This window comes from Mastacembelus armatus, chromosome 1 (genome assembly GCF_900324485.2).
Source record: "Mastacembelus armatus chromosome 1, fMasArm1.2, whole genome shotgun sequence".
Taxonomy (NCBI): Eukaryota; Metazoa; Chordata; class Actinopteri; order Synbranchiformes; family Mastacembelidae; genus Mastacembelus; species Mastacembelus armatus.
The window spans coordinates 3829921-4089162 of record NC_046633.1 but is presented as its reverse complement, the minus strand read 5'-3'; the positions used below and the strand labels follow the sequence as shown (position 1 = coordinate 4089162).

Here is a 259242-nt window from a genome sequence, read left to right as displayed (position 1 = left end):
ATTCCTCTTTTATACAATGATTTTGACTCTTCTTCAATTTTCTTCTCAGTCTGAGGGACTGCCACAGCAAAGAATCGTAGCTGTACAGTACATGACTTTATATAGACACAGGAAATGAATCATTCCATCAATAAATGGCAACAAAATAAACAGAAATTTATTCAAAGCTCTCTATTTGGAACAGAACGATGTGATAGCTGGCATTTACTGAGTTTTAGTCTCTCTCTCTCTCTCTCTCTCTCTCTCTCCCTCTCTCCCTCTCTCCCTCTCTCCCTCTCTCCCTCTCTCCCTCTCCTGCACTTTTCACCCTCTCTAGCTCTCTCGCCCACAGAGAGTGGGTGACCTGGAATGAGCTTTCCCACAGGCAACACTACTTCCAACACCCAGACAGGGGCAGTATGGAGTGCCTGGCTCTGTGCAAAGCTTTAGGCTGATTATTAATTGTCCACCTCAGTAAGATCATCAGACCAAATGTATCAAATGTACAGGTATTTGCAAACCACTAATCTCAAAGACTGATGGGTGATCACTTCCTGTAACAGTGCTGATCACAGTGAAATGTTATCAGTACACCAGCCAAATCAATTAGTTGGGAGTGATGCACTGCTGTGTCTTTTACACTTGGCTACATCAGCAATTATCTTTAGCTTGAAAAGGTCAGTCAAAAATTATAATAGATTGCATGTAAGGATTTAGAAAGTTCTGAGATTTATGTTTATCTCAGCAATTAAAACCAGGACCATTTTTTTGCAGAAATATGTGAATTAAATATGCACAAATATGAAAATATCTTTATCAGTTTCTAACAAAATTTGTACTATTTTTTATGAAAACATTTAGGAGGATAATATCCATTACAACTGAACTTAGTCAACTTTATACAATTTTCACTCAGAATTATTATCAGTACAAGGGGCTTAGCTTGGCGTAGCTTGCATAAAATAAAGTATGAAGACAACTGCAGCAGAGAGACAATTTGAGGAATACTTGGTTTCCTACTTCAAAAGTTAGATAAGAAAATGAATACGACACTAAATGTAGAAGTCAATTAATTTTGCTTAGTACAAAGACTGGAAGCTGGGGAAACAACTAGGTCTGTAACAAAAACCTGCCTACACGCTCCTCAAAAGCTCAGTAAAGAGGTTGTATCTTTATATCTATAATTTTACTTTACACAAAAACCAAAGAACAAATTACACATCACGTCTCTGTTGTTGCCTGGTAACCTCACAGCAAAACAACACTCCATGAAGAAGAAGACCAGTATTTAACCCACCGAAACACTGCAACGTGTAATTTTTTGCACAGATTAAACAAACAAGATACACAAGGTGGTGGTAGGCCAGTCATGTTACCTATTGTCAACGCCAGCTTAGCTATTCCCCCTGCTTCTAGTCTTTGTGCTAAGGTAAGTTAAGCATAGGTCTTACATACGTACAAATGTCTTGAGCTCTTACACTGTATAAACACGAGAGTGGTATCAATCTAATTATTTAACTCTTGGCAGGTGTATTTACTCAAATGTTAAACTGTTCCCTTGACACTCAAGGACTAAACTACAGGTTTCATGAAGTCTTCACTCTGATTTAGGAATCAAGCATGCAAAAGTCAACAATCAGAACAGTCACATGGAGGTCACAGTCTTTCTGTACTGCTGCAGTACGAAATGGGGAACACACATACACACACACACACACACACAGAAGCACAGACCATGCTGACTCCACTGTATGACCCAGCTCGAGCAGCAACCTGCTATACACACAAAAATATGCAGGAATGATGTCATCCAGTTCATCTGGGGAAGTACACATTTACACTGTGTTGGTTAATTTGCACTTAAAGCACCAGGGCACACTCTGGTACCCAATTTGACAGCTTAGAAATTCACAGTTCTACAGGAAATCCCATTTCTATATTCAGAGTGTTGAATTATTGGTGTGCTCAGAGTGTACGTCGGGCACCTATAGCACAGTGGCCAAGGAGTTTGTGCTATAGAGCATTTCAACACTGGAGCTTCAGCCAAATCAAACTAATTGGCTCAGTCCACAGAACAATATAAAACAGCTCTTCTTGAGGCTATAACTTCTTATGGCCTTTCTATTATCAGTATAGCCAGAGGATGCATTAAATACCTTACTGCCAATAACAAAAGCCCGACCGTGAAACTGAAGCACTACTCTTTTTCCTGATTAACAGAGATCTCTTGATAATAGGACAGACAGTATCACTTCCATAGACAAGATTTACTGAAATGTTAGCCAGAACTTAAGTATTTAAGGTAACTGGGCTGTGTTTGTTTTCAGTATGAGTGCTGTTTATCTGGTAGCATGCAGGATCACCTTCAGTGAGATGGTAAATGGAACTGAGAATTAACATGTGAACCTGCCAATGTTTACAGATGATCTGTGCCACTCAAATTTTGTATTTTTAGATCTCCTTGAACTCTTAAAAGCCACACATACACTTGTTTCACTTCATGTTTTCCATTAACACAAACACCCTGAAATCTGAAAAGTGTAATGATTTCAATCAGGAGAGTAGTTAAAAAAAAAAAAAATTATGTTGATTAAACATAGGTCAGAGCGGCATAAATTTTATCTGCGGATAATTCCCGATTATGGGGATTGAATCCAGTAATTAGACAACAACAGAAACTCCCAACTTGGCTGTTAGCCATTGCTGATCAAGTCTTTTTCTTGATGGTGGTAGAGAATGTGGTTGGATGCTGGCATCAGCATATTGGGTTAATAAAGAGAACAATGATCAGCTATTTGCTCCACTAAGGTTAAAAAAAGATTGTTGGATTATTTGTTTAGCTATTGGGAACCAGAGGGATTAGCTTCTTCTGTTTTAAAAGTCTTATGAGGGAGTAATTATCGAAGGAGTAAAGAAGAAAGAATAGAGAAGTAGTATTGCTGACTGATCTCATGCACAATAAAAAGTTGGAATGTATAATCAGTTCAACTTTAAATGCTGTCATTATAATTTTCTTCAGAAAATCATTTCAAAATCAGTTTATGTTTTGCTTCAGTCCTGCCACATTTACCACTAGAAACACAAGTCAGTCAGGCCACACCGACAGACACTGGTTGGCAGGCAAATGTAGTGCAGACGTTTATTCATACCTCAAGCAAACTTCTACAGTGTAGTTTAGCATACTTACAAGTGCAGGCAACCAACCAAAAACTGGTGGTGAAGAAAACCAGCAAGGAGCCAGAACCAGAAGGCAAGTGAGTCAAACACAGTGGCCCAGGAAAACGAACAAAGTTTAAAAATTCCAGGCACAGGAATCACAAACATCAGGGAAAAACCAGAGACATGAACAGGTAAACAAGGCTCAAAGATTATGGCTAGGAAACATGACAGGTAACTGGGAAGGCAACTGGAAGAGGACTGGGAAGGAGCAGGGCAGTATATATAGCCTGAGGTTTATTGGTGACCTGGGTTCAGGTGTGCAGAGCAGTGTCAGGTCACAGGGGACAGAGAGAAAGTCCAGAGACCCCTAGAGGCTGGATGACAAAAAGGCAGTTTCCAGCAATCTCCAGAAAAAAGGACAGGACATTAGATATGATGAAGGCAGAAGGGGTCAACACAAATGATAAATTGATCCAGTCAGGGCAGGGGTTGTGCCACAGTCCACTTATGCACTCTGGGGTATAAGTACTACTCAATAATCAACTGATCAATAGATAACTGATTATTCAACAGGTAAAAACTTGATCAAGTAATAAAGTGACGAATCAACAAATTTGCTGGCAAATGTAAAATATGATAATGATAAAGTCTGAAAATAAAACCTGACATTATAAATTAACTGTTAAATTTAAACAAAAATAAATCAGACAACAAAAAATAGTTTGGAGGTTTTGTAGACTGAGTGTGGGATGGTTTGGGCAGAGGAAATTATCTGCTATTGTGTTTACAGTGTGATGTTCCACTGTTCTTATGCATATGCTTATGTGGAAGTTAACTGTCAGCTGAAAATAAACAAAGAAATAACAGTAAAAATAGATGGTATAGCACAATTTGGTAATTAAAACCATCAATAAAATGATTTAAAAAGTGCAATAAATCTGCTGTCAAACACTTCCCATGTGTTACAGAAGCTCTCCTTAGTAAAATCCATCCATCCATCTTCTATACCCGCTTTTTCCTGGCTCAGGGTCACGGGGATCTGCTGGAGCCTATCCCAGCTCTCTCGGGTGGAAGGCAGGGGTACACCCTGGACAGGTCACCAGTCTGTCGCAGGGCCACATATAGACACACAAAGACAGACAACCACACACACTCACACTCACTCCTACGGGCAATTTTAGAGTCACCAATCAACCTAACATGCATGTTTTTGGACTGTGGGAGGAAACCGGAGTACCCGGAGTAAACCCACGCAAGCACAGGGAGAACATGCAAACTCCACACAGAAAGGCCGGGATGCGAACCCACGACCTTCTTGCTGTGAGGCAACAGTGCTAACCACTCATCCACCATGCCCCCTTAGTAAAATCATTGCTCTAAACCCATCATTCTGGTAGTCATTGATTAATTCTGTTAATTGGCACATTCCTTAACTCATTTATTAAAATATTACAGTCAATGGATTTCTTAATCAATGAAATGCCTGACTGGTTCAAGTAGGGCTCCCTTTTTGAATATGTAGATGGGTATCTGTTGAGTATTTGTATGTTTTTAAGCGTCCCTGTTAGGTCATTTTGTAATCTCATGCAGTCTGGTTTTCAGGACATTTTTCTTCTGAATGGGAAACTCCAGCTCTGCAAATATACTGTCCATCTGCTGCATGTCCTAAAGGGTCACTGAGGGAGCAGAGTGGCACCATTACGCAGTCACACAAACACACATTTGTAAAGTTATGCTGTAGCATTTTCAAAGCACATATGTTCTGGTCAATGTGATCAGTGAAGGACACATTAACATTGCTTCAGTGGGACTATTTGTCTCATTTGAAGCAGCAGGTTTTTCCACCTGCAGTGTAATTGTATGTGACACTTTGTACTTCAATGCCTACTGGCCACTGTTATCTTCATTAGACCACACCCTTGAGTACTGCACAAACAGGCCGCTGTAGTGTCATTACAGCTCCAGCAACCTAGACAATAAAGCCAGTATGGGGATCTCACTGGTTATTATTAATGGAGAAGGAAAACTAAAGATAGTGTTTATATGTAAAAATATCTGTGCAATGGTTGATTTTTTAAAAGTATGCATGGAGTAACTGCTATATTTTCAGACATTTAAGTGGGTACTAGAATGTTATACTTTTGTTTTAATTCCTCAAATGCGGAGAGCTTGTCGTTGTTGCTGTTAACACAACCCTTACTGTAATCTTTAGAAAACTATTGGAGCAGAAGTACATATATAAAAACAGAGTATACGCTAAAAGGCTTCCAGTGGTTTCCAGTGTGAAAATGCCACATCCTGTCAGAAGAGCTCTCCTCTCAGTGCTGGTAAACTCTTGTGTTAAATATGCTGATACTCACACACAAAATACAAGCAGCAATTAAGTAATTACTTTGCTTGAGTTCACACATACAGCAGCAACCTATGCAGAAAGGGGTGTGTGTGAGTGATGAGTGAATAAGTGAATGTGTCATGCGTAAATGAGGTGAACTCACTCCAGCTGTGTCTTGACTATCTCTGACTTTTTCCAGCTGCTCCCACCAACACCTAATCCTTTACTTTTCCCAGGGGAGGTGGACCACGAGAAACAGAGAATGTAAAAGTGTAAACAGCTTTTGCGAAAGGTTTATGCAAACCAATCACATGCCAACGTCATGTAAATGTTGTCAAAAGAATACCTGTGCTGGCTTCCTCTCCTCTGTACATTATGATTATTGTTGCCTTAGGCAGAAACACCCAGGTGGCATACGTGGCTGACCATCATGAGAGACCCATGTTTTCCCCATAGAGAGCGAGCGAGTAAGGGAGAGGGATGTTGGTGTTCTGAGTGAGTCTCATTTTAAAGTGTTCTTTAGTTTCCAGATTCTGCCATCCTCTTCTGTTGTGCTTGCTGGCCAAGTGGTGCAGCTTACTGGGACACTCAATGGACCTCGGCCATCGTTAACTAAATTTATTTCACCCATGTTTTTCCTGTTATGACACGTCAAGGTGCCTGCCATGAAAAAGGTCTAATGCAGCCTTGTTTACTGTTTCTGCAAGCCTCTTTTAGTGACTCTGACCCCAGCTTGTTTTTGCACTGTTCGCTGCCTGCCAGATCCCTTCTGGTCTTTTTTCTGCCTACCTGTTTCTGACCCATATCCTCCCTTTTGACTAGTAGAGATTTTTTATCTTGTACTTCTTTTAGTTGCTGATTTCTGATTCTTGTTTTACTCCAGAATTATTGCAGTGAGTTTTGAGCCTTCAAAATGTGTATGTTCAGTGGAAAAAGAGCATGAAAACCATAGCAACAATGGCAAGAGTAATGTAGTTTAATCTAAGCATGCACTGTTTATTGATTTTCATCCATCATCTGCTCTGATTTAAGACACTGCCATCCCTCAGTGTATTCCTGCCTTTTCCAGTCACCTGATCACCCATCTACCTGCACACCTAAACTATATTACTATATCAGTCACACGATATGAATACCTGCAGCAATTATATTTATTTTCCAGACTGTCTATTGTTTGACGTACCTATCTGTTTTCCTGTTTTAGTGGCAAAGCCAGTTTTTGGACTTTTGGCTTGGTGCCTGAATCCTTCTAGCTTTTTGTTTGCCTCTATGGAATATCAACCTGTTTCTGACCCAGATCCTGACTTTTGAGTAGTAAAGCTTTTTTTTTTCTGTCATTACTCCTACGTGAGGATCTTCAGCTTCAGGGTCTCAGTTCAGAATTATTCTAATGAGAAACTAATGGTTGATGCTTTAAAATGCAGAGGCAGAGCACTTGAAAACGATGCCAAAAATGATAGTACACTGGTGTGAGAATGTGCTGGTATATAGATTTTCAACCATTCATCTAACATTCACTGCATATCTGGCTCCAAGTCACAGTGACAGCAGGATAAATAAGGTAGCCCTGATTTCTGTCTCCCCTGCCATGTCTTGGGGATTGATGTTGAAGCTTTATTTAACCTTTAGTTGTCATAAACTGCCAAAGGACTACAGTATGCCTTGGCCAAGAATTGTTTCAGTTAATATAATGCATGACACCATAAAACAAATGACGGTAAAAAGGTTCACTTGTGTTTGAGATATTTCTTCAATGAAAATTATTTAGTCTATGTGTGGTATTTGCAGCCACTACAAAATAAAATGGGAGCATATAAAGAGTGCTGAAGGATAGTATTATGGTCTGTCTTGTTTTACTGCCCACTCTTAAAGTTAAATACAAAATAATCCATACCCATCCAAATGCTACATTTCACATTAAAATTCATCACCTGCTAAAGTTATTAAAATGGCAAGTTTGTTTTAAACATTCTGTTTAAAATAATTATACTGCATCTTTGTAGACAATACAGGGAATTCCTGTTTCCACAGCTTATGGCAGGTTGAGAGGTTACTGTGGAGGTTTGCTGAAATCAGACCTTCTGAATATAAATTTGTGAAACTTGCTTGCTCCCAAAGCATTAGTATGCAGAGAGTGAGAGAGAGAGAAATTTGATAAATTACAGCTGTACACCTTCCACATATTATGCATAATATGAATAAATGTCTCAAATTGCAGTACAATTAGTCAAATCACCAAGTCTGCCAAGTCTGAGGCCACAGGTGTCCCCTGTACTGCACATCTCTGCTTTGTGTCTAAATAAGAAAATATCAACTATGGGTGGACTACCCACTTTCCTCTGTTTAAAAATATCTCAAATTGCAAATTGGCTTGATCTAAAAGGCTCATAAGATATGTAGCTTTAATATAAATTCTGTTTCTGTGTTTTTTTATGCCAAGACAGGTGTTATCTCTGTTCCACAGCACCATACCAACCTGAAAGCATGATCTCAGAACCAAGTGGTTCCTGATGATCAAATAATCACCTGCTGTGTAGAAAACAACACAGTAATTTCATTTCTGTTGCCCCTCTACGCAACAGTGGAGGAGCTCTAAAGCTGAACTAAATGAAATCCTTAAGACTGTTGTGTTTTCAAAATACCCAGAGGGAATAGATGTTAAATTCTTTAAGCTGTATCATTATGTCTAACAGCCATTTAAAGAAATACTCTTACATTCTGGTACATTTGGCCTAATGAATGTTTTGAGTGGGTATAAATACCACCAAATTTCTATAAATGAAACCCCATTTCTGAAATCTGTAGAGCAGACAAATATTGCCAATTTCCTTTATTTGCATTTCAATCTCTATACCATAATCACATTTACATGAATGGTTATAGGTATTACTGGTGAATGTTTCACTGTAGTCAAAACCATCTAAGCACTTTAATCTGGACTGGGGTGAGCTTCTGCATCCAATGATGGGAGGTTTCCATTCAGTGATGAACAACTGAATGACACAGTAATTTAACATGAATGTTGCTGTAAAGATACTGCCTCTACTGCTACCTGCATCTATATTCAGTATGCCTTCCTCCCCACTCAGTATACTGTGGGTTCCTGATGCTCACTGTCAAGACAACATGACTCAGTTTTATTTAGTTCCTACAGCACTTTAATAGGCATGTCTTCTGCATATCAGTAATATTTTCTGTTTTAAACATCTTCTGTCCATCTCATACTTTTCTTCACATATGCTCATTTGGACATTAAAGATACCCATACAAAAGCATCCCCTACTGGAATGCTATGTGTATCTTTATTGGAAAGGATTACTGACACAGACAGGGAAAACACTTATTGAGGAATAAGAGCAACCAAGATCCATGGCAGGAGTCAGATCAATGAGTTAAATGATAAGCATCTTAATACTTGAAATGTCATTTCTCCATGTGATTGTATTGGGACAAAACCCTTCTGGCTTACACCTATAACCTCTAATTAAATCATTACTGGTGAATCATCTGTCATATACGGTAATTAATTACCACATTTATATGTTCTGAATAAGGCAATTTACCAGTTTTGTGCAGGTATGTCTTACATATTGTCCATGTTAATACTGTCCTTGAAAGTCTAAATCAGGCTTCATACAACCCTTATGTTTTGCACAGACAAGGTGACAACCTGCCTTATGTTGTAAATACAATAGCATATAGCACTAAGCACTATTAGACTGTGTATGAACAGTATGTTTTTGTGCTGCTATAGCATAAAAGAATGAATGAATGATAATGTTTGTATTTCTCATTTAGTCATGCATGTAACAAAGACTGTGCTCTTTGTTTCTATTTGGGTAACTGTCCTGTGTTGCTCTATGAGGCTACGTGTGAATATTCGCTGATATAAAGGTTTAACATTTCGGTCCAGTAAGGCTCCTATAATTCATTCTGCAAAGCCATAAATACAATCTGCTACTATACATTCTATCTAATATTCCACAGATGCTTCTTTATAACTATTTGTCATTGTCAGATGACTCTTACACCCTCACACACACACACACACACACACACACACACACACACACACACAAACACAAACATACTAATATTCATCTAGGAGTGGGTGTGGTGACTGGATCCTGCATGTTGGCTCCATGCTTGTACTGTCGTTATATGACTTTTGACATAATCTGGTCTGTGGAAAAAACACAGATACACAAAATTATCACTTTTGTGAGTGACAGGAATAAATTCTGTATAGTTTGGTGTGCAGTACACCAGCAGTTGGTTGTGTGTCTGAACAGGAAGGGGTTCAACATGTGACTCAAGGACACTTCAGCAGCAGCAGGGATTATTTGAAACTGATGGACACACAGCAGGACCTTGGCTTCTCCAGCAGCATCTCAATCCGGCACAATTGGGCTTACGCTGGTCCTCCACTCAACGTATGGATGTATCCAGCTGATTGTCTGTTTTTCCAATACCTCACCCCTATCCTTCCATTTACTATCTGTCTATGATGCATCTACAGTGTGTAGCTAAGTATGCATTTCAGTTTTCTTTCTCTTCATCTCTTACACACACACACATATACACACACACACTCAAAGACACAGATGCACAGGTCTGTCTGTCCCATTGGGTGCTTTCTACAGTCAACCTCTGACCTGCAGCAGAGACCGGGTGTCTCATAGCAGCTGTTCCAGCTCCAGACTCAACTTCAGGAGAAAAACTAATGTTGTTGATTCGCTCACCGATCTGTTCCCTGCTGCCGCTCCTGCAGAGCCTGGACGGGTGCATCTATTTCAAACTCAGAAACAGTTAGCCTGAACTACTTTTTCTGTTCTCACCTGACCAGCGTTTGTGTCTTTGTTTTTCATCTGTTACTTATGAAGTTTTGACTGCTTATATTTTAACTTTTTATTCCAGTTAACAATGACATTTTCTCTTCTCTTATTTTTCTTAACTATAAAGCAGGTTGACTATGACAACATGGCAACATGCAAAAATCTTGCAAAAACATCACCTATGTGAAACAAGGCTTTTCAAGGATAGACATGGTTCCCAGATCTGGACAAGGGCCCTGGAATTTGTTGAATAAAATAATTAATTATAGATACGTATTGTTTCAGGGCTCTAAGTGAGCTGTTGTCAAGGGACCACAATTTCTAGCATCAACCTACAGTTACAGCGCTGCCAGACAATGTTTGCTTCCAGAAAAATAAAATAGCACCGAAGTCCAAATGTGTTGCTCACCTGTAGGTCTACAAAGTCACAAGACAACCACAAAGACATCATCTCTAACATTCATCTAATCCACAGGTTCATTTTTGCTTGGTTCATTTGTTTTTAGATCACATCACCTTGTTTGAATAAACCAAAGACTGATTTCATCACTTGCTTCATTTGAATAGATTTGATTGTGAGTGCTGAAAAAATTAATTCATAGGAGAAAAGAAAATATTGGATGAAACAATAAGAACAAAGCTGATTTTTTTGTAGCGGAAGCATTTTTTTCTACATTGTTCTGATAACAGGGTTTGCTCGGCAAAGTTCACCAAGTTACATTTAAAAGCTTTTGAGACTTTTTGGGCACCACATATAATTTAATTTCATAACTGATTCACATTCACATTGACCCAAGAACCATTTATTTGTATTTATTCAATAATTTTACTACACATATTCTCTGATCTGCACAATTAAGACAGGACAGCATTGTGCACAGTGTGATGTTGTGTATTATGTATGGATCATTTTACATTGCCCACTGAGAGTTCTAATTGTTGTTATGTGTGTGTTATGTGTGTGTATGCATCACTGTGTATATATGTGCCTGTCAGTCACATAAATCAGTTTCTCATCTGGAATAATAAAGTGAATTGTTATCATCAAGGTAAGACAGCTGTCAGTGAAAACCAGTGGCCTAGAATTAGTTACTAATTTATTTAGATCACATTTTTTATCTATCTGTCTATCTATCTATCTATCTATCTATCTATCTATCTATCTATCTATCTATCTGTCTATCTATCTGTCCGTCCGTCCGTCCATCCATCCGTCCATCCATCTATCCATCTATCCATCTATCCATCTATCTATCTATACAGATAAGCATAAAAAAATGAATGATGAATGAACAGAATATGCTTTTCATTTATATACAGCCCCTGTATGAATTTCACATAACACTAGAGGTCTGGAACAATAGTTTCCACAGAGTTTTTGCTTAAATCAAGACCTTTTGTAAGTGACATTTCTGCTTATGGCAAGGTAGAGAATATATTTAAGACCTTTGCAAATTCAATTTAATACGTAATACATTTGAAGACATTCTGAGGAAAGTCAAAAAATCATTACTATCTCAGGACGTATCCTGGAGAATCATCTCATGACCACCTAGATGACCCTGAGATCTTTTATCGGGGACCTGACCCAAAGGTTAGGAAACTCTGACCTGATCTAACTCACTGAGTCACTGAAAGGTCAACAGGGCTAAAGTTTTTTTAATAATTGTATTGGTTTATGTTTTAGACGACTTTGAGTAGTCTATTCTTTGATTTCATTGCTGTTAGGAGGCAAAAATGAAAGAAGTGCAGTAGTTTTAGGTAGAAAAGGAGAAAGCAGGCTGAAGACTGGTTGTGCAGCTGCAGACTGACAGCAGCAATAGTGAAATTAGTTTCCCCCCAAATAGTGTAGGTGCTAAAAATAGCTGGAAGGTAGAAGTGGCTTTTTTTCTCTCTCTGAAGACCAGCGGGACCTTCCATCGTGGATCTCCACAGTAGGCACGATATCAAAGCCAAAATCTGTCGTGATACGGGCGGCCAGCCGTTCGTGTGGGGGAGACGGCAAGGTCGTCTGGGTTATAGAGCGATTTCAGTGGAGATGCAGCAGTTTGTGACTCCAGCTGCAGTTTGTTGTCGGGCGGGTCCATCTGGCGGGCGGCGGAAGGATTGCTCATGTGGAGACGGCGATGGTTCATTTTCTTGTTCTTTCACCTTCATCTGTAACGCTCCATTTACCCCTCGAGCCTTCTCATCACACCAGTGGCGCATCTACACGTTTTACATGGGGTGGCAAAAGGTCTTGGCATGAGAAGGCATAATATGTGGGTCCTCATACACAGTAAAAATACAGTTATACTTCTATAAGTAATTAGAACAAAAGATTCATAAATATATTTTCACAGTATATTTATTCTTACATTATATTGATAAAGACATTCAATGTTAGACAAAAGGAATAAAACCAGTGTGGGGGATCATCGTGGGGGGGGTTCGGGGGGCAAACCCTACAGAAGTAGCCCCGCTTGCCCCCCTGCAGATCCGCCCCTGCCTGCATGAGCAGACATATTAAATATTAAATATTATCATCCAATGTCCAATATATGACTAAACCTCAGGACAAGAAGCAGGTGGTGGAGGAAGAAGAAAGTTTTCAACTGGTCTTTACCTACAGGATCAGGCTACTTCCAACCATTAGGTTAACACACATATTATCAGATTCTTCACATTGAAATAATAATTTATATGATTTGTCTTAGCTTTACCCACCTTGTGTTTTTTACCACTGCACACATCAGCGTGTATGACCGACACTAACCACCCGCCATGCACATCAGTTCTCACCAGAGCTTGTGGAACTCAAGCCCCCGGCCAGTCGCTGAAGAATGGCTGTCGTTAAATATTCATCCTCCTTTCCCCCTGGCACAGTTTTCCTCCCTGCTGACCGACCCCTGCTGCTCTGAGCCTGGCCAGCTGAGCAGCACAGACAAGAGGAACTGTTTGTGGTTAAGAAAATGTAAACTGCTTTTGTGGTAGTTTTGGGTGTTTTTTTCCTTCTTTGTTTAATTTTTCTACCTACAGGAGGATGGAGAAACGTTACTATGGAGCTCCAGTGACGTGAGCGACATCAGAGGCTGGGTCTGCCGGAGGAAAGGTGAGTTTTTGGGTATACCCAGCCCTTCTCCCTCCCCTTCTCAGTCCACACATAAATACCATTTACCTGCAAACTGGACTGTCCTTACCAATCACTGTAAGATGAATTTAAACCATGAAAGTTGTTAGGTGTGTTGTGCAAACCTCACAGTTGCTGCAGGCCTGAAACTTACCTGAGCAAACCAACTCCACACTTCTAGGAGTGCTGCAGGTGTAATGCAGCTCCACTAGATAGCAGCAGATTACTCTGTGTGTGTGTGTATTTGTATGGCTATACATTGTGAGGACCAGTTTGACTTTTATACCATGAGAGTGAGGACATTTTGACTAGTCCTCACTTTCTTATATACCTTCAAATGGCTGTTCAAGGACAAGGACTTGATTTTAGAGTTAAGGTTAGAAAGGTTTAGGTAATAGTAATGGTTGGAATTAAGAATTTCGTGGTGATGGTTAGGGTTCGGGTAAATGGCCAGGGAATGCATTTCGTGAATGATTGCCCTCACAACTATCAAAAGACACCAACTCTGTCTGTGTTTGTGTGTCTGTGTGTCTGTGTGTGTGTGTCTGTGTAAAGATGGTCCACTACTCCCTCTCAGGACTTGAATGCTTAATGCTGAAAGCCACCTCTGTCATAAGTCTGCTTTTTTCTCCCGGGCATGTATCCCAGCTTCTCTATGTTGTCTCGTCTCTACAAATTCTATCAAAAGATGGAGAACCACCTGCCAGCAGTGATTGCTTTGGGAGGAGAGAGACTGGCTGCAACTCAGAGCTTTTCAGCTGCAACGCAGAGCTTTTCACGATTGATAGAGTCTTTTCATTCTGCTTCAAAGGCAAATGTACGGTTAGCAACAAACCGTTGGAAATCCAGGAAAAAAATACTCTTTCATCAGGCTTTCCTTCTTTTTAATGCACTTGTATATCCACTCAAAGGCATAACTCTGTATGAGCAGTCTAGACACACATGCACGCACTGACACAACATCTGCTCTTTGCTCTCTGCTGGTTGGTAATGATCAGATAGACTTACACCAAGACCAAAAGATCAGAGTCTGGCAACCCAACACCTATACCCAGTAACAGGACAGATCTGGCAATCTGACCCTTTCCCTCTGGAAGAGGAATAATTTGGTTGATGGTGCTAATAATCACAGCCCTGTTACTGATCCTTCACTGGCCGTGTGTGTGTTTGTGTGTGTGTCTTTGTGAGAATCAGTCCTCTGTTATTGATACCTAGAAGGAAGCTGTCATGGATCTAACAAGTGGGTGTTTTTCGTGCCCCTGCTTCTTCTCCTGCTGTTACATACAGTATATAGACGTAGGTTGGTGGCTGCCTGCATTGCTCATATTGACGCTGTTTAAATAGAATATTTCTCTGAATGATGTGTCACTGAATACTCATAGAAAGTGTGTGACTCTGGAAAGAAGGAAGAGTAGATTTAAGGGAAAAGGTTGTGTCTACATGACTTCTCCTATGCACATGTATGCGTGTAAAACATTTTTTGAAGTTGTTAAGCGTTGGATATTTGTGGATTTCATGGTATCTCACTCCCAATCAGGCTTATCTTCCGCATCCCATGTCTGTCTCTCTTTCTCTCTCTCTGTCTCTCCCGACCTTTTGTATTATTTATGCCCCGCCCCCTCTTTTGCCCAGAGCTCTCCAGTTACACCTGTAGAGCCAGATGACAAATTAAGACTCCTTCCACAACCTGCCACAAGGAACTCCTCAAACACACATACCTACATATACACACAGGAAAATGCACACACATACACACAAACTGGGAACTCATCTGCCCTTTCTTTTTTCTTGATGCACACACTTCCTCATGCACACATTAGATGTCACACACTCAGTGGACTGTAGTGTGAACAGAGTGCTGTGTTGCAGTGAGCAATAGAGGACGGATTAGGTCAGAAGAAGAAGTTAGCTCTGAACTAAAGAGTTTGTTCTGGAGATTTTTATTTTTTTTAGCTATAAAGAAGAGAACTCCAGCACAGTCTCCACAAACTTGAAGACGACGGAGATCCTGGCGACCACCACACTTGCTTTTCTGTATTGTTTGTCATTCAGAGTGGAGGTGACTATCATGGAAAACTGTCTTCATGAAGAAGCATGCTGATGTTGCCATGAGAGTTTGTGTTGGTCATTCTCTGACTATACAGGAGAAAGACTGGACCAGTGGGGGTAGAGTTTGAACTGGAGTAGCAGCTGCATATTTGATTTGTGTATATTTAATGTTTGTAGTTTTGTAGTTTTACAGAAAGTGGATGCCACAGGGATCATAATATGTGGAAAATATTAAATCCATTGCCATAAGATTTATTTTAATGTGAGTTTGCAGTGAGGTTAAGCTTGATAATACAGTTAGTGCTATGCATTTACCAGCAGAAATAGCAGTGAAGAAAGTATTTGTACCTCTGACACTATGAACATTTTGACCTTAAACCTTCCAGTGTAGTTTGACTTCTTAAGATAGAAGATCTGGATAGAGGTAAGGGACTATCTCTATAAAAGAGTGAGGTGTCTTGACTTTTATGGGTAGTGGTCACAAATTGTGAACTAGAGATAAAATGGACAAAGAACTCTGGGCAGAGTTTGGAGACGAATTATTGACCTCTGGGGCTTGGAGATCTCTTCATCAGCGTATTTGGTGTTTGAGATGTCAGAGTTATAGTTAGAGAGAGTGACAGCAATGGCTGTTATTAAAGTGTATAAGATAGTTTGTGGTGCTCAGCCATTAGCACTGACTTAATAATACACTGTAGGCCAGTTTATAAATGGGGTAGTGATATTAAGATCAGAGTTTAAACTTAAGCACCGGATTTCACTGTGTGAACGCCATTATGTCTGTGCGCATGTGGGGAAAGGGATTGCTGACATTTTGTTGTGTATGTCTGAACAGAAGCCTTCATGGGGACCAGATTTGGGGATTGCAGAATTGCTTTGGCCAGGTGGACCTGTCCTCATAAAGCCACTGAACCTGCATATAGTGCTCTCACAAATTCAACCAGGTACATCTAAATCTAGGAATCATTTAAAGGTCAGACTTACTATATTTTCTCTGTATATTACATCATTACATAATATTCTTCATATTAAATTTAAAATACTCCTACATTATTGCATTCGATACACTGTGCCTATAACATTTGTGTGTTTACAGTACTGCATCCTAAAGGAGGGCATGGTGTGGCTCTAGCCACTTGTCAAAATGCCTGGCAAGAAAGACCCTAAGAAGGATGCAAAGAAGGGTGGAAAGTCAGAGCCAGAAAAAAAGAAAGAGGACGATAAAAAGAGGAAGGATGACAAAAAGGGAGGAAAAGATGAGAAGAATTCCATCAAAGATGATAAGAAAGGTGGAAAGGATGATAAGAAAGCAGGGAAAGATGATAAGAAAGGGGGGAAGAAGGGAAAAGTTGAGCCACCTAAGGGGAAAGATGATGGAAAAAAAGGAAAAGACAAAGGGAAGGGTAAGAAAGTGGAATCCGAGGAGGAAGAGGAGGAGCTCTTGAGTGATGAGGAAGAAGATGAAGAGTTAAGTGAAGAGGATGAGGATGACGAAGACTCAGAAGATGACAGGACAAGAAAGGGGTTAGGAGGCAAAGGGGCCAAGGGAAAAAAAGGGGGGAAGTCTAGACATTGGGAAGACTCAGAAGAGTATGAAGATGAGGATGAAGATGAAGAAGAGGATGATGAGGATGAAGAGGATTATGGCAAATCCAAAAAGAAATCTAAAGATGCCCGCCATCATAAAGGAGTGAAATCTGATGCTGATGCAAAGAAGAAAAAAGGCAAAAAGAAAGAGGAACCTCCGCAGGTTCCAATAAGGGAAATCCCAAAGAAAGGTCTAAAGAACATGTCCAGGATGTTCCTGAAGTTTTCTGGCTTCAAGAGGCGCAGGAACAGCAGGAAGAAGCTGAAAGGTGCATCACGTTTGTTCCTCGGGTTGAAAAAGAGGAAGAACAAACTTGATAAAAAGAAACGCCGCAAGTCAATTCTGAAGAACACTTCCCGATTCATGATGAGGTTTAAGATCAGCAAAAAGAGGAAAAAAGAAAAAGAGGCCAAAGAGAAAGCAGCAGCAAATGGTGGGAATAAGCCAACTTATTTACTGCTTCGTCTGGGAGGAGGAAAAGACTCAAATGAGAAGAAGGGGGGCTTCTTCAAAGGTTTATTTAGAAAAAAGGCTGGCGACGGGCCTTCTGATGGATTCAAGATCAGAAGTTTATTGCTGGGTAAGGTTGCAGCTGCAACTAACTGGCTGACGAAACGTTTTCTTTCAACTAAAATACAAAGAAATTCAGGACATGGTGGTTGGGGGGGGCGTAGGGCACACAGTCGGCATGCCAACTCCAGACGTCATCTCCATGGGTACTATAACAATGGTTATGACCATGGAGATGAGGATTATGAATATGGTGGACGTTTAGTTCACCAGAAAGGCTATGGAGGCTATGATGGTGATTATGGTGATTATGGTGACGAGGCAGCTGGTTACTATGACATTGGAGCAGGGGATGCAGATTATCAAGATTTGGGTTACTGTGACCAAGAAGCACTGTATAATCCAAATGCTGGATATTATGAAGGTGGTCTTTACGATGAGGCCATGGGGGACTACTATAACCCTCATTATTCTGCCCAAGGCTACTATAACAACCAGGAAGCTGAGTATTATGGTTATGACCAACAGCATGCAGTGGCAATGTATGGTGATGAGGGTCTGGACTATTATTCACTAATGGGTGAGGGCCATATTTATGGAGGAGAGGTAGATGGATTCCTTGACCCTCAGGCCCAGGGTTATTATGATGAAAATGGTCAAGGGGTTCACTATGGTGATGGAGAAGGGGTTTATGTCATTGGACAGGCAGGTTATTATGAGGACCCTTATGTAGCAAATATGGGAATGCAAGGGGGACTTCCACCAGACTATCAACTTAGCTATAGCGATACTGGCATGCCTTACAAAGCCTACAGCTCCCAGCAGGCCATTGGATTGACAGGAGGCCAACAGGTCTTTGGATTTGGAGGGCAACAGATGGATCAGGGACTGTATGGTGACCAGTATGCAGACCAGTTGGGTCAATATGGGGATGCTGATGGTGGAGTTCAAGGAGGGGAAATAACATTTAGAGTTCCTAGACCTCAAGTGCGCCTGTTTGGGAAAGAGCGCCTAGATGTGCCCCTGCCCCCGCCACCTTCTTTGCCCCCTGATCCAGAATTTGAAAACATGTCAGAAATCCAATATGAAGACCAGATTCCCCTTGCACCAGGTGAGCCTGGTGACATGACATCATTACATCAAATGATGATGGCCCCGCAAATGTCCCCACATCAACATTTGGTGTCGCCACAGCAACAGATGCCACCACAACAGATGATGTCAACACAGCAACAGATAATGACACCCCAGCAACATATGTCACCACAACAACATATGATGTCACCACAACACATGATGTTACCACAGCAGCAGCTAATGTTACAAGAACACACTATGTCACCGCAAATGAGGCCACCACAGATTATGTCACCACAGCAACAAATGATGTTACCACAGCAACAAATGATGTTACCACAGCAACAGATGATGTCCCAGCAAATTATCTCATCACAGCAGCAGATGATATCAGAACCAATGATGCCACCACAAGAACAGATGATGCCACAACACATGATGCTACCACAGGTAATTCTAGCTCTGTTTTATCACTGATTCTATTTAACCATAGTGCACAAGGAAAGTCAAGGCATCTTTAACAGTTAAGAAAATGTTCTGCCACATTGTTAGCTTTCCAGTGGTGTAATGTAAAAAGACAATGAGTTATAGATGTACTGAACTGATTTAAAAACATTAATATAATTAAAGAGGTATTTTTGTGGCTATTTTGCAGATTTGCCGTGTTGAAACAATAAAACATATTATTGTGTTTTCCAGCAGCATATGATGACAGATCCAATGACGATCCCACAGCAACAGGTTTATGGCCCCCCTTCAGTCCCCACTCCAACTGCCATGATTATTAAGCAGGCAGGTATGTCCACTGTTCCTGGGAGGCGCCTGCAACCCTCTCCAACTCCATCCCGCCGCTCTGTCATCATGTCCTCCCCACAGATGCAGCGGCGTTCTTCTGCAGTGGCTTCCACAGTACCATCTCCTATGCTTCCACAGAGACGAAGCCCCTCCCCACAATCATCTATGCGGAGTGGGTTCATTGATGCTCAAAGATCCCCCTCTGTTTTGTCGAGACGTCGCTCTCCTCCTTCCTCCCCAGTTGTGTCCCCCCTTGCCCGTCGTAGAATGCAACCTCAGAGATCACCATCTCCCCTTGCCCACAAACCCTCAGGCATGCACTCTCCCCATATTTCAAGGATCCGACAAAGTCCTCCACCATCACCAAGCGCATCAGTAAGGCAGCGTTCTCCACCTTCCTCACCACATGCTTCCATGAGAAGGCGAAGTCCCCCTCCTTCACCCATTCCAACTCACAGCCCATTTGGAGGCAGAAATATGCGTGGATCCCCCTCTACTCCTCTCTCCCCTGGTCCTGTATCTCCTCCTCTCTCTCCACAGCTCAGTAGAAGGCCATCTCCCTCCTCATCTCATCGCAGTTTATCCCCTGCAGGGCACCGGCCTGCATCATCTCCTACCCTCTCTCGTCGCTCAACTCGGCTGCTCAGGGACCCCACTCCACTAGCCAGGCCTAGGATGGGGGGAAATGTTCCTTTAGGTACTGTTAGACCCTCACCAATGGGTCTTCGAGGGCGTCCAGTGCCACCACCCACCCAGAATGTGCGCCCATTCCGTGCTTCCTCCATAAGAAGCAATAGGTCTTCAGTCCTCACAGTAGACTCCTCTCTCCATTCCTCCCCTTTCCACTCCCCTCACATGGTCCACCGTGCTCCCCTGGGGGGGAGAGAATCTGGCCAATTTACTTCTCGTCCCATAGCTCGAGGACGCCCCCTTATTTCTCAGCAATCTATGAGAAGGATGCCACCTGCCTCTCCACAGCCCTCCCTTAAACACATGTCACATCCTGCATCCCCACGCCTCTCTCCTCGACTTTCTCGTCAGTCCTCACCCCTCCTGTCTCCTCAAGCTGTTCGTCCACCCACTCATGCACCCAGAACTGTCTATAGTCCCTATGCTGATCCTTATACTAATCAGTTTGTTTCCCCCTCAACTCCCACATTATCCAGTTCTTTTCAGAACCAGGCTATTCAACATGCATCTTTCTCTTCCACCTTTGGCCAAGAAGCAGTTGATGTAGTAGGCATGCATGAGATGACAGCAGATTATTCAGAACCATATGTTCCCTCATCCCCTATGCTTTCTGGCACACTGCAAAACCAGTCCATTCAGGATACCTCCCCTGTTTCCTCATTGCAAAGACCAATGTCACCTTATGAGCAGCCTGTGGCCCCTTCATCTCCCATGCTGTCTGGGGCTCTGCAGAATCAAACTATCAGAGATGCATCCTATATTTCGCCTTTACAAAGACCAGTGTCACATTATGAACAGACCATGCCTCCTTCATCCCCAGTGCTGTCAGAGGCTCTGCAAAACCAGGCAGTGAAAGGAGCATCCTATATGTCTTCTCTTCAGAGGCCTCAGTCCCCATATGCCCATTCTGTACCTTCATCTCCAATGCTCTCTGGAGCCATGAGACATGGTCAGGCACTAAGAGGTGTGACTTCTTACCAGACTCCACAATTTCGTTCACCATATGGACCAACTGTTGTTACCCCATATGATTATATATCTGAGCCTGGGCCAGCACCACTGCTGCATGATGCCCTGCAGAACCGATCTGATTTGCAGTACGTCTCATCTTTAAGATCTCCTATGATGCGACGTCGTAACCCTTACGCACCAGCTGGACCTCAGCTCCACAGTGCATTACAACAGAATCCAAACCTCCGCAACACATCTTATCAGGCACCTGTGCATCTCAGGCGGTCCCTATATGGGCCCCCACCACCCTCTTCACCAATGTTAGGAAGTGCCCTGCAAAACCCACAGTTGATGCGGGCATCATACCGGTTGCCAGATGGGACTTTGGTGTCAACATATACAGATCCGCGTTCCTCCCCAATGCTTGGTCATGCCTTGCAAAACCAGCAAGTCCGTGGAGCCTCGTACAGCTTGCCTGATGGATCAATTATCAGGGTAGGTATAAAAGGAACTTTTAAAAATAGAAATACAGCCAGAGATGTGTGTTTATCTTCATACAATATAATAACAAATTATTGTTATAGTTGTAGTTTTCTGTATTGCTCCCCACTCACACAGGACCCACGTATGCCTCAGAAGCCCATGTCTCCTAACCTTTCTAGAGCACTTCAAAACCAGGATCTCAGGGCTGCTTCATATACTCTCCCTGATGGCACAATAATAGACCCTAGACAGCAAGTAACTCATGACTCTTGATCATTGAATATTTATTACAAAAGACACTATTTGTCTTTTATTGTCTTCTCTTTCCTCTGCCTGTCATGTTGTATTGGCTGGTTAAAGATGGTAATACTTTTTATGCCTCTGCTTATAAAGCAACCCATTTGTCCAAACCTGGCTAAGGCCCTGAACAACCCAGCTCTACGGGAAGCCTCCTACACTCTCCCTGATGGTACCATCGTGATTGACCCCAACAAACAGAAGTCCCCAAACCTGGCAGCAGCACTTCAGAACCCTTACCTGAAAAATGCATCTTACACCCTGCCAGATGGTACTATCATCATTGATCCACGGAAACCAGTCTCTCCAAACCTGTCCAATGCCCTTCAAAACTCAGCCCTGCGGAATGCTTCCTTCACACTACCAGAAGGGGTCCAGGACCCGAATACACCAGTATCGCCAAACTTGGCTAAGGTTAGTTATGGATACAGACGCTAATTTGCCTGTCTATTAATATCTCCTCATTCATATAGTACGTTTTTGCAGACGGGGTGCAGGAATTTGAAATGGTTTTCACAAATGTATGATGTTGCCCTTATTTTGCATCCATAAACTGAAAATTAAACAAACTAACATGCTGCTTTATTGCATTTGCACTGGTTTGATTTCTCATGCTTACCTTTACTGAAAATGGCTGTTGTAATTCTTAGGCACTCAATAACGCTGCCTTAAAAGGAGCTTCATACACCCTACGAGATGGAACTATTATAGTGGACCCAAGAAAATCAAAGAGTCCGTCCCTGGTAGCTGCTCTGCAGAACCCTTATCTAAAGGGTGTGTCCTACACCCTGCCTGATGGAACCATCATCATTGACCCACGGAAACCAGTTTCCCCTAACCTTTCTAAAGTGTGTACCTGTTAAATGTATCTTATGTTAAATGTGTTGCTTTTATTCTTTTTTAGTCTTTTATTGTTGTTTTCCCACTATCCCACTCCCTGTCATTACTTGGAAGTCAAGCATTTTTGCCACTAGAGCCAGAATGATGCATTGATTACAAATTTTTGCACAAGTTTTGATTTGAAAATTAGATTTTAACCATGAATAATCTGGTGTCTTTCTTGTGCCACCTTCAGGCTCTTATGAATGACTACCTTCGTAATGCATCATACCACCTCCCTGATGGTTCTCTAATTATCCCTGGTCAGAAGCCCTCCACTCCAAATCTTGGCGCTGCTTTGAGGCAAAACCAGGCACTACGTTCGACTGGTCTCTTTCATCTGTCAGAAAATTCGGTACTGTCAGGTGCACCCAAACCCACCCCTCCCAACCTCACTTCTGCACTGCGGAAAGATGATCTCCATGGTGCCAGTTTCAGGTAGGGAACTGCACCATTAGTATAAACTAGGACAGAGAATGACCTCATTGGCTTTTCCAGGTGCTGCACAGAGTTACCTGTTAAGAAATCAAGCTGCAACCTAAGTATTAACCTTTTAGCAGTGGAGACATAAATCAAAACTCTAATAAATCATACTCTCTTTCTATCACGGGCCAGTAAGACCAATGACATATTAATATCCACCTTTGACATGGCCACATGGATTGTCGCTTATATCACAATGCTTTACTTGGCCCACAGACTCCCAGATGGTTCTCTTCTGACACGTCGGTTCCACAACCCAAGCCTGTCTGATGCCATTCAAAATCAGGAGCTTCGCTATGCCTCATACAGGGTGCCAACCGGCCTGCAGGGGGAGGATAATTGCTATGCTGTGGTTCCTCCCTATGGACCCCGTTCAGGCCACTGGGCCAGTAATGTCCGAGGAGGAGGGGAAGGAGGAGAGGATGTTTGGGCAGCTGAAAAGGTTTTACCACATGGAACGGTTCAGAATCTGTCAAAGTGGTCCATGTACAGAGAAGAAGGAATGTTAGAAGGATATTCACTCACACCTCGAGTTGTGGACGGAGAGCCTCAGTATTTTGACTGGACTCCTGACAGAGACAGAGTCCCTGGTCAAAGCTGGTATGACAAGGTAGTTCAATTTATAAATTCAGGACTAGAATACAGCTTTATGTAAGTTACAGCTTTAAAGTTGTCAACACAGAAGCTGGATTTCCCAGTAAAACATTTTCCTGTAGACTTTGCAAACATATTGTGAATACATATATATATTTATATCAGCTCTGCATTAAACAATGAGAAAAACCCTCAAGCTTGTTCCATGACAGTACTGGACTAATTGCATACCATTATTTGTGTGTATCCAGATCTACTCTATCCTGAGCATGCCCACAACAGGCCACAGGGTAAAACGTTGGGCAGAGGGAATGGAGGACATGACACAGCTGCCGTAAGCACAATCCAGTAATAACAAACAGCCTCACAGCTAGTTAGCTCGTCACACACTTACCAGCATTTCATTGCTCCAATATAGAGCATCCGAGCACAAGCATTCAGTTTCTGCAAGTGTGTGTGTGTGTGTGTGTGTGTGTGTGCGTGCGTGCGTGCGTGTATGTGTGTGTGTGTGTGTGTGTGCCTGCAATCCTTGAACATTTGTGGAGCTCACAGAGAAATCCCTAGCATTAAGTAAGTTAAGCACAGGAAGGTGCACAGGAAGTAGTTTATTAACATGCAATACCAAAGTAGCTCTGTTGAATGATCATCACATCCTGATATTAAATATTTGTGTTATTTAAACAGCGGTTTGAAAGAAATTGTTATTCCACAATCATTTCCTGATGTGCACCTAAGTAAAAAACATTTTACAAACTTTGACATCACTTCATTTTCCCAGTTTTCCCAGCGAAGACTCTTGAATGTCACTGAAAAGTTATTAGAAATCACTGTGAAAGTGTGTAAACCCTGTTCTACTGTGACAATATGTGCTCTGCACACATTTGTGTTTAATTTCAGTGAGCTGAATGAGACTACAGTTCTGATGAACTTGAAGAAGCGCTACGACCAGGAACTTGTCTATGTATGCCTAATGTTCACCTTTGGCTAATTACTAATATGCAGATGAAATCACTCCTTTCATTCAATGTCACTCTCATCTATAGCCACTCTTTCTCATTTCTGTCTTTACACACAGACCTACATAGGCAGCATCCTCGTGTCTGTGAATCCCTACAAACTGCTCAACATTTACGGCACAGACATGGTGCTTCAGTATGAAGGCCGCAACCTGAGTGACAACCCTCCGTAAGACCTGGGAGTGTGTGTGCGTGCGTGTGTGCGTTAGACCTGTTAGCCACCCAAACTTACCTCCAACAGTAATGATCTAACTTTTTCTATAATTAAAACATCCAGCCTGGGTGTAGTGGATTTCTAGTTTTGAATAGAATATAAAACAAAACCTCTAAACCTTAACTGAAACCTTTGACATCTGTATACATGTGTTGTAAGCTGTGCTCTGAAATACTGTCTGGTAATAAATAGTGGTGTAAATGTCAAGACTCTCAGGTGTTAGTAAGAAGCTCCTATTACACCAGAGTTGGTTGGTTTCCAAGGGAGAGTTTGGTCATAGATTTCACTATGACATCACATCTACACACAGACACACACACAAACACACATATACAAATTACTAGTGAGCCTTTGTTCACTGAATTGTTTTGTTGTATTGTAGTCATCTCTTTGCCATTGCGAATCTCTCATATACCACCATGATGGATGCCAAAAAGGACCAATGTGTTGTAATCAGGTATGAAATGTTTTTACTGTTACAATCATTTTTCACTTTGGCTGTTCAAGACATTGAATTTGTTCTGTTCTGTTCATTTCAACAAGCAGCATCTGCTCAAAGCTCTAAAACTCAAAGCTGATTTTTAAGTAATGAAATGCTGTTTGACTGTTTTAACATTTTCCTCCGTAATGTGTAACATTTTATTTAAGAGAGACAAGTAAACGTGCTGTACACGGCTCAGGTTAACTGTTAATGTTTTCGTTTTTGTACAGTGGAGAAAGTGGGTCGGGAAAGACTGAAGCTACAAAACTGATCCTTCGTTACCTGACAGCCATACACCACAAACGCAACATCACACAGCAGGTAGATATACACTGTATTATGTATCTGTTGGTAAACATACATGCAAATACAAAAAGTACAGTCAACACTCTGGATCTTTAAGCTAACATTGGTATTGCTTTTATTTTTTGTCTCCTTTCTTCTCTACCTTATCTCATCAGATAGAGGTAAATTGGTTGTGCTGTTGTTTTTGTTCTCATTACTAAGATCATCCCTATTAAAGGCAGTAACCCTACTAAGGTCATTAGTAACACTTCTATCTGTGTTGATTGATCAGATCCTAGAGGCCATGCCCCTGTTGGAGTCTTTTGGGAATGCCAAAACAGTGCGCAATGATAACTCTTCACGCTTTGGCAAATACACACAGCTCTACATGGAGGCGTAAGTAATTACAGGTCCAGAGAATGTATTAAAGAAAGCAGTCAGTGGCAGTTGTGCATTTTCAGGGATGTATGCCAGAAAGGTAAATCATCAATAAGAGAATACGCCAAATAATTTAGAGCCTCAGAATCATATAGTGGAGTATGCCTGAAGAAGGTTATAATGACCAAAGTTGTTGTTTCTAAGAACTTTTTTATATATTGCACTAATTTCTGGTGTGTTTTGAGGAGGAGTTTCCTCCTCTTGGCAATGCTTATACTGGAGCTCAGTAGAACTATTAAAATAAAAAATATACATGAATTCAGCCAATGGCATATTTGGAGAAAAAAATTGTTTTATTCAAGGAAATCTGTAAAACTGGAAATGGATTTTTACTTTTTACTAATGCAGGTTTACAGCTGATTTTAGCTGTAGATGTGTCTGTGCACATTAGGCATGCATGATCTGTTCCTTAAAACGGACTGTGTGTGTGTGTGTGTGTGTGTGTGTGTGTGTGTGTGTGTGTGTGTTTACCAGGGGTGTAATCAGTGGTGCCATAACGTCTCAGTACTTGTTGGAGAAGTCCCGCATTGTCTTTCAGGTGAGAAAGGCGCACACATACACACACATACAGCAGGTCAGGTGGAGTTTTCTTACAAATGACTCACTGTGAGGAAGAGAAGATTGTAGAGGCAGACAGCAAACGTGTTGCACACAAACTGCCCCCACCTAGCCCAGTCTGTTGAGCCGTCATTCATCCATCCATTGTATCTGTTTATTTGGTCATTTCTAATTTCTAATTGTGTGCTGCATGGTTTTTTAATGTTATTTTTGTGGGTGTGTGTTCCTCCACAGGCCAAATCGGAGAGGAACTACCACATCTTCTATGAGATGTTGGCAGGTCTTCCCCCTCATGAGAAGCACTCGCTGTACCTGCAGGAAGCTGAGACTTACTATTATCTGAATCAGGTGCTCCCACAAAGCTCTCTCCCTCAGACACACCCACATACACAGCACAGATAAGGAGTGGTCACTGTAATCAATTTTGTAGTCTCAGTAACAAATGAGATGTCAATTTTTTGAAAATGTGACATTTATTCTACAGGTGATTAATGAAACAAACATAAAACTTGTTGTGTTACCCAAATACAGAGTGAGGAACCTTGGCAGTCTGGATTCCCTGCATTTGAGATGTACTGACTGAAAAATGTACTTTGCTGTTTTTAGTTCTGAAATCGATATATAACCTGTTATTGCATGTATCTCCAAGGAGAGTTTAATAATTGATGTCATGATTTTTGTATGCTCTACAGCAGTCTAGTCTTTTTGGATAATGGCCCTTGAAACAAGACAGAATTTAGATTTAGAGTATGTTCCCCAACAGAGCCAACCTCCAGTGCAAGAGAGTTCTATAGTTTTGGCTCCACAATGGAAAAGGCTCAGTCACATGAGAACTTGGATCTAGACCTGGTAATATCAAGAAGAACCTGTCCACTAGGCCTAACTGCTCTTTTGGGGCACTAAAGAACAACAGTTCTGACAAACAACAAGGGGGGCAGCCCATAAAGAGATTTAACAACAAACAACACTTTAAAATCAATCCTGAAAGATACTGGAAGCCAGTGCAGAGACCAGAGACCCAGTGTAATAGGTGCATGCTTAAGGGTATCAGTTAATAGACATGCAGCTGCATTCTGAGCAATAATAAACTGATGATTGAGTAATTCCAATATAAAGTGCATTACAGTAATCAAGCCAGGCATGAATTGCTTTTTTTTAATGAATAGGTGTGAGGAACGGTTTAATGTTTCACAACCAGATGTTAAAAAAGCTACTCTTCATAACAACACTTATCTGTTTGTCAAATCAGAAATCTTTGTCAAATAACACACCCCGTTTTTGGACCATGGCGAGTGTCCTAATGTAATGTCTCCCCTCATACCCAGAACAGGATATATTCTGTCTTAGCTTCAGTCAAAAACAGGAAGCTTTGTAATATTATTCAAGTATTCTAATAATACATCAATTGAAGTCATCTAATGTAATTAGACAGATTATATGACAGATTACTGACACATCTTTAAGTTCACTTCTACATCACTGGAGCAAGGTGAGGCTTTAAACCCCCGGAGGGCGTGAACAGCAAGACATTCACTTGCTGATAAGTTGCTCTTTAATTAGCGGTGTGATTAAACAGGGTGAGGGTAAGTATGTTGTTGCTGATAACAGTGCCTGTGTGTGTGTACTTGAGTGCAGGGAGGGGACTGTACCATAGAAGGGAAGGATGACGGAGAGGACTTCAGGCGTCTGCTGAGTGCCATGGACATCCTGCACTTCACCCCAGAGGAGCAAAGCGGCATCTACAGATTGCTGTCCTCTGTCCTTCATCTAGGGAACGTCTACTTTCAGCCACACCAGGTCTCTCTGTCTCACATGCACATGCATGCATGCACACACACATTTGTACTGCTATCTTTGAGAGCAGGCTCATTGAAACAATGCAATCCTTAGCTCCTCACCCTTAACCTTAGCTATTACAAATGCTTAACCCTAAATGTTCTTACATAACCTTCAAACAGCCTTTTGAAGGAGTGTGAGGAAGTGATGACTGTTCCAAAAGGTCCTCACTCCTATGCTATACAGCTCAACTGGTCCTCACACTACACGCCATACAAGTACACACACACACTATCAAATAGGCTGCACAAATGCATGTACTTTCACGGCTGAATGATAATGATGATGTTGATAGATGATGGTAATAATGATGAAGGTAATTTGAATTATAATAAATGTGTATGTCTATGGCCGTGTTTACGTGTCCCTGCAGGCTGAGGGTCAGGGGTTCGCGTCTGTGGTGAGCGCGCAGGAGATCAGGGTGGTCGCTGAGCTGCTGCAGGTCTCCCCTGACAGCCTGCAGAAGTCTGTCACCTTCAAACTGACAGTGAGAACACACTTCACACACACACACACACACACATGCATATTGCAGATATAATGAATTACATAATAAAAATCAAAGTGATGTTGGTAGATAACAGATGTGTTTGACCCCCTCCCTCCCTCAGGATACAGTTCGAGAGAAGATCTACACTCCGCTTACAGTGGAGAATGCTGTGGATGCCAGGTGAATAAAAGTCTGAAGATAGTATCTGTTAAATTAAATAGTGCACACCTACTTCTGCTTGGACAAGCCTGAAATAAAAGCTGTCTGACGGGCTTTTTACGTGCTTATTTCTTTGACTCCTCGCTAAAGTCAAATCAGGCAACTACTGAGAGGGAGTGAAGTCTTTGATATTCTCTTCCACTCTTTGGTAGAGAGGCATGTGAGGACAAAGGACGTCAGGGCTGGGGGAAAGATTTTTCAGATGTCCTCTGTTTCCATAGGAACCGGGTTTTCTGTTTCCATAGAAACCTTATTGTGTGTTTCTCATAGAGATGCTGTTGCCAAGATCCTGTATTCGCTGCTGTTTAGTTGGCTGACAGAGCGCATCAATGGACGGGTCTACCCTCGCAACGAAGCCCTCTCCATTTCCATATTGGACATATATGGGTTTGAGGTCACACTGAGATACATTTCATAATGTTACAGCACCGATGCTTAGATCTGACCTGTGTTTACTAACCTACACAAATCCCCTATATATCTTCACTCCACCATCCAGGAGTTACAGGTGAACAGCTTTGAGCAGCTATGCATCAACTACGCCAATGAAACTTTGCAGTTCTACTTTAACAGGGTCATCTTCCAGGAGGAGCAGGTCAGGGAAACTACAAGTTCATATTTTCATACATATTGATTTCCAGTAAAGATTTATGCAGTGATGTACATCAAAAAAGAAAACATTTAATTTAAAAACAAAATAAATGTGATGAAAAATATGGAAACATTGAAATTTACATTTAAAAAGTAGAGTAGAGTGTGTTTACATGCAATAACCAGGTTAGTACTTAAATGCCATGCATACAAAAAATTCAGTTTCTGTCAGCCAGATAGGAGATTAATGAAACTTGATAATTCCGTCCTGTATATCTACTGTATGTAAGAGGGTTTCTAATCAGCTTTTTAAATATGCACATCTGCATGACTAATACCAGAGAAAATATCACTGTGACAGCAGAGCGGTGAGATGAAAGGAAAGGTCATTACATCTACCAAGTCATCCTTGGAATCAAGATTATTTTTCTTCAAAGTGCAACTAAAACTGAAACTTTCAAAATAGCTTTTATAACTTGTCATAAGTTCATAAATAGGTCTATTCCCATAGCTCAGCTGATCACTAAACTGTTTGTCCAGGGGTTCCATCACATGTAAACACACAAAAAACTGCAGTGCATCATAGCACATGAAATAACTAAGGCATTGGTACAAAATGCTGGGTGTAGAGGTGATATTGCATTCCTGAAATGCTGTATGCAAACACAAACCTAAGCAGGTTTTTACAGTGTACACTATGCAACATGCTGGCAGACCTTCTGTGTAATCTGGTGCAACTGAGTACCCTGGTTTCTTGTTTGCATGCACAGTGTACACACTGTTTGAAATGCTACTGAAAAATCAGGTCAGTTTAACTTTCTTGGCCACATTTAGTCTGGTTTAACCAAAATGTCTTGATCTTTTGACCTGAAAAACATATTGACAGTTGTTGGGTTAGTACATGTGTTCAGAGACCAACACCTATAAAAACTGTTTCTGATTCTCATGCACTTCAAAAAAGCTGTCATGAACCCATGAGGTCATTAAATCTCGCACCACAGTGAACAAAGTATAAGCAGCCAACAGCGTTTTATATACACCAATCAACCTGATGAATCTGTTTGTGTAGGAGGAGTACATGCGGGAGCAGATCGAGTGGCAGCAGCAGCCCTTCAGCCACAACCAGGCCTGTCTTGACCTCATTGCTGCTAAGCCCCATGGGATACTACGCATACTGGATGACCAGTGCAGTTTCCCTCAGGTAGTGAACGTTAGGTTACATTTCAGGCCACACCAGACTACCAAAGTGATAACAAGTGCTAAAATAGTAATTTAACTAATTTCCAAAGATGAGCTAAATCCATCAAATCTATGAATACACAGAGCTGATGTAGACGCAACTGAATTCAAAGTTACATGATAAGATTGATGATTGATTGATACAAGCAATATTTAATTAAAGCAAAGGGTATTAAAGAATGTCTCACATATTGGATTTCCCATTTGTTCAGAGGACTGAAGTGTACTGTGGCCAGCTCTGATCAATACAAAACTATGCTCAGTTAATTGCCTACCTGCTGCTATCATTATTCCCCAGGGCTCGCAATGTAAGGAGCTGACTGAGCTCTTATTGAGATAAACGTATTATGGAGTGTCTCTGATGCTCAAAGTGAAATATGAACACGGTGTTACTGTGCAAGGCAGCCTGCTGAACACACACAGGCAACATGTGTTTGTGCTGTAGAAACTCAGTTTCCATGGATCACCAACCATTAACCATCTCTAATCATCACTAGGCAACAGACCACACCTTCCTTCAGAAGTGCCACTATCACCATGGAAACAACCCGCTGTATGCCAGGCCAAAGATGCCACTGCCAGAGTTCACCTTGAAACATTACGCTGGGAAGGTCACCTACCAGGTACATGTCTTTCTTTCTGGATCTTTTATTGTCCTTCTTTTTGGGGGCTGCCTTTGTTTTTATTGCAGAAAACACACTGTAACACTTGATTCTTCCTTTTCTGTTGTCTTTCATTTTTTGTTCTTTCTCTTCATGTAGTGCATCATTTGCAGCTGTTACAAAATAAAGCGTGAGAACCAAATGGGAATATTTTATTACTACTGTCTTAATATCTAAAACTCCAGTATTTGGGAGGTCCACTTTTTACCCAGTTATTAGTTATTACTTTTTGGCAGACAACCAGTAAAACTAGATGCAGATGATATTTTGCAGACCGTATGGCCCACACAAGATTATAGTGAAAGTTCTTGGTATGAAATTTGTTCTAATATGTGTCTGATGATTTGTGGTGCAGGTTTACAAATTCTTGGATAAGAACTTCGACATGGTCCGCCAGGATGTTTTAGACCTCTTCATCCAGAGCAAGAACAGAGTGAGATGTGCTAACCATTTTTTATTGTTTGAGTAAAACGAAGCATAAACACTGTTTTTTTTAACTACAATTAAATATTATGAATGTTGTTGCTTTTTAAAGAACCTAATAATTATTGCTTTGACATAAGTAAATATGTTTTTTCTTACCTGATGCTAAATACTTAAATTCTCTTTTGATTCTACTGTTGATTTAGATGCTGTGGTATTAATGCAACATATACCTGCAGCAGATATCCAAGTATTATACGATAAGATGAGCATGGGTGACTCACCTCTCTTTGGCTAACCTCTTTGTCCTCTATGTTTGTGTATGTCTGTGTGTACAGATGGTATCCAGCCTCTTCTTGAAGCACTCAGAGTCTGTGTCGCAGCAGCGGTCTAATATGCGACGCAGCAGCACAGCTCGCCGTTATCAGGCCAACACAGTCAGCGCAAAGTTCCAGAGCAGTCTGCAGGAGCTGCTGGAGAAGATGGAGAGGTCTGAGTAAAACAACACTCATTTAATCCTTAAGACAAGCATCGGTGGAAAATAGCAAGGCTGTGTGAGAAACTGTTCCTGATTTGGCACAGACCAGTACTATAATTGCCTCACTCCAACTCATTTGTGCCTCAGTGATATTTATGCACTATAGCTCATACATTCCCACATCAACTTTATGCTTTGCTCCTAAAATAACAGACATTTAAATTATACTTATGTGACACTGCACCTGTCTGTGGTGACTCATACTGAAATTTATGGTGTCTCAACTTTACTGTGAGCTGCTGCAAGATACAGAGAATGGGTATTCTATGGTGATCACTAGGGAATGAAAGATAGAAGGAGTGATTTCTTTTACAGCCTGAATCAATTACATATTTTGTATTATGGCCTTGTGCCCGATCAGTTCTGGTAACCTTGTAAACCTGCAAAGTCACTTTTTGTAGGAGCAACTTAATTTGGGAAGGTGACTTTTATTTGCTTGTTTTGAGCTCAGTCATGTCTCTAATACATCAAAACAGCAGTTTCTGGAGAATTTTTCAGTCTGAAAAAGTTCTCATGTAGCATGGACCAGAAACCCTGCTATGCTCAACCAGTTTGTTGTTTAGTTTTCTTACGGTTGAAAAGTTTGACTAAGCCTTCATCTAGTCATACAGTCGTTCATTTTATCCTCACTTCATTCTCATCTGTGGCAGGTGTAACCCTTATTTTGTGCGATGCATCAAGCCAAACCATCACAAGGTATATTTGCAAGTCATTTGATGTGTGCAGGTTTGCAGTGGTTAGTTAATTAATGTGTGATCTGCAGCTCATGCATTTGTGTATGTATATTTGTGTGTATGTGTGTAGGAGCCAGGATTGTTTGACATGGAGCTGGTCAGCACTCAGCTCCATTACTCTGGTATTATGGAGACCATCTACATTAGGAAGGAGGGTTATCCAATCAGATTGCACTTTCACAGCTTCCTATCAAGGTTGGTTATTTACAAATCTTCATATTAGTCCTGATTGAGTATGTAATCTGTCATATAGCACAATGTATTTCAGAATCCTGTACAGTTCTCTTTCCTTACAAGAATTGTTTCTGCTGTCCCAAACTCTCAGAACTTTTACCTTGACAAAATCATTTCAGTTATTGGCTTTTTTTGGCAAGAATACATTCACACGCCGATTTCTTCCAGCGGAGAAAGCCATCTGGCCCTTGCCAGCTCCTGCAGTAGGAAAGCAGCCAAAACCAATTGATCTCACAGCACCTCTGACCTGCCAATGAGCCCATATTCCCACTGTCACATTCACATTGAAACTAATAAATCTAAACAAATGCTAAACTGCCAACACTCAGAATACACAGAATCCTAGTTAGTCTCGCAGTAGACTCACAGTAGATGTCTCCATTCACAGCTAATAATGACCTATGACTTTAACTTGTCACATATTCAGGACACATTACAGATGGACTGCCACTTCAAATGTGTATGTGGGATTGTATGCACACACAGGTACAAAGCCCTGCTCTGCCTGAAGGATCCTCCACCTGCAGATGGAGAAAACTGTGTCATGATGCTCCACAAGCTTGGTCCAGTCAAGAAGGGCTCATATCAGCTGGGAGTCAGTAAGGTCAGCTCTCTCACCTCTCTCGCTTAAAACAATGATAAGAATTTTATGTAATATGAATGCATTGAATTTATTTTAATGTGTGTGTGTGTGTGTCTTAGATTTTCCTGAAAGAGGAGCTGTATCAGCTGTTGGAGGGAAAACGTGACCGCCTGCTGAACATCGCTGCCATGACACTGCAGAGATACACTCGCATGTTTTTTGTACGAAAGAACTTTATCAAGTTTAGGCAACGTTTGACCTTGTTCCAAGCTCGCTACAGAGGCTACCTGGCCAGGTAATGTTCACCTGAGGAATCAGTTGTTTGTGTATATTTGTGCCTCCAGGTACAGGTACTCCAGAGTGAGGGAGATTACTCAGTTTTTCTGAAGTAATATAAAAAAACAGAGAAAAATAGACATTGACGTTTTCACCAAAAGATCATCAGTCACTAATATTATAGTGAAAAGTCAAGTTCAATGTGCCTGCGTTTTTTATGGTTAAATGTTTGTGGGGTTTTTTGAGTTATTGAATGTTTATTTGAACAAAAATTCAAACACACTTGAAGTCAATTCCTTCAACTCATCTCTCTTATTGTCTTAGTGCTGTTTATCTGCATCACTCATGGTTAATGGTTTTCTTGAGCAGAAAAAAGTTTGCTCTGAGGAGGAAGTACTTCATCAGGTTACGCTCCGCCGTGCTGCTCATTGTTAACCGTCAGCGTTACATGAGGGTATGCACAGTGTTTGGGTTTGTGTGAAGGGAGATACTTTTTGGAACATTTACAGTTTGTGTGTAAAATCAACAAATGTGTGAAGTGTGATACTGTTGTCTTTCTGTCAGACAGTGGTGGAGCCTGCAAGGAAGGCAGAGGAGGTGAGTTGAGGAGGAAATAAGGTGAAAGAGGGGGGGGTGGGCACACTTTGGCAAAAGTATGATGTGGCATTAGATTGTAATATAAGAGTTTTTGTTGGGTGTGTTTGCAATGTGTGCAGGATCGCCTCAATAGAGAAGTGGTGAATGTGACAACATTGCCTATCCCTGCTGAACTGGCAGCCCTGTTACATGCAGCCTCAGGTGTGTGCCCACACACACATATACAGTATTTACAGAGAGAGAGATAGAGGGTTGGATCAATAGTTCAAGGGTAGGTTCAATAATATTTAGCAACATATTTCTGTGATGACACACAGTCTGCTTTGTGTGTGTATGTGTGTGTGTTTACAGGAGGTGAAGAGCTGCATTCTGACTGCTTAGCTGTGGTCCAGGCTCCAACGGTTCAGGTTGACCCCCAGCTGACTCTGCCCTTAGATATCAACAACTACCTCATGACGCACTACATCCGGGCCATATTTAGGGTACACACAGACACACACACACACACACACACACATACATAAACAATATATACGCATGAAAATAAATTAACCTGTGTGTATGTGTTGTAGGAGCCATTGTTTGGGATGTTGACCGCCCCCCTGGAGAGTTCTCTCATTCGACTGGACGAGCAACTAAAACAAGGAGCTCTGAATGTTTTCATCCTGGTACATGCTGCTGCAGCTTAAGTTAAAATTTCATGTTCAGTATGTAAATGTAGTAAGAAAGGGGTAACATTTTCAGATCAGTTATCCAAACTTTGTATGCATGTACAGTGGTTTTGTACACCAATATATAGACTTAGTAATTTTGAATGTATCCGAAATGTGACAAGTGACATGTGAAAAACTGCCTCACTAACGCTAAGGCTCATTAGGAGAACCTGACAACCTCTAAAGGTGTGATTTGTGCTCTAAAGTCAGAGTATGTGTTTTGATTTTGCAGATCCTAAGGTTCATGGGTGACCCCAACCTGAATGGGGCTCAAGAGAATCTGTTTGGGAACTACATCATCCAGAGAGGACTTGCCAATCCCAGCCTCCGAGATGAGATTCTGGTTCAGGTAGCCAATCAGGTGAGACTCTGCTCCTTTTCATAGCCAAAAATTAGAAATTTTTCAAGGTAATTGCACATAATCTCAGCTAATGTTCTTTCTCTTTGCTTTCGTTTTCTCCTCCAGGTGTGGAGGAATCCTAACATTTTGAATTCAGAGCGTGGTTGGCTCCTTCTCTCGTCTTGTCTCTCCTCCTTCCTTCCTTCTCAAAGGCTGGCCAAGTATCTGCTGAAGTAAGAAACACACACTCAGACAATGAAATATGCTGATACAAGTCTATGTAGCTAATATGGTTATTAAACAATACTAACATTTTTTCAGTATTGGTCTTTATATTCAGTGATGCTCCTTTGCATATATTTTTAGTTGTTGTTGAACAAATACTTCTGTTTTTTATCTCTTTGTGGGTTTTTTTAGGTTTGTTTCTGACTATGGGCCGGACGGCTACAACTTTGTGTGTCAGAATCGTCTGATTCAGGCTCTGCGGCAGCTGAATGTCGGCCCAGAGTATGTCCGGACTTACCCACCCTGTCTGCTGGAGTGGACTGCCAGTCGCAAGAGAGCTCACACTGTCCTGCACATACACTGCTTCGATGGTGAGAACACACAGTGGTCAAACAGGTGTTTTTGTACAGACTGAAATCCTTGGACCACCATGTGCATTTGTAGTCACCATTTTAAACATCTCAGGCCAGGCTTATCTTGCAGAATCACTAATGTAATAGATGTTAGGGGACTATTGACAGACTGTGTGGTTAAATAAACAAGGTTGTGAATTAACATAGAAATCAACCTGAATGTGAGTAACTTTTCTTCTCCCCTGTAAAAGTGTTTTATTGCATTTATCTTAAAAGATTTACCATGAATAAATTTGTGTTATGACCAGTCTAAATCACAGGCTGCAACACTGTGGAAAGCTTTAATATGCAGATAGCATTATAAACCTAGAAAAGCACTATCTACAGCCAGATAAAAGCATCCCAATTTTAAAACTCATTTGAAACCCATTTATTTTGACTCCCTTTGACGTTGCCTCTTATTGACCCAACCTCACCCCCAAGTTTTTTTGAGTCCAGTAAATATATGTGCTCTTCAGCACAGAAGAGTTATCTTTCTCTCATTTCCTCCTCTCATGCAGCTAATCTGTCCTCTGGCCTCTGGCAGGTCCACTGAGGATTAGACAACACCTGATACTTGCTCTGGTTCACTGGCTATGTTTGTGTCTGTTTGTTGCTGCTGGTGTCTGTATAAATCTTCATAGACAGACCAGGGACAGTGCTGCCAACTTTATTAGTGATATAGGTGAAATATTTCATAACTGGGCTGAAATGGCTCTTAATGCATTACAAGATGGAAAAACAGGACGACTTAATTTCACAGTTGTACATTTTGTTGAGTAAGTGCTATACTGCTATACTATATTGTACTTTATGCCAGAACAGTTTTTTACGTGTCCTTTCTCCTTCAGGCGTATCTTTCCTGTGTCCTCTACACTCCTGGACGACAGGAGAAGGAATGGCCAAAGACATCTTACAACACAGGTATTATTTTCCTGTAAAACATGGGCACTAAACACATAGAACTGTTTATAAAGAAACCTTGGTGAGGCTTAGGGAAGATTGTTAGATCCTATTAGTGGTGAACATGTTTGTGTGCACTACTGTATTTTTGTGTGTGTGTGTGTGTGTGTGTAGGGGTGTAGTGGACGGCCGTCAAGGCTGGTCGGTGCTACTGAAAGAACCGGCTCAGTGGGTGGAGCTGGAGGGCTCAGACTATGTTCTGGACTTGATGTCGGACCTGGAGCTTCCTGCTGATTTCCCCAAGCACAACAGCTACTTCATCATCTCTGCACAGGAACCAACCAAAGTGCGGCCTAATGCCAGCATGTGAGAAACACACACACACACACACACACACACACAAGCACAGGTATTTGAGATTTAATGAATCCTCCTCACTCAGTGAAGGATGAGTTTGTCACTGTGCAGGTTACAGCTGTGGAAGGTCATAAATATATTTATTCAGATACTAAATTAAACTTGTCTCAACTTTATGGATCTTTGTGTAGCTGTCTGGCTTTTACTGATTTGATTCACTCTCACAGCTGATCGAGTGCTGTTTTCAGCAAACTACCTCTAAAAGTTCGTTGTACACTATCTGCTGAGCACCAAACATATATAGGCTAACTGCTGAACAGTGCAGTGCATATTTCAGGGGTAAATGAAGGAGTATTTATTCCTCCACTGAGGTTCAAGTACTAATAAAGAAGCTGTTCTTTTCTTATTGTTTTACAGAAGCTTGTTGGGCAGTGGGTTTGACATGAATGATGATGTTATGTCTTCAGCTGTACATAGCTCTGATGGACTCTCTATTCAAGGTAGGTTGTTATGGCAAAAATATGAGCACTCACACACACAGACTGACACATTGGTGATTTAGATCACAGTAGATCATTAAGTTCTCTGTTCTCCTCTCAGACTTCGAGCCTCAGAAGGGGATGGATCGTTATCTCGACAGCCTGTTTGACCCTGTTCTGTCTGACGGAACTGGAGTAAGTTACATAATTAACTTCCAGTGACACATTTGACCACAAGAGGGGATGTCCTATGCCTACCATTTACTGCAGAGTACAGTGCAGACCATGTAATGCTCTGCTTAGCACGACATGAACCTACATTATAATGAGGATACACATTTAAATGCAGAGAGCCTTTTTAATGAGTACACTGCCTGGTCATATCTTTTTTAAAGAGTAATGCATACACGAGATACAAATAATATTGTAATAGAGCATTCAAAGGCATTGTAAAAATGTACTTACTACATTGATCAACAGTCAGAATCACATGGCCATATTAGTTGGATATAGGTGCCACACTTTTCCCAGTAACATCTACAGATCAGGATACTTTTACCAGGTTAATCCGGCAGCTTGTAAATCAGCCTCTCTTCTAAGGGCCGTGTAGTTTGAAAAATAAGAACATCTTGGCTTTGACGTGTCTCTTTAATAAAGTCAGATCCTCATACCATATGTACCAGATACATAGACATACAGATAGTGTGAGCTCAGTATGACTTGCTGATAATTAGACCACTGCACTCTGTTTAGTTTGGACAGCTATTAAATTGTCCAAACCATTTGGAAAGTTAAACATTCATGCTCTTCAGGCTCTGTGCATTTAATTGGACGTTAATTAAAGGATACCACATTAATAGGAGTAGACTTTGAGTAGATTTGCATCAATATAGAAGAACTGTCCAAATACATATTGCCTAGACTGTATGTCACATCAAAAGTCTCTAATGATTGTTGGTTGTGTTAAATCCCTGTGTGTTTAAAGAGTCAGGGCAATGGTGCAGTGAATTCTGGCCATGTTGGGTCTATCAGTCCTCAGCTGGGACGGTAGTGTGGTGAATGTTAGCCGTGCTATCGGATGTGGCTGACAGGAATTAGCATGTATCAGATGTGTTCTACAGACCTCTCCCACCCGGCTGCCTATTACGTTACCCAGTTACGGTAACTGTCACAGTCACTAGATCGCGGATCTGCTTACAAGGAACTGACACTCTGGCAAATGAAGGGCTTACTATTTAATGAGACATGGCCTACAAACACACACAGTCCTGTGGATTTATGGGTCATGGCTGATTTCTGATGGAACAGTTGCGTGATGAAGAAAGGGAATCCTGTGATCTGACAGTCGGGGCTCCTGTCATCACACAAATATTTTGTGTAAGTTCCTGCAAGTACTCAGGTGAACAAATGCAGTGATTAAACAGAGACTTTGCCAAAAATCTTTTTCGTATCAAATATCTACTGGCTGCAGACTTACCAGGAAGCTCAGAGAAGTATATAAGGGTTCGTCCGTGGTGCACGGTTGGATTTGCAGCTGTTACAGTGCATTTCCATAGTCATAGTAAAAAAAAGAAAATGAGTGAAAAATATTTCACATAAACACACATTCAGGGTCACCTTTCTAAGAATATCCATCCATCCATCCATCTTCTATACCCGCTTTTCCTGGTTCAGGGTCACGGGGATCTGCTGGAGCCTATCCCAGCTCTCTCTCGGGTGGAAGGCAGGGGTACACCCTGGACAGGTCACCAGTCTGTCGCAGGGCTTCTAAGAATATACTGGGGGAATATTTTAAAGTTCAGAAGACAGATTTTCAGTGGATTCGTCCTTTAAGTGATGCTCTATTTGTTTATTCATTCATATTGTGATCAAATTTTCAGTTTTATCTCCTCACAACTCTTTCTCCTCACAGGAGGTAGAATTGGCTGCGGGACTGTCTGGTAGGATGAAGGGGGCTGGTGGGGTTGGAGGACAGACCACTGGCCCCCCAATTCCTCCTGGAGGTCAGTCAAAAACACAGACACACGCTTACACTCATTCTCTCAGTATTCAGACTAAGTAAGTAAATAAAACAAGCACACTGTTTTGTGTGTTTGTGTGTCCACAGCTGTGAGAGTCCTTCCTGTGGGAGGTGTGATGTTGCCTCCTGTTGCTGCAGTGGCACCTGTAACACCTGGTTTGTATCAAGTGTGAAGAGAAATATAAAAAAATCATCAAACATAATTTTTCATCGCTTCTTCCTGTTTACTGTGTTCCTCCTCCACTCTCCTCCAGATGCCCAGCAGGCTGTTTTGGTCCAGCAGCAGCAGGAGATCGTGAACCAGCAGGCCATCATCATGGTAGACCCTCCATCTGGAGCTGCGTCTGTTTATCTGCTTCACCACTCTTGTTTTGGATTTAATGCTTCATTTTCTGTGTCTCAGGCCCAGCAGATGACAATACAAGCCATGGCCATGGTTGGCAGCCCAGTGACCAGCCCTCCCACTTCCCCAGTCACAAGTCCTCCGATGAGCCCTCTGCTCCACCACCCTCCCAGCCCGTACATCCCTGCCAGCCCCTATGCTGTCATACCTCCAAGTCCCTATGCTAACATCCCACCAAGCCCCTACGCTAACTTTACTCCCACTCCCTATGCTGCAGCAGACATCATGCCCAGCCCCTATGCTCCTACTGCACGACTGGAAAAAATGTCATCGCAACCTCAAGCTCAGCCTCATGCTGAGCCCGGAGCTCAGCCTCTGGTCCCTCACTCTGACACCAAACCTCAGCTGAGCTCCACAAAAACTAACAAACCCGAGCTAGCACAGCCCAAAGCTAACCCTGCTGCACAGGTCAGTAACTGTGACGTAAAGGTAACAGTCCGAACTGACATGTTGCATGATGATTCAGTGCTGCTGTGTTTATGCAAGATGGTATGGTTGTTGTTGTTATAAAGTTCAAACAGACATTTACCATTACCCAAATGATGTGCACAAAATAAGATGCTGTCTCAAAATTAAGGGTTTATTTGAATTAAAACTGTGTAGTTCGGATGATGAGCAGTAGCTGACTGGACAAAAAAGAGCAACACCTACACATAAAATGAATCAGAAGATCTAACTCTGACTGGTCAATCAGGACAGCAGGTGTTTCTGGTTGTGAAACAAAACTCTGTGATATAATTCCTGTTATTTGAGGCAAAAGCATATATATATTTTAATAGATTATTTTGAGTCATACGAACCATCATATAATATTTTAGTGTTCTGACACACAGTTCAGGTGGTTCTGAGATGGGGATACAGCTGCATTTTATTAATTTCCTTTGTAGTTTAACTATTTAAATTATTCCAGTGTGACATTAGGGTTTGACCACTAAACTTTACAGAAACATTCAAAATGCCACAACAATCCTTGCACCAACAATGGAGTGAAAACTAAAAATAATGGTGCTGAATGGCAGATTAGCACTTTCATATATTTATCACATTCATACTATCTGTAACAGAATAAATGTGCTGCATTTATACAGCAAAATTACCTGCTTTTTTGCTTTTCTTTGGCCTTTGAGATAAAATCTCATGTCTTCAAAACCTTGAGAGCAAACTTTGTCCTCTCTGGCTTTCTCAGGTTCAGCCAGGTGAGGACAGCGCCCTGCGGAGGAAAGCTCCAGGCATCCCCATAAACAAGGACAAACCAGCCAGGAAGTTTGGTAAGAAACAGAAACTCCTTGTAAGTTAAGCAGTTATTTCAGAGAGCATTACGCTCAGCATCCCATTACCTGTGTGTGTTTGTGTTTCAGCCCCAGTGGTGACGTCTCCTCTGCCCCCTGCTGGAGATGTGGTGAAGTACTCGGCTCGGACTTCAGATCACATCGTCCCCAGCGAAGACATACAAGGTCTCTTAAAAGCTTAGAAATACTGAGTTCGTGGTGTGTCAAACAGCTTTGTGCAGCATAACTAAAAGATGACACATTTATTGGTCTTTGAATTGTCAAGGGAAAGATTATGTGTAATGTTTTGGTTGTTTACATATTTTTTTATATTTTAAAAGAAATCATCAAAAGGTACAACTCCCCACCTCCACCCCCAGACTCACTGCCACCTGGCAAGAGGTAAGTCACAGGATTACAGTAGCACAATGTAAGACCCAGGCTCCAGCAAATAACAAACACATACTGACTGGGATTTTATTGCCTGCACTGAGCAAACAACAGCAGAATGACTGTATTTACATACAAACATACAGATTATACAGTACATTAAATTTGTAGCCAGGAAATCTTGCAAACTGTGTAACATTGGCACTGTATGGGTGTATTTAGGAGACCAGAGGGGAAGTTTAAGAAAAAGCAAACCCCTCGTGATGAAGCTTTACAGATCCTCAAACCACAGATGGACAATCCTCCCACTCCACAGGTAAACACACAGACACACACACGTGCTTGAAGAATGCTAGAATACACAGTACCAGGTTAATGTTAGCAGCAACATGGACATGCACATTACACATACAAGGTTAGAAAGCAATAATAATAACAGGTGAACAATGGCTGTTATGTAAGTAAGTGTTTTTATGTCTCTCCAGCCCAGACATCCTGTTGCTCCCTCACCATCTGCATCTGCAATGAAAGAAGCAGATTTTAAACCCTCCCGGACTGTAAAGACCAGAGCTCGTCCTCTCCCCCTTCCTCCTTCAGGTACTCACCCTCGCTCCTCTGCTAATTTACAGTTTTATTTAGATGCTTCCTCATGACAACATGTTATATGCCCCCTCACTGTAAAGTTACCTCCCAAAAAGCAAAACTGCTTATGTTTACATTGGTGACATTATACCAAACTAGGTTTTATCAGGTCCTGTTCATAACATACCCACAGGCTGGATAGTACAGACTCACACTGGATTGTCAAGGTCTAGATTTATAAAGGAGCATTTCAAAGCATATTTATGGACATTTATTTTCAGTGGAAATCAGAGAAAATGTATCCTCAGACGGTGGAAGTCACACTGAATCTAATGTTTGTTTAGATTTAGTTCTGCCACCAAAAATAAAATGTATTTTTAAAAAATATTCAAATGGTGGCAAATGGCACTGTGGGTTTTAAAGTATCTTAAGTTCATGTGCTGTGTGTCATGGTCACTGCTGCCAACGGTGTTGGTAAAGGGGCCGAATCAACAGACGAACTGCCGCATCCTAACAGCCTGCTGTTTTAAGAACACCAGCATGCACCTGTTCCTGCAGTACCATGTCCTCCCATTCAACTCTCCCACATCTGCCTGAGGAGGTGCACCTCACAGTTTGACAATCGCTGCTCTGGAGTCACAGTAAAGCAAAACAGTGAAAGGCCTTCAGACTGTCCTAGAGCAAGACACCAAACAAACACTTAACATGCTCAATTAACACTCTGGTATCCAAATGACTGTGTTCACTAGTTGACAATAAAATCTAATGGATTTGGTGCAGTTTCTCGAGAGCTCCCAGTAGAGACAGAGACCATCCAGACACAGCTTCATCAGAGCGCCAACGAGGAGTACTACACCTACACCAATGTTCCCTGGAGACTGTACCTCAGGAAGGAGGTGTGTACATACACAAAAACACAAACAAAACAGAATCATTATGATGCACTGTCATAAAGCCTGTGTTCTACTGTGAGCGTCTTTTCTTTCTTGTACAGGTTTTCTATCCCAAAGACAGCTTCAACCATCCTCTGGTGCTAGACCTCATTTTCAAACAGGTAACTTCAGAGATAGTTGATTTAATGCAAGATGAACAGATAAACAGAGATAACATAAACAGCATTTGCATTTGTTTAGTACCTCTCAGCACACATGCTCCATATTTTTACCTGACAAGAGAAAAATCTGAGTAAGATCAAACAAAATGATATCTAAGATTACCTCTCCGCTCCTCTATTGTCTCGCACAGATAGTGAATGACACTCTGTCAGAGGCCTGTGTTCGCATCACGCGGGATGAAAGGCAGAAAATGAAAGCTCTTTTCGGTAGTCTGTTTGTTCTTCCTGGAGACCTTTTTGGAACATATGCTCTAATCCAAACATATCTCTTTGACATTCATGAGGTCACGTGTCTGTTTGTGTCAATAACAGCTAAACACGGGGTTGAACAGAATATGGATCCAGTGGAGGAGCATGTGAAGAAAACCATCGTCACAGCAGCCAGGGAAACCTGGGAAATATACTTCTCCCGACTGTTCCCTGCCTCAGTGAGCATAGTGAATCCTTAGAAGAAAACATTTACTAAGTGCCTCACAGTGATTTTGTCAGTATTTCCATGTGTGTGTTTATGTTTACTTGTGTTTGCAGGGTAGTGTAGGGTCTGGAGTGCAGGTGTTGTCAGTGTCCCACAGTGGCATTAAGCTGCTGAAGACAGTAAAAAGCAGCGCTGCAGCTCCAGACTACTTCAGAGTCCTGCATCCATACACGTATGTGCTGTGTTTTTTTGCTTTCCCTGCAAATGTGTTTTAGCATGTCATTTATTCCATTACCACAGCTTCTAGGATAGGCCAGATGGCTTCTTGGTTTATTGAAGCTGTTTTAAAGTTCAAGCTAAGTTCAGCTGCAATGAGCAGTTTTCATTCATGACACATCAGACTGACAACTTCCCTAACTGGTTATCAGCATAAAAGGAAGCAGTGGCTTGTCAGTGAAAACACTGACTTTACTTTCATGACAAATAAGAAATTACTAAAATTAACAGAGAAAGTAGAAATGTGAAAAATATTAGCATTTTAGCCTCTTGCATCTTCAGCAGGTAGCACCATTATGGTTAAAAGCTAAAATTAGCACTTTTATCTTAATGGCACTAATTATTTCTTCCCAGGTGTCTTCACATGTAAAAACACTAATTATAACTTTCATATTCGTTAAATCCAAGAATTTTTTCAATATATGTATTTCTGTATCTGTGAAGCCAGACATCTCAACATCTTCACAACGCTGACAAGTCCCAAGTGTTTACATCTATTTAAATTTGTGTGTGTCACTTTTTTTTCAGCTATGCGGACATCTTGTTTGTAACTATCCCGTCAGAAAACATGCTGGAGTTCAATCTGGCCAATGAGAAGCTGATATTGTTTTCAGCCAAGGCGCCACAAGTCAAACACCTCATTGACACATTTATCAGTGAAATCAAAAAGGTACAGCGCACGCAGACAGACACACACATACGCACACATACACACACATCATTTTGTCATCTTATGTCATGACTGAAGCCAGAGCAGACGACACAGGTTTAAGGAAAATGAGAACATTAGACAACCTTCAATCACCAGTACAGATGAAAGCAGAGCGTCTGTGGGAATATACATTTGTGTGTCTTTTTCCCTTTACTCCTCTCAGGACTCAGACTATGTAATTGCAGAGCGTAACTTTGTCACAGACGACCGCTCGATGCTCAGTTTCCACAAAGGTGACATCATCAGGCTGCAGGTTATGGACGGGCTGGAGAAAGGTGACACCCTGTGGTACATGCAGTGAAAATCCTTTTATCGTACGTGCACACCTGTGATCCAAGCGGGTGTGTGTCATGCCCTGTGTGTCTCCTCCAGGTTATAGCTACGGCTGTGTGGTGAGGAAGAAGGTGGTGTTTTTGGAGGAGCTGAAAAGAGACACACAAGACTTTGGTGAGTGTTCCTAAAATGAATTTATTTCTCTTTGAGTCAATGCCAGATCTACAAGTTGGTGTTTAAATCATGGCCAATGTCCAAAACTATACAAGGTAACAATTCAGACTGACAGCTGACAGCCAACTCAAACTATATAGAAGATGACTTACCAGATGGAAGATGGCGACCCAATTTCAAAAATATTGATTCATGTCATTCCTTGAGGACACAAACAATGAAACACAATCATGGATGAGGTGAAGTCACTGTGCACCTGTGCACCTTCTTACATATGTTGCACTGTGTCTGTTGTCCTATACACTCTGTAATCTGGACTTGGGAATTAACTATATGAATTAAATTCACATAGCACATGCAGGTTTTCTGAATTTTGATCCATCCTCCATCTTAACCAGGTGTGTGTGTGTTTCTCTATAGCTTCTTGTTGTAATCCCCCTGCCCTGTGTGTGTGTGTGTGTGTGTGTGTGTGTGTGCCAGGTTGGAAGTTTGGCGCTGTGTTCGGTCGCTCCGGTGCGTTCCCAGCTGATTGCGTCCATCCTGTTGCTCCTCCTGACTTCCTGTCTCTGCCACTGGACCGCAAGGCAGAGCCACGGGGTGGAGCGGGTCAGTTCGCTGTGTCATCAGCCGTCGCTGTTGCTGTGGCGTCCACCATGGCCGCACACGAGATAGATCAAACAATTGAGGTACACACACACACACACACACACACACACACTTTTTTATCAAACTGAATTGAGTGCCAGGTTGTTTTTCACTGTCAATCTTTGCCTTTTAGAAAGTTTCCCTTGATGGTTTTGCTGATGGAGAGCTGGATGAGAGAGCCCTGCTGGACAGCAAATATGACATGTTGGAGTTTGCCAAGAAATACTTCAGACAGGGGCCCAGCGGGAAAGGGTAAGGCAAAGAAAAGGATGCACACAGGCAAACCTACCTACCCAGACCATCTTGTGTTTAAATCTTCAAATGTAGTATTTATTTGCATCTATTGATGTGTGTCTGTATATGATTTTAATCTATTTTTAATATATACTGTGTATTTTCTTTACTCCATTCCTATCCTGTGTTTACTTCACATGGGTTTTGTCGTGCTGTAGCAGCTAATTTTTCCCTTGGAGTTTATTTAAGTTCAATATAGTTTCCACTTTCTCCCTCCATGTTAACTCCCAGTTTTACATAATAAAAGTGTTGTATCACAGAAAGCAGTGGCAGAAAGTACATTTGTCTAATTTTCATTAAGTTCTGTAAAGTACAGATAATTGTGTGTAATGTATTTCCATTATAAGTTCTTTATACTCCACCTACACTATGTTTCTGATCATAACATTTTACTCTTTACTCCAGTACATTACCTGAACAGCTTTAGTTTATACTTCTTTTGCTGATTTGATGTGATGAAACATATTACTTTATAAAACATGGTGCATGTTACAGAACAGATTAAACTACCCTACAGGTAATAGACTATTTAAGATCAGCTCCATCCCAGCCAACATCTTTAAAGTATTGTTTATGCATTGGTAATAATGAAATTATATAGTACTATAACACTGACAGATGGGCAATTGAGATTATATTTGAGTACATTTTATTGATAATACTTCTGCACTTTATTGAGGTAGAATTTACCTCAATAAAGATTGCAGGTCTTTTACTTGTTATGCAGCATGTTGTTGTGCCAATAGTTTTGCATAAGTAAATTAGCTGCTTTTTCCAACTTTGTTTAAATTTAAAGGCTGCACTTTGTGACTGATTTTGTCCTCAGAGATTCCCTGAAGAGCAAAAGCAAGAACAGGGACTCCACTGAAATGATCAAATTCGCCAAGGTGCCTTTCTTTTTACCACGACTTAAAGCATCTTAGCTCTATGTGATTTTAAGGGTGTATTCAGCTGTTTGAATTAAACGTTTCTTTTATGATTTTCTTTTTTTGCAGACTCCTCTGACTGAGTCCCTGATAGAGTTCACTGATCCAGCCATGAACAGAGTGGCAGCTGATCTCTTTCTGTGTAAGTTCTCACCTTCTCTCATCTGTCTTCTAATTACGTCGTCTGATTAAACTGCACTTACTACATCTGGGCTGATTCCTCCACTGTTAATGTCAGAAAGGTTCTTGTACTCATGGGAAACTGAATCCTCTACAGAATCTTCTATTCAGGCCTAACATATTGTTGACCAGTGTGTGTGTGTGTGTGTGTGTGTGTGTGTGTGTGTGTGTGTGTGTGTGTGTGTGTGTGGGTGGGTGTGTGTGCGCGTGTGGGTGGGTGTGTTTGTCCTCTGGTTGTGTATTTTGTGTAGGTGTGATGCGCTTCATGGGTGACTCTCCATTAAGGGGACTGACAGAACAAGAAGTGATCGGCAATTTCATTAAGGTAAATACACACACCAGTATTTTATAGGCTACTATTTGACAGTTTGCTACCATGTGTGTGTTTGTGTGTGTCCTCCTCGCAGCTTATAGGAGAGTTCACCTTGATGAGGGATGAGGCTTACTGCCAGCTCCTCAAACAGCTTACCGCTAACACCAGCTCCAAACCGTAAGTCTAACAGCATACACACTATAAAACCAACACACACACACATGTTCTCCTCTCTGTAGCTGAGTGTGTCTGTGCTGGTTTGTGTTGTACAGTGATAGCTGTCAGCGAGGCTGGAGGCTGCTGTACATCCTGACTGCTTTCCATCACTGCTCTGAAGTCCTCAAGCCTTTCCTACTGAAATACCTGCAGCAGGTCTTTCGCAGTGCAGGGGCACCATATCAGGGTAAAAACACACACAAATTCCACCAACAGGTGTTAATCTGCTGGGCACAGTACAAGTAATATTTTAAATTGTGTTAGGCATAGCTAAGGCATGTGAACAGAACCTGAGGAAGACGTTTCGGTACGGAGGCCGCATTGTGCCACCCAACAGCATGGAGCTGAAGGCAATGATGGTCAGTGTTTCCTTTTATTTGTCTTCAATATCCAGATCAATTAGAGTAGAGGTGCCCCCAGTGTAAAAAACACTCCATTACACATAAAGGGCTTGCCTTCATTAAGTGTCCACAGTAAAGGTAGTCATTATACACAATTGACACATTGAGAACTGCAGTATCCTATGTTAGATTAGTATTACTTCAATGAAGTATGAAAGTATGAAGCAAATTAATGTGATAACTTGTCAAATAGGAGGAAAATACAGATAAGGCTGATAATATTCTTACCAACAACAAATCTCATTAAAATACCAAAACCAGCAATCAGCTGATGCCACTAACAAATATTGTCTGTGTAGCCAAAGCTGGTTATAGCTCAGTCCTCTGTGCCGTGGAGGATTATCATTGTTAAATTATCAGAAAAGATTAAAAACAGTTCAATGAAGCAGTCTGTTGCAGAGAACATTGGTGACATTATTAATTGCAAACACAACCGTCTGTAGATTAAAAATAATCCCCAACAAATGAAAATATAAACTTGCAAGATATTTTTAAAGATTTATTCAAATAAAATAAAATATAAATATACTTAGCTTTGTAATTGCTGTGCATAAGTATTTCTACTCCCCAGCTATTTTTGCAGGTTGAGGTATGTTGAGTTCCTGTGTATGTAACATGTCCTGTGTGTAGTACATGCCACATTAATGTGCGTCTGTTTTTCCTCAGGCGGGACGAAGTTCGAAACGTCAGCTGTTTCTCTTTCCTGGAGGCATCGAGCGTCACGTGAAAATCAAAACGTGCTCAGTAGGTTTTCAGCAACTGCTGGCACTTCATCAGCATGGCTGTCTGTGAGCAGCTGGGTCCTCATACATGTGTGTGTTGACAATGTGTTTTTCAGGTTGCCCTGGAGGTGACGGAGGAGCTGTGTTATGAGATGGGCTTACACAGACCGGAGGCCATGGAGGAATACGCCATATTTTTAGTCACCAATAGAGGTGTGCTTACAGATGCACAAACAGCCTTTCTGTCCAACGCAGATTAAACTTCGTATTAGTAAACAAATCTAGTCTCTCGTTCCTCGTCAGTGAAGCAGAGCATCTCACAGATCACGTATCATCCTGTTCTCCAGTTTCTAGCCTTGGGAGAAAGTCACTCATGTTCCTGATAGGGCTGTCATGGCAAAAAAAATGAGAGGCGCCTCAGTGTCAGCTTTTCTTTCACAACACACAGTCTCTGCCAACAACAACCAGTTATTATCTACTAAAATGTTAGGATGCAAAAAACTGTACATTGTAAAATACATAAAACCCCAGAGGACAGTATGTTCTAATAATACTAATAACCACGAATAAATACATAGCTGCTAACATGACACAGTTTGTATGTCACGTATGTTCCTATGAGCTTAAAAACTCATCACTGCAGATGCGTCTGCTTCACAGGAAACTTAATTATGTCTCTTTTTCTTTCAGCAGAGTTAGTTTTTTTATTGGCCCTTGTTGCTTGTTAAGTTTTCAGCACTGAAAGCACCAACACTGATTTCGCCCCTTGAAGCACTCTCACAGCACACTTTGCATTCTGTTGTTTTCCTCCTGTAGCATTAAACATCTCCACAGGATAACAGCTGGCAGCTGTTTGCACTTGTGCCATTCCATAGCACAGCAGGTCACACAACATGTGGTTATACAAGTATTAACATGATGTTTCAGGGGCTGTATGTCAAGAGTTTATTGGGCTGGCACTGTTTGACTATAGTGCTGGTCAGATACTGATCCTGGACTGACCTGCATTGTAACAAACATGAATTCTTTATCTTTATTCAGGTTTATCTTCATACAATTTCCATATCTCTGTATAATAAATGGCCCTCTATTTGTATGTGCATATCCAGGTCAGAATGTGCGCCCTCTGAACAAACATGAGTACATCCTGGATGTGGCGACAGAGGCTGAGTTAGTCGACGCCAACTACAGCTTCTGGTTCAGGCGGGTCGTCTGGACTCAACCGCTCAAATTTGAAAATGAGCTCTGTGTCACCATGCAGTATAACCAGGTACGACAGGTGATGTTTCACATAAATGCAAACGCTCTATTTTACCTACGTGGGTGTGTAACTCTGTTGCTGTGTATATTTAGATACTTCCAGACTACCGTAAAGGTCTGCTGAATGTTCTTCCACACGGGAAAGTGAGTGATCAACAGTTCCACCAGCTCTCCAAGCTGGCAGCTTTGCAGCACAGAGCCAGAGATATTATCTTCGTCCCCAGCATGTAAGAAAACAGTAACAAGGAAAAATGTTTTTTTTTTTCTATTCAGTCCCAAAGCAGATTGTTTAAAACTTTAAACTCCAGATTCATCAGCCAAATGCTAAAATAATAATAGTCTAAAAATAATCTTTTATGCAATATATGTTTGTCATTTAACTTTTATATCCTTGAGTCGTTCTTAACACCAATTTTACACAATTTCAGGAGTGAGTTGACTTTACTATTAATATCAAAAAAGAGAGGAAGGATAATTGTAGTCCTCACTACAGAGAGCATTTACATAAATAAATAAAAAAATCATATATCCATTCATATATGAAACATGCATACCCATTTGTGTAGCAGTGTAGCAGTCAGTGGCAGTCTTTGTGTCCTACGCAGCCTTTCACTCAGAGAGCCACCTGATGTTAAACCAACTACAAACCCAATCATGTAAAACAGTGTAATGTCTTAGCATTACTCAATATAGCAGTGCTGAGTAAGAGACCAGTCTTTTAATATTCGCCCTCACACTCTTAAAAGATAACCTCCTCTTTTATCTCGCTACAAATTCATCAATTACTTCATCATAAGAGCTCTTTCCAGCCACCTCATGATTGATGCTGATTACAGCAAGACCATTAATGTGATCCACAGTCACTGTTGATCCCTGGTGGATTATATCACTATTATCATCATTCTTTCAATGATGTGGCAAAATCGTCGACATAAAACAATTTGGTTATTGACGTTTTTAAACATTTCTCCACTGTGAAAGGTCTCATGTCACTTCCTGCTCTTGCCGTCAGTATCAGTGTCTCTTCCAGCTGGCGCAGCAGAACAGAGCAGTTCGCTGACTCACAGATGATTGTGCTGGAGAAATGTTGAAACTCAGCGAGCGAAGCAGACTTTTGTTTGTCTGAGGTTCTGTCCCTGTCTCCTCCAGACATGAATTATCGGAGTACATCGCCACACCTCTGTTCAAAAAGCAGCCACCCCAGCAGTGGGTTACCATGGTGACACAGCACATGCAGCAAGTGCAGACCCTGAACCCACACCAGGCCAGAGCGCAGTTTCTGGGTAGGATTTCTATTCACACTAAGTCGGGAGAGCTACAGATCACATTCATCTTACAGTAACATTTTTTTAAAGAATATGTAACCTGCCAAATGAGCTGCTGTTAAGAAATATCTTTTATTGATTAATTTTATTAGTCTGACAGACCTGGAAGCCAATAAGTGGATCAATAGTCTGGGTAAATAACCCAGATAAATATGTAGGAAAATTACAGATGACACATGTCCACTTGTGATGAGTCTGATCATTGGTGATGAACAATGTTAATACAATTAATAAAATAAGGACCAAACCCAAACTTGAGCTAACACTAACTATTTAAAGTTTTTTCTGTGTCAAAACTTCAGCCACGGCAGGCCCAATCTGCAGGCACCAGCAGGACACATTCTAAAATTACTTTCTGTGTTTGGAAGGCCAGAGCAGTGCTTTACCTAATGCCTACATTTGCATTTTTAAGGATGTTGATATAATAGAAAAGGGTCTTGAAGATGTAGACTCATAATTTTTGCACTTGTAGAAATGTTGCGAAGAACATGTTAAACAAGGAATAGTCAAACTAGCATCAGAAATCAAGAGATCCTCACTTCCTAGTATGCAGAGCCTTAAAAACACCAGATTCTACATTTCCCTAAAGTAACTTGCATATTTCATGAACCCCATATGCCCTGTAATACATGTTTATTAAAAAAGCCCAATCCTTCTAGTTTGTACCATAGGCTTTATGTTAAAAGAACGGAAAGAACTTTAGAAAGCTCCTCCAGAGCCATGGAAAACATTGTACAACTGTTTTTACAAGCTGGGTGGTGGTCTTTATAGAAAGTGAAGAGATGTATTTTGTCATATTCATGTTTCCTCCTCTAAGAGAATTGTTAGGTGACAATCTAATTTTTGTTTAAATTCTGTGTGTGCAGGGCTCATCAGTGCATTCCCCATGTTCGGTTCTTCGTTCTTCTACATCCACAGCAGCAGCTCCACCACCTTCTACGCCCCCTGTATTGTTGCTGTCAATCAACATGGTCTCCACTTCCTGCACAAAAATACACATGTAAGGAGCCACACACAACCTCGTGATTTGCAGGCACCGATATGAGTCAGCTCATCGTGACTGAAACATAAGCCCAGAAGCAGAGTTTCAAGCTCTTCAGTGGGCAGGAGTTTGTTGTAATGTTTGGTCTCTGTGGTGCAGGAGCTGATGGCAGTGATCCCCCTCGCAGAAGTGCAGTCCAGCCGCACCCAGAGGCCCACTGCTGGAAGCAGTTACCCATATGTGGACCTCACATTGGGGGACATGAACACACTGAGGGTCATTCAGCTGCAGCTAGAGCAGGTATTACGCAAACAACATAGAAACCCAGACAAGGACACACTTCACAGGCCACACGTGTTCATTTTCAGTGGAGCTGCAGTGTCAGTGTCACTGTGCTGATACCGGTTGTGTTCGTCCACAGGGCCTGGAGTTGTGTCGAGTCATTGCCATGCAGGTGGAAAACATGATGTCTGTGCGGGAGAAGAGGCTCACCCTGCCACCCAGTGAAATCACCATGTTATAGCACACGCTCATGCTTAGTTTTATTCTCAATTATATGTACACATATGCACACACATACATGTAGAAAAAACTAAAAATAGCCTACCTCTTTTTACCTTCTGTTATTTGTCGTGCACCTCAAACACACACAATATAATGATATGCAAATGTGCAAGTGTAACCTGAAGTCAGCCTAACCTTTTTGTGTTTCTGCACTGACTGAGCAAAGTGCAGTCTAGAAACAGTCTATACTGATCAGTGTTTTGTTTCAGGTTGACACCCAGATAATTGTCCTTACTGCAGTTTTAATAAGTTTCATGTTAAATATGTTTTATGTGGAGGAGCTGTTAATGAGCAGTAAGGACGCTCCACAGGCCTGTGTCTTGTTATCAGAGTTTTATAATGGTTATGTAACATGTTTATATATTTTTATTGCTATTGATTGGTAAACCTGATGTTTGCATAAACCAATGTTTATAGTTGAACTTGCTTATTTTGTAAGTTTGTAATTGTATTTGTATTTATTCATCATAATAAAACTGTCAGTTTTAAACCAAAAAATATGAGCAATTGAGCACTGAGTGATTAAAACAAATAAATATTAAAATATATGCATTCGATATAAAGTATCAGTGTAAAGTAGAATATACATATTTTTTCAGTTAATAACTAATCAAATAATCTTCAGAATTACAGGACATAGTGAAAAATTGTGGAGTAAGACAATTGATTTATTGATAGTCAAAAGCAGATTGAAGAAAGTTATTGCTTAACCAAAAGTACTAACTTGATTGTGTTTGTTAAACCTGAATATTGGCTATTTTTCCTTTTTCTTTAATGAAATTAAAACTGAATAACATTGGGCTTTGGGCTGTTGTTTGACACAACATGCAAGTCAACTTGGGTTTCTGTGACCAAAAATTCTGCCATTTATTTTTTTAAAATGTAAAATGTTTGGTCCAGGTGCATGGTTAACATTGTTGCCTCACAGGAAGGGGGGTTCGAACCATGATCGACTTGGGGTTTTTTTGTGTGGAGTTATATGTTCCCACATGTCTGCATGGGATTTCTCTGGATAGTCTGGTTTCATTTCCCAGTCCAAAGACCTGCAGTTTGGGGTTACCAGACTCTAAATTGCCCATAGGTATGAATGTGAGTGTCCTCTCCCAGTGCCAGCTGGGACACACTCCAGTCACCCTATGACCCTGGATGTACCAGGATAACCAGTATATGACTGGTTGAATGTTTGGTCCTTCAAAAAATACTCAATTTACAAATTTATAACAGGGAAATTATTTATATACAAAATAAATATCTGATAAAACTTTATGGAGGTAAACAGGAGGTCAGTGGAACAAAATTATCAGCAGTCTGAAATGTGAAAATTGATTTATGTCTCCTCCAATGGACGTGCGGGACACGTGGTAGTCCCGCCTCAAACTGCAAGGTCAGCACTGAGCATGCGCAGATCTCTGGTAGGTTACACGAGTTTATTTCCAGCTTTTTCTTGGAGACGGGATAAGAGCATGTAAAGTAACCGTAGCTGAGCCTTTTGACGACAAAACGGTGGTTTTCCTGGACTGTTGGGGTTAAAGACTGAGCAGACACGTTTCTGGGGCACCGAGCTTTGGAATTTAGCGGTGACATGTGAAATGTTGCTGCGTGGTTGGTCGGTTTTTGCAGGCGGACACAGACAGACCAAGCCAGGCTAGTTTAGCTAACTAGCAGCTCGGCTAGTTAGCGTGATCCTTCCCGGTGGCTGAGCGCGGTGCGGTGCGGTGCCAGCGCGGGTTTATCACAGCTACTGCTGGTTTGTGACGGTCCGCTAATATCCAAAGACTTCCAGGTTTCATAGCAGACTGCTGTTTCATGCACAGAGGCGGAGGCTAATGCTACTTTGGTGCTGTTACTGAGAGGTCGGTGATCCTAGAAGCGAGATCCATCATCGGGGACTCCGGTCAGACAGCTAGCCCGTTCACACATTCACCAAACTCCGGGAACCCGGTGCTGAAATGCGGCGCTGATACGTGTTTATCTGTTAGCGAGGGGCTCACGTCGCACTACGCCAGTCACATTGTTTTGGCTGACATGGCTGACATGGCAGCCAGCGGGTACTCGGACCTGAGGGAGAAACTGAAATCCATGACTCCACACACAGACGACTACAGTAACAAATACGTGGACAGGACGAAAAACAGCAGCAGGAAAGGGCGAAAGCGCAAGTACCGGGAGTCCGACGACGATGAATACGAGCACAGCGATGACAGTGCGGAGCTCCGGGAGCAGGAGGCCCACCGGGTGAGGAGCAGCATCCTGCAGAAGAGCATCTTCACACCTGAGGAGTGCACCCTCATCGAGGAGAAGATCGACGAGGTAGTCGCCAAAGGAGAGGCTGGACTTTACCGAGAGCACACCGTGGACAGGGCACCCCTCCGCAACAAGTACTTCTTCGGGGAGGGTTACACGTATGGAGCCCAGCTGGAGAAGCGAGGACCTGGCCAGGAGCGGCTATACCGCAAAGGAGAAGTAGATGAAATCCCAGACTGGGTGCATGAGTTGGTGATAAATCGCCTGGTGTCTAACGGAGTAATCCCAGAAGGGTTTGTCAACAGTGCAGTCATCAATGATTATCAACCAGGTGGCTGCATTGTGTCTCATGTAGATCCTTTGCACATCTTTGCACGACCCATTGTCTCAGTGTCCTTCTTCAGTGATAGTGCACTCTGCTTCGGCTGCCGCTTCCAGTTCAAGCCGATCCGGGTTTCGGAGCCAGTGTTTGTCCTGCCTGTGGGGAGAGGCAGTGTCACAGTGCTCAGGTTATTATGGCTGTGTTTGCAGGCATTGATTGTATTGTTGTTTTTTGCGTAGCTGCCCAGGTCTGAAGTTGCCATCTTTAAAAGCTTTTTTCTTTCTTTCACAGTGGCTACGCTGCAGATGACATCACCCACTGCATCCGGCCCCAGGACATCAAGCAGCGGCGCGCAGTTATCATCCTCAGGCAGTGAGTCAAAGTACAGTACCTTTAAAAGTACATAACTTGTATAAAAGCTCTATCTGTTCCACTTGTTTATGCTGTCCTCGCTCCTGTGTTTTCCAGGACCAGACCTGATGCTCCTCGATTGGACTCTGGCAGCCCTTTAAGCTCCAAGCCTGTGCAGAGACCCGCTTATCTGAAAGCCAAACGCTCTCATCGCAAAGCAGACCCTGATGCTGCTCATAGGTATATATGCCCACGTACAGGCACACCAGAGGTTTGAACATTGGCTTACATGAAAAAATGCACCTCCCTCATCATTTTCATTAGACCAGTCAGATGATGCAGTGAGGAAGCCAGCACCAAGTGATCTGGCAAAGATCTGCATTCTCCTGTTTACCTTTGTTGTAGCAGAAGATATATTGATTGGTGCCACAATAACTTTCCAGAGCTTAACTTCTCAAAATTTCTCCTCATAATTAGTTTTTTTTTTGCCTCTGACAGGTCTTCAAAGCACAGTATCATAGGATCCTATCTAGACTGAATATATGAGTTGGATTATATTTTGATATAGCTCCATCTTGGGTCTACGAAGACATTTAAGATACACTTGTGCCAAGGAGATAGCTGAGACTTTTAAGTTGTGTTCCAACTCAGTAGGTGTTTTATTAAACTGTACAATCAGCAGGTATTGAGTGACACGCTTCATCTCTCTCTTGTCCCACCTTCACCAGGCCAAGGGTTCTAGAGATGGATAAAGAGGAAAACAGACATCCGTCGATCTCCCGTCGCCACAGCTTCAGCTCAGAGAACTACTGGAGGCGTGGTCAGGACTACGACAAAGAGTGGGAAAGTTCAGGGCGCAAAGTCAAAATGAGACGCCACTGAGCATTTCTAACTCATACACGTACACAGATTCAGATATTTGTTCTTTTATGTATTTCAGTATTGTAACATTCTTTGATCAGATGACATTTTGTTCTGGTGTTAGTCTGGGACAAGGAGCGCAGTCATCGTGTGTGCATTTTCATTTAATTTTGAATCAGTTTGAGTGCATATTTGTTTTTGGCAGATGAAACTAGTGTCTGTGCTACACATGATTCAACTTAGTTACTCCAGTCAGATTCTGTGGTTAAACTGCTCAATTACCTTAACTCGAACATTTCTTGTTTTGGGCTTTGTTCATAGATAATTCAAAATGGCATGTATTTTTTTGTAGCCAAGATGTACAGACCTTAAAAAATAAGAGGAAATGTACGTATAGACTTGTACAAAAGAAAACCTGAGCTGTAATCTAACTTGTTATAATGTAAAATAAGTTTGTATAGTCTTTGATTGGGGAAACTTTTATGCAGAATGAAACATTTGTTTTTTCGCACCTACATTTCTGATCCAGATCTTTGCTGTTTGTTGACTTCAGCCTGTTGCACAAAACTGGCAGATATGTAGTCATGCTTTCTGTATTATTTGATTAAACCTATGATGGTGGAGGTCATAATTTTTGGTATGAACGAAACTGATGGTCTATGGAGTGTTGAACAACTTGGCATTGATGATGTTTTACCCGTCTGTTTCAGCCTGAAATTGGTTTACCTTATATAGTGAAAGAGGCCTCGTTATTACTGTTCTGTATTAAATCAGATTTTTCCCTTAATTAAATTGGGTGATTTTGGAGTGAGTCAGAACTTAATTTGAGCAAGACCAAAATAATATGTTCTGTTTAACTTAGACCAAAACACTCAGTGAGAAAGAAACTCAATTTCCAGATGTATTTGTTCTTGCCATTTGCTGCATAAACACAGATGAATTTGTGTCCTGCTCTGTCAGGCATATTTGGCAGAGGTACTCATTAGCAGAGTGCTAGGTCATGAGCAAAAATAAACTTGGTTCAGTCGAGAAATTACTTTCTAAAAAGGGGATGAGGGGAGTTTGTGGTTGTCTGAAGCTCTGTCGAACATGTTATTGAACATGTTAGTAAAGTTAAAGGTAATAGCCTATAGCACCCAATAGGCAAACACTGGAGCTTGCCTGATAGTGAATGGGACACAGTGATAGCACTTAAGACCGTTCACTGGGTTTCAGCAGTACTGGCCGACATATAATAAAGCTGAAATAGTCTCCATAAAGATGATTTACCATTCTTTCCAGAACAGTCATCTATCCACTGGCTGTCAAAGGAAAAAAAACGAAAAAATATTGGATTGTTTCTTCTATTAATATAAGTGACATTTATTATTTATTATTATTTATGTTCTGACCACCAAGATTCTGAAGAAACGGCTCCACCATTTAAGATATTTTAAAAGGATAATCCAATTATTTTCTGTTTTTAATTTCCAAAAATCTTGTACAATCTCTTACAATTTAATTGATTTACAAAGTTCACTCTTGTGGAAACAACAGTTGGAGAAAAACAATCCCACAGTCTCACTTCAAGGTCTATTAGCAGCTCATGTGGATATTTCAGTGATGCAGATGATGATCAGCAGATAGAATTTCCCCATATTTATTAATACATCTTATTTTTAAAGAGGTTTTTGAGATATTCAGACATTTAACAGACTATAACATTAACTACTGATGAAGATCATGTGATCAGAAGCACCAAAACAATTAATGGACCTTCTTGTAGCGAAACCAGATAATTTAATACTAAAAATAGATGTGACCAGTTTATACAATTCAATTTAAAAAAAATACTAAGCTAGTATAACTTTGAGACTCTTGTATTCAAAGCTACACACAAAAAAATGGAACAATAAAACAAAAAAGAATCCAGCATAAATGAAGAGTAATATATCAAAAAATGAATGAATGAGTTAAACACTTATTTATTTATTTTGCCTGAAAAGCCATTTACTATATTTATTGTTATTCTGGAGCTCCTGCTGGGGGCGCTCCTGCAGCCTAGCATTGAGCGCAAACAGCAAATAAAAAGATGAAGAAGAAGACTGCAGCAGCTGTTAGCTAGCTGGTTTAACTGACGGTATATTTACTCTAGGACATTTAAAGAAAACTTTGCTGTTGCTGTTGAAAAACTATCGACAGACGCATTTTAACAGACGCTAATGGTTTGGGAGCAGGGTGTTTTACTTCTCTCCGCACTGAGTGGTAAGTGTATTTACCCGTAAAATTTCCCGGTAGTTGAATGTTAGTGTTGTTAGCTAGCTAGCTAACTAGCTAGCTAGCTATCAACAGGATTTTACAATGTTGACTGACTGACACTTTTTGCTTAAAATAGTTATGAAGCAACGTTTTTGGTTGATTTCTTTGCGTGGGTAGGCAAGTAGGTCATGTTCATAATCTTTGTTGTTGCACACAGGCTAAATATAGGCTGTATCACAAGGAGAAATGATCATGTATGGTTAATACTTAACGTTAGCTATGAGCTGGACATGTCAGTAGTCCAGTCCGGAGCTTGACGTGTTTTTATTTCACAACATAAGGTTACAAAATAAAAGAAAAGTTTCCTGTAGTAGAAACCGAGTGCTGTTCTGTAGTGACTGTTGGCGAAGTGCTGCCACCTTTGGTCGGGACTGCAACTAAGGATTATTTTAAGGATCTATTAATAATAACCCCTGTGTTTGACATATGTTCCACCAAATGTCAGAAAATCATGGAAACATCTCAAAAATCAAAATTTTGCAGCGGCCCAGGATTCTTGTTTGGTCAAACAGAAGTTGTAGTTACATTCTTCAGGGTGTTTAATTTACTGTGAATTGAGACTACGAAGAGCAGAAAAGTCTCTCATTTGCGAGGCTGAAACAATTTTTTTTTTTTTTGCAACAGCTGTTGATTCTTATTCTGTCTAGTATGATTCTTTTGCTACTGTGCATGTAGAGAAGCTGCGTTTTGTGTGATGCTGCTAGTGGTCTTTGTCACAGCTTTACTGATTCTTTTCATCAGTTAATGTCATGATGCTGGTGTGGATGATGTGCTTAAAGGTTGTCACTGCTGTGCTGAAACATTTGGTATATTTTAAATTTTATTATTTTTATATTTTATTATTAACATATTAATTAATCCTGTTTTGGAAATGTTGGCGTCAAACAGAAACAACCAAGAGCATATGCAGTTATCTGTTCCATTTGTTTGCAGCTGTTGTTGAGTAACATCTGTTATCGGTTGTCCTTTGCCATAATGATACATGGCCTTATACTTTATGTTAGTGTATAGTGTTGTTGTACACACAAGTGTACCGAAAGCACTTTTATTCATTCACACATGCCTATTCAGGGCAACTTGGGGTTCAGTGTCTTGTGCAAGGACACTTCAAAACATGTGGACTAGTGAAGTCAAGTATTGAACCACCAACCCTCTAGTTCATGGTCAACCTGTTCTACCCCCTGAGCCACAGACGCCCATAATGTAATGTAACTTGACATTAAAAACGAAAACTGAACCCTTGCTCTGATAGTGAACATGTTGCTTCAGTACATACTCCAGACAGTTGTGCTGTAACTTGATGAAGGTTGTTATTTATTTGCCCAAGCCAATGGGACTCAGGTAGGATTTGAGTCTATAAATAGAGCATGTCTGCATTCTTAGGACCCGTACTGTACTACTAGCAAGAAGAGAGGGACACTCTGAAATGGTTTAGAGAGATGTTTTCTGGATCTCACATGCCGGGCAGGCATGCCTATATAAGCACCATGCATATTCAGTTTTGTGTAAATAAAAGTATATTTACATCAACTTCTAAAAATATTTAGACTCTTTCACTTTGTTGTGTTGTAGATTTCATTTTAAATGGGTAAAATTGTCATTAGCCTACACCCAATAAGCCATTATGACAAAGTGGGCTATCTGAAACATACTCCACTGCTGCAGCTTTACACTGTCCTTGATAACTGGCTTTATAATCACTGGCAGTTGTCTAGCCAATTGGTCTTTGTCTCTGCAATCACTATCATGTCACTACAGGGAAATCACATGTATCATCAGTACCAGTGCCTAAATTTTATGTGGCTCACTGGAAATGCTTCATGAGATACCACAGTGGAACAGAGCCACCATTAATGTTATTAAATACATATGTGGTTTTCCTGCTACTGTGCAACGGGACTACTCATAAACTATGTTGTAAATGGAGCTGACTTTATTTTGACCTGTGTTTTTTGGGACCAGAAGCAGCCAAAAAAAGTGAACCAAGTGTGGTATCTTTTATCATCCTGTAGTTTAAAAATACATATATGTAATGTTCTTATATCAGCTGCATAATTTAAAATGCCAGTGAGTGGTGTGAAACTTTTTTTCTCTTCCTAATTATTATGTCTTGTGTTACTTTCTGCTCCCTCTCTGAATCATTCTTTCCCAAGGCTAACCACAAAAAAGGAAGCAATGAACTTCCAAGGTACTCGGCGGCGAGGAGAGGATGGCATTTCCATGGTAATCGACTTCCTGCTGTCTAATGCCCGGCTGGTTATGGGAGTTGGTGCAGCTGCTGTTCTTGGAATTGCCACACTGGCCGTAAAAAGGGTGAGTGATTTTGAGTTGTTAGTAGCACATCAGTGGGTCATTGTAGGACTCTGCCTGTGAATACAAAAGTTCATCTTTACGTGGAAACATGAATTACTGTAAAAGCTTATGTATACTCATATTTATTTCATTGCTATCCATTAAAATGGTTGATGTGTGGCAGCTGACTAAAATTTTATTAAAATAAAATCATAGTCTAAATTGTACAAATAACATGAAGACAGGAAAATGGTCATGTTAATAAGTATCTTAAGTATCTCCAATAAATGGCATATTTTTGTGAGTTGGGTTTTGTATGCCAGTGGAAATAATGGAAATACAATTATGTCGGTGAACTGACTAGTAAAAACTAGTCTAGTAAACTAGTAACTAATGATGTAAAATATATCACTTGTGGACTAATAAATGCAAAAACTCTTCAGGATGGTCCTGGCTGAGGCTGAGTTATTTGCATGTGGGTTATGAAAGTTCTGTATGTCTGTGATGATGGGTGTTTATGTTTAGCTAATAGATCGTGCAGGCCGTGCAGACAATGATGAAAAGGTGGAGCAGAAGATGGCTGAGAGCTGGGAGGAGTTGAGTTTGGTCTCTGCTTCTCCCACACTGATCAGGAAGGGCATAGAGGGTGTAGTGATGAAGCATGTTGCCAAGGCAGCTAAACAGCAAAAAGGTATCAACTACTTCTTGGGAACTGAAAGTGACAAATGCCAAAAAAATCACACATACTTAGAATTAATAAGATACTGTATAAATCCAATCCTCATTATAGCCCCCTGATATTGACATCTTGTTTTAATCTGTTCTTCAATCAGCTGACCTGTGCCAACAACCCCAGATGTCCTCTCTGGAGGGACAGTCAAAGCCTGAGTCAAAGTCTAAGAGGCTCCAGCTGTCCGTCCTCAGTTTGCAGGTACATGCTGACATTTCACCTCTGAGCTCTTAGCAGCTGCTCTAACAATTCTGTTCAGTGTTGGCTTGTTCATTTATGCATGTGTTGCATGTTTTGTGAAGTGCAGTGCTCAGGGGATACACATCGTTATGCCCTGGTTAGGCTGCACAGAGACCCAAGTGCCTTGCATAATGAAAATACCATGTGAGTTTGTGTGCTGGCTGCATAGTCAAATGAGTGTGAAACAGCTTTTAGTTAGTGTGAAGAACATCCAGAGAAGCAGAAAGGTTGTGGATTATTCTGTAGTAACAAGATGAAAAAATGCGTTCAGTAAATGTTCATAGAAAAGTTGTAAATGTGTGACTGGACCTAAGGGGGATTTGTAACAGTGGGATTTGCCTATAGAGAAAGCGTTAGAAAGTGCTATGTTTTATGAACAGTTATCTTAATTTCCTATTCTCCATCCCAGGAACAGTGTTTTGGCAGTAAATACTGGCTCATATAGGAACCGTTGAAATAAAGCCTAAAATTAGATTTTTCATGGCCAAAACAAAGATGGATGTTTGGGATTGGTCAGACATCCTCATTAGAATCAGAATCAACAGTTAATTTCTCTTTGGCAGAGTCCATTGTTTGAGATGCTTCTTTGTCATTTTGCCTTTGGAATAGCTTTAGTAATGTGCTATAAAACTTTATAACAGTAATTTTGGTGTTTGCGGTATGATTGATTAGTTTCCTTTGTAAATGCTTCTTTATCAGCAGTAGCATTATAGACACAGCATTATTCCTCTATTGTTTTCCTTCTTGAAGCAACTTTCAAGGCAAAACATCATCTTGTCACTGTGCTCAATCGTGCTTGGAGACACAAAATGGCTTTGAATATTTTATTACTCAAGAGACAGCTGTGTGTATTCCCAGTAGAAGTGTAAAAGCTTTAAAACTGTTTTGTTCACTTCATGTTTAGAGTGGTTCTCTTAGCAACAGTTTTTGTGCCTCTCTGAATGATGCACACACGGGTATTGTATAATACCTGTCTGCTGACGTGTATGTAAAGACTTTCTATGATCTATTTGGGAAAACTGTGTGTAGGAGCGCCTCCAACAGTACTATCACACAAGGGTGGCACTAGATGTACAGGAGGTCCAGAGGGCTCAGTCTCTGGCACTAGACATCTGCACTGAGATCCAGGGTTTTCTGCGTAGCCGTCACCCTGACATGCCACTGGGTGAAATGAGCCTCGGAGGTTCTCTACTGGATGACCTGCAGGTACCCACACACTGGCTGAAAAAACATTTTTAAACATTGTTTTGCAACTCATAGATGTTGTGCATCAAGCTTATGACAAATGCCAGCTGGGTTTATTTTTCTGTGTATGTGTGCAATTAGGTAGTTAGTGCGGACCATGCGTGTCTGCTGGTGCCTCTGCAACTGGAAGCATCTCTGTGGCGCCTCATCCCAGGAGAAGAAACATTGCTCACACACCCACTGCACTGGATGGTTCGAAGAGTCAATCTGGAATATTTTCCCAAAGGACACAGCTACTGGGATAGGTAATCACACAAAGAAAATTGCAGGCAGTTACTTATGTGTATGAATTTATATTAAGCCAGTTGGTTTATTTAGCAGATTTTTTTATGCTTAATACAGTAGCAAGAAAGTGTGTTTTTACTACAAGTAATCCAGACATAGTTGTCTTCTGCCTATCTGAGATGTGTTTAAATAGGTTAGGATGCTCCTATCTGGCCATAGATACCATCAGTCAAGTTGCAGGATGAATATGTTTAAAAAGTTCTTCCAGCTGCAACTGGCATTTTTGAATACTGTTAGGTGATTATTGTGCTCCTTATTTTTCTCCTGCATTTCCTTGTTTTTCCTTTTTTCATTTCCCTTTCTGTGTGGGTTGTTTGTTGTGTACTACTGTCTACAAAAAGAGCTGCCCTTCAGGGGTAATAAAAGAGTTATCAATCATAAGTTAGTGATCTGCTAGTTCATGGATTTAATTTTATATCATCATCAAACAACAGAAGTTAGCAGTGATGATACTACCCAAGCAACGTACTTTTTGCAGTCGTATATTGAAGCAACCATAATAGACTTGGTATTTTGATATAAATATAAAAATATTGCCATACTCTGAAACCTCTCTCCTGTTATGTAGGTACCTGGTGGGTGGTTACTTGTCTGCAGATGCTGTTGTGAGGATGTTTAGTAAAGCTGTCATGGAAACGATGAACTGGCCATCAATTAGCAGCACTATGGACTGTCTTGTCAGACCTGTGCTGGGAGGACCAGAACTGAGACTGGAGATTCGGTGTGTTTACTTGAATATTGCTCTACGGAAAAGCATCTAAATGTAAATGTAGAACTACTTGAATGTCCTGCATCTACAGGATTCCAAAATAAATCTTTGTTCTAGTTCAACAAGCATTAAAATAAGGATGGAAAAAAATTATTGAAAACAATATCCATCCATGATTATCTGGTGTCTATCCCAGCTCTGTCTGGGTGAAAGGCAGGGGTACACCCCAGTTCACCAGTCCATCGCAGGGCTGGAAACAATATCATGGTCTTAATAACAATATTTTTTCAATACTTATGTCAGATTGGCAAGTGTAAAAATGTTTAAAATCACTTCAAATTTATTTGTCCAAACAAACTGGTCCTGTGTAAGTAAAACAAGATAGATTTGTATTTTGCTAAAAATCAGTTTTAATTTGTTTTTTAATAGAAAACATTCAAGTGATCATATCATGATATAATTCCACTGAAGCTGAACAGTTACGTATTCTTCAGCCTTAGCTGAAAATCCATATGGTGTTTGTGTTACAATTGATGTTCTTGCTCTTTCTCCTGTTAAAATCTTTTAGGCCTTGGAATGAAGTGGGAGGGGCAGGGAGCAGTGATCAGACCCTGTTCATCTCCATGTTGCCCCTGCTGAGCGAGGGAGACGTGGGCCTCACCGCCCAGCCTGAGCTGACCTCTCCCTGGGTCAACGCCTGGCACCTGTCACTCTACCCATGGGAGACCCAACGTCTTGCTCGACTAGACACTGCTGACGATGGATACCGCAGACATACACTTAAATTGCTGAAGGCAGTGTGCAGACTGAACCCTGCCCTGCGATCGCTTGAAGCCTCTCCAATGGCCAATCTCATTCTGCACCTCAGTGACAGTGAGAGCGACTGGTCTGAGAGCAGCCTGGATGTTAGGTTCCAGCAGTGTATCACAGAGCTGATTGGCTACCTCGAACAAGGCGTGTTACCCAGCTACTTCAAACCAGCTGTCAATCTGTTAAGTGGCTTGTCAGAGGACCAGGTGGACCAGATGGGCTTTATGCTCTACTGTGCTGTGTCAGAGCCTGAAATACTGCTCATATAATTCTTTGCACATACACACACTTAAGTTATCAAAACTATTATTTTATCATCCATAATGTGATGGAAATGTATTATTCACACTGCCTTCTGTCCTTGTTAAGCTCCTCTGTCTTGCTTTTTTGCAAAGGAACAGGATCCATGTTTAATGACAAAATGGCAAGTACCATACAGTGGGGGAGGAGCAGCTATGAGGTTTGCATTACTAGCTACGAGGATGAGGGTCTGACACTAATCATCATGCCGAGGAAAGGAGACGTGTCAGGAGCTGAGGAAGTATTTATCAAGATGGTTGACATAATGCTTATGCATGTGTCTCATCATAACTCCCCTGCACACACAGCACAGCCAGGTCTGTGATTATTTTTCACAGGGGTCAGAGATGGTTAGCAAAGCCACATACAGTTCATATCCATTAACAGCAGAGTACAGCTTAAGCTATACTCTAATTGATGGTGTGTGCTTTGTGTCACTTCCCTAAATCTCCTTTACTATACGTTAACTATGCAGAAAAACACTGGGGCTTGCTGCACATTAAACCATTCAGTGTGATTGGGATGTATTAAACTCGACCTATATATTTTATCAGACGGGAAGGTGAAATGTGCAGTATTTTTATTTGTGTTGGCAGTCTTATCTGACCATTTAAATTATGAGTAAAGTTGCCTCATAATTTTATGCGGTTGCTTTTAAATACAATATAAGTGTTGTGGGCATTTCTTCAGTTGTGTTTTTTCCTGCTGGTTGTAATTGTTTCTTTGATTGAACTGAAACTGCAAATAAAATTAAAGCACTTGTTTAGATTCTTCTGCAGATGTTCCTAAATAGTTTCTCTGCAGCCGCAGTTTAACAACCTGACATTACCTTATTTCTTTATATATATATATATATATATATATAGGAAATCATTGATCAAAACAAAGTCCCATCATATGACTTTCAGCTGAGTAATGGAGCCAGCTGATAATTACTGCCATCAGCTGATAATTACTGCCATCAGCTGATAGCCTAAACAGCAGAGGTGAATGAGAACTATAGTGACACACTTTTACAGTTCCTAAAACAGTACTTACTTGTCCATATATAAGGATACAAGGACCTTTATTGTCATCTCAGCATAGTTGCATTCAATCACTGTACAGTCTCCCATCTTGAACTCTAGGCTCACGTTGAGAAATGATCACTTTCTTGTGGTCCTGAGAAGTAAAATATGAAATGCATGACCTTGTAGCAGTATTTTACTCTGTGGTGATGCTACTACTACGAAATTAATTTAGTTGCATATATAAAAAGCACAAAATACCACCAGTTGGAAGTACTCAAGTACCTGTATATTGTACCTAAGCGCTTTAGTTAGGGAATATAATGCATTTATATCCTTTCAACCACTGCTGTGTACCCTAAGTTGCCAGTTTAAGTACAACAAGCCACATTTTGCATACTAACGTTTTAATACATGGGATGGACAAAACAAACTGCAGCTCCGTAATGATCATCATTTGTACCAGCACCTTTCTAAGCTGTGTCAAAAAGTCTTAGCATTATTTACTGCAGGGCTGTTGAAGTATAAACTGGCAACTGAGAGTATTTCGAGCGGATATTGTGAAAATATGTTTTATTTTGAAATCGGAAGTCTTTATTGTTGTTTCCGGCATAACTTCGGACCTGGTTTTGACATCGAGCGCGGCTTTCCCGGCCCCGGTCACATGGATAAATATGGGTGTGAGGGTTCAGTTTGCCGGGGACACAGGTGACGCCGAGAGCCGGGGGCTAGACTGGAAGTTAGCTTAGTGTTTCCGTGAAAGAGGAATCTAATCCCGGGACAAAGGTCAGCTAACCGTGTGACTGCCGCCCGTAGGGAGCTTTCGCTTCTCCCATAACTTTTCACTGATATTTGTTCCTGAAAACGTCGCTTGTTTACGCCGCTGTTGTTGTTTGCGGACGCGGACGGGACAGTCCTCAAGCTTTGGTTTGCTGCAGCTCCGGTGCCCGTGAGACCGGGGGGACCTGCAGTAAGTTTGTGGTTGTGCGGTTTTGCTCTGAACAGCTGACTCACCGAGCGAAGGCCGACCCGGACCTGGCCATGTTTGATCCTGGAGTGGAGTCCGATGCCTTGGGTCGCTGCTGAGATCCTCCATGGGCTGATCCCCTCCCTGCCTGAAGATGATCGGGTCGCCGGACCTGCTGGCCTTCACCCGCACTGAGGGGTTTGGAGAAGAGGTCCCGGAGGCTCAGGGTCTACCTGAAGAGCTCTCTGTTCCCCTTTGCCCTGTGTCCCACCCCTGGACCACCTCGGCCCAGTTTCACAGGGACTTCATACTGGTGGCTGAATTCTCAGAGCAGGTGTGTGTGTGTTTTTCATTTCTGTCATTTCTCCTTTACAAGTAAAAGTACTTCATTCATGAGCCCACTTACAGTAAGTGAAGTATTATCGGCTAAATGTACATAAAGTATCACAAGTGAAAGTACATATACAACCTCTAATACACAAACACATAGACAAAACAGAGTCAAGCAGGCTACAGAAGTACTGCCAGGTCAACAGCAGATACTGATAATATCTGAATCATGTTGTTTTAAAAATGACTTTTCATAACTTTTGTGTCCTGTAATAAAAAATGTCTATTGTTATTTTAGCTGTTTTCAGTGTTTGGTTCAGTTTTTCTCTTCCAGATGTTGATGGGTGAAGTTGTTTTCAGCTCCTAGATTATGAAGATATCCTGCATGTGCCCGTCTCTCACAGGAGAGACTGGCTTTAGAGGTTCCTCATACCAGCTCTGGAATGGGGAAGAAGGTTTTCAGTACGATGCACCTCACAACTGAGCTGAGCTGCAGCACGGCCTGAAGTTAGAGACACTGAGAGGTTTTCAGAGTTTAGTGGTTAATGCTGCTAATGACGGTTTTAGCAGGGCTCTCTTTTAAATTAGATTCAATCCCAGTTGGACTTGTTGACCTTTCTGGGCCACTGCAGATGTAGAATTTGACAGGAGATATTTCTTACAGATACCTCTGTAAGAGGTATCTGTATCAATGTTTGGTGAGAATGAGCTGGTTTAAGCTTCTTTCTGTGTTGTTAGGTAGTTTATTCAAGCGGTTTCCAACCTCGGTGCCAGGACACAAGGAATATGATCACAAGATAGCCCTGTGGGTAATAATAATAATTTCAGTAATAACTTTAAGGATTTTGTGAATAAAATGCAAGAAATAAAAAAGCCACAGGCAATTTTTTAAGTCCCACTATAAGTTACAAACCACTGGTTTAATACTTAGGCTCAGTTTTTCTGTCTCAGATTGAGATTGGATGCATTTTATGTATTATGATTGATAGAATCCGTTTAGGGTGAAGATTAGTTGAGCATTTAAAGTGAAATGTGTCTAGTTCCTTTTATTGAAGCCCTCATGCATTAAGTGTCTCTTCCTCTTTTGGAGATTTCTGACAGCCCTCTGGTCACATGATGAGATGTGATGGTCAGGTGACTATGCCCTGAAAGTGGAAGAACCACATCTTTTCTGAGACGCTTATGTAATAAAAATATTTGTTTACAGGATGTTTGAAACCCCTTTTTTGTACCATGTGTTGAGTGTGTGCCTGTCTGGAATAGTTTCACACACTGTATCTCACCTGGTGATTACTTTCCTTTTCCTTTAGAGTTAAATATATTAGAATTACACTATTAATGACTCATGAAAACAGCTGCTGAATAATCTTTTGTTAAAGGACTAATTAAATCCAATCTTTTACTATGGATCTGTGAAACTGGGATGGATATTTCTCTGGTTAAAGAATAAAAGAGTTGTTATTGGCAGACTGTGGTAAGTATTTCGATTGTACTGCACGTCCTAAAGCCTCTGCTGTGTTTCCAGGTGGGCCCAAAGCCTGTGCTGACGATACCAGATGACCCAAGAGTCATTGGCTCCTTTAACCTCAACCACTTTTCTGTTCGCATCATGTCTGTGGACTACCAGGCGTCTGGCCCTGGCCACACCACTCCTGCTTCCCCCGGCCTGCGGCTCAACTTCAGCGAGGACTCCAGAGTGATCCTGGGAGATTCAGCAGAAGATGCTTTTGCATATGTTCACCACCTGACCCTCTATGATCTGGAGGCTCGGGGTATGGTGCGGCCTTTCTGCATGGCCTATGTGTGTTCGGACCAGGCGAAGCTGATAGAGAACTTCTCTGAGCTGTCCATGTGCTTCTCTCAGGCGTCTGACAGCCTCAAGACGGGAAACAGACAGGCCTTTTCTACTGAGCTGCAGAGAAAACTACAGGAGCTGGAGTAAGTTCAGTTTCAGGTCACATATTGGAGCTCGACACACTTGGCCAATACTATTACAGATGATATCCAAACTGGTGAATATGTCAACTAACAAGTAATGAGAAAATTGCAGGACAGAAATGCCAAAGATGGATGAAGAAATTTAGAAAGAGAGTCTTCATTAAAAAGTTTCACTAGAGAGAACTGAAGTTCTGCTGTAACATGTCCAGCTCATGAAACATATATCATAACATTTCTTGTTGATAATCCTCTAGTGATCAAATTCAAGCTTTAGTTTATTTATAAAAATGTTTGATTGACCTAGAAAACAGTGCACACCACTCAGGTGCTATGTAGACTGACTAAACCTCATTAGAGCTGGTGTGTCTGCAACTAACACTTATTTTTATTATTAATTCATCTGCCAATTATTTTCTCGATTCTCGTTTTGTTTCTAAAACACCAGTAAACACACTGACTCTTTCAGGTACACACGGCTGACTCTGCTGCAGGAGACAGAATGTCCAGGGGCTGCAAACGGGTTCACAGAAGTTGCAGAACAAGCTGATGAGCTTGAAGCTGTAGAGCATTCGATTTTAAATCACAGAGATCTCCTCCGCCAGGTCACCTCCTACCCTAACAGGAAGCTCAAACAGCCTGACTTCCTGCCTTATGACCTAGCCGAGTCCCTCGCTGATCCGACTGCACTGCTGCCTCCTGAGCCCTCTCTGTCCACCTCCAGCTCCTGCAGTGCGGAGCACTATCTCAAGCCGCTGCAGGAGCTTTGCAACTCCTACTTCCTCTCCTTAATGAAGGAGCAGCTCGCAGACACAGAGCGCCGTCTACGTGGTGACAGGAGCCTTTTGCGAACTGCTCATGTCATATGTTCACTGTCCAGGAGGCTCACGCTCACCAACTTCCTGTTCGATCTGTGGAGCCCAGAGGATGAAGCAGAGGAGGAGGGGGAGAGCGCTGAGGCAGAGCTGCAGAGGGTCACAGGAAGTAAGAGTGCCATCGCAGCATTTCAGTCAGGACCAGTGAGCCTGGAGTCCTTCTGCTCCTGTGTGGAGGAGATTTCCATCAAACTAGAGGCAGGAGACGTTGGGACAGTGACCCCTGACCACAGTGTTGCCATGGAGATGGCGGGAAGTGTGAGCAGCAGCGACAGCATTGAAGTGCTCGGCACTGAGAAGTCTTATAGGACACAGCGTGTCATCGCTGGATCTGAAAACAGAGGTACTTCCACTGATAGTGGCCATAAAACTGCCTGAGAAGCCTGAGAATGAAGCCTGCTCCTTCTGGTGATTCCACACTCTTTATCTAGCGTGACTAGGAAGCTGACTATTGGGTCGCCATGACGTTCACAGCAGATATTCAAGGTTTATAAAGAACACACTCTAACCTTTAGTGCCTGTAATGCCAGTGTTTTAGCATGAAGCTTTAACTTTTAACTAACCTCAGTGAAATAATGAAATCAAGTCAATTAAGTTGCTTTTGAGTTGTCATTTCAGCCATGTACAGTAAAGCGCAGTACACAGTGAAGTAGAACAGTGTTAAAAACTACAATCTTGAGAATTGGTTTTCTCATTCATCCACTAGTTCCAGCTTCTCAAATGTGACAGTATTTTGTCTTTCTTGTGTTGTATTAAGCTAAAGATGAATCCAGCTACTGCCGTTCTAGTTTGTGTCTTTACAACTGACAGTTTACTCTCTTCACCAGAAACACCAACCGGGTCGATGGACACCTTTCTCAGGCGAGCAGCAGCCGATGCAGGCATCAGGCGTGTGCGGGCCTACGCCAGACGAGCCAACAGTGAGGACAGCATCGAGGTGCTGAGCACCACCGAGTCCATCTTTCCCGATGACCTCACCGCCATCACAGAGGAAGAAGCCGAGCAGCAGCACCTAAGTAACGGTTTTGACAGTCAGGGAGAGACAGTGACAGAGTGCAAATCTGAAAGTTTCCTCAAAGAGGCAAACACACTGTGTGGATCGACTGTCGGAGATGAAAATGTTCAAGAACTGGGTTGTGCTGACGCAGAAGAGTCCTTTAAGCAAATAACAGTTAGTGATGGAGTCAAAGAGGAGCCAGTCATTGAGTCAAGTCTGAAGAATCAAGTTCATGAAGGCAACAATCCAAAGAAGTTGTCCAAACAAGGTAATAAATCTCCTCCAGCAGTCATTTCTAAAACCCCATTTAAACTTGGCTACACTCAAAAACTAGGATCATCCACACTGGTGTTAACACGTCGTTTTAGTGCAGATCTTTTTAGTGGCTTCTTATCCACACAAGCTCTCAATAACAACCTCATTTATTGCTCGGCCTCTGCTCTGTGCACTCTGAGGTTTACATGCTCTGTGTTCAAAAAGTCCCAGCACAGGCTCAGAACTGTGGCACAAATCTAACACCATAATAACAATTTCAGTAGTAAAGAGTCCACAGTAAAGCGTCACTTTACTGGACTATTGTGCACTTTAAATAGACACCTGACAGGACTTAAACTATGGGACAACGATTACATACAACAGAAGCAGCGGGTATTTAGAACTTTATATTAAAGGGAGAGAGGAAGGAAACATTAGACATATTTTTGTAAATGCATCACTGCACCTTGTCCTGGGAATGAGTCATAACTGAATGGAACTTAAATATGTGGAATATAAATAGCTGCGAGTTGAGTTACAGTCTGTTGGCAGAGAGTGGACGACTGCAGAGGTGAAAGCTCTGCAGTGCTCAGTTACATAAAGTGAACACACAGCCAGACCCTGATGACAGAAGCCAGCTCTTGAAACAAAATCACCTTTTTACTGAGGTCCAAGGTTAAGACATGTCAGCTTGAATTAAAAATGAGCTTTTATTTTCTCAATCTGTTAAAATATTTTACCTTCATAGCTTTAACAGCTGACGATGTCAAAACATGTAGCACATTTTTGTTTTTTTTTTACTTCTGGACTTTCTTGACATCTTTGATCTATATTTTTATTAGTTACTGAGAAAAGTTACAAGTTTGTCATATCGATAAGATGTAACCAAACCTTTTTACTCCACAGCTGAAGAAGCAGTAGAGGTGATGCCAAAGAGGTCTGAGGTCCATCAGACGGTGCAGTCGGTGCCAGACCTCCATGTCAACTTTGCTCCACATGTGGCCCTGGCGGAGGTTGACCACTGGCCTCCGCCCTGTGCTCCTCTGAGGATCCTGAGCATCGACGAAGCGTCTGACTGCACCAGTTTCACCAGCTCCTCAGACACACCCTCTCTCACCCAAAACCTCCACAGCAGCGCACGTTTAGATAAGAGGAAGAGAAGGAAGGCTGGACTCAGAGCCCTCCGGTTCCTTAAACAGAACTCATTCTCCCAGCATGCCGTGTTTTGTCTCTTGAGCGGCCGGCCACTGGTTGTCATTGGAGATGAGACGTTGGTCAGGAAGGTGGTGGATGGGCTGAGTCTCTTCCTGCCTGCTCCTGATGGAAACACTGTGATGCCATGTTTGACCACACCACTTCAGTTGACTGACCTGCTCACCTGGAGACTGATAGGAATACACAGGTACCCCATAACACACAGCCATAATCTACCAGTCCTCGTATTCTAGTTGCAGAATCAATACAGTATGTTCAGCTGCTTTAGCATCTATTTTTGGATGTTTCATTTTCTTTGGTTGACTGCAGTAAAAATACCCAGACACTAGATACCAGATCTGTGAAGCTGATAATGTTTGACATGTTCCCCTGGTTTTTGCTACCTTGATCCTTATTGTTATAAATGAGATACACCAGACACAGGAACACTGCAGTGACAAAGAGGAGCTACAGGAGACACAAGTAGGCTCTCACCAAGGTTAAATGTTTTATTTTTTGGGTGTTTGCCTTTATTCAATAGTAGACAATATACAGGTGGACAGAAGGGGTAGAGCTGTGTGTCACAAAAGTATGGAGTGCCTGACATAACCACCAGTATTTTTTGCAGGACTATAAACCGTTATTAAAGCTGCACTAATTAACATATTTTATATTAATGAAAAATATTTCCCAGCACCAACCACACACCAGATAATTCTAAAGATCCATATATTTTCTTAAAAGTCCATTCACAGCTCCCATCTGGCCAAGAAAAATAAAATGATCTTTTAATACATCAGGCACAGTTTTACAACTTGTTTTTTTTCTTGACCAGATCACCCTTCAACTCTTCGTCCAGCATTATTCCGTCTCTGACTCGCTACAGTCGTTACTTGGCCATGCTGGACCTGGACCAGAGGACTCTGCGCTGTCCATCGTACTCCGGCTCTCTCATCAGCAGACTGGCTGATCCTCACACCGGTATCAGTCGAGGCCTCACCTACCTGCTGCACCTGGAGAGCTGCCTGACTAAGCTGGCCAACCAGGCGCTACTGTACACGTTTAATCCTGCTGTTAAACATCTGAAAACTGGGGGAGGGAACCATGGCAAAGAAGAGGAGGATGTTTTGTTCAGACAAGGATACTGCAGCAGTGAAAATGATTTGAGGGTGATGAATTTCCTTTCTGACCTCATCAAACAGCACCATGCGGGACATGGACCACCAGTTTTAAGAGTGTCTTACAGGTCAGTGCACCTCCACAAAAATACGTATGCAACAGTCTAAAAAACACTGAAGAGATTATTCAGATACTTTAGTTGAGTGATCTGCTACTGTGAAAATGCCAAGACAGAAGAGTCACACTTGTGTTTTTACCTGCAGTGTTAATGCGCTTGGATGATTTCTGCCCCAATTATCACCGGGGTCATTCTTCTGCATTAGTGCCGCTCTGCCGACTTTTACTTGCAGTTTTTAAAATGTGGGTTTAATCACTGAATCACATGTTAACCATTTATAATTTAAGATAACTGAGCCACATATGCAATTTAAACAGAGAAATCTGTGTAGTGCTGAAGCTACTGTAACAGGGAGCTTGACTGTATTTCTTCAGTAAGTGCTCTGTTAGCCTGTACCAGCTTAACTACAGTTTAGAATGTGCTCCTTTAAAACTGTTATTTAAAAATGCTCATTTTTATATTGCTGTTAAAGCATGTACTAGTTCAGTGTTATGAAACTACAACTGGATATCCTAAATGTGCATCCAGTTTTAGCTTCACTTATTCATGTGGGACTGTAAAGAACAGTTTTTTGTTTTGTTTTTTTTTATATACATTTTTCAGTTTTATAAATTAGTGGTGGATGAAGCTTTACTTAATTAAATGTAAAAATATTCCTCAAGTTTTGATCATAATTACTAAGATTCTGTTCAAAATCATGAAAATTTATATATTGAAAGAGCTAAGAGAAATTAAAGTCAGAATTCTGAGGAAAAAGTCAAAACTGCAAAAAAAAAAAAAGGTCAGAATTTGCGGACTTCAAAATTTAAAGAAATTTTATAAAAATTAACTAAAATCAGAATTCAAAGGAAAAAAGTAAAAATTAAAACAAAATTCCATTACTGAGGGGGAAAGGACAAATTTGATTTAAAAAGTCATAATTTAAATAAATTTGATGTATGAATTTTAGATTATAATTTTAAAAGCAGAATTCTGAGAAAGTTAAAATTCAAGGACAAAAAAGTCAACTGTAATTTTAAAAGCAGAATTAAAAGAAATTTTAAATTCTAAATTTAAACAGGGGAAAGTCAAAACTGTCTTGATGTATTTCAATTCTCAGAAAAGTAAGAATTCAAGTAAGTCGAGATTAAAAATTTTAAGTCAATTCTGAGAAAAAGTCAAAATTCACGGATTTAAAAAATTCTATTTTAAAATCAGAATTTAGAGGGGAAAATTCATAACTATCTTTAGGTATCTAAATTCTCGAGAAAAGTCAGAATTCAAAATTTAAAAAATTTAAGTCAGAATTCTGAGAAAAGTCAGAATTCTAATAAGTCAAAATTAAAAACGGAATTCTAAATTTAAAGCTTAAAGTTTAAAATCAGAATTTTGAGGGAAAAAACTTTAAACATAATCAGGCTTTTCAGTTTGATTTATATTTTTGTAGTTATACAACAAAATTTTGAATGCATAACATTTCATTGTAACAGTATTTGCTTTTTTAAGTAACAGATTTGAGTGTTTTCCACCACTGTTTGTTCCACACAGTTTAAATTACAGTTGCTTTTAAATTCTAAACGGCAGCTGATCTAAAAGAGCAAAGAGCAGCAGCCTCCTTCTGATAAACACTGTACTTTTATATTTTATTTTAATGTTGTAAATGAGCCAATTTCAACGTGTGTATTTACTCTGAAAATAAAGTTATGTTTTAGACTTGGATTCTGAATTAAGCATTTTAAGCAATATATCGGTAACTAACACTTCTAAGAAACAATATTTTATTTATCAATATTTCGCCTCTTATATACATCCAACAGTAGTCGCAGAAGGAGATCAACAAACATTCTTTTAAATTAAAAGATCCTGTAGTACGGAACCAGACTTTCTCCAGTTTATGCCAATAGCACACAAACACTGATCAAGTCATTAAAGAATAAAGCAAAATAAAATGTCTCTTATCATGTTAATGAGTCACAGGATGTGTCTGAGGTCTCAGCATCACACTGGCGACACCTCTGTTGAGGAATATTCCCACATCTGCACCATGCTGACCAGTGTTTTAAGAGTCTGCTGGAGTGTTGTGTGATCAGGCCGAGCTGCACCCACAAACAAAACAAGTACAGAAAATAGTAACTAGTTTTATCCTCTTTTGAGAAAGTACATAAGGAAACAAAAGAACACAAACCATCACATTTGGCATTTTGCTTAAAACTGTTATTTTAGTGACAAATACTAAGTAGATACTCCACATGTAGACGTATTGTATTACCCACTGTTAAAACCAAAATTAACACACTACAGACATTTCCCCTAAAAGTAGATTCTGAAATAACCAAAACAAATCAGCAGCTGATGAGAGCTGTGTGACTTACAGATTATTGTGAAGAAGGCCCTCACTTCAGAGTTTAACAGTTGCTGGATTTTCTGCAGGAGGGAAAAGCAGAGAAAGTCATAACCAAACACCACAACACCTACAACACAGTGAAAGGTCACCACATGTGACGGAGCAACTTACTGTAGGTGCTGATCACCACCACCAGTTGTACATCAGGAGACAACAGAGGTAAAAGGAAACAGATCAGATCCACTCTCTTACTAGCTTTTAAAGTCTACTGTGAAGGAAAATATAAACCTCAGTTGCTCAAAAAAAACAAAGACGTTATAAATCAAATATGACTCACTGGTCCCTGTTCGTGTTTGCAGGACACACAGTGGCTACCCTGGAGCGCAGATAGGGTACCAACTTATCCCTGTCTGACAAACAGAGACACAGTGTTAAGCAGCTGTTTTCACACACAAGTTCTTTCATCCCTTTTACAGATACAACAAAAAGTCTTTGACCATAATTAGCCTATGGAGCAATGAATGATGGGCACATGTTCACCACAGGCACAGCAGCAAGTTAGTAGCTCATGATGGTCAGAGACCAGCAGAGCTGTTGATGCAGTTCAAACATTTGAAGCCTTGATGTCACCAAAGCTTTTACATAAGCTGTCAGTACGATGTAAAATTTCCATATTGCTGAATTAAATATTTAAATAAATAAATATTTTATAATTTCATTATAAAATAACTTTAAAATCTTTTAATAAAATATATTTCATTAATTTATTACATTAATAAATATTTAATAAATTATTTAATCTGAGAATCTATTTTCAAAATCTCAACCCCAGATAAGGATGCTGATTTGTTTAAAAAAAAAAAAAAGTTTTCCCACACACCTGTTGTGTTCAGCATCTCCTGTGTGATCTCCTGCACAAAGGAGTTGAGGCGTTCTGTGTCACAGGACAAATGGTTCCACAACCACTCGAGAGCCCACACATTCTCCTGAGGGACAGAAATAGATTAAACCTTTAAATCATGGCTCCTCTAGAACAAGAGTAATCAGTAACATCTGCCACAGTGAAGAACAGAAGCATTTTGGTCACTCTAAACTGTTTTTTCCTGTTACGGTTGCCCACAACAAGAAATGACAGCTTGACATCAAGTGATATATACTGTGATACTGTTCATTTTCATTAGTTAAAATGTGACTGCTCAGGATGAACATGAGAACTGTGTGAAAGTCAGTAAACGGTTCAGTTGATTGGACTTAGACGTGGGGTTGGTGATTCCTTTCAGTAGCATTTTTTATTCTGCGAGATGAACAAAAGAAGGAAATACCTTAAATGTGTTGAGCACAGGGAGTACAGGACTCACAGCAGCATTAAGGATTCTCAAACCTAAAGCACCCGTTACCAACAGCAACAACGCCTGATTTGGGTACACCTGTAAACAAAAACACAAATGCACAGGTTATTACCACTTGTGACATTCTCGAGTTTGAACATTTACATTCTGCAAATACTTACGCTGTCAAAGAATCGTGGAATCTGTATGCTTGAACTGTCCTGGTTTAGCAGTATCGAGTTCACGACATCCCTTGCTTCCTAAAGTCCAAGTGTTGAGCAGAAAAACAATGGTCTTTAAAAACAAACGAACATTTATAAAAATAAAAAAGAAGCTGAAATGAACTAGAAATACATACATGTAGAAACTGTGCATGTGGTGGTGGTAGAGAGGTCAGTGAACCACAAGGTGAGTTGACGATTGTGAGTAAATGGGTCCAACACTGAGACTTGAACAGAAAAACATCAGTCACACACTGGGAGATGCTACACAATGCAAACTCTGTTTATCTGCAACTTTATGTGGGAAAGCTCAATGTGATTTAAATGTAAAGAAAAAGAGCCACAGTCACTCTGCCACAAACAAAAGAATCAATATACGAGCTATTTTAAATGGCCAACACACACTCTTATCCATGTCGATGGTTGCAGGCCCCTCAATCTGAGGGATCAAATGCAGTTGCTTTAAAGCTACAAATGTCTACACAGGGCTCTTCATGTCTGATTTTGATAAGAAGCCTCTTTATTTTTAAAATATTTTCAAGTGATGAAAAGCAGATGTTCTGTTTAGCTGTGAAGAATCAAGAGGGACAATGAAGAAAAACAGTGACAAGAAGTGCAGACTTACATCAGTAAGGATAGCAGAGCTGTATCTCTGAGCTCGGAATGCAAACTTCACCAGCTCAGCACGCTTTAGTGGCACAGCACCTAGAGAGAAGTGGGGGTTTGGCTTCTTTTAAGAAAATCCTTTGAGGTTTTAGAAGAGAAAATGATGACATTATAACAGATGTTTATCTGACCTTTAATTGGCTCCCATGTCACATCAGAGCCGCAGAGCTCTGCTGTATAATAGACTATGACATTTGGTGCTGTTGCTGTTTCAAAGATGCGGAGGTACACGAGGAAGAGGGACGGAGTAAGGCGGCAGGCGGGGCCTTTTTGTGAGACAAACAAATCCTGCACGGCTAATGCTAAGGTTCCGTCCATGCACATGAAGAAAGGGATGAGATCTTGGACCTGCTGCAAGCCACTGGAGACATAAACCAAATGCAGCAAGTCAACACCATTTTATTCTGAAAGCTGTAATACCATAAGGGTTTCTTAAAAACAGTGCCTGTATCTTTTCTTCTGTATTTAAATCTTACTCTCAAAACAAATGTTTTGCCAGTTAATTCACCTCATCGAGTTTACCTTTATAAACTTCAAATCTGTGTCACTAATTCAAAGCTTTAAGCATCTTTTATTGCAGGAGTATACCAGTCGCTCTCAATAAGCCATGCTTGGAAAATAAAGTCAAATTAAATCTAGTTATCACGTGATCATGAACACTCACAGTTCGGTACCATTAGTCTTGATGACCCGTAGGTAGCGACACAACTCTCTGTACCTGCAGACATCACACAGCCAAACCGTGTTTTAATCCCACTTGTAAGAGTAAGATATGCGTGTGTGGTATATAAATGTGAAACGGTATATACGACGATTGTGTACCTGCGCTGTCGCTGCAATAGTTCTGCTCTCAGCAGAACCACAGAAATCTGTTCAAGCAGGACATCTTTCTTGCCTTTGTCTTTGCGGAAGCCCAACACATTTTGCCCCTTCAGTACAGACGTGAGCAGGACATCATCCCAATGACGAACACACAGGCTGAAGCACACACACACAGACACACACAGTTATATTCATACACAAAACATCTTTAAAGCATAACCTCAGGGATAGACACGCTCACCTGTTAGTCATGGAGAGATCAAATTTCTTGGAAAATTCTTGCAGTTTTCGAGTGAACACTGGAGTAAAATCATCCATCACCATCTGTCTCTGGACTGAAACTATGACCCTGGAAATATATATATATATATATACACACACACACACACACACACACACACACACACACACACACACACACACACACACACACACACACACACACACACACACACACACACACACACACACACACACACACACACACACACACACACACACACACACACAGGTAAATATCCAAACAAATTAGTTACAGATAAGACAGAAAATGGGGTTCTATGTGTATTTACCTCTGCAGTAATGCCGTTTTGGCCTCAGCGACATTTGCCATTGGATACGGCAACATGAAAGCGCTGCAGAGAATTTGAACCAAAATACACTCAAAAGTTGATCACTACTGCAGAACAGAAAAGTCTACTGAGTGAGTAAATGTGAGTGAGTGCGTGTGTGTGTGTGTGTGTGTGTGTGTGTATACCCTGAGAACTGAAAATGTTGACAAAAGTCCTCAGCAGCCCCCAGTTTCATTACGGCAGCAGCTCTGCCGTCCTGTTGGTCTGCTTTGTTCAGGAACGATGACACAAACTCATACACAGGTCTGTAACTGCAAATTAATAAATAAAAAATAATAATAATAATAAATAAAGAAGTAAATTCAAAATCTTAAAGTTTAATGATTCATGTGGGAATGTCAGTGCTTCAAATGTGACATAATGTTACAAACAGGCAACTTAGAATGTTGATGGTGATGTTCTCTGAACCTTAGGGATGGTGAGATTGGTATGATATTTGATATGCTTTTGGATTTTAAATTAAAATAAACTAAGTGGCCTAAAGTGTGTGGACACCCTGTCCTCCTACTTTTGTGGTCTTTAGGTCAGAGGCTGCTTTAATATGGTTAATGTTGGGCCCCTTATTTCCCCTCTGCATCTGTAAAACGCACAGGTCGAAAGTTGTTGGTATTAAATGTTAACAAATATGGAAATTCACCAAAAGGCAGTGAAGTAGACTACTAGCAAGTAAACATACATGTAAACAGTGAACAATTAATATTCAAGTATTTTTGCCCCCCCCGTATCAGATGATATATAGATCACCTGAAGGTGGATGACTGTTCCCATCTGTCAATACTGTTGACAGATCTGCTCTGTAACTCACTCATAGACGACTGCTCCGCGATTTGGTAGGTTCAGACCATATTCCTGAGGCGGCTTTCCTTTCAGGAAGGTGAAGAACTCAACAGAGAGCTCTTGTTTGAAGTTCTGCAGCATCTTCCCTGGACATGAGAAATACCCACCCGACAGCAGTAAAATAACACGTAATTACAGTCCTACAGCAAGTTGTTCAGTCTGAAGTGTTGAGACCTTTATGTCCTCAGTTTATGTGTGGGAGAGCAGCTACCTGCCTGTCGGAGGTGAGTGTCAATTTCAGACAGAGTGAGGTTGAAGGTGTGCAGTACTCCCAGCAAAAGGTTCTTTCTGATATTGTTCCAGAAGTCGCTCCTTTTGTGGCTGTTGCAGTGACAACCACTGTGACACCACACTGCACACTGAAGACACAAACAACAGGCAAATATGGGCCATTTACATTAATGTGGCTGTGAGTAACATTTATTAACAGAAAATAAAGAAAATCTTAAAATCTTCTCTATCTACACCTGTTTTAAACATGTGCTAATCAAGCTATAGTTTTAAAATCCCACTGTTACCTACAAGATCTAAGTATTGGCATAATTTTACATCATGTCATTTTAATAAAGACTGCAAATTTAAATCTGTATGCTGTCCTTCTTGAAGTCTTTCAAAAATAATGGCAAAGATGGTAAAATTCAGCTACAACACAATAACAGATGGCAACTACAGAAAGCACCAGCAGCTTCACAGGCTACATCAGCACATACCTCTGATGCCAGCTTGTCGCAGATGTAGCAGAAGCACTGCTCACAAATGAGGTAGTTAGTGGCTACAGGAGCATTGGTCTCGTTATCTGTAGCCCTGAGCAGGACAGAGGGGAAGCAGTATGATGTCTCTAAGCTTAAACAAAGAGCACTCATCAGCGTTAAACACAATTTACTCACAGGAAAGGATGTATTGGACAGTCGTAGCGTGCGTGAGGCAACACCTCAGCACGGCGGGAGAAGGTAACCACCAGGTCTTCATCCAGAGGAGTCTGAGGTAACACAGTGTCTGAAACACAGAGGAGGAGAAATAGCTATTGACTCAACATAATTAGTAATTATTCTTTAAGACCGGCCTCTTTATAAGAGATTGTTTCTTGGGAGTGGTTTGCACTTCTGATGATTGCAGCCTTAAAGAGTAAAGAAAACCATCATCTTTTGACGCAACAAAGACACAGTAATAATGAACAAATGTCTACTCAACATACTACAATTTTTACAACAAATGTTGATGTTGTCTGGTATTCTCAATTCACTGAGGTAAAAGCCCTGACATACAAAGCTACTTTTACAGAGCTAGCACCAAAAAAGGCTGTTCAGGCTGCATCACCTGACAAAAAAAAAGTACACAAACCCTTTTAAATAAAATAAAATACTCCTAACCCTATAAACTGCATCATGTTACTATGCAACACATGCTGTTTACAAACTAATGTGACACAAACATTAAACACAGTTATTACCAGTCTTGTTCACAGTGCCTGTCTCCACTATGAGGACTGAGGGCTCATCGTCTTCTTCGTCACACTCCACATCATCATCATCATCATCATCGCTGAGGATGATTATTTCTCCACTGTCTCCCGTGGTACACATCAGAAATGTCTAGGACAGGGAACAAAAAACGACCAGCGTCACCTCGCAGATGATAAAACACCATCACTGTGTCCCTGTGTGAGATGTTGGCGTTGATTTTCAGTGTCACTAAAAATGTACAGAACATATCAGCCGAACGTCACTTTACAAAGAAGAAAAATCACTGCGTTATTCTGTAGTGGTAGCGTTTCCATTCAGCCGCAACCAAACCACATTCATTTTTTCCCTTACTTTTAGGAAGCTAGCTAGCTATTAGCTTTCTTGACGTCAGGAAAAGTTTCATACGCTCACATATAGTCACCGCTTATGTCAACAGGTACTTTAACTACAAACAGAACGATGTTAGCATATGAAAATATGTTTTGTTTATTCTGTAAGAATTTGTTTTCTTACCTTAGATGTCCACGAAACCAAAATAATTTGACTTCCCGCCGGGGTTCTTAAATCTTTCCGTCACCGGATGTGTGGATTTTCTTCTTCGTCGTCCTTTTTATTGGAGGCTGACAAACCATTTTAAAGGTGTATTACCGCCACCAACCGGACTGGAGTAGAGCGACAGATAAATACGAAAACCCACGATTAATTTTGTCTACTTCTTAATTTTCTCTTCATTTAATATTATACTACTCTCAGCCGTTCTCTTTTTTAATAATAAGAGGAAACACTATGCTGTGAGTCAGTCTAATGTGACTGCTGGACAATGTTTTATTAAGATTTGTTGTACTGCATCTGCTCTGCTTACTTTGCACTGCTTTTGTATGTGGTTTGTGTCTTTTTGCTATAAAGCCAAATATGAATTGTCATTCAATGTAATAATAACCATAGTCCAGATAAGTCCTCAACCTCCAGGTCAGTTTAACAGTAACGTCCCTCAGCAGAAATGTTTGCTTTTAAAGGTGACATGAAATATCCTTGTTTGCACAATAAAAGCAGTTTCCCCTATAAAGACTTCTATCACATGCTTGTTGAAAAAGTTGACAAGGATCATCCAGAACAGGCCACCTCTCAGCCTGCCTGTAATATACCTCCAACTGTCTCATTTCATTATTCAATTTCACTTCCACTGATTTAGAGGTCCTCTATATATATATATATATATATTTTACAATTAAACAAGTATTTTTCTTTCTGATGAAGCACAAGGGAACATGATCAGGAAGTGAACATGGAGCCATTGCAGATTACCCTAACACAATACAACTTGGAAGACAAAACTAGAAAAGATGCATTTTCTCAAGAATCCTGTATTCAAACTTTAATACAGTTTACTTTAATTTCAGTGTAAATAACACTGCACGACTTTGATCCAAAGTCCACAGAGTTTTGAATAGCTGAATGCAAACATATGAGCAGGGGATTAGGGAGATAAGTCTGATATTTTCAATACTGCTGTTACAGAGCTTACAAGGAACTGCTCGTGTTGTCCTTTTTACAAGCATGAAATCTCCTCGCAGCTGCTCTCTGGTCCATCTGGGCCTTCGACAGCCTGTCTGTTTTCACCACTGCAGTGTCTGTCTCAAGCTGCAGCTTTTCGTCCTCTGTGCTCTGAGCAGGCATCTTTCTCAGCCATTGCTGGTAGTAACCACGGAAACCATCAATGTGGACCAGGTAGTTGTTTCTGGACTTGTACTGGGATTGACAGAGCAGAGATAAATGGAAAGAAGAAAATAAGGAGAAACATGAAAAAGGTCAGAAAAGTAGAGTCAAAAAAAAACATTTAACCACGTCACGTTCTGTTCAAACACAGATCAACATCTGCATTTTTAAAATTTACATTCCTGTTTTCCTTCATGCCAAAACATTCAGGCAGGTGGTTTTCTAGCACTAGTAGTAATCAGTATGTTCACTGTTGTGAATCTGAATCTTAAACTGTGAGACTTCAACTGTAGTTTCTATGTTTGCTTGTAAAAAATAATATTTCTCATTACCGGAGGTTCTTACTGGAGTCACCGTGCCTCCATTAGTCCATGCATACATACAGTGCATAGTAACCATGCAGCTTTCTCCAGTCTTTAAAGTTGTGCACCCTTGTGGATTTTAAATTTACCTGTTAACTTCTGCCTCCTTTTATGTTTGATTCTGGTCTTTCAAAACAAACTAGACTTTTTCGACTCCTTGTTATGACTCTTGGCAAAATGGTTTTAAGAATTAGGACATCCAGATATCCAGTATGTGAAACTTCTTTATAGTGCGTGTGTTATGTAGACAGAGAAATGGGTGATAAAATGTTCACACATTCAGAGTCTACAGTGCATTAAACTATTCAAACCATAGGAAACACATCTTGACATTTTCACTCTTAGAGCAACAATCCAGTTTTGAAAATGAGGAACCGGTCTGTGAGCACTCATCAGCCTCTGATATGCAAAATGTGTTTTGGTCATTTCCTGCAAAGTTATTGTGTCATGAAGAATTGATATAGTGTTTAGATTTAAAATCAACACAAACGGTTGTGCTCAGGTGAGTACTGCCTGATGCGAACTACAAGCAGGACCCTGCACATATGCTGACCTGGTTATAGTTGGGTGGATACTGTGCGGCAAACTCCAGCTGCCTGATGATAATCTCATTAGGGCCCACTCCCATCTCACTCATGCTTTTCAGGATTGTTTTAAGATAAATGTAATCCAGTCTCTGGGCTGCTCGGCCAATAAGAGCAGAGAACACGTGGACATTAGGCTTAAGTCCCATCTCCTGGGAAAAAAACAAAAAAACAAGATAACAGTCAAGTCATATTTATGGTCCTCTAATAATACTATTACTCCTAATTCAATTACTGCTGACATTAAAGTTTTATTTACTAAGACTTTTCAATGGTACTGTTAATCTCTTTATGTACTTTTCATTTATTAAAATGTTACATTAACATAATAATGTACAATGTCAGGTTCATATCTATATCTATAATATATAATAATTTTAATATCTATTAGTCTTGTAGACTGAAGCCAGCCCTTGTGGCATTTAGCATGTGTGTATTGTCACCTGCATGTCTTTTAGCAGCTGCAGACCATCCTTCTGCCTCTCACAGCCTAATGCAAGGCTTCCAAATGTCTGTACATCTGTGCTGACATTACGCTGTCGCATCACACTCAGCACACCCTGGGAGGAGAACATTGTGCAATCAATTAAAAAAAAAGAAAAGAAAACTGAATAGTGACCTCACCAAAATTACAAAATATATACATATATGTACATGTAGCATTGGAATGAATAGTTAGTTGAACTGAGCCTTTAATGGCATTGAACAGAGACATATCTGTGGTTAAACTGAGATTGGCAGTATGTGTGTCTGTGTGTATCTGTACCTTTGCCCCATCCAGGTCACCAGCTTTGGCTGCTCGGCGAATCACAGAGTTAAAGAACGCAACATCCAGTTTCACTTGATGCTCCTTTGCAACCTTTAACAGCAGCTGCAGGGACTGGTAGCCGGGCTCCATCATGTCTGCCAACAGGGTCAGGGTCTTGAGGTCTGGATGTAATCTATTAGCCACCATCTTCTCCAGGAAACCTTTAGCTCCTCCAATCAGGGTGAGCCTATCAGACGCTGTTTCAACAGTGCCGAGGGAGACCACAGCACCATTTGTCCCCTCAAAAACATCCAGCAAGTTAGGGGCTGGAGTACTAACTGCCGATTCAACAGGCAGCAAGGTGTCATCCTTTTGTCTGATTGGTATCAAATGAGTTGATTCTTGCCTGATAAAGGACCCCTCACTGTCTCTGTGTGGCTCAGGCTGAATGAACAACTGCCTCTCTAAAAGGTCAATGTCTGTTATATCCTTGCATCTGTAGTCTGGCTTGACATTTGACACATGCTCTCCCTCTTTCTGGATCTGACAGTTAGGCCTCAGCAGAATGTTAGTGACCAAGGCAGGATCACCAATCCCACAGTCCCTTGCAGTCCTCAACAGCAGGTTATAGTTCTTCGAATCTGGAAGAATCCCTGACCTCAGCATCTGGCGCCAAACCTGAAACAAACAAACAAAAAAGGTTAAGGTACCTGGTGAATCTGCTTTATCAACAACAGGGCAATAACAATTAAAGCTTGTCATAGACAGGAACCACAGAGAGGAGGAGAGAGAACACGAGCTGCTGATGTATCATTATTGGATTTTAAAACCTTTCAAAAATCAGTAGTGGTCTCTGAAAATCTAGCATCACTTGGGCTATACTGACTTTAAAAGATTTCAGCATGTTTTTCTGATGAGCATCAACAGCATAGAAATCTAGGAGTAAAGGGATCTTCAAATATATTGCACACCAGTGTAATTAGGGTTCTCTAAATCAGGCCTGTACCTGTAGAGCCATTCTGAATCCCGAGTCTTTGTCATTCACACAACCCATCAGCAGGTAGTGAAATGTCTCCGGAGTTACAACGTGTCCATTCTGCAGCATTTCCTACATAAAGACAAATAATTACACACAAATCAAACACAATTCTTCGACCACGTCTCCACACAGCCAGGTAAATGCAGCACGTGTCGCACCCTGAGCGTGTGAAAGCAGGCTTGAAGGTGGTTGGTGGTGGCATGCGTCTTGAGAAGAGCGTGGTATGTGATGGTGCTGAGGGGGTAGTTTTTTCGACGGAGTTCCTGTTCCAACTTCAGCGTTTGCTGAAGACCGGCGTGTTTTGAAGGCGACTCAGCGCAGGCATTGAACAGGGCTGTGTAGGTTGCATCTGTAGGACTTAGACCTCGCTTCTTCATCTGGAGAGACACATACACACTATTACAAAACCTGACTCTCACTGCATCAGTGTCAAGAAATGCACACCTGAAAAAATGTACAAGGAAATGCTTATTATTCTTAAAATAGTTCTAATAATTATTACAGATTATATTTAAGGGGCAGAAACTATGCAGTTCACTTTTTATTAATTTATCTCTTATTTTAATTAATGATTGAGGGTTTATTCTAACATCTGGCACATTTACAACAACGCTTATTAATGTGTCCCTGCAAATAACAGCTTCAGCAAATATATAAATAGCATCTGACAACACAAAACTTTAAATGGACAAATAAACAAAATGTTCCTACATCATTGTAGAGTCTGAAGGCTTTTTTCAGTAGTCCAGCTCGGCCACAGCCTCCTATCAGGACGGTGTAGTTGTACTCCTCCGGCTGCAGCCTCTCTCCCTGCAGCATGTCTCTGCTGAACACATCCAAAGCCTCCTGCAGCTACAGAGGATTACAGACACATGAAGGCGAGAACAGAACAAAGCTGGACAGACACGACAGTGACACCAGACTGACCTTGCCCCCTTTGATGAGTTTCTTGCACTGCAGGAAGTACCAGTACGGAGTGTTTCTCCTGCCCCGCCTCGTGAGACTGTTTACCGGGTCCTCTTCCTCAGCGGCGTCGCCCTCTCGGTGTCGCAGGTCCTGGATGTCGGGGCCGCTCTTCCTGAACGACCTCCGGGAGGACATATCGGTAGAGAGGGATCCGAAGTTCTCCTGTTCTTCTGGGGCTGAGGGAGAACCTCTTGGTTCCACATCCCGGTGGGGAGCGGCTGACTGGGATCCCGACCGGACCGTTAACCGTAGTCCCCTCGGCAGATGAAAAGGAGCCGGTGAGAGGAGACGGGATGACCGGTATCCTGCCAAATCTCGCATCCCGGTCCCACTCAGCGCTTTCGGTGACAGAACGGACAATTTAGAAACGGGGACCGAGAGTCTCCTCCCGCTTCGCACGCACGAACAGGCGAAGGACGTGAACATATTTAACCCGCTTTGTCTAGTTAGTCAACTACAGAATAATAAACCACGTCGAGTACAGCAAACTACGAAATGTATTAACTTTGCTAAGGTTACTAGTTTGACTACAGCCGAGCTAACTACACGACTCACGCACGTTGTGCGCCATCATGGCTCAATGACAACACTGAGCCAGACCAGAGTAGTCGATAAGAAACGACAAAGATAAAGCACAATGGAGATAATTTATAAGTGTTATTTGAATAAAAACATCGCATTAAATATACATATACATATTATTCCTCACTTTTACACAAAATAAATATTGATCTGTTCTCACTAAAATGTCGCGCTCTGATCAGATACATCGGTGATAGATTAGTATTCCTGTCCAGCGGATAAAGACTTGACAAGTCTACGCCAGGGAGGTCTGTCCTCAAAAGACTGATTTAATTCTTTTTAATGATAATTGTCTGCACAGCCTTCACGGATTAGCTACACTAATAGAAGACTGACTGGTCAGTTGTGTTTGAGTTGTGCATCTATTCAATCACACGTGTAGCTTGAAGACATATTCAGGATATGACAGTTACATGGAAACCTATTTTGCCTCCTGTATACTGGATTCTGAGAGAATTCAGGTTTATCACCAACCTACTACATAACAGGAGTCGAGGACACAAATGTACATTGACAGGGAGTTATCAGAAACATTATGAGGATTTTAGATTTAGTCAACTGTATACAGACAAGGTTTAAAAATAATGGATATGGACTTTATTACAGCATCATTTGATTCATTGCCTCAAGTACAAATTTTCATAACAAATACATCCCTTAACCTTTGTTTTTGGCACTTATTTTCAAAACAGCAGAAATGGTTTTTGACCAAGAAGCCACAACTGAAATCTTGCGGCACCAAATGTGAAATGTCTTTGAACAAGAGAATTTAAAAAAACATACAAGTTCCAGAGCATTAATCTGTGGCTGACCCTGATTTCTGACCTCCTTGTGGAGATGAGCTGAAATAACCATGCCTTTCAAGACCATCATTAAAGTATCATGTAAATGTATACAAGAATTATTAATGTACTGTCGCAACCACTGTAAGTCAAATGATCAACAACCAGAACGTAATCAGTCTTTTTCATCTGTGAATTGTATCTCCTGCCTAAAAAAAAAACACAAACAAAATGTTCTATGCACCTTAGCTGTTGAGCACCAATTGCAGTGCAGCTTACTGGTGATGTCACAATGGTGATAAATGTGGCGGTTGTGCCACATGGCTCTGAAACAAAGTTATCCGATCCAGCAGTGTGAGTGGTATATCTCTGATGACTGAAGGCAGATCTTCATGCTGTAGTGGATAGATGACCACACTCAGGGCTGAGCGATCAACTGAAAATCTAAAGGAGAAAGACATTTGCATTTCTCTCACCATTAAATATTTGACATATGGTATGTTCATATACACAAAAACTCACCTGTCCAGCAGGGCTTTCTGCAACGTCCGACAAGACACCAAGGTGCCACCCATGAACATGTGACACATGATGACGTGGCAGCATCGCTCCATGAAGCTCTCTGTGGCTAACGGGTCAAAGGTGCCACTACGTGAGATAAGGCAGAGACGCTGCAGACGAGAGCAGCAGGACAGAGCGTCAAAGAATGACGCATTGGCATTCAGGTAGGGCTGCTCTAACCTAAAAAACAAATACAGTCTCAAATAAACAAATAAGCTAAACAACGATGTAACTAGTGTACTGCCTCATATTCTGTAGTGAGCTTAGGGCACAATCTTTAATGATGAAAACAACAGCAATACTTAAATGTAAAATGTGAATATAGAGTTCACATGTTTGCAAGGAATTAGTGAGAAACAACAAAAAATTGCATAATATAAAAGAGAATTATTCATTCAGGAAAAATCTATCAAACAGCCAATCATTTCATCGTTCTGAATTTATTTAACACTTGACAGATGAAAGCTTACATTAGGATGAGTTCATATAATACTTTAAATATTAGAATTCCTTAATATATGCTCTGATTGAAAAGGGGCAGAATATAATGACTCAGAATCATCGTTATTGTTAAAGTTATTATTGCTGTAAATTAGGGTTATATGAAGGCATCCACTAACCTGAGTTCCTGTAGCTGTGTGCAATATTTAAGTGTGTCCAGCAAGGCAGGAGTGTAGTTCATGGTTTTTAGCGATCCCATATTGGCAAGGGATAATACTTGAAGGTCTTTGCACTGCCTGGCCAGCTGTACCAGCCCCGTCCCTTTTAAGACCCCAGGAAGTCCAGCTAGAGTCAGACGACATAATTGAGGCAAAGCCTCAAGTGCGGCTAAGTGTGCATCACCGACTCCCCGAGCCCATGCACACATACCACGGGGCTCCACGCTGGCACGAGTGCAAGGCTCGAGCCGAGGCAACACAGAGACAAAACCAGGGCCAATGATCTCTAAGGTATCTAAAAAAGGGCAGCCTTTTAAGAGCTGAACTAGCCCTGAGGTGCTGTCCCCTGACAAGGAAGACTCAGAATCAGGTTTGAAATTCTGAAGTCCCACCCGTGGAGTCTTCTTTAACCCCAGGAACAATGGAGAGGGAGATGTGTTGATTGTAGACATATGATGTGTATTTAAGCCATCAGACAGGGCACAGGCAGGGAGAGTGAGAGATCGCAGGTGCCTGAATTTGGCTAAGCTAGCACCCAGGTGTGTTTCTAGACCCAGCCCAGGTGAGTTTTCATGATGATAGTGTGTGTGCATCAGGTTCAGGTGTTTGATGTTTGAACAGCCAAGTGCCAACCGGCTCATTGTCCCAGGAACTAGCTGATCTTCCACACTTCTACACTCCGAGTAAAGAACCTGGTTGATCCCACTGAGGTTAATGCTGATCAGTTGTGTAGCATCTCTGACTCCTCCCTCCAGAAGTGACTGAAACACCTGTGGCCATAAAGCTGGGCAGCGGCTGAAGCTCAGGTGCTTGGGACTGTTTCCCTCCAGAGCCCTCTTTAGTGACAACGAATCAAGCCAGGACCGAGGAAGCTGCAGGGCCTCCAGGTCACCTTGTTGACCCAAGCTATGAGCCAATGACGGAGCAGCAGGCCAGTGAGCAGGGCTTGGGCCAGGAATGGACACGAGAAAAACTCGGAGGCGCTTAGGAACATGAACACTGAACACAGCCAAGTAGAGAAGCAGCAAGGTTTGGTTTACCTGCAACCAGCAATATACAAAAACACTGGTTACACACAGTACTGCAGTGTATATTGCAAATACATGGAAGAGGTTTTATATACATCGACAATCCAGAGAAGCTCACCTCTCCAGGGGCCAACCTGGCAGTGAACTTTTCCAGGTGTTGGTAATGTGGCACACTGCTCTGACCCACCATTAACTGACAGCAAACACCAACACCCTCCCTGGTCACATCTGAGATGTCAAACTGCAGCATCAGTCTATGGAACAGAAACACACATCCCACACTGTAGCAGTAAAATACCAACATACTGTTATAATCAGAGCAAAACATATTTGTATGCACATGTATGTCATGTAGTGCCATTGTGCAGAGTTGCTTATCTCTGCTAAAGGACCAAATGCCTTGAGATGGCTTTTTTCTTGTCTGTTAGGACATTTTTTATTTCCCATCAGTCTGAGCTGTGCTTTGTATTTAGTGCTGCAGCAAAGTTTAGCAATGTAGGACAAAGGTTAAACCTTCAAGTTCTGTCTAACACAACATGGCTGTAGAGTCTAGATTGTTAAATTGGAGAAGAATTGGTCTGTCATGTGTGTCACTTTTTTTATTTCTGTAAATTTAAAATTTCTATGGACAATACACTATGTGTAACAAAGGCAGTTGGCATCTGGATAATCCTTGGAAAACAGATAAAAGTCAATATAGCACACTGTGTGTCAAACAGGTCTTATTCTGTACACAAATCTTGTGTGAAATGTTATATAAAATCACAATTTGACAGTTTCTTACTTGCGGAGTTGAGCACAACATGGCACCACACCATAACTTGGTGTCAACAGCGTCTGTCTGAGCTCCGACAGCCGACTGAGTGAATCCACTGCCTCTGAACTGAGCTGGGCTGAGTTGAAACCTGGTGTCACATCAAAAGCAAATGATCTTAGTAAAGAGAGGGAGGAGAGGAGGCGGGACAGACGAAGGGAAGACAGGCGACAGCCAGTGACATCGAGGTGTGTCACTGCCCTGCAGCGAACAAGATGTTCCATGGTTGAGCCAGACAGCCAGTAGCAACCATTCAAGCTGAGAGATTGGACATGATTGGCTAGCTGCTTCAATACTTGCCGCACCAGTAGGTCATCAGCCTGGAAGGAAACATAAATCAAATTCGATTAAATGTATTTCACTATGTTGTTAAGGAAATGTTGGTCCACAGAGGTATGAGCTTAAAGAATAATCGAAAACTGGGATAAAGATCTTCATTAAAAGTCCTGAAACATACATGTCACTTCAGATGATGATAAAATGTTTTTTACCCGATACTCTTCAGACAGGCTGATGTTTGTGAGCAGCGTCTTATCATGGCATAGTGTGCGTAACTTGTGGCAGACATTTGCCACATTCAGCAACAGGTCACATACTGGCACATGGCGGAGGATGCACAGCAGGATCTCATCAGACAAATCTGACATTCCCACTGAGGCTGAAGACATCGTGTCCTCATCACACACAGCCTGAGACAGACAGTATATGGTTGACATTTGAGAAGAATTACCAAGATGCTAGAAATCCTGGTATTATGCACTAATACTATGAGGCTATATAAACAGGTGTTCTGCCAGTGATTTTGTCTTTTAGACTGTGGCAGCACTTCTTTAAAGGGAAACACAATATTTTTACTAGGAAAAATTAGCCACTATACAACAGCTATACAAAGACACTGTGTGCCTATAGAGGAGGCATAAAACAAGGCATTTGGCAGCAATATTTAAGGCTACATAGACATATCATTGACAATATCACCAGCGAAATTATCTCTGTCTGACCACTCATGTATAAAACAGATTTTTTTGTTGATTATGAGGATAACGTAGGCCTACTATGCTCCCTGTTTATGCCTATAATTGACTAAACCTGCTTGAAAAGTCAACTAAAATTTGGGCGAAGCCTGGTCTAGCCCTAACTACCTAGCGTTAACATTAGCTAATTCAGTCGCTATGCTCGGCGGTGCCACTGATGAAATTATAACATGTTGTTGTTCACCAACCTGTACAATTTGTCGATCCATGTCCTCTGAAATCCCTCTCAGAGTCCCACTCATGGTTAACAGGGTGTGAAATGTTTATTGAGCCAGTGAGACATGTCGCGATGAGCCTGCTCTTACATTGAACCGTTAACAGGACGGACGACGTTTCCTGCTGCACAATGACGGAGGCTTTTCAGTGACGGACAAACTTCCTGTCGATTTAATCAGATTAAGGTTTTTAAATAACAGGATATAAAACTTAACATTTAATAAAATAAGGCTTCTGGAAATATAATGCATTAAAAGGTTATAATACGAGGACTCGTTTTAGTATATTTTAAGTTTAATACATTCATTTTGCTTTTGTGAATATGTTAGGTCTATATGTGTTGTTTGAGTTCTTATTTTCTGACAGAAATATGTACAAAGCAGCATATAACACCCCTGCAAGGAACTACAAGGTAGATTTGTAGCTTTGTAGTGTCATTATACACTTGTCAGTCGATAATTGTCACCCTTGCTTAAAATTTCATTTTCACTAATAAAATATGTGAGGATAAGTGGAGGTACCAAAGCTGAAGATGTTGAGGTTCTCTCAGGGAGTGACGAGGATGGATAGGATCAGGAATGAGGACATCAGAGGGACAGCTCATGTTAGATGTTTTGGAGAAAAAGCCAGGGAAGCCAGATTGAGATGGTTTGGACATATTCAGAGGAGGAACAGTGAATACATTGGTAAAAGGATGCTGAGGTTAGAGCTGCCAGGAAGGAGGCCCAGAGGAAGACCAAAGAGGAGGTTCTTGGACGTAGGGAAGGAGGACATGAGGATAGTTTGTGTGTTGGTAAGGAGGATACAGAGGATAGGGTTAAATGGAGGCAGATGATTCACTGTGGCAACCCCTGAAAGGAGCAGACGAAAGGAAAAGTGGACTTGACAAGCTAATCTGTACAGTATTTAATAATCAGCGTTTCAGACAGGTGTATCAAAGGGTAGTCAAAAAGTAAAACAATTGGTGAATGAACAAGGACTTTTAATGAAATTGATATTCTATTCATGTTGACAGAACTACAGTTCAATGCATCAGGATGCAAGACTTTCTATCCTAATAGATTATATTTTAATTTTTATACCTGGATTGTACTTCACTTTTGTGTCACACTCTTTGTTGCTGTGCCATTACAAAATTCCATGTAATGTGGGAATAAAATGTCATCTTAATTTTACTTTTTGTTACACAACTAGTTTGCTCTACAAAGTTGCCAACTATTCATTAGGCAGAGAACTTATTTTAGACAGCATTAGGAAACTAGGTACCTGCATTGTTTGTTCCAGATAAAGTAGACCAGAGTTTGTTCCCCCCCCATGAAAAAGACCTTTTGTGCAAGGTGTGAATACAAACATGTAAACTCTGGTCTGGACCAAACAAGACAAAGACCTATTTTAAAAGAGATGGTGTGACCATTTTGGAACAGATTCTGGTTTGGTTCAATGGCTGTACTCATTGATAATTTCTCTAGAAAACACCACCTACCCCTTGATTGAAAGGTGGCTGTATGAAGCTTACATGCTGACCTTAATGGAGTTCAGGCATGTTGCTCAACAGTTAAAGTACAGAGATTTGTTTAAGACCTAATTTTGTGTGATAAAAATAAGTAGTCAAACTGGAATCTCAGACATGTGCACTTTTATTGGGTTGTTGTGTACAATAGAGGCTTGACACCCCATGCACAAACCTTCATACACCTCCATACAAGGTAGAAGCTTTGTCTTTTGCATAATGACAAAAACAAACTGGACCTAGTATTGTTTAAGGCTGAAAGTACAAAAACAAAACAAGTTTCAGATTACATAATTTACATATTAAGCAATACTACAGGTCTGTTGGGCAGTGGGCCCACCAGAGAATAAACCTTCATAGAGGCAAATAAGGTGGTGAACAAAGACATCTGGAATGACCTACACAAACACGACAATGGACATCATGTTCCTCACACATTCACACCGCCTGGGACGCTCTGTACTTCCTGCAGAGTTTCTCCCCATCAGGGGGCATGGTGCCATAGCCATAGTGATGAGGGAAAATGGAATAGGTGTTGTGGGCTCAGCATACACCAGTGTTGTGTAGGCATGTATGCAGAGCCAGTTGTTTGGGTTTGTAGCAGTGTGTTTTGGGGAGGGGGCTGACAGTCTGTTTAGAAGCACTTCCTGTGGACAATGCTGGGGCCAGACTCATCATACTCCTGCTTGCTGATCCACATCTGTTGGAAGGTGGACAGGGAAGCCAGAATGGATCCTCCAATCCACACAGAGTACTTCCTCTCTGGGGGAGCAATGATCTGCAGGAAGCAAGATGGAAAATGTTACTAATGAAAGCAATTTGAATCTGTCGATAATAGTACTTACACAGTACATATTTATGAAATTTAAAAAAGGTGGCAGAGGTAAAACGCATCTGGAACATTTTCCCATCATTGGCTCAGCAAGGATGTAGTTGGTAAGTAGTTTTACCTTGATCTTCATTGTGGTAGGTGCCAGGGCAGTGATTTCCTTCTGCATACGGTCAGCGATACCAGGGTACATTGTGGTACCTCCAGACAGCACAGTGTTGGCATACAGGTCCTTACGGATGTCCACATCACACTTCATGATGCTGTTGAAAGTAGTTTCATGGATACCACAAGACTCCATACCTGTGTAAATAGGATGTGCAGTCAAGTTGTTTGTCCTGTACATTTTGAACCAAGTTTGCTACTAAAAACCACTACAGACTTATTCCACAAGATCAGTGGAGTTGATTAAAGCAATTTAACAGGTTTTTGCCTTTAAAATGTTTCCTCAATGTTACATACCAAGGAAAGAGGGCTGGAAAAGGGACTCAGGGCAACGGAACCTCTCATTTCCAATGGTGATGACCTGACCATCAGGCAGCTCATAGCTCTTCTCCAGGGATGAAGAGGAGGCAGCAGTTCCCATTTCTTGCTCAAAGTCCAGTGCAACATAACACAGCTTCTCCTTAATGTCACGCACAATCTCACGCTCAGCTGTGAGACAAGAAAGGACATGTTAGTCATTCTGTCACTCTTCACTACACAGAACATCAAAACTGTTTTGTAATCTGATCACATGCTTACCTGTGGTAGTGAAGCTGTAACCCCTCTCAGTCAGGATCTTCATGAGGTAGTCTGTGAGGTCCCTGCCAGCCAGGTCCAACCTGAGGATGGCATGGGGCAGGGCATACCCTTCATAGATGGGCACTGTGTGGGTCACACCATCACCAGAGTCCATTACAATACCAGTGGTACGACCAGAGGCGTACAGGGACAGCACAGCCTGGATGGCCACATACATGGCAGGGGTGTTGAAGGTCTCAAACATGATCTGAGGGAGACAGGGAGGTGAGAGATAAGTAAATGAGCAAGTGAAAGTAACCTAAAGTGGAGTGTGTTAGTACAGTCAGCTCAAGACAAGCACAGCACACTGGATAGTTTTGTTTTGAGTATAAACAGTCATTACAGTAACCTATGATCGAGTCAGATTTATGCAACAGCCTACTCTACCATCTATTGCATCATGCAGTTACCAGTGTAGTTAGTTATTTTGTCATCTAGCAAGCCTGTCACAGGCCTATCTGAAAAACAGCAGTGACCATGCTGCAACTAGACATTCCTGATGCATCAGTGCAGAGACATAGAAACCTGAAGCAGCTGCAGATGAAAGATCAGCTCAGGACAGAGGAAACCTGCAGAGTGAAGGTCAAGGAGGAAATGGACAGATTGAGCAGAAGAAATGCTTGGGGTGGGAAGACAGCATCCTGCTGCCTGGTCCTGGATGTAGGTCAAATCATTTCCCGATTGAGAGGATTTGTCAGTGTACCACTGCCATTGTTACCTGGGTCATCTTTTCCCTGTTGGCCTTGGGATTCAGTGGGGCCTCTGTGAGCAGAACTGGGTGCTCCTCAGGGGCAACTCTCAGCTCATTGTAGAAGGTGTGATGCCAGATCTTCTCCATGTCATCCCAGTTGGTGACAATTCCATGCTCAATGGGGTACTTCAGGGTCAGGATTCCCCTTTTGCTTTGTGCCTCATCACCAACATAGCTGTCTTTCTGTCCCATACCAACCATAACACCCTAAGCAGCAAAGACAAGTGTTAATACATAAAAATCAATCAGGACTACAAAGGTAAGTTATATGCTTTAAATGTGATAGGAAAACTGTACCTGATGCCTGGGACGTCCAACAATTGAGGGGAACACAGCACGTGGAGCATCATCTCCTGCAAAGCCAGCTTTGCACATACCAGATCCGTTGTCAACAACGAGAGCGGCAATGTCCTCTTCCATTTTCTGGAGAGGGAAGAAAATGGGAAGAAAGTTTCAAGCTGATGCTTTGTGACAATTATTGTTACATCTGGGCAACATCAGCTCAGTTAAAATCCTTGTCATTATGGAAACCGGACACTGGATGTCGCAGTGGCGCAGGTTCCAGTCCAAATCCAGAGCTGAGAAACAAAGACTTTCTCCCGCGGTCTGGCCATGGCCATATAAGGCAAAAGTGAGAGCAGCTTAGAGACAGTGGCAGCCCGGCCCGTGAAACCGCCCCATGTGTCGTTAAATCTCAAATGACACCAGCCAGCCGGCCACTCCCTTCACCGGGAGCATCATCAATGAATAACCATCGTTAATGCTTTAAGACAACACTTAGTCGAAATGAATGAACCTCCATCCCATGAACTGTCGGTCATGACCGATCATGTCGTGACCAACCCTTACTTACAAGGTTATTTAGGGAAAACCAACTTCTAACTTACACTTGATTTAATATCAAATTGTCCAATAGTCTCACAGCTGTAATGTTTTGTTTTAACGTGTGCACCCACAACTAATTAAGACTCTTAATATTTAATCTGTCTAATTAGCCATCACCTGTCTGTGGGTGACACCGGGGAAACAGGAGCCGCAGACCTTGCCAAAGCGGATGCTTACATGTCAGCAAGGTCAGTTTTTTTTTTTTAACGCAGCCTGACTTGTTAACCTGACGACGCGATGACAACATAAGCCTGCAGGGTTGTGTCATAGTACGTGTTAAATAAACGACAGCAAACTAAGACAGTCCAGGCAGAGAAATTACAAAGCAAATTTAACGTTAAGAGCCAACGGCTGCTTCAACAACTTAACAGGCGAACTAAGCTAAAAGTGAAAAGTTTAATACACCTGGACGAGGAAACGCATTAAAAACGTTCAGCTTCATGCCGCGGTTGTCTTACCTGTATAAGGGAGGGTTCTCGGCTTAGCAGGCCTGTGACTGAGCGCTACACTCCAGCTGAGTGACTTAGTCTGTGAGCTTCACTGCAATGGAGGCCGACGGACTGCAGGGTTTTATCAGCGCTCGTGCTGCAGCCCCTCTCCATATAAGGAAAACTTTTCGCACGGCGCGCTCTGATTGGTTCTGCCGCATCCACTGGGTGTGGCGCATGCAGATAACGACTCTGCGCTCTGACAAGGCAGGGCACGACAAACATGAAAAATAACCTATATGTTGTCAAAATGATCAATCTGCGATCGCTCATTGATCAATAAAACAGCTTTTTATATCTCTCTCCATCATTGCCACGATGTCGAAGGTGTTCATATGTGAGTGTGTGACACAAATGGCCAACAAATCACAGAACTGTTGCTGCAAAACACATGGCAGAATTCCTGGGTATAAAAAAGTTGAATTATATGCATTTGTGTTGTACAAATTGAGCTAATATGAACATTTTGGTATCATTCAGTACTCTAACAGTACTTCTTGACAACCCCCACACTGAGAATGGGGCCTACATAGAACCCTGGTTATACAACTCCATATTTGATTAAACAAACCCATGCTAATGCCTTCTGTTCGCCTTTGTGCATTGGATGAATGACTAACTGAATAACATATAAACATATCAATAATTCAATTAATTTAAGTGTAGGACATGAGGGAATGAAAGGCTAATGCATTTGTTGCAAAGCAAAATCATCTCACTCATCCCAGATACTCGTGGTTGGTAGTGCCAGGACATAGGCTGGTTACAATCTCAGGGTCACTGACAGCTCTGTTAACACACTGACTGACACATCTGCTCTGGGCATACCAAAGTCTCACACACACACACCACACACCCATGCAGAGCAGAGTGACAGTGATACATGGGGTCAAGCTGGGGCATGTTTACAGCAAACATTAAGCAGGCTGTAAATCTTTTATCTCTCATCACTTGTCTGATAAAGGGACTGCAGGGGAAAGATGAACCTTGCTTGGCTTAATTAGCTGTGATAGACAGATGGTAATTTTCCTGGCATACCTATGTGTTGTATCAAAATGAAAGTTCAAGGCCTGTCATGAAATGATTATTCAGTAATGTGACTCACTAAGCTATGCATGAATACACTCTCGTGTGCACACCCATAAATGTCGCACAATGTAAAGACTTTGTGTGCGTTTAGCAGGAAATGCTTGTTCAGATGTGACATTTATTTTTATGGTAACATGCTTCAAAAATCCTCATGCAAAGCTCATCTTATAAATTGAGCAGCAACTAAGTGGGTGGGTCAGGGTGCTACTTTAACTCAATAAGGGCACCGGACAAAGACTTATAAACTTACACTAGGAATTCTCACTGGCTCCTAATAAGGATATATGGGAGCCAGCTCAACAAAAGAGAGTGGAAGTATGGTTGACAGAGCCTCACGTCTGTAGATGCTCACAGGAAGTAACCATCCAGATTTATGAATGCGCACAGGTGCTCATATATCACCAGGTATGGAGCAGTTAGCAGAATCTCTCTCTCTCTCTCTCTCTTTCTCACTCTCTCACACATACACACATACACACACACACACACACACACACACACACCAAGTATAGACCCAGAGCAGGACAACCATCCCTTTAAGAGTTCCTTTGGAAGACGTCCATATAAGGAGATATTGGATTGAGTCACATGGGGGGAAGAATGCACTGTTCAGGTCATGTGACCAGTCTGAGGAAATGAATGAATCTCCCTTTTTAAGGCCCTGTGTCTGTGTGAATGTGCATATTGCTTACTTTGCCACTTTAAACCTTGATTTCTATCGTCTTCACCTTTACACACAGATTTATATTTAGAGAAAGATAACAAACCCCTTTCTCCCTTTTAAACTTTGTAGTTACTAACTCCTCCCTGATACAGATTTCTCAATATGAACACAATTTCAAAACTCAGCAGCATGTATGACTCATGCATGCATTACAGTAGGCACACACACATGAACACACTCCCTCCCTGCATTGCTCACTCACACAGTCAGAGAAACTCACAGGCCTGGCTTTTGCCTCTGACTAAGACCGTATATGGAAGAAGCTAGCAGGTAGCTTCTGTCCACTTTGCCTCATCCCTCTCCCTCGCTCGACCTCTCTCTTTCTTAAACACACATTCACAGGCTTCCTTTATTTCCACATTTCCTCTGTCTCCCAAAATCAATCACTCTATTCATTTTCCCATGACAGGGACAATTATAGGAGTGCAATATAAGGCCAGCATACATACTTGCCTATTTCACTCTCTACTCGTCTTCCCAGTCATTTATGGCATCACATTCCATCTGAGTTTCATACAGAGCAGTGAGAGTAGGTGTGCCTTTTGTGTGTGTGTGCACTCAAGTCAAAAAGAGAGAGGAAGATACTCTATACAATAATACTCTTTTGAATGTAATGTTGAAAGATGTAATTTTTACACAGAAATCCCACCTATAAAAAACTCAGGCTCCAGGTCAGCTGTCTGATTGGTAATCCAGGAGATTTTGGGAGGGTAAGGAGTCATTAATCCCACAGACAATTTGCTTGAAAGACTTAAAAAACTCTTTTTTTGTGATACTTTACGTTATCAAAACATGTTATGTTGTGAATACAACACTGATGAATTTGATAACAAATATTTACACATTCAGCCATATGGAACAATATTTGCATTGATTTGGAGCTGTGTTTCTGGCCACCTGATGAATGTATGGCCAATAGTTTTTACTGGTGAGCTCAATATGTTGCTCTTCAGCTGCTAAATGCTCCAGCGTTCACAGCTAGTCATTAACTTCGTCTGCCGTTTGCTACTGAGCAGGAAGATTACAGTGGCTTTTTAGAGTCAAAGTCAAAACACTAAAAATTGCGACAGGATGCCAACAAACAACAAAAGGTTGTGTGTGTGTGTGTTTTAAAGAACTGTCAAATAGGCCAATGAAAAGTTTTCAACTCTGCTGGACAATAAAACCCTACTCCCCTCTTCTATATAAACTAACCCCAGCAATGAATACCTTTAAATATATATTTTATTAAAATATAATATATATAGAAATGTTATATGACAGAATCTTAAACTACTTCAACATTCTGTTAAATGCAGTTTTATGTTGATAGCCAATATTTACTTTCATTTAAAGGTACATTTAAGAAAGATAAATGGGAAATGAGGTAATTTGTCCTAGCAGCACCTCTAACAGTCACTAATTTATAGGTAATAGCTTGTTTGTTTAATCTGGATTTTGTCATCTTCTGACAGAATCAGGTTCGTGGTTTCACCATTTTCAGCCTTTATGTTAAACTCATTTTCCCTCTAGAGGACCAATAATGGCATCAATCTTCTCATCTAAAGAAAATACATTTCCCAGAATGTCTAAGCACACAGACTTTTATTCACCTATCCTTTGCACCCTGACTTCTTTATTTTATTTTTTAATAGTTTTCAATGTACATGTACAAGAATGTATAATGTACAAACAAATTTGCATAAGTTTGACCTCAGTTTGTTTAAATTTACAAGACCATTTTAATCTGCACAGTAAAAGAATATTATTGCCCTGATTAGGATTTATTTATTACAGCATTATGTGAGCCAGTAAAAATACTTAAACACCTTTACACTTACTGTTATACAAATTTTATTCACAAGACAATAACACTTTAGCTTCACAATACAACAATGAACTGTAAATACCAGTGTCGAAACAGATTTGATTCTCAAGCAGTCCAGCTCTTCCCCATGTCTACCAACTCCATGCCTTCACAGTAGGACCGTGGCCTTGACACCCTCACCTGGTTTCACAGGGAAACAAAACATAATCACATGATGAAACCAGACATATCTCTTTGTCTCTCTAAAACACAAACACTCACTGTGGGTGTTCTTTGGGAAGCAAGTTGCTGCAGCAGTGGGAAGGGAGTCCACTGAATGGGTTCCACAGGCCAGCTACAAACAGAAAGGTCACTGGCCTTACCCGAATCCAATACACCATCAGCCATACTCATCTCGCTCCCCCTCCAACCATATTGGGAGCTACAGGGAACAGAGAGCCAAAGCATTAGTGGTTTATTATTATTGGGGTTTAAAACTGGGAAACTGCTAATTTACTCTCCACTGTATGTTGTATCTTGGTGAAGGTAGCAGAGTAAAGGATATGTTTAAAGCTGAGAAGAACCAGTTAGCTTTTGGAAGAATATCTTCAAATTTTATCTGACAGGGGACAATGTTGAAATCACTGTTTAGTTTTATGCTGCAAAAATGATTTCAGTGAGACAACATTTTTTAGATTGATAGACAGTGAAGGACTGTCACACAGACATTTGCCCTCTGTATATTAACCTTCTCTTTTTGGATTTGTGAGAGTAAGTGTGTGCACCTGTGGGGGTAGATCGTGTTGATGCGTGCTCCATGGCTGGGGCAGGTGGAAGCCAGTGACATCGTGTCGTCATGGTAACAGCAAGGGCGATCGAGCGCCCGCAGGTGCAGTAATTCATCGGAGCGTGTAAAGGCAGGATTGTCCATAGAGTCTGCCGATCCCGCCCATGAACGTAACCAGAACCGACCTGACAGCTCATCAAAATGGTTAAACCTGTGATAGCTGCACACACAACAAATCATAAAGTGACTTTAAATATTCATGGGTTACCATCTAAAACTGCAAAAATTGAATGCGTTTCCTCACACAGAACCCTTGGGGAGGGATTTGACTGGTTTCAAATTCATTCTGCAGCATGACAACAAGCCCAAACATACAGAACAATGAGTCCTTAGACTGATGGTGTGATCCCCTCAGAGCCCTGACCTCAACATTATGGAATCAGCATGGGATTATACGCAGAGACAGAAGAACTGAGGCAAGTTCTCCAAGAAGCAACCTACCTGCCAAGTACATTGTTGCTGTTTTACAGGCATCTCTTATTAATTGCACTCTGTAATTGACAAATTATTCATGGTATTGTTTTTGAAAGCATCCTTATTTGACCTTTTCTTGCCTAAAACCTTTGCACAGCATTATATATACACCATGATAGGAGCCATTGCTTCATGATATGACATGGTAAACGAGCCTTCTGGAGAAAATAAAATTCCAGCATTCTTTCAAACTTCGGCTTCTTCCCCTCTCTCATCTCACTTTGTAATTTATGTTCAGTGTTGTGATAACAAAAATCTTGGCTAGCTCAGACATTATAGTATTAATTATAATAATAGTAATAATAATGACAATAAAGCAGAACAACATGTCTGATTTTATGTATAAGCCATGACATTCATTATTAATGTATAACTTCACAGGTACATTCTGGGTTTATCTTGCAGACATGTCCAATATCAGCATGCCTACCTTCTCAGATAAAGTACTGGGTAAGATACATTTAGATTCATTTCAGACAAACTGTCAAGTCTGTGAGGCCTGTGTGCAAATCTGGAGAAGGAAGATTTAGAGCCAGCCTGTCTTAACGTTCGCAGACACATCCTTCATCTTCAGTATGTGCTTCGTCGGACAAAATGCGGCACCTAGTGGACATTACTGCACTTACATCTACTGTATGTGCAGTAATGTCCACTAGCCAATGTCAGTGTGTGGCTTTCACTGCCCTGTTCACAAAACAACAAATCTCACCCTGGGTATCTATTGTGTTATTGCCATGCATGTCAAATTAATCATCTCATGTTTTGTAAAATGCACCATTATGTTTACCATGTGGTGATACTGTGAAATTTACTGTGTTATTTTAGGTACACCCAAAATTTTCCTCTAAACATCTAATTGTCTTAATATATTATGGTTCATGTACAGATATGTGTACAGTAATGTTAGTTGTACAATGTTTACACAAATATAAACTTGTGGATTGAGCTCACCACTTTTTGTCGTGTTTTATTCAGGCCCATCAGACCTGTAGCAAACAGTCACTGCTGCTGGCTACAACATCCAGGAAGCTCATCAGCTCATAATGGCAACAATTTTAGCACAGACTTAATGTAACTGAAATGAATGAATTATTTTGATTCTATAATCTATCAATCCATTTTATGCTGCTTATATAGGTACGGGTCACATTAATTCAATTAATTATATCATAAGAAATTTCTAGTTATATCCTCATATCCTGAGAAATGATACAATAAATAAAAATAAAAGTATGAATGAAGCCCTATTGGTTTTCTGGCTGGTGTCACAAGTATTAAATTGTATTTAAGTGGTATTAAAAAGTTTGTAACCAGGTGTGCATTAATCTTTTCATTGCAGGCAGTATGTTGTACCTGCTGCGAGTCTGATCCACTTTGGCCTGGATCAGAATGGCTCGGTAGCGTCGCACTGCCACAAGGGCCAAAACTCCAACGAATGTCACCATGATGAGTAAGATGGCAAGACATGCGCCCACGAGTCGTGCTCGAGTCATCCTCACATCACACCTCTGACCCATGTACCAGAAGTCCTCTCCTACAATGCAGCTAATACACAGACAAAGACATTTATATTCACCCCCCCTTAGATACAAAAATCATTGTATGCGTGTGTCCCTGTGTGTATAACATTCTTACCGGCACACTGGAAGCTGACCTGGATGGTGTGTACAGATGCCGTGGTGGTGGCAGTAGTCAAAGTGACAGACAGAAGAACAGCTGTAGTTCGCAGAGCCGAGCTGGGAAACACATTTATATCCTGCTGGGCACTGCAGTAACCAGTCACACACGTCACCTTGCAGACCTCAGGGGGAACATGTTAAAGAACAGAGCTGATGTCATTCTACATTTGTATTATTAAACAAATCTCATTAAATTGCAGCGTACATTGTTTGACATCAGCCTATGGTGATATTGTTCTGGTTTTTCTTGACATTTTCCATATGTTCAAATTTAAGACAATGGCCCAAAAAACAAAACACACACACACGCACACACACAAAAAACAAATCCCTTTAACATCGCTCTCCTGTCTGTGGCATTCATCCCTCAAACCCGATACCTACTGAAAATGTAAAACTGAGCTTGTCACGAATATGTACATTTATACCTTTAAAGGAAAGTTAAGTCAAATGGTAAAGACCAAAATGTGATAGAAGAAAGATGATTACATGGTATCATGAAAGCCTGAGTCTGATCTCTTAGAACTGGATTGTGAGCCTAACTGAGTCAATTTAATTGAGTAATTATGTTTGCGTGAGTCTGCCTGTAACTGGGCTAATTAAATTAGATGATCAACAACAGAATTCAGTCTCAAGTAAAGGTATCCAATGCTGCTGATCGCTAATCTGACAGTTCAAGCATTTTATTAGAGAGTTGGCAATGAGGGAAGACTTAAACAGCCACCAGGGCACCCCCAAAAGTTAGAAGTCTTGCATCATCTGTCTATAGACTGAGGACTGAAACTCACCTCCTAGTGTGACATTGGTGACCTTGGATGATCTGAAGCTCCTCCCCTCACGAACAGCTTGAGCTAGTCCTGTTTGTTCCAGCAGTGATGTGGCTCCTGTCATGCTGAGCCACTGCAGAGCCCCACTTGTTTTAAACTCCACCAGACTCTGAACTGCATGGCCACTGGAACAACAGCAGAAGAGCAGATTTCATTTCTGTACGTCACAGCACTAAAGAGCCACATTTGTGAAAAGTAAATAGCATCTTCAGAAGATTATTTAACAACACTTCTCCTTGTTCTGTAGGCATGTCAAGCATTTAGAAATTTTCACTCTTCTAATAATCTGGATTTAAAAAAAAAAAAAAAAAAAAATCTATATTGTATGAAAGACATATGAACACTATGTCCTGGTGGCATAGTCCTCTGTGTACCATGAATGTCTGTCACAAGTTTCATGGAAATTCATAAATTATTTAAGATATTTTCACATTCACTTCCCATCACATTTAACATTGCACATATTTAATTTGCTGTTTTGTGGATTAGTATTAAACATCTTTTTGAAAAAATAAATAACTAAAAATCATAGAGCAGTTTACAGTCATGTGGTATGGTTTTCAGAAGAGTCTAAGGAGTCTGCAGACACTTTCAGAGTTCTGGAGTACAGCAGTATGTGTTAGCAGCTGATCAAAAATCAAAATTGGATGCTCATATCTATGACACGAAATGGCACAGGAGACAGGGGACTAGATGTCACCTATATTCTGTTTTCCTTCTTTCCTCCATAATTCTTCACTGCCTCACCTGCTCCAGACTCCCAGCAGCTTGATGAACCCTGGGGCTTTCTGTAGGTAGGGTTCCACCTGGGGAGAGAAGAAAAATAAATAAATAAATAAAATCACTAAAGTTACTATATCCAAAGCTATTGTATAATAATTAGTTTATGGATGTATGCATGCATTTCAGTGTGTGTGTCCCTAACCCAGACAGCGGTGTCTTCCTCTAAGCCAGCGGTAAAAGCTGATCCGGGCTCTTCGACAATTATCTGCAGCAGCAGCTCAACTGATTCCACTGAACAGAACAAGCAAATGATTCAGTTTCAAAATGCCTGGACACACAACCTGGATATTTAATTACACTATAAAACTCACAAATACCACCTCTAATGGCTGCAGGCTGGTCTGGCACAATGAAAAACTTGGGTGTCTGGCTGGTTGTAGAGCTCCAAGTGGGTGCGAAGGTTAAAGCAGAAGGTGTATGTGCCAAACGGCTCTCCGTGCTGGGATGTGGGGTTAGCCAGGGTGCAGATCGCCATGGTTCTCCAGCGGTGGGAGTGTGTGTGGTTGTACTACTGGCAAACCACTGCCAGGATTTATCCTCTCTATTTCCATGCCCAGAATCAGATTTTGCAGTTGTGAGTGAGAACAGAGAAGTGTGTGTAGTAGTAATGTAGCTGTGGGGCTGTGTATGTGTAGCAGGGACATTAGGAGGAGATGGTAAAGGCAGATTGTTATATGCATGAGGCGTGTGTGAAGATACAGATTTAGTTGTGGGTGATTGTGAAGGTTTAGGCATGGTTCTGTGTTCGATGAAGGGCGTGTGTACAGCAGACTCAGTGGTAGAGGGTGTTAAAGGTTGCGATGTGCGAGTTGTGTGTAAACTACCAGGAAACATAGTGTGTGTTTGGAGTGTGTATGAAGGTGTAGACGAGTGCATGGATGTACTGGATAGAAAAGGAGAATTTGCGGGTGAGTTTTCATATAAGAGCGTTTGAGTGGGGTGTAGTGTATAAGTTTCAGAAGTAGTTTCTGTGTTAGCTAAGTTATGAACCACACCTCCAAACGTTAGTGCTGTTCTGGGCGTAGAAGAAGAAATTGTGAAACTTGACGTCTGGTCATCAGTTTGAGTAATACCAGACGAGGAGGACGCAGTGTGAATTTTTAAATAGCTTTTTGTACTTTGTGTTCCTGTTTGTGTCTCTTTGCTTGTCTGTGTGAATGGGGAGGATGTGTAAGGAAAGTGTGTGAGGCTTTCTGTGCTTTGTGGATAGTATGTCTGACTCTGTGTGGAAGAAGTCGGAGTGTAAAGCTTCACAGTCCTGTCAAATTTTTCAGAGGACTCAAGTGCAGCAGACTGACTGGCAACATTAGATACAGCAGATTCAAACGAGTCAGTCCAACTTATGTTTGGCTGAATAGACGCTGCTGTCACAGCACTAACAGCAGCGTGATCTCCAGTGATGTGGGTGGTGGATGACAGAGTCCTGCTGGAACCCTGTGAGGTGGATGTTGATGCAGTGCCTTCAGTATTAGTCTGTGCACGGTGTGAGTCATCTTGCAGAGGTTCGGTGGATGACTTTAAAGGGTCAGAGGTGACAGCAGAGTTCAGATCAGAGTTAAGTGTGTCTGTGCTTCGCTGGCGTCTCCAGGAATGGGGTTGTTCCTCTTCACTAACAGCCTGAGCAGCCGGGATTAGGTCAGTACCGTTTTCCTGGGTTGAGCGGGACGGTATCTCAGGTAGAGAAGAGGTTTTAGATGGGAAGCTGAAGCTGGATACAGAGGGATGGTCTTGTGTTGTTGTGCGTTTGTTTACATGTTCAAATGTTTGCGTGGTGGTGTGTTTGTGTATATCAGTGCCAGGCATGGTGGTGGAGATACTGGCTGTTGCATCTGTCAGTGCCATTTGGGTTAGAGGGAGCTCATCACTGGAGTTTGTTTCTGTCTCTGCTGTGTTTGATGCGTCTGTACTGAGTGTATTCTGTGTGTGAAAATAGGGGTGTGTTCCTGCTCTGACAGATATGGGACCTTCAGTGAGGTGATCGGCTCCAGATGTATCCGCTCCATTGTTTGGTCCTTCCTCAGGAAGAGGGTCAGTTTCCCTATCGACTCTCCCAGCTAGAGTCAGTCCCTGCAGGGGCGAGGTGGGGTGCAGCAGCCCCTGGTCCTGGGAGGAGGGAACAGACATAGACTGAAGCTCAGGACGCCACTCCATACCTTCGTAGAGATGACCTTTGACCCCTTCTGTTTCTTTCACCACCTCGTGACTGACAGGAGGTGTGCTTGTAAAGCTGGTTCCTGTCTCATGGTGTGATGTGTGGTCCTGCGAGGAATTCCTTTCATCCTCCAGGACTGGGTGACCAGGAACAAACAGAAAACAGAGAGGGATGGAGTGAGGAGAGACAGAGTGGAAACCACAACAACATAACATCGCTCTATCTCTCGCGCCACAGTGAGTGACAAGAACTTTCCGACGGACAGATTTACAGCTCCCAGCCCATTTTGAACAATACATTTCCACAGTATCTTTCCACAGTCACACACTGTGCAGTAAACAGAGTAACCACAACTTTCTTGTTGTATTGTAGCCAAAATAACAAAAACACTGCTTTCAAACAAGTCTTCTTTAAATGTTATCACAGCTATTATATCAAAGTCTTGTGAGCAGGGTGCGAGTGTGTGTGAGGTGGCCATACGGACTCAATAAATGAAACAAGGTAACTGAGTTAAAGGTTTCTCACCATAATAAGACAGCTGAATTGTATTTGAGGAGTGTCCTGCGCCTGCCCACCTGAGGGTGGTTTTGTTTGTGCCACAGCCGGAGAGCAGAGCCGTCCCCCCATCTTCCAGGACCTTAACATGATCTTCTCCATTCCAAACACACCGCACTGATACGCTTGAATCCCCTACCAACTGTTCCAACGTTAAAAGCACCGTCCTACCCAGAGGAAAATCTATTATCCAAGTACAAAGTGAAAGGGTTTTGCCAGACTGGTGGTTCATGGGGTTGAGTCTGTTGGTGACATTAAAATTTCTAGGTAGGGTGAGATTAATGTGACCTGCAGGTTCTTGCTCCAAGCTGACATTTCCACCACAGTAGAGATGTGACAAGGCCAAGGTTTTATCTGAGGAAAGAAAAAACAAAACAAAACATGCTGCTTATGGCTCTGGTGCATCACTGGAGTCCTCCCCACCCAAAAGTCAAAAATTTATTTAATTCTGCGCAAAATCCTTGTCTCTTTCTTATTCATCTGATTGACTGATGGTCATTGAGGTTTGTGGTTGACTGAGGCATTCAGATAATCACACAACACGCCGAGAATATAACCAGAATTCTGGTAGTTCTAATTAAAATATGTCCAACACATAGTTAAGCGATAATGGAAGAAATAATGAGACCTAGAGCCGTTTATAATGAAAATGCGAAGCCTGTAATAAGCTACCGCGTCCACGGACGGGCGGGTTTCTTACCTGTTGTGATAATGAAAAGCAACAGACAGGCGTTGAGCTGCATGTCCAATCCTGAGACATTTCAGTGTCGGAGACCTCGTTAATCCTAAATCCATACAGATTTTACAGATAAACTGGATCTGCGCATTACTGCCAGGATGACCAAAGTGCGCAAAGCGAACACGACCCCGGTTTTCCTGCGGACGGTCCAAGCAAAGCGCACAGGCGTCAGAAACATTCCTTCTCCATCGTTTCCTTGTAGCGGAAACCGCTGCGCTGTCAGTGCTGCGGCGGCGCACAGTCACTTAAATTGGATCCACGTGTGTCAGACAGTTCGTCCTACACTTTTTTTTTTTTTTTTACACCGCCTCCAGGCTGTTCCATGAAACCGTCTGAATCGGGCCACATTTCCAAAGATGAGAGGAAGGAATCCGGTGGTCGCTGCAGGAGCTGATTTTTTACACACTGTGCAGGAAACTTTTACCACAGGAGGCATGGAGACATAAGAGAGCAGGGGTCAGTTCATTAGTGTTTTTACATTTACACCCCATTGTGTCAGACATAGTCTTGGTCTGATTAACCTACTAAAGGCAAACATTTGCTGTAGGCGCCCAATGACCCTGCTGCCTTTTAAGTCCTGTTCTGAAACAACGTCGTTGTTTGTGGTTTTTTTGATTAAGGACAATGTCAAAAATGCACCAAAGCAAGGACGACACAAACTAAAACCAAGTCCTAAAACTAGAGCTAATAAAACCTCTGTTGACATCAGACTTTGACTTAAATAACATCTAAATAAATTGTCGAAATAAGCAGAGACAGAGCCATGTGAGCCCCACCTTAACACTCAACCAACTCATAATCCAACAGCATCCGAAACCACCACCCAAGTCCCCAAGCAGTACGGGCTTGTTTGTGTTTTGCTTCCAACACCCTGTCAAATGGATGCAGTCAAAAACATGTGTAAGGAAGGTTCTAATAAAAGAAAAGCAATCATGGCCATGTTTGGAGGAGGCTGGCTAATTAAACAGAGACTGTGTTGACCAATGCTCATTGAGCTTGAACAAAGATGAAATAAAACTTACAAAACAGAGTTTTTATTTATTGATACAGGAGGAACCTCAATAATACAACTGTATTACAGCTCCGCTGAACTTTGCTCTGCAGGTTTTAAAGGCATCAAACTGTTAAAACCTTCAAGTTTTCAACATCATCTTTGCATATGTTAGGGTGAAAACATGCACTTTTCAAAGTGGCCTATGAAAAAAAAGATTTTGAATAATTGCAAGGGATGAAAATCAACGTTCAGTGTATAGAACTCAGAAGACTGCTTCACTCTCGAAGCAATCTGTGCTGACTTAGGAAGTATCTTAAAAATAAGAGATAGATGAAGTGCTTTGGCACACATACAGCAGAAACAAAAGGTCAGAGGAAAACAGCAAATGGTCCTTTTGAAGACATGCACATAAAAAACACAAGCTCTGACAGACGCATTCTGAAACTTGCTCATCATGTGACACCAGCAGTCACCTCAACAGTCACAGGCACTCATGTTTTATATACCAGCGTTGTCCTAGTTAATAGAAGCTTGAGAAATTATCTGCAATACTGCTTGATGTTCAGTGTAATGAAATTATTCATAGTTTATAGTACTTGGAACAAAATGACCCATAATGCAACTCAAGACATAAGCTTTGTTTATTGGGTGGTGTGGGTCATTAAAATAAATCACAGGTTGCCTTGGGTTGAACCGTGTGTGTGTGTGTGTGTGTGTGTAGGTAGATATGGGAGGAAATTACAGTACATGGCTTCTTCCTTTCAACCAGTACGTAGGATGATGTGGACTCCAGAGTCAGTAAAAACAGGACCGCTCATGTCTCCCACTTTAAGAGCAAAGGAGGCGTCTTCAAAAGGTTTCTGCATTTGACCTGAAACAGAAACACAGACCACACTTTTCACACTGAAAATTAAAATTCAAAGAATACAAAGTACATTGCTTTCTGTGAAATACGTTTGCGTAGATAAATCCCTTGAATTAGCCTAAAATATTTTCAGAAGTCTTTTGTCTTACAATACATTTAATGCATTTGATTTGACTAGGTTTCACTTTCAGCTGTAGGACAAGCGTCATTGTGGAACAGCGAATAAGTTGGACATTTGCCACCACAGTGCTGGGAAGAGAGGGCAACCATATTAGAAATGAAATATCAAAACATATCAAATCTAACACGGGCTAGAAAACACTATAGCATTACAGAAATACTCATGAACTAAATGTGCCTCAATAAATAAAACCACCTGCATGAAAATCTTTTGCTTTCATATTTCTTTCCTGCTGATATTGTTCCTCATATTTATGGTAATAATAATAATAACCATCATTCAGATCTTTAGTTGGCTGCTCACTTGCTGCCAACAACTGTTAGTAGGTAGGTCTGGTAATAGTGTGCTGTAAAGTTTAGCTGTTAACAAAATTCATGAAAAGACCTAAACCAATACTATGTTTCTCAGTGTTTTCTGCACCCAGTTTGTAGCTTGCTCTTGATTAAAAGCAGGTCTCACACACACACCCACACACAAACTCACCCACCCACCCACACACACACACACACACACAAAAAAGACCTTTGTGCCTCCTTTCCTTGTGTATGCATTATTAAGAGTATACCTAGATGTGCACAGATATAGGTGTGGTGTAAGTGTGTGTGGGATCATTGTGTTCACCTCTGCCAAACATTCCCAGATCTCCACCATTCTTAGCTGAGCTGCAGTCACTGAACTGAGAAGCCAGGGACTCAAACTTCTCCTCTCCAGACTTGATTTGTTCTATGTACTCTGCACAGAAAAGAGAAAACATGAAATACATGAATCACATCCACACCTCTCCCACTCTGCTTTACTTACTCTGAATAAGATCCAGGGCCTCATCTTTAGTTCGTGTGATATTCTGTTCCCGCCAGGAAGATGGACGACGTGACTGATTATGCTTCACCAGGAGGTGAGAACAGCGTACCTGAAAAAACAGTGGCAAAATATCCCAGAATCAATAAAAGACCAGTCCACTGAGTTGGTCTTAGTTTTTTCCCTCTAAGTCAGAACAACTTTTCTTTGCTTTCTTTACTTTACAAATCAGTAATAATTCATGATGTTAAACTTTGGATGTCGATTTGACATCCAAATCTCTCAGGCTTACTTATCTATCCAGTCCTAAAGGTCTGCTATTACTTCTGCAAAACACCAGGTGTCACTGTTCTTGCTGAGATCAATGCTCCTGTTTTTTTGGTAGGAAGCCCCAAAAATTCATATGGCCTTGTCCACCCAGCACTAATTGTATTCCTCACATCACTATACTAGTTCAGTCCTTGTGATCTTTGTTTTAATAAGTGTTGTATAATTAATGTTCATCTGCATTATTTTAATAAATACATATATGAAATAACCTTATCTGGCTCTCCACGGCCATCTCCCACTGGGCGTTCCCACTGACTGGCATTGGTGATGTGATTGAAGTAGTACACTTTGCCTGGTGGGCAAAAAAAAGAGATTCATTAAAGCTGCATTCCCCGATTCTTTTTGGATAATTGAGGCAACAAATTAGCTGAGCACACAACACAGACATATTATGAGCTTATAAAGTTGCTATGGCACAACATTGGTTTTTGGAGAAATTCTAATCTAATAAACCATGACCTGCAGACTGAGCATTAGCTGATACAATTCAAGTACAGTTTCCTACAGTATCATTACACAAAATTTGCAATCGGTTGCATTCATTCAGTCATAGCTGAGAAAGATTTTAAGGCCACGGTAATCAATCTCTGCCTTTATATACAGATTTTAAATGTGCGACACAGAAAACCCTGAATTGAGGTACTGGACTCATGAGAGAAAAATTTGGGTAGGTTCCTCTCTAACTGTATTAGCAAACTGTTTCTTATTTTACATGGCTGTCGTGCATACATCAATTCTATGACTTAATTGTAACAACCACAGCAAAAAAAAAGAAGAGATGATTCAAAGAGAGGACCAAATGGGGTTTCAGCATTGACTCATTACCATCCAAAAAGACCGATGAGTGCGTCAAATCAGGAAACATCAGTAGGGTGATTCTCTCAAACATGTTAGTAATCACTCACCTAAAATGATTCATTAGAACTCAACTTGTCAATAAATCTCTGCAACGTTTTACAAAAATCCAAAATTTGCTGACTCCAGATTCTTAGGTATGAGGATCTGCCATATTTCACAGTGTATATCTCTCAGTTTTGGACTGTTGGCTAGACAAAACCAGGGGCTCTGGGAAACTGATCATTTCCTCCCGCTATATTGACATTTAACAGACCCAATAATCGATAACTAAAATAATTAACGCTATCCTAGTTCACTGCAGACATTGTACGAACTTTTTGTAACTTCAAATATTCGAAACATTATGGGATGTGGCAGGGGTTCAGTCTGCAGGTGATGCACGGGGGCAGGATGACGTCATGCAGGGCCCTGCAGGTTGAATGGATCAGCCCTGGCGCGATTATGAAGAAACACATTTATAACAACCAAACGCCATATTTATGAAAACACACATATGCCACAGAGTCACCAATCTTTAGCTTCATCTTCTTCTGTTTTTAACTTTAAGTTTATTCTGGCTCGTTTCAGTAGCAAAGCCCGATGCTACTGCATGCTTACTGCTAGCTAGTAGGCTAAGCTCACCAGATAGAGCTATTTAGCGAGCTAACTAACCTCTCTTGGCTTTTCATTAATTACCTGAACTGCGGCTCATTCTTTTCTCCCATCCAGGCGGTAACTTCTCCTCGTCTGCCATTATTTTTTTCTGCAGCAACGTTTTCAAATTTAATCTCAATGTAGCTGCCGTGTGACGATCTGAGCTGCAGCCAGGCAAATTACGACACTTAACAACTTCTTTACTGCACGGAGTTGTTTTCAGACTCAGGCCCGCCTTTGGTGTTGGGTTTCTGCCCTGCCATAAGCTGAAGACGGCTGTCAATCACCAACATGTTAATTGTATTGGTCGACTGGCGAACACGCAAATCCCACAACGTTCCAGAAAATATAAGCGACAAGGAAATATTTGTTTTTGTGGCGTGAATTTAAAGGTAGGATTATTACATCCAGCACACAGTAATTATAAATCTAAACTAATGCTCACCCTTTTCAGGACAGAATCATATTTGCGTGTGTGTTTATAACACTACCCACGTTGGACTGGACAGTATTTAACGGTGTTAGCGGCTTTAGCTAATGCTAGCTAAACACAGCAACATGGTTGATTGAAACACATTTTTAAAGCTGTTTGTGGCACAGTGTGAAAGACCATCGATCATTAACTGATTTTAAAAGTATAAACAGAGACTGACTGGGTGGTTTACGTCTTCCTGTGTTAACTCCGTCTCAGATCTTTGGCTGTAACATAAACGAAGATGATCGAGGTGGTTTGCAACGATCGCCTGGGAAAGAAAGTCCGGGTCAAATGCAAGTATCCTTCACTGAAACTGCGGAGACCCGGTCCCGGTCTGTGCACGGTTAACCTGGTGTCCTCACATTTCTGAACAATACTGAGAAGACCTTCCATGCCAGCCAAGCATGAGTGCACTTTCTAGAGATGGTGTGTGTTATTTTAAAATAAGAGCATACTGTTTTCTAGCTATTATTTTTAAAAATAAGAATCGATTCGATATGGTGCTTATTAAGTGTCTTTGATATTGCCCCAAAAGTATCTATGCACAAACAAACCAGGTCAGTTTAATTGTAGAACAGGTCTCTGTTGGCAGATTTAAGTACAGTCTCTGTCTCTGGTGGTTTTTGTGCCATCGCTTTGCTTCTTCCTTAACTCTCATGTCTCAGCTCTGAGGATACCATTGGAGATCTGAAGAAACTCATTGCTGCCCAGACAGGAACACGGCATGACAAGATAGTATTAAAGAAATGGTAAGCCTTTACCTGAAAATCTGCTCTGAACACTCATAAGTGTTTTTCTGTCTGTCCTCTGTTAGCAGCTGAATGTACCTCTGCTGTTCACACAGGTACACTATATTCAAGGACCATGTGTCTCTGGGTGACTGTATCCTTTAAACAATCTTTTGGCAGCTCTGCTCTATAGAACCATGTGTTATATTTTGTTTTGCTTGTCTTTTTGTACTTTACAAATAAGCATCAGAAGATCTTAAGTGTTACAAATCAGTAAACTGATGAAGGGTGGTGTACATACTGGATGTAAATATGCACAAATGTAGAATTTGTGAGTTGATAACTCATATTTTGTCTGCTGTGATAGATAAAATACCTGAAAACATAACTTTTAATTACAGAAGCAGACAGTACATGCTAACCTATTTTTAGTTTTTTTTTTTTTAGTTTTTTAATGTCATCTTCGTAAAATTTTGTAGTGTAATGTAGACTGACACTGACATTAACTTTTCCTACTCTCCAAAGTGTCCTTGAAGCCATTCATACAGAGGAAAAAAAAACACAGGTCTTATTTGAGCCAAAATACATTCCAGAGTGTAAAATGAAGCTTCAGCTCTTCTACTAAGTTAATTTAAATTGGTATTGGCAGCAACTAAGACCTATTCGCTCTGTTTCTTATTTTAAAAAAAGTATAGTTTTGTCTATGAATAATTATTAGATGTTTAGGATTATGACCAAAAAGACCAAAAATCGGATGCTTTTAACATATTGACGGTAGTGAACCTCGACTAAACAGAATGGACAACTGATCTGTTGCACTTAACTAAGACTTCTGCAGATGAAATTCATGATGGGATGAACCTGGAACTCTACTACCAGTAGACTGGAGGAGGACCTTGTGGTCAACCCCCCCACCCCCATCCCCGTGCCCTATCCACAGACACACACAAAGGAAACACCGCAGTCACTCAATGGAAATCAGCAAAGAACAGACATATATAACTTTTACCCACAAACTGTGTTATATGTTGTTTTACAATGATTTTTTGTTTTGATATTTTGGAATTAAAGCAGATATTTACATACCTACAAAACTGGTTTTGGTCTTTGTTGTCCATTAGGTGTCCATTATTTTTTTTGAAGCAGAAAATGTTTGAAATGCCCTATTATATGTGTAACATTTCTTCATATTAACTTTAGGAATACAGATGTTACCTCTAGGAAATGTGAAAATTAAATTTTTGTAATTTTTCAAAATCAAACCTAACACTTTGGATACATAGAATTGTAATGCAAAGATTTTGCACCATCATCGGTGGAGTGTGTGTTGAATGTCAAGATGAGGTCCACACACAAAGCACCAACCTTATGCAACACCTTTGGAAGCCAGACCTTATTGTTCAACATCAGTTCCTGACATTAATGTTCTTGGGGTATAATGAGAACAAAAATAGTGTGGAAAGCAAGTCATATGGTCTTGGAAAAAGGTGTTAAACAATCATATTGGTGTGTGTAAAGTTCCACTTTGTACACTTCCAAATTAGTCATACATACATAAACTAATACATAGCACCAGTACGTACGTAGTCGGATTTAGGTAAGCTGAACAAAACTTTTATTCACATTACCAAACAGTCATTAAATCACAAGCAACAGTATCTCTCTTACACACACACACACACAGACACACTCATGCATATGGGTTAATGCAATCAATGGGAACCAGGTTATCACAGACCCCTACACACATCATGGGTCTACACATCCTCTCTAGATCCACGTCAACAGTAGTCAGAGTAGTCCTCTTCAACATAGTTGGCTGGAAATAATCCAACCTGGAAACACAGAAACCAATGCTGGTAAGGCACAATGCCTCAAAGCCTGTACATGTTTAAAAAATAAATAAATAAATAAAAAAAATCAGTGGATGTTTGCAAATTCTCACCCGGCCATACACTTCTCCTTTCCACCAACCACTGTGACCTTTCTTTGAGAGGATCTTGATGGTATCTCCTTCTCGCAGTGACAGTTCTGAGCGGTCCCTGGCTGAGAAGTCGTACCTGGCCCTCGCCACACCAAAACACCTCATGCTGCCCCCTTTAGGACAGAGGCCAGAAAAAATAATCCTCATGACCCCACATAAAACCATAACTTGTCATTTTTACACTTCCGTTTTTGCACAGGTACTGCATAAAATAGACTATATAACATGTAACTTTAATTTTGGTTGGATGAATTGCAATGAGATGTGGTACAAGTATTCAGGATAAGCAGTGATCTTTCTATGTTTACTCTACATACAGATTGTGGTAATGCAAATAACCACATTTCACACAATGGCAAACATCTTTAACATGATCATACTGTACCTGGTGTGGTATTCAGCGTGTTGTTAGATGAGTTGCTCTGCTCTGGTTGTTTGTAAGGTATACGTAGCGTGGTGTCCACATCCTTGAAGTATTCCTTCAGAGAGTTGTGCTGGTAAAACTGAATCATCTCCTGACAAAGGGAAACAGAAAGACAATAACAGGAGGAGAGGAAGAGCATGTGAAACATGTGACACAGCTGTTGCATATGGTTAATCAAACATCCACAAATATTAGAGACAGTTTTAGCACATTTCCTCTGGTCAGTGTCGTCATGTTTTTGTTGACTGAGGTTGCTGTCACTCACAATTAAACCTTTGAAGGCTTTCTTGTCATTGATGCGGTACAGGCCTTCAGTGGCCGTGATCTTAATGTGTCTGATGTCCATGTTAAACCTGAGAAAGCAGAAAGATTTGGATATAAGAGCATTATCAATAAAGTCTTGTGCGCCTGTATCAGTAAGTGAGATATTAGTGCAGCAAATCCTTCGTGATTAATATTACTGGGAAAAACAGTGTTGTGGAAATTTTACTTTTTGTTTATAGTCATTTCTTCTTTAATCCTTTGCTCTACAAAATGTCAGAAAGTTGCATTTTGCATGTTTCAATAATATTTAAGTCAAAGTTAATTGGGCATTTTGTTTGAAATAATTTACATGATCAGTTATTAAAATACTTTCTGAATTTTCTGTTAATTTTATATACAACCATCCCACCACTTCTTTCAACATGTAGCAAACACCTGCTTTTACACTGTATGCTGACGTTATTCAATATTATACATAACAATTGGAAATTGAGCCCAGTTTTAGCTTCTCAACATCTTTGACCTGCAACTGACCAAATGTTTATTGTGAGACCATCTTCAAACTATAAGCTAAACACACTAATACAAGGAACAAGCTTTTTTCCAATTCTGGGTATGTAGATAAAAGGATCCCAAAAATCAAAGTGTACTAACTGCTGAACTGTTTGGAGTCTTACTTGATGCTAATAGCAAATTCTCCTCCATCTTTCTGTCGCACGAGGAAGGTTCCATCAGATCGGGACATTAGCAGGTTTTTGGCAGCGGTTCTGTCCATGTTTCCTGCAAACCTTGAATCACAGTCAGAATCAACATGTTATTGTTTGCTTGAAATACGAAGTAACTTTTGAAAGGGGAACTAACTCAATCTTCATGGTACAAATGAAAAGTCATCAGCAATAAAACTGAACCTCAGGGTTTTGGTGCGACAGTCTTACCTGGTCTTGTATGATTAGTGGCCCATGATCACAAATGTTAGCAAACATAAGAGAGATATTGCTGTGTAACTGACACTAATGCGAGTTAGGTCACTGACTTTATGCCGCTCTATGCCAGTGCTACGCAACTAGTTTTAGCATTTATGCAGGAATTGATTTGTGGCCAAAATACCCATAGTTAACACTGTAACAACTTTAACTGTAAAGAATGTTACAAGCATGTATTTATGTTACAGTATTTGCCAATGATTATATCTTCTTATTAGAAAAGACATATTTAATGATATTACAAATGTATTTTACCATATTGGATTATTTTTGACACATTAATGCTTTTAACTACTTTAGAGTGTTATAGTGAAATGATTTATAATTTATGGATCATTCAAATTCTCATGATGACCCAGTTTAGTTTGTAGGAAAGCTGAGAATTAAAATTGGTGTCAGATGTCACCACTAGGTGGTGCCAAAGTAAACGCAAAAATACATATTACTCAAAGGACAATACTGCAGTTTTTCATAAACTGTACTTTCAAGCATTTTTTTGGTTTCACAACTGTGGTTCACTCAGTGGCAGAGAAGAGTCATTACATGTAATTTTGCACATGGGAAAACTGTTCTGTGAGGAAATGGCCCCTACAGCGTCACAGTGACAGAGTGTGTCCCAAAAGCTGCTTTATAAACAGCAGTACCTTTCAGTATCTGCTTCTGTTTTTGTGGCCGTTATCTACTGTAAGTTTCTGTGTCAGCTGGTGTTTCTCGGACAGTGTTGCAGTGGAATTAGAAATAAAGCTACGAGGTTAACAGCATTTGGTAAGCAAGAGTTGCTGTTGATACTCACCAGCCGAAGCCAGACAAGTCGGGGACTGGCCTCTGGGAAATGGTGAGATCACACAGAAGTTAGATATAAAACAAAGTGTGCAGTCAAGGGAATAACTGTAATTCACTTCCTAATATTGCTAATGTTAGTTTCAGTATGCAGCTGGTACATTTGTACAAAAAAAACAAACAAAAAAAAAACACTGGGCCAAACACATATGTCTTTGTGTTTCCTGTCCTCAGATCTTGCTTATAAAAATATCTGTAATCTTACTGTCTTACTCACAGAGACGTAGGGCTGAACTTTTTGGCACGGGAACCATCCCATCTGACCAACAGTAAGGTTTCGACCCTGAGTGACACACACAGCAACAAATCACATGGCAGCACTGGGTGGACCAAGCAGTCATTGCAACACACAAATGAAGCAGCAGACCAACATGAATAAGTAACTTATTAAACACATCCCACCCTAAAAAAAAGGACTTATGCAGTTGACATGATCTGAGGTATATCGCTCCAATATGCAAAAATTAAAAAGGAAGTTTTACAAATCATGAAAAGACTGACCACAAACTGTGTGGTGATATGAAAAAGTAAGTTGTGGTTTAATTGTGGAGTGTATAGAAACAGTTTGAGAGCAAAACTTATCGCAGATTAAAGCACAAAACCAGTATATCGCATGTTTTTGCTTTTTTACTACAATACATTCACATTACTTAAATTTTTCCAGAACAAGCCTAAAATGTTAGATGAATTTGACTCTTTACTAATTTGTGTTTATTTGTTTCAGAACCCCTTAAAGTCATTTGCAGCCATTTCACTGAGATTTGTAATAATCACAGTGAAAAATAAAGAAACAAAAGGTCATTTTTGGTCAAACTGAAGTTGCCCCTATTTCACAATTGCCTGACAAGTACTAAAATGTCAAACACCAACTTACAACCAAATAATCAGCACCATGGAAAATGTCACCTAATAGCTCTTCTTCAAGAAGACACAGTATTGTGATTCAGTAAGACAAGGCAGTTTAACCATCAGCACGAACAATAGCAGGACCAGGAAACTGAAGCAGGTAAATGAATTTTAACCATTATGCTTGACTTATTTTCTAAATTAAACCTTTTAAATGAATCATAGATTAGACAGAAGTGCATGTTGCGCACAAGGCAAAAGTGGAAGCTAGTCAACAAAATGCATAAAGGAAAAAGACAAAAAAGCCCGAAAAAGATGAAAACATCTCACGCCTACACATTAACCACGGGAAACAAGGCTTGAAAACACAACAAACTGAAGTGTGACCCCCTTATGCTTCAGAATACAGTGTATATGTTCAGATTTGGTTACCTCCCACCATGCAAGGTCAGCATCAGCCCGGGTCAGTTCAATGATATCACCTCTGGATAGGTGAAGTGGCTGGCCGAAGCCCACAGGAGGTGGTGGCAAGCCATAATACTCCTGACATACCTCCATCTTAGGAAATCCTGAGTGAGAGGGTGAGGAGGTGAAAGACGACATGTGAGGAAGTAGATCTGACTTTAATTTCAACAAATATTTAATTTACTCTTGAACATTTAGGTGCTTGTTTTTGAGAATAAAGGTTCTATTTTTTTGTTCTAGATTTTTAATTAAAAATGTAAATGATCATATAATGAATTTCTTACCTGTGCCAGAATGTCCGGAAGACCTCTGTGTTTTATTCTGGAAGAACAAAAGACAAAAGAACTGGAGCAATCAAACCTATAATTTTTCTACTTTAGGTTAAATTTAAAATGTAAAACACCCCTGAATAGCATAAAACCTCATTAATGTAAAAAAAAAAAAAAAAAAAAAAAAAGTTCTTACCTTCCTTGTAGTTCCAGCATGATCTACAATTTCAAGAGGAGAGTCAGTGTAAGAACTGATAATTATGTTAAATAATGATAATAATGCTGATGAGGAGTAGAATTCACATCCACCTGCATGTTTACAGACCTGAATTACGCCCACATGCAGGGACTCTGCCTAAACACTCTTTATGTGCAGCCATTTTACAGCGTGAGCAGAGATAGCCCTGGAAAAACGTGCCCCTGTAGACGACAGATAGAGAGATTTAGTCACAACGAATATGTCTTCTGTGTTTTTTTGCTTTTTAAACTGGAGCTACGAGAGGAGCCAAACAACGGTGCTAGTGAGACAAAACCACCTTAACAGCATCGAGCAGGCCTTGCAGGAGGTGGTTTCCTCGAAGCAGAACATCTGGAAGTCATGGCTGTTCGCAGTGGCGTTTTCTGGGCACATGTTTGACCTGCAACCATAAAATACAGCTGCTTTGACCAAAGCCAGTGACTCAAAGCTTCACAGAGCTGTTCTGATGAAATTAAAAAAGGTTGTTCCTCTCTGCCATAATGAGCCCTTTATTTGGTATTGAATGAAAGAAAGAGTAGCAGGAACACAGTGCAGTCAGAGCATTCAGCAAAAACACAAAACCTTTATAAATCAGCATCTGACAACAATTCTGTTTCCTCCAGTGCGTTGTAGATTATACAGATTACATTTTGATACAACGCTGACATGTCATCACTTTTTAGGTTATGTGAATATATTAGCATTTCCTCCAGTAGATATGGAGAAATGTCAGCATTCATTTGGAACAGGTTTCTGGCCACTCCCTTTTATCTCTGTATTTGGTCTCTAACTCCTGAGCAAATGTAGCTGCTAAACAAATCTAATGAGCAAATGCAGCTGCTAAATGCTCCCCTACGTTCACCAGCTTTAGCTGTACCATACTTTCTGTTCTCAAACTAATCTAATGTGGTTTTGTACAGAGTTTTTTTCCTGCTGGGGCTGAAAACAAGGCTGTGAGAGTGGAACAAAACCATAAATTTGTGGGCCAAAACAATGAGCTGAAACTCACTGTAAAGCTCCACACAGAGGGGAACTGTCGAGTCTGGTGGGAACTGTCTGTAAGTCAACACTACAAGAGGCCCCTGGGCTTTATGCATGCTGATAATAAACCAGCAAAAGTGGTAAACTACCATTTGCTCAAAAATTTGTAGATGCATGAGCTCACAAAATCAGTGGAAATCAACCTCACTCTAATCATGGGACAAGAATTCGGTGTGTGTATTTCCTGTGTAGTTGTGCAGGAGTGTATAGCAACTCACAGAGCCATCTCAAACTGTTCCAGCCATTTCTTCTTCAGTTCTCTGGTTTTGAAGAATAAATCATACCCAGACCTCCCATAGCAGTTCAGCAGAAGGAAAAAGTAGGACCACTGTTCACACACAAACACACACACAGTCAGCCCTATAGATGTCTGTGCTACACATGGATGTACTAGCTGGTGTAATTTGTCAATAGGTGCTAAAAAGTAGAGAAAACCTTTTTTTTGTCCTTCTCTCCTGTGGGTTCATCTCGTATCTGGTAGTTCTGCAGTTCAATGATCTCCTTTAGCTCAAATGTCTCCCCACTCTTCTTCTTACATACAAACATGGCCTTATCAAACAGGAATGCATACCTGACAAACAGCAAAACACACAGAGACAACACAAGTTCAGACACATGGCACGAATGCATGAAAGTCACACTGACACATAAATGACACACACCTGTCCTGCTTAGACTTCTTCTCCGTGCTGGAGATCTTCAGCTCTCCGTCGATCTTGGGCCGACCATAAAGAGCTAGAGACTGAGTCTAAAGCACAGAGGAGGTGAGAATGAGTAAGTATTTAAATAAACTCCCACAAAGAAATAAGAGGATCAAAGTGACCATACCATGTTTTCTATGGACAACTGGAAGCTGGTGATCTGCTTGAGGATCTCATTGTCTCGCTTCACCTCGTTCACACACTGCGCCAAGTCCTGGAAACACACACAAATATGAATGAAGTAACACTTAAATATTCTAAATTTAAGTGAATGGTTGACATAAACACACATCCACACACTTACTCTCATGGCATCAAGAGCTGTGCGTAGATTTTCCTTTTCTGCTGGGTCAGTGGTGTGTTTCACCAACTCCTACAACAACAAACAAACAAAAAATATATATAACAGCAAAGTAAAAATAGTTTGGACAAAGGATATTTCAATATAATACACATGCACACACAGACATACCTGTAACAGCAGGTGATATTTGAGGACTCTCTGCATGGGGACCATGAGTAAGTCTCTGAGAGAAAACCGTCCACTGTTTGCCCTCTTTGAACACTCCTAAGACAACAGAGGAGGACACAAACATCAGTACACCACAGATGTGTTAAAGAATCAGTTTTCCTTGTAGCCAAAATGTGGTACTAAACCAAAATGTACCCTCTGACAGGACTGAGAATCCACAAAATTTGGTTCTGGTTTAATACCAACTAATATCAGTGGCAGAATCATTGCAGATAAATATACTTTATATTATTTAAGCAAATAATAGATCATCAATAAATCAACACCATCTAATTTACCAAAGCACATGTGAATTACATAGACATATGAATGTTCAAATACAAGCTGGACTAAGAAGAACTAAAAAGATTATCACTGCAGCAGAGATACAATACTACATTTTTTGGTATTGCTCTTATTAATATCAGTACTGTTACTTGTGTGTATGGTATGTCCCAGAAAGCATTATGAATTATAAAAGCCACATCTGTTGACTGATTCACAGGAAACCTCAAACAGCACATGTGGTCAAGGATTACACCAAGCACAGAAGCTCTTTTAACAGGGTGTGGGCTGCACGATGCAGAAGCACAATTGTGAAGAAAAAAAGCAAGCTCATACACCAGAAATATCTCTCTTCCTCTTTTTGGGGGAATTGTGCTCCCCAAGACGCAACATCTGTATCAGTGTGTCTTTTCCCTCGGCACTGAGAAAAACTGGCAGTAGGTCTGTCTGCCACACAGTCTGCAGCTTTCTTAATACACCCATTAAGCTAAAAACAACAAAATGCAGGTAAAACATAGGTCTATTAAAACCATTACTATAACTAAACACAGCACTTAAGTGGCATCACAAGTGCTGCGGTAAGTACAGAACTGGTTTCCCATCGGACCATCAAACAGTGTTCAAAAGGGCTGAGTGCAGCAGTGACTCTACATTCAGTTCAGACTATACTAGAAGAAATTTGCACCCTCAGCTATAAAAAAAACTCCTCATGCCCTTATCAAGAAACACACATCACCTGCTTATTATGCGTGAGCTTACGAGTGGAAAATGTATTTTTTAGTGCAACCTCACACATCCCCTGTGCTCCTGTTTTTGAATGTGTATCTTCCTCACCTCCAGTTTCATCCTGATATCTTCCCTCATATTTGAAAGCTTGTCAAGGTGTTTTGTTGCTGCTTCCACCTGGCTACAGTAGCTGCCGTACAGCAGGAGCCTGAGGGAGGGGAGAATATGAATACATGCTGTATTATAATATCTGCAGTGTTACTGTGTAACAGAAAAATGGGTATGTTGTGTACCTCTCCTTGTAGTTCAGAAACACCACGTAGAGATTTTTGGCACCAAAAGTTTTGATAGAGCTACGGACATCCTCTAGCAAATTACGATGAGTGTCAGCCAGTTCCTATGCAGACATACACATATACAGAAAAGATAAACGTCTAAGACATGAAGGTAAACCTGTACACAGGATCAAACGTGTAGATATTCTCCTGCCCTACCTTTATGTTGATGAAGATACTCTCAATGTCTTGAACCAGGAGAAACCTCTCAAGAGGTTTCATAAAGTGCTGCAGAAAAGAGAGGGCATGGATGTTACTCTCTCATTGAATGTGCACATGACTGTCTGCTTGCATGCTTGTGTGTGTTTTACAGTATGTGTGTAAAAGCATGAATATTCAGACTGAGCATGTGTGAACACCTGTAGTATAGATTGCAGTGTATCAGAATATTTCTCTTCGGTCTGTTTGATCTCCTGCAGGCAGCACTCTCGTTTGTCGATCTTCTGCTGCTGTGTAAACATACAAAACAGATTACATTTAGAATTCATGCTACTGGAAACTGCATTTTTTGATGGTTTAGGAAGAAGTTAGTTCTATTTTTTCTAACACAGAACAATCAAAGCTTCCAGCTGATACATACTGTAGATATTTGTCAGAAAAATGACAGTAATATTCTTAAACATAGAACCTTTTCTGTTTCAGTGGCATTACCTAAGAATTTGTAGCCATTTTTGTCTCCTGTTCATTTGTGACCCTGACTCTCCTGAGGCCTCATTTACTGCTGCAACCATCACAATGTCTCAAAGCCAGACTGTGCCTACATAACTTATATTGCAGGATGACATTTACACATAATGCTTTTCCTAGATAGGGCTGCTATCTGCAGATGGTGACACATTGTAAAAGTCTCTCCACAACTGGGGTAATAAAAAACAAACAAAACATTTTAGGTGGCAGGAAAACCTTAAAACTTTCAGGATCTGATAAAAACAGATTTATATTCGCAGACATCACCAATAAACTAAAAAGTCGGCACTTTTGGCAGATGTCTGGTCAGATTTGTAAATTAGTTTATTTATTCTTTGATCAGATAAATCTTTATTTAAACTTACAGTTTGCCTATTTTAGACTGAATTGTGTTAAAAAACACATTTAAGAGAAGTTTGACTTTGGCTCAAAAAATAAATACAAAAGATTCAAGTATTGTATAAAATGATCAAACACTATCCAGCTAAAATGGTCAGACAACTGGTTTACACTTTTACTCTGTGTCACAACCATCTAGACTGAAGTACATGGCAACAGAGCTGCAGAGCTCGTCTACCAACACAGCCTGAACCTTTTATTAGTTTAAGATCTAATGTCGTTCATGTTGTGACCATCCACTTACAGCTTCAGGCTGTTCGTCCGTCCTCATCAAGTCTTCATAGATCTCATCCCCTTCGTTCTCTTCATCCTCCACAAAGTCATACAGGTCATCATCCTCATCCACTGTATCGCTGATAAACACACACACACACACACACACCATCATCACCATCACAGTATTGCCATGTCTTCACTAAAGTCCTATAGAGAAGCATGTATGCACAACTATTCAGTGAGAAAAGGAAGAAGTGCAAGGATCAGTCCTCAGAGTTTAAGAAAACATCACTTGGTATCTCTACACATGAATGACAAGTTTATTATCATGGCACTGCATAAGGAAAATGTCTAAAATAGGTCTGACAACACAGCATTTCAACCTACAAGAACAGGACAGTTATTGCTGAATTGTATTTACATAAAAGATCTTTTTCAAGATGATCATGTTCTAATCTTGATTTTTGATACTGCCATTTTTTAAACTGCTTTTTGTTCACACAAAGGTTTGCTTGATGAAGAAACTGGAGGTTAAAAGGAATTTTTAAAAGCAGACAATTATTTAAAATGAATTTTTTTTAGCTTCCTAATTGCTGTTATTCTTTTAATGCCTATGGACTTTAGGGTTCAGGAACATTTAGTTAATTATTGTTTTTTGTGTGAAATAAGAATAGTGATGTAACCATTTACTGTTTCGGCTAAAAAGGGGATTTGCTACTGACCCATAATCCTATATCTCATACTCTTTCTTTTGTTTTTAGGACTACCTCAAACATTTTCAAAAACAAATGACTTACTCCATCTGGTCAGACAGACCGCTGTAAATCTCTTCATCAGGAGTGCATCCTTCAAAAGGAAAAGGCCTGGAGGAGGGAAAGTATAGGTGAACGTGTTAGAGTGGTAAAGAAGGAAAGATGTAGGGAGAATGATAATGATATGTACAAATTTATCATTGATTAAACTGGAGGGGTTAAAATGAAATGTTATCCAAAAACTGCATAAACATTAATTATGCAAAACATTAAGGGAACTACGTACTGAAATCCATGTTGTATTGAAATGGATGAATGAGACAAGATGGACAAAGTGTCAATGACCTGTCACACACAAATACATAAAAAGGCACAGAGTTAGTGTATACCATGTGAAACCCAGACAAATGTAAGAGCTGTTTCACAGCTTCGACATTAATGCTGAATAATTCTCCTCTGGCCTAGTTTCATGCTTCCTGAATTTAAACAAGAACTGAAGTATCATAATGAGTGATGTGAGAAATTCAGTTTCTTGAGATGTGATGCAAAGAAGTCACACAGCAGTGTAAATGAAACTGATTGGTCCTTCTGATGAAGCAACAAGATGTGTCAGTGAGTTTGAACAGCTCTGCCTCTCTGAACACAGTTATAACATAATGTACAAAATAATGGTTGTTTAGTTAATTGGACTGCAATTCAATCTTATTGTTCCCTCTCGAAAATCACATCTGACTCCTGCCCTAGTTAAACTTTTCTCTTGTGCTGCAATGGCAAACAGAACAATTCAAAACATGCCCCTCAGAGTGTGACGTTGCAGTGCTTTTCTTTCATAAAAAAAACAAAAAAAAACTGTACTGCCCAGGTGAAGAGCAGACATCTCAGTGTGCACTGCTGAACATTTCTCTTTTTGTACTTTCATTCAAGAAAAGAAGAGAGACGGAACAAGAAGTGAAAGTCTGTGGTAGACATTTACAGGTTAAAAAAAAAAACAAAAAAACATCCGACAATACTGATAATATTTTATTCTACTGCCATATAAAAAAAAAAAAAAAAAAAAAAAACTATAATTTTCACTACTAGGAAATAGGTTTATTTGTTTTCTAGCAGAGGCAACAGGACCATTAACACTCATATGTGTCTGTCAGGTAACAAACACAGAAAACAGAAAAACAGAAAACTTAGTTTCTATCCAAAACACCAGCAGCACCAAATTCAATACATCGTGTATTTTTACATGTACCACCTTCTAGTTTTGTGTTCTATTCTAAGCTAACTAACTTCTCTCTGGGTTAACCAACAGACCTAAGCGCGGTATTGATCTATTAGTCAAGCGGAAGCAGAACCAAGGACGTCAGTTCAAGTTATTCTGATAATACTGTCTCTAATTCTGAGGTGAAGCCCCCTATAAGGTTTAAGAAACATTTAGTTCCTTGGTACTAAACACTCATTAAATAGTGGAAAGGAAGTATGTACATATCCCCATCATCATAAGAACAGCACAAGCTACTTTACACTTCTACATTCATCTCAAAAGAAGATGTGCTTTTTACTCCAATACATGTCACTGGCAACTAATGAATGAATTAAGATAAATTACAATATATAAATAGAAATTCAATGAGCAGTTCCCAGATTTTTTTTGACTTGTGCCTCGTCATGAAGATGCAGTTTCTTCCTTGGGCCCCTAGTTTCATGTTTCACATGTCTGAGATTTTTTAGTTTTTTTAATGAAGTAATTTAATTTAGAACGTATTAGAAGACCAAAAGGCTAAAATTATCAGAAAAATCAATCTGCGTTTCAAAAATGAATACATACTGTAACATGAAGCGCTAATTCTGTTAATTAACTCATAATCCCTTTGAAGGATCCTGACCCGTATGCTGAGAAGTGAAGGGAGAAGCTCAGTGATAGGAACATATTATGTAAAATACTCCACACGCAGGTTCAGGGTTCCACCTCCTGATGACTGATTTGGTTTTTTTCGACACTGCTTCCTCTTATTTTGTACATACAAGTGCACATTTTCATTCTGGTGCTGTTCATTGCTGTTTCGGTGCTGTTACTGCACCACACTGAAAGTGAAAGAGACTTGTGAAGTACTGAACTCATGCATTCACACAGCAGTTTCAATTAAAAGTCACCAAGCTGCTTCCTGTTAGGGGTATGTGGGTGTCTGCAAGCTGCAGCGCAGAGTTTGGTTGACTCTGTTCACGTTTCTGACTTCTACCATAATGACTGGAGAATGAGTGCACTACACTGCATTAGAGAGAGAGTCAATAGGGTCAAACACGTAGGTAGATGTAGCGTTACCTTTGCAAAGTCTCGAACATCAAACAGGTCAAAAGCCTCAAAAAGTTCACTCTTTTTGAGATGAAACTTCTCCTGACAAACTGCCAAGAATGTCCGGATATTTTTCAGGCACAGGAACTAAACAAAACAAAAAACAAAAACTTTCATTTAGTGTTGGAACAATTAGTCAATGAATTCAATTTGTTTATTCCAAATCACAAATTTGCCCCAGAGTGTGTACATGATATGGCACCTTCAATCTTTAGACCCTTGATTCTGAAACATTCTCCAAAGCACCTCTTGTTAAACAGTCAGTCGATGAACAGATCATGACGAGACTACAATGCTAGAAATCCAACATATATGTCAACCACATCGTGGCTTCAGTGTCTCACGAGTGAAGCTGCTGCTTGTCTCTTGTTTTAATGTACCGTAAACTGTGCACTCAAAATGAAGAAATCACCATAGAACCAATGATACATTTTTTCACTATGACGTCTGTTAAACCAGAATATTACTCACATAATACAAACAATAATCAATATTTAGTAAGACAGAGATTAAACAAAACATACAGAACCTTAAAGACCTGACAAGAGATAAGACAAAACATTTAAATGATAATAAAGTGCAGCATTATAAACAAAGACAAAGCTTTACATAATGCGTGCGTCAAGCAGAAACACTTATGGCACAACTATATAGGACAGTGAGAGCAGGTTTTTAACAGGGTTGATAGACACTGCTCAGCAAAGTAAGATGAACATGTTTCGTTTTCTTCTTAGTTTGTCCAATTAACAGACTATTGGTTTTCTGCAACTACAGTAGGCGCATACACACAAACATGAGGAGTCATGTATCAACACAAAAAAATATGTGACTCGAAAAGAAGCAACATAAAAGGCAGAATATTAAAGCTAAATTATAGCTCCAGAAGAAACCGCAGAGAGCACAATGCACAGTACAACTGACACGGTGGTCAGACATTTTCTGTTTTACATAACTTCCTGAACAGGCTTCTCTCTCTGCCTCTCTCTCTCTGTCTCTCTATCTGTTCAGCAGTGGAAAAGGCGGAACTCTAAATTGAGAAAAGGGGAACTGTTGAGTTCTGGCAGATACTGCTGCGCCATCACATCACCATGAACACATTCCCACTTTCAGCAGCCACACAATTTGTAGTAAACCTTATTGCAAGAGATTACACAGTTAAAGTTAGAATCATCCTGTAACTGTGTAATCAGGTGTGTGTGTGTGCCAGTGTGTGTGAGTAGATGTCAGAGTGGACTCCTCTTAGTCACCGGATGCTTCTTAACCAACTTTGACCTCATAGGATTTCCCAAAGTTTCACACTGGCACGTGTCATTTAATTCCTGCGCGTGCACACACACGTGCACACACACACACACACACACACACACACACACACACCCACACACACACACACACACACACACACACACACACACACACACCCACACACACACACACACACACACACACACACACACACACACACACACACTTCAACCCATCTTTTTTTTTTTTTTTTTTAACTAGCTTGAGTTTTTTGCACAGCCTGATGCGGATTTTGATAAAATGTGGTGAACAGACCACCAGAGACTAATCATGACCATGATCTAAACAAAGACTGGAAACAAGGGAAAACACCTTGTTCAGTCCAAAGGTTAAAAAAAATTACCACAAATTAAAAAAAATTCTTTCCAAATTAACAAAAAAGTGTAAATCTGCAGGTTAGTTTTTTCCCTATTTCCAGTTTTTGTGCTGAGATGCTTGGTTGCTGGTTGTAGTGTCATATATACTGCACAGACAGACAGACAGACAGACAGACAGACAGACAGACAGAGAGACAGAGTGGCATCAATCCTCTCATCTGACTCTCAGCAACAAACCACAATAATGTACTTCCCAAATTGTCTAACTATTCATTCTAAATTGCAACATAGGAACTTTTTAGCATTTTCCCACTAACTACACTGCTTTCTGTTTTACACATTTAGAGCCAGACGCAAATTAAATATGTTTTTATGTGAATTTAATTACAACTATAGGTGTGGTCACAGTCGTACAATGTTAAAATATTCATCGACCATTTTTTAAGAATTAGGAACAGATTCTGTCTATTGTGATTCCCCTAAAATTCCTAAAACCTGTAGTGGGGAAAAGATTGACAACATATTGTTGCATTTGCAGATTTTTTAGAAAACATATCGATGTCAAAAATAGACAAGACGTCCATAGATGTTTCGTTGTATTGTCTTGTTGTGTGTCCGTCCCTGTCAGGTCAGGCTGTGTACTTTGGGTCCTGGAACCTCCTGGATCATGATCTTTATTTACAATATAAAATTTTGTCATTGTAAATTTTCATGATGTGAATCTGTTATGTTCATCTAGTCTGTACACATGAGGGAGAAGGTCCCCCTTCTGTTCTGTTTCTTTCATTTATGGCCTACGGACAGAGGCTGTTGACTGCAGTACAGACTGTACAGACCTGTGAGGCAAATTCATGATATTGCCATATGAATAAAATATGACTTGATCAGATCTGACTTTTTTTAGTAATGTACATGCTCTTTGAGTATTTTGTTTCTCACTGTTGGTTTTTCTTCTTCTCTAACATCCTTCAACTCTCCACGCTCCCGGATGTGAACGGATAATGATCATAGCATTTTCCTATCGGACACTGTCAGGACTTCAGTATCTGATAGGAAGTCGCCATGGAAACAAAGCTGGAAAAGGTGTGTGTGTGTGTGTGTGTGTGTGTTACCTGGGACATCTGTGGGCGCAGGTTGATCTCTTTCAGGTTGACGGCCTGATGCAGCAGGTTGTTGAGTAACTGGCACAGCAGCACACCATCTCTCAGAGCCTGAGCCAGGTCACACACCTTACACAGCGCGCGCGCACACACACACACACACACACACACACAGATTAACCTGAGGAGCCAGGATGAGCATTGATGTCCAGGTGTGTACCCATATGTGACACAGCTGACTTACCTGTGCACCCTCCCATGTGACCCGATGGTTCTCAGGCAGGACTCTGCAGTCTATCAACCACATCGCACACTGCCGCCACAATTCCATCTTTTCTGAATAAGTGAAAACTAAACAGACACAGCAGTTCAGATCCTTAGTCAGAGGTCTGATGGAGTCACTGACTGAATTCACACAACAACCTCTTGAATCGTTTCTTTTACACATATACATTTGCTTTGAATCTCCATTTGCCAGTGTAACTCCAACCCAGCCTTGAAAGTGACTATTATTCAATCAGTTTAGGCCAAAGGAGTATCAAATCAGTTGGCCCACAGTGAGCACCGTGTAGTTCCTCTCTGTGTCCTTCTTGAAATCGTGCAATAGCAAAGAGGCCACTTCTGAAACAGAAAAATGACATTTTCTAACAGCATATCAATGTAGAATGAGTATTATACCCAGCTCTCACCTTCAGAAGTGTCTCCTGGCAGGTCTTTGTCTTCTTTCTCGATGTTCACCTCCTCGTCCTCATTCCTTTCATTATCTAATTTTCAGACTTCGGCGCTCTCGTTAAGCCTTTCTTCCGTGGTGGGTGTTCTGCAGAGTTGCACTCTGTCGACGGCTTTTAACTTCATGCCGCAACTTCCGTTTCTTCTGACGCGCCCTCACACAGAGATGCACGCACACATACACACACACATGCATACACACAAAGCTGCTGCTGTTGCTGCTGTGAGTGGCACAAGTTGATAAAAGGAGCTCTGTGTGCTGTGTGTGAAACGGTGCGAGTAAAGCCATGCATGATATCAGACAGAGCAGGGTTGAAATGAACACAGAGTACAGAACACGAGTTTATCAAAAGATGAATGAAGGCTGGCAACGACATTATTTAGACACCCCCCATTCAAACAGGTTACATGGTAAATATGAGCGTATTTCAGGGATACAGGCTTTTGATATGTGTTGTGAAAATAATATGAAAAATTCAAGCATCACGTTTCTTTAAAGAGATGTCATTTGAAACTACCCCAAGTCCTTTTTTTTACTGGCATGTGGGTGCATATTTAGATTCTTGGTTGGGAGTCCCTACATTTAAATCTCATGTATGATGAGATCTCTGAGATCTTTGTTTGTCATTCATACACAAGGTGTTGAACTTGCGGTGCTGAACAGGTGTTCAACAAGGTGTTGTACTAGTGACCTCAGCAAGTCACCCCTTCTGATGAACGACATAGCGACACAGTTGTCTATGCTCGTTGAGACCGTCACAGTACATCAGGACAGGACGTAATGTAAATGCAGTTTCTGGGTGACAGACTCACACACGCACACGCACACGTTTGTCTATGTCTAGTGGTGTTTAGGTAGTTATGTGGAGTGGTTTGGTGGGTTTAAGATTTATGTTGCAAGTCAAAACACAGATGTGATTGCAGTTTAATTATGTGTTGTCATAGCATCAAAATAATACTCTCCATTAACATCTTTTTCCTTGTTACTGAGGACAATCCATGAGCATCATTGTGTGTGTTACTTAAAAAGTATTAGCTATTGTGTTTTTGAAATGTATTTCTCAAAGCTTTGCGTATCAACAGCACCAGTGGCGGTCGTTGTTAATCTGGGCCGCGACCGATCTGGTATGGAAGTCATATTTGTGATTCGCATTTTTGATTTGACTTAGATTTTTACGTCGGATGCCCTTCCTGACACAACCTTCTGCATCTACCCGGACTTGGGACCGGCATATGAAGACAGTGGATTGTGCCCCCCTGTGGTTGGCAAAAATATGGACAAATATTTAGGTTTTTTTTTTTTTTTTTTTTTTTTACAAACAGGTGCTTACATCCTATTAATAAGTCATCAGACTAAAGTCGAAATAGCTCTCTAACTTTGTGGACAGCGACCAATGAATGCTAAAACCTGGTGCAACTTGTCAAGCAGAGTCATAAAGACAAGTTGTATCAATATTTGTGACAGAATGAAAATAAACATTGCTGCGTTAGAAGCACAGAATACTGATAAAATACTAAATACGTATTTTAAAGCTGCAGCCTTTCCTGCAGTTGGTAACAGAACAAAGGATGAGCTAATATTGCTCCAGTGCAACAAGGGCAGTGCCATGAAGAGACATTTTATGCCCATCAAGCTGTTGAACTTGCAAGAGACAGATTTAAAAAAAACAGAAGTCAAGTTCATCCTATCCTGATTTATGACCAAAGGAAAACACTGAGCTCCAAAAACACTTAATCCTATATTAGCCATAATGTGCCATACTCCACACACTGTGCCAAATAAACACAGACTTAGCAAGCTGCCCTCCTCCAGTCAAATCAGACTGCCAGAGCTTAACACAGGTGGTATTTCTCAAAATGGGTGTACTGACCTTTATGTGTACAATTGGTGGAGTGCCCCTTTAAAAGGCCTGTGCAATTTTCACTTCAGCACTAGGGGTCACTCCTCTACATATCAATGTTTTACCTGCAGGCACGGTATCTCCTAGCAGAGAGACACACAGGTTGGAAGACACTGTGCATGCCTGTCTCTGACTTGACATGTTAACAGATGCTCAACAGTCTCACATTTTCACATCCCCCCTCCTTGTTTCTCTGAACACTTTCGCTCTGTCATGACATGTCTCAACCTGCTCTCCGCCTCTTGGGAACTCATTCGATTTTCTGTGCCGTGATTTGCTGGAGTGTGTGGGGTACTGTGTGCCCACTCTACGTTCTTATTGGCTATTTGAGTGACCCTGCAGGTTTGACGAGCCGGCTTCCACTATTTAATGGCACAGGATACAAGTTAGATCAGAGCAGCTGCAAATAATGAAGGAAAACAGAAGGGAAGTGAGAAAAGAAAGAGACATTATGAAATAGAAATATTGCAAGAAGAACGAGAGGAGTAAAATTCCAGAGCTCTTCGTTGGACCCTGTAAACAGGTTGGTGTTACATACTGTTGTCTGTCACCCAGAAAGTGCATTTACATTATGTCCTGTCCTGATGTACTGTGTCTGCTGGACTGATCTCTAAAAGTAAGCTGAGTCCAGACTTTCCTTCATTTGTACTTTTCTCAGAAACTTGTGAAAAAAAAAAAACATGTACAAGCATGAGTGTGTCGTACAAACAGTATGTGCTGATATGTAATCACTATCTCCAATTGCTGTTCAGACATGAATAATCGCTCAATCGCCTGGTGGCTGAGACAGATCGGCCTGCCCCAGTACACCAAGACACTTGAGAGTGAATATTATGGTCTGGAGGTATGTGAATGAGTTGCATCAGGATGTGCTTGCTGATCTCTATATCTCTTCTTTCTTTTGTTCTGAACTTCAGTCCTCACGATCCTCTGTTCCTTCTTGCCGTTCTTGTTGTTTCTCTGCAGGATTTGCTGAATGTAACAGATGAAGAGCTGAAAGAAGCAGGGATAGAGGATGAAACACACAGAGAAACCATCCTCAATCAAATTTCAAGATACCAACAGCGACTGGACCCCCACTCTGGTGACACTCAATGTATATATATAATATATATATATGTATATATATTTACAAAACCTTATTTTTCATTTAAGGAAAGAAGCCAATGTGCTAAAAAGCTAACCATTGTCTTAACACAAGTACCTTTGCCTAAACAAAGTCTATCACTGGCAACTTTTATAGTAGAAACTAGAAATAAAGCAGGTTTCACATCAGACCATGTCACAGCAGATTCTGTTTACATGCTCATCCTGGGAACTGTTTTATGTTGTTCAAGGGTAAATGTGTTAATGTGGCATGAAACAGTCCAACAGATAAACTATTATCTTGCGATCATCCTTTCCACAATCAGTATGTGTTGAAATCACTGATGATTAGTGTGACAAGCCAGTTTATCAAGTTAAACTGTTATTTCTTTAGTGTGTTTATCAGCTTGTTCTCACTAATATAATTCAAAGCAGCTGAAGAAGCTGAATGTGAAAAGAGCATAGCCTGAATTAATGATGGCGTCACAAGTTAAAGTTAGTAAGTTAACTTGCACTGTACACTACTACACAGTTACAAGTAATGACACTGTTTACAATTTCCTGGTTTTCTGCATAAACTGGTCATGAAATGTGATCTGAACTTCACCACAGTCACAAATATCAACAAACACAGTAAACATAGTATTTCATGACCAGTAAAACCAATACAGAATGTAAATCCAATACAGAATGGCTTTAGAAACACAAAATCCACCTTTTGGGGTGGCCCAATCAGAGTCCAGACCTCAACCCAACAGAAATGCTGTGGAATGACCTCTGCTCACACCAGATGTCCTAAAAACATGATTGAGCTGAAGCAGATCTGTAAGGAGGAATGGTCCAAAATTCCTCCTAACGTTGTGCAGGTCTTATCCAGAGCTACAAGAAGCATTTGGTTGAAGTTACTGGTGGCAAAGGAAGTATTTTTAATGGTTTTGGTACTGCGGTTTATTAAACCGCTCTTTCCACATTTAATGGGTGATGTTTGTGACTGTAGTGAAGCTCCTGTCACATTTCATGACCAATTTATGTAGAAAACAGTGTCATTACTTCTTCTTGCAACTACATATGTTGTATTTTGTTGGATCCATCTTCACATATGACAGATACTTGTGAGAGTGGTATTAATCTCCCGTCTTCTCCTCTTTGCTTTATAATTTCCTGCTGTCAGGTGTGCACGTCATGGAGCGCAGAGTCAGCCGGAAGTACTCCCTGGGTTCGTCTATGGATCTGGTGAGACCACAAAGCATCGTGAAATAGTCCTTGAAATAATTTGTCACTTATAAGAGTTAGAGATCTTTTGTATGAGGTTTTGTACACAGTAGTTCCAAGAGCCACCCTGTTCGGGTCTTTACCATTTCCTGCAGGTGAAGCCTGGGAAGGATCTTTTCCGTCAGAGCGTCCTGCCCCGCCTCCAGCGTGCTGACAAAAAACAATCCCTCTCTGCTTCCTGCTCACAGCTTCGCCCTCTGGATGAGGACAGCACTATCAATGAGACAGGTCGCTGTCAGGACAGTAAACGCAGGTAGGCCGAACCCCCCTCCCCCACGCCCCAACCATGGGTGTTGTGTGTGCACATGTGAAAGAGTGACAGTTGTGTGTGTGTGTGTGAGAAGGAAACACTTTTTCCTTGTAGTCCGCTCATGTCTGGGTAATAATTAACCAGTGTACCACAGAATCCGTCAGACTTTAGTGAAGCAAGTAAACTCTACAGTCAGTCGTCTATAAATAAGCTAATGAATGAAAAACCTTTATAGACATGAAATAACATTTTGATCATAGTTTGCATTAAGAAGGAAATCTGCAGATTTTTGATGACTAACAGAACAAACAACACACCTTTGATATTTTGTAAGAGGTTGAGGACCAAGTGACAAAGGCTCTAAGTTGTAAATCAACCACTTTATAGAGAACATTTATACATTTTCAGTATCAAAAGGGCAGTTCATCAGACATCACAACAAGACACACCGATTGTCACTCTAGTGCTAATAAACCACGCAGGTAGTTTTGGTTTTCTGTGGCCTGGTTTTGAGATTTCCAACTCTGAGCTCTCTGCTGCCACCTCAGCTCAGTGGGAGTGAATGTGGTTCTGTCTGTGGTATTGAAGACACTGACAATGTACATTTCAAAACTTCACCTACAATTTGTCCTGAGCTAAACAGGCCAACAGTTTTCATGGAGCGTCTTTATGTTGACGAGATAGTCCCTATAAAGAGTTGACAGAGAGGACAGTCTGTGTTTTAAGGAGCCCATTGGCCTCCATTGTTCTCAGGTGGCTGCAGAGGTTCCAGTATTAGACAATTCAACCTCACAACAAATATTTTTGAATATTATTTGATTTTCCCACTAGACGAACAGGGTCATGAAATACAGGATGATACACAGACCTCTAACAAATTGTGTACTAATCAAATTATACATGCAGACTCGAGTGATATGACAGAGATCTGGGGCCCCTGGGGGTCTGGGCACCCTGGGCAGGTTCAGGGTTGGTAATCCAGCTTTGTTGTGGTTATTTTTGTGTAATCAAGCATCAGATGTGTCACAGTTTAGATCATCTGTGGATTTTTAACGTCACATACCTGCACCGAGCACAAGACGCTGCCTGCAGCCAGGTGATGTGTCAGCTCAGTTTGTGTCGGTATCCGAGGAATGCCAGGCAGATAGCGGTGTGTCAGCACCTGGGGCCGGGGCAGGAGGAGGAGAGCTCAGGGACGGACAGAGAACTTGTACGAACTCGCCCGAAACTGCGTGTGCAGGGAGGAGGGTGAGGGGAGAGGGAGGAGAGAGCTGCTGGGAGGGATCCGAGCGGAGAAGCACAGCTGGCTTGTCCCATTTCCAGCTGTTGTTTGGCTGCGTTTGACTTTGGACCACAAACCGTAGAAACATGTCAGCGACAGAGCCGTGAAGCAGACGACAGGTAGGTCGCTACACCGACTTTTTTAGAAAACTCCCGTAATCCACGCGAGATGTGTGGTGTTAGTTTCTGAAGCGGATTTAACTTTCCATGGACTGTGACACCAGTAACTGTTAAACGTCGGTGCAGGCTCGTGTTTTTCCAACAGGTAAATTACCTGTTGCTCAACTTCTAAGTTTCGACAGGATGTTTAGTTTGAGGACAAACCAAACAAAAGTCCTGAAACTCCGGTGCAGTGATATTACCTTTGAAGTCTTCTTTAATCGGATTACTGAGAAACTCCAGGTGACACCGGGTAAATGGTTTAACAGTATTTTAGCTTTGAGGCTGTTTCACAATAAAGGCCCTCCGGCATACTGCACAGGTGTTTGTGGTGTTGCCTGAGCCAACGCCCCTGAAACATGATGTCGACCCCTCTTAGCTCATAACAAACCCAGGATGCCTGTGTTTGTGTGTGTCTGTAGTTTGTGTGTACTGACGTGTGTTTAAGGTGTCATCAACCTGTGTATATCAGTTAGGTTGGAGACAACTGTGAGTTTAATGCAGTACACGTAATATGTTGTATCTGTCAGGTGCTTGTCTGTTTCACATTATCAGCTGTGTCAATACAAACACTAGAAAACTACACAAACCACTGATGGAAACACTGGATGGAATATTAGTTTAGCAGCAGAAGATTAGTTAGTAACTATTTTGATACCTGATTAATCCATGAAGTCATTTGTTCAGAGGTGAAATGTCAAAAATAATCCACTTCCAGCTTTTCAGTTGTGAACATTTGGTGTTTTTCTTAGAGACTAAATATATTTCAGACTATTGAAAAAAACAAGTGAAACTTTGGGCTTCAGGTAACATCTTTTCTTGATATTTTAGAGACTAAACCAGTCATTGAGAAAATAATTGTCAGTAACGTAGAGGCTGTTAAGGTCCTGCCCTAGTTCATCTTTTTGAGGGGTGGTTGAAGTTTTTAAAACCTTGTCCACTTAATATTTATTCCTGGCAGTAAAAGAAGATTCAGACATTTATGCTGGGGAATGAAATGTCCAAGGTCTATTTTATGGCTCTGTGATTTTCATAATAATGTTTGTTGAAGTCGCTTGGAGAGAATTATGAAATCTGCTACTAACCACAATGACCTTTGTTTGAGCTCGATTAATCAGGCCATTATTGATATCCAAAGTAGTTTCCTGAACAACTGATCAGCAAAGCTCAATAAATTACATTTAAAAATACACATACTTTGTAAAAATGTACAGACCTTTGTCTCTGTGTCTGAAGGATGGTGTGGGGGAACTTCAATTCATGACCTTTCTTCAGTGTGTCGGTCCTGCTGGTGTGATAACAGGGCCTGGTTAAGGATGGGTTTGTAAGAATGAATTTAGGGAGTTTATTTTTGACTCGCAAAATGACTGTAACGTTGAATCAACTTCTCATCAAACGGTTTCAACAAAGACTGAAGATTATAACTGCTATGCTTGTTACAAGGCTCTTTATTAGACTGAATTAGCTTTTTGCTAATCTACCTAGTGAAATGGCACCTTAGTGCAAATGGAGGTGCAAAAATGTGTGTGATTTTTTGTTTCAGTGGATGCTAATAGTCATAATCAAAGTCGAAAGCAGGGTAAACAAGCAGCTCTCACACTACTGTCGGAGCACATCCCTCTAGCAATGAACCCATGACGTGTTCCGAATTGTTTGTGCGTGCTCACACAGAGCGCGGCAGGCATAGATGTGAAATTGTGAAAATGGGCATTAATTCATACTGTATGATCATAGGGATTTATCCGGTCCAGCCCAGTTGGTCCTCTGAGCTGTTCGTCTGTGATCCTTGTGTTTACAGAGGCAGGAAGGTGGAGGTTTAGGGAGGAAGGAAGGAGGAAAAAGAGGCAGGCTATTAAAAGTCACTCAGTTTATCTGCCATCAATAACAGGCCCAGACCTTGGCAATGGCCTTCCATCCCTGTGCTCTTCATGTTCAGAGGAAAAACATGGCACCATCATGTATGATTCTCTGGAGTTTTGGTTAGTTGCACCAAATCACCTCTTCTCTCTTGTTTTCCAGTAAGAGGAGGAGTGTTGCCGCATACCTCAGCCAGCTGAAGGTAAGAGGTTAAACAAACGTCCTCTATGTCTCTCACTTGTTCTCTATAGCTGTGTGACTGTGCAGAGTGGCTGTGCTCTGTGCTGGGCTGCTCCTGTCTGCAGGTGTTCGGTGGTCGGAGAGAGATGGACTCGTTGAAGAAGGAGCTGGAGGAAGAGCTGAAGCTCAGCCCTGAGGACCTGAGGAGCCATTCATGGTACCACGGACCGATGAGCCGTGAGGTGCTCAATGGACCATGCTATTCTATTCTTGTTGCATTTACACATAAACACTTTTATCTACAGAAATAAAAGTAATACATTGATTGTTACTTGGGAAATATGCTTAGAGATGAGATGAGAAGATCAGCCAGCAGACCATTAGCTTAGCTTAGCATAAAGACTGTAAATGGGAAACAAACCCACCTGGAAAAGCACCTGGAAAACTCACAGCCAGTCTTGTGCTCCAGGAGTCACTGCTCTGAGTCATGAAATAGTCCCACATATAATCCCTCTGTTCTTTGCACTTTGGTTTTTCTGTGGATCAAACAAACAAACAAACAAGACACACTATTTTAATCAGTGAGCTTTGGCTATGCTGGAAGGCAGAGTCTATTACCTGTGGACACAGCCTGGGTCAGTTGTTTTCCTGTGCTAAGCTAAGTTAACTGGATGTTGACTCAGTTGCCAGTTTATTAGGTACACTTAGCTAAAACTAATGTAGGCAAATACAATGGTCCTGCAATATATCATCACTTCATGAAGGTGATAAGGTTTTGTTAAAGTTGTTTTAAAGAGGATCTAACTAGAACTAGAACTAGATGATCATTTTGGAGGATGCATTAGTGCTGCTGCTCAACTGTATTGCATTACACAGAATTAAATAGTGCAGTCTCTAAGAAACTGGCAACTGAGGGTATTTACCATACATCCCATCGAACTCTCAGCAAGAAAGCAAATACAAATATTTCCCCAAATATCAAATTATAGCTATAGTGGCTAACTTACACTGGTTTCTAAATAATATACAGAATAATCTTAACACACTTTTGAACCTCCATCCACAACTGACCAAGTTAACCTGCTGATGTCTCCAGGCTGCAGAGTTGTTGTTTGAAAAGGATGGAGACTTCCTGGTCCGGGACTCGAGCACTGCCCCTGGTGACTACGTTTTGAGCTGCTTTTGGAAGAATGGACCCATGCACTTTAAGATCATACGGGTGGTCCTCCGTCCCAAAAAGGTGTGTTATGTTATATGTGTCTACATATAGTAAGTTGTGGATATTGATTAGTTACTTATAATATTTTATTTTGCCACAGTGCCAAACATTTACTGGTTCAAGCTCCTTAAATATGAGGATTTGTGCATTTCTCTGGATTTTTGAGTGTAGGTTCATCAAACAAGCAATTTTCTTACACTTTATCCACTAAATGGATCCTCAAATAATCAACACACAGTGCCACCAATTTAGGTCTCAAAAGTTGACATTGTTGGGGAGGAGATAGAGGGAATTGTAAATGTAAAATAAAAACAACGTATGTACCAGAACGTTCATAAAGACTATTCACCTGGAGTATATTCCACTTCTTTGTCACTGATCCATGCATTCAGTGTGTTCCAAACACACAATCACAGCACAATCCATAACCCCGCATAGCTCTAAAGCTCTGGCAGAAATACTTACTGTGAATGCAGATCAATAGCACAGAAGTGGATTATACTGCAAGAGTTGTCTGAGATTATTATGATTTATAGTTGCTTTTAATTTTTCTGTTACTCTGCATCACTACTCCACCTGCTATAACAGTCACCTTTCTACCCTCTTGGGGGTGAGAATCTGTTACTGATGAGATAGACCTTTGTTGGCCTATTCCTTTAGTGTCTCTGCTTCATATATTATGTGCATGGCTCCATCTGTGTGACAGGGCTACACTCGGGAGCTGTTCCAGTTTGAGGACGATCGCTTTGACAGTGTTCCCGCTTTAATCCGATTCTATGTTGGAGGGCGCCGGCCCATCTCTCAGGCCTCAGGCGCTGTGATCTTTCACCCAATCACACGGACACTTCCCCTTCGTGTCATCATCGAGCGACATGCCGAGCCCAAAGGCAGCAGCAGCGGAGGTGCAGGGAAAGAAAAACAACACATTGATCCCAGCAAAAGACGCAGCTTAAGCTCAACACACACTGACACGCTCCAGGTCATCAACCCATTGCTAAGGTGAGAGGAAATCTGCTGGAAAATGCAGTGTAGGGCATATACATGCAGTTAGTGCTGAAACACACTGTCAGACAAATACCAGTAAACATGCTCATGAGGTTTTTTGTGCCAGGAGTGGAAGTCAGCCTGCTAACTTGGAGAACGTGGGAAGGAGGCCATCACTTCAGTCTGCACAGTCTGACAGCAACCTACGAACTGGTACATAGTCAGAAACATACATTCGGCACAAAACTGCCCATCACTGCTAATCCCTCTTGTGGCTGTGCTGCCTTCAGGTTCTGCCACTGGAGCGGGACTGAATGGCAGGTCCACTGGACATGTAAACAGAGCAGCTCAAGTGAAATTCACTTGTGACCCTAAATAAATGCTAATATTTCCTGGTATAATAGACAAGACATTTATATTAATTGATTAATATTTTGTAATTTAAATGCAATGACTTTGTACTCTATATACATATGGTGCAGCAATATTAGTCTGCGATGCAGGTAAAGCATTGCTGCAGTTTTTCTTCTGCTAACAAACACAAGCAACACAACAAATATAAGATGATGGGAAAAGTAAAAAATGAAGCAAAGTACAGCCACAAAGGATTAATTGTGAATCAAGTGAAAAGGTTTTATTATACATGGATATGGGAATGTCAGTGATTTCACACATTAGTGTGTGTTTGCGGGTCTGCACAAGTTCTACTGCTTATGTGGAAAAAGTTGTATAAAGCGTTTTGTGTCTCCAGAGTGAGACGAGTTTCAGTTTTGCCTTTAAATTTGAAAATGAAAAAAGTCTGGGGGTATTGATTTGGAAAATAAGGAGGTTTTGTTGCATCACTTATAAAACTTTTTTTTAAACTATCCATTGTGAGTCTGACTGTCAAGATCAATGCAAAATTGGTTATGTACAAAAATCTGCAAAAGAACTTCTAAGATAATTGGAAATTTTAGCAGCTTGAAGACTAAAACCTCAACAACATTTGCTGTGGAAACAAGGTTGCATTTACATGCAGCGACACAGAAGTGTGTATGAAATATGTGACTTACTCAATGTGAGCAGCGACCCGGACAGGTTACTTTATTTTTCATGTGGCTGTCGTTACTGTTCTTCATCCAGGTATTCCTCAGAGCACTCCGTCACAGGACACCAGCCCCGCTCCCATCTCCCCAGTGTTCCGCACAGGCAGCGAACCTCTGCTGAGCCCGCAGCCACGACACACACGTCCTGTCCATCCAGGTAACACACACACACATGCAAACACATATGCACCATCTTTCCTAAAATATGCAACTCATCACTCCAACCTCTGTCCCTGCAGGAGGTGGTGTGACTTTGCGAGGTTCAGATGGGCAGCTGCACCCTAGAGCTCCTCCTAAACCTCTCAGGGTCTCTACTGTCTTCCCCGGTGCCACCCCACCTCCACCCAAAGACAAAGACGAAGACCCTTCCACTTTGTACAATGAGCTGGTTATCCAGGTAAAAAAAAAAATCTTTTATTCTTTGCTTTGAGGAAATAACAAAGGCCTTACAAGATCTTTAGAGATCCTCCTTGGAGATTTTATATCTGTTTGCTGTTGTGTCCAGGTGCCACAGTCCCGGCGAAAGGGCCATGTGGACAGATTGCGTGCAGAGGAGAAGTGGCAGAGCCGCGCCCGTCTCACAGAGACTTCCTTTGGTTTCCTGGAGGCCCAGAAGAACGAGACAGCATCACAGCTGCTGTTTTACAAAGAGCTGCAGGGGAAGGTGGAGGAAGACTGGCACTTTGAACGGCCACATGTTTGTATAATATGTTTAATTTACAGTTTGTAGCTTTGACATTTCTTTCTGTTCTAAGAAGATATGAAGAGCCATACCTGCAAGTAATTCCCAGGTGTCCTGGTGCCTTAAGGTTTACAGATGCTTTCTAGAAGCACATGGTTTCTACTAATGTCCCTATGATATATGAAAACCAGAGTCTGAAGTTATTGATGTCATCAGGGATGATAACACCATGCATGTTATCCTAAAAATGTCCCTTAATTTTTAGAATAGTGATTGCTGTGCATATTATTTTCAAAAGAATTGAAACATTTAGTAACAATCATCATTCACATCAGCTGAGAGAAAGTCATCAGGATTGAAATCTTCACAACCTCTTTAGCTTGAAATTCAAGTCACACTAGATCTGAATCTGCAATATCTATCTGTATGTATGTATCTACCTACCTCCATCTACTATGAGTGTCTTTTTTTTCCACCAGGTGTCAGAGTGGTGCTGTAGGTGACAGTTTCCAAAAGCTGTCTTATTATTTTTAAAAAACTCCCTCAGAGCTCACTCTAAATATTCAGTGTTATAAAGTTTAGGAACAGTTTTCTATCTTTGTCACAATATTACAGATGGAGTCAGTATCATGTTTCCAGTTGGATCAGTTTGAGTCGCTGCTCCTACCAGAGAACAACCGACCTCTGGAGCCCAGCGTCCTGCGGGTGCTCAAAGAGCTCTTCAACCGCACTGATCCCAACACGATCGCTCTGCACATGCTCAGTGTTGATTGCCAGGTACTTATATTCTTACTTCTTTTAACATTGTTCATCATGACCAGTTATATTTTGTACAATCACTCTACAACATGTCTCAGACATAATACAGTTTTGTACTTAAGTATTTTTTCTCCATAAGAAATTTAATGAACAGCTTTGAATGTTACGTTCATGAGCAAAAAGTAACGGCCAAAAAAACAAAACAAAAAGAAAAACCTGATTGGTCTTTGTTGTGCTGCAGGTAGCACGCATTGTTGGGGTAACGGATGAGCAGAAGAGGTTAATGGGAGTTGGGTCAGGGCTGGAGTTGGTCACTTTGCCACATGGACACCAGTTACGACAGGATTTGTTAGAAAGGTATGTGCAGCTGAAACTGAAGCTCATACTTAACATGTATGAATGGTTGTTTCCCCCGTATCACGTAATCATTTCTTACTTATGCCTAGTTGTGGTGATCGGGTTTAATTTGTAAAGCGGATTTGAGGATATCTATCTCTGATTGCTGATATGACTATGTAGGCAACTCAAATTTTGTTTGTGGTGCTAGAGGAAAAATTAATTTCACAGTGATACTTTTTCCAGAATCAGTGTCCCTGTCACTGTAGCTGATACACGCGCTCAGTGTTCAGGGGGACTATTTCTTTGATAAAGAGTTGTAAACTTGAATATACCTCTCCTGTATTGGGGTGAACTCTGTCTGGGGAACGAGGTGCCAAAGGTGGCAAGTGAGAAAACTTTCCCTCACAAACCGCCCATTTACACACACCTCTAACCCACTAATCTTTCATTTTTAGGCATCATCTAATAGCACTGGGAGCTGCCGTCGACATCCTAGGGTGCACAGGGACTGTGAGCCAGAGAGCAGCTGTTCTACATAAATTTATCTTATTGGCTCAGGCCCTGAAGGAACACGCCCACAACCTTTACTCCTTCTCCGCCATGATGAAGGCTCTGGAGATGCCTCAGGTGGGTTAATTATAACACGATCCAGCATGCTCTAACAAAATTATGCAAAGGGTCAACTGATTGAACCTTGCTTACATATTTGCATGCACAGATAGTGCGACTGGAGATGATGTGGCGGGCACTGAGGAGGAACCACACAGACAGTGCAGTTTTATTTGAGAAGACGCTCAAACCCTTCATCAAGGCGCTGAATGAGGGAGACAGTAAGTGGTGGAGTTTAAGAGAATCGTACAGTTCCCCCTCACTTAACTAAAGTTCTAGGGTTAAAGTGAATGTATATTACCTTTACTGTGTGTCCATGTGTTTCTGTGTAGATTCTGTAGTCCAGGGCCCTGTGGCTTTACCACACCTGGTTCCACTGCTGATGGTGATGGAGGGTGAGGACCCGGTGGAGAACAGTGAGCGAGGCTGCCAGCTCCTATACAACGTCCTCCAGTCAGCTCGCAGTGCTGCACTACACGCTGAAGATTATCAGAAGCATGCACACACTCTGCTCACAGGTAAACACACACACCCACCTCTCTTTTCTGTTACAGACAATAGGCCTCATACAGGAATGTTATTGAATTCTCATCCTAAATCCCTTATTTGCTCAAACAAGTATTTTAAAATGAAAAAAAAAAAGTCTCTGACCTGCACAGTTAGAAATTGTTTAGTTTACCCAGTGAATGTCACCTAATCATGACATTTCATCGTTTTCATTCTCAATGTCACTAAATTGCAATTAAGATAACCTGTTCTGCTCTGTTTGGCAGCTATTTAGCAGCAGGTTTCATTTTTAAAACTTGATATGGGGACCAGATAATAAATTTAGTGTAAGTTTATTTGTTTTCTAGTTTTGTTTAGTCTAAGTTCATACAGATGGAGGACCTGCACAGGTTAAGGAGAGATGCAGACTTTCTGCATGTGACTTTGCAACAGGTCTGGGTCACTCGTGAGTTTTGTTTCTACCCAAGAGAAATGAAAAGTACAAGAAATTTTGTGAATACCACAAATTGTCTTAAACCACTTTAGACAGTAGTGTACAAGCCATTTAAGAAGACCTAGAATGGTTCTTGCATGAGGCCCACTGAAAGCTAAACACTTGCAAGAGAAAAGTAAAAAGCAGAAAGTATTACACTCCAACAGTGAAAGAGAAATTGCATCATGTTGTATCTGCTCTGATCAAATGTTCATCACACTGCTCCATTAGGAGGCTGGGAGCCAGTCCCCGAGCTGCTGGAGGCTTTCCGGACGGAGTTTGCTCTGCGACTGTTCTGGGGTCAGTCGGGGGCAGGGGCTGACAGAAAGGAGCGCTACGAGAAGTTTGATAAGATTCTTAGTGTCCTCTCTGATAAACTGGAACCTGCGGATATCACCCCACTAAAGCCTGACCTTTGAACCTGAGCATCTGGGCCTGTTTGAATAAGTGAAAGGTGAAATCAGCAGCAAAGATGAAAGAGAGATTTTTATTTGAGCTTTGGTTTGTTAAAGCAGCCAAGCAAAGATCACACCCCTGAGCTCACACACACACAGGGAAAAGGTATTTTCTCCTTTACTTGCTGCTGAGATGTGACTGACTCTCAAGCTTATCAAGCCACTTAACATAACATGTAAAAAAATTATATCTGTAATGTGGGACCTTGACTGTGAAAAAGGTAAAAACTAAAATTGTTTACTCAAAACCTTGCATCTGTTTACTTTTAAGAATAAGTATTTCTGACTCAGACACTCTTTTATCGATCAACATGTCGTGATCATTATAAACATTACTAAAACATTTCCCTTTGTACATGAACTGTTGCCGTAAGGAACCACACTGGATATTTTTGTTTCTAATGCAATAAATGTGTTTATATTTTGATGGAGGGTTTTTGTGTCATTTGTCTCATAATTAACAGTCAAGAAACACAATAAGACAAAATATGTTTTCTTTTCCAATTTATGATTTAAATGATAAATGTAAATGCATACATTTAAAAAAAAAAAAGAATCATACAGTAATGCCACTTAAATGCTGTGGAAACATGACTGCTGAAGTACAGGGTGGTACAGTTAGAGACAAGTAGAGTGAGTGAGATGGTTAGAGTCACCCTCCACTCAGAAAGAACAAGGTATGTGCAGAGTTTGACACTAGAAGACACTTTTAAAGTAATTTGTCTGCGCTCATCTACGTTTAATATACGAATAAAAAAAAAAAAAACATCCCGAACTACATCACAGTCCACTTACAACTTAAAGCTTCTGATGCACATGCACTGACATATTTTGTACAATCACTCATATTCTTAGATTCTAGATTATTCAGTGAGGGGCAATGAGTAAATGTAATATCAAACACATTTTTGAAAATCTTTCGTATGTCAACAGTGTCACTTAATAACAAAATGAAGACAACCACATGTGCAGTACATCCAGTTCCTGCCTTTCTCAGTTAACAATGAACACTTGGCTGCCTTGAGGTATTTTGTACCTACTATCTGGTTAAACAGACAGATGTTACAGATCTAGGAGTGATGTTAAATTATCTAAATTGTATCTGCCATTTTAACAAGGTCAAAAAAAATTTCATCTTAGGAACCGGATTTGATTTTTTTTTTTACTTGGAATGATACTGAAATGATGATAAATGCCTTTATTACAGGCACCCTAGATTACTGCCACTCTCCTCTTACTGGGCTTCCTAAAAGTCTTTAAATTTACAGAGCTGCAACTGGGGTATCGACTAATACAAAAAAGAAAACTTGGCTCAAGTTGTTTTCAAGTCAGGCTGTAAAGCATCTGAAGGCAAATTTGTGATATTGGTTATAAAAATAAAATCTCACTTTAGTTTCTTTAAAAATGGTCAGTATTTGAGAAGGACAGTAGGAGTGAAATTAGGAAGTCAGGAGCCTCATAAAATAGAAAACGTTGTGAAAGCATTTTAAACGGAAATGTACAAATATAAAAATATTCAAAGAAGAACCAGTTGTTTCAGCCCCTATCCAAAGCTGGAAAGTGAAGATAAGACTGAATAAATGCTACCACCTACTTTTTAAAATGCACTTATTACCAGGTTGTATGATGTCAGTGCTATGTGAGGATCCCTGAAGCTGCACAGAGGGAACAACCTCAAATACAGACAGTTCACAGGAATTATATTTAAAAAAAAAAAAGCTCAATTCTGTATTTTTACTGAACTTAAACTGTTTCCGTCATTGTGCTCTATCTTTGCATTTCATCTACCATGTCTAAATTTTACTTAAAGCATTGCAAATCTATTTTCCTTGCAAATATTTGCTGTAAAAGACTGTAAAATATCATATGAAGGATAGATTAACATTGTATCACAACTGTCACTAACACTCAAATGCCCGTATGCATGTCTAAACAGTGTTCGCAGATCAGTAAGAAATCCCTTCCTAATGCGCTTTAATCCTCATTATGTGTACAAATGTATTAAATTTTATTTGAATCTAATGAGGCTTCAGAGGAGTGAATTTTAATAGCAAGTGTGTATCTCCAAAGCTACAGTCGTTTTATGATTCTTGACGTTTCTTGCTGAGCAGCAACAAAAGGAGGAGTGTAATACAAAGGAATCTTAAATGAATAACTTTAGAAGATACTCTTGATTGATCTAACTCAGACTGCTGTGGCCTCATGTTAACACAAATCAAACACAGTGGATTTTGTCCCACTTTACATTGGAAACACATCAGGAATGGATCTTTTCAGGGACAGTATGAACAGGAGGAATTATTACAGCAACCAAAACCTGTTCCAGTGTTCACATGGCCACCTATTGTTTTACAACGGACATTAAAAATATGAACCCACTCTTTAACATGACAGTCCACAGAAGGATCTCATATTTTGTGCACTCCCTATAGCATAGTGGTTTTCATCCAGTTCTAGGTCATAAAATATCACATTGCTATGATACAAAAAAAAAAAAAAAAAAAAAAAACTCACATTATCCTGTCAGGAGAAAGGTTTTAGCAGAGGGGCCTGTGTTACAAAAAAAGAAACGTTCAGCAGGTTATTGGATGCGGCAGGGAGAAAGTCAAGTGGGTGGATATGTTGGCACAAAGAAATGTCTGGCTACTACGATTCTGAATACACTTTGTTACATGTGTTGTCACAAAAAGTTCAGGTACACATTCAAATGTTTGGTTTTGAAAGGGCTGACAGACAGGACTGACAGTCTGCACTTAGAGACAGCTTCTCCTGCTGCAGTGAGCAGACAGGGGGTGTATGATATCACGGTCAGCCTTGATAACAAGCTTTATAATCACTCACTTTCATCTCACTGCACACGTCACTGGCTGAGATAAAAGATGTAGAGAGCAGCTGCAATTATGGTGGATGACTTTGTGTTCACCTTTCACTCTTAACTTCCATCACAAGCTTTGAGTGTGTTTGTGTTTGTGTGTGGGCGTATGTGTGCGTGTGTGGGCGTGTGTGTGTGTGTGTGTGTTACGGGGTGAGTTTGACATAGGATGAAGGTATATAACCCTCTTCTCCACTGGCTCTAAGGACTCTCATCCACCCATCTCCTTTATCCTCCTCCATTATACTCAGCAACTCTCCCTCTGTAATGGAAATGGTGCCCTCACTGTTGCCTGCACACAAACACACACAAGTAAGAGATGTATTACAGGATAAAGGAAGATCTTTCAAGTATGTATTAAATTAAGTATGAATATCAAACTGTACCTTCGAATGTGTACAGAGCCGTGCACTGGCCAACGGGACTTTGTATGTCTTCAAACTCGTCGTCGGGGTCTGTGTAGATGTTCTTATCAGGTGCTTCATTACTGGAAAGGCACATACAAACAATGCAATACAACAAATGCATATAAGAACAATAGTAGCAAATAGCTGGACTGGCTGTTTAAAGGGTAATAACATAGCCTTTAAAATCTCAGACACATCTAAAGCTCACAATTCAATAGGCCAAATCTCCTTCATATAATCCAGACACAGACTGAAGTATGAAAACAATAATAAGATTTCTCAAACAGGAGTGGAGACTTCTTTGAGTTTCATCTGGTTGTTTTGCAACCTCCCAGTGAAGCATATCTCCCTCCAAAAATTTTAGGTCATAGTGATGTTTTGAGTCTTTCTGTTTCCAGTCTTTATACAAAGCTTACCAGTTGCTAGCAGTGGTTTCGTATATACTGCACAAACACAAGGGTGTGAAATAAAGTGATTGAGCATAAGATGTAGATGCCAAATGTGCCTTACACATATGGGCTATTGTTGTTGATGGTGTGGCTATAGTCCTCTCCTCCCACTGCTTCTGACAGCCATGCCTGTAATATTTGAAGAAATACGGAGTTTTAAAAAATGCGCAAACACTTTAATATCATCTGCATGTTCAAAGCATGTTCTTGTTTGCACATTAACCTCATATTTGACGAGCTCTCCCCTCAGGCGCCCTATGTTCTGGGCAGTTTCTGTGATCTGAGGCTCCAGACTAGAAGGGTCTCCCATTTGTGGATTCTTCTCGTACACACCCTTCATCTTCTCCAGTGCGTCACTGAGGTCAGACAGGGAGAAAATTGTTATTGTTTTGGAAATGTGAGCGCTGATTAAGGAAGTTTCTCTCCCGTGCAGCACTGCTGATAAGGACAGGAGGGACTGGCAGAAGTGATTTGTTGGGAAGTGGGGAAGACTTGCTAAATGGACATGTTGTACTAGTGCTCCTGGCTGATGATGGGTGGTAAGACCTGCTGTTCCAATTCATCTCAAAGGTGTTGGATGGGGCTGAGGTCAGGGATCAGCGCAGGACAAACAACAAACAACAAACTAACTGGTAAACTTTATGGGCCTGAAAAGAAGACTCCTCAAACTGTTGGCACAAGCACACAACTGCCTAAAATGTGATGTAGTATTTTGTATGTCCCTTCACTGGGAGAAAGAGTCTATCCCAAACCATAAAAAGCCCATCACCCAAACAAAGTAGGGTCCCCTTCAACCATATAACAGATATACAGTAATGATTAGTTCTGTTATGCTCTTAAGAAATAACATATCATTATTTCCCCAATTTAAAATTTGGTTATTACTCATGTTGGTATCAAATACTCATTACTCATACTCATTTATTTGTGAATATTCAGTGTTCCAGAGAAATGTTTAAACACAAAGTGCAAGTAAGGGTGATGGTAATATCATCACTTTTGGAGACCCCCAGTAAAATCTCAGATACAATGGCTGGCACTAGATTTGACTTATCCCCTGAATCCATTAATACATGTACAAGATTTAATGGCAAGCAGCCGAACAGTTGTTCAGATATTTTGGACCAAAGCCCTGGGCCAAACAAGAGATGAACATACCGCCACTGTTTTAAAGTCAAACTGAAATCTTGAAACTACAACTGCCTCTCGAGTTACTCTGGAGCCACTAGCGTAGTGTCCACCAACCAAAGGGCTAAAAATGATTCCTGACAGCCCCAAAACACGACTAGAATCCGTTTATCTTTGGCAAATTAGGTGTTATCGGGTCAGATGAAGGACACCAACACATTAAATCTAATTTAATTTACCGTGAACAACCTGGTCACAGTAAAAATCGTGAGTATCGTGTGGGTTTTTTTCTGTGATGTCGTGTTGCCACCTTTGGTCCTGCGCCTTATGCAGCTCTTTGGTGATGTCATCAATCTTCGCGTGCAGCCTCTTCTTCCTCTGTTCTGGAGGAAGGTGAGAGAAATCCTCTGCAGCGGCCGCCTATACACACATGACCACAGATAGAGAAATTAATAATACGACTCGCACCTGCTAGTAAAAGAGCCACATAGTTATCACCATCAAACCAATAAAGGTTTAAGAAAATACAGTGAAAACACACATGGTTAGAGACAGAAAGAGCACAAAGCATGACGGTTAACTTTCCATCACAATAACCCTAACCCTGTGATGCCACACTAGTGTATATTTATTCCAGTCCAGGAAATTGAATTTACATGAAATGATTTAAATTTGAGTTTAACCTAGCTTGGCGAGGTAGAGCTAGCTGACTAGGGTAAATGTTTCATTATCAAAGCACAGATAATCTCAAAATCAGACTGCGGATCAGTCTTGTTTTATTGCATAATAGTTGAAATTGAACGGTACACACCAGCACAGCATCACAGAATAAAGGGTTGGTTCTCAAGTTAATGAATTGATTTAATGAGTTGAATTAGTTCCTTTAATACAAATGCAATCTCCTTCACCCACAGAAAAATGCCTTTTTATTTAATAAACAGTGACTGGTCCCAGACCAGAAGTCTTGCTTGCACTGCCAACTAGTGGTGATGACATGCTATTTCAACCTTTCTCCTGCAACATCACAGCTGGTTGGGGTCACTAGTACAGGGTTAGCATAAGACCACACCCAGCTGTGATCACAGATGAGGTCATGCGAAGCCTGGCCACAGTCGCATTTAAAGATGGTGAAATAATCCAAGAAATTCAGCTGAGCTTAGAGGATCTGGTGCCATCAGTGGATCCACTCACCTCAGTGACAAGAAAATCTGTGTGTACTTTTTACAAGTCTAACTTTGGTGAACTTTGCCACACAAATTTGCACCATTAACCAACAGCCTTCAGCCTCGGCAGTGTCCAAAATGAAAAAGCTGTCCTAGCTTGTTAGCTGCGCTCCATCTACTTTAACCTGTCAGAAGATAATCCTCTCCACTAAAGAGGAATGTTCTGTCAACAGCTGTGAGTCGATCGAACTACTGGGACTATTTCACAGAGGACAGACTGTTGAAACTGTGTAAGCCTACTGTCTAGTTAAAAAGCCTCAGTTTTTCCCCCTGAAGAATTACCATCACATTTGAGTCACAGCGCTGATCATCCAATTTTTTTCACAACTTCAGCTGTTCTCAAAGTACTTCCTGAATCCTTGAAGATTCCTGTGTTAACCTTTAGCTCAAAAGGATGTGTGGATTCATTTTATTGTGCCACTTTCTGGTGAGACCAGGCCTTTATAACTTTCAGAGAGGTCTGAGCAGCAAGATCAAGAGTTAAGTCACGTTGTCCCTTGAAAAGAACTAGCACAAGACAACCGTTATCCAAGCACCTTTCAGGTTTACCCATTTATACAAGACCAATGCATTTTACCATTTGCTTTTCAGCATGAGATATCTGGACAGAGAGAAAAAGACAACAGGCATGAGCCAAAGTGTACAACAAACAAACTACAAGCAACACACACATCTACAGCATATTTACATGGTTACATGAGAACTTTGCAGAACAAAGATGTGAGCACAGCAGTGACGGGGGACAGAGGTCAGACCTGAACCAAGATGGTAGCTTGTGCATTATCTATAAGGAGGAAATCCTGGGTTTGACAGAGTGACTGAACTCCCTCAAACACAGATAGGGGGGGGAGCGCTGCAGCTTGGGGAGGGGGAGGGAAACGGGAAGGGAGACAGCATAGCTGTTGGGTGGGAATGGGGATCAGGGAGAGAAAGAAGGAGGGGGAAAATGAAAACAGGAGAGCAAAACACAAGGTGAAGAAGCAGGGAGCTGAGAAAGATGGAGAAAATTATACTGGTAATGAGGAAAGAAGAAAGAAACACATTCACAATACATGAAAGAGTTACAGAGGTTTTTTTTAATAAAGTAGACAAAAAGCTAAAGTGAATGTAAGCAAGGGTGTTTCTGGGCAAGTCTGTGCAGCAGAGTGGAAGCAGAATTGGCCCCCGAGGGCAACAGGGTGGTGGGGTAAGACATGACTGGAATGTGTGTTGAGTTTCTTGTGTGTGTTTGTTTAAAAGCATTGTTGTGAGACCACGTGAGCGTCATTTTCACACACTTCTAGAGCGCTCAACACAAGCAAACTAAGAAAAGAGCTGGGCCCTGCTCTTCCTACAGATTTAACTCCTGATGATCAGACAAGACTTCAAAGATGATTTTTATCTGGAGCAATTCTCAGGACAAGAAGTCCTCAAACCTGGGAAAATACAGGTTTATCCACATGACTCATCTTCCTAGACATGTATTAAGAAGTAATGAGGTAATTATTATTTGAAATGAAAACTTCTAGGTTATTAAAGATTAAGTCTGGTGAGCTTTATTTTCTAATACCAACAAATCCCATTAAAACTCCACAGCAATAATGAACTGATCCAACTAAAAATTCCTGTCAGTTCAGCCAAAGCCTGATATGAAATAGTTTATTCCCCTGCTAGACAACACTCTGTTGTTGTTGTAAAACAATATAAAATACATCCATTAAATGACTGAACAGGACAAGACAAATTTTAAAAGCAAATTTGCCACATCCAGTTTTAGAGTAGCTACATTTAATATGCTTTGAGATTGTTTTTTCTGAGTGATTAGCAAATAGTAAAATAAATAACTAAACCAAAATCCAAATCATATTCAGAATAGGTCCAATTGAACTAATTGCCAGTGTCTGATCAGGACTGATTACTATTTTCGCTCTGTGTAAATTATTTTATTTCAAAATAAGAGCATGAAGCATTTCAAGAACGGCAAATCAATTCTGTTAACTGCATGAAAAAAAAAAAAAAAAAAGATTATAAATGATAAATGGCTGGATAATTTCAGCCTGATCGTTTTAGCTCATGTTGGCCTTGATCATGTCATGTTTGAATGACAGGAAATTCAGGTTGTTAAAAGCAGAAACATGAGAAACATAGAAAGGAGAAGTGGAGAATGTGCTGTCTGAGACATCACACAGCAAACTCAGAAAGAGGCCAATCTAACATGGACACATTGTAGTTCACCTTGTGCTTCTTGCTGAAAGGCCAGAGCTTGGTGCGGCCTTTGGGGGGGTTGAGGCTGGAGTCAGACATCGCTGATTTAATTCCCTGGGTGTAGTCTTCAAACTCCACATCTCCAGGTCGCTCAAAACCAGACTTGTGCTGCTCGATGAACAGTATTGAATCCTGCAGGGACACATAAACAGATGCTCATTCACATCAACGAAACAAAAACCTAAAACTGTTCAGTGCTGGAGTAAGGATAATGTGTGTGATATGTGTACGTGCTCAGCGTTACCCACAGGTATTCAACAGATCTCTGCTGGTCCAGGATTTTGTGAGGTTGGCAATTTACATAATTTAGATATATTTGCAAAAAATTTGTTTTTTAAGGCAAACACATAAACAGATAATTATTAAAGAGCCGAGTCTAAGATAGGTACTAAACTTTACTAGACATTAACATCACACACATATGGAATACGGAAAAGTCTACTATACCAGCAGTGTAGCATCACCTCTCAAACTCAGATAATCTGACCTTAAATTGTAAAACATACTGATACCACTGTCATATACACCATGTGTAAGAAAAATCAAGCTTAGCTAAGACCTGATCCCTCTGTCTAAAGGTAATCAAATCAGGGGTTATATATGGGGTCATTTCTTGGCTGGGTCCAGTGACTTCCTGGAGTCTTGATTCGTTTCCAGTGTTGTTGGCTCACAGTGACAACAACACCCAGTGAAGGAATCCTGCACAACAACCCCCCCCCCCCCCCAATAAAACCAACTCATGCAATTTCTACGTGTCGCTTTTTGGTCTAATTTAATTCTAGTTATGCATTTTGTTTCTTCTTTGGACAGAGTCAGGCTGGTTTTTCCTCCTTTTCACAAGAAGCAAACGTCTACTTACAGTAATGCTTTATACATGAGAAAGACATGAGAACTTTGTGGGAGTGACTACAGATAGTGTTTTGCATATTCGACCTTGAAGACACCAATGTGTTTGTACAGTTCCTGTGAAATAATATTAAAATCCTGCTAGAGTTAAATGTTATCTAAATTCTTTAATGAGACAGTGTTCCCATCACTAACCTTAACTAAGGGAACTGGCTGCTCCTATGCAGCTTAATCAACTAAAATATATAACAATGGCATCACTAGTTTCATCTAAACCTCATCATCAACACAAATAAAAGGTATTTCTGAAGATATTTATATAGCCAATTCACAGTCCCCTTATTTTAGCCATGTGCTCAAAGCAAAATGACAGATATACAAAACACACATATAATCTAACAAACATGCATTTACCTGCTTCTCGTTTATTTTCCCCCCTGCTGCATGGATTCCCTCCAGACACTTGGAGATGATGGGCAGCACATTCTTCTCGATGTCTGAAAACTGGCAGTAACCCTCCGCCAGCCGCCGGATCCTCCGCTCATCCACGTCCTGCAGTTTCTATTCACCACACAAGCACAAAACAACCTCCTTTATGTTCACATTATATCTGGTCTGTTTGTTTTTACAACGTACATTAACATTTGTATGAACACATCGGAGAGGACAGAACAAGGGTGTGTTTGTTTAGTTTGGTAGTTTGGTTTGCATTAGACCATATCTGCAGGTATGTGAGCTCTGCCCAGTTGTTGTGTATTGTGAATGTGTGTGTTTATGTGTCTGTCTCACATTGAAGATTTGTGGTATCTCTGTGTAGTAGAAGAAGTTCTGTTCCTTGTTGTATTTCTGGAGCTGTGCTGCGTAGTCGTTCCTGCACTCCTCCGCTGAGTGTGTGCGGGCATGAGCATGCTGTTTGGCCTTGAGAGAGAAGGGTAGATACATGACAGAAGAGACGGGAGGGAAAGAAGAATCAATGCAAGAAGAGAGAGAAATGGAGGGATGCAAAACAGAATGCACAGGGAGACACAAAAAGGTGGACAGCGACAGGGGGAGACCAATAAGTTCAAGGATTTATTTTTGACTGAAAATAAAGTAAAGCTCAGCTGTTAATTTGTGTGTGTGTGTATTTACTTTCTCAACATCGAGCCTGGTGGCGTTGAGGTCATTCTCTGTTTTCTCTGCTTGTTGTGCTGCTTTTTCAGCTTCTGCCCACTCTTTCGCAAAGCGCTTCTTAGTCTGCAGGCAGGGACATGACCACACACACACACACACGCACGCACACACACACGCGCGCACACACACACACGCGCGCGCGCACACACACACACACACACACACACACACACGCTAGTACTACAAGTAGTAGAATTCACGATTCAAAGGTCATTGGAATTGAGGCGTTAGATGCGCGTACCAGAACTATATTTAAAGTATTACTGTATGTTGTATGGCTGGAGGTAACCCACCCACTGTCATCTATTTTCACTGAAGCTACTTTGAGATGTTGCTGTTTAATTTTAATATATTTGGGGAATTTCTCAGTGAACTCAACAACTAGCCAAAGTAAAACAAAGGTTTCAGAATTATGGCCTATTCCACCTATAATTACTTCAGCACTAATGGGTTCACAGACCTGCAAAACAAAGCTTTACCTCTCTGCACATTGACATACCACAGGGTGAACCGACCATTAAATAACCATGTGATCCACACTAGACGTCAGTATGAAACAACAACAGGTGACTCACGCTTTCTAGGTGTTTAAAGCTGGCCTCTAAATTCTGCTGGGCCTTTCTGGCATCAGACAAGTACTGTGGAAGAAAGAGGCTGCAGTAAATGTGCTGCAGTTTAAGATGAGGACACACAATACCACATCAGAGTCAAATTTGATAACATGCCCCATTCCTTCTTTTCTCCCCTTCTCACCGTTTTGCGCTCCTGCTTGAAATCCTGAAGGTACTTGGTGAGTCCGACACAAATTGCAGTCATCATGTTTTCAGCGACGAGCTCTCGCTGACCTGCGTAATCGTTCAGCTCGTTCAGGATCTCCTGGAATGATGCATGATTGCTGAATCTGAAACACAAGAGGAGGCAAATCAGCACATCTGGAGAGGCCAACAGACCATTCACTAAAACTAATAGAACTAGAAATAAAAACTATAATGGCCCTGTTGAGCTTTTGGCTTCATAAAACATAAAAGATGAGAGGGAACGTGTTGGATAGATAAACATAATGTAAGCTGCAAACATTAGTATGCCCAGCTAACTAGTTTCTTACCATTGTAAATTAACGTTATTGCAGAGTCAACAATTTTTAAGCAGGCTTATGTGAGTATTACTGGGTTTCAGAACACAAACCACTTACACAGTTTTCCACTCGCCGATTAGTTGCTATTCATTCCCAAATCCATTTCTTGTGTGAAGCAAAACATTTAAAAATACAAACTCAAACAATATCCTAAAAATGAATTAAATATTGTAAGAGAATTTTACTTATAACACTGTGCAATAACACTAGGGCTCTACCTGTTGCTTTATTTCCATGTCTTCTACATGATTTCACTATACGGTCTTGTTTATTTATGTAAGTATGCATGTATGCAAGTATCATTTAACTTTTAGCTTCAGTCTTTTTAGCCCTGTATCACCGCAGCTGCCCTGCACATGATTAAGACCGATTTTCTCATTTTGAAATTGGTAAGCGGGAAGTAAAAATCGGCTAGACATGGCGTTTAAAGCCAACTCATATCCATCTAGCTGACGTGCTGTTTCAGAATTTCTGGCAATATTGAGTTGTGCAGCAGATTTGCCACATTTATCATTTTAACTTCAAACTGTGCATGCCATGCACGAATGGAAAGCTTGTAAGATTTGCAGCAACTGAGAGGGTTTAACAAATGTTAGTGTTGTACGTGGGAAATGAGATAGGTGAGAGTGAAACAATGAAAACTGCACGTTATTGGTTACTCACTTGCAGTCTTGCTCTTCCTTGCTCCCTCGTTTGGTGTATTTCTTTGTCAGATTCCTGTTAAAGTGTTAAAGTAGCACAGTAACTCTCATAAAAAGACAAGGCCACCTGGACAATAATGATGCAAATTCATGTAAATAGAAACCACTGGACACACCTGAGTTGCTTGGCATAGCTCTGTTCGATCTCTGTCCGTTCCTTCACAAACTTTACATAACGCTCCACCAGGTCAAGGCCTGACTGTGTGTGCTTGTCGATTACATCACATTGGTCCTAGGGAGAAATGTCACGTTTACACACACACACACACACACACACACACACACACACACACACACACACACACACACACACACACACAAACACAAACACAAACACAAACACAGGAGGCATCTGCTGAGAAACACGTCATATGTATCATGTGTCACAGCAAACCCACACCACAGTGCAGTCTACAGGTATTTGGACAGCGACACAGTTTTATTGTTTTGACTGTGTACTCCAGCACAAATAACTGAGGTGATTGTTGAGGGTGGTAACAGCAGTGCAGGAGTAGTAGCTATTTTTATGCACAGTACGCAAAGATACAATGGCCCAAAACATACAGACAATAAGACAATGGAATTTCTGTTAGGGTCAAACTATGGACTTGTGCTCAGAGAGACCTCAAACCCAAGATCATGTTTTTTATCGTAAGATCACACTGGAATTAAAAAAATAAAACCCTCAAACTACTGAGGAGATGACACGTTGAGTTTCTGAGATAATTGCAACTGGCATTTTCACGCTGTTTTCTGACATTTATTCGCCTCTAAATCAAACAATAAATCAAGACAATCAGCAAATTAATCAATAATGATGGTTAGTTGCAGCCCTACTTTATTTTTACTTTCATTTTCTTTTTCTTTTATGGTGTTTGTTGTGCTACATGTTCATTTGTTTTCATTCCTGGTTTTGTGTAAAGTCAGTCTCACCACTTTACTGTAAAGTGTGTGTAATGTTTAGTTTACCTTCCAAATTATCTGATTTTCTTCTTTTCATTCTACTAAGTGATTGACAGGCAGCAAGAGGCCATAGTAAGCTGTTACATTAAGCAGCTATGGCCTGTGGCAATGAGATATACTGTAGGGCTGCAAGTCATTTTTCATTGTTGATAAATCCACCGATTAACCTTGACTAATCATTTTGTACATATTGAGTTATAAAGTTTAAAATTGCTTTTATAACTTACTGACCTAAGAGTGTATGAACATTAAGCACTGACATTCACAGGCACTGAGACCAGCCTTGTATCAGTTTTAGAGTGAAAAATGACTTTCATTATCAATAATCTACCGACTTCTGCTCTGGATTAATCATCAGCCTAGAGGTGATTTGCTCTAGAGGAAGGTAACAAAAAAAAAAAAAAACAAAAAAAAAAAAGGCCTCATATAAAAATGCTCAGTTTAGTGTCATAAAAGCATAAGACAATCTGGAAACATTCAAATTTGTACATTTTAGACATCTTTGCTTTTAAATTGAATTGAATAATTTTTTTTTAATTAATTGAGTTGATTAATATTCTGTCAATGGGCTAATCATTTCAGCTCTAATTAAACTGCTGACATTTGCAGGCTGTGAATCTGTAACCAACAGAAGCCCATTAAAAAGCCAAGACATATACACAGTTCTCTCATTTTGAGACACACACAGAAAGTACAAAGGCAAATTAGAGAATAAAAGCAAACACTCCTTTTAAAAATGCTCTCTCTCTCCACACACATCCATGCATACAAACACTTCAAAACGCACACACTCTCAAACCTGTTGAACAGGTAACTTTGTCCTTACTGCTTCAACCTGCTTATTTCTACACTGTCATGACCCACAGCAAAGGGCTTACTGAAGACAAATGTCACACAAAACTGAACAGTATGAAAACACGGACACATGAGAATCTGGACAAACAAAATTACAGTGGTTCTGTTGCTTTGCTTCTTGAAACACAAAGAAAGACTCCACCTTTGAGCCGTTTGTGTGGGCGTGTGTGTGTGTTTGTGTGTGTTGAGGCTGCAGAGTCTCTTGGAGCTGCAGGGCCAGAGAGGCGTAGATACAGAGTCCGCAGAGGAGGTGGGAGGTAATGGGTGTCATACAGTAACACAGTTAGTAATGTCCTGGATTTGGGAAGGCAAGAGCAGGACCAGGAAATGTAAGAAGGTGTTGGAGTGACAGTTTCTTTGAAGAACCAAGAAGGAAGGCAGAGAAATCTGACAGCTGAGCAAAAACAATCTGCAAATGCCGATCTTGACGGAGAGATTAAATAATCTGTGAAGAATCTTAGCGTTATATTCCTGCATGTAGTTTCTACTTTAACACATCCGCATTATTTACGTAACTGTAGGAAATACTGAGTGAAACAGAAAGGTTTCAGAATGAGATAATCATTAGCTCAGTCTGAGCCGCCGCCCTGTGACTGACGGTCTCAGGGGCCTCTCCAAACCCTGAAGCCCGTCGGACTTGTCCCACCCCTCAGTGTGACAGAACACAGCAGTGTTTCCTGATCCAGGCTGGTCTGAGGTCAGATTCTAGCTCAATCATTCAGGAAAATACCAAACAACCGGATTGGCTGCACCAGCTAATTTCTGAGATACTTTCCTCAATAGTAATTTGCAGTTGACAAACGAGACAAAAAGAAAACAAAGGAAGAGAGAGAAGGGTGTGACAACAGCAACAAATTCAACAGACGTTCCCCCAGCCCGAAACTGTATCTTGGGCCATGCAGTTATTTGGTATATACTTTCATCATTAGGGCCATAAGTTATATGTATAATTTTAAATGCAAAGGGGCAGTGGCTCTGGATTTCACTGTTGTAAACGCACATTACTTTTGGTAATGGTTTTCAACTGTTCCAATTTGCTGTCTGACCACAGCGAACACAGAAACATCAGCAAAGGGAACAATAAAGAGGTTGGTTTCATTTTATATACATTCTCAGAGTTTACATCCTGCTGCCGCCAGAACACACAGACCATTTCTGAGAAACTGAGAAACCAATCCACAAGCCACTCTCTATGTGATTAGGTCACTATAAGGAATCAGCTATGTTGAATATAGAAGAAGGGTCAGGGGCAGTATCACACTCTCGTCGCACCAATCTAAAATACAGAACATCGTCACTGGTGAGCGGCACCATCTAAAGCCACCTTTACGGTGAAAACAGAAGCATTTGCCTCCTTCGTCAGATGAATGCGAAAACAACCTTTTTGTGTTCAGCCCTCTCAGACCTGTAGATCATTCTGCACAGTAAAGGCCACACATCCAAGTGAAGTAACAATAAGAAAAACACAGGTTTATATCTGGGGGACTTTAAACAGTGAGTGCGAGCTCAGATCTTGCTACAGCTTGCCCTCCCAGCATATTTCCAATATGCAAAATGATTGTGGGCAAATGACTGAATGCGGTATGGCCCCGTGACAACATAGTATAAGACACAGAGCTTGTGGAAAGACTGACTGACCACTGCTCAGTGTGACATGGGTGGTGATGTGGAAATCACAGAGATCAGAGAGTTGTAACAAAGTATGACGTGTTACTGAGTGAAGGTTTATTGCAGCACCAGTTTAAAAGGGGTTGTACCATGCAAACCAGCTCTTAGGGACTAGTTGTTATTTACACCCACTAGCTGCCAGGTCTAGCTGTAACTGAACCAACTGGTAAAACTAACATCCATCCCTCATCTATCGCTTCCCAGTACAACTAAGGTTGACAACCACAGATGAGATTGGGCGAGAGGCAGGATACACCCTGGACAGATCACCAGTCTGTCAACAGGCTATACCTGGTGAAAACCCACACAGACTCTGGAAGATGGAACATACAAACTCTGCAGAAAAGCCGGATTCAAACCCAGTACCTGGCTAATTTATGACCCAGTCAGAGCAAAGAGTAAACCAGATAATATGAAATGAAGACAGGTTGTGATGTTATTGTTCTTTTTGCATGATGATTGCTTGATATGCATACCAAATTTCTAAATGTTCTGCACTTTCAATGATAACAGCTGCTTTAGTGTAACTGGATATTTTCTCCTCTTATATGTAACCGCACTAACTGAGAAACACACATTTCTTCATTTGATAGCACTGACAGCTAACATGAGCGCTTGCATCTAATTTCAGCATGAAGCTGTACTTTTTGAAAGTTCTGCTGCAGGTTTTGATGTGACGTTAACTTTCACTTTCACAACAGGACCGAGTCATGTTCCAAGGCTTCACCGGCTGAGACGTCACATTAAGTTTGAATGGAGCAAAGTCATTTAGTAAATCAACTGGAGGGGGAACCTTTGCCTCAGAGTATCTTCTTTCCCTTTGTGTTTAAACATGAAATGACTGTTTTAAAAGACAAAGCAAAGTTTTTTAACATGAGAATGTGATAAATTCCTAGACTTTAGCTGGGTGTGTCTGGGTCGTTCTCACTGCTCCTGGGCTGCATCACAGTTAACAACAGCTGCGGTTTTAACCTTTTAAACTCCACTGACCAGCCAGTGGGTCAGTTATTATGAACTCATGCTGCGCAGCCAAACAGTTTTCAAACCCATATTACTGGACATCCCACAGTATTGTGGCTAACTGTGACAAAACAGCCCACTTTGAATCTACCTAAGGGAAAATGAGTAAGGATCTTTGTTGCAGTGGGAAGGGAGACCCAGTTTTGAGAGGCTGGATCTGTTGGTTCATTTTCTGTTTCATTTTCAGACTATTTTCTTGCTTAATTAAGAACAAATACCAGAAAACACTAAAATTTGTAAAACACAATTATCTAAAGCCCAATCTGACACATACTTCACTGTGTGTAACATGTACTTTAATGGATTGTTCCATGTGAGTCTGCTTTGAAGAGTGTGGAGCTAAAATGATTTGACTATTAATGATTTAATCACTTATCAAGCAAAAATGTCAAACACTTTCTAGTTCCAGCTTCTCAAATGGGAGGATTTCCTGCCTTTCGATGCTGTAAATAAAATATCCTCTGGGCTTGAACAGGTGTCTGGACCAAACAAACAACCCAAAAGCATCATAAGGGGACACTGGTATTTTCACAGACCCTCGGGATATTAGGTTAAATAGTTTGCTCGCTGGCTGAGGACTCCACAGGCGGCACTGAGGTCTGTGAGTGATGAGGAAGTTATCTGACCTGGTGAGTGTAGCTGTGATTCACAGCTGAGGCACCAGCTCAGACGCAACCAGGCACTTTCACAGATCACTGCTCTTCAGTTAAACCCCCACACTCAGGTCCTGTCACAAAACACAGCTGATGGTTGAACCGTAGATGAAGAAGGAGTGAAGGACAAAGAAAGAAGCTTTATTCTGAACTGTGTACAAAACAAACCACTGCACTCAACACTTCTCCTGTGCCCTCTGCTTGTGATAAGGTATGCAGCAGGAGTTGCGACATCCCCTGGCTGCAGGTTTTCCACTCCTGCTGTTGAACTCAAGATTGTTTGACCAGGGCCTAGAGTGGAAAAGCACTGGTGCAGTGTCTACACACAGTGCCGTCGAAAACAATAGCAGGACAGGGGGTCTCTCTGAGGGATGTTTAGGTATTTAGTGTAATGACTCTGGCTCTTTCTGAGTCAGCTGTCAACTTACCCACAGATCGGTTCCCCAGTCCATGTCTGCACAAGCCGAGCTGTCTGAAGAGGAGGACAAATCCTCTGTGGCGATTTAAGGCACAAGAAAGAAGCGTCCAGGTGGTGGAGGAGAAAACAGAAGCAGAGAAAAACTTTTCTCGTTACACAAAACTCCGACTGTCGAAAGTGGAGATGGCGCAGGAAATGTTTGGAGGAAGTCTACGCCTTCTCTTTGGCACGGACACGGCTGTCCTGTTTCTTCCAGCCAGCGGGAGAAAATATGTTGATTCGCTTTTCCTGAAACAAGTTTGGGTCCCAGAGAGAGAGAGAGAGAGAGAGGGAGAGAGAGAGAGAGAGAGAGGGAGGGAGGGAGAGGGAGAGAGAGAGAGAGGGAGGGAGGGAGAGGGAGAGAGGGAGAGAGGGGGGGGCGGGAGGAGCGCCTGGGAAAACCTACCAGCGGTGTTCCTGTTTGTTTTATCATAAAGAAACAGCTTGAGGTTATTTTCACCATAAACGCCGGAACCATTAAATAAAGACATATAATGTCGGACAGGAATACACGTCAACTGTGACATCGCCCCCGAGAGAACCAAAATAAATCAATAACTTTATTGGACAAGGCCTGAAATAACCTACAGGGACTAATTACTCATAGAAGCGAATGTCTGTTCTTTTAAAAATTTAAAGTTAATGTAACTGCAAGTAAAAGTCCTGTATTCAAAAGTGCATACATATTAATAGAAACTGTAGTTTATATTATGCAGCTCAGTCATATATTATTTAATGTAATGTACATGAAATATCAGCTTTAAAATTTGGTTTACAGCCCCCAGAGGATGAATCCTGCTGACTGGGTTTTGATGTACAGTCACCATGAGGTTGGTATGGAGGTCAGTATGCATCAGCATCAGACTGTTACACTAAATTATGACTGTATTTCCTGTATTCCTGTATTTCCACACAATGTTTTATGTGAAAGTATAAAATACTGATAACAAACTTGGACATCCATCCATCATCTATACCCCCTTAGTCCTAACCAGGGTCCCAGGGATCAGCTGGAGCCTATCCCAGCTTTCTTTGGGTGAAAGGCAGGGGTCCACCCTGGACAGGTCACCAGTCCATCACAGGGCCACATAGAGACAAACAACCTCACACACTCACACTCACTCCTATGGGCAATTTAGAGTCACCAATCAACCTGACATACATGTTTTTGGACTGTGGGAGGAAACCAGAGTACCTGGAGAAAACCCACACAAGCACAGGGAGAACATGCAAACTCCACACAGAAAGGCCCCTGATGGGTTTCAAACCAGGAACCTTCTTGCTGTGAGGCAACTGTGCTAACCACTCACCCATGGTGTTGCCCCAAAACATGGACATATAATCTATAAAATAACTGAAAATACAAATAATATTTTGGTTCATTTTATAGTCACGTTTGAAGTACTTTATGAGAAACACAAAATAAATGATACAAAGCTATTTTGAATGCTATAGTAATGTGTCAGTCAGTTCCTGGTTTGTCTCTTATAGAGCAACACAACACTCCTTGCTGTGTATGTGTGAGACTACGTCAGCCTACCTGTGCAGACCACACCTCTCCACCCCATGAAACCTGAAGAGGTTCTTCAGCACAAGGGTGACACCTTGTGTTTAGTTAATATGCAGCCTGTCTGTTAATAACCTGTACGCCTGACAAATGTCTGTTTTTGTTGTTTTGTTCTCTGTTCTTTTTGTTTGTTAACGTTGTGTGTCAGTGAGCCTTCAACATTTGAGGGTCCAACGTTGATGATTTCTGAAGCACAGATGAGGAAAAGACATTGGTTAATTTATCTGTATGTTTTAATTATTGTGTAAAGTGAAATAGACTCTCAGAAATGTCATCAACTACATCAAAAATTATATTGTTAAAGAATTGAAACGGAGTGTAAAAAGTATAGTATACAGTACAGCGTATAGTATCGTTTTTATATTGGTGTCATGTTTGCGTTTAGCTCGGATGCACCACTGTGGCTACAGCCTCACAAGCTGCAGGCTTTACTGCACACTCCATTTTAATTGAATAAACAAAGGCTGAGTGTGCAATTCAAACCACCACATAATAATCATCATCACTAGAGTGTCAATATTTATTAATATAATAAAATCAAAAGCAATGATCATAAAGTATTTGACAAGATGCAGTTCACCCAAAATATTTTCATTGTATTTTGAACAAAATACGAATAAATACAGTGAAATGAAATACGTTTCTACACATTAATGGTATTGAACACAGGTGCCAGACATGATGCTCCCCCACATCTACAGTCTTTTAACCTGATGAAATGTGAAGTATTACCATAACCTATAGTTAATCTCTAGATAATCAGGTTAGTGTGCACATGGACACCTCGAGACTGATCTGATTTTCATGGCCACAGTCTTGAGGGAGTAGTTCCACCCCTTCCATGGATGCCAAATGACATGAACATTTTCAAATCCAATAGCACCATGAGGTGCGTACATGCCGTTAGGATTAGCTGTGTGACAGGCATTGTACCAGAACCCGCCGAGAAAATGCTGAGCGCAGTTTTTATCCCACTGGTCCTGGTCTTTGTCAAAGGTGGTGAACTTCATGGAGTTATGACCTGCCAACCCGTCCCCTAGGGAGACAAGAGAAAACAATGTCAGAGGGTTGAAATATAAACCTAAAGGTGCTTGTTGTTATCCGGGGCACAATGTGTCTGACCACAACATTCTTAGGAGGATTGAACAAAGTCAGCTCGACTGTGCTGAAATCAGGACGACCTTTCACACATGGAGGTTCAGCCACTGCATCACTGCAGCACAATGATAGTTTCTGTGGGCTCCAGTAGTAATAAAGGTACATTTTGGACTCACGCAGAGCACCACAGTCTTCTATTTGTAGGTTTTTGTTTTTCTCATTAACAATCAATCTCAATCTCAGGCTTGCTCCCGTCACACTCATCTGGGGGCTCAAATTTATTCAGCAGCTTTTTAGAGTAGATGTATTTTCAGTATGTTAAATGTGCCTTTTAATGTCTTAAAGGTGCATTGTGTAATGTAAAAGATTTACAGAAGCAGCATTTAGTGGTGAGATGAATTCAACCTTATAACAATACAATATAACTATACTGAAAGTCAAAAGGGCCATGAAGTCAGATATTAATGCTGCAGAGGTGCTTCCATCTTTTCATTTTCTTACAGTCACTTGCTGAATACATCATTTATCTTCACAGTCTTATATTCTATAATCTCTGCAGGTAAAGGAGATTTCTCCAAACAAATGCACTACACAGGTTTAATGTTTTAATAAAGAACCCATCATTTCAGAAAGCACCTTCTCCTTTTTCATTAATATGACATTTGCTATATTCATCTTTCTCTCTGAAATCTCAAAAATCAATATGTGTTGTCATTACTGTTGTATTGGTAGCCCATGATATAATAATAAGACAAGGCTTAACTGGGAAAGAAATGATTTAAGGATTCATTCTCATAGTCCAGTTTGTTTTGTTAAAGACCTTTAAGGGAACCATTTTTAAAAAAACTGGATTTATTCGAGAAGACTGTCCCTTTTTCCTCGCCATTCACACCCAAATCTCTTAAATTAAGACCCACTCAGTGGCCCCCACCTCCTGCTCCTCCAATGAAGCTGCCCAGGTGAAGTTGATAACCAGCTTTCTCAGAATCGATTGAGAAGGAGGAGTACTGGGAGGATGCCTGGCCTCCCTCCCAGTCCTGCATATCCACCCTCAGCTCATTCTTCTTCCTCACAGTCAGCAGGAAGATGTTTTCCAGGCCTGAAATGACACAAACGCTTTATATCATTTTACTTCCTACACCAAGGCTATGTATTATATCATGACTATTTCTAAACATCCTTTCCATCAGACTGTCTCAGCTTTTCTTGCATGGTCTGAAATCACAAGCCTCATGTTATACTCATATACAGCAAATTAAGGCATGAGGCACCAGCACAGGGACTATAGAGCTAAATAACTAATGTTTTGGCAGAAACAAGTAATGAAAACAGTGTTGATTTGCCTTCTATGATGAAGATATTAGCAAACAGTTACATATTTACACATCCAGAGCAGAGAAACATTATCATTCATCGCAAATCATATATCTGGTCACCTGATGAATGAGTGTATAGAAATTACTTTTATTTTGGCCTCTATCAACTCAGAAATATGCAGCTTTTGTTCAAATATTTGACCAGTCCAGGGTGGACCCCTGCCTTTCACCCAAAGAGAGCTGGGATAGGCTCCAGCAGATCCCTGTGACCCTGGTTAAGGAATAAGTGGGTATAGATAATGGATGGATGGATGGATGGATGTTCAAATATTTTGTTGTCTCTCTGGTGCTTGGTGCAGAGTAGGTACTATACAACAGATTATTTAATTTTTTTTTTAGCTGCAACTGAAAACAATGGAAAGTAGAGTATTTGTATTTTTCCCTCTGGATCTCACCGAGCCAGTATTCTCCAGCTACCGTCCCAAATCCAGTCTTGTAGTGACTCCAGGGCCTGTAGAAATTTTCAGTCCCATCTATTCTCCTCTGAAATACCTGGAGGAAGAAAGAGAAAGTAAAATGTATAGATCTGTTTAACAGGACAAAATCAACCAGATAAGGACTCTTTGTTTGTTACAAACACTTCAAACTAACGTTAAATATTAATAAACCTTACACCTTTAATATGTCATGAAGCAAAGCAAACATGGGTGTAAACACATGCTCTGAAAATATTAAAAAATGAATTTTACAGCACAAGGTCTGATGTTTGTTCAGTGTTTGTAATTATAAAATGTGTAGAAAATACTAGGTGTACTTACAGTCCATCTGCCTCCTTCAGTGTCCATATCACAGTAGACATGCAGGGGTGTGGTGGGACCTCCTGGATAGATGGTGTACACACCACTGGAGCTGCTGTTATCATGGCGGTGGATGTCATCGCAGTCAATGGGCAGGTAGAACTGGGACTCGGAATGGACCGAGGCCACAAGAACCAGCAGAGCTATGAATAATGTCACCTGGATAAAAAGCAGGGAGAATAACACTATCTAAAGCACTTAGATCTACAGTGTTTACCTGCATCCTTCATCGGTACAGTATAACTGAGCTGCCCTTCTCCTCTTCTCTCAAATGAATGTTTTGTTGAAGCCCTCCTGGCTCAGTGGTGAGAGGCTGTGCTCATAATGGACAACAGCTCTTAAAAATAGTCCCATCATCTGCAGCACTCACTGATCCCACTTCTCTTTATTAAAACAGAAACAGTTCACACTATAGATTCTGCTCCTGTGTTTTCCATTTACAAGAAATGGTGTATCATGATTTCAAAACATGCCTGAGTATATATAGTACATATTTTCTTCTTCTTTTTCCTAAATGGGGTTAAACATAGTATCTTACATCTAGGTGTCTAGCTACGCAGATGTTGTCGTCTGAAAGTTGTGTAAACAGGCAAAGCGATTTCTACTGTCACTGCAAAACAGAAAAAGGAAGCTGGAACTGTATCATCAGATTTCTCTCAAAATGAAAGTATTCAGCAGTATTTTTGTAATTTCTATTTTTATAGAAATAGTACATGTACTTCTCAGCAGATGTCTCCGACTTCCTGTGGACATATAAAAATGTTTATTTACCAGTGTCTTTATAATTTGTGTGCGTGTGTGTGTGTATAACACCACTTGTGATGATTAAAAAATATGTCACAAACAGACACGTGCTAAGAAAATTCTTTATGTGCCCAGGATGTGAGATGTATTCATTTTTTTTGTTGTCACTGATTTTATTACTCAAAACAAGTCCTAGAATCAACAAAGTCTGATCAATACTCTAGGTAATGATCCACCCAAGTAGTAGAGATATCAGTCTCTGCTCTAAGTGTCACATGGCTTGCTGCATTGTTTCATTTCATTGTACAGCAGCGATGCCTTATTAGTCTAAGCTTTTCTCTGGAGCAGTTCAATTCTTTTTAAAACATCCATAAAAAAACAATAAACTCTAAAATGGCTGTCTGGAACTGTTCTCTGCACAGTTTCATTTCATTTGATTTGAAGTCTCACTGTTTGTTAATATCGGTTCCCAGTTCTGACATCTGCAAACACTGGGGCTGTTAATATGTAACTAACTTAAACACTAAAAATATTCAGTGTAATAACTGATGTTTGATGTTAACTGGGCTGAATTCATTTGATATTGTTCTGTTTCATTTAGGTAACAATAAAAAAGGAAATCATGCAAGTCAGATATTAGAAAAATGTGAACGATCTGCCTGTAGACTTCAATATGTAACTGCAACTAATTTAGTTTGTTTAGACAATAAACCTGAGTATAGTTAATAGAGATTAAGGGAAAGATGAAAATTTGCTTTTTTCCAATTAAGAAAATGTAGGACCTGCACATATGTAACAGCAGAGGAGTCATTAGAACATTCAACTCACATTTTTATAGTTTTCACATTAAAGTTCATTCAAACAGCAGCAGTGAGCAGTAATCATTCACTGTCAAAGGTTTGATGGAAATTACAGTGTTTTGTGCCAGTGTCAAACCTGCAGTTTGGTATAAGCAGCTCTTACCTGCATCGAATTCTTGGAGAGGAGGCTCCACTGCCGTGGTGGCTCAGTGTGCTGAAAGAAATCTTGAAAGGTAATTTCAAACTGTCTGAGTGGGGTGTGTCTACAGAAGCATGTGACAACCTGGGTTATTCTACAATGACATAAATTACACTTTGTCTTTTCAAATGTGGATTCTGATAACTTTATAGCTTTAATATTTTTAATGTGGACAAGTTTTAGGCAAAAAACATGGAAAATGAGGAAAGAATGAAAGAATTATATTCCTGGCTCTGTGGAAAGTCCATCAGTTTGTGAAACTTGTAAGTTGCACTGGTGGAATTTGACCTCATTATTTGAAGTCCTCATCTTGTTATGCAAATTCCCCAGTTTACGGAACATTTCAAAAGAATAATAAGCATGAAAAATATTTAACAAGCATTGACCTACCTGTTTTGTGAAAACAGAAATGTCACAGATCAAAAAACCCCATATTAACATCAGAGCTTCAATGGCCACACAAAGGCACACAAAAATGAAGTAATACTGGATTACAAAATGTCCTGGTGGTTTTAATTTGTTCTTTTCCTCTAATCTGATATATCTAACTCTACTATTTTTATGAAAGCACACATTTTTGTCTTACATTTGCCAAATGATCATAAATTTGACCATCGGACTGTGTATGTGCTGCAAACAGCAGTTACCAACTGTAGACATCACAGTGGTGTTTAACTTATAGCCATTAAGAAGAAAGCACACCATCTTTCATTTCTATGGTTTTACATAACAATACATAATAAAAAACCATTTTGGCAGCAATAATGTGAAGTAATCATTTCCTGTTCAATTTCACTCTCACATTGTTGTGGAGAACTTTGGCCCACTCTTCCTTACACCATTGCTTCAGTTCAGTGATATTTGAAAGCATTTGTTTATGCACAGCTCTTTTAAAGTCCCACCACACCATTTCACCATTTCAGGTCTGGACTTTGACTAGGGCACTGCGGCAGCTTCATTCATTGTATTTTCTGCCTGTTTTAAATTTGCTGCTGTGCTAAGGAGCATTGTCCTGGTGCGTGGCTCAGTTGCAGCCAAACTGTTGGACAAATGCTTCACATTTGACCCTAGAAGACTGGTATACAGAGGAGCTCACGGTTGACTGCAAAGTGCCCAGAGCCTGTGGCTGAGCCTACATGAGCCTAAATCATCAATCCTCCACTCTCCACATGCTTGATGGTTTGCATGAAGTGTCTGTGCTGATAGGTTGTTTCTGGCTTTTGCCAGATACCCCCACTGTGGTCTTGTTGGTCCAAAGGATATTGTTGCAGAAGAAGTTCTTTTAGAGAGAAGAGACTTTCTCCTTCTAAACAAGCCATACTTGTGTAGTCTTATTCTAATTGCACTGCCATAAACTGTAATATTTGACATTCTAACTGAGGCCTGGAGAGTCCTAGATGTAGCTCTTAGGTTTTTTGCAATTTCTCTGAGCATTGAATGGCCTGACCTCTGGGTGAAATTGCTGGGATGTCCATTTCAGTTGTGAATCTTTCTCACAGTAGAATGATGGACTTTGAAAAGCTTGGAAATGGCTTTATAACCATTCCCAGATTGATGGGCTAATAGATTTCCACCTGGGCATAGTGTTAATACAGACCTGACTGCTCCAGACCAGTAAACTGCTAAAACGTTTGCTTTTATATGGTGTTTACACTTTCTGATGATCAATTAATCAAATGCACTTGATCAGCAAACCCTGGCTGTTAATTACATTCCTATTTTCTACAGAAGCAGTAACAATGCACTTAGTTTTTCTGCTGCATTTTGGTTTAGATTTTGCAGATAATAAACAAGAAGTGATGCATTTGGTATGTTGGCTTCATTTGAAATTGCTTTTTTTTTTGCAGTCCAGACCTGCAGCTCTAAGTCTGAGGCCATAGTTCTCTGCTAGAAAGTGGCAGGGACTCTCTGCCCATAGTCAAGTTCAAATGTCTTGGGTTCTTGTTAATACGTGAAGGTAAAACTGATTTCCAAAGCCACAAGACTGATGTCACATCAGCAACAAGATTGGGACTGAGCATAGCTCATAACTCTCATTTATAGTCATGAGCCTTGTGGACATCATGGCCGAAATGATCCTTTGCAACAAAAGAGCAGAGTTACGGTGTTTCAGGCCTTGGATAAGCCTCGCTGCCAAGTCCATGTGGGCGAGATTATACATCATTAACCTCCTAGTGTTGCTACAAGAAAAGTCAGGGGATCACTGGGGTCAGCATCATAAGTGTCTGTGCAAAGTTTCATGGCAGTAGCTGTTGTTACAGGATATTTTGGTTTGGATCTAAAGTGGTGGCTCACCTGATTAGTGTTGTCATTCTAGTAACCACGCTGCTAGTAAAGCTATTCGTGGGAATAACTTCAGGTTATACGGGTAATACACATGCACACTATCTATACACATGTGCTGTATATTTTCTATTGACTTGTGGAAAGTAGTTGTTGACAGGGACAGAGTTACTTGCCTCTGATCTTCTTCCCAGAGTCAGTAGCTGCTTGACATTAACAGCACAGATGGCTGATCTCGAGCACAGAGAGGAAATCAAATCCAGAGCCTCCTGAATGACAAACCAAGAAAAGGTCAATGAAAAAATGGATTCTCGTATATCTCTTTCTCTGTCTGTCTGTCTTTCTTTCCTTTTATCTTAGTCTCTGTCAGGCTTCTGGTGATGTACTGGTTCAGAGGATGGGAAGGAGGGGCAACCACTGGTTTTCTGCCAGGTTTTGTTCCTGTCGACATATAATCCATGTTAATAAATGGCTCATCGCAATGTAGCTGCAGGGAAAGTAGGAGGAAAAGAGAGGCAGGCAGTAAATTGGTTTCTTTGTGTGTGTGTGTGTGTACAAGAGAGCTAAGAAAAGACTTAATGTGGCCAAAAGTATGTGGACAACACCACCAACATTACATCTTTGTGCTGTTTTGATGGTGAGTGAAATAAGTGACTGTGAGACAGACAAGTCATTTTTAATGCAGGAAGTTTTTTCCACTTGAGGTGATCATTCAAACTAGCCCGTTAAAACGATGATTGTATATCAACAAAAACATAATTGCTTCCTGAATTCACTGGTGTTCACTGGTTTCTTACTAATGAAGTTTTTGTTTGCTACAGTTTTGCACCACACAAACAACATTTTTTGCCCAACTGGTGGCAGCAGAAACAAGCTGTAAATATATCACCCTATAAAACTGTTTTGGCGAACATGGATAGAAACCAGCTGTCCATTTATGCAATAGGCAGGTGTGAACACTGAGCAACATTATCATTCATGTGGAATCAAGTTTCTAGTGTCCAATGCTGTTATTTTCTCAACTTTTTGGGTTTGTGATTTTGGATTCCATCAATACCTGACAAAAATATCTTTCCCCTATAGCTGTTAAATGTTTTTGCTAGTTGCCCACTTTGTCTTGTCTGTGTTTTGTGCTGAGCATGTGAAGTGTACAAGCTGCTGGCTGCTGCATCTGCAAAGATGCTATAAGAGTAGTGAGAGTGAACTAAAACAATAAAACAAAACAATGAGCTAAAAGATGCTAAAATAGTCAGCAGAGCTGAGGGGAACTATAGAGTCATCTGACAAACCTCTCTAGATAAGTATTTTGATTAGTTCCAGCCCAGTACTTCAGTGTAGATTAAATTAATTGTGTTTTCTTGTCTTTTCTCATATCTAAAAAGAGAATAATCATATTTGCATATTATTTTAAAAGACTTGGATCTCCTGCCTGTTGTCTGTGTAAGAATGTGTATTTGAATGTGTTACACTACCAAAATCCCACACTCAAGGTCAGCGTGTGTCACAGGGACCATATGCTCACTGTTTTTAGCTCTACGTCTTCTGTGCTAAAGACCCGGGGCTGAAAGCAGCTGATGTCCTGTGCTTTTGGTTTGTGGAGCTATGAATGAGCAGCTATCTTTAATAACACACAAACCACCACACACGAAAAAGGACACATTAACAGATGTTTATCAATGAAATAATTAGTTGCAGCATTTCTCTGTACCACTGGATGGCACTGCTCCTCCTTTCTCTGCATCTCATTCTCCACTCCCTCCCTCCATCATTTTCTCTCTCGCCCTTTCCTGTGCCTCCTCATCTTGTGTAGGAGGAAGATTCGAATCACCACAGAGCACAATGAGGATTACCAAATCGATACTGGAGACAATCTCTTTCTCCCATCTCTTTTACATGGTCTATCCCTCCATTTTCCTCTCCTCTCTGCCTCTGTCACTCACTTGCTCTCTGTGTTTAATTTGTGTTTTCACCCTCTGCCCTTCAAGTCACTCATTGCTTCTGGGTATATAAGGGAAAATGAGCAAGAGAGAGGGTGGAGGGACAGATAAGCAGACAGACATGCACAAACAATGAAAGGAAAGCGACAGATACAGCTGTGAGACAGGAGATTGTGTTTCCTTTCACTCCACAGATATTATTGATTCACCATGACCCGCTTGCACACACACTCATAATATGCAATGCTGTTAATTCATTACACAACACCAAACAGAGTGAGCTATGGCTGAGAGAGAGACAGCATAACCCATTTCATACACAGACACAGATTCATAGCTGAGCGGCAACGATAAAAAACACCTACAGGTATTTGTCTGTCCTCTCAGACAGACTGAGGCCTGAGTAGAGAAGGAGAGAGGGAAAAAATAAAACAGGTGCACAGATCCATAGAGGTTTAAAATAACAAGTGGAACCGAGAAGGCTTGTTTGTCCAGTTTCTGGGTACACAGACAGCTGGTAAATGAAATCCTACAAAAAAAGATTAGTCAATAAACTCAGGTAAACACATACAGATATAGTGATGTGTGTTTGTGTATGTGTGTGTATGAATGTGTGTGGGAATGGGTGGGGGGGGACTCATCTTTTATGTATGAGTGTTTGTTTAGCTGCACTTGCAGCTGTGCCTGGGTTACTTCCCATCTCAGTCACACACACAGCTCACTAATAAACGCTCTTACCATGTTTAAACAAACCGACTGACACACTACAAAAACTGTCACTATATTTACTATATGTCATGTCCAAACAATACATTCAGAAACATAAAGAAAAACATACAAATGGATTATTCTATACATTTTTTATACTTGCATTTGTTTGTTTGCTTGTTTGTGCATGGGTTTTGTGTGTGAATGATGTGTGTGTGTGTGTGGTCATTGACTTTTAGGGTTACAACACAGGTTACGGGTAGGCAAGCAGTGGTTGTGGTTAAGACCCCAGGAAGTTAATGTAACTCGATGTAAGGTCCCCAAGAGGAAGGAAAACAAATGGGTCTGGGTGTGTATGTGTGTTGGCCTGGGACAGTGTGCCTCACAATCATCTGTTCCCGAGCAAACACGCATTTCCTGCATCCAACAGAGATACAAGCTGGCCACACACACACACACACACACACACACACACACACACACACACACACACACACACACACACACACACACACACACACACACACACACACACTTCCCTTCTCACTTACATATTAAACCAAAATAAAGTCTGCCAGAACTCAGGGCCAAATCAATGTGAGGAAACAAACACACAATTGTACACATACACACACAAATCAAACATGACTTTACAGATGTGTGCATGTGAATCTCATTGATATGCGCAAAAAGGCGTGTTATTGGTTCGTACGGGCTCGTTTGGGGCTAATTAGAGAGAGTAATGAGATAAGAGGAGTGGGAGAGGGAGGCAATGCTCTGATGGATGCTGGGAAGGGGACAGCATCTCAATGAAGAGCGACTCCAAGGGAGGGCGAGAGATCAAATTAGAGGATGAAAGGGAACAAGAGGGAAGGTAGCGAGGATGGAGTAATGCAGAGAATCGATAATGTGGGCTGAAAGGGAACCCTGCATCCAGCAGTAAATGCTGACAACAAAGTAGATCACCTCTGCTCTGCTGCAGACATGTTTTTGCTCACTTAACCTTCAGTTGTGTGCTTAATCACATTATTTATTTGCATGTCTATCCCCAGCACTTAACACATGGAACCATATAGGGAAATCCTCCAAGTCTGCTTTCAGTTTCCCCTAGCAGATCAATAATTATAGCATTCAAGTACAGAAACATAAACAGAGTCAATTCACTGAACAAGACTGATGTTTAGTAGCATCTTGTTGGGAAATGCACTTATTTGTATTCTTCCTGAGAGTTACAATAGATTTAAGAAAAGATACTACTCTTATTTCTTTTCCCTAAACATGAGGCTGCAGCCAGCAGCTGGGTAGCTTTGCTTAGCTTAGCATGAGGACTGGACATTGTGCCCAATCCAGAAACAGTCTGATACACAACCCCCTGATAAACCCATGCAAACAGAATGTGAAGCAAGTGTCTGAAGTCAAAGTCAGTGGAAAGAAATGCCCAGGGTGGTGCAAATTAAAAAATGTCCACCCACACTGAGAATGAGTGTAAATTCTCCGGGCAGCATAAAGTGAAAAATCTTTGATCTGAACTTTCAATTACATTTCATTGTTTGTAGGTATCATACAGATGATAGAGTCACATTAATAAGTGGGTCATGACGTGCCAGCAGGTGGAATTTGTTACCTCCACACAGAAACAGGCTGTTTCCCACTGCTGCAGACCTTTCTCATAAACTAAGCCACCCCACTGCTGGCTGTAGCTAACAGATGTAAGAGTCATCAAACTCAAAAAACATATACTGGTCTTTTTGAAAAACTCAAGCTAGTTATCTTTAATGTGTAGGATTAGAAGACATTCACGTGGTGTGAATACGTGTGATTTGGGGAAACTATAAACTGTCCCCTGATTTTCTTCTATGATGCACATAAAAAATGAGAGTCAATTTTTTTATGAAGTGAAAATAAAAAAAAGAATGATTATTAGAATAGATGAGTTTAAGTTACCTTACTGAGTCAAAAGTGGTAAGATGGTAACTATTAGATGTATAAATCTGATTATTAATGTAGTTGTATTTTTTGACTTTTTATTTGATATATTAATATATGCATGGCAATCTGGACAAGCTTTATATTAATTTGCTGTGTCCTCTAAAGCCATGCAGGCTGAGTGTATTTACATACAGTAATAAAACCTTCATCATCATCACTCATGGAAAGGATAATTTTGCTGTCTACATTAAGTTTATGTGTCCCCAGTCATTCTGCAGTGCAAGCTGTGTGTAGTTTATTTTATGCATCCATGCCATTTATTCTGTCATTTAGTTTTTATTGGTTTTAAAATTCAAGCTTTGCTGATACAGCAGTCAATCTTAGATATAACTTTTTTCATACCTAAGATGCACCAAATGTTTTTTATTGTACAGTTGATTAAATTGTAATAGTACAACAAACTCAACCAGGTTTTGTGTAGGCCGCTCTAACATTTTCATCTGCAATTTTTTATTCCTGTGTGTACTGAGTACTGTACATGGAGAGAATTTTAAGAAATTCTACAACCTTGACCTGTTCTAGATGTCTGTTTAAGGCCACAGTTTGCTCAGATGTCTGATTTGAATAAAAATGATCTTGGGAAGAGGTCCAGGTATTGAACGTGTCTCCTTAGTGCAGTGACAAACATAAAACCTGAATAAATGAGTTGTGAAACAAATGTTTCCTAAAAGAGCAAGGACTTGCTGAATAGTTTAATGAATGCATGTATGAATATGATGTGACTTATATGATATACCTGCATTCATGTTTCATTGTTAATTACAAGCAGCAAGTGAGAAAACCTTCAACCATCAACCTTCAGGTAATTCAGCTATTTCTTTGTATAAAATGGGAGATTTGTTGTTATGATGTTTCCTACCTGATGAAAAGAACTGCAGCAGTTTTTAACTTTCAGTTACATAGAAATACAATGCAAAAAATATGGAAGTGGTCACTTTTGTTCCAGAGCTCGGCAGGCAGGGATCAGTAGAGGGCAAAGTTGGAGAACAAGCAGACAGGAAACCAGGAAAAAGGCAAAAAGGAGCAGGAATAAGTCCAAAAACAAGCACAAGGTCCAATGGCAAAATAGAAGTAAGGCCGGAAGTCTTTAGCTGGGATGGCACAATAAAAATCTGGCAAAGAGCATGGGGAAATGAGCCAGAACATTCATTAGGAACAGGTGTGTGAGTGGGCGGTTAAGACCAGGTGACTGGAGGATGGAGGGAAACTACAAGGACAACTAGTGGCAGGACTGAGAATGGCAGAAGACAGGAAACTTGTGAGACATGGGGTGAATCTAAGTTCCCTTATTTTATTGTTCCTGGTTCCTCATTTGACCCGAAAGTTGTTCCAGTCCATGATGAAGCTCTTATTTCTGCTCTGAGGGGTGAGGAAGCTGCCTGGAGGAGCTATAACAAGTGCATCCTTCGCAGAAGTCTGTTACACCTTGAAACACGTTTTTGGAAATCAGTTTATGATTGGACACATTAAGGACTGGAGAAAAGGACATCTCATGTCTGTGTCTGGCTCCTCTGTCCTTGCTTCTTTTCCCTGCATCTCACATGGGCTGACACAAGGAACAGACACAAGGGAAATGTGGATGCAATTAGTGGAATCTCCAATGGACAGATCTGTTTTTATGTGGCTGATTTAAGAATTTTTTTTACAACTTCATACATAGAAATTTCTACTAGTAAGATTTCTAAACTTGTCTCCTTTTGCCTGCTCTTCTGTGAATGAAACTCCCACACGGTGGAACAGGAAGCCCTTTAGGGAACATCATGCATGCAAAGATGAAACAGGTGGCATTCATCCAGCTGAAATAAGAAACGTACAACAGGTTTGTGTTTTTAAGACAGTTTGGTGAATCCAACTTAAGAGACATGAGACCAAATGTTTACTTCAAGGACAATTTGACTATGGGCCAGAGCAGCTCAGGGATCAAACCATTGATCTTGTGATTAGTGGACAAACTGCTCTGCCTATATACAGTAAATTCATTAAATAGCTCATGAAGTCCTTCTTTTAATTAGTTTCTCCTGATTGACCTGTATAAATCTATGATGTCCTAAACTTATGGGTAAGAAACAAGTGCAATGTTTGCCTCAGCAGTTCCACTGAAATCATTTGAATACGATTGAAACCCTGTGTACCGATTTGTTATTTAACTGCTGCAACATTGCTGATTTATATTGCTCCCATCACAAAATTCCCAAGTGCATCACAGCCCTTTTGGCTCAGCTGAGTGAATTTCAGCTTTTGCACCAAAGATCCTGCACCAGACATGGCAAACTAAACATGAGCGAGGGTCGTTGTTAGTGGTGTCTGGCTGGGACAGCTCCCTGTGCAGGGTCGGAGAAGATGATCCAGGTGACAATCTGTGACAAAGGCAAGAAGTCTGGCACCTTTGTGAATGTGAGGGTTTACAATTGGTAGTGCAGCTTCTTTCTAATTGGCTGGTTTCCTGTCCCCAATGTGCTCTGACTTCTATTAATAGAACAGCAGACGAGCTTGGGTGGAACCTGATGCCTCTTTTCTCTCTCTCCCCTCTGTTGCTCATTTTATCTCTTCTTTTTTCTGCATTCAATGAAGGAAACTATCTGCCACCTCCCTGACCTCCCCCCTGCCATCCGCCCGTGTTTCCCTCCCAGGTTAGTCTTTCAGTCTGTGTCCTTGTTTAATAGGCCGATCTCTCCATCATTAATTAAACATGGTCACAGGCCGTGTGTCTCAGCTCTGCATCAACATGCATTTAGACACATCCCTCTCCCCTGCTCAGATTCCCTCACAGTGGGTTCATATTTCTCATTCAAAGGTCCTAATCTTTCTGTTTCTGAGCTGTCTTTACTCACTTTACTTCTCCTCCTCTTTCCCCCTCAGGTGGTCTCTTTTAACAGCAGTAAATTATGCATCAGGCTGATATCTCCCCCAAGAGGGAAATGGCAACGGATAGATGGACAGACAGATGAATAAATAAAAAGATAAAAATGAAGTATCCAGCATATAATCCAAGGCAAGCAGCATTTTTTTTTGAGACGCTGTGTGTGTGTGTGTGTGTGTGTGTGTATGTGTGTGTATGTGTGTGTGTGTGTGTGTGTATGTGTGTGTGTGTGTGTGTGTGTGTGTGTGTGTGTGTGTGTGTGTGTGTGTGTGTGTGTGTGTGTGTGTGTGTGTGTGTGTGCATGGTTGTGTATCCCTGTGTGGAATTCCGGTGGGTCTTCCGGAGAAGCGCGTCCATGATGCAGAAAATCTGAGCCAGTAATGGTGATAGATGGAGAGAAGGGAACCTTGCAGCAGGGACTGAGCCAAACTGACTGGGGCCTGGCCAAAGATCGTGTGGAGATGGCAAATAAAGAAGAGAGAGGCAGAGAGATGGAGAAAGAGGCAGAGAAGCATAAAGGGATGGAATGAAATCGAAGTAAATTCTCAGGGAGTCTATGTACAGTCTGTCACTGCATTGTGAATCCAACAATATGCTCACTTGTGTCAGAAAGCAGAGTGAGAATGTGTGCCAACTTGTTATGTAACATGTCTGCAAGGATATCATCACGAACTGCAATACCAGACAGGACTAGTGGTTTACTGTGTGCAATAGGCTGCAATGAGACAATACTAAAGGCAGACTCAATCCCCTGCAATGCTGGGTTAATTTTACTGGACTTTTAGATAACACAAAATTATGAGGCAATACTTTTCTAATTATTTTATGTGAGGTTTCCTAGAAACAGCTACTTAATTAGGAACTAATTATAGGGAAATGCAGCCAGTGTTCAATTGGTACACTGAGTTGCTAATCTAGACAGTATAGGTGGTGCACAGCAAGTCAGATGACAATGTGATACATGGAAAGATTCTCATGATAAATGAAAAGCACTTACATGCATTTAAACACAATCCAACTCCCCTGAAGATCAGAGGAGAAAATATTCTTATTATTAGCCCAAATTACATAATTTAACAGGAAACATCTAGCTCCAATAAATAGTGTAAAGATTTATTTTAAAGGTAACCGCACAACAAACAAATAACTTATACATAGTTAAAAGAAACAACCCAAATGATCCCAGAAACAGTTGGTTTGCTGTCTGAAAGGCGTAGTGGCAGAGTAGAGGAGTTGGGAATATTATGGGAAGATAGTGGAGCACAGTCATTATTTCGTCTCAGTGATGACTTAACAGAGAGGTGCATTAGTTGCAACTTGAAAGCTGTTTTGATGATACAACAAAATATGTATTTTCCTTTACCACCACTTACTGTACAGTGACACTCACTTTAAAGTAAACTGAGCTCATTAGTCCCTAATACATCAAGTGAAAGATGCATCTTCTAGTGATGAACTCCCCCCAGTTTTTACTGCTTGTTTCTGCAGCCCCTGGTACACACAGGGAGTCGACTTCCATCCTGTGTCCTATGGACATCAACTGAAACATAGACAATGGACAAAATAAACTATGGGTTTTTTGCTTCTGTACAATTTAATCAGCATCAGGGAACTCACTGATCAGCTTTCATCTGCCAACAGAAACAGTGAAAGTGTGTTTGAAATGGAAAATTCCTTATTATAGCGGTGTGTCATCACCTTGTTATGTACAATTTCACTCTTCCAGACTACAAACTGCAGCATTGCTCTCATATAATTTTCATAGCTCGTGATTCCTCTGCTCGATATTTATTTACACAGCCCCTTTTTTTCAGGGCTAAGCACTGAACTGTTTTATGAAACAGTAGGCTAACTGTATCTCAATGTAGCAGCTCCCAGTTCTGTTAGTCAACTTACAGTTCTTTCATTACAAAGAGGAAAACCTTGTTTGGGCCTTTATGTAACTGTAATTTCTGTAATTGTCTGTGCGGTGCCTTGTTCTGGTTATAATCCACAAACTCTTGTTGTCAGGAAGGAAATAAATGGGTGCATTAAGTTCACACCTGTTCTCTCTGAAGGTTTTTACTTGAAACTCAGGAAATTGCAGATGGAAGAGGAGGCAGCGATGCATGCTAAGAAAAACTGGGACTCTGAAGACATCCTAAAATGCTGTGACCATTAAGTGACAGGAGAGGATTTCCTTTAGCCGTCAGTAAAAAATAATTTGGATTTGTTTTGAAATTATATATTATATACTGTCATATACTAATGAAAAGTCCCAAATTAAAAAAAAAAGTAATCAGGTGGAGGATGTGGAGTAAAGTGGTTTTATAAGCAATGACCCATGTTCAAGGCAGTTGGACACAACATCACACAGTCACCATGGCAACATAATGGTCATTGCTTGCAGAATTACATCCACTTATAACTAAACATCTTTATTATCCTCCATCACTTTCTATCGATCAAACATCTTGTTAATCTCATCACCCATGAGGCTTCACTGTGTTACCGCTGCCTCATCATGTCTCATGACATCGTTCAAATGCGTGTACAGTGTATGTTGTGTGTATGTGTGACCTTGTATGTTAGTACATTATCATGTGTGAGTTTTTCGAGCCCAGCCAATGGTAACTGACTAATACCAGGGGATGTTGCCCTGCTTTTAATCTCATAATAGCCACTTAAATACTAATGAGCAGCTTAACCTTTGCAATTGTGCTTGCCCTGAACATAAAACACTGTTCTCCTCTGAACTCACATCATCTATAACACTGCTGGGATTAATTAGAACCTGTGAAACTCACCATTTCAAGAGGAAAACTCCTTATTAACACGCTTTAAAAGAGAGCAGCAGACAAAGATGTCATCACTTGTGTCCTGTGACTGGATTGTGCTGGTGATGCTACCTGTGACACAAAATTTGATCCACTGCCTAACCCCACATGTAACTTGAGTCTGACTCCATCTAGTCCATTTCCAGCAGCTGGTTAACATTGTTCTGTCTGGATGCACAGTCTACAGTACTTGGACAACATAGGTCACTTAAGCCTTTGTCTAACATTGAATCTGAAGTTAAAGTTAGTTTGAACAGGCTATAATCACCTGTTCATGTTAAAACACTGATGTACCTACAAACATGTGAGAGCTGCAATATTCAATATATATCAATTCAATATTCTGCTGTATGGTTTAACTGTATGCATTCATTTCATACCCCAATGGCATTCACAAGCCACAACGTAATGGGAACCAGATTTTTGTCCCCAGAGTTTGTCCTTAAAACGAAGCTACCCCTCAGGGTTAGGAAGGGTTTTTACAGGGTTACTGAAGCTGCCTCAGGGAAGGTACTGCCTTAAAGGCTTACTTCAGGGAACAAAAGTCTCCTGACTAAATGCCACTGATTACCTGAAGTCAGTAACATGACTGCTGCAGCCTTGCTTTGCACCAATTAGCATCTGGGGCAATTTTTCAGTAGACATATTGTAATCCTGCTTGGGAAGTGCATATCGTATGTTTACCTGCCACTACAACCCTTATTTTGTTGTTTTCCCCTCTGAAATCTCTTTCTCTCTCCTCTTCAGTCTCCGGCAATAGAGAGCACCTGAAGTGATTGAGATCTGCCTTTGAAGTAGTGACAGCAGAGTGGAGGGGGAGAGGCCATCTTCCTGCCAACACAGAACCCTGTTGTTATGTTGTAGTTCTTTTGGATTCACTGATAGCCAGTTTCCATTTTTTTCTTAGATAACCTGAATAATATCTTATTAGGCTTTCTGTGTGGTAGGCACTGGTCATTTTCTGTTCTTATTTTTGAGCTTGGCTGCAGTCTCCAACTTCCTTTGTATTCAGCATTAAATGATGGCTGCTCTGACTAACCTACTGTTGTAAACTGACATGTTATGCTCTCTGTTTGAGGGATTGTTGTGTAAAAGGTTATAAGACAGAAAAAAAAAACTCAAGCCTAGATTCTATCAATTTTTTTAACACACATGCATATACGTAGATAGACACACTAGTTTGCATTAAAATAAGGTAAAAGCTGGTGAATATTTCATCATTTCTCTCTATCTGCTCCAAAACAGAGAAGACAGTCTTGGCAGCGTTTGACAGTACGATTTATTGAATGAACATCCATGCTGACTAAACACGTCCACGATCGCATCACACACCCGGAACATCTCCATCACAGCCGTCATCTCGGCTCAAGGTTTGAAGCGACTTGAAATTCAGTTCATGAGCTGAGTTTTTTTTTTTTCTTGACACTTTGACCTCAACTTCCAAAATCACTTCTTGAAACACAATTGGAATGAAACGCAACAGAATATGGATGAGCTCAAACTGTCTGACTTCCTCCTTTCTATCAGAGTCCCTGTAGCAGAGGCAGTTAATTTTCATTTTTGCTGTGATGAATACTCCTGTCTGTGACCTTTACACTGCTGTTCGACAACCGTGTATTGTGTCTGGTTATTAGCTCAGTGAGCGCTCGCACTCTAGAAGTCATTCACATTCAAACAGAGACAGTACTCATTTTCCTGTTGATATGAATGGCCTTTGTGTGTGTGTATGTGTGTGTTAAATTATAATACCTTTAACTACCCATCTCCTCCAGATCTACTTTATTTTTCTTTTCTAGCCTTCCTTACGTCTTGTTCTATCCGTCGCTCCGGATGACGTGAAAAAGTGTGACGTTGTAGAGGACCTGGTGCCCGTTGTTCCAGGTGTACAGTGCTCTTTCTCTGGGGTTGTAGTCCATCATGCTGATGTGGGAGTACTGGTTGTGGAAAGGGATGTCGGTGTACTCGTACGTAGAGGAGTTGGTGTGGTAGGCGAAGTGGACCTTGGCGCCTGCCAGGTGGGAGTTGGTGACGTAGAGGGTGCCGCAGATCATGAAGGCCTCCCCTGCACTGCGTTTAGGAAACCCTGTGTCCCAGCTCTGGAGCACTTCCAGTGATCGAGGGTCCAGACGACTCACCTTGAAGTGAGAGAGAGATGGAGTAGAGTCAGCATCAAAGGCCACAAGATCGTCAGTGTGTCAGTTCACACAGGTTTCACAATCCATCAAACAGTGACTGTAGAGGTGAGCTGCTGTCATTTAAGGAACCTATGATGATATGCCCTGTTTTTATAATCCCCCAGTGTTTGGTGAAGTAAATGAGAAGAGGCTTATTGAGTGTATCCAGCCATTTGTTGCCTTCAGTGGTTGAGTAACTAGGATAGAAACATAAAACTAAAAACATATTGAAATATAGTGGGAAAATATCTTGGATATTTGTTTGTTACGTAGTTTGGTTATCCCAACAGTGCAGGAGAACACATGCAGACCGTACCATTATATTTCCAGCATTTGGGATGGAGGTGTAGACGGCCCAGAGTCCTATCTCATCAGCCATGAGGTCAATGTCAGAGGAACCGCCCCAGCTGTAGGGAAAAGTGTTGTTGTATCCGGCTCCACTCAGGCTGCGCTGGAGCAACACGCTACGGGATCGGAAATGATACTGAACCTGGAAAGACAGGCGAATATTGTATATCTCTCCCTTGTCATCTGATTATCTAACTGTTAATTGTCCTATTCTCATATTTCAGTCTGTCTCCTACCAGGATATTGCTCTGGTGCTTGTTGTAGTAGAGTGACCCATTGTAGACCACATGGCCAGTCCCTGCCCAGGGGTGGGGCAACAGGTGCTGCACAAAGTTTTGGCCCTTGGTGAAATCTCCCATGGTCCTGTACTCCAACACACGCCTGCCCTTATAGTAGCCGTCCATTGACCACACCTGACAGAGGATGAAAAAGACTCTGATCATCAGCCTATTTAGGTTACAAAAGTTACATCCACCAAGTGTTAAATTCTGGTAAAGTTGCAAAGAGCTCTGTAATGGTCACCTGCCATCCTCATCAGCCATGTGAGTAGATAATGACATGTTGTTTCAGCCTTTGGCTGGTGCTCAAAGTCTGTCTCTGCTGGGCACTGCAGACCTCAGGCCAACGCAGTCCAAACAAATCAGTCACTCTGAACCAAAGCTCTTTAACTGACCCCTTTCCACTGATACAATTTTAAGAAGTAAAATTGAACTGACAACACATCAGGCTGCAAAATGTATGTTTATGAAATGTATGTTCATCACCCTTCAGAGGGGATGGTATGAACTGATTAGGCGTGTAGAGGAGTCTCTACAAACCATTCATCACAGTAAATAATACATCTTTCTTACGTGGTGATAAAACCAATGACAGTGACACTGGAAGAGATTTTCATTGTAAATTTTTGCAGTGTATAAAATTCTTCTCAAATTAGTAGAGGTGATAAACTCTGATTTCTAGTTATGGGGGATTGATGTCACCCTCAATCAGGCTGACCTAAATGGAAATAACTGCCTGATGAAAGTAAAAGCAGATAATGTGAGAGTAATGAGAAGAGGTACTAATATAGGACAGAGCAATGACTGTGACAGTGAAAGTGAAAACCATCACTAGAGAAACAAACTGTAATGAAGGGGAAGAAAAAAGAAGATGGGAGGAACATTGAGCATCGACAGCAGGGAGGATTAATTACCCAGAGAGGGACAAGAGGTGAAACAGATGAAAGACCTGAGAAAGTTGGAAAGAGAGAGCATTGTCGGTGAAAAAGATGCTTGTTATTCCCTTTGCAAACTGACAAAAGTATGGAGGGCAGAAAAGAGTGAGCAGATGAAAAGGATCTTTTTTTTCTGTTGGTCAAAGAAAAGAACATTTTTCCAGCAGTGGCAGCATCATTTTTGAAATTACAGTTAATTTGTAGTCGCAACATTTAAAAAATCACACTGAATTGGAGACTTTCAAACAAAAGTAACTGATTGCAGTGATTCTGAAGGCCTTCAATAACATAGTGTTTAAGAGACTCAGCTTGTGGTTTAGAAAGACAATGAAACAGACTGATTGCTCTCGCTACCACCAACACCCTCTCCTCTCCTCTGAATGCTTCCCGTTCCTGCCTGGTTTTTTCCCTGCTTCACCAGCTCATCTGATGAAGCTTTCTCTGTTAATTCCCTATAAAATAGTGCTTCAAAGGAACACGAGTCCCTGTATTTTGTGGCAGCTGTAATCTTCTTGCATTTGAATGCACCATTTGCTTTATATAAACAAGCTCCAGACGCTGATTATACGAGTGGTGCATGTAAGAATGAGAGTGGGGCGATTTTTACTCTTTCTTAAACGCACACTTTAGTTTTAGAGATTGGTGCACCATTTTTTATTTGCTCATTCCCAGTGAGCTGGAACGAATCCCTTCCTAGTGCAATGATACTGTTAAACAGGGAGAACAAAATTGGGAGTCATCTTTCTGTGCAAATATTTATTCTTCCCGGTATAACTACAGTGACTTAGAAATCCTTCATGTTCATTTCTGTTCTTCAGTGAACAGTTTGTTGTTTTCTGATAAATCCTAGAAAATTGCAGCCTGTGTGCTAATGTGCACATGCTATTACTCATGCTAAACAATATAAGAAACCTTTATTTGTCCTACAATGGGGAAATTGCATTGTTGCAACAGTAAGTATATAGTATATATATATATATATATATATATATATAGCTTTACAGATTGATTTCTTAACAAATTATATTCAGCATGTGCATTAAACGGTAATTTAGCTTTTGAAATCCTGTTGCGAAAAATCAGACAGTTTTTACTGCAACGCAATGCAAAGTCATATGACAACACACACACATGGTTTATCAAATGCAAATGCAGCTCACTGGCAGATCAGAGCTGATATGATGTTTCTGCATAGGTCAGAGAGGCTCACAGAGGAACCAACACATACTTTCACTTTCAACATGCAGTTGAAAGTGAAGATTGTATAAAAATATGACATTTTTTTACTGTGCAGTATGTGATGTTTGCTGATGTGTTGTGCTGTTATGGTGTACTGAGTGATTTCTTTGGCCTACTGTCTGCATGGCCATCAAAGGCAAGTGAAGTATAAAACCAGTCAAGGTCTCCCGCTGACCCAGGCAATGCAAACATATTAATTACAACTGCTGTTCACATGATGATCATCACAAATGAAGATAAACTGATTGTGGTTTGTGTAAATTTTCAGAGTAGTATAAAACTTCCCAATAATCCTATAATCCTATAATCCAAATAGTGTGGATTTACTGTAGGTATCTGATAAGATTTCTGGATCTTAACCTGGACGTCTGAATCCTGATTCTCTATCTCACTGGTAACTAAAACAACACGTCCCCACTAAAACATCATCTAACATTTACCTCTGCTGTGTTCAGTGCTGTCGAAACACCCAGTAACCCAGAGCATTTACAAATAATCATAATGTAATGTGCAACTTAACCCCAAACCACAGTGGGTAACTCAACAGGAAACGGTCTGAAGGAGCTTTGACAGAAAACCAGTTCAGCACAGGAGAAGAACGGAAAGAGAGAATGTTGAACTAGAAAGACAGAGTTGATCTCTCCAGATCAGGCTGCTAAAGCCTGGTGTTATCTTCAGATGAACTTTGGTAAGAATTTCTACACAGAACGAAGACAGTGGGTTTTCGTATTGCTTACAGTGAGTTACGCTGAGAAGGGCGACTTCACAGAATGACCAGCGACTTTCACATTTCAATCCTGTCTTTTCTCTTTTCCCCTCTTCTTCTGATCCTTCCTGTCATTTTTTATTTGCCTTTGCCCCCCTTCCTTCTTCCAGCCTATTCTGCTTGTCTGCTGTCAACCATCTCCTACTTCCTCCCTTCCTTCTTTGTTTCTCACTCTTTCTGTCCACCCCCTCATTCACTTTCCTTTCTCATGTCCCTGCTTCACACCTCCTCACCAACTGTCCCCATTCTATCCCACTCTCTCTCCTATTTGCTGTGTCTCTCACTCTCTTTTACACATCAGCAGAAACATCTTGACAGATCAGGAGATATCCACACCCCAGCAGCTGTTCTCAAATACAGTGACAGGTGTGTCCATGTGTGTCTGTGTGAGAGAGTATGTAAAGTACAAAGTGTGCACACACACTCACACACTGATGAGCTAATGAAGAATTCATAAATGCCAAACTGGGACCCTGTGCAGACATTGTAGTCATGGATACCAAAGGATGTATGAGAATGACTTTACTCATTGCAACTCACAGTGTGTGTGTGTGTGTGTGTGTGTGTGTGTGTGTGTGTGTTGTATGCCACGAGCTTCATGCAGCATAAGATACAAGTTGTCCTGCCTGGAAATTCATTGATTGATATATATATGATTGTATTTAAGAAAAATAAAATACAGAATTATTTCTGGTAGGTGTCAGTTGGCTTCATGCTCAACATCAGCAACCTTATAACAATGACCTTCTGAAATATCAGAGGTTGCTAATGTCATCTGCATGCACACGCTAAGGCTTTTCACAGACACTGCTATTTGGATTTCCACCTGTATTCGCTAGAACAGAAAAAAGGTTGTTGGGAAAGTGATGTACTAAGTGGGTGTTTAATCACTTATTGCAGTATAATAATGAAGTATAAGGACTGTAACAACAATAGTGCAGTGGTTAATGTCAAAATCACATTATCTTTTCACAACATGATTCCTTTTAGTGTGTCTTTTGTGTTTGATTTTTTGTCAACACAGCAGATGACAGTAATGCAGAGTTGTTTAGCAGCCAACTCATACAGCCTATGAGGGACTTCTGAAAATCTCTACTGTGTGCTTTGGAAAGTAGCAGCAGTAAAGTAAATAGGAAGTCATTTAGACTGTGTTTGTAAAATGCTGAAAGTTGAAATTTAGGATATGTAACAGCAGCAGCAGGTCTTTTAGATCTGCAATTAGTTTTTCATCAGGTGGCCAGAAACATGGCTCAGATGGGATGATAATGTTGATCTGTATCTGCTGGATGTGTTTGTAGGCAGCTGTTTGCCAACAAATCAGCCACCACCGTGGTATAAGGTGATTGGATTTCAAACCCATTGTGGTCTAATTTATTTTAAAGCTACACTGCAGAGTTTTCAACCTACAATGCTGCTATAGTGCACTGTTTTAAAGAGATGGTTCTGAGGATGCACATCTGCATGCACGAGCTCTGTGCACAGGTGTGTACATGGTGCAATACAATGAGAACGATGGATGTAGAACTGGCTAGTGCTGACTGGGATACAGGACACAGCAGACACTCCAAAATGTTTCCACTGTTTTACAGCTGCTTCTTTTCCAATGACTGTATGTGAGTGAAATGCTTTCTGGGCCAGTACAGAAGTGGCTGTAAAATGATCCATTGTTTTGAGAATTGAAATGCCTGAAGTGAATGCTTAGAATTAGTTCCTCATGCTCCATCAATAGTTAGAAAGTCTAGAATGGATTATTTCATTTTACTAATGTGTTGGTAGCCAACTGGAGGTCGGGCAGCTTGGTCAGACAAAGCCCCAAATATGCATGCTTCCAACCAGCTCGGCTGGAGAGGTACTCTGGACCTCAAAAATATGAACGCATGGAGAAGCCTGTGGAGGCTTTTCTGGCATTTACGCCCAGTGAGGACTGACAGAACATAAGCCAAATTTGCATAAAATGTAGCACTTCTGTTTACCAAACGTTATGCTCATCTAGAATCCAACATTAAAAAAGAGATATCAATGAGTCAGGGTTCTTGAGACAAAGATGCAAACAGACAAGGGGCCAGGCAAGAGCCTGCATCCATAACCCTGCAAGTGTAACAACGGTCACACTGCTTACTGGGAAACACAAGTCAGTATCTGGGATACTGCTGCTGTGTATAGCTCCTTCTCAGCACCAGGGAGAAGCTCTAATGGGGAACAGGCAAGGGTCACCATGGCGATATAAATCACACCTGGCAACTGGGAGACAGTCGCCTTGACAACTAGCTTAATATGTGCTCCCTGAACAGTGTGTGTGTGTGTGAGTTTATGTGTTTATGTATGTGTGTGTGTGTGTGTGTGTGTGTGTGTGTGTGTGTGTGTGTGTGTGCGTGTGTGTGTAGGAAATGGGTGCAGCCTGTAGTGAGTGAAAAGTGCACACAGGAGTCATGTTGAAAGTAATCCAGAAAAAGATGGAAAACACATATCAGGAAAACTACAAAGGTTGGCTACCTTGTGACGGCTCTCACAACACCTGCTTCACTTGTCACATACACACACAGACACACACTGTACACCTACCCTGCTGTCAGAGCTGGGTATCATGGTGTCAGTCATCCAGGAGCCAAAACGGGATCCAGAGGCTCTCACAGTGATTGGGCTGCTAACTGCAGTCAGACGACCACAACCTGTTAGGAAATAATGAACGTATCATATTAGATGTGAAATGAAGATCCAACAACAGTGATGTTTACACATATAGTAAACAAACTGAGAAGACAAATAGTGTGTGCTCATGTTCTGGTTTGTAGTGAGTGATGCTGCCTGTCAAGGTCACCTAGCAAGCTCGTTTATGACGTTTGTTACTACCTTCCACCTAAATTCAATTTAGCAGCATTTAAAAAGCCTATTAAAGAAAAAATATGTTCACAGCCAAAGCAGCAGAAAAAATGTGTCACCATCATAAAATGAAAACATAGAAGATGCTGCTGGAGAATGGAGAATGACTCAGGTAGATGAGTGCCAGAATGATTGTTTTTGACTATGACTGCCTTTAACAAATGAAAGGTTGGTTTACTAAATGCAACTGCAACTTTAAAATGACTCACCATCCAAAATCATTACAACATTTCAATCATGATCAATTTTCACTGCAAAATGAAATACCCCAAAAAATATCTCACATCACCTTGGTGGGATTAATCCACTTCTATGCTGCTTATTTATAAGCTCAATTTGACCCTTTTGTCCCATCTTCTCTATGACATAACATTATTTATGTTTCTATCCTCTGTCAAACTCATGATTGTAAGTTTTGCTCTTCAAACAATTTTTTGACATTTTGGAAACACACACTCACTGTCTGATGGAGAGATTGATGACAATACCATTATCTCATGTCAGTACAAAAGTGTGACCTCAGTTTTTATGATCAGTCATGTGCTATTGTGGTTCTCTCAACACAAACATACCTCACTGATTCAGAATTAAACATTTCAGAATTGATAAAGCAGAGGCCAATATATCTTGACGTTTAATCCCTAATATAAAGCCTTTTCTCCAAAAACACTGATCCTATAATTCTTGTAATACTCAGCAGCATCTACTGTTAGACCCTCCCTGCCTGGTAAATTCCCATGGTAATTTAACTTCAGACACATTGTGTGCACAATCTAAAATTACCTCAGTGACATCATCAGGGTTATTTTCTCTCATTTTAAAAAGCTCTCTCCAGAGCCACAGGGGACATTATACATCTATTTTCAAAGGCTGAGTAGTTAGTGAGTAGCCAGCCTCATCTATATGTGTATGATCAGTGGAGTCCACCTTAAAGCACCTGAATGCCAAATATTTCATGTACTTGACCTCCCCATGTTGAAAATACAACCCTATGACTTCCATTTGAAGGCAGCATAAGTAATATTTTTCTGTGCATTACAAAAAGTAAGTCCTCTCTGGTACATACCCAGTTTGTTCATGCAGCTGTGCAGCCTGGTTTCCAGCAGTAAAACCCTCTGCTGAAGCTCCTCATAGTCATACGCTCCGATCTCCTCCTGGATGGATGTCAGGATGATTGAAAGGTTGAGGAGCTCCAGCCGCAGGGTGGCCAAAGTCTGCAGGTCCAATCTGTACTGCTCCACCACTGACAGAAGGGGCCGTAACTGAGACATCTGGCCCTTCAACTCCTATGAGTGTATAAATGGCAGGAAGGACAAACAAGTTAGAGAGAAGATGGAGTCCAGCTGAATGTGGTTCCCGCTCTCTATAGGTTGAAGTAGCCTGGAGTTGAGCCACTGCCCCTCTACAGCCACCTGACATAGTTTTATGCATCTGGTTAAGAACACGACTACTTCCTTGTGAATGGAGCCTGGACAGGTTTAACTATGAAAAAGCAGTAGGAGAGGACTTGTTCCTCCATCCTGCTGCCCGTGATCCAGATCCTGATTGAGTAAGAAGAGAGGAGGCTTCCACAGGTGCAGTCTATGCAGATGTTTTTCACTAGAAAGCAACAGCTCTCTGTCTGAACAACAGCAGGTCTGTTGTAAGACAAGCATTACTGTAATATTAGTTTTATTGTATGTAATACTGTAGATTAGATAAACCACATGTGGAAACAAGAATAGCTGCTCCAACAGTGAATTTAATGTTATTGCTGAATCGATGTGTGTATAATGTGATGATTTTTTTATGAGGAATGAATCATAAAAACTTTCCTTATACTTTTTATGAATCAGCCAGTTGTTTATCTATCTTTTATTTGCTGTTACTTAGGAGGGAGGTAGAGCTGCAGATACACAGACTACTTGCTGATTTTGATACCCACATGCTGCACCTGTTGATTTACTTGATGGGCACCCATTCATGGTGTAAATTCAAAAAAGGCTACTGAACAAAAAATGCATAGTCGGAATTTTTATGAATTTTATCCAGTTAGTTTCACACTATTCACAGATATGAGAGATGTGATTGAGGGAAGCAATGAGCCACATTAGTCAAATGGACCCTCCAGAACATGCTGCAGGGACTACATATCCCATCTGGCTGGTAACGCATCACAGTCTCACAAGAGGGGGGGTTGAAGATGTGGCTGGAGGAAAGTACGTCTGGGCTGCTCTGCACAGTTTGCTGCCACTGTGACCCAGATAGGCAGCACAAAATGAATAGATGTATCTTTTTTTCATGCCTCACATTCACAGTTAAAGACAGCTTTTTCTATGACTGAAAATCAATCTTTTTAAAACGGTCTCACACTGGATAAATTTGAGTGAATGTGGATAGAAAGCTTGGAAGGAAGATCAATATTTAGCGTATGATTTTTATGTATGACACAGCTGTGTGTTGCAGCAGGCAGATAAAGGGTTTTTCTTGTATATGCCTCTTAAACCTCGGGTTTAGCCTCCATGCTTGGATGTCTTTTCACCTTCATAACACACCAAAAACTGCTGCTGTGTAGAGAGAGGAGTTGGATTTGATATGGAAAGAAGAGGATTAAAAAAGTGTCAAAAGCAAAGACAAAAACCTTATCATCTCATCTGAACATCTCACACCCCCGCACATAAAAACAACACATCCAGGAAACAAGCTTGGCAGTCACTCAAACACTCCTGTCTAATCTCTCCCCTTCTATCTTGAAATCAGGACCTAAACACTTTGCTGAAATCACTTCAAAACATTTCAAAACATTTTCTGAAGCTGTTTCAGCAGCTTGTTTTTTACGTGTGATGAGACAATACTGTGAAATTTCTGCAATTGCTTGACTTGATCTCAAATTCTGCCATACCACCCCCACTCACTGGCACTAGCATCACTATGCATATGACAGTAAATTCATTAAAAATGTATTAAAAAACAATCTTGACAAAAATACAGAAAATGTCATGGCCTTTCAGATAGTAAACACCTGGCTAATCCCTCCCCTGTTACGTCTCCTCCTTCATCTTGATCTCTCTAATCTCTCACCTCCTTTTTCACTCTTATCACTCCCCCTCTCTCAGCCTAACCTTTAGCTTCCCTCTTACTGCACTTTCCTCATCTCTCACTCTATCCCACAGGGAAATATGGTAATATGTAATAAGACATAATTTTTCCTCTATTTTTGCCTCCTTGAAAGAGCCAAGGCCACTATTAACCTGTCTGTTTGACCTCTCCTCCTCCATCCCCTTGTTCCCCCCTCACCAACAGATAAAAAAAAGACTGTTTAGTTATTGGTAAACTCACTGCAGTTGCACATAGTGTACTTAACTATGCACTAGTTTTGCCTCTAACTGAAAGGCAAAAGCTTATGACTGTGAAATAAGCACCCCCCCCCCCCCCCCCAACCACACACACAAACTAGCTGCCTAAAATTTAAAAACACACCCCAGAGCCCCCTGATGTTGTTAAGAAAGATGAAAGCATAATGGATTTACAGGGAAGTGGTAATGCTCTCTATCTGGGGAAGTATAAGGTAGTGTGTGTGTGTGTGTGTGTGTGTGTGTGTGTGTGTGTGTGTGTGTGTGTGCGTGTGCGTGTGCGTGTGCATATGTGTGTGAGTGTGTGTGCAATTGAGTATGAGCAAGTTAATCCTTGGGGGTGTCTGTGTTTGTGGACCTCCTATATGGCATCTCATGCTTTTAAATGTGGGGCTTATGCCCCTAACTTAATTTTTACTTAATCTGCATTATATTTGCTGTTTATAACTTTAAACACTTTTTCACTTCCTTGCAGAGAAGCCAAGAAGTGTCTGTACAGTAAATATAGTTGTCACTGACAAGTCACAGCTCATGGCCAAGAAATAGTCCAGCACATACATTGTTCTTTTTACACTTTGGGTTCATACACAAATTAAATTGTTTGTGAGTTTTATGAGTGATCTCATAGATTTTAATTCCACTGCACTGAGGGAGACTGGCTGTTTCCCTCATCTCCAGTGTTTGTGCTAAGATAACCAGCTACTAATTGTAGCTTCATACAGTATTTACCATAGATATGAAAGTGGTACAAGCTTTTTCACTCTGGGTAAGAAATAAATGTATTATCCAAAACGTGCTTTAGTGTCAAACATGTCCTAAATTCATGATGAAAAACAGTAAAGATGCTGAAATTAACAATTGCAATAATTATTATATGTAAAATAAATAAAATAATTAGCTTTTAGCTACATTTTCCTTAGTTTGCATAAGGTATATACAGACATAAATGGCGTAAATGGTTTTAATACCTTTAGGTTCAGTGTCATTAGAAGCCCTGAGTTGCCAGTTGCAGACATCCAACCAGCAGTTTCACACCTTATTTAAGGTTTTGGATCATTCACTCCTCTTTCTTCAGGTCCATAGCCTTTCATTCTGTAGCTCTTAAGATAATCTCCTGCTAGCCTGCCACGTTGTTATTGGCACAGACACTTGCCAGCAGCATCATATCAGAAAACACCAAGCCTGATGAGATTAGTACTCCTAATTTAAGAGGGGAAATACATCTAAAATACCCACAATGAAAGGCAATACGAAGGTGGCCCTCACAGAGCTCAACACGCTGCAGCCTAAGAAAACACAGACGGACAAAAGAAATGAATACAGGCAGTGTGTTCAGTAACTGCTGCTTGTTTCTGCATTTAGTTGTGTTTTCTCACTTGCAGCATTTTTTCTAAAGCTACACCTGCGTTGTGAAGTTGATGTTTTCTTAATTTAAATATGATTTCTTTTTTTGCATATGTTTTTTTTCCCAGCTACAGTGCATTGAGCTCTCAGAGCCACCGTAATCTTATCTTCTCTCCCTCATCATTAAAATTTAAATTTCAGACTCATTGCATAAAAATTCTTCTTCTTTTTGGACAGCTCAGGACTTAATGTGTGCAGTGATGTTGCAGTTTTCTTGGCACCTTCTGCATGAGGCTGTGTGACACTTGTACACAGCTGACATGTAGTCAGCAAAGTGAAAGCTTCAAGACAAATTTTGTCCCCTTCATGAAAGATGCTCACATGTTTGAGAACAGGCAGGAAACTTCAGCTTGGCATGCGTGAAATCAATGTTTTCACACCAAAGGTTATGTGTTCCCTAAAGCAACCATCTTCTAACTGTGTGTGTGTTTGACTGTATGTGTGCATGTGTGTGCGTACCTGCAGGCCCTTAGCTGTCAGAGTGCGGGGGTTGGCCACGTAAGTGTGTAAACGTCCATCCACTCCTCTCAGCAGCGGCTCAGAGTCTCGGACGTACTGCAGGTCTCTAGATGTCCGCAGGTCTACCACCTCCATTGACTGACTCACATTTTGAACCTGTCTCACAAACGTGCACACGCACACACACACACACACACACACACACACACACACACACACACACACACATTACTGAGCACGCCCTGCATTGCCAAAACTGGTTATGATTTGTTACAGCTGTTGTCTAACTGACTCCCACTCGTTATGTTGCAAAACACCTGTCTATGTGCATGTGATGGAACTTAAAGGGTTAGTGCAGTAAATTTTTCATTTTCTCAGATGTTTCTTATCTAGCTATGCAGACAGTTTTGGTTTTGTCGTCCCAGGAGATATTCATCTGTGAAATTTCTGTTTCCACCATGAAATATAGAAACTGTCATCTATCTAGAAGCTTTTTTCTTTGGTTATTCCACAGAATACAAGGCGGTGTTTTATTTTTTAGTCTTTCAATAGTTCATTTCAATTTTACTTTTTTGGGATATTTTTTTTGTCAGAGTAAGGTGTCGTATGACCTAAGCAATTTGATTACTGTATCACTGACAATACTCAAATATTTGTTTTTGTTATTATTTCTCTGCTTATTGTAAGTCAACACGACTCTCTGCGACCTAGCAGCTCTGTGAGTAGAGCAGGGCTCTGAGCGTGCTAACACACAGCAATAACAACATGCTGCTGTTTCTGATCTCCAAATGTCAACCAAAGCTAAGTTCAACAAAGTCATCAGGGTTCATATTTACGGGACAAAAAATGGCTGTACAAAATTTCATGGCTTTTATTTGTTGTGTTATTTTAATCATTCAGTGGTTAAAGAAGCAACAGAAATGCCAATGACAGATGCTCAACAAATGGACATCTATTTTATGTTTAAGGTGAACAAAACAATTTTTTCGAGCACATTGGCTCAATAACATGACGCAAAGTCAGACAGATCAAATTCTCTTTGACGAAACATCTCAATAGATCCGTTTAAATATGAAATTCTCACTTGTTGTGCTCTAAAGAAACAAACACTCCCACGCTTCTTCTCATTAACCACCCTGAAATTCCAGCAGATACTTCAGATATCTTTTGATATTGAATGGAAAAACAAGTGTGAAAAAATCCATTACAAAAATGACCCAGATATCCAGAAGTGATATGCAAACAAACAGACAAAACAAATAAACACTCAGGCAAGATCCCACCCACACATCTCCCGCAGTAATACATGCAGTGAAGACCAGAGACAAGCAAAAACACACGTGTGCACATATACTGACATAGTCTCACATTTACAGCAGGATCCAGGTGTCATTTTCAGAGAAACGCTGAGGTAATTAAGATTCATAAATACAAATGCTTGCCCACAGGAACAAAGGGACGAGAGAGGAGAAGCAGGAACTTCACATTTCTCACGCTTAACGTGTGAACAGAGTACAGGATATAACACCAGCAGCAAATATATAATCCTCATGATGTTATCAACAGTGTACTGTGCTTCACTTTTACCTTGGCTAGAATACAGGACGTATATATCCTGATGTGTCAGCCTTACTGTAGTGCATGCTTTGGAAATGTTTGGAGGCCTGATGGTGTTCAATAATTCATCAACTCCTGTCACAAATCACTTTTATTCCTCTCTCAAGATGCACATACACCACATTACTCACGCTTCATACACTTACATGCATGCACTCATACAGGTACACAAGCAAATACATATAAATATATATATATATATATATATATATACACACAGTATGTGTGTGTATATAACCCATATAGACAGAGCTTCGCCATGCAATTTAGAAAAAGTGTTTCTTTCCCACCCCTCTGTCACCGTCCGTTTGGTGTTTAAGATGCTGCTACTGATGTGCATATGTGTGTGTCTGTTCATGTGTGTTTCTGCAAGTGTCAGAACAAAGAGACAGTCCAGTGAATATTTCATTCCAGTACAGGGCCTTTCCCCTGTGCTGCATCACAATGCTGACCACTGAAATATGCAGGAATGCACTCAAAGTCAGACAAACACCACCCACACACACACCTGTTCAGTCAGCAGGCGTAACTGTCGACTCCGAGGGTCTCGTTTGCAGAGGTTTCGTGCTGGGGCGACCACCGTGCACACGCACCTGCCGTCGGGATCTGAAGCCGTACTGTACACCTGCCAGCCCTCCTCTGAGCCCGGGTACAGCCCCTGCACATGAACAGACCCTGTGTTAATAAAGTCACTGCAGGAACATCATGTCAGCTATGCAATCCACAGAGCAGGTCTCCAAAGCAAAACATTGCAACTTTCTATTGTTTGCTTTAGCTTGCATTTTTTAGGATATTGATTTTGATTGAAACCCGATTAACTAATCAAGATACTTTCTTGAAATAATAAAAGTCAATCAATAGATTTATTATTCTTTTTTTCTATGTATAAGTAATTTAGCAAGAAGAAAAATCACTGGCCACAGATTATAAAACATGATGCTTTCTTATTAAAATCATTCTACATTACATATCCTTGTATGATGGACTATATATTGGGGTTGGCATGGTGGAGCAGAGGTTAGCCTTATGGCAAGAATGTTCTGGGTTTGAATCCCGTTCCACCTGCCTTCCTCCCACAGTGCAAAGACATACAAGCTGGGTTGAAAGGTGCTGAAGTGTAAACATCAAGATGAGCATAAATGTTTGTCTGCCACTATGTGTCAGCTCTGTGATTGACTAGTCATCTGCCCAGGGTGTGCCCCATCTCTTGCTCAGTGTTAGACGGGATTGGCTCCAGTCCCCTGTGAGCCTTGATAGCAATAAGCAGTATGGATGATGGATGAAGTATTTATTGGACTAACAGGAATTTGAAGTAACCACGGATTTTAGAAAATTCTGATACCATTTTCCTTTAGATATTTTACAGAGTAAATAATTTAACTGAAAAAATTTACTGATTCTAAAATATTTGTTGCAGCTCTATTGAATAGAAAACTCACACAGAAAATATAAATCGTTCCAATTTCAATTGATGAACACTTCCTTCTGCCACCTCTAAAAGAATTGAAGCTTAATAGTTTCTATAGAATCTAAAAAATTCCCCCCTTCCACCAAGTCAAAGTGACCCAGATGAGACAATGCACTTAGATATCATGCATTTATCATACTGCCACTATTATGTGCAAGCACCACAGGCTCCATAATCGCTGGCAAGAGTGTTATGGAAAAATTTGCTCTCAAATACATCCCACAGGAACTACTTCCCTTCAGGCTACATACAGTTCCTACCTTCTATTACATTATGTGTTCAAAAACAGACATATGGCATATGGTATTATAAGGGTGAGAGTATATACAAGGTTTGTGCAGTAATCATTTTATATACTTTGATATATATTTTGGAAAACCTAAAAGATGCTTTATATAGCTGCAAGAAATGAGTCACTGCTAGACCTGTTTCCAAACTAGTTTTGTTATTTTCTGTGAATCTCTTCTTTGCATAGAAGTGTTTTTTTTAAAACGTATTAAATGAGTCATACCACTGAGGCTGATACTTTATGTGTTTTCTAACAACACGCGTTTGCTCAGCATCAGGGCACATCCTTCAGGTCATGCTGTAGTCAGAAGGTTGGACAAACATTTTACTCTAAACATGTTTCTAATTCTATCTTGCTGACAAATCTCTGCAGGGTTTCAAGTGCTCTTGACTAGACATGTATTGTGATTTAAATGCCCATTCATGTTTGTAAAAAGGAAGAGCACATATTCTTCATTGTACTCGACTGCACCATAGACATCCATGTGTAAATGAGATATTTCTCATTTGCAGCTAAAATCGGCCGTGACATCTTCCACATGTCTGCGCCCAGGATAGATGTCAGAATAACTGGAGACTTTCCACCCTCTGCTTCCACAGCCAGAGCTGCTGTTCTTTCTGGCAAAAGTCACCAGGTCCCTAGAGCGCCCAGAAATCTGCACAGAAAATGATTTCCACCCTACACACCAATGCACGACTTCACTTGTACTCTTACTGCTACATTTCATTCAGACATTAAATATTAAATATATCAAATCCATATTTCATTGAACCTGACTTCATGTGAACTTAATTTTTAAATTATAACATTCATTTTAAATGCATAATTTTGTTACTTCAGTATATTTTTGGTTTAGTGCAAAATTTATTTAGGCCTGACTTGTTGAAGAAAAAAAGATCCTAAAAAGAAATTACAATACAAAAAACACTTACACTTGTGTAGTGCTGTGTTTAGCAGCAACAGACAGCTGTTTTCTGTCAATGCACTAAGAACCAGATGTACTGCATGTTTGCTTCCAGTCAGCAGTAAACAGATAATGCTAGCTGGTGAACATACTGTATATAGTTGGTAGAGACCAAAATCAGAGCCTCACATTTATCATGTGGCAACCACAACTCCAAATATTACTGTTGCTGCATCTCTGTGGGCTGAGTAAACAAAGAGCCATTTGCCTTATCAAGGCTGTATGGTGATAATATGTTAATGTTGCATTGGCAAATTCTTTTTGCTGCCTACAAAGGGCCACAATTTGCTACTGCAGGTTTAAAATCACATTTAAATAAATACTATTTGAAATTAACTTCTTAAAGGTAAATTCACACTGCACAGATTCTGATTTTAAAAATAAAATATTTTAATTCAGCAATATTTGCAATTCAGCTTCAAAAAGTATTATAAAATTGATATATTTCACAGATGGTTATTCAGTTGCTTCCAAGACTGAAATCATTATATGCATTAAATCCATAAATTAAATTCTAATTTTTTAAATCTCTTGCGCCATCTCTTGTGCTAATACTTTGTTGAAAAGATTTTCAAGGCCAGAGCAGACAGCATCACATATTTATAGCTCTAAAATACCACCTCAGGTGTTGTACAATGACACGTGGCTCTTCTTTTAATTTTTTGGGTTATTTGGGACCTCATTAGGTAGTGCTGACGTGACAGCAATTGTTCCCTGGGGTGTGAACATTTGGACCCAAGTCAACACACATTAGAGAAAATGGAAAATTGTGAGCTCATTTTTGATCTTCAGTTTCAGTTTGACCTATTTAGTGCTAACATTTTAGAACATAAAGGCAGAGCTGAGCTCAGTCTGACACATACCAGCTTGTCTCAGTAAACTGTTGGAGAAACTGCCCTACAAACCATGAAAAACAGTAACAACAAAGGAGGAAGCTGGGACGATGGAGGCTCATGAGGAGGTGCATGCCTGGAGGAAAACATCTGATAAATCAATCAGCTGGTTTGGTGTGTTAACCTTGAAGTCCCATTTACAATGTAACTGGCAGGGGGAGGGGGGTTAAAAGAGGAGGACATGGATGGGATGGGACTATAAGCAATGGCTGTGCCTGTGGCTCGATGTAATTAAACAGAGGAGGACATACGGCACCGAAGGGCCCATATCACACAAGGGAAAAATGATAAAAATCTACTCAGGCAGCTCAGTTGATTGTGATCAGTGCAAAACAGAGATACAGTACAGAGCTCACAGAATCAAATTCCTGCAGGACTTCAAAAAAAAAAAAAGCAGAAACAGTAAGTGTAGGTATACAAGTAACATGCAGCACTCAAAAAAGGCTGCTCAACAACTTATTTTACACATAAAAATATAAACGTGCAAATACTGTCACGTAGTTCAGTTATTCCCAATCAGAGGTATCTCATGCTAATGGTTAAAACAGCTAAAAACAAAGAATGAAGTAGTTCAAATAGTTCAAAGTAATGGATGTATTGGATATTTAACATAATTTCATAAGTTCTTAAAGTAGATCATTGTAATGGAAAAACAGTTGAGATAGTTAATTGCAGGTATTGGATAAATGGCTAAAAGTAATGAATAAATGATTCAGCTTCTGCCACTGCGAACTGAAGCAGGATTAATGCAGACTTGACCAAAGTGCATGAAAAAAATATTGCAACGGTGTCCTTGTTTCATAATCAGCAGTTTAAATAACAGCCAGTTTAAAATCAGCTCAGGCAGGTGACAGGTGGTGGTGATGAAAGGGTACTCGAGCTCATCTGACAGAGCTGATGACAGACGAAAAAGTCTGGGATCTTTCTCACAATTATATTCACACATGGCATCAAACTAAATGAGTGTAACAGAACAGCTTAAGATTTCCATAATTTTCAGTCACCTGTCTCCTAAAATAGCATAAAGCAGCAGCACTGCACCTCTAACATCTCCATCTGCTCTCACCCAGTTCTTGTGTGTGTGTCTCTGGTTGTGTCTCGTTGTCTACTTGCATGAGACTGCATGCAGTTTGCTGAGCTTGCAAAGTACCACCACATAGCAGCTGTGAGGTTCCTCTCAAGCCAAAAAGCTAAATCACACAAAGCCTGAGCACGCACAAAAACACACACATGAACACAATATATACTCTATACAGTCATGAGACCATATGCAGTAGTTGAGCATCTGCATGTCTGGGGTTGGCAGGGTGTTGCTAGGGCAACAAATCGCTGGCTGTCCCACGGGTGAGTCAGCCTTCCCCAGGAGAAATATCACCCCAGTAAGACAGAGAAAGAGAAATCCTATTACCCCTCTGTGTGTGTGTGTGTGTGTGTGTGTGTGTGTGTGTGTGTGTGTGTGTGTGTGTGTGTGTGTGTGTGTGTGCGTGCATGTGTGTGTGTGTGTGTGTTGGGCGGTGGATACATACTGTACATACTGTTCTTCTATGACTCATTAACAGAAAATGTTTATTTATTAGTGCTATTTATTTTTCTCATTTAAAACATGCTGTGCTCTTTTATTCAAATTTTGCTCTAATTCTATTTCTGTTCCTTCTTTGCTCTATTTTCTGCACCAATAAATAGATCCAATATCTGCTACATGCAGGGTTTATGTTCCTGATTGTGACTCCTGTCCACTTCAAATTTACAAAAAAAAACAAAAAAACAATTTAGCTACAATTAAGAAGCAGCAAATAATGTTATTAAATACAAAGCATGTCACATTAGAGAGCATATGTAAGCATATGCACAGATGGTGGCTGCAGATATCTACAAAATTCTTGATAGAAGCACATGAACACAACTTTATTTGTGGACTGACAAAAAAAAAAAAAAAAATTTTAACCGACTGACTACAGATGTGACAGATTAACTCTTAGTGACAGAGAGTCAGATAAAATAACTCCATACAGTATATACATGTGTGTATGTATAGGGTATTTACAGCATACATACACTGACGATGCGCTCATGTGTACCCTCAGAGGAGATGATGGTTCCATTGAGTCCGACCAGCGACGGCAGAGTCTGGGACATCCAGTTAGTGACCATAGCCATGGTGCTGAGCACCGCGCCGATCTTCAACATGGGAACGCTCATCCTGAACCACACACATTCACACACACAAAAAGAAACTCTGCTTGGCTCTCACACGCAGTCCAAACTGTTGACAGCGGCCATGCCAAAACAGCAGGTACAGAACATGATGCTACAGGTAAAAGCTTCACACTCAACAGTTTTCAGCTCAAGAATCCAAAGTCAGTGTTTTCTGATCAGACTGCTGCTGGGATTGTCCCCTTGCTGAAGTCCCTTCTGCTACACGGCCACAGGTTAGAGAAGAAATCCTGGAGAATAAGTCACTCCAGATGCTTCAGTATGGATACGCATCAAGTCCAAACATCCAGCTGAGGCTGCAGGAGATGCTGCTGGAAACAGCTGGCTCAGGCCTACTAAGCTGTGTGTGTGTTTCCTGGACTCCTTCCTTCGCCTGGCAGTAAGATGCTGTGGCTGAGCCAGCTCTGCGCTTTCATTTATCCACTAACTCCCTGCCTCTCCCTCCCTCCACCCTCCCTCGCTTGCTCGCTCAGACACACTCCTCCATCTCTCCCTCACAGTCATGCTCTCACCTTTTCTCACAACTTCACAAAAGAGCACATTCTCATCTTGAACAATCATCTGCTTAAATTAACGAGTGGACGAAATAAAAAATGAATAGCATAACAAAATCCCTTTCAACACTTTCCCTCCTTGTACTCTTTTTCTTTTTATTTCCCCGTCCTCTAATTGTCTCTTCTCATCTGCAGTCAACACATTAAACAGTAGGCTGAATGCTGAAATTACTAATATTGAAAAATAACTGAATGCAAACGCCTACATGGAAACACGATGCTCTGAATTGACCTGTTCCTGGCCTGTGTGTGTACTGTAAGTGTGTATTCATGCTTCACATGCAAACCAAACTGATGCAACACTGCCACCATGGGGCCTCTGGTGCCTCTGAGCACCAAAGTCAGTATGCAAACTGTTTCAAAACAGATTCGATAAAAACTTGTGAGATAAGTACAAGATGTTCAGAAGATGCTTTATTTCATGGGTCTACAGTGTTTCCATGGAAGCAACAAACTTTCAAAATAAAATCTAGCCAATAAATCACTGCTGTGTTTCCAGTGTTTGTCTACTCCAGACCAAAAACAGCTTGTTGGTTAGTCTGACAGACAGTAAATATATGTCCCAGTTCCATACTGCATATTAATTCTATACAATACTGAGCATTAATTGTCTTGTATATCACAAAATCACCAACATATTAAACTGTTTAATCAACAAATAATTTGATAATTGATTAATTGATCGTTTTTTTCCAGAAAACTGGAGGGAAAAGGTTTTTTTTTTTTAATTCCAGCTTCACAAAGAATTAGGTTGGTTGGATGAAACAAGACTTCTGAAGACATCACCTTTGCATACTACAGCCCACATCTACAACACCTGAGCAGATACAGTCTCAAACCAACAGAGCAGATGATCAATACATAAGGTAGCTGCTATTAATCTGTATTCATGTTTACTTCAGATACCTCAACAATAGTTAAGTATATGTTAAGTGTGTTCTGTGTATTAACAAGCATATGTTCTCCTACATGGTGGCCTTATTTTGCATAAAGCTCAGTAACAATAAAACAAATCCAAACAGACTTATTTGAGTCTAGTGCTGTGCTAAACATGCTTTTGACACCAACAAGTATAAAACCTCATTTTACAACTTGTGTCTCCGGAATCCTAAACACAAATAATGCATCGTTTTCTGTTGCGAACTTCTGTAGCAGATTCACATAAAATGGGTAATATGGAAGTTACTAAATCATGAAACAATGTGACGCATTTTTTGAGGGGCCTGATGTGCTTAAGACTCCCTGCAGTGCACTGCTGCTAATAGCTGATGTGTGTGAGTGCTTCTCATGATACTTTAACACGATGAGCATCTCGTTAGAGAAACACTACAAAAAAAAAAAAAAACATGTTCTGTCGTTCACACCTGGAGTGATTATGTGTCGACAACTGAACTAACCAACACTAAATGTTTTATCATGCCTTTGTTCTCATCAGCAGTTACACGCTCATGCTTTCCTTTCTGTGTAAAAAGCTCCCATGATAGACACAGATTAAACATAAAATGCCCTTCAGCGAATGCACTGAACTAACATGAATATTTCAATCAACAGCTCTTAGGAGCAACACAATGAAGGGGCACAACAGAGCCGACATGACAACTGAGCAGTGTGAAACACCTTCAGGGTATTTTTAGTCACAGACTCAGGTAGCGCCTGCTATACATTTCTGTAGGAAATATATAGGAATTATAGGAAATATAATTACATTTAAAATTATTTTTATCAAAAAAAGAGCAAAACACATACATCGTAGAACAACAACAAAAAGCACAGGGGATGGTGATTTATCTCTATGGAAAAAAACTCACCAACTAAAATCAATAATAATGTGATTTTATGAGTTACTGGAAGGATGACTGAAGATGATGGCCTGAATTCTTCTGGCAGCAAATATTATATTTATTTAGTCCTTTTCATGCTGTGGATTCCTGAAGTATTTCATTTATTTAGACACAGAACTGTAAAAGCTCAGAAGGATCTGAAGTGAAAGCAAACAGAATATTTCAAACAAGACATGTTTTTTTGGGAGGGTAAAATAAAATTATTCTCCCCTGCAAACAATGGTTTAAAAAAAAAAATGGTTAAAATAGTTAACCATTTTTTAACACGGTCAAAATGATCATCTGAAAAAAAAAAGAGGATTTTTATTCTTCCATACAATAAGACGATCAATTCGCCACCTTTAACTTTTACTCTCAGTATCTGATGCACGGTTGGAAAGCATCAAATTTAACTTGTGAGTTGTAGGAGGAGGAAAACTTTCTTCTTACCTTAGATAAGCAGACAGTAAACAGCAGCACCCAAAGGGCTCTAAATGGACCCATCATCATCATCATAATCATTTCGTCTTCTTCAGGTCCTCCTGGTCTTGATCCAACCTTCGCTCTTCCCAGGGATAAAAAAGAGCATTTAGGAGATTCTGAAGTTCACAGCAGGTGCCACTCAGGACTGGACACATTCCTTGCTTAGCCTTGTGATTAAAGACTACAGAGAAGAACACGGTCGTGGTGTGGGCTGCATCCGGCAGAGCGTCACTCAGGCACAAACTGGGGAGGACAATTCTTAGAAAAGGTGAAAGGGGGGTGGAGGAATGATTATCTGCCATGTCCAAACAGGAACTAGATACAGAGTCAGCTAATGGGTGTGTATTTGTGAGTGACAGACTGCATGTGAAAGAGCACTGCTGGCTTCATGCAGCTCTACTAAAATCCTACTGAGAAACATTTGAAAATGATGAGAAATAGCAGACAGGTCTAAATTCATTAGTCGCCTGACAGAAAATGTCAGTACCTTGTTCAAGCTGCACAGTTTGTGCGCTGATTGCACACTTTTCACTCTGATAATAAATAGATCACATTTGGGTTTTGGTCAAACAAAACAAGCTATTTGAAGATGTCAACTTCTGCCATCAGGAAACTGAAACAGACATTTCCACCCTAACATTTTACGACTAATACTTTAGGTTCTGGGTCACTGTGACAGCATTTCTCACTGTTTTCTGAATTTTTGATTAAACTAAGACAATAATAAGATTAATAGATAAGGAAAATAATCATTTGTTGTACTCATATATAAAAACTGCCCCTCAATCAAATATAATACTGAAATGAGAGGAATAACGGTATAATATGTAGTTTATGTATGAGTACTTTTACTTTTAACATGGTAACTTAGCATTAAGTATTTTGCTACTTAGCTACTCACTTTTATTCAAGTAAACATCATCCTGTAAGGATGAATGTCTGCACAATGCTAACTTATGAGAGTCACACCTTAATGTTTTACAGAAATTACAAAAGGTAAGACTCCTCCCTTCCACATTTCTCTGTGGACGCTGATGTATCTTCATTTCACAAAGTGATAAGCAATAAATATTAAACTAAGTTGCACCTGTGGTTGGGTTGAAGCTCAAACAGTAGAAATGTGTCGTTTCCAATGCAAACTCTCATTCTGGGTGTAGTTAAACAGGATGTTACTGACATTCATGTCATGTCATCTATATTTTATTGCTTAAAATTAGCGGCTAAACTGTCCTGAATGGGCTGTGTTCATCTGCTTCCTCTCATTAAAGTTTCAGCATTTTTGGAAATGGCCCTGTCAGACGTACTCCAGACGCCAGGACAGACAGAAGAGCAGGGAGAGGCAGAGGAATAAAAAGCCTGGGGAGGGATGTGGTTCAACAGAAACGGTGAATGACTGTAGAGGAGGTCAGGTAGAAAGAGGCATGAATGATGTATGTTCATGCTGCAGCTGCATACAAAATACTAAGACATTTTTACACACACACACACACGAACCAATCACAACAATTCCACTTGGAAACTAATGAAAAACCTGGTTTCCTGCCAACCCAAAGTCAGCCCCCTGCCAGAAACTTAGTATTCCTAATCATCTTTGCCTCAGTTCTGAAGACTGAAACGCAAACACAAAGGGTTCAAAATCAAGTTTGATTATGTGTGCTGCTGTGACAATTTAAACTCCCCATGTTCTGCACTTACAAAAGCTCTTTGGAGTTACTTCAAAGTGCAGTTGGCTTTTAATTGAAGCACATTACATACAGTGCATTAAACCATCCCCATGACTTCTAGGCTGTAGCTTAAAGCTTTACTGATTAATTAGGAGACATTAATGGATTGGACCCAGTCTATTTCCTGACCTCACAGGACAAGGCTGCTTAAACTTTTGAAGCAGCTTTTAATTGAAACGTATAATATGCATTTATCAGGAGCAGGAGCAACAGATCGAATGCAGCCCTAACAAGACATGTCTACTTGCTGTGCTTTGTGCTAACATGCTAAACATGATGTTTAGCAGTTACAAAAATTAATGGATGAGCCTTCATATGGAAGCTCCTTATCTAGATTGCCCCAATAACAGTGATGGGCCCACGACACCGAGAAGGCTCAATAGTGTGTTCCAGCGTCCCAGATCCACCCCCCTCTTCTTTGGCTGAACACACACACCCAAACCAGCCCAGTAGGCCCTGAACCTGCTTTAAAGCCTACCTTAAAGCCTACCTTAGGCCAACTAAAGAAAAAGGAAAGAGAAACTTACATCCACCAATTATCCTCAATTACCCTGGACAGCTCGCTCAGCAGCTTAAAAACTGAGCTGGTAGCAGTAACATCCAAAGTATTGGTCCTCAGACCTCCCTGATGCCATATTAGTAGCAAACTAACCAGAAAACCACAGACCTGGATCGCTCACAGAGCACACACATAAGTAAATAACAGCTTGGACATCCTGCTTGGCAGCAGAACAAACTAATGTAGAAGCAGAAACCAGACTAACAGGCCTCAGGCCTGTATTAGGCCCCAGACATTGCTAGAACTAAAATTCACCAACCATTGGTAGAACTTAGTGCTAGATGGAGACAACCCTGTCTACAGCGCAGAAAGAAGCCATGCCAACAACCAGACCTGACTTATCCTTCCAACACTGACACACTTTCTCTTACAGAGCCAGTCACTGGAGCTTGCTTTTGGCTCCGCCCATTTATACCCAGCTGACTGGTCAGACCTTAACTTTCCAACCACACTGCTCTGCCTCCATACATAGATCTGTATATCTGACATATCTATCTGATATTTATCTTCCCAGGGACCTGTAAGTTCCACAAAATACACAATCCTCTGTGTTTCTGACCACAGCACAAGATCTGAGGTACTATGAGGTGATTTCCTAAATCTACCCCCCAATTGCCAGTCTCTCCCTGCCTTTAGCTGGCCTAACTCATGCCTGTACAAAGTTACTTCCTTCCTGCCTTTTTCATCCTCCTGAACAAACAAAATCCCTCCTTGATTGTTCTTCTCATCCACTTCTAGTCTGGCTGCTGGCTGAGCCTGGAGCTGTGGGCTGGATGTGCAGCCACCAGCCTAAGCCTTAACTTTCAATGACACTTCAGCACTTGGTCATGTCTCCAGGTGTATGGTCCTTGAGTCAGGCTAGTTTTATGTGTCGCAGAGAACCTGCCCCTGAACACAAAGGACACTTTGGGTTTTCACCTACCCATTTATTTAGATTTAGAGGACATGGGAGTACATCATAGGTTGCACCTAATCTCAATCTCATCCTACTTGCCTTCATGTCCCACACATCTCTCAAACATTATTTCTTTCTTCTATACTTTGCCAGTTCATCCTTAGTCCCTGGTGTATCTGAGAGACTGCCGTTGCACACCCACCAGCATCTTCCTGCCTCCTCACCTCCTCCACAACCATCTTTCTTTCATCAGCTGCTGATGCTTTACTCAGACTAACCTGTGATGTATTTAGACCAAATCCACAGCGACCATACTATACATGTGCTACAACATCCCTATGTCTAAAAGCTACCTGAGTCTGTAAAACTGCCTCCTTTGGGTTCTACTTCCTAAGGGGAGCTCCAAAATCCCTTTACCATACAGGCAGACGCTGTGGCGCTCCCAGCCACTTTCTAATGTAAGCACTGAATGTTTTTTCTAGCTTCTCTACCCTTGAAATGGGCACATCATAAAACCATAACAACCGTGGAAGAAGACTGAACTCTAGGCATCACAGTTTGAGTTTGCCTGGAAGGCCTGATAGCTCTATTCTCTTAATGCCATCAATCGCCTGCTGCCTCAGGCCCCGTACCTGCTTTTTATGATCGGGAGCTGCGCCGTACCACATCTAAACTTTTGACTGTTTTTTTCTAAAACTGTCAAAATTAATTCCCTATCTAGTCAAAACCTCGTCTGCCAGCACACCTTTTATTATTGACACACATCTTGATTTCTCTGGCTTGACCTTCATCCTGACCCACTTCAAATTAGAAAGCAACTTATCCCAGTTTCTTTGTACATGCTAGTGGTAGCGATGGCTGTCATGTCGTCCATGTACACAGATACTGGTGGTAACCGCTGTCCTGACTAGACCAGGCATAATCTATATCATGTTCACCATCTACAAACAAGCTCACACTCGTTAGCACTGAAGGGGAATTTTATTATATTTCATTGTGAGTTGTTCATATTTGATATGTTGACCTCTGGACGGTGCTGCATAAGAAGTTACTGTGTCATCAGTTCATCCTGAGGGAAACAAAAATGTCATGACAAATTTTTATTGGAATCTACCAAATAGTTGTCAATACATTTGACTTTTTACTTCAAACCACAAATATCATCCTGCTGCTGGCTCTAAAGTTAACTCAGTTTTTATTTTAGTTCTTCTTGACAGTGGATATCTGTGCTAAATTTCATGGCAATCCATCTTATATCACATGGTGGCGCTAAAGAAAAAGTCAGGGCATCATCAATATCAGTAGATTTAATCTCTGGGGACCAAGAATGCTTTCACAAGATTTCACAGCACTCAATCAAATAACTAGTCTGGATCAACTAGCCAACATTGCCATACCTAAAAATAGTTTCTGACATGCCTTATATGTGGACATCAAGCAGCCTGGAAAATCAGGTCTAAGTGTAGACATAAACACAGCATACTAAAAAGAATTCCTTATTGGAAAGCAGCAGCAGTGTGTTTCTGCTCCTCTGGCCTTATCTTGGTTGTCTCTGTTCAGCAAATACATTCAATAAACCTACTCATATCAATCTCTAACTTAAATGTACATTATGTACTTTTATTAAAATATGTTACTCAGTCATTCCCCACACAAATATGCATACAAAACTTTGAGGCAATCATGTACCACAGTTTGGTTTGTTATGTTGAAAAATATATAAAACAATACTACTCAATATAACAAAAAAATTCATTGCCCCAGTTCCCCTTTACAAAAACATGTACTCCGCAAGGAGCTACATAATAGCACCATGATGACTTACCTCCAATATACATCACATAACAGATAATTATAACAACAAAATTACAACAAATAAAAACAACACAACAAATTGAGGTCTGATATCACAAAACAACATTGGTGGGTGAACGTTGCTGAAATATGATATTCTAGTTTTTGAAAAGGATTCATCGATGATGTTTTGAGGCCTGTGTATGTTTATGTTTAATTGAAAACTGAGTGCAAAAATCAATGATTACTAATTTTTGGAGAATTGTATGAACAGACATTGGATGAAACTGTGGAAGCACCACTAACTCCTTCAAAGAGGAACAATAGAAATATGTGTGTGACTGAGAATATCATTTAAGAAAATGTATGTCTTGAAAACGCAATATGCTTCATCTGTGAGAGATGAATACATGAATTAAAGAGAGCCTGAGTGAATGTGTGTATAAAATAAGAAATGTTGTGATGAAAGAACACTGATGTAGGTAAATTGACTTATAAATATGTGTTAAAACCAGGTAAGTCTTGAATGTAATTTTCTCCCTGCATATAAAAAGTGTCAGTGGCTCTTTTTTCTACTTTATTGCTCCTGTTGTGAGCTCCCCTAGGCTCGGTTAACCGTTGAAACAAACTGGACCAACTTGGAACCCAAATTTCTGGTTCCCATTTCCAAAATCAGACACAGCCACATCGATGATCGGGAGCGTGTTTGACATCGGAGCGTCAAATTCCAACAGCGTCCTCTCCTGCCCTGAGCGTGACTGCAGGACAAACACAATCACACGATTACACACGTGTAGGCATTCGTAATCGCAAGCAAATGTGTGCCAGTGTTACTCACCTGACACCCGTCGTACAGTGCAATGATGTAATGTGTGTTCTCATGTGTCAGCTCCTCCCCGCTGCTGCCTCTGAAGCGCAGAGCGTGTTTGTGGCTGTGGGAGGTGGCGTGCAGCCAAGCGGCGGAGTTGAGGCAGTGGTAGGTGAAGGTCTGCTTGGCTGTCGCGCTGAGCAGCTTCAGGAAGGTTAACTGGACAATGTCGACTGGAATGCCATCTGACCCGTAGTAGGAAAACTGAAGGAAAACACCAGAAACACACACTGACACAGTGACAACAGTATTTTGTGGTGAACAAACAGACAAGGTAAAGTACACAGAACAAGTTGTTTTGTGCACATTTTGCAATTTTAACCCGATGTCGACCTTTAATGAAAAGGTATTCTGTATTATTGTTGCAAAGGTGCTATAGTCATAAAAGATTCCATGCCAATTACCAGCATTGTCAACCCACAAATGTTTACCATGTCATTTTGGTTAGGATGCACTTTTATTGATTGTATTTCTGTTCCTTGTTTTGATGCAGTTTTCTTCATGAGGGCATGTCTTCAAAGTCTCTAACCCCTGATGTAATTCTTCAGACTTTTATAGCTTATAAAGCCCAGAATGGACTAGCACCTGTCTTCCTCCAGGCCAAAGCAGTCCCTTTGTTGAAGCAACATATTTCTACTCTATTACTTCCAATCTACTCCTTGCCTTGAGCTGCCCTCACACAGCACTACTTGTAAAAATTAACCTAGAGTATTTTTGTCAGCCCATTATTGTTTTATTTAATGATGATACTTTTTGAATGTTTGAACCCTGGGTTTCTACTGGAGTTGAAAGGATCTTTACCATTACCCCATAAGTGCACCCCCGTCGTTACATCATGCAAACTGATCAGTTTTGATCTATCTAATTTCCTCAGATGGAAATCGGCAATAAAAAACAGAAGAATCATACTAAAAAATTAAATCAGAAAATGTCTGGTCTACTCATTACTCTTATGATTGCTGCCAAATGTCAAACTAAATTCTATCTGATAGTTTTGTTTAAAACATAAAAACTGCAGTTTTGTAAAAATAACTATATCTGCCAAGAGCAATAAAATAAAGAGCCAGCAAATGCTACTGACTGGCATTCAACCAAATACATCCTACCTTTGTAGCAGTGATTATACTTTTCCCATGAACTACTTTATAAAAACACGCTAGGATATAGTGATAGGAAGCCAAATGATCACACTACACAGTACCTGTCTTCCTTTCCTGAATTTACTGTACCAGGTACCAGGCTTTTCCCCTTTCCAGGCTGCTAACTTCACCTGGTGGCAAACAAACAGAAAACACATCAGCTTCAGGTTGACTGAACCAATAAGGAGATATTGACTCAGTAATGTTCAATTTCACTCTAAGTCATTCAGCTTTCAGCGAAGGCTCATGCTGAACAGTTTATTGAAAGCTCAAAAACACTGTGTGCGTGCATCTTCATGTAAACTAACCGACTGGAACTTCTTGTCCGGATACAGACACGTGTCTCCCTGTGCAGTGAAGTTACAAAACACCTTGAATGAGTCTCTATGGCAACCCTGGTTTGGATCTATCCAGTACTCACCTGGAGAGAAAGAAGGAGAGGAGGGCAGACAGGTGAAAAACACAAGGTTAATACAGCTGTCTGCAACAAAAACACCAACCAGAATCAAATCGCACATATACAGATGATATTAAATGGAGGAGACTACACAGAGTGCTAGAAACAGAAAGACAAGGAGACAAAACAAGTCTAGATATGTAGGCAAACAACTGTGATAAACAGATGATGAACACAAACTGATGAAAAAAATACCATTGGGGAGCTCTGGGTGGAGGAACCAGAGTTCTTTGCAGGTGCGGGCGGGGCTGTGGTACGTCCCTTGAGGGTTGCGCAGACCCTCCACCTCTACTTTCATAGAGGACAGAGACGCAAATACTTCCTCCATGCCCTGACCCTCTTTCTCCTTCATCCAACCGTCCTGCTCTGCCTGGTCCCCTTGCAACCATTCACCATCCACTGCCTCCTCCTCCTCCTCTTCAAGCATAGCACCATCCACCACGGTGTGGGTTCTCCTTCTCCTTCCTCGCTCTGGCATAGGGACCATCCCAGGTGCCGGCATCCCCTAAGGAAAGGTGAGGTAACAGATTGACAAAGAAAAGAAAAACAGGGGGGGGACAAGGGGAAAAAACAGCATGAATACAGATAAAAAAAGGTGAGGGAGGAGAGTGTAAATATGGAAATAAACAGAACTCACTGGTGGCCCTGGAGGTCCTGCAGGACCAGTGTCTCCTCTGGGGCCAATCGGACCCTAAATCCACACACACACACAGCAAAATGATCAGTTTTGAGTACTAGTGTAAAATAATAGCGCTGAACAATCAAGTAGAGTAATGAGCATCACAGTTACCTGATTTCCTTTAGAGCCCTTTAGACCAATAGTGCCCTTTGAGTTGAAAGAGAAGAGACACAGAGACACGATAAATGATGTTCCACTAATCTCCTTGCAAACTGTGATGCTGTATTTTTGTGGGTCATGTACTGTCAACATGATCCTGTGTACTCACAGACAGACCCGTGGGGCCAGGGGGACCGGAAGGACCTGCTGGGCCAACTGGACCCTGATATTAAACATGGCAGAAACAAAACTGTCAGATGAGGAGAAGAAATGGATGTGCTGGAGGTCACTTTTACAAGGAATTATGAAGAATAAGGCTGCAATTTATCTATATTTTCCTTATTGTCAATAAATCCAATGAAAAAAACTAAACCAACAACTGTTTGACTTTTGGAGCATCTGTGGCACTTAAGCTCAAGACCCAAGACAACAAAAACAAACATTTTTTTAAATTCCTGTTGCCATCAGTAATCAGCTGTGTCCCCTTTCTACACTGTGCATAGTTCTGAATCATTTATTGTAACTTTCTCAGCCTTTTACGTGCTGAGGCTAAATAAGAATTATTACTTATATTCTCTCCCAGACAATATTAAGTGACTTTATGGGGAAAACTTGGCTCCATGTTTGTTGTGTCATGCTGCTGTTTTTGGCACCATACAAGCACAAAGCCTCAGTATTGCATTTTTATTTTGGTTACTACTTAATATTACATATCACCCATAAAGTCCTCAAAAGATGTAAATGAGTTGGCAACATGTCAGGTGTTTTCTGTTTGCCAAACCATGTCAGGTTAGCCCAGCTGTACAAGGAGTGGGTGATCAGAACTGAAACTATACACATTTTTTTTAATTCATTCTTTTTTTTCCATGTCTTTGTAATTAAATGTTTTAGGACCTCATCTCCTTTTGGACCAGGTAGTCCTTGGTTTCCCGGCAGTCCACGGTCACCCTTCTCTCCAATATCTCCTGGTGGCCCTATGAGACCTATTAGACCACCATGACCCTGCAAAGACATCACAACTGAGTCAAAGTCAAAGTCACAGTTAAAGTTAGACAGAATCTTTATTTGTGTACAGTATAAATGCACCTTGTCTCCCTTTCTGCCAGGGTCCCCCTTTAGTCCTGGTAAACCAGGTGGACCCTGAAAAGATGAGGTCAAATACAGGTTCATGTGTGATCAGCGAATATAAAGAACGTCCATTTAACGTCCATTTAACACTCTACAGAAAGATAACTGATGGTCAGTGAGCATCATGCTACACCACCTTCAGTTTTAAGGCAACAGAAGAGAAATCAGCTTTGGATCATACTGTTAATAAACTCATGATTTTTCTTCTCTTTGAACATAATTTCAAACCTTTTGCTCCATTATGTTAGGATTTGGTGAGTTAACTTACCATGGGACCTGGTGGTCCTGTCTGTCCTGGGGGTCCATTTAAACCCTGCTCACCCTGAAAGGAAGATGTAGAGATGGATCTGATTTCTTTGCCTCTATCTTATGCTTCACTTCCACTTATTCATTCCCTTTTATTGATAGAACTGACTTACTGCAGGACCAGGGATTCCTCTTAAACCTTGAGGGCCAGATTTCCCAGGGTGCCCTTGAGCACCCACAGGCCCTGTTTTCCCTATGGGCCCCTCTAATCCAGGAGCACCCTGAAACAGAAGGAGAATAGGGTGAGCTTTATGGACTTTGGATATTCAAACCTAATTTAAAGGCTTGTTTCTAACACTCACCTTTGCTCCTTTCAGGCCTGCCTTTCCTTCTTTCCCAGGCTTCCCCAAGTGACCCTGAAGAACAACATTTTCAAATATGTTAACCTGAATCTGTCATACACATGCACTGATGCACAAATATTCACACACACTGTGAGAATGCAATAAGAAAAGGTGGAAACAAGCACTGACACATTAACGCAAAAGCACAGATACAGTACCCTTCGCCCAGGAGGTCCAGGTGGTCCAGGCTCACCTGGTGCTCCTGGTGGTCCCTGAGAATTTTAAAGAAACAGTGTCATATGACCAATAATTGTAATGTATGATCATGTCATTATTAATGTTTATGAATTAAACAATGTTGTGGTGTTGTTTCACAGATTATGGCGTATGATGTAGAGGAGAGGAGCTCACTGATTTTCCAGGGTCTCCTGTATCTCCTTTAGACCCAGGCAGACCATCCACACCCTGATGACGACAGACACATGATGGAGGAAAACTATTTATTTATTTTGTACTGTCTTTTAAAGGTAAACAGCAGCATTTAAAGAAGAAAAGAACAAGAAAAAATAGCAAGGAAGAGGACTGACTGCTTGATCAGGATAAACACAAGGATGTTAGTCTTCTTTCCACATCTATATTTAGGTTCAGTTGAAATCTTTTGACTGACTTTATTACACAACAATTTGTGCAGTGAGATTCTGATAACAAAAGGAAAAAATGGTTTTAATCCCAGAAATATCTTTCTGATCAGCCTTTTTTCAGCTAAAAGTTGTTTTTTTTTTTTTTTGAGAATTTGAATTAAAGACAAAGAAGAAGGGGAAGAAGAGGGAGAATAGAAAGAACAGGTACTCACGTTGGGTCCAGCCTCCCCTTGCTGTCCGAGGTCCCCAGTAAGACCTATAGGACCCTGAGGAGAGAGTGAGAGCTTGACTTAGGAGAGTATTGTATAGCAGAGACTATAAATGTGTTTTGAATCATATGCTTCCCTATTAAGGCAGAAAATATTAACTAGAAAAACAGTGAAACTGAAAAAAATATTTCTCGTTTTACCTTTGAGGCTGATAATTTTACACTAAAGTAACTGCCATAGAGTCTATAAAATACCTACAGAATGTAGATGCTGCTTTAATTGCTTCCTGTCTTTGCTCTTAGTGAAACAGATGTCAGAATTTCAGATTTAGGTCTTTTTTGTGCCTTTCTCAGGCAGCGTACAGTAAAGTATGTTGCATTAAAGTTCATTCTACAGTATCGTATGCAGTAGGTTTCTACTGTACTGTAGTGTTTTGTGTCACCCTATACTGTGCAGTATATGAAGTATGCCAATATGAGTATGAAGACTCTTATAGTTTCTGGTTTTGCTCACAGAGTTGCCCTTGGGTCCATCCTCTCCTGGGGGTCCTCTGGCTCCTGGAGGACCAGCTGCTCCTGGAGGTCCTGTGTCACCCTTTTCACCCTGGTCTCCTTTTTCTCCCTAAAGTAGTGAAGGAGCAGAACAAGCAGGTGAGAAAGGCGAGGAAGAGGAGAAATGCAAGAGGAACCTAAAAGTTGAGGATGATAGGAGCATGTTTGAAAATGTCTTCGGTCAAGATTAAAAAAGCAAACAAACTCACTAGTCTTCCTGGTACACCGACTGGTCCAGGGTCACCTGCTTCACCATCTTCCCCCTGAGAGAGAAAGATACTTAAGGTAAGAAATCAAGGAAGAGAAAAATTGTTAGGGATGTCACACACTAGTGTCACTAGTTAGTTTCTGTACCTTCTCTCCAACAACACCTGGCTGTCCTACGATCCCTGTTCGTCCAGGCGGGCCCTGCACAGCACAGCAATTACAGAGTGTCATCAGAATGGATTACAAGACTTTGGCTGAACGAGGCTACATAAATGCTCCTGTGAGACTTACTTGTCCCCCAATAGGTCCTTGAGCACCAGTGGGACCTTGTTGCCCTGGTGGACCCTAAAACCAGGTATGTAATGTGAGAGAATTTATATGTTTGTGTATTAAAGGCAAAATGGGATGTAAATAAAGAACAGATCTTAAAGACTCACCATTAGTCCCACATGTCCACTGTCACCCTTTTCTCCTGGAGGGCCAGGCATGCCCTAAGAAAACACCACAGGATTAAATGATTTCAGTGTTAAGCTTAATGTTCTCTCCTACTTAGAGGACATCACTGCATCAGTCTTCACTCTCAATTGTGCATAACCTTACCTGTAATCCTATTGGCCCTTTAGAACCCTTAAAGCCGCGAAAACCCTCATCTCCTTTCGGACCATACATGCCCTGCTGTCCCCGGGGACCCGGCAGTCCATCTAGACCCTATGACACAAAAAGACAAAAGTTCTTTGTAAAAGTGAACTCTTTCTCCAATAACTGGTGTATCCTGGTTTTTGAAAGTAACCTGGTTTCATGGATTTAGGGAAATGTACAGACTTGGTGAAAAATACCCTGAAATGTTTAGAATTTTCAATAAAGAAACTCAACAAAAACACAAAAAAATGCAACGAGAACAAGAGACTCACTGGGAGGCCTGGCTGGCCGACAGGACCTTGAGCACCAGTGGTACCTGCAGGGCCCTGTGGAGAGACAGACAGGGAGGGAGGCAGACAGAAATGGTCAGAGCTGCTCTGATTATGTTGTACAGTCCATGTTTTTGTCCATTTCCAGCTGCACACTCACAGCTTCCCCTTTGTCCCCTTTGCTGCCTTTCTGCCCAGGTCCTCCCTGCTCTCCCTGTGAACACAAACACACAGAGGATGCACAAATTCACTACAACAGGACAAACACACAGCCTCTCTCTGCCTCAGTGACTCACAGAAACTTAGAGATTACCTTATCTCCGTCATCTCCTGGAGGTCCAGCAGGACCCATAGCTCCAGGCATACCTACAGGTCCCTGATCACCATCCTGACCTGCTGGTCCAATTGGACCCTTCTCTCCCTGGGACACAAACACAACATATCAACATGAATATGTCCTACATGGTTTTCTTTTCATGAAAACTGATTGTAAATTTTGGTTTCACGTGTTATATAAAATACACGGGTTAAAGTTAAATAGAAGAAAACAGTGAGATGCAATTACAGGCTCGCCCTTCTCTCCCATTGGTCCAGGTCCTCCGATTGATCCGCCTGAACCAGGTTGTCCTATGGCACCAGCAGACCCCGGAGGGCCCCTCTCACCTGTCGCCCCCTAAAGGCAGAAAGTAAAATTGGAGGAACTTACTGACAAAACCACAAAAGCAAAAAAGAAAACTTAGGATTTATGAAATGACATTGTTGGTGGCTTCAACTTGAACATATTATAAAACATTTTAACAGGTGCTTAGTCTGTTGTTTGTGTGAATTTCTTCTTGTTCAATTGGACTTGCTAAACCTGATATAAAATATTGTGCAAATAAAATACACAACTGAAGAAACTGCTTTCATTTCAAAAAATGCATAGCTGAATATGAACTTTAGAAAGAGAGATATACAGTAACTCACTATGGCTCCTGGGGATCCAGTAGGTCCTGATCCTCCTTTCAGGCCAGGGGGTCCCTGATAAGATCACATATTATTTGTACTATATACAGTAGTTGATATTATTTAGAATATTAACAAATCAAGTCATTTACATGCAGTTTGTTTTCAAATGTATGCATCTGCATACCATAACTCCAGGAGCTCCTCTGCTGCCCCTGAACCCCTTTAGTCCTGGAGGACCATTTTTCCCAGGTGTCCCAGGTAAGCCTGGATCTCCCTGAGAAGCAAGAAAAAAACTGTACAATCAAAACACAAATGGTAACTCTAAAATATGATGATCAGTGTTGTCATCTCTGCCAACTTACCTTTCCACCTTCCTTCCCAGCAACCCCTGGTAAACCATGCTCTCCAGGTACTCCTGGTGCACCTGGGTGACCTCGGTCACCTGTTGGGCCAGGCTCTCCGGATTTTCCCTGAAACACAAACAAGTGACTGGGTAAACAACTCTGATACAGTCATGAAGCAAAATGCAGAAGAAATAATATGTAACAGAAATGATTGCTGAACTAACCTGTGGCCCCACAACACCTGAGGGTCCAGGAGGGCCTGTCTTCCCTTGGAATCCCTGTGGTCACAGACAAGACCAGGATAAAGATATTCTGATGTGTGTGATGTCAGAATTGTCAGTGAGTAACTGCTGAGCTCTTATTAACTTACTCACCGGCTCTCCTCTTTGACCTGGGTGTCCTGGAAGTCCATCGGTCCCAGCTGGACCCTACTCAAGCACACACACCGATAAACATACACATATAAGTGCACACAAAACCACACAGACAGGTATGAAAATAACAGGAAGCCAGAAATTGGCTTTCTGAGTTGATGTAATGTGACATTAAAGGTGAGGTGGCAACAGAGACCTGAAGAATCTTTTTTTTTTACATTTGACTCTGTTTAGAAATTGTCACTGAGCTGTCAAATAGTCAGATACGAATGTAAGAGCTGTGCCAGGCAGCCCACTGTAGGTAATCATTAGCATATGACTAGGATTTCCTTCAGTGCATTTCTAGACTGGAAAAGCAAACCATTCCAATCAGAAATGCAGTGAAATGTGTTGGCAAAGAGCAGCCAGATCACATCCAAATACCACCAACTACAACACTTTCTACCATTCTACCATTAAAACACTGGGTCAGGGACCTGGTACTTTCTTGGACCTGGATTTGTTTGCTAAGGCTTTTGTACCTTTGCAAAATGTTGCAGACTTGTTTTGGTCCCATTTAAATAAAAACTAAAGAAATCACATCATTCTACAATCTAATCTATTACAGATGTTAATATATTCAAATGTACCAGTTTATCTAAAAATGGATCCTTCATGACACAAGTCAAGTATCTCATTTACCAGGATGCAATGTTAACGTAGTATAGTACATTTGAACACAAAGGCCAATTATCAGAGTGTCTGAAAGGGAGAATAAATCTTTATCATGACACACACAGTTCACAACAGAAATGCTGACTCATGAATCAAGCCTAAATGTTGGAAATAGTGTGAACGTGTGTAAATCTGTGTTTTGTCACATACATTTGATCCTTTAGGTCCTGGTTCTCCATTTCTTCCCTGTGGGCCTTGAGGTCCCTAAAAACACACATTCCAGCCAATGTAATGGATAACAAGGCAGTAAATCAACAAACTAATCACTTAATATAATATATATGTTAACAGTGTATTTCCTACTCTTTCTCCAGGAGATCCTGGTGGTCCATCATTTCCTGAGGTTCCCTATAAAATGTAAGTGAGAAGGAGAACATGGTGCCAGTGATGGAAAGAAACCAGTGAGGTACAGTGAGTAATGTCGAGTCAGTAATGATGAGTCAGCTGACCTTCTCTCCTGCTTTCCCTGTAGGCCCTCTTGCCCCTCTGGCACCTCGTGCACCCTGACATAAGAGCAACAGGAGTTAGAGGAAAGTCACAGTGGTTGTGTGTTGTGCTGGCATGCTCACATTTGATAACGAGGACTAAATACAAATTACAGCTGAGGCTACAGGAAAAATGTTATTTTGCAGAAACCAACAACAACTAACAAACTAAAAAATCTGAACTGATGATGAAGCTTGATGGGAAGATAAGTAATCTCCAAAGACATGAATGTCTGCAAAAGATTTTATGGCAACAGTTGGAGAGACATTTCACTCAAAAATATCATCAAAATACACACATTTGTGTGTGTAGTGAAGCAGATGTGCAATGATCCTACTCAATGTTCCCCATGAATGCTCATATCTAACCTAAATTAGGATGTACTGCCTCTTTCTGAACACATTTTAGCCAAGATAAATGACAATTAGCATTCACAACATATCCAATTAATCTTTGTTATACTATGAAGTTCTCATGGAAGCAGCAGCCAGATGCTAACAAATTGAATGTTTTTATTTTTTGTTAAAATAACAAGATCTGTAGATTTTACTTGCCAGTGCAGTTTGCATGTGATATGGATCACAATATGAGGAAGATAAATCTTCCAGATAATCAGAAATAACATTTAAAGCTACACTGTACATGAGCACCCATAGGTTAAAAAAGCTAATGGAAGACAGACAGGCTCAGGAAAGTCACCCGTCGTCACCCAGTATGTAGATAATTTTCCTATGGTAAAAGATTTTCTGTGCAATTTATTACCTACTCAACTAGGCAATGTTTTGAGACACAGCACTCACATTTGGACCCCTCTGGCCTCCAGTTCCTGGCTGCCCAGCAGGACCCTGGTTAGCACAAAAGACAGGACATTAATGGAAAAAGTTGAATTTCCTGACATCTTGATTTTAAACCCTCTACTTACTTTCTTCCCTTTCTCTCCTGCAGCTCCGAGTGCACCAGGAAAACCATCAGAACCCTGAGGAGGAAGAAAGGACATATTAATTTTGTGTAAATGATATCTGCTGAATCTGGAACTTGTTTATATTAGTTCAGTCATTGGTTTTATTTATTTTACCTTTGGCCCCTGACGACCTGGATATCCTGGCAGCCCAGGAACTCCCAGTTTCCCCTGAAAAATAGCAACAGCGTGACTCGTCTTGTACACGTTTGTGTTTGGAAATTTTTATAAATTATGATTAGCATTCTCTATGCTCACTTAGTTTTATACCTTCTCTCCAGCAGTACCAGAAGGGCCAGGTTCTCCTTGAGGACCTATCTGTCCTTTAGGCCCCTCAGGTCCATCTTCTCCTCGGACACCTGTAGAACCATTATCTCCAACGTCCCCCTTTGCTCCCATCTCCCCCTTGGAACCTGGGAAACCATCCTCCCCCTGAAAACAGAAAGAAACGGAGGAGACAGCAGGACAGACAAAAAATACAGTTTAAGACAAGATAAAATCACAAATGTTAATGAGAATATACCATCCATTCTGTGCTTCATCTTAGTATAATATTTTCAGACAACAAAACACTGTGAATGTGCCACTTTTCTGTCTCTCACCTTCTCGCCTTTGCTTCCCTTTAATCCTCTGATTCCATCTGCTCCCTGTCAAAAAAGGGTGAAAAACTGAGTTGGAAGTTAACAAGAAAACAGAGATTACATGCTACAATATGACTAGCTGGTCTTAACTTCAGCACGAGGTTGCAATCGTACCAAATTGATGGCATGCTTTGCCACTAAACCTGATACACCCAACATAATTGATTTGTTCAGTGATTAAAAAAGTGTGAGATTTTTCAAAATGTCAGAAAAAAAGGCACAATTTCAGACACAATATCTGCAAAATCAGTTTGTGACAAAACAGGTAAAACAAGCTCATCGTCAGTTACTTCATATCTTATCTTGGTGTACATAAAACATAAATAAACCATGTCCAATATACTTCTGCATACTCAGATTATCTCTAACAACATCTTTATATTCTTAAACAGTTAAACAAATAGTTCCAGGCACAGCAATTCTGGCTTCAGTACTGTCCAAAGTGTCACTCTCAATAATCCTTATTATCAGTGTTCAATCCCAAACTAAAACTTCTGATAAGTTAAGTTTTACCTTAACACCTCGTTGTCCCGGGTAGCCAACAGGACCCTGCACTCCTGAGGGACCCTACAAATTCATGCACACACACATTAAGATGATTGACACCGAAAGTTTAACTGTAGCAACAACAGCCCATGACACAGATACAATCATACTGACTTACATACTAACAGACTTACCGGCAGTCCTTTTTCACCTGGAGTACCTTCCTTGCCAGGATGACCCTGTTGACAAGAGGACAAGTCTGCAGTTAGGTATGTACAGTAGTTGTGATTTTGAGGTTAGGGTTAGGCATTAGTGAATGTGTGATGTCCAGAAAAGTCCATTAAAAGAGAAGTAGAAAAAATATATGTACTTACTGGGGGCCCATCATTACCAGGTAAGCCCTGCATTCCTTTCTTCCCCTGAGGCCCCTATTAGGCAAAAATGATCAATCAGTCACTACTTCTGCACTCAAAGTGTATAATCTAACAATACCTTCATCGTTATATCATCATCATACCATACCATACCTTCTCTCCTGGCAGCCCTACTAACCCCTGAGGACCAGGAAAACCCTGTAGGAGAGATCTGCATTATTATTTCTGTGCTTGCATTTGTGTTGTTGGATTATTTTTCTAAATGCTCTCTGCTTGTACCAGGATTCCAGGGTTGCCTTGCTGTCCAGGTGCTCCGATTTCTCCTGGTGGTCCCTGTTACCAACAGAAAAGGATGTCATGGCGAGCAATTTGTCATTAGGCTCTATGTTCTGTTACTTTTAATATACTCACTCTGTTTCCCTTTGACCCTTGAACCCCATCAATTCCTCGAATTCCCTGAGGAGAGAAGAGACTAAATGTAAGGAACTCAAGTTTTCTTTAGTGTCCTTGAGTACACCTGTGTGTCCTTAATTTGAGAACACCTAGGAAAGCAAAGGACCTTTTGGAGGGTACATGGACTTTAAAAGCAATGCATGAAGCTGCTAATCCAATACCAGCCATCACTTCTTTGGCTATTCCATGTGGTTACTTGGGATAACATTTAATACTTATAATAAGGAAGTGCTTCTTCTGGTTGCTGTTTGTTGCTAACAAGTGCTAACTTGTATTGCTACAGGTCCAAAGTTTCTAGTTATGCAACTAGAAAGAGACAGTTTGGAAAAGGCTGGGAAACGTGATATTGTATCTGGCAGAGAGGAAGTCATTTTCTCAGAGGCAATAAAAATTGCACAACATCGTGTTTAACAAATGCAGAACTACTATAACACTGGTTAGTCATTATCATGTGGACTCATCTGATACCACAACAAAGATTTATGTGTTTGCCAGATGGATAAATAGAGTTAATTTAACATCACTGGTACATATTAATGAGTGTGACTGAGCTGTGTGTGTACTGAGGTGCTATAGTATGTACAGTAACAGTATAAAGTTCACACTCACAGGCTGGCCTGAAGGACCAGGAAGGCCCCTCGGGCCATTCAGACCTCTGGAACCCTGAAACACACATCCAAGTTAACAAATGATGAAATGAAACAGCATGAATGTGTATGTGCTCATTTGGTTGTCTCAGGAATCATTAGTGCCAGTAAGAGACCTGCAGTATACTGTAGGCTTGGTGGAGTGCATAAGTGTAAGTTTGCCTGTGATGGGAGAAGAGACATAATCAAACAGAACTTTAAGTGTGTTTTGGAGTCGTGTGTATTGGAAGACATGGGAGCTATGAAATCTTAACTCTGCTTTGTAGATCATTTTAATGGGCACTTTAATGATGTAGCATTGCACTTCCAGAAAGTTCAGGGAGTCACAAGAGACAGATTATCACAAGAACAGACAAAGTGTGCAGAAGAGGCAGAGATATGCTGGTCTTTCCCTCTAGAACGGATTAAATTCCCATACTGAACCCTTACATTTACCATTCTGTAATTTTATGGCATCTTTCAATAGATTCAAGAGATAAATGCATGCATTCCACAACCCACATTTATAGCACATTGGAGTCTTAATCCAAGATAACACTGATCACATCATTAGGGTTATTTTCTCTGCTTTTAGACAGCCACAATGACATGATGCAGCTGTTTTCAAAGGCTTAGTCATAATAGCCATGAGTATACTAATACGTAAAATTTGTGGAGTGCCCCTTTAAACAAGTCATTTTATAAGTGTGTGTTTCCATGTAAACACTCACAGCATCACCTGGTTGTCCTCTTGGCCCAGCAGGCCCCTGTGAGCCCTGTGAAAAACACAAACATTACAAACATTATCTGCTCATAGACCTGCATAAACATGAACACCTACTACTGCAATGACCGCTCACCTTTTCTCCTGGCTCTCCTGGAGGGCCTACAGGGCCTGGCTTTCCCCTGTCACCCTGAGAAAATACACAGATAGTAGTTGGCAATCGGTGTATGAATTATCAGCTTAACACCACTCACTGAGTCACATGACTTACTTTATGACCTTTGTTTCCAGGAAGACCAGGTAAGCCATCAAACCCTCGATCTCCCTGAAATTTGGAAACTTGTAGTTCATAATCTGAGAAACAGAGCAGTCAGTGGACAAACAGCACGACATCAGTTCTTCCTCACCTTTGCTCCAGCCTCTCCTATTGCACCACGGGCTCCATCACCACCTGCTCGACCCTGATAAACACAAGCACCGATAAGTTAGACCTGGATTCCTCGCTGGCCGACTGTAAAAGGAAACACTCTTTCATGGTCACTGTGGAATCAGAAGATGACAGCTGTTTACAGAAGATGATATTCACAGAGAAAGGACTACAGCAAATCGCCTCACCCTTTTCCCCAGTCGTCCATTCTGACCTGGAATACCTGGAAGTCCTGGAGGACCCTAGGGAGAAAAGGAGGAAAGACAGGTGACAGTCGAGCTGGTTCTCAAATGAGTTCAGGTGTGTTCAATGGAGTGAGGTGCTGAGTATGTTGCTTTGACAACCAGCTCAACTTACCGGTGGCCCCATATCTCCACTGGCCCCCTTCAGCCCAGCAGGCCCTGGTGCACCCTGGGAAAAGGGTTTACAACATTAATTTAATCAAAAAGGTTAGTACATGTGTCTGTGTGTGGATGAGTAACATTGAGGTTAATGACCTGTAACTGAACACAATGCAATGGATTGTGCTCCACCTGCTTTGGGACTTAGTTCCTGGATCTAAGTGTAGGTACAGCTCAAGAGCTGAATGCAACAGGCTGTAACATCCTAACTAATAAAGAAAGAATTGTGTTTAATCACTGCCACAAAGTGTGCTAAAACAGGTGATAGTCTCATACAGAATATCTGATGTGTGTTTTGCTGTCATTGTTTTCAGTGTTTTGGAGCATGTTACAATTTAATTATTAATGTTGAGGATGCATGTACATTTTTAAAATGTGATTGTGATTTTGTTTTTGTAGAAATAAGTAAGGTAGTGGAGTACATGTTTTGCTGTACTTAACACTGAACACAACGATGAGATCCCACTCACCAGCGGTCCAGGTCTTCCTCTAAGGCCGAGTGGCCCAGGAGGTCCCTTCATAGCTAGCTACAAGAGGAGGAAGAAGTCAGACAGCAACACAAACTGGAGTAACTCTACATTAGCCCTGAGTGCTAAAGATGAAACAGCAATATTTTGGAAGTCTATGTACCTTGGTCTGCTGCAGAATGGCCTGAGCCTGGGCCTCCTGCGCTGAGACCACAGCACCTGTCTTTGGATCACCACCTGACTGAAACTGAGCACACATTCACAGGTGAGTGTATGAGATCAGGATGAGAATCAGATTTATTGCCAAGTATATTGGACATACAAGGAACTTGACTGGTACAGTGGCTCTTAATGTGTTTTGTCGCTAAGTCAAATGCTTTAAAGTTAATCTGAATACTCCACCCAGTGGAAAATATATGGTACTGCTTCTCAATTCTTAATGAGAAAGTAAAATTAAACAGAAAATGTGATTAAAAATGCAGAGAACCATAACTGATACAGATGTATCCGCAAAACACGAGAGGTCACTAAGTCAAAGTCAAACAAATGGTTAATAAGTTAACAGTCCTGAGACAGCTCATTTTGGTGCAACATTCCACTATTTCCATTCGCCCTGGGGCTGTGTTAAGGGTCACAAGTAAAAAATAACTGCTGCAACAACATCACTGCAGCTTGTAAGCATAGTAGCATGTTACCGGTATGAGCATGATGTTTCCTGGTGGACCTGGGATCCCATCAGCTCCGTTAAGGCCTGGTCGCCCTGGAGGGCCCTGAGAGGACACAGAGGAAGACAGTAATGGAGAAATGCTGACATTTGGTGGACTAAATCGCTCACACAGCAAACAGAGAACAGTCCTGACCAGCTCCCCGGGGTCTCCTCGAGGTCCCACTGGTCCTGTGATTCCAGGGGGTCCTGGCAGTCCCTGCAAACACACACATTAAAAGACAGTCAATTAGTTGAGAGTGATAAACTTACTTAAGACACTGAGGTTTCACGCGTACCTCCCCACATGAAAAATAGGTCTTACTAGATTATTAACGCAAAATGTGTTTCATTGTCAATGACATGTTGCAAAATTCACTAACCTCAGGTCCTGGAGGCCCATGTGGTCCTGTAATCTGTGTTCCCTGCAGAAAGTTCATAAAATCAGCTTCATCTCTGAGACTTAATGTAGGTTACTGCTGGAACATTTTGATACCAATGCAAAATAAATACTTAGAGAGTTCTGTTACTTATAAAAGGTCTGACACTGACCTGTCAGTGTCAGACACTGGTTGCATTTGAACATCAATGAATTAATTAAGAGATAATTTATGTAATAAATATCCAGAAGTTAAGAATGTCCCTTTGTATATAATTCAGCAGACTAAACACCTGAAAAACTAATATAATATATAATATAATAATACAAATATTATTATTATTGATTTACAGTTCCTATAATGGTCTAATACAACCAGAAATATTGAGGGAATAAATACAGTACTATACACATAAACACGTAACATAACCAATAACATATACACATAAAGACGAGATCACTGATGTAAACAAATGTAATTTCTTTCATGATGCATATATGTCGTCACATTATCCAACCATATTTGCTGGTGCTTATGTGTTTTTGACTCTTTGTGGTTTCTTATCAGCTGAGTATATGTATATACTGGTATATACTGGTATATACTGGTATATCTGTGATAAGTTCATGTCAGCCCATAGTATTGGCTAGTTCATTTAGCCACATCCTTTTTCCTGCCTAAAATCAAACAATACAAGCATACTTTTTAGAAAATCCTGTTTTCACTTATAATAATGTATCCCAAAATTCTCATTCCGTCATTGTTTTAACACAAACATCTTTACATTTACCCAAACAAAATCCAGTTCTAAGGTTCAAGTCCAGATAAGGGATGGATGAATGAAATATCTGATCGAAGAATTTTAAACAGTTTCAAAGAATTTACAAAAGATTTGATGCCAACTTTATGCTGTGGTCATTGACAGGCCACTAGTGAAAACCTTATTTATACCAATACCAGCCCTGGTATTTTTGTTTGTGTGTGTGTTTTTCTCACCACTCCCAAATAGCCTGGCTCTCCTTTCTGTCCTTTCTCTGGTATATCCTAAACAGAACAGATGGTAGAAAGATATGATGAACATTAACTGATGGCAGCAAGGCACAGAGGGGTCGTTTTCCTCTCTCTACCCATGATTCCTTTACTTAAAACTGAATAAATTCTTGCAGTGTGATAAGTTTTAATGGTACCTGTGCGTTTAGAGAGTGCTCCCGTTCTCTCTCTGCTGGGCCATAGCGCTCATCGTATTCTTCTTCGTAGTCATACTCGTCCTCGTGGTCGTACTCTGTATTGTTGTCATAGTCTTCATACTCCACAATCTGCCCAACAAGCATACACACAGCGTCAAAGGATGAGGTAAACACAAAGAGACACAAGGCTAAGCTCGTGCTGCTGTCTCACCTCATACTCAGTGACATTAGGACCCGTGGCCACTGTGGAGACAGAGATTTCGTCACTGAAGTCGTTATAGTCAAAGTCCTCAAACTCCTCGACCACATGTTTCCTAGGAGCCCTCTCCACCTGAGGACCATAATAGAATCAAGACAGATGTAGGGCCCAACGAAAGAGATGATGCGTAAGCAGCATGTATAGTTACACTGGTGAAAAATAAAAATTTCAGAGTTTTTTTCTTTTAGGACATAAATAATGCCTGCTGACATGTGAGAAATACTTCCTCTACAAGCTCCAGCTCAGCGATCTGTTACATAAAGAATCATGGAAATTCCAAGAAAAACATAACATGGCTCAAGGCAGAGCAGGCCTAGGTTCTGTATTTTGGCTTCTTCAGGGTAGCACTTTCAGCATGGCAGCTTCTTCGCTGCCTCAGTTCCATGTTTTGCTTTGGCTTCTTCATGCTGATCGCACTTCTGGTGCTGATACAATAAAACAACTGAACACAATAAACCCAGAATCCTGGAGTGTTTTGAGCTTTGAGCCAGATGAAACATCAAACATCAGTGGAAAGAGGATTTGAAGAGCACTGACACAGAACCTGGCAAACTACAGTGGAACCCAAGAATCATGTAGAAGAATGACGGATAGAGAGAAAGAGAAAACTCAATCCATACTAACATGTTATGATTTATAACTTAATTTTAAAATGAAAGTATCATACAACAGCAAGGAAATAAATAACTGGAAGCATCTGAGTGATGTTTCTGGATGTGCATGTTTTCACACATGCAAATATGAGCAGTGGCAATAAAATACAAGAGTCCACTGAGTAAAAATTCCTCCACAGCCCTGAGATGTTTTAATTTATGTTCCCCAGAGGATGTTTCAGTGTAAGAATATGACTGTAAATAATAAACAATTAAAACCCATCTTTTTATTATAGGTGCCGTTAAAAGTGGTCATAAATATCGGTGATAGTGTCCCTCTTACAAATGAGACCTTGGGGGCTCCGTTACTTTTCAAACACTAATCAATGCATGAGATCCCTCACAGTGTGTATTATGGGTGGAATGGGCCAGGTACACAGAATGGCTGTCGCCCATATGATTTCTGACTGGGATCCATTTGCTTTTTTTGTTCTCATCAAGTGATGGTTCAACTTGTGTGTTTGAGTCCAGAAGGGGACTTGCCTCCTTAGCCTCTGTTAAAATGCTGTCGTAGGGCAAAGGTGTGTCACAGTCTGGCATGTAGTCCTGACAGTACTGCTCTGCTGCGCTGGGGTCGTCCACGATCAGCAGCTGCTGGATGTCTCCCTGTGTCACAATAACACACACAAAACAACTATCAGGAATACACACAGTGTCACAACTCATTATGGATTTCAGCACAGCTCCTCACTGTACAATATATCATATCAAGATGATATGAATGATATCAGTCTCTCATGTCTTGATCTTTGAGTCTATGTGCTCAGTTAGTCAGATCAAAGTGACTAAACAGACTGTTTTTGTCATTGCTGTGCAGTTAATCATCTCCAGAGCTCCAGCCTCAAGTGGTGCCAGCCCATTAAGTCCACAGACACAAACTCTTTCTCCCTCGCACTGTGGTTTACACATAAACATTACACACACTCATTACACGTACTCATGGAAGGGGTTCCAAGTCAAATACAGGTTGGTGGTTGTTCTCTTGACCTGGGGCCACAACAGAAACAGAACTCATGATCGTCTACAGACGACAGTTACCAGTTTGGTAAGGATTTTTCCGGTTCTTATAGTAAATAGTTTGCAAGACTTTCAGAGCTTATTAAGGACAATGCTCAGAACATACATATACATCTTATCATGCCCCTGTTTGCATAATTATTTCTCATAGGTGTTTTCTGATAATACATGCAGTACATCCTTACAACCACTGGAGGGCAGTGTAGGCAGGGTGTGCTTCATCCATTTTTCACAGTTTGATGAATAAATCGAGCAAGAAGCAACAAGCAGAGAATTTTTCTTACCACATAAAAAGACATTATTGTGTGTTCTCGTTCTTTGTACTTTTGCCAAGCTTTTTTGGTTTTCACCAAAGTCAAATGAGTTTATACTTACTGTAATAAGGTGAATGAGTTTGGAGGTGGTGATTCAGGTTTTTCCCTCTGGTATTTGCAATGATGTGAGAGTTTTCAGCTCCACACATCTTTGACCCTCTCCACATCTTATTATGTAACAAACACACACACATACAGTGAAGGCACATACTGACATCCCTACCTCAAACACGTCTTCATCCAGCAGGCGAGTTCCAAACACAGTAACCCCATCTGTGCTGATGTGGGGGTCGTGACCTCTGAGCAGGTCTAGGGTGTCCAGTTTGTCACAGTCCAGGTAGAGAGTCACTAACTGGCCCTCCACCCTGTATGCTACCCTGTGCCACCTGACAGCAAGGAACCAAGAAGAAATTCACTTTTTTTACAGCTGATGAATCTGTTTTTATAAGAACAAGATTATGTCAAGCATTGTATGTTTTAAATTAGATTGGAACATGTAATTTTGTAGCTGTACATGTAATAAAATGTTATCCTGTATGATGTGTATACTAACATTCATTTATAAATGCTGTTTTTATATTATTGCCTTGCATGTCCTCAATAACTTTGTAATCCTAATCCTATATTCTTACATTCCACTTTTAGGATTTCCAGGTGCCAAAGAGAAAAAAATTCTTCCTTGTGCATTAACAACAATATTTACTAATGTAAACTGTCTTTATTAAACAAACTAATGAAGAAATACATGCAAGGCCAAAGAAATGTACTTCCTGCTGGATATCAAAAGTGTGTGTATGTTGTATGCCTCTGTGTGTAGTTACCCACTTGCCATCAGCCAGGTTGATCTTTCTAAAGGTGGGGTAAAGTTCTGGGGGGGGCTGACCCTCATGGTCCTCATACAGAAAGACAGGAGAACGTCCAACCTCTAGACCGAGCTGCTGCGTGCCCTGACAGACGGAGAGGTGCCAGGGAAGAAAGGGATGATGGTAGAAGATGATAATGTCAGCCTACTAAAAAAACCTTTTAATAATTTCGAGCTAATGTATTCATGTTCCTATAATGTCAAGTCTAGCAGGTGAATATGGTTGGTTACTTTGGCTGAATTTACAACAATGGACACATTTAAAAGAGAGCTCATGCCAAGTGAGAGAAAGCAGGACTGTTAAATAAATGTCTGGGTTACATCCTGATGTAGTGTGTATGATGTGTACCTGTGAGTCATACAGGGAGAGAAGGAAGACCTGTGAGCCTCTTACAGCTCTAACCGTGGTCATTACTGAGAAATTCGTAGGGAATGTTGAATCTGCAGGGAAACACACATTAAAGCATCAGTACCCACACTATGATAATTACTATACCAAATGTGCCCATGCAGTTTGCTTGAAGCCTTACCAGGAAAGAGTTGGTGGGTAGGCACGCTCAGTTGTATCTTCTTGTCAATTTTAAAAGAGAGGTCAGTCTCCTCTCGGCCCTTCCTGCTGGTGCACAGCCCTGCCTCCAGTGACACACCCTCCATGTCCTCCGACAGCTCCAAGACCTTCAGCACATCGATGAGATTGGCTGCAAAGAGACAAGAACTACGACTGAGAGGATAGGGGATGTGATGATGAGCTGATTTCAGAGCAACAAGCTCCTTCATTTGTGAGGGTGTCTAACAGAGCACTTCACTCAAGGTTTAGGCTATTGCAAGAAAAAAAGCCAAGTCTATTGTCCGTGTAGACCCAAAAGTGACAATCCGATCCAACATGTCTCTAGAGTGACAGACTAGCAAACACAGTAGTTTCCTTTGCTTCCTGTTGCAAGCAGCAGAGGTTTGACCTGCAGCACAGTTTGAAAGAGTGTTTAGTTTGATTTTCTTTTAAAAATCAACTTTACAGAGCAGTTCTATAGGAGTTCTGGATCACCACATCAGCACCACCCACCTTCTCTCATGACACTCACACAACCTCAAACTGCATCAATATAATTCACCTGAATCCATTTAAAACACAATGCGTAAAAGAATGTTCTCGGTTGCTTCCTGAATGCATTATTGAGATACCTGAACAAAAGTACAGAGGGACTTGCACAATTTTGGCTTGGCAACTGACTAAGCTTTTTCACTACATGATATTTTTTAACCCAGGATCTAGTTGGAACCAAAGTATGGAAAAGTTAAAAACGCCTGGATTGGATCAGAGGATCTGTAACCTTTGTCTGGGCAGTGAGTTAGACATCTTGTTTGAATGTCAGCACTAGGACACTAATAAAATCACTTGTCTGAGTAATATTTAAACCATCAGTGCTAAAATACATTTTGCTATTGCAGAGAAAATAGGTACATTCATAAAGAAGCATTCATCTTCATTGGATATCATTCCTGCCACATGTCACTGTTGTGACTACACTGTATATTTTGCTGCTACTCCACACCATAGTCTTGAGTTAATAAATAGTTAGTCAGAGTTGCATTAGACACACCATGAGGGCATGAATCACTCCCTTCAGGTTAAAGATTAATTTGATTAACTTCATTAAAACTGACTTTTACATTATCTGTTCATCAGGATGGTGTGAACGAGTGTATTTCTCCATGGCTACTTACCACAGGTCCATGACCTCAGTGAGCGTTAGTTGGTGGGCAGTGCTGAAACTACTGATGAAAACCCCTTTTTTTGTTTTTGTTTGGCCCCTTTTAAAGCTGCACTAATCACTATTACTTATATTAATAATGGATCAAAGGCTACATGGTGCTTTCCAGCTTCCTTAAACTAATTTCTGATGCAAAATCTTTTCCTATCAGCATCTTTCACAGGCACTGCAAACAGCTGTTTTCAGCAAACAGGCTCTGATAAATCCATTAAATATTTCCAACCCCACACCAAAGGCTCCAGCTGATCAACATCAAACAAAAGAATTTTTGTTAGCCATTGCCTAAGTGGGAAACTGAAAACCTTGTCTAAATGTACATACTGTTTGTTTTTTCATGATGTTAGCTCAGAGATATGTGGGTGATGTTGGCCCTATAATTAAACTACCTTGTAAACAAACTAATGAAATACTTTATCAGTCAGATGATGTGTCACGTTCTGTTGTTCTGTCTCTTTCTATTTCTAAGAAACATTGATGCACTTTGGTGGAGTCACATAACAACCAGGTTGGTACTGACATGCAACAGTCCACATCACACAACAATGACCAATGCCAGGGGAAAATATAGTATATTTATGTTCTGAGAATTACACAGAAAGAAAAATAAAAAGAGACATATTGCTAAAGATGTGAGGCTGCACCAGGTCAGGCAGAGATTCATAAATTATGTGCCACATACTAGATAAATTTACAACATATTGAAAGTGAAAAGGGAGAAAAAAGGCTAAAGAAGAAATAATAGATGGGAGGGTAGAGGAGGACATGCCTCTACTGGTGTGGCTCCTTTTCACAAGTATTTCTGGGGCTTACGTAAACCCTCCATCTGCCTCGCACCTTTCAACACACACACACATACACATACACACACACATCCATGTCTATGAACACAAAATGCTGGCATTATGTCTAAGTGCCAGATGTATTTATTGCCCATTTTGTCCATCTGTCTGCATGTCTTACTGTCTGCCAACCTGCCTGCTGGTTCTCTAGGAGGTGGTATCTGTGCCTTTCATATGCTTGGCATCATTTTATCTATTGATACAGCAAATAATGCACTATTTAAACTACCAGTGATATGGTAGCATACTCACATTGTAAAAAAATCCCATTTCTGTCAGGCTGGGAAACATCTGTAAAAAGTTTACCTTTAGATGACTGTTTGCTTTTGCTGATTTTATGATTGTTTACTGCATCATCCAAGCTGATGATAACATGAATGACACTGACTGGCCAGGACAATACAAATACCTATACTGCACAATGTAATGCAAATCAATACAACAGTTCAGCAGGATGATCGCCGTACACAAGGCAAGCTTACATTTTTGCTACACTCTACCAGAGTTGTTTTGTGTTTAATTGAGTTCTCTGGTGCATGTAGCTGCATTTTGTGGTGGAGGTGTAGCTGGCTGCATTACAGTGAAAGGCTAAAGCTATGTCACAGTCACATACAGAGTTATATATAGATAATTATATACAGTGGGGATATATATACAGCTTAATACAGCTTAATACAGCTTTCAAATATAACATAATTCAATTGAGAACCATCTAGTGCACAATCTGCAATGACAAAATACTGGAACTTGTACAAGGGGAATTTTGAAGCAACACATTCAGAGTGAAACCTGGTCATAGCAGTTTACTGGAAGCACAGGCTAATAACTGGTATAAGACAATACTATAACATACTGAATGGGCTGATAATTTGCAAGGGACAGCACATTAGACATGGTACAATTCCTCTTAATTTGCTACAGGAATAGTTTGAAATCTCAAATATGCTAATGTCCTTTCTTGCTAAGAGCTGAGAAGATTGAAATCACTCTTGTCTCTGTATGCTAAATATGTGGCTGGAGCTTAAATTAGCTTAAAGACTGGAAACCACAATCCTGGCTCTGTTGAGAGGAAACAGAATCCACTTACTGTCCCAGTGCCTGTAAAGCTCGTTAAGTATCCCATTAAATTATGTTTGATCTGTATTAAAGTGCGAGTTAAACAGGTTGTGCTTTTAGAGGGTGTTATGATATCTGTGAGAATATTTCTTGGCCGGGCAGAGTGAAAACCAGACCTAATATTTTCTCTGCTTCCATGATTAGGATAAAGCTAATGGGCTGATGTTTGTATCTTTATACTGACAATACAGAAATGCCTTCTCTATAAGAAGGTAAATAAGTAAATAATCCCCAAATATTCAACTCTTCCTTTAAAACCCTTTCACACACTTTATTTTTATAGAAATCATATCCATCATTTCCAACAAACACATCTTCACTGATGACTTTTTACCTCATGTTCGATTATTTCACACACATGGACACTAACTTGTGCACATTGTTTATTAACTGTGCACACAAATTTCTGCAGTCCATTTTTTTACTCTATGAACCTCTGGGTGAGATTTTTATAGGGGCTTTATTTCATTTTATTGCTTTTATGACTAGCTGCACAAAACCTGATTCAGGACATAAAGGGGTTACAAGGTAGTTCCTGTTGTTCACATATGTTTGACCCACGGCTAGTCTTAAAGGGACTTTAAGAGACTGTCCTGACATTCATAAGCAGTGTGTACAGGAGCAGAGGCTTCAATCACACATACCAAGAAATGATCAGCAACACTGACAACTGAGAACAAGATGGGACATGGAAACTTTCTCTTACTCTATATGCCCTTAAACACATCAGGTAATGTTTCCCTACCCCTGTGGATGTATGAGTATCTACAAGCACAAAACAACATCCACATGATGTGCACAAATGTGTGCATACACACACTCATGCGCTGCACACACAAGGAGGTTTTTTTTGTCTCCATCAGTTGCTGCTGGTATCCTGAGGCTCTAAACTGTGGTGTGAGGGGCACCATGAGCTACATGCACACACATGCAGAGTATGTGCCTCAACATAAAGCACAACGACTACAGTTTGAACAGAAAAATCCACAAGTGAACTATTAAACTATAACAATAAAACAGACCAATAGCACAATCCAATTTATTGTCATTTCATTAACAGCAGCGATCATTCCCATTAGTAATGGTATGATTTTATCTTTGCTGATACAGGAATGCATCAAAAATGTTTAAATAAAGCCTAATGAGGTAGTGTATCAAAACTAGTGAGGAAAGATTTGATAAATCATAAATAACTTACTTTATGTGTTAGGTTCTTTAATACATCTGGTGAACAGTGTAGAACTTGGTTTTATACATATTGTCAAGTGGATTTTCCTTGAATATCCAAGTGTTCTGTCATCAGAAAACCAGACTGGAGATACAAATCCCTCTAAAGAACCAAAGAAAACCAAAAATAAACATGGCTGCACACAGGCCTGAAAGAGCATTGCCAGGGAACCATGTGTCTGCTGGTTATAAATGCTGACAAAATACTAAATATGATAACTTTGCTTAATTTCATGAGCTTAGTTCTATGTATCACCTATAACCTTTCAGCCTTTCGTCTCGTGTTAGCGTACACACAATTTATGTGCTTACAATGGATGGACAGTGATGAAACCTCATCTTACATTCAACATCTGATACCAACATTTAAAATCTGTGCACTACACAGTTTAGAACTTGTTCTATAGACACACTGACCAAAAACTGTATGTAATGTAGATCAGTAACTTATTGCTAATATCAGAAGTGGAAATGGTGACCATTTTCTCTTGCCAGCAATTCAGTATACAGGACACACATCTGAGTGGAGCACTGAAGCAGACTCACAAATACAACTGTCACACGCACAAACAACTTAACAGGCACTATAATGGAAAGACTATGGATTTTCTGGAAACCAGATGTGTGTGTGTGTGTGTGTGTGTGTGTGTCTGTGTGTGTATGACTGAAGACTGGCTAAATGTTTTTTTTTGTGTACATGTGTGTTTATGATTAGCTTGTCATTAGCTCAGTAATGGTGAACAATGTAAAAACATGCTGTTTGCCCAGACAATAAATAATACTTAGTCTGGCCTGCTGCATTACTGCACCATAACACACACACAACAGACAGTCCTCCACTTTCATTACAGTGTGTTAAGCTTTTTCAAGCTTATTTTCTCTTTTTGCTGCTTTTCTTAAACATCCCACTCAAAGAACTGATGTCTCTCCTCAGAGACTGAACCAGAATGAGGAAAAAAAGGAAAATGAAAACCAGAGTGAAGAGAAGACTAGAAAGAGAAAGAGTGCCGAGGGAAGAATAGGATGTAGGGACCACATGTTTTCTTTCCTCCCAGTTCAGATGGCTCTGATCAAAGAAACACACTTGATAGTATCCTGCTGGCTGACACACACACACACACACACACACACACACTTGCATTTACTTTGATGAATCCCTAATATCAGCAACAGAGAAAGGAGAGAAGAAGACTGCAGACAGACAGACATGTGCTCCGTATCGCCTTCTAAGAATCCGTGGTGCTAATGTTGAAATCACAGCTCATACGTTCATTCCAGCAGTCACTCTTCCTCTCAAACACAGATCAAAGACTGCATCAATATTTGCCCATCCCACCTCTTTTCAGACACACTGCTTTATGTGGCTCTCTGCTCTATTATTGTTGGATGTTGCGTCATGCAGCGACTTTGATTTTGGAGAACAAAGAAGAAACCTATTTTCTAAGATAAGAAAAAATTATAACACAGAGAACCACTAAACAAGAGTGCACAGTGTATGGTAAAGTTATAGAAATGTCAATCACCAGCATTTTAGTTTTTGAGCATGTTAGTGATCTGTATGACATCAATGATAATCAATGTAGAGAGTGATGTAATGCGTCAAGTCACAGGCTTTAAATACTCTGGTCTGATATCTTATCATACCAGTCAATTTAAACTCTGTGCACATATTCAGTTCGTTTAGTCTCATGTTTTTCCACAGACAGTGTTAAACATGGCTCCAATCTTTGTATTCCCACTGGGGAGTCTTGTTTTTGCCCTAAACCAACTGAGATGGTTTTCTGACTGGGGCTGTGAAAGATTTAAGCAAGACTTTAACCAGGAAGAACGTTATTTACTGTAAACTAGGACAGATCTGACTGCAATTTTAGTCGGGCATAATCTAGAACAAACACTGAGAAACGGTACTTACTCTTATGTGTCAAGAGAAGACTAAGCATCTAAAACCAGGCTGGTGGCTTTGTGAAGCCACTAGCATGTATTTAATCACAGTGGTGTTTGGGCTGAATGCTAATACCAGCATGCTAACATGCTCACAAACATGCTGATGTTTAACAGATGCAATCTTCAACTATTGCCAAGCTTTCATCCAAACGTAGCACAAATTTTAACAGAATTTTCAGAAAACGGGCCAAAGAAAATGCAAAGTACTGTGCCTTTCCACCCACTACTGCTCTGTGAGCTTTAGGATCTGGCTGAGAAAAACAGCTGGTGTCACAGATTCTCCTGTCAAGTGCCATTAAATCCTGACAGAAGAAGGTAAAGCAAGATGGGGTGGTTAAAAGCATGCTAGTCAACCCTCACATATGGCATTTCTGATTGTTTTATGTGTAAAAGATTATTTAGCCATGTGGCGAACATGAATGTCCGTGCCAAATTTCATTGCAGTCGATCCAATATGTGAGTCATTAAGACACTCACTTAAAGCCACAAATGTCAACATCATGGTAGTGGAAAAGGAAAGCATTAGGCGATCACTGAAGTCATTGGCCTTCAGCCACTAAACATCATGAATGTTTGTACAAAATTTCATGTCAACCTATTTCAAACAAGCTGAAATATTTCATTGGATCATGTGACTGGCACCAGTCCGATTCCCCCTTCCAGCAAAGTGGTACCAATACCTGTGAGACTCCTTTCAATTAAAAAAAAATCTCACTTTTTTCATGTTACAGAAACCACAACTTACACACAGTATCAATCTTCAGAAACAACAATGCTGTAGCATTCATATTAAGAGCCCTCTGTTCTGTCACTGCACAGAAGCTTTTCCAAATGTACCAGTTGAGCAGGGAAATCTCCCTGTGTAGTTTCAGCAAGCTGAGTAAAGTATTATCCACCTCTGTGATCTTACAACCTATAACAAGAAATCAAAGATAAACCGCTGACTGACTACAACTGCGAGTACATTGTCATTATTATTGATATCCAACATGGGGCTAAGTCTTCGCTTCACGTTAATCTCTCTCAACACAATCTACATTACAGATTCTTACCTCATTGTGTCTTTGCAGAGAATCCAGTATATTATTGAGGAGACTGAACAGGAACTTGAAATAGCAGAGGCTGGGCTATAGCTCCATAATGTGGCTTTTTGAGAAATAGTATAAGGACCAACTTTTCCTAATATTATGCACAATGAACATTGCATTTCAATCAGAAATACAGCATTTTATTAATATTTATTTTAAAGGAAGTAGATGCTAAACCTTTCAACAACGCCACAATGACCAGGATCCTGGCACTGGTACCTTTATCTTCGATGTACGTTTCAACAGAAAGGACTTTTAAACATCTTCATAACTAAACATCTTCACTTTAAAAAAACAGAATCTGAGTTTGACACTTTTAACAACTGATTGTATTTGTGGATGTGAATTTGTTGAGGGGTTGTGTAAATGCTGCATGAGCAACGCCTACTGGTTAGTCTGGTTAGTGTTATGACACCCAAGAACCTCTGCACACATTACGTCCATGTGTTGAAGCTCTTTGCTAGCAGGGCAGGAGAGGTGACATACATGACTGTCTAACAGTGGAGTTATCATTGAGACGGAATCAAAGAAGAAGAAAGGACAAATGGTCATTTCAAACTGGTGAGAAAATGTTTAGTTTAGTGTTCAGTGTTTTAGTTCAGCATGTTAGCATACTAACCTTTACAAATCAGCATTAAACACAAAGTTGAAGTACTGCAGAGGCTGATGTGAGGCTCATTAGATGCACTGACAGTGCCCTACCAGGAGTCAGTGCACGTGTCTCTAAAAATATCTAAAAAGATGATTTCCACGCTGCATCACATGTAGTACAAAGATACTACTGGGTTAAAAAAATCTAAATGTTATGTTGTACTTCTGGCTATATCCCAATCTGTGATGTCACAGCAGGTGTTTCATATCATCTGTCTAATCAGAAACACCTGCTGAAACATCATTCATTGGGGTTTAGCCAGAGGCGTGCTATTTTTATCATTTCCAACCTATGCAGATTCATGTACCAACACTTTTTGTTTACCTTTAGTCCTTTAATGATGTGCTAGGGTTCAAATAGAGGCTTAATAAATAAAGATTTGTTGTGATTGCTGATGCCAGACAATGAAATAAAAGCAGCATGCACTGAAAAGGTGAAGCCAGTATTTTCTTCTTAGTAACATGTGTCTAGCTGGCTAGGAGCCTTGCCAGATACAGGGCACCTTAAATCAAGTCTGTTATTCATGCCAATATAATATTACTTATCCTATAGACTTAACCCTCACCATGACTCTACCCCTAATCCTGCATTAACACAATCCCGGACACAAATTATCCCTATTTACACTTGGACCTGGCTTCTGATTTCATTTTGACTACTGCAGTTTTGGAAACAACTTGTTCATGATATATCAGGAAGACTTCAAACTGTACATGTTTTGGTTTAGCCTTAAATGGCAGCCAGATGATTTTTGGAGTACATTTTTGAACCCTGAATAGTCTGAATACCTCAATGGCAACAAATAGCTCAGGGCAAGTAACAACTGCTTCTGCACAAATTTTACAGACAGTGAGCCAAGTAATTGACTGAAATACCTAAGGCCAGGCCATGACCTTAACTTGACCATATTACTCAGTGATCTATGATCATACTTCACACCTGAAACCTGACAACCAGGGTTTTTGTCACTTGTCAGAAAGTAACAAATCAACAGGGGCAGGTAACTGAAGTCAGCTAATCAGCAAGTGTTGCAAAAATGGAACGTGAGAGCAAAACAAAATGCATTATACTCTTTGGATAAGGAACATGCATGAGATTATTGCTGTTTTCAATATTTGTGACTGTGTATTTCTCTTTACAAGAACGTGTGCTCTTACCAGGTGTACACACCGTGACCTAGTTTGACCCCAGATGACCCTAAAGATGCAGACGTCACATTAGACACTTTTGTAATGACCTTCACAGACAGAAGGAGATTGACCCAGAATGTGAGTGTTAGTGCTAGTTTTTAGTCTTTAGTACAACAGGACATAGTTAATTGTGTACAGGTTACCGGAACATAACATAAATATTTTTCAGCTTTCACAGCATCATCTGCGAGAGAGCAGGTGGAGGTGGTGTTGTGGAGTCTTTGACTGTATGTGTGTGTGGATAAGAACATATGTGCAACCTGAGTTGTTTTCAATTAGCAGCTGCTCCTGCTTGCAATTTTCTCATGAATGTACTGCAGCTACATCTTATATACGCTAAAAAACAAGCTACAATTTTCTTTCTATGGTTTCTAAGTGGTTTATGGATATTTAATGGCACTGTGATACATACAACATATTACATAATAATACACCTTTGCAAAGCAGAAGTTTGACTTAGTTATGACTTAGTTTTACCACAGATTGTGGCCAGCAAAGGTTTCACAGATGTCTAACTTAATTGCCTCCTGCACTTCACTCTTGCTGCAGCTGCTTATCCTAAATGCTTCTGGGGCTGCTGTAGGTAACCAAGCGTCCCCAGAATAGATCAGCACAGCTCACTTTAATTAGCCTCAGCCTGTTCCCCATTACACCTCTGCACAGGTTAAATATCCTGTATGCTGCTGTATGAGAGCAGACACTGATGCAGCAGGTATGGCACAACAAGTCTAGACATATAGGCCTAGGTCTTTCCACAGTCTATGTGCAGTGGGCTCAAGGAGCCCAGAATGAGGCAGTTCAGTTCAGTATGTTTTAGGCTGCATGACCTGGCATGACAAAATCACCTGTCAAAACAGAGACAAAGCCTACTTTTTAAAGTGGAAAATCACAATAGGTTTTCTTGCTGGGGAAAGGGTCAGTATGTAGAGGAACTGATCTGTCCCTGATCAGTCACGTTCATATGAAAAAAGAAAAAAAAAAAGGCTGGACACATAGATCTGGAGGGACAATGAGTGTTTGCTGGACAGGATTCAAATCATACTAAGGATGGGTTAACATGGCATGTAAACGTGGCTTTTGTTAGCTCGTGAGGGCTGCAGGGCAGGTGGTGTCGCACAGGTAGAGGAGGACAACCCAACGACCTAATTAAACTTCGACAGTTGAATATAATTAAGCAGCTTAATCCAGACAGTAAATAATCTGCACAAAGACAACAGTCCTGGATTTTACAGCATACCTGCCCTTGAAGTGCAAAACACCGCGACAAGCAGCAACAGCATCCACGTCTCGCGCACGGGGCTCCATCGATCCATCATATTGCATTTGAAGTTATCGATACGGCGGCCAAAGTTTCTCTGCGCCTCCCCTCCCCTGGACACCTGCAGACAAAGGAACTTCGGCTCTGCGAGTTTAACAGTCTCGGACCTGCCTCACGCTTGTGCGTCTTAACGCGCACACCACCACCTGACAATTAAGAGCGCGCATTCACAGGCTGATTAAAGCGATGGTAGATGATATTCAGGAGCCCATGTACTCCTGCTTCTGGATGGACGGATGAAAACGGCAGACCAGCCGGAAAAAAAATCCCTTAATCTCGGGTGGTCTTTCCTCCTTTACCCGCAAAGAACTTTCCTCACTTTCTCTCCCCTCTCCCTCTCTCCTTCCCCTCTCCTCCTCTCCTCTGGGGTGACCCCTCCCTCCCCGGAGACTCCCGAGGCTCGCGGGGCTGTGCAGAAACATAATTACTGACACTGTCATTATTAGCGTCATTATTGCCCAACCTGGCCTATATGTGTCTGTCTTTCTAGCGTACGCACTGGCACATATTGGCACGCACGCACCAACATACACACATTATAACGCTGTCACGCACAAATGCCTGAGAACATGTGCAATAAATTTAGATGGTCGAATATAAACCTGCCAGCAAGTTTCTCTCTATAGGACCTAATACAAAACATCCAGCCTGAACAATGAGGGCTTGTGGCACATTTCATTTACTGCTCTCTCTCTCTCTCACTCTCTCTCTCTCTGATAGGCACACACACACACACACACACACACACACACAAAGCATGCTAGAACAGGACAACTGTGCTGCCCAACTAATAAAAATATGCTGCAGCAGATTCCAAATTCCAGTGCCTGTCTGTCTTTGCCCACCCCACACACTCTTCAAATGCACATCAGTCTTCCTATAGCCACATTAAAAACCAAAATGTTCTATGTTCTATTTCAAGACTTTATCATTCTTCATCTATAGTGTGGAAAAGTGAAACAGAGCCAGAGGATGACTTTTTAGGAGACTGCCAAATAAGTTTGTTCCTGAAAACACAGACAGAATCTGGGCTCAGTTCATGCACCCACGTGCACACATGCACAGCACTACCTATATAAGTCTCAGGTCTCCCCAGTCCTGCTTTCACTTTCATTTATCTTAGTCTGTGTTATGTAAGAAGAAAGTTGTCTGCCCTTTAAAAATGTTGATCACCCATAGCCTACAAGAGATCAAGTCTTTTTACGATGTGAGTTAAAACAGTGGAAAATTCAAATCCAAATGTGGTAAAGTAGCATATTTTATGCAATAAACTGTACAACAGAGCATGTTAAGCTGTAAACAAATACATGTTTTTCATGTAAATAAAATGTTAAAACAATAAAGCTAAATGTTCCAACCAGTACTTTATCAGTATGGAGTTTGGCAGATGTTATTGTGTACTTAAAGCAGTAGGCAAAAACCATGAATGCCCTAAATTGTCTTTTTATAAAGTTTTTATATGAAGAGATCTTGGAGACATTTGCATATTTTTCAGGTGATTAAATGTAAATGATATGTTTTTAAATGTCATGTACAATATTTATGAGAAGATCATGTTTTGGTAACAGGAGTAACGTGCATCCAGGCACATGTGACTTTTTGGTTTTAGTAGAACAAGAAACCAGATTCCAGGCATATCTATAGCAGCCCTACCTCCAACTTTCAGTAGGTTGTCTTAAGCTTATGACAGCTATACATTCATGTGTGTGTATGTGTGTGTGTGTATGTGTGTGTGTGTGTGTGTGTGTGTGTGTGTGTGTGGTGAGGGGTGTATATCTGTTTAATCTAGTCTAACAGTCTTGATTACAACTTTTCTGACAAGAATAAAAAACAGCCTTGGGCATCTTCATGTATAAATGCATAATGAAGTCAAATTATTGTTGACTTGACTAATAAGTCCATACCCATATCCATATGGTTACCATGGGCTGTTAAAAGAAATTTCTTATGGAACACTAGGTGGCGCCAAATCCCTTTACAGCGGTTTACTGGGCCTTCTTGTACATACCAGTATCTAACTTTAGACTGTTTCTTATCCATTGTTTCTTTAACCATGAAGAAGGCCTACACTACTGAAAGCAAATGTCCCTGGGGTTTTACAGTTTTGCCTGATGGATGTTTTCTTTTCCAATAATTTAGAGAATAAAATAATGCAGTGGGCAGCATGGTAGCTGAGTGGTTAGCACTGTTGCCTCACAGCAAGAAGGTTCCTGGTTTGAAACCCATCAGGGCCCTTTCTGTGTGGAGTCTGCATGTTCTCCCTGTGCTTGTGTGGGTTTTCTCCAGGTACTCTGGTTTCCTCCCACAGTCCAAAAACATGTATGTCAGGTTGATTGGTGACTCTAAATTGCCCATAGGAGTGAGTGTGAGTGTGTGAGGTTGTTTGTCTCTATGTGGCCCTGTGATGGACTGGTGACCTGTCCAGGGTGGACCCCTGCCTTTCACCCAAAGAGAGCTGGGATAGGCTCCAGCTGGTCCCTGTGACCCTGGTTAAAGAATAAGTGGGTATAGATAATGGATGGATGGAATAATGCAGTTTGACATCACAGGCTTTAGTCTTAATCTTAGTTTCGTTTCCATGTGACTCTGTCTTCTTTATCCTCTTACAGAGGCTCTCGCCTTTATCACCTGTCATCCTGCAGAGCTTGTTGTCTGCTGGTATCTCACTTTGCCAACAGAGCAGAGAATAACAGGTGGAGGCCAAAAGAGCAGAACCAGAATGATGGCGAGTCCCGGACAAAAAGTGGTCCTGATCACCGGCTGCTCCTCCGGTATTGGCCTGAGGATGGCTGTGATGCTGGCCCACGATGAGCAGAAGCGCTACCATGGTAGGTGGACTGTGTGTGTAAGGCAGACAGAGAGGGCGAGCTGAGAGAGAGAATTAATATGTAATTGCAATTGAATTTTGCTTGTGGTGTTCCATACAAATTAATTAGGTATGTTCCCAAATGAAACAGAAAAGGGAAATAGCTTCATAATAAACTAAACTGAGCATGTCACTATCAAGAAAGTTTACCATATCTTTTTAAGATCTGCAGCCCACCCTGACTTCAATCAAGCATAATGTGAGACTGGGAAGTTATAAGTTTTCCTGATTCAAGAGAATTTTCCTAAATGCTCATATCGTTTTGAAAGTTGGAGACTACTAGAATCAGTTGTGTTAGTTGTATCATTGCACATGAATATCAAAGGTCTGGAAAACACATTTCCAGTACCTTATTAATGAAAAACGTCTGCCAGAAAGGCAGGAAGCAGCTTGCACCAGTCACAAACAAGGTCAACAGTGCAATGCAGTTTGCCAAGTTTTAGCACAGTGAAATTCAGTGCACCACCAGCCTGTGTCTAATACAAAGACTTTGTGTAGTCTCCCACAACCAACATCAAACCCTCCCCCAACTAGATTTAGGTAGTCATCTTTAACATAAAGACTTTACATGTCCTAACATGATGTAAATAATTAAGATGGTGACAGATGCTTTATCAAGTGATCTGCCATTTTGCCTTCGTTCGCTTTTTTTACACAATTCTTCTAGTTGCTGGTGATACGCTTACAAGGACCACACCAGTGTCTTTCAGCCATTTCTAATAAATAAAATGCATGCTTTAAATTACAGCTAACCTTTAAGTGCTGCTGTGTTTTGGAGATTTTTGTTCTTGTTCTTCTACTGTTCTAGGTGTCCAATGGTTTTGGGGCTAAAGCCTACAAGCTTAAGTCAGTAAGATCATTGTTATTAAGAAAAGCAGTGCAAACATCATCAGTCAATGGGTGGATTATGGCATTACCATTATTATTATTATTATTATTCTTGCAGATTTACAAACCTCAAGCAAGTTTTCAGTTGGCTGCTACACAATTTTCATGCCAATTGAAAATGAATGTAAAACAATGGATTCTTCTAGTATCAGGATTAAAAATGAATTATCTATATGCATTTGATGTAACCTGAGGTCACTCTTAATACTAAGACAATGGCCAGAGCCAAAGCACAACCTCTGTTAAGTTAATTATCTCCTGGCAGCAGTGCTGATGTTAAGCAGGGAAGCGCTTTTCCTGGAGCAGACACATAACGTGAAGCAAAACACTAGAACTGATGAGTAAACTGGTTGTTGTAACAGAACTGTTTATGACCAGAGACTCTGTGTTAAGCGTATTTAAGATGATCTTTCCAACAGTGACTCTATCTTTAGCAGTAGCCTTTCCACTGGTGTCTTAATTCAGATACTCAGAAGGTGAATTTAGGAGAAAACAGCTCAAGGTTTGTGTGATGTAAGGGATGTACTGTATGTAAACCCACTGGCCTCTGTGTGACTGTTTGTGTGAAATGTATCCTGTTTTCACCCACCACTCTTTGCCTAGACAGCAATATTTCTGTTGCACCTCAATCCCAGTCCTCCATGACCTCTACACGTTTTTCCATTTACTCCTCTGACGAGAACTGTGCACAAACTCAGAGTGGAAAGTCACACATTAAACACCACAAACATGCAATACACGTGTGCATACAGACAGAACATGTGCTGTTGCTGCAGCAGGATTCAAAACATTTTAAACAAATGTTTCTTACATGCAATAGACATGTATCGAGATTACACAACACAACAGTTTTTGTGTGCATGTGTGTCCCAGGGCAGGTTGCCTAATCACACGCCCCTTTACATCAAGAGCCTGAAGGCGTAGCACTGGAGGTGCAGGCTTGGAGGGAGTATTACAGTACATTCATTCACAAACTCACACTTGGAAATTGAATGGGAATTATGAACAGGGGTAGCTACTGGCAAATAGTATTGATGAACAGTTGCACTTGCTCAGTAGCTGCTGAGCAAGTGCTATTACTCATTCTCTGCCACTACACAGAGAGAATGTACCCTGCACATACAGTACTGTGCAGAAGTTTTAGGCAATTAAGACATTTTAGATTCTTGAAGCACAACACCGTCAGCTGTCTGATTGATCCCAGCCCACTGTGCGGGACAACAACCCCATAAAGAACCTAATAGAGTTCACAAAGAACTATTTTCAGAACCAGGAGTCCTGCAGTAGTTGGCTGAATATAAGAAGATTATAAAAATTCTTGTAGAAGAGGTATCTTCCTGAGATCTTCCTGGGTATCTATCTATCAATTTCTATACTAAACAGTAAAGTATGAGCACTTTAGGATATATATATATATATATATATCCTAAAGTGCTCATACTTCACTGTATATATATGTATATATATATATATACAAGTTATGTTTTCCCTTGTCACCCAAACATCCACAGTCATAGCCACGATGCGTGATCTGAAACGCAAAGATAAGCTGGTAGAAGCTGCTGGGGATGCGTATGGGAAAACTCTTTCTCTGGCTGTACTGGACGTCTGCAATGATGAATCTGTCAAACAATGCATAAATGGCATCAAAGACCGGCATGTGGATGTCCTAAGTAAGTGAAAGCATCTCCAAGACATTGTACCTTGGACTTCGACAATGTCTAAAATTTATATTGATTTCATCCTTTCTTCTTGCCTCCTTCGTCTCATTCTTCTCCCCTAACTAGTCAATAATGCTGGTATTGGCCTGGTGGGTCCAGTGGAGAGCATTCCCATTGAAGAGATGAAGAAAGTGTTTGAGACAAATTTCTTTGGTGTGATCCGCATGATAAAGGAGGTGATGCCTGATATGAAGAAAAGACAAGGAGGACACATCATCGTGGTCAGCAGTGTGATGGGACTGCAAGGTGAGTAAAGACAGAGGTGTGAAGGGAGAGGACGCAGGCTGTGGCATAGGTAGAGAGAGAAACAGGTTTGTCTCCTTCAGTATGATTGAAGCAGTATGGATGATGGACAAATTAAAGAGTGGTTGGAAGTGAATGACAGCTAATGGAGTACTGCTGCATGTATTTGTATTGTTTGGAAGTAGAATTAAAATGTATTTTGTCATTGCAGGTGTGGTGTTTAATGATGTTTACGCAGCTTCCAAGTTTGCCATGGAGGGCTTCTGTGAGAGTTTGGCTGTGCAGCTCTTGAAGTTTAATGTCACGTTAGTGTCACTGATGTTATTTCTTCTGATCTCAGTGCTAGTGTAACTGATTTGCCCATAGAACTAACCTTGCTCTGTTGCTACACCTCCATCTTCTTACTGTTCTCCATTATTGTGTCTGTGTCCTCAGATTGTCACTCATTGAGCCAGGCCCAGTGCACACAGAATTTGAGGCAAAGATGATTCAGGAGGTGAAGCAGAAGGAGTGCCCAGGAGCTGATCCTGAAACAGTGAATTACTTCAAGAATGTCTACCTTCCTTCTTCTATTGACATCTTTACGCTACTCGGACAAACACCTGATGACGTTGCCAGAGTAAGTTCTAAAGGACTCTGTAGCTCAGCCTCACTGTGCCTTGTCCTTTTGTCTGCATTGATAATAGATCTGATCTCATTTGTGTCTGTCCACCCTCCGTCTGCAGTGCACCAAGAAAGTGATTGAAGCAAAAAGACCACGTTTCCGTAACCTGACCAACCCCTTTTACACACCTATTGTGGCACTCAAATATGCTGATGAAACTGGGAGCCTGTCTGTCAATGCCTTCTACCACATGCTCTTCAGCATGGGGCCCCTAATGCACGTCTGCATAACCGCCATGAAGTACCTCACCTGTGGATGTCTGAGGAGCAGGGCCATTTCACCAAATTAGAAACTCATGTTTTGTACACAAGTATGAATAACAAAGACACTCTGAATACATACACAAAATCATTATTACAATAACATACACTACCTGTCTAAATCACTTTGCCAGAAATAAAGTCATAAACAAATCCATACATGAACTGTTTTAAAGAGTTTAACTTTTGTGACCTGCCATATATTCTGATGTACAGATGCAGTTTTTTGTGTAATCAACAGACATCTCTATAGTGATAGACTGGAGATTTGTCCAGCATGTACCTCACCTCTTGCCCAGTGTGAGCTGGGACTGGCTCCAGGACAGAGATAAAGTCTGGATACCACACCATAGTCCAGCTGAGAGGAAATACTAGAACAATTTCAAATTTTATTAAGGTACATCTATAGTGTGCCAAATAACTAGGGTTTGCACTTATCAGACAACATACTGTGGCCTGATTTCTTCATCTAAAACTGTCCCAGCCAACCTTGCATTTCAGACTGTTTTAAACAACTGTAATTGGATCAGAGGTCTGTCTTGTTTAATTTGCCTATCTGCACATATATAATTTTTTTTAAAAATTCTGTTAATACATTGGAGCAAGAATGTTGAAATTAAAATTGTCATCTTCCCCTTCCAGGAGTTAGCTTAGTGCTCTTGTTTTTATGACAATGACAACTGCCTCAATAGCTAAATGCACAAATGTTTCATCTCATTTACCTTCTGTTCCAAATGTTAATGCTAATCCAACTGTGGGTGTTGCCATCATGTGTTATGTAATTTAACATTAGGCCACCAGATGCCCCCAATACTGGATTTTTATCCACAATCCAGAAAGTCAATATTTGTGATCTACAGAGATATAACAACTGATATCTTTATACATACACACATCTTTGATAAAGAGTCTTTATATTTTAAGTTCACTTCAGTTCATAGAGCCCTAACCGAGATATGCAGTACGGCTTTTTTTATAGTTTACAGGGGTCAATTTATCAAGCTTTCTTTGACAAAAAGCCACATTTCAGAAAACATACCTGGCTTCATAATTATTTAGAAAAAGTCAGTAATATAAAATTAAATACATGCTACGAAAGGCACAATATTAACACAGAACTGGATTCTTATATTGTTATATTTCTATACATAGCTATAGAAATAGCTACCCAGCCCATGTTCCTTGAGGGCCACTGCTGGGCCTGTTTTCCCATTAAACCCATTGCTTATTACCTGGCCCAGGTGTGTTCAGTCAAACAGACCCTGGATTATACCATTTCGGATGAGAGCAAGAATCTCACTCCATGTTTTTATGTTATAAACTGATTTCATTTTTTATTTAACCTTTATTTAACCAGAAAGGTCCCATTGAGATTGCAAATCTACGTTTCAAGGAAAAAAATAAATTATCACTTTAAACAGCATCTTTACACAAAATACCAAATAAAGATAAGTTACTGAATCTTCAAGGGTCCATGAAAACAGGCGATGCTTTGTTTGTTAGCTAATGTCACATTATTATGGTCCACTGGCGCTAGAGAATAACACTTTCATGATCATTTTTAAAAGCTATTTATACTTTCAGTACGGCCAAGTGTGACCTAATGTCACGCCCTTGAATCTGTGCTAATGTATTACTTTATAAATAAAAGGTTAATACGACATGTTATAAGTTAATTAAGCTAAACTAACTTGTGCCACAATTAATAAAATATAAATAGAAATTTGTACTTCTTAGCACTCTAAACATTTTATAGGTGGAGTAAGAGCACTGTACGATTTTCTGACGAATATGAAACTAATATTTTAGGTATTTTATTGAGTCAAATTCTTTTTTACCTGCTTCGTCTGAGTAATCGAGTCATCGGAGCTCGATTGCTCAAGCCTGTTCCTGCTCCTGAGCAGTCGCGGGAAATAAATCGTAATCGATGCCCGTTTCATCGAACACCAAAATAAACTTCCCATAGATAACCACAGACTCTCTTTAAATCAGCCGCAACTATAGTATATTATTGTCATTTCAACAAAGCAGCTTTATTTTGTAAGTAGACAACTTCACTTTCGCTGTTGACTTTTAACGTTACTAGTTTTTTTTTCTAATCTTACGGTACTTTTGATCTGTACCGTTCGCCCTCTGGTTTAACGGTAGGTAGCTAAGCTAATGTGCTTTTAGAAAGTGAACATAGATTATAAATACAGTTAGCTGTACTACAGATGTGTGTAACCTTTATTCGTGTGTCAGGGCCAAGTGAGCAGGATGGAGCACAGTGTGGGAGACATCCTGCCCTGTGAGGAAAAGCTGAGGACGACACTTTACGGGGATGACACGGAGAAGGTCGGTTAACTTAGCTTACGTCTTTTACTTAGCTAGGTATAGTTATATACAGTACTGTGCAGATGTTTTAGATTCTTATCACACAACACCACCAGGTTTCAGATTGATCCTAGGTTCGTTGTGCTGGACAACAAGCCCATAAAGAACCTCATGAAGAACTATTTTCAGAGAACCAGGAGTCCTGCAGCAGATGGTCTGACCCCCACAGAGCTCTGATCCCAGCTGTGTGGAGTCAGTCTGGGTCCACATGAAGAGACAGAAACACTGGGACAGCCTGAATGCAAAGTACCAGGAGAAACTGTGTGCAGGTCAAACCAAAGAGAACTGCTGCTGGTTGAAGGGCAAAGGGGAGAGCTGCAGATACTGATTAGGTTTAGGTTTGGTTCCTTTACTGCACTTTGGATGAAGTTAACTGATAAATGAGAAACTATTTATGTCATTTATGTTTAAAGCATTCCTTGTGTATTTTAGTGCCTAAAACTTGTGCACAGTACTGTATATATACCACAGTGTAGAACTAGTAACTCATGCAAATGTACTGCATGCAAAATCCTACTTAAGTAAAACTGCACAATATAGCATACTTAAAGCCATTCTAAGTAAATATGTTCTTTATGCATTACTGCTTTAATGGTGCAGCTTGTAATGGTGGAGATTTGAATGACTTTATATTGCTGGGTAGTTTTTGAATTTCACCCTGGGGATCAGTAAAGTTTTATTTTACTCTATTTAAAAGAACACTGTTTCATTGGTTGGTTATTATATTGTGTATAAAAAATCTCTAAAGTACTATATTTACCTCTGGAATTATTGTGGAGTAGAAGTATATAGCATAAAAAATACTACACATTTTATAATCTAATTACCTGAAAATTAAAATAAAGGAAAAGTACTTTTCACCACTTTCATTTGTCTGCACACTTTAGTCACATAAAGTACAACCATCTGTTCTCATATATTCATATTTTCCTCACTTAGCTTCGTAGGAAGTTGGCACTGTTACAAAAGGAATACATCAGGACAGCCCACAGACTACAGGTAAGATTTTCACTTTTCTTTAAAATGTCAAATTTAGACAAACTTTGTCTCATATATGTGGACTTGCTCACAGCGTGCTGAGCGTCTGGATGCAGTGCGGAGACATGTGAGGAGCAGGATCACTCAGCAGAACCAACAGGACCAGAGCAACCCAGAGGTAACATCTAACCCCTGTCTCAAC

At 40.7% G+C, this 259242-nt stretch overlaps 19 protein-coding genes and 1 long non-coding RNA gene across 31 annotated transcripts in view; 8 read left to right on the top strand and 12 right to left on the bottom strand.

Annotated features, from left to right (window-relative positions):
- The first annotated feature begins 16607 nt into the window (after nt 1–16607).
- myo15ab (myosin XVAb) lies at nt 16608–54276 on the top strand. The gene is made up of 75 exons (XM_026302662.1): nt 16608–19088; nt 19338–21569; nt 21693–21812; nt 21951–22268; nt 22505–22702; nt 22930–23171; nt 23433–23826; nt 24062–24144; nt 24708–24771; nt 24886–24995; nt 25423–25497; nt 25752–25842; nt 25983–25988; nt 26099–26202; nt 26719–26782; nt 27037–27150; nt 28438–28599; nt 29012–29125; nt 29250–29308; nt 29618–29741; nt 29847–29855; nt 29934–29942; nt 31008–31139; nt 31675–31800; nt 32195–32272; nt 32601–32752; nt 33451–33496; nt 33605–33729; nt 34255–34372; nt 34471–34646; nt 34997–35081; nt 35192–35224; nt 35344–35425; nt 35576–35706; nt 35797–35892; nt 36170–36298; nt 36404–36510; nt 36695–36873; nt 37746–37818; nt 37972–38163; nt 38572–38654; nt 38755–38828; nt 40546–40636; nt 40741–40809; nt 40908–40972; nt 41057–41464; nt 42243–42324; nt 42415–42510; nt 42666–42726; nt 42937–43030; nt 43200–43311; nt 44077–44192; nt 44291–44350; nt 44542–44617; nt 44723–44838; nt 44939–45057; nt 45630–45771; nt 45977–46088; nt 46186–46260; nt 46741–46946; nt 47039–47157; nt 48026–48086; nt 48195–48267; nt 48557–48630; nt 48713–48795; nt 48891–49021; nt 49099–49193; nt 49902–49979; nt 50074–50170; nt 51067–51227; nt 51311–51444; nt 52367–52500; nt 53409–53542; nt 53684–53824; nt 53946–54276. The coding sequence occupies exons 1-75, from the start codon at nt 16608–16610 to the stop codon at nt 54045–54047; spliced, it is 13107 nt and encodes a 4368-aa protein (XP_026158447.1). The 3' UTR covers nt 54048–54276.
- Nucleotides 54277–55493: 1217 nt separating this feature from the next.
- Nucleotides 55494–58487, top strand: alkbh5 (alkB homolog 5, RNA demethylase). Its single transcript, XM_026302740.1, has 4 exons — nt 55494–56841; nt 56946–57026; nt 57123–57245; nt 57734–58487. The coding sequence occupies exons 1-4, from the start codon at nt 56114–56116 to the stop codon at nt 57885–57887; spliced, it is 1086 nt and encodes a 361-aa protein (XP_026158525.1). The 5' UTR covers nt 55494–56113; the 3' UTR covers nt 57888–58487.
- Nucleotides 58488–59943: 1456 nt separating this feature from the next.
- On the top strand, nt 59944–67548 carry mief2 (mitochondrial elongation factor 2). Its single transcript, XM_026302728.1, has 8 exons — nt 59944–60110; nt 62318–62477; nt 62982–63147; nt 63290–63387; nt 64456–64632; nt 64753–64916; nt 65525–65677; nt 66234–67548. The coding sequence occupies exons 2-8, from the start codon at nt 62340–62342 to the stop codon at nt 66742–66744; spliced, it is 1407 nt and encodes a 468-aa protein (XP_026158513.1). The 5' UTR covers nt 59944–60110; nt 62318–62339; the 3' UTR covers nt 66745–67548.
- Nucleotides 67549–68400: 852 nt separating this feature from the next.
- On the top strand, nt 68401–76386 carry smcr8b (Smith-Magenis syndrome chromosome region, candidate 8b). The gene is made up of 6 exons (XM_026302678.1): nt 68401–69083; nt 70605–71017; nt 71484–72232; nt 72717–73154; nt 74048–74543; nt 75171–76386. The coding sequence occupies exons 1-6, from the start codon at nt 68904–68906 to the stop codon at nt 75619–75621; spliced, it is 2727 nt and encodes a 908-aa protein (XP_026158463.1). The 5' UTR covers nt 68401–68903; the 3' UTR covers nt 75622–76386.
- An 841-nt stretch (nt 76387–77227) lies between these two features.
- Nucleotides 77228–84502, bottom strand: LOC113127848 (uncharacterized). 4 transcript variants are annotated; one of them, XR_003295477.2, is made up of 21 exons: nt 84378–84502; nt 83852–83993; nt 83289–83397; nt 83112–83205; nt 82613–82760; nt 82370–82487; nt 81690–81815; nt 81505–81567; nt 81174–81281; nt 80933–81088; nt 80775–80828; nt 80242–80471; nt 80070–80149; nt 79582–79671; nt 79406–79483; nt 79218–79322; nt 78776–78881; nt 78233–78301; nt 78067–78074; nt 77924–77975; nt 77228–77647 (listed from the first exon to the last, which is right to left on the bottom strand). XR_003295477.2 is itself a non-coding variant. In XM_026302705.2 (21 exons), the coding sequence occupies exons 2-20, from the start codon at nt 83982–83984 to the stop codon at nt 77950–77952; spliced, it is 1905 nt and encodes a 634-aa protein (XP_026158490.1). In that variant the 5' UTR covers nt 83985–83993; nt 84378–84502; the 3' UTR covers nt 77228–77647; nt 77924–77949. The 4 variants fall into 4 exon arrangements, 2 of the variants coding, with proteins under 2 accessions (XP_026158490.1, XP_026158491.1); XM_026302705.2 differs by having other exon boundaries at nt 78233–78305; XR_003295478.2 differs by lacking the exon at nt 78067–78074.
- Nucleotides 84503–85176: 674 nt separating this feature from the next.
- On the bottom strand, nt 85177–89861 carry ptcd1 (pentatricopeptide repeat domain 1). Its single transcript, XM_026302700.2, has 8 exons — nt 89241–89861; nt 89025–89165; nt 88472–88690; nt 88281–88382; nt 87293–87952; nt 86970–87086; nt 86496–86678; nt 85177–85613 (listed from the first exon to the last, which is right to left on the bottom strand). Exons 1-8 carry the CDS (start codon nt 89703–89705, stop codon nt 85386–85388), a joined length of 2115 nt encoding a protein of 704 aa, XP_026158485.1. The 5' UTR covers nt 89706–89861; the 3' UTR covers nt 85177–85385.
- Nucleotides 89862–90443: 582 nt separating this feature from the next.
- On the bottom strand, nt 90444–95070 carry fbxl18 (F-box and leucine-rich repeat protein 18). The gene is made up of 7 exons (XM_026302691.1): nt 94928–95070; nt 94197–94394; nt 93676–94025; nt 93010–93145; nt 91825–92903; nt 91166–91384; nt 90444–91087 (listed from the first exon to the last, which is right to left on the bottom strand). Exons 1-7 carry the CDS (start codon nt 94979–94981, stop codon nt 90931–90933), a joined length of 2193 nt encoding a protein of 730 aa, XP_026158476.1. The 5' UTR covers nt 94982–95070; the 3' UTR covers nt 90444–90930.
- Nucleotides 95071–96574: 1504 nt separating this feature from the next.
- On the bottom strand, nt 96575–100286 carry actb1 (actin, beta 1). Its single transcript, XM_026302736.1, has 7 exons — nt 100172–100286; nt 99126–99251; nt 98796–99035; nt 98039–98285; nt 97757–97948; nt 97416–97597; nt 96575–97243 (listed from the first exon to the last, which is right to left on the bottom strand). The coding sequence occupies exons 2-7, from the start codon at nt 99246–99248 to the stop codon at nt 97100–97102; spliced, it is 1128 nt and encodes a 375-aa protein (XP_026158521.1). The 5' UTR covers nt 99249–99251; nt 100172–100286; the 3' UTR covers nt 96575–97099.
- A 3544-nt stretch (nt 100287–103830) lies between these two features.
- LOC113127826 (mucin-5AC) lies at nt 103831–112075 on the bottom strand. Its single transcript, XM_026302669.1, has 11 exons — nt 111818–112075; nt 111088–111471; nt 108731–110698; nt 108553–108641; nt 108375–108433; nt 107589–107752; nt 106757–106922; nt 106475–106666; nt 104586–104807; nt 104083–104242; nt 103831–104001 (listed from the first exon to the last, which is right to left on the bottom strand). Exons 1-11 carry the CDS (start codon nt 111858–111860, stop codon nt 103927–103929), a joined length of 3522 nt encoding a protein of 1173 aa, XP_026158454.1. The 5' UTR covers nt 111861–112075; the 3' UTR covers nt 103831–103926.
- A 1398-nt stretch (nt 112076–113473) lies between these two features.
- pin1 (peptidylprolyl cis/trans isomerase, NIMA-interacting 1) lies at nt 113474–116714 on the bottom strand. The gene is made up of 5 exons (XM_026302748.1): nt 116558–116714; nt 115234–115316; nt 114698–114806; nt 114518–114628; nt 113474–113721 (listed from the first exon to the last, which is right to left on the bottom strand). Exons 1-5 carry the CDS (start codon nt 116613–116615, stop codon nt 113612–113614), a joined length of 471 nt encoding a protein of 156 aa, XP_026158533.1. The 5' UTR covers nt 116616–116714; the 3' UTR covers nt 113474–113611.
- A 69-nt stretch (nt 116715–116783) lies between these two features.
- ubl5 (ubiquitin like 5) lies at nt 116784–118812 on the top strand. The gene is made up of 5 exons (XM_026302750.1): nt 116784–116907; nt 117207–117287; nt 117656–117739; nt 117835–117872; nt 118557–118812. Exons 2-5 carry the CDS (start codon nt 117232–117234, stop codon nt 118598–118600), a joined length of 222 nt encoding a protein of 73 aa, XP_026158535.1. The 5' UTR covers nt 116784–116907; nt 117207–117231; the 3' UTR covers nt 118601–118812.
- Nucleotides 118813–119316: 504 nt separating this feature from the next.
- On the bottom strand, nt 119317–135597 carry vav1 (vav guanine nucleotide exchange factor 1). Its single transcript, XM_026302680.1, has 29 exons — nt 135437–135597; nt 134992–135098; nt 134760–134876; nt 131996–132112; nt 129971–130029; nt 129730–129795; nt 128961–129069; nt 127990–128079; nt 127790–127858; nt 127589–127692; nt 127404–127503; nt 126246–126341; nt 126078–126146; nt 125901–125987; nt 125735–125820; nt 125508–125643; nt 125291–125400; nt 124330–124431; nt 124119–124213; nt 123990–124012; nt 123809–123845; nt 123492–123628; nt 122431–122496; nt 122167–122198; nt 121068–121178; nt 120392–120479; nt 120088–120217; nt 119664–119815; nt 119317–119553 (listed from the first exon to the last, which is right to left on the bottom strand). The coding sequence occupies exons 2-29, from the start codon at nt 135076–135078 to the stop codon at nt 119500–119502; spliced, it is 2529 nt and encodes an 842-aa protein (XP_026158465.1). The 5' UTR covers nt 135079–135098; nt 135437–135597; the 3' UTR covers nt 119317–119499.
- A 2031-nt stretch (nt 135598–137628) lies between these two features.
- On the top strand, nt 137629–150758 carry sh2d3a (SH2 domain containing 3A). Of its 4 annotated transcripts, none has more exons than XM_026302685.2 (19): nt 137629–137900; nt 138130–138221; nt 138344–138461; nt 139635–139696; nt 139831–139988; nt 143445–143484; nt 143588–143704; nt 144559–144702; nt 145388–145680; nt 145793–145878; nt 146788–146907; nt 146990–147147; nt 147256–147447; nt 148048–148209; nt 148433–148548; nt 148986–149157; nt 149249–149360; nt 149472–149657; nt 150350–150758. In XM_026302685.2, the coding sequence occupies exons 2-19, from the start codon at nt 138132–138134 to the stop codon at nt 150535–150537; spliced, it is 2514 nt and encodes an 837-aa protein (XP_026158470.1). In that variant the 5' UTR covers nt 137629–137900; nt 138130–138131; the 3' UTR covers nt 150538–150758. The 4 variants fall into 4 exon arrangements, with proteins under 4 accessions (XP_026158470.1, XP_026158471.1, XP_026158469.1 ...); XM_026302686.2 differs by having other exon boundaries at nt 138344–138473; nt 147256–147414; XM_026302684.2 differs by having other exon boundaries at nt 137630–137900; nt 138344–138473.
- LOC113127879 (uncharacterized) lies at nt 139514–141203 on the bottom strand. The gene is made up of 3 exons (XR_003295480.2): nt 141049–141203; nt 139819–139948; nt 139514–139693 (listed from the first exon to the last, which is right to left on the bottom strand). It is a non-coding gene; the product is annotated as an uncharacterized LOC113127879 (long non-coding RNA).
- A 304-nt stretch (nt 150759–151062) lies between the features above and the next one.
- trip10b (thyroid hormone receptor interactor 10b) lies at nt 151063–168650 on the bottom strand. Its single transcript, XM_026302723.2, has 15 exons — nt 168339–168650; nt 162868–162983; nt 162714–162767; nt 161669–161816; nt 161491–161553; nt 160874–160978; nt 160532–160660; nt 160157–160303; nt 158867–159028; nt 157230–157253; nt 155740–155849; nt 154525–154657; nt 154363–154430; nt 153832–153932; nt 151063–153737 (listed from the first exon to the last, which is right to left on the bottom strand). The coding sequence occupies exons 1-15, from the start codon at nt 168360–168362 to the stop codon at nt 153592–153594; spliced, it is 1530 nt and encodes a 509-aa protein (XP_026158508.1). The 5' UTR covers nt 168363–168650; the 3' UTR covers nt 151063–153591.
- Nucleotides 168651–170583: 1933 nt separating this feature from the next.
- On the bottom strand, nt 170584–175399 carry LOC113127870 (microfibril-associated glycoprotein 4-like). Its single transcript, XM_026302744.1, has 6 exons — nt 175339–175399; nt 174913–174963; nt 173167–173364; nt 172804–172900; nt 171964–172131; nt 170584–170970 (listed from the first exon to the last, which is right to left on the bottom strand). The coding sequence occupies exons 1-6, from the start codon at nt 175387–175389 to the stop codon at nt 170699–170701; spliced, it is 837 nt and encodes a 278-aa protein (XP_026158529.1). The 5' UTR covers nt 175390–175399; the 3' UTR covers nt 170584–170698.
- Nucleotides 175400–189277: 13878 nt separating this feature from the next.
- LOC113127859 (noelin-2-like) lies at nt 189278–208786 on the bottom strand. 4 transcript variants are annotated; one of them, XM_026302731.1, is made up of 9 exons: nt 208643–208786; nt 203482–203631; nt 201420–201512; nt 198926–198994; nt 197228–197447; nt 195844–195950; nt 190300–190476; nt 190032–190205; nt 189278–189676 (listed from the first exon to the last, which is right to left on the bottom strand). In XM_026302731.1, exons 1-9 carry the CDS (start codon nt 208784–208786, stop codon nt 189356–189358), a joined length of 1455 nt encoding a protein of 484 aa, XP_026158516.1. In that variant the 3' UTR covers nt 189278–189355. The 4 variants fall into 4 exon arrangements, with proteins under 4 accessions (XP_026158516.1, XP_026158517.1, XP_026158514.1 ...); XM_026302732.1 differs by lacking the exon at nt 198926–198994 and adding an exon at nt 205433–205439 and having other exon boundaries at nt 201357–201512; nt 203482–203612; nt 208649–208786; XM_026302729.1 differs by lacking the exon at nt 198926–198994 and having other exon boundaries at nt 201357–201512.
- A 7446-nt stretch (nt 208787–216232) lies between these two features.
- On the bottom strand, nt 216233–249288 carry LOC113128066 (collagen alpha-1(XI) chain-like). Its single transcript, XM_026303114.1, has 66 exons — nt 248967–249288; nt 238435–238602; nt 238254–238345; nt 237868–237989; nt 237266–237428; nt 236195–236317; nt 235011–235130; nt 234800–234928; nt 234609–234656; nt 233616–233657; nt 233390–233452; nt 233225–233299; nt 232693–232776; nt 232533–232589; nt 232019–232072; nt 231850–231903; nt 231642–231695; nt 231506–231559; nt 231371–231424; nt 231242–231286; nt 230494–230547; nt 229843–229887; nt 229711–229764; nt 229585–229629; nt 229432–229485; nt 229252–229296; nt 229085–229138; nt 228533–228577; nt 228201–228362; nt 228048–228101; nt 227895–227948; nt 227773–227817; nt 226936–226989; nt 226790–226834; nt 226637–226690; nt 225773–225826; nt 225623–225676; nt 225417–225524; nt 225239–225328; nt 225073–225126; nt 224672–224779; nt 224420–224527; nt 224267–224320; nt 224110–224163; nt 223799–223906; nt 223636–223689; nt 223490–223543; nt 223346–223399; nt 223201–223254; nt 222954–223061; nt 222444–222497; nt 222002–222055; nt 221809–221862; nt 221609–221662; nt 221420–221527; nt 221269–221322; nt 220959–221012; nt 220767–220874; nt 220042–220095; nt 219885–219920; nt 219732–219785; nt 219290–219599; nt 218946–219058; nt 218700–218768; nt 217469–217702; nt 216233–217388 (listed from the first exon to the last, which is right to left on the bottom strand). The coding sequence occupies exons 1-66, from the start codon at nt 249043–249045 to the stop codon at nt 217242–217244; spliced, it is 5217 nt and encodes a 1738-aa protein (XP_026158899.1). The 5' UTR covers nt 249046–249288; the 3' UTR covers nt 216233–217241.
- Nucleotides 249289–251766: 2478 nt separating this feature from the next.
- On the top strand, nt 251767–255718 carry LOC113127869 (retinol dehydrogenase 8). The gene is made up of 6 exons (XM_026302743.1): nt 251767–251875; nt 254313–254474; nt 254589–254768; nt 254977–255070; nt 255201–255384; nt 255491–255718. Exons 1-6 carry the CDS (start codon nt 251767–251769, stop codon nt 255716–255718), a joined length of 957 nt encoding a protein of 318 aa, XP_026158528.1.
- A 1904-nt stretch (nt 255719–257622) lies between these two features.
- Nucleotides 257623–259242, top strand: part of palb2 (partner and localizer of BRCA2) — a 7843-nt gene continuing 6223 nt past the window's right edge. Inside the window, exons 1-4 of one of the 3 annotated variants that reach the window (XM_026302667.1) lie at nt 257623–257729; nt 257931–258023; nt 259002–259061; nt 259135–259242. The exon at nt 259135–259242 is cut by the window's right edge and continues 55 nt beyond it. In XM_026302667.1, coding sequence (XP_026158452.1) covers nt 257946–258023; nt 259002–259061; nt 259135–259242 — 246 coding nt within the window. In that variant the 5' untranslated portion in view covers nt 257623–257729; nt 257931–257945. Of the gene's footprint in view, nt 257834–257930; nt 258024–259001; nt 259062–259134 lie in introns of all 3 variants that reach the window. The other 2 variants (XM_026302666.1, XM_026302668.1) reach the window with 2 other exon arrangements.

What these genes read in the sequence shown, in the direction of transcription:
- myo15ab (XM_026302662.1), top strand. Translation starts at nt 16,608, where the DNA reads ATGCCTGGCAAGAAAGACCCTAAGAAGGATGCAAAGAAGGGTGGAAAG. An exon ending in ACCAGTGCAGTTTCCCTCAG is followed by an intron (nt 31,140 to 31,674) that starts GTAGTGAACGTT and finishes AATCATCACTAG; the next exon opens with GCAACAGACCACACCTTCCT. An exon ending in TGATGGACTCTCTATTCAAG is followed by an intron (nt 38,655 to 38,754) that starts GTAGGTTGTTAT and finishes TTCTCCTCTCAG; the next exon opens with ACTTCGAGCCTCAGAAGGGG.
- alkbh5 (XM_026302740.1), top strand. Translation starts at nt 56,114, where the DNA reads ATGGCTGACATGGCAGCCAGCGGGTACTCGGACCTGAGGGAGAAACTG. An exon ending in GGCAGTGTCACAGTGCTCAG is followed by an intron (nt 56,842 to 56,945) that starts GTTATTATGGCT and finishes TTTCTTTCACAG; the next exon opens with TGGCTACGCTGCAGATGACA. An exon ending in GCAGTTATCATCCTCAGGCA is followed by an intron (nt 57,027 to 57,122) that starts GTGAGTCAAAGT and finishes TGTGTTTTCCAG; the next exon opens with GACCAGACCTGATGCTCCTC.
- mief2 (XM_026302728.1), top strand. Translation starts at nt 62,340, where the DNA reads ATGAACTTCCAAGGTACTCGGCGGCGAGGAGAGGATGGCATTTCCATG. An exon ending in GGCAGCTAAACAGCAAAAAG is followed by an intron (nt 63,148 to 63,289) that starts GTATCAACTACT and finishes TTCTTCAATCAG; the next exon opens with CTGACCTGTGCCAACAACCC. An exon ending in GAACTGAGACTGGAGATTCG is followed by an intron (nt 65,678 to 66,233) that starts GTGTGTTTACTT and finishes AAAATCTTTTAG; the next exon opens with GCCTTGGAATGAAGTGGGAG.
- smcr8b (XM_026302678.1), top strand. Translation starts at nt 68,904, where the DNA reads ATGATCGGGTCGCCGGACCTGCTGGCCTTCACCCGCACTGAGGGGTTT. An exon ending in CGCTGGATCTGAAAACAGAG is followed by an intron (nt 72,233 to 72,716) that starts GTACTTCCACTG and finishes TCTCTTCACCAG; the next exon opens with AAACACCAACCGGGTCGATG. An exon ending in AAAGAAGTTGTCCAAACAAG is followed by an intron (nt 73,155 to 74,047) that starts GTAATAAATCTC and finishes TTTACTCCACAG; the next exon opens with CTGAAGAAGCAGTAGAGGTG.
- LOC113127848 (XM_026302705.2), bottom strand. Translation starts at nt 83,984, where the DNA reads ATGTGTACCACGGGAGACAGTGGAGAAATAATCATCCTCAGCGATGAT. An exon ending in GATCTCTCCATGACTAACAG is followed by an intron (nt 81,089 to 81,173) that starts GTGAGCGTGTCT and finishes TGTGTGCTTCAG; the next exon opens with CCTGTGTGTTCGTCATTGGG. An exon ending in CACATGCACAGTTTCTACAT is followed by an intron (nt 79,484 to 79,581) that starts GTATGTATTTCT and finishes CTTGGACTTTAG; the next exon opens with GAAGCAAGGGATGTCGTGAA.
- ptcd1 (XM_026302700.2), bottom strand. Translation starts at nt 89,705, where the DNA reads ATGTTCACGTCCTTCGCCTGTTCGTGCGTGCGAAGCGGGAGGAGACTC. An exon ending in CCTTCAGACTCTACAATGAT is followed by an intron (nt 88,691 to 89,024) that starts GTAGGAACATTT and finishes GTGTCTCTCCAG; the next exon opens with ATGAAGAAGCGAGGTCTAAG. An exon ending in GATTCAGAATGGCTCTACAG is followed by an intron (nt 87,953 to 88,280) that starts GTACAGGCCTGA and finishes TGTTTGTTTCAG; the next exon opens with GTTTGGCGCCAGATGCTGAG.
- fbxl18 (XM_026302691.1), bottom strand. Translation starts at nt 94,981, where the DNA reads ATGAGTGGGACTCTGAGAGGGATTTCAGAGGACATGGATCGACAAATT. An exon ending in TGGATCGACAAATTGTACAG is followed by an intron (nt 94,395 to 94,927) that starts GTTGGTGAACAA and finishes TGTCTGTCTCAG; the next exon opens with GCTGTGTGTGATGAGGACAC. An exon ending in CAGAAAGCCCTGCTGGACAG is followed by an intron (nt 91,088 to 91,165) that starts GTGAGTTTTTGT and finishes TTTCTCCTTTAG; the next exon opens with ATTTTCAGTTGATCGCTCAG.
- actb1 (XM_026302736.1), bottom strand. Translation starts at nt 99,248, where the DNA reads ATGGAAGAGGACATTGCCGCTCTCGTTGTTGACAACGGATCTGGTATG. An exon ending in ACAGGGAAAAGATGACCCAG is followed by an intron (nt 98,286 to 98,795) that starts GTAACAATGGCA and finishes TGTCTCCCTCAG; the next exon opens with ATCATGTTTGAGACCTTCAA. An exon ending in TTTCCAGCCCTCTTTCCTTG is followed by an intron (nt 97,598 to 97,756) that starts GTATGTAACATT and finishes CTATTTACACAG; the next exon opens with GTATGGAGTCTTGTGGTATC.
- LOC113127826 (XM_026302669.1), bottom strand. Translation starts at nt 111,860, where the DNA reads ATGCAGCTCAACGCCTGTCTGTTGCTTTTCATTATCACAACAG. An exon ending in GCTTTTCATTATCACAACAG is followed by an intron (nt 111,472 to 111,817) that starts GTAAGAAACCCG and finishes TTCTTTCCTCAG; the next exon opens with ATAAAACCTTGGCCTTGTCA. An exon ending in CCAGCCTGCAGCCATTAGAG is followed by an intron (nt 108,642 to 108,730) that starts GTGGTATTTGTG and finishes TGTTCTGTTCAG; the next exon opens with TGGAATCAGTTGAGCTGCTG.
- pin1 (XM_026302748.1), bottom strand. Translation starts at nt 116,615, where the DNA reads ATGGCAGACGAGGAGAAGTTACCGCCTGGATGGGAGAAAAGAATGAGC. An exon ending in GCCGTGGAGAGCCAGATAAG is followed by an intron (nt 114,807 to 115,233) that starts GTTATTTCATAT and finishes CTGTTTTTTCAG; the next exon opens with GTACGCTGTTCTCACCTCCT. An exon ending in GGCCCTGGATCTTATTCAGA is followed by an intron (nt 114,629 to 114,697) that starts GTAAGTAAAGCA and finishes TTTTCTGTGCAG; the next exon opens with AGTACATAGAACAAATCAAG.
- ubl5 (XM_026302750.1), top strand. Translation starts at nt 117,232, where the DNA reads ATGATCGAGGTGGTTTGCAACGATCGCCTGGGAAAGAAAGTCCGGGTC. An exon ending in AAGATAGTATTAAAGAAATG is followed by an intron (nt 117,740 to 117,834) that starts GTAAGCCTTTAC and finishes CTGTTCACACAG; the next exon opens with GTACACTATATTCAAGGACC. An exon ending in CCATGTGTCTCTGGGTGACT is followed by an intron (nt 117,873 to 118,556) that starts GTATCCTTTAAA and finishes AGACTTCTGCAG; the next exon opens with ATGAAATTCATGATGGGATG.
- vav1 (XM_026302680.1), bottom strand. Translation starts at nt 135,078, where the DNA reads ATGGAATTGTGGCGGCAGTGTGCGATGTGGTTGATAGACTGCAGAGTC. An exon ending in CGGACGAACAGCCTGAAGCT is followed by an intron (nt 128,080 to 128,960) that starts GTAAGTGGATGG and finishes ATGTTTACACAG; the next exon opens with CAGCAGAAGATCGACAAACG. An exon ending in GAATTTGCTATTAGCATCAA is followed by an intron (nt 120,480 to 121,067) that starts GTAAGACTCCAA and finishes CTGCTTTCTCAG; the next exon opens with GTTTAACATGGACATCAGAC.
- sh2d3a (XM_026302684.2), top strand. Translation starts at nt 138,132, where the DNA reads ATGAATAATCGCTCAATCGCCTGGTGGCTGAGACAGATCGGCCTGCCC. An exon ending in AGGCTCTGGAGATGCCTCAG is followed by an intron (nt 149,158 to 149,248) that starts GTGGGTTAATTA and finishes TTGCATGCACAG; the next exon opens with ATAGTGCGACTGGAGATGAT. An exon ending in GGCGCTGAATGAGGGAGACA is followed by an intron (nt 149,361 to 149,471) that starts GTAAGTGGTGGA and finishes GTTTCTGTGTAG; the next exon opens with ATTCTGTAGTCCAGGGCCCT.
- trip10b (XM_026302723.2), bottom strand. Translation starts at nt 168,362, where the DNA reads ATGGACTGGGGAACCGATCTGTGG. An exon ending in GCTTTAAACACCTAGAAAGC is followed by an intron (nt 160,979 to 161,490) that starts GTGAGTCACCTG and finishes CCCTGCCTGCAG; the next exon opens with ACTAAGAAGCGCTTTGCGAA. An exon ending in GGCTCTGTACACATTCGAAG is followed by an intron (nt 153,738 to 153,831) that starts GTACAGTTTGAT and finishes GTTTGTGTGCAG; the next exon opens with GCAACAGTGAGGGCACCATT.
- LOC113127870 (XM_026302744.1), bottom strand. Translation starts at nt 175,389, where the DNA reads ATGTTAATATGGGGTTTTTTGATCTGTGACATTTCTGTTTTCACAAAA. An exon ending in TTTCTGTTTTCACAAAACAG is followed by an intron (nt 174,964 to 175,338) that starts GTAGGTCAATGC and finishes GATTTCTTTCAG; the next exon opens with CACACTGAGCCACCACGGCA. An exon ending in TCTCCAAGAATTCGATGCAG is followed by an intron (nt 173,365 to 174,912) that starts GTAAGAGCTGCT and finishes CTTTTTATCCAG; the next exon opens with GTGACATTATTCATAGCTCT.
- LOC113127859 (XM_026302731.1), bottom strand. Translation starts at nt 208,786, where the DNA reads ATGAGCGTTCCCATGTTGAAGATCGGCGCGGTGCTCAGCACCATGGCT. An exon ending in AGCACCAGAGCAATATCCTG is followed by an intron (nt 190,206 to 190,299) that starts GTAGGAGACAGA and finishes CTGTCTTTCCAG; the next exon opens with GTTCAGTATCATTTCCGATC. An exon ending in CAAATGCTGGAAATATAATG is followed by an intron (nt 189,677 to 190,031) that starts GTACGGTCTGCA and finishes TCTCACTTCAAG; the next exon opens with GTGAGTCGTCTGGACCCTCG.
- LOC113128066 (XM_026303114.1), bottom strand. Translation starts at nt 249,045, where the DNA reads ATGATGGATCGATGGAGCCCCGTGCGCGAGACGTGGATGCTGTTGCTG. An exon ending in GAGGACAACCAGGTGATGCT is followed by an intron (nt 230,548 to 231,241) that starts GTGAGTGTTTAC and finishes TGTGTGTTTCAG; the next exon opens with GGTTCCAGAGGTCTGAATGG. An exon ending in CAGGGAAAGCAGGAGAGAAG is followed by an intron (nt 226,835 to 226,935) that starts GTCAGCTGACTC and finishes TACATTTTATAG; the next exon opens with GGAACCTCAGGAAATGATGG.
- LOC113127869 (XM_026302743.1), top strand. Translation starts at nt 251,767, where the DNA reads ATGATGGCGAGTCCCGGACAAAAAGTGGTCCTGATCACCGGCTGCTCC. An exon ending in CCGGCATGTGGATGTCCTAA is followed by an intron (nt 254,475 to 254,588) that starts GTAAGTGAAAGC and finishes TCCCCTAACTAG; the next exon opens with TCAATAATGCTGGTATTGGC. An exon ending in CAGTGTGATGGGACTGCAAG is followed by an intron (nt 254,769 to 254,976) that starts GTGAGTAAAGAC and finishes TTGTCATTGCAG; the next exon opens with GTGTGGTGTTTAATGATGTT.